We start from the raw sequence: 257,418 nt of genomic DNA, 5'->3' as shown, positions 1-257,418 counted from the left end.
CAATAGAATTTTGAGCAAAAATAGCACTTTAGACTAAGTTCCCTAAAACAACACTAAACACAGCATTCAAAGAGAGGGTAGAGCTGTCAGCCAGAGTCACTACATCCATTGAAGAGTGCAGCATAGAAAACTGTACCCCTGGGGCAGTTTCAGTTCTGGTATACCTCTTACTCCAGAGAAACCAATGGGACTGTGAAGGGTGAGGAGATCCTTACTGAAATGTGAGGCTATGGACATTTCTGTTCTGCACCAAGAAGCCTTGCCACAGCACCATGCCTTACATACATGCCAAGTTCAATTACTTACACAGAGGCCGATAGAAAGTTGCATATCCCCTTCTTGAATGCTCAGTAGGCTACACTGGAAGGTTCAGGTCGACTTGCTGCTGCTGCTGGTGGAAGAGTCTTGCAAATCAATTGCAGAGTATCATGCCTGCTTTCTCCCAAGACATGGCTTTTTTGTGTCCTTTAACCATTTTACTGAACTAATTTATGAGACTTACTTACATCCTTGTTCATGCATTCCTGACTTTAATAGGTTGGTTTCCAGCAACTCATTACTTCTGTTTAACTCTCCTGCATGAACAGCCACAAAAGCAAAGCCTATATTGGAAACCAACAGCATTCCAGGACAGTATCTGTATCCCTGGACAAGGGTGGGAACCCAGCCCCTAGTGAAGCAGCTCTTCAGTCATGTAGGCCTTCTGGAACAGTAACTGCACCACCCAGTCCAGTAAAAGTGAACTGAAAACAACTCTGATTTTTTTTTTTTTTAAATCTCAAATATGTGAAACAGTTAAGTAAACAATTTTTGAGCAAACTGGTATGTGGTCAGGACAGGGGATATCCAGAAGGTCTTTTAGCTGCCACTTAGGAGGGAGGGTCATTATTGGCTGGGCACAGGAAAGAGGAAGTCTAATGCGCTATAAAGCTGTGGTGTCTAGTGTCTGCCATAACACTACAGATTTTAGTTCTCTACTCATCATCTGGGGAGCTCCCAGCTCTGCCTGTGCTGTGCTGGGAACTCTGGCCCCTCCAACCTGGCTGCACCCACCCAGGCCTTGGCCCCTGTGGCTGGGGCAGTGCCAGAGCAAGAATAAAAGCTGGGCTTTGGGGCCAGTCTCATCTCTGGGCTCCAGCTGCCATCTGGTGGCAGCTCAGCCCCTAAGCACCCGGCTGCCAGAGCTGGCAGGGTTAACAGGATTAACTCACCCTTTGGTCCTGCCTGAGACAACAAACACCACCACTCAGCTTTGTTCCCCTTCTACAACTGCAGCAGCTGCTTCCAGTGTGTACAAAGGCTGGGACAATGCAGGTTTCTCACTGCATTACAGTTACCTCCCAGCCATTGCAGCGTGTTGTTGCTGTTGAGTTCATGAGCCAGTTGGATTCTTACGTTGTCTCAGCTCAGTGTATCTGATCCCACAGATAGCCCATGAGCCTAAGAAAAAGGATTTCACAACATGAGTGTTACCACTGGCCTTGGATAAATTTACGCTCAGACCCTTCAGGATTCAAGCAAACCCCAAACACTGCACTATGGAAGAACATGTACAGTGGGATACATCATCTAGCAAGGCCTCAGCTGCAGCACAAAGCTTGGGCTGCCACATGGCTTTCTTAACAGGGGTAAAGCAGAGCAAGAAGACCCATGGAGGTTATCAGCCTCTACATAGTGTTTTCCCAGGTGCTTTGTGTACATACCTTATCCTTCACTCTCATCCTGTCCCCCCTCCTCCTCTAGAATGGTGTTCATTGACTTGCAGGATAAAGAAGTCCAAAGGCTGCAGGAATGAGGCTGAAAGAGATGCAATGTGCCAGCTCCCACATACTTTCCACTTTTGAGAGCAGGACCCAGACTCACCTCTTCAGTGGCAAGGCAGGGGAAGAGTGGAAAACAAGAACAACAAAAAAAAGCAGAGATCAATCCGTGGTCTGAAACAGCTGGAGCAGGGTGAGCAGCCACACAGACACCATGTCTTCAGGACTCCTGTTACTGCTAGTGTGACCCTGAGTTCTGAAATAAAACACAAACAGAAGGTTTGACACTACGTGAATTGTGACTTTCGTACATTGAGTCTCACCACCAACTTCCAACAACTTGGAAACGCCAGGGACACAGAAGTGGAGAAATGCACCATTTTACAAACTGACTTTATAGGTAAGTCAAAAGTACACATCGTTCAAAAAATGGAAAAGATTTGGAAAAAGGTTGCTGCTTTTCACCTCCAAAAGGAAGTAATCCTGAGATGGTGTGATGCAAAAGAAAAGATTAAAAACATCCTGAAAAGCTCTGAAAGGGAGATCTACTGAGTTGGTTTTTAACACCTACAAGCACAACATCAGAAAACCTGCTTGATAAAAGCCCCTAATACCCCCTTCTTTTTGTATTTTAGCCTAATTGACAGAGGTAATGTTGTAAAAGGATAAGAGCAGTTGACCAGTGGAAAGCCCATGACAGACTGGGCAGAATGTTGATAAAAAAAGAATAATCATAAAGCACAGCACAACTGCACTCAACATTTCCCCGTTGGCTATTATTTTAAATGCCTTACTAAATAAGAGGAGCTCCCAAAATAACCCTTTCTACATCAGTCAGTATGCTGATTGCTCACATTGCTCACTCTTTGCCCATCAAAGAAACTCACTTTAGCACAGTTTTATATGCTATTATTATCATTGCTAATTAATAGAGCTACTTATATTGGCTATGGCACACAAACAGCTTTTACAGGATCTGAGCCTAAATCTTTGTGCGAAGGCTCACCTGTTGTCACCTGTATCTGAGCACACAGAGTCGTTTGCTCAGGCAATGCAGATTTCACCAGAGAGACCCTACCAAGATGTTTGTATGTTAGAACATGATTCATGCAGCTCTGTGCTGGCTGCTCTCACCTACAGTTGTACAAGGCACCCATGTCCTTTCACCTAATTTTACAGACCAAGTCTCATGTGAACACATTTATATCTCAGATGAGATTAAAAACTCAAGCATTGACATGAGACAGTTTCAAAAGCAGTCTTGCTTCCTCAGTGCTGGCATTTATTAGCTGTTTCAATGCCTACCAGAGCATGGGGATTTCTCTTTCCACTCCAAAGAGGCTTGTACACTTTATCCCCAACACAGAGCTGGGGAGGCCCAGGCCCTCTGGGCTCTTGGTTCCTCAGTTCTGACTAAAAAAGGGAAAAAACCCAACACTTCAAAATCTGTTTAGGTCAGACTCTGTTCAGACACCTTTAGAAAGTCCCACTTGCAGCCTGAAGTTGTGTTTTCCCAACCATCCATTTCCTTTGTCACAGATACATTGGGTCATTTTGCTCTTTTCAAGCTGTGAGTTTGACCATGGCTGCTCGTGATGGAGAAGCACATCCCATTTCTCAGTCAAGCTTTCTCCCTACCTGAAAGATTGCTACCATTGGACTGCTTCTTCCCAGAGAAGGTGGGAAATGATGGGGCAGGGCACAGCCTGCTCACACACAGATCCCCTCATGAGGCTTACAGGTGATGTGATGGAGCCTAGGCACTCAGCATGGGGCTACTCTCTGTGGGGATGCAGGTGGCATCTTCTGCATTTGCTGTTTCACTTTAGCCTGTAAGGGCAGCATGATGCCCAAGGGGATCCTGGGGAGACAACTGTCCACAAAAAAAGATCACCCAAAAGCTCAGACTTGCAGCATAGCCGTATGTAGTCCCACTTTGCAAAACAAACTTGCCTGCCTGTGCTTCTCTGCACACTCACTTCGCTGTCACCATTACAGACAGAAAAGCCAAACCCACAACCCAGGGCAATGTGCACTGAGCCCATGGCCCCCAGCCACAGCACTGCCGCTCACTGCGCTGCCAGGTTTCCTTCTGCTCTCTTTTTGATGTCGCCTCTCCCGACCGGCCCCAGCTCCCTGCGTGCCGAAGCCAAGCGAGATGCCTGACGCGGTTTTTCCAAGGCCCCCAGCTAGTGCTGGGGCCACAGCGCAGGCCTCCTCCTCCGCCGGCTCTGGCCCCAGCAGGCCGGCCGGGCCGCGGCAGCTGCGCCCCCAGAGACAGGGAGAACAATACCAAATACCATCCCCGCCGCAGGAACGCGGGAGATGCCGCTGCGGGGGGCCGGGGCAGTAAGGGCAGGCCGGGCAGGCCTTGCTCACGACTTGGATGCGGCCCAGAGACAGCCACTCGCCCGCCCTGCCGCGGGCTGGGGTGAGGCGGGGCCGCGCCCGCCGGGCCCTGACGGCAGGTGGCAGCCGGACACCGCCACTCAGCCCCAGCAGCGACCGGCTGCGGCGGCCCGTCCTTAGTCACATCCGCCGAACCCGTTCGGAGCGGCACCCTCGCACACGTCTGCGTTGAGGCACACGGGTGCTCAGGGATGAGCTGGTAGCGCGCCCGGCGCCGCCTCATTGTGTACGTGCAGCAACGCACTGGTACTGCAGGAGGAAAATCCCGCGCCTCCTATGAAGGAAAGCACATGCACCACCACGCCGAGACCTCTTCTAGGGCCAGGATCACTTGTCTCACCAAAGAAAAGCAAGAGGGAGGAGGACCAGGCTGATCAGGAAGGTCAAGGCTATCAGCATCCCCAGCTGTCACAGCTTCGTGGGCTCCCATCTATTCCGAAGGCTGCAGAGCAGCAACGCACCTCACGGCTCCTGCCTGGGCTCTGGGCATGTTGGTTACCTCAACTGCTTCAGCTGACAGAAACCCGGCTCTGCACCCACAGCTGCAAAGGCCCGGCACTAACCAGTTTTCTCCGTTGAGTAACATTTTCCTTCAACGACTTACAAACTTTAATCCAGTTTTGAAATGTAAGGGAGGCTAAATTGGATTATGTTGCATCAGCTACTCATGTCAAACTCTTGAGAAGTGGGACTGAAGGTTTTTTTCCTCCAGAAACCTTTTGCTGGCCCACAAAAGATGCATTTTTCCCCTTAGCTCAGACACCAAAAGGGGGAGTTTTCAACTTCCAAAAATAAATCAAAGACACCATGATGCCTGCAGGGTATTTGTTTCTCCATAGGAACGTGAACCTGGTGGTTTAGTTTAAGAGAGGCTAAGCTAACTCTCACATTTTCTAAATTCCCCCTCTTCCTGATAGATCAAGATCAACAGGTTTGAACTGTTTTAATGAAAACCTACTACTCCAGAGAGGGTTTCCTGTTTTAGAAAGATGATATTTCATAGCTATGAAATTCCACATAATTTGAGTTGGTATCACCTTCGTCAGGTCCCTCAACTTCCTTGTGCCTCAGATGCCCATTGATGAAACGTGAGTGATACTTACCTATTAAAAAAAATTCAAAAGACACAGACTAATCAACAATTGCAAAATACCCAACTGTCCCTAAAAAGACAGATCTTAACAAATTAAAAATATGTCCACAAGATATAAACCAGAGATTTCTACATGAGAACTGGGAAAGGGCCATGTATACCAGGGCTACCCTTGCATGCCTAGAGCTCCTGGCACCATCCCATGCCAGCTCCTTGCAGGGGCACATCCAGCTCTTCCACCTTTACACACAATCCTTTGTCATCAGAAAACCTTCTGGGTTAACCCCAAACTGAAGCAGCCTTTAGCTAATTAACTGAAGGTAAAGCACCACATAGCTACCCCCAAAGTGTCAGGAGAATGAAGGCAGTAGTCATAAAGTCACACTACACTCTAGCCAAGCCTTCTTTCATCATCTGTAAATCAGGCTGCTAAATCAATCTCAGGTAGATTTTCCCCTCCCTTGTGCATGTGAAGGCCAAGAAACATCCTAAGGTAAATCTAAACATGACTGACCTGGACACTACATCTCTGGAGAATTTTCAGAGCTTAAGCTCTGCAACTCAGAGCAACAAGTTTTGCAGGTGAGTGCAAATCACTTGTTGAAGGCTCTAGTATTTGTGTTAAACTTGTAAGTACAAGTTTTTGGTCTTGGAAACCAATCCTCAGCTCCCAGTTTTATTAATTCTTCAATCCTAAATGTTTTCTTCACTGTACTTTTCCTATCTGAAAGGCAATTAGGATTTTCAACTGTTTTAACAGTTTGTAAAAAACAAAAATCCCACTGAAAGTTTCTCTGAATTGTAAATACATTACAAAGGGAAGGGAGTCAGTCCCTTGCACACTGCTTGGGCCACTTTCCTGGCAGAAAATGACCACTGGCACTGCAAGGCATGGAAAAAAGACTTATCGCTCAGATCCTTCATACACAAAGCTGACTTAGCTGGGCAAATCAGCACTGATTTCTCAGCACAAGTCCCTGGAGGTGCAGGTCTGCTGATGTGACGTTGGCTGTCATTACCGCAGGGCTCATGGCACTTAAAACTTTTTATCTGCAAGCTCTAATCCAGCCCACTGCACAGAAAGGCTCTTCAAATGCTTCTGATAGGGACAGCTGGTACATGAGAATGTTAAGTGCCCTTGAAGCCTTTCCACTCACCTGCTCCAACTGCATACCCAAATGCTTTAGGGATCTCTGAAATATGCTCGCCGTGTGCTCTCATGTTTGATTCAGAAATCCTCCTGGAACATTGCTGCTTCCTGTCTGAACTCCTCTTTTAAAGCCAGGCTTTCTTCCTGCTATGCCAAAGAAGCCTATAAAAAAAGAAAAGGCAGCAAAGTTCAGGAAAACACTGATATGCAAAAGTTCACAGGTGCAACACAGGAATGTACAATGCTCAGGACTACCTGCCCATTAGGAAAATGGAAAAGCTACTACTGACATTCAAGCTAGACTCTCACTTGCTATTTCTATCTGGCTACTACTTGTAGGAGACTTGGAAGATTCTTTTTGCCAGGGAATGTTTCCCGATAACTTCTTAAAAAACAGCATTGCTTTTATCCCCTTAGCATTTCAGGTAGATGAAGCACTTAATAAGGTGCTTACTAAGTGCTGCTGAAGGGCAGGAGTAATTGTGGCTTTTTTGGGAATTAGGGGGAGTTTGAGACAGAGCAACTTGCTGGAAGAGCTGGAGCCGAACCAGCAGTCATGACAAATCAGCCCTGCAGTGGGGTGTACTGGTGGTGGGACAGCACATTGCTGCCCTAGAGAGCTGCTGATAAGCTGGCTTTACCTTCTGGTGCTGCAGGACAAAGCTGCATGTGGGCTTATTTTCCGTTTCCCTGTTCTGCAATGCAGACATCCCCCAGGGTCCCAAAGTCGCAGGATGAAAAACTCATCCTTCCTTTTGGCCTGGATCCTGCACGGACATGTGCACACGCTTAGTGCTGAGCATGTGAGTAGCAACACTGATCTCCAGGGAGCAATCCACATGCTTCAGCCTTTGCACATTTGGGAGCGGGGGAGACAAGACAGTTGGTTCTTTGGTTGCCTGTTTTACATACCACTGGAGAAGCGCCCACCCACAAGAGAGCTGTGCAGCAGGATGGTGCTGAACTATATAGCTATTTTTATTTCCATCACTTGTGGCCTTTCTGAGATGTGTTACGAGTTATCTGGGATATTACACCCCAGATGAGTCGAAACAACAGGTCTTGCTGCAGACTGTGTTTAGTGGGATGATTTAGTTACTGCTTTCCCCCCACTCCATCTTCTTCATTATTCCCATTAGTGACACGTTGGCTGCAGAGAAAAGTTATTCATGCTCTAGAAATGTAGTATTTACTCAAAACAATTTTTATTTGGCTTGGCTTCTTCCCAGTGCCATAAAGTGATAGCCAACCCCAAGTGCTTACATAGACAACATGTGCATCTGAGTCATATTTATGATCCCAGTTATAAAAAGCACACAATCTTGTTGTTTGGTGCAATAGGATGGGACTGAAGGCATCAGCACGTCTTGAGCATAGCCTCTCTCTGGAATCGGCAGAAATTTGCCATGCTCCAAATTTAGAACTTGTGGGTGGAAGCTCAGACAGGAGCCAACTTTTTATACCATTACATCACAGGGACTGAGGGCTTGGTGCCAAAGGATCCAAGGAAATTAATAAGGAACAGGGGCTGGCCAGCTGTTTGAATTTAAAGTCATGGCAGAACGGTAATTATTAATAAAAGTGGCTTTAATTCAGAACATAGTAATCTCACTGCTTCAATTGAACATATCCCTTCTCTTTAGTGTGGCTTACTATTCTGTTGGAACTTGTAAAGATAATAGTAAGGAATTAACATCTGTAAGAGATAGGCCCAGTGAAGCCGAGACTGTTCTCGATAGATGACATGCCTCAGTGCTAACTTTCCAACTAAGTCACGCTCAGCGAGCGCACATATTGCCAGTGGCATCACTCTTCCCCTGGCCGGAGGAGGTGGCTGGAACGTGCCACGCATTTTTCCAACTAAAACATACAAGGTCTCAAATGGACATTGATCAAAGCTATATCCAGCTAATTTGAAGAGCAATTGAATTTGTTTGACCTCTCTGTGCTGAAGCAGCCAGCGTAAGCTCAAATATCAGAGCCTCCTGGGAGGCAATGGTAAAGCATCAGAGGCTGTTAGGAAGAGGCATGGGGTGACCTGGCCACCCTTCCGGTCTGTTTAGGAGGCACCGAGTGTGCCCACAGCCCCAGTGGTGAATAGCCCTGTGTGCAGAGTGTGGATGTGGCTTGGGTAAGGACAGTGCCAATGCTTAGAGGAGGCCATTGGCTGTGCTAATTAAGGCTGTGCTCTGATAGACTCTGGAGCCCAGGTCTGCTTAGATGCTGCCTTCAGCACCTCAAAAAGCACAGCACACAGGATAGGCACCTTCCTAGGTCCAGCCCCTGGCAAGACAGACTCCACAGATCAAAAAACCTGTCTGCACACAGAAAGAGATCAAGGATTTTGGTGCTGAGATTCTCCATGCCAAAGGCTGAACACATGCTTGCCACAAAACATATGGCCAGGAGAACACTGTAGTGTCTTTGGAAAAGGGGCTCACCTAATGTTAAAACTACAGAAATGTTGGCATTTAGCTTCAGAGATATACAGCTTATATCCTGCTCAAGGGGGTATGCAAAAGCTATGAATAACTGAAAATTTAGCTCTGGGTTCTCTAGAAGTTCCCTATTCCCATTCTGCAGATAAATAAATTTGAGGTGGGAAATGACTACAAGCTTCTTCACTGGAGCAGTATCATCAGCAAACCTAACATTAAAGTTCCCAGAGAGATGCTCCTGCACCTACAGATGTCATGTCATGCTGGCACACATATTTCTTGCAGCAGCACATACCAAACAGTTTTAGGCATCCATGTCTCACCAAAAGCCAACAGAGCAAAGACTGGGACCTGCAGCTCCCAACATCCCTTGCTTTGGTCTAGGCACCCACACACATACAATCCTTTTCTCCAGGCAGAGCTGATTAAAAAATAAAATGTTTAAAAAAATCACTTCAACCACACGTCCAGAGGGACAGTTTCCACAACAGGAAAAAGACAGCTACTGGTAGGGAAAAGTAAGGGATAAAGAGCAGAAATCAAATCATTCTCCATCTCTTACAAGTGGTATTTGTACCCACAACACAGGCATGTGTGTGCAGGGGGTCTTACAAGACTTCAGGTTGCTCTGGGTTCAACAGGCTCTATTACTAGATAAACTTCTTGCATTTTACCTAGTGAAATGTAATGCCAACCATTCATTCCTGCCAGAGAACACAGTGAGATCCTGGGCTTGCTGAAGTATACAACACTTTAGTGGTATTTCAGTGGTTTTTTCTAGCATGCAGCTGATCATGCTGGACTGTTTATTTTTTGTGAATAGCAGTAAACATCTAAAGATTGAAATCCCTCAGGTTCATTAAACTTCCCATTTATAGTTAAGAAATGCCCTCCTGTGACTCACAGAGGTAAGCTGAGGTGCTGCAGTGGGTGAGGAGAGCCATCAGCTGCTGCTTCACAGTGTGATGGGAGACATCCTTCTGGGAACCTGGAGCTGGACTGGCCTGTGAGATTAGCTTGTCCACACGGCTGCACGCTGAAAGCATCTGACATAGCTCTGAGGCATTTCTCCACTTCAGCAAAGAACAGCATGAAGAGACGCTCAGGAGAGACAACAAAAGGTTTTTCTTGACTGATGAAAATACCTGCAATATGGGACTTAAAAGGAGAAATGGACTTCAGTAATTAGATACACTGAAGAGTGTATGTTTACATTTTAAAAAAAGATTATCAGGAACAGAAAGCACCCTAAAACCTATCACTAGATATTTACTATAGTAAAAAGACAAAAGACTCCTTATTTCCTACTTGAGTGCCTCAAGGAGATTCAGTTTGAGGATTGAAGTAGCCATTTTACCTGCAGTCTCATGCTTTTACTGCACACGTTTCCAGTGCATGCTCCATCTTGTACTAGAAAGAGTCTGCAACTGCATGCCCACTGCCCCTTTGACATGGACAGAAGGTTGAAGAAAAAAAAAAAAAATCAGCAAAATGAGCAGTCTTAAGGATACCATAATGCACCCCAGAAGTTGGCAATGCCTACTTGTCAGAGCCAGAAAGTAGATACTTACTGTCCTCAGTCCTTCCTTTCAGATGTCACAGGACAGTAACCTCACTTCCTGGAGCACTGCAGACAAAACATTGTAATAAACAATTCTGTGGAAATAGATGAAACACTTTAAACTATAACTCCACAAGTCTCTAACCCATGGCTAATTTCCAACTCTTCCTGCTGAAGTCAGAGGCAATCCCTCCCACCCCCTCTACAGTCATGAAAAATGCAGCAAGCATTTAAAAATTTGGAGACCTTGCCCGTTTTTACAAGTGGGCAAGAATCAGGTTTCCAAAATGCTATTTACACTGCATAGAAACTTCTGACCCATAAGTCTCCAGCACACAATCTCTTATTTCACTACCAGTTTAGATGCAGCCAATCGTCATCTCATTTAACATCATTCCCTTGGCCATCATCTTCTGACAATGGTAGCAAGAAGTAAATTTGATCTGATAATTTACCTTCTGCAATCACAAAGCTAGACTAACAACCCATTCTGTCTTCTGGCATGTAGCTGGTAAAACCAACTCAAACTAGTAGCACAAATTAATATTGATATATAAAATATGCAGAAGGATCTTATAAGAAGGTGAGTTTGTGGTTTCTTATTTTGATTTCTTTTTTCCAAGCAGATTCTTAAAGTCTCAAACCAGGAAATGACGGAACTTTGGTGGTGACTTACTCCTCTCATCAGTTTCTTAAAAAGCTGAGTCATTCAGAAAGCATGGAAACTATTAGGGTTATGGCTTTGATGTTGTTAATAGAAATTTGGGATGGATTTGAAAGAAACGTGGAAAGTGCTGTTATTTCCATTTGGAATGGCAGTCTGACATGGACTGGTGCTGTTATACAACAGTGACCAAATGGCAGTGCACATGCTAACCCAGCAGCAGGCTGAGGAACTCATCCTCCTAATCGAGTTTGTAGCTGGATGCTAACAGGCTCAGCAAACAAACACTCATGTTTATTGTAACAGAATGTACCACAGAGTACATGACTCACTTTTCCATAGGATGCCTGTCTATTCCCCAGGTTTGAATAATGAAATATCGCACCTCTCACTTGCAATTTCTTTCACAAAGTTTTAATGAGTTCATCCCAATGAGCTGTAGCCCTGCCACATAAAAACTGATTCATTTGCCTTGTGAAAATAAGCGTGCCTTTTGACAGGACACCCTGCACTAGGCTCTACTAAATCAGCCCGAGAGGCTAGACTTGCTCACAGGTGGTTTTAGTCTTGAGTGCTTTTTGAAAATGAAAATATGCAGTCAGCTTCAGCAGCATGTTGGCCATTTTCCCTTGGGTGACAGGCTGTCCTGCTGCATTCAAAGTACCCCTCCTCCTCTGTACAGAGTCTGCCTTTTAAACTGGGGCTTGCTGCATGAAAAGGATTTGTTTCAAAGCAGAGTTTGGGAGAAAAAAAATTAAGAAATTATTACATTTTTATTTCAAAACATGTAGTAACAAAGAAAAGCTGCCTATTAACTCACAGGAAATTCTGACCAAAGTAGGTGTCCTTACGAGACCCTCCTGTAAGAAACTCAAATGAAGGGAAAGATTTTTAAGTAAACAAGTAAGAAGAGCCAGGGAAAACAACAGCAATGAGCAGAGTCTCAGGTGGCCAATTTGGCAGAGCTGGGCATGAAGGAAGGAAGAGGCTGTGGAACAGCAAACTGCTGGTGTTTACAGTAGTTGAGGAGTCTCCAGAGTTTGTGACTTAAACCACAAGTTGCTTAACAATACTGTATGCTCCTTTTCTTTCACATCCAGCCCCAGTCATGTGGGTAAATCCCTCATTAAGTCAAGAGGCTGGACACAGGTGCATGGGTGTGGATGGTGCTGTTTGAGAGAGGAGGAGGAGGACTAGCAGAGGGGATGTTTCACTGCCCCTTGAAATTACAGCAGTCATGATGAGAAGACAGCTCCTGACTCAGGTCTCAGACCCTGCACAGGAGACAACTGGTGAACAACCAGTTAGGGACTAAGGGACTGTCATGTGGTGCAGACAGGACCAGTCGCAGCTAGAAGGATTTTTTTATTCTATCCCCCACCCCACCCTGCAGTCTGGCCTTCAAGTGCCAGAAGAGAATGATGAGATGGGAGAAATCATGCCCTTGTCCGCTACCAGTGGTGGATTCAGGAGAGCAGAGAACCCACTGGCAAAGATGTGGATGCAAGCTATCACTTCAGAGATCACTTTGTTGTTTTGTCTTTCTACCAGGCATAGCAGTTGCTGTGAAACACACTTGATTTTTCTTTGTGGTGGAGATTACCCCTGGCTAAGACTCTGCAAGTTAGAAAAACATTTCAAGTTAAGAAATTAAATATTCCCCAGGTTAATGATTGCTCAGGTTATGTCTTACTTCTATGGAAATTTTTAGTGTGGATCTGCAAATGCATTATTTGAAAGTTATTTAAGTACCTTTCTGCAGTCTGAAACACTAGCTGTAATAATGGAGAAATGAACTGAGTAACAGAAAAGCAAATCCTAAAATAGTTACCATTAACACTAGGAAGGCTGGGGGTGTGCTATCCTGTGGTTTTCTGTGCTCGGTAGCTATGTGTCATTTAACAGAGAACATTTAACAGCTGAACAATGCCCTGCATGGTGTCACCTTCCCAAGGGCTAACTGTGCAACAGCTTCTCCAAACTGATGAAATTCCACTGCTGAAGCAGTTCATTAAAAAAGAATCCTTATACAGCTGGGACTTATAAAACTCTGCAAGAGCCTGTGATGCCAAGGACCTTCCTTGGGAGGCACACCTATGTTTCTAGTGCATTGGAAGCCGTTCTTTTCAAAAAAATCTTTCTATAGATGCTAAAGCAAGGATGAATCTGGCCACAGTCCATTCACCATGATTGTATCTTAAAGGGACATTCCCTCTCTTGAAAAATTCTAATTCTTCATGTTTCTGGTTAAAAAAAAAAAAAACACACACACAAAAGAACCAACTCTTGTGCCTATGTCAGTGTCTTAGGTGTATAAATCTAAACATTCCACTGTAAACTAAGATTATCTTGCCTCTTGCCTACTGAGACATGTGGGTTTGGCTTTATAAGACTCCATAACTAGCCTGCTTGAACCATGTCCAGCAAGTTTTCATCTAAATTGATTAGGACTTGGAACATATTTTCGTGGACAAATTGTGTTCTAATGAATAGAACACTCCCTCACAGCTGTCCTGCCAGAAAGCCAAGATTTTTTCTGTCTAGAAATCATCCCAAAGTGACCCTTAGATAAAGTTCAGAATCCATTTTCATTTTTTAATTAAGAAAAGGTTTGCTTAGTTCCATTCCATACATTTCAGTGGTAGGCAGCTGACACGATTCCCCCTAAACATTGTATTTTAAAGAATTTGGTTATGATGTCAGATCTGCCACAGACAATAGATTTCTAAACACACTGTTTACACTAAATGCAAAGCATAAAGACAAGCTTCAGCAGGAGCAGTTTCTCTCACCCCACTACCTGTGGCATATAGAGAACTCAAGGTTGGCTCTATTCTTCAGACAGTACATTTGAACAATGAAGACAAACAGGGAACATGGCTCTAAAGCCTCACCCAGCCACCAGGGATTTTCAAGATGCCCTTCCGAGGGACATGGCTCCTCAGCAAGCCCCTTCCTTCCATCCAGTAGGTAGCTTCATAAGCTCACCTTCAAGTCCAACAGTGGATTGGCTGGGAAATCTTGTCATTAATTAGTATGGCCAAATGAAGTGGGCATTTCCCCTCGATAAGAGGTCCTGGCTACTCCTGAGGTAAGAACATTCCCCAGGAAGGATGAACATAGCTTTTCTTTTTAGCATTTTGTTCCATAGTTGTTTGCCCAGATGTCTCGGCTTGAAACTTTGGTAAGTGCTTGTGTTATGATTAGCCCACCTGGAATTTTTATTCTATGACCATTCCCATGCTACTCAAGGAGGATTTCATTCAGCAAGAGTATTTCTAGGAACCAGGAGTACAATTTGAGACAAGATTGATCCTTTCTAGTTTTGCAAAAGATGGTTCTGACCCATGCACCTATGTGGCACGTGGCACTCAAAAATTAAAAATGTTGGTTTATGGGAATTCAAAGGAACATGTCTTTCAAAGAACAGGGCTTCCCAATTCATCATCAGCTGTATCTTTAACAAGACAGGAAAATGAGGCAAAGTCACTTATGCTCCATCTTGAATTGAATTTGCTCCCTTCAGCTGCTAATTATGCTTATACAAGAAATGTAAATCACAACAGATTTGTCTGCTACAAAAGTAATTAACATTGTGGTATTGCTTATGGAAAACAGGTCATAAGAAGACAAGAAGAACGGGAAGCTTCCTCTGCTGTCAACAGACTCTGCTTGCTCATACTTGCAGACAGACACATTGAGCTGCAGGATTTCACCTGAAATGCTAGAGAAAGAGGATAGCTGCTGCAATTATTCTCCAATGCTGGTCCAGCCAAATCAATACGATTAACCAATCTGCATGATTAGATAAAAAAAAGTCTTGCTTATGCTGCTTTGGCAGACAGATTCAGATGGAAAAATACCACATCTTGGCTAGAGACAATGTCATCATTGCTTGTGGACTGAGAAAACTGGTTACATTTGCAGCTATTGCTTTGACACACCATCTTCCCCTCCCCTTTTTTTTTCTTTTCTATGTGTTCTTAAACCAGCTCATTGGAACCTTAATATAATGACAGGGAATGGACAAGATGTGCTAACATTTTATCGCCTGCTATTGTCTGGAAATGTAGTTGTAATAGAGAGATTATACCTCCTAAAAGCATACCCAGAAACTGTGATATAATCATGCTCAGAGCAGTTCTTTAAACACAAGCACCCACAACACTGGTCTGGCACCCAGTGAAGAGTGGCAAGCAAAACTATGGGCCCAAGGCAAAGCAATGACCAGCTGCCAAGAAACATCCTCATCAGTATTTGTTAGAGTTTGTATTTTTAAAGTCATTGTGCAGTTTAATTAAGTTAGTGACATGCAGATGAGAAATTGGGAAAAAATGTGAAGACATAGGGAGATTACATGCTAAGGCATTGAAAGATGTCACCTCTTCTGTGAAATGCTTACATTGTGAAATGAAGAATGAGTCATTTCAGGATACATCCAGAATGAGAGATAAGACCAGAAGATTACAATCCTCTAGTAGTCTTCCACAAAACCTCTTTGCTTGCATTCTACATCATGCTGGCTGATTCTGAGCACACACCAACAGGGTACTAAATACAGAACAGACAGATGAGCTGCAATCTAAGAAATGGGATTTCAGGGCACGATGGCACTTTTGAGACCCTGACAACTTGACGCATGTATGCCCTGAAAATGCTAACAACATTTACTCACAAAAGCTAAAGGTCTGATCAAGCCTACATCATCACAGGGTGATTAACTCAGAGACTGAGGATGTAAGTGGGATAACAAAGCAGAAGAGGGTGCAGAACTCAAGTCAACCCTTGTGACCACTCTGGTGGTCCCTATGTGCTACCAAGCTGACCACAGGCTTTAAGTATTTTTGGATTCCAGCTTGTTATACACACTCAGCTCCTCTCCCTGTTTATCTGTTTTGCAGTGCTGGGTGGGTGAGTAGTTTTGTGAAATTTTATATAAAGCTTTTAAGCAGACAGACAAAAACGTTTAGATAGAGACAGGCAAACTATTTCTTGAGTCGAAGAGGAGACTTCAGACTAGACCCCAGCTATGACATCCAGGTTAAGTTCCCCTTGCATCATTTCAAGAAAAAGGATGGACTTCAAAGCTGTCTTTGGGAGCAGCTGGGAATTTCCTTTTCCTGAGGGGGCTCATAGGTGGCATCAGGCCAGATTAAGCCAAATTTGTGCTGTTTGCTCCTCGCTGAGAAAGCAAGTGCCCCCCAGCTATCTGGAAGCAGAAGGGGACAACCAGAGTTCAGTGCTGTAGTCCCCTGGGGAGGAGCCCAGCAGACTGGAGTTGCAAAAATCACGAGCATTTCCTGCCTTCACCTCAGCTGACAGCTGCTTTGGTGGGTCTCAAATTGCAGGTATTGAAACCAGAGACAGAAGTGAGCTACTGCCAGGGGACCTGCCAGGATTCTTGCCCCTCATCTGCAGAAGACAGAGAGACTTTGCCCTAGCTTGTGCTCTTTCGCTTGTGTGGTTGCCCCTGTCTTACTGCATGACTCAAAGGCTGGCATGCAAGCAGTCCCTTTGTGCATGGCAGACAGGTTGGAGACTCTGACAGTAAGAACAGACATTACATTAGCTTTAACTCTTACGTACCCAGTAATTAATCAGCACCCATTTCACAGAAGCCAGGTAGATTGCCAACATCCTGAAGAGCGCCTGGCTCAGCATTCTACTCACATGCTGAATTTCCACTGTGCTTAAATTACAATTTTGCCTAGGGACTTGGTCTTCCCCCCCCCCCCAGAAAAAAAAGTGCTGAGCACCTAATACGAGCTCTTGGTAGACAGCATTTTGCAAGATCTATCCTTGTCAAAGGACTGTAGCTTTGTACCCTCTGCCGTTAAATAAAGGCACAGAAGGATTACAGGAAAGGCACATTTGAACTTCTCTATACCCAGCATACAGCATTGCAGGGAATGAGCCAAAATGTCAATGCTTGGGAAGCAAAACAGAGAACCAAAGAAAGACAGGAATGGAGTAGAAAGCTCATAATTACCGACATATTAATGAACCAGCAGTACTGGAAACAGGAACAAGCTGTCAGAACTTCAAATCTTACATGGGGCAAAGAAAAAAAAATAACTATAATTTCTGATGCTTTTGATGGAAACAGAGTTATGCAAGACTGATATTGTTCACACTGCTTTAATCAAGACTCTGTCAGCACTGTCAAACTTAATTGCCCTGGTATTTAATGTTTATAGAAATCAGTTACAAAAACGTGCTATGCACTAAAATCAGCATTCTATAAATGGTCTCAGTCCTAGAGGGGGTCACCTTTTTGGCACAGCAGGCTCTTGAGAGCATCCCACTTATCTGCTAAGGTATCTCTAGCTGAAAAGATTACAAGCTTATGCCACATTCCTTGCCCACACAGTCCTCCTCACAGGATGGGGGAACACAGGGCACCCAGGACTGCAGAGTCAAGCTTCCTGGCAGCACCACATCACAGAAATTATTTCATGATTAATCCCCGATTCTGACATTTCTTGTCACATTACATTCAAATCTCTGCTTTTGCTGAGCTGTAATGAGTGTGGGAAGGCAACGGACTTGTGCCACATGTGAACGTTTCGGTTTCTGATCTGATTAGTCACAGAACCAGTTCTCTCTGCAGAGAAAGGAGCTTGTCTGGATGTCAGCAACTACCCATGGGTAGAGCATGCCACAAACCTTGACTACTGTCATGTATAGCCTTATTCATCAGGGCTATAGCACCTCTAGCTCTAATTCGTGCAGCTGCGGGATACACCTTTCTTCTTTACTTAGCGGGCAGCAAGTATACACCAGCCTGGAGTCACCAGTGAAATTAGTTAGTTCTCTACTGAGTTGCCTCAGGGAGTATTATAGATAAGATTCAATAGAGGCAGCAAAACTACTATCAATGAGAACAAACAACCATCACTCCCAGAAAATCCCATGTTCTGTAACTGTTATTGCTTCACTAGGGACAGGAAAGAGCAGTGTTTTAAAATAGAAGTTCACTTAATTGAATTTCCCTTAAGGCACCGAAAATAAGCTTCCATGAAGTGGTATCAATTGTTCAAAATAACATGCTCTCCTAACTGAAAACTGGGTTAGGAATTTGCATTGTGTTTTCAGCAAACATAATTCCTAACCCAGTTTCCTCCTCCTCAATGAGATAACCAGGCAGATTCTCCCTCAATGACTATAGACTTTTGGGGGTTGGTTGGCATGCAAAGGCATTTATAGGAGTTGGTTGCTTAAAGACCTTTGTAGATACACATTCTTATCCTCTGTGCTGGGGCTGAAGGTTTAAAACTCTGTCAGCCTGAGAGGTCAGCTGTACACATCTCACATCCTTGTCCTGTCTGGATAACAAGGCAGACAGAAATATAAATCTCAGGGACTGACAAAAAGGGCAAAAAAGGAACACTCGGGACCCAAAGGACATCAAGGACCCCAACCTCTTTCTGATAATACAGAAAGTGTTAAGAACCAACAGTCATGGATTTTCATGTGAAATATTATCTTTCCAAAAGCTTGTCATAAATATGGCTCACACCACAGAGATGGCCACACTTTCCAAGTTTGTGCAACAAGAAGAGTATTTCCTAGGGAATAAGGTCAAAATACTAGTATTCAACTGAATCAGTATGGGCCAAATTAATGAAGTTACTATTCCATCACAGACTTCCATATGTGAAATTTGAGAAAGCGGTTGTATCAACAGCACATCAATCCATGGCACCGGTCAGAGGAACAAAAAGACTAACCTAAGTTTCAAAGTTCCATTCAGCTTTGGCACAGAAAGGTTAACTTTTGTTTAAATAATGCTTCTGAAGAGATAATGTTAATTAAATGTTTGCATTCAAATCTTATTACACAGTGCAATAAGTTTGTTTTCTATACAAACTCTGTGTGTCTGGTACAGAACAGAAAGCTGGAAGGGCAGACACTAATGAGTAACAGTTCAATCCCATGGACTGTTTTTAAAACTAGAAGCAAGAAGAGGTGAATGTTTGCCATCTCCAGACTCTGCGAGTCCGCCTCTAAGTTTCTTCTCAATCTCCAAGCATTTGCAGAATTATGTGTTTAAATATTCATTTTCCTTCCACTCTAATGCTGCTTAAAACACCTTTTTTCAAGCCCCAAAATGATGCAAATTATATTCAGTAAAAACAGAATCTCGCAGCAGCACTGGGTAAGTCAAATGCCAAGTTAGCCCTGATGTGAAGCAAAGTAGCCAAATCATCCATCCAGATGGGAAACGCTGAGAGTCCCTTAACTCTAGCGGTTCTAGGTGCAATAGAGAGAGGTGTGCAATTTGGCTTTGTTAAGCAGACATCATGGAACTATTTATTCTGTCTGCAAGTCGAACAGGAAGCTTATTAAACTTGGATATTGCTCAACCTATCACCTGGCTGCTGTGCTTCATAGCGGAATGCAAAATTGGATGGTCCATTTCTGTACTGACGTAATGCACTGCCATGCGCAGGATTTCTCTTCCAGCCCAAGACTTATTCCTCTGACCCCAGGAGCGCGTGGATGCTATGCATCCAATTCGTGACAGGAATGCTTCATTTCGCTCTTGAGCAACCGCTTCTGAGCAAGCCAGGAGCAGAGGCCAGCTCTTCTTGGCTGGAAGCACTGGGATGTCCCAAAATGGGGCTTTTTAACAGATGAGTGAAAAAGCAGAGAGCCCAAAGGACCATCCCTCTCCAAAGAAAATCATACAAATCAACAAGGAAAAATTTTTCTTCATAAGTTAGACTTTCTTTCTGTGATGGTAAAACAGCTGTTGAGCTTAGCTCTCTGCTCCAGCATACCCCTCAATATGCATCTGGCTGTCTCAGCAAGACTCCAGGGGACAAAGCCAGGCTCCTAGTCTGCCTTTGGCAGATGCTAAACCAAGACAACTTTAAACATGCCCTTGATTCCTTGTGGGAGGCAGTCTTGGTCAGACAACTCTTTGCAGACCTTCCTGCCACCCCAACACACCATCACTCTCCCTCCCCATGGGCCGAATGCTTCCCTTCCATTGGACTTGGCTGGCCTGTGGCTTCCTCTCCTGCCAAAGCAGTGAGTTGCAGCCAGCACGGCTGCTGGGACAGGCTTGCTGCTGCCACTAACTCTGGCAGGCTGGAAACGTGCAAATGTGGTGCTGTTTCTTATGCAGGAGAGCTCTTACAACCCCCAGGATGGGAGCCCTGGCCTGGAATGTTAGTGAGATGTAGGATGGTGGTTGGAAGCAAAGCATTTTATCCACCTGAAGGCCTCAGAGAACAAAATGGGGGTGATGATCCAGCTTTTCAGACTTTACTTGCTGAACCACCAACCTCCTCTGCAAATGCAACAGAGAGGACAAGGGAGTCCTGAGTAATTTTTGTAGTTTCTCTATGCAGTGAGGTGCTAAGCATGACCATCCCTTATGTACCAATATCACCTATGGGGCAGAACTGATTTTTCCTCGGTTTATTTGCCCTCCAGAAACAAGAGTTCAATATCAACCCCAAATAACTTCTCTTCACCCTGATGAAAATTTTCTCTTAACAGCAAATAGTGTTGTTTTCAGACCTCTCAATACTCCCCAACTTACGTGTCACATGTTGAATTTAGCCAGTGAACATCCTTTCCAAGTGGACAGTTCAAAAGATTGCTTGTTTTCAGCTAAAACAGTAAACTACACTAGATGTTTTGTCCAAAGAATCTCTCCCAGATTTACAGCAGGCCAACTCGATTCATATGCTGCTCACAGATAGAGTAATCAAGATGTATAATAGGAAACATTTCCTGCTCTATTCATGCTATTTTTTGTTTTTCAAAAACAGACAACAAACACCACATCACCATGATGTATCATTTTACAAGTACATAAAGGCCCTTCCCTGACATTTCACTCTTCATAGTAGCCTGCAGAAGGTAATTTCAGATGCAGGCATATTTTGAAATATGGATAGAGACACACTTATCCAAAGCACACCAATCCTCTTAGCCTTCCATAAACATTTCAAGCAGGTTGGGTATCTCTTGAGATGGAAATTACATCTTTTCACTTCTAGCTTAACACACTAGGAGCATCTGTACAGGCATATGAACCCAAGTGCCATCCCTCCTTCGTGGCCTAATGTTATTGTAAGGATTCATTCTGTTTCTGCATCTTGCCTAATTGCTGGGCTTTGCTTGCTACTGAACCTCAGTGTCACCTCCATGAACAACTGTAAAGCACCACAAACAGAGGTTGGCAGAGACCCCTGGATGCTACTCAGCCCAACATCCTGCACAAAGCAGGGCTATCACTAATGCCAGAGCAGATTCAAAGGTTCAGCTGCTGTCCCACTCAGAGGGAAGTTTCAGCATAAAACCTGCATCAATATTCAAACTCCAGGGACCGTTTGAGTCTTTGCAATGGTCAGGGATTACCTCTTGTGAAGAATACAGTAAAGAATGAAGGTCCTCAGCTACACAGGAGGTGGAGAGAAAAAGCTAACTATAGACTGTAATTACATCTTTAGACTTCCCTATCTGTATGTCAGAGTGGGGTTGAAAACAGTACAAAGCAGAGAGAAACTTAAAGCGCTCTCACTTATTTAAACCAGCTTCCCATTCTTGTTCAAACTAAATGCACAACAAAGTTTTAGTGTAATAGGAATTCTTTTCTTGCTGTTCTATAATGCTTTTTAAATTGCTATCCTGTCTATTCCCTTTCCAGAGAAATTAACTTGCATCTGCATGTAAACTATGCTTTAAGGACAGGGACAAGTAGGGTAAGACTGCATAGGACACTGCTCCTGAAGTGTTCACCCAGTCTCTCAGATCCCTCATGGAACAGCAAGCAGTACTGGTATCTGTTGTATTATCACTTCTGATGTGTTCCTCATGCAATCACAAGAGGCCAGACAAAGAGGATGCCCCCGAGCAGCCTTCTGGGCAGGCCAGGTGCTAGGCAACAAACCTTGACTTTATGACATTCTCAATCTGCTCTGATTTTTTTGCCATTAGTCATAAAGCCCTATGCATTCCATTCACTTGCATGGTGAGAAGGATTTTAGGGCAAAAATTCAGATATTTTCTACAAGTTTGTCAAAGTTCAGTAAGCTGTTTTTTCTCACTCCTAGGAACATATCTGCTTTAGTTGGAAAACTTCCTGGCCAAGTACAAGTCTTTAAGAGAGGACTCAGTACTTGTCACACTCAGTGGAACAGCTCAAAAGCTCCCTTCTCAGCAAGACTTACACCTTCCTCACAACTCCTGTGGCTTTGCCTGCAACTACACGTCCCAGAACCATACACAAGTTTAAAAAGGCAGAAGATACTTTTTTTCTGAGTTTGAACTTTGGCTTTGTTTTGAAACCTTCCCCCTTTTTCCTGACTAATGCAGCTCTTGAAGGAACACCTCCCTCAGGCCAAAAGCATGGAAGATGCTTGTGATGATCTGCCAAGATTTTTAACAAGGGCGTCCTCAGCACCTCGAAGCTGCACGAGTGGAATGTGGCCCATATTATAATATTTTAACTTCTCTCAACATGCTCAGAGACAGCCTTGATGCCAGCCCACAGGGTCCTGAGGGCAGAATGACAGCATCCACACAGGCTATTAACCTGAAAGACAAGCGTTTGCATTTTTTGCTAATCCCCTACAGTACTTAGTATTTTGGAATCTCTTTCCTCATAGTCACACTCACAAGACTGTGGAATTACTTATTTTAGTCTGAAAGAAGCCAGTCATGTGCTGGCATTAATTATAATAACTGGCATTTGTTTATTACAATGGCACTATTTTGGTATATAACAAACATCAAATTTACAAATGAAGGGGTTTGTCCAGGAAATCATTCAGACATGTGCAAAAACTCTCTAAGAAAGAACTTTTTTGGGAATGTAGAGGTGAATCATTCAGTGAGGATTCCTCTGCTCATCCAGGATTTAGCCCAGTAGGTGTGAACTTTGCCACTCACCTTAGCCCTGTCATAGGGCTAGTCAAGCAGCAGGGAGGACCACTGCAGCACTTCACTCAGTGATGCAAAGGTTATCAGCTGTATTCAAAAGAGCTATTAACATTCAAGCTGCAGTAGTGCAGACTGATCATTGCAGAAACTGGGCAGGTCTTACAAGAGAAGCCACTATGACAGCAAAAGAGATCAAGAGTATCTTGATTTGGACATACACCTTTGAATTACCTAATCAAAAAGAATATTATGGGCAACAGGGATTTAAAACAATCACATAACCAAGCCAGTTTTATACTGGTTTTATTGGAAGATGTTGCAACAAGACACTTTATGTATTGTTCACATTGCCAACATTATGAAACCAGAGGACAGAACGCAAGAAAAACTCCAGGCTGCTTCATATAGTTTCTACATGTCGGAAAATCAAAGTCAGTACAAAATCCTAAAATTTCCCCACATCATCTACTCTCAAAAGAGGAGATTCTTAACTGCTGCTAAAGGACTAATTTTCAACATTACTTCCTAATCTCAGGTTTGCTAAGAGAACACAGTGGTAACCCTCCTTGTGTCTGAAGAAGAAAGCTGGCACAGGAAGGTGAAGAAAATACTAGCAATACTAAGAGAAAGAGCAGAAAAAAGCAAATTTAGTATTTCAGACTTGTTGCCAAGTGGAGGCAGATCTTTCCTTGTTGACATGACACAGACTTTACTCTTAGGATAGGTGTGCTGTACAAGAAAGGGCTGGGATCCTCCCCAACTGCTCAATTGTCTTGGTCTGGTTAATATCTACCAGAAACACACTTGCCAACCCTCTCCCTTTTCTGACCATTGTAAGTATCAAGGTTAAAGATCAAAATCTGAAAACAAAACATGCTGAAAGACTTGTCTTCTCTGAAGTGAGAAGAAAGCTTGTCCAACTATTCAGATTGCATGCTTTTCAGTATGGGCATGCTGGATTATCAGAGTTTACATGATAGCTTTCATCAGAGGATCACACAACACGCTGCAAACAAGCCACATGTTAACCCTGTAAAGCAGGGATAAATCAAGATTTTATGTATTTCACTGAGCAGAAAACTAAAAAAGTGAAACAGGGATTTGTGCAGGGTCACATAAAAGCAGCAGCCTCTGACCAAAGTAACAGAGATACATAGGAAAAAATCCAAACTCTACTTCATGCTTGTCAAATTCTCATGGGATCACAGGCCCCAAGATTCCACCAGGTCAAGTAAGTCATGGTCTGCTCAAGGATATGCATTCCTCTTTTATCATGTAACCACTATGTGACCCTGACAAAAAAGTTCAAAGGTTTGTTTTCTCCAAGATAGACTCCTAGTGCCTTTTTAAGGGGAGGGAGGGGGAAAAAAAAATAGAGATCCAGGTGAGCATACAACAACAAAACAATCACTCCTGCCTCACTTCATTTCACTTGCAAACAGTATCAGTAATTTTCTGTTACACATACTTTTCTCTTCTGGAATAATAACAACCTGGACACAGCACAAGCAAGAATGTCTGTCTTATTAGAAAATAATTATCTTGCTACAGCAGTGCATCAAAAAGTAACTAGTGCAGACCAAGAGTATCCGTCTAGGAAAAGGAAAGCAGACCCTGGAGTTGAAGATACCATGGGACAGACCATCCAGTCACAGAAAGACCTTTAGTCACCATTACCATGTACCCCTGTTACCACAGAGCTGTGCATCCCCAAGAACAGCAGCAGCATTACACTTTCCTTTCTAGGCCATAAAGGAGGAATTGGAGGGATGCATGAGCAGGTCTTGTTGTTGGCTCTAGGAATATAGCAAGATAAAAACCATGTCTGTGTAGCAGTGCAGAACAAAAATAAGCTAGGCATCCCACAAAGTCATCCAACGTGTCTACTAACACTCCTAGTGACAGCTTCTACCTTTTGCTGCCACTCCATCAGTAAATGTTATTAATTTAGCAATTCAACATTTCAGTGAAGTGTAAACAAATTATAGTCTCTGCAAGGAACAAACGGTCATGAAATCTGAACTCAGAGATAATTTCCATAACTCAGAACTTGACAAGGTGTGCTTAGAGATCTATCAGGGAACTTCCATCAAGCGTATGGAAACTCTAGTCCTCTCATTTGCAGCAGACATACTTTTTGGGAGATTAATTCTTCTTAAACAAAAAAACATTTTAACTGTTTAAAAAGTAGATTTTCAAAACTAGCAAGTATTATGACACTGTGCATGGAAAACTAGATTCTCATTTCCCAGGCAAGAGCATACAGATGCCAAAGAGATGCTTCCCAGAGTCTTGTAAGAACCCTTCCTGCTTTTTTAAACCTCAGAAGACCTTTAGTCCAAAGTTTTGCAGCATGGAGTTCCCAGAAATGTGAACATCTAAAAGAAAAAACTAATCCCTGGAGAGCCAACCTTTTTAATAACCTGCTTCTCCCTACATAGAGTTGGTTCAGATAGATATTCTGACTCTCAGTCCCAGGAAATTATGACTACGAAGAAAGTGTAACACCCAAATAGGTATGGCAAAGATCCCAGTGATTTCACATAGTCAGTTCTCAAGTTACAGAAGCTGGAACTGGATTTAGAAGTGCCATCACCCAAACCTTCAAGTCCAAGTACTGAGATATCTTCAAAGTCTAGACCCAAATCTTACAACTTCTGCCATTATCATGAACATGTGAACATTTAAAGGATGAAATATTGCTCTCAGTCCACTCGGGTGACAACATGCACACACAGGCTGGAAAGGTCAGAGACTGAGAGTTCGTTCTGTGCTTTTATCAAACCTAGGAGACATGGGTGGATGAAGAACTAACTGCTGCCAATAGAAACACTGGTTCTTATTCATGGGGACATGCAACAGCAACACCAAAATTACTCAAAACAAATAGTACTGAAATTAGTCAGGTCAAGGACAGTGGAGCCAAGAACACCCAAGAAGGGAGGGACACAGGTACCTTACATCATCTTGACATTTTAAAGGGACTTCTTAGGGTTTCGCTCTCCTGGTCTCATGAAGAGCCAGAAGTGTGAGAAAAATCTCTCCTTTCTCTCCTCAAATTTATTGGAAGGGACAGTCATCTCTCTGATTACAGAGGGGCTTTTCCTGCTGAGGTGGGCTCCAGACAATAGCCCTGTGTGTGGGGAGAGCTGCTGAGAGCAGTGGCAAGTGCAACCATTGCACCAACTTAGGTGGTTTAACCCACCCATTAAAGCACTAAAATAATTGGACTTTTTAGTTTTGGGGCAGCCATTAACTGTGAGCCATGGATGTTGAAGCCAACCACAGCAGACTTCTGAAATCTCTCCAACCATAGCTTTGCCTGTTACTGAGAGTACAGCTGGAACAATGCAAATGCAGAGCCTGTAGAGACAGGCAAGAAAGTTTCAAACTACCATCCTCAACAATGACACGCCAATTTCTGGCCAGGTTTTACAGGCTGCTAGCACATGTACAGGAGGCAGTGTTACAAAAGGGATTACAGGTTAGGCCTCCTACTCTGGCAGCAAATAATCTGTCAGATTACATAACCACATCTGAATCCACCTCTGCTAAACCCAGTTATGGAGGAAGTGAGCTATATTACGTGCCTGGTCAAACACTCCTCTGCCACTATAGCTCCATGGATCACCCAGGGCCCTAAGGAAGAGTAACAGGGTACCTCTTTGTAACTTCAGCCCACTGCATTTCCTCTGCCTCTACTAGGGCACTGACAAATCCATTTCCAGGCTGGTACCCGCACAAATAACTTCATGTGAAAACTGGGCAGGGAGCAGCTAGCCTCTCTCCAGCACTGGTGGTTTTTACTCAGTGAACCTCCAGTTTAGCAAGTGCAGCTACCAGTCTGTTCCTGAGAGTTTGCTGCAAAGCAAAACATACACAATGCCAGCTAGCTAACAATCCCAGATTAGAAAGTGTCACTAGTTACTATCACCTGATGGCATTGTTTAGCTAAGTTTGGTTTGGTTTTTTTTTTTTTTAAACATGTTTATAATAGTTGTTTTGATAGAATAATCACAGCACTTAGTGCTGGCTTTCATCTCCCTCACGTGACTCATTTCTTCCATCTTCCAGTGCTCAGTTGTGATTGCTGTAGTGGTTCAGCTATCTGCACTAGTGCTAGAAACAGATTTGTGCCAGCAAGCTCAGACCTGGATCAGAAGTGGTAGAAGTCTACGGGAGTTTTTGATCACTCTCCTGAAGGGAGGCTGGCTCTTATCTTTGCAGCTGGCCCTGCTGCATGTCTGCTGGCTGAAAAGGGATAGGGGCAATCTAGGTCTTAAAAAATAGATTTTAGTTTAATCTCTGAATATGGATGTTCAGAGGTATCTTTATTTTATAGATACATATATTAAGAGGTAACTTTATTTAATATATCCATGGAAAAAACACACAAGGTCTTGAAAACTCATATTTGAAAGCTTTCCCTCTCAGTGGGGGGAACACCTTGTTCTGGAAATATTAAAAACTCCCACAGGAGTCTTAAAGAAGCATCTCTGCCTTCCCACCCTGACAGCCATGGAGAAGGTATTCCCAGGCACCAGGGGCAGGTGATAGAGGCCAGAAGCAACCACAGCCCTGACAGCTGCAACACCCCAGGCCTAGCCCTGACATGAAGAAACCCAGGGGGACTGACAAAGTGGCTGTGCCTCCTAGCCCCAAGAGGAGGTGGCTAGCACAGCAGGGGCACTGAGGAGCATAAAGGTGGTGGGGGAAATAACTTCAGTTTTCCTGAGTTTCATCATTTTACATATTTTTGCATGAGCCAGTATAAAACCTCCTGGCTTTTGCCAACAGCTTTAAACGTATAGTGAAACACAGGGATTTCCAGCAGCACTCCTTGAGTTTGCCTTCTTGTCAGTTTTCAGGAAAAACTGCCCGCAAGTGGTTTGCCAATTTCTATGCAACTTAGGCTCAGATAATTTCACTGCTTAATACAGATCACATTTATTATCACCATCAGTGGAAAATATTATCTCCTCAGATTTCCTTGTATTGTAAGCAGGAGTATAATTAATTTATGCTGCAGTTATACAAATATGTAAACCCATTACAAATACAGCATTGCATGCATTTTCTCAAATTCCTATGCTGCTTGCAGCTTTGTTTCTGGCAACACCAATATCCTTCTGCTGATGATCAGATTGCCCTTCAGCCCTAGAATAATTCCTGGAATAAACCTACTGATTAATGCTTCTGTGACATAGTAACTCATATGGCAATAGGGAACTATTTGTACTGCTCGAGACTTTGTGTCCCTCACATGTGCACACATTTTGACTTCATATTTGATGCATCTCACAAGCTGTCCTACAATTTGGTGCTATCCATCATCCCCCTGCATCTCCAATAGTCCAGTTACAAGAAATTCCATCAAGCACTAGGGGTCAGTCAACTGTATTAGAAACATAATGCAATTTACTAAAATACACATTTAATGAGGCTTCAGGGAGGGAAATGATCACATGCAAGTTTTAGGAATCAGACCTAAACCTACAGTGGATGAAGTCTAAATTATGATCAATCTGTGACAAATCCTCAGCATAACCCTAGGCCTAAATTTTATCAGCTGACATCATGATCTACACTGTATCATCCTTTAGGACTCATCTGTAGCTGTAATTTACCACACATTGATCTGTAGAATTTTCCTCTTAAGCAAAAACAACATAATAAACATAATGAATACCCCAAACTCACTAAAGCTGCACATGAATTCAAATTTTGTTGCTGCCACTTACAAGTTTTCTAGCAGTTGTGCATGAGGAAGATGGGAGTTCAGTTCTCTTCCAGTGAAGCCAGAGGCTGGTCCCACCCCACATCCTCCTATTTTCCCAGCAGCCTCTGTAGTTTTTGCCAAACCTGTCACAGTCCTCCCTACTCCAGCCAGCACTCACCTCACAAGACAGTGCTGATTGGCAGTTGGGATCTTCATCTGCAGACCCAGTAACAAGGCTCTCCCCAGTGCTATGTGGCATTCTCCATTGTGTCTGCCAGCGCAAGCATTCAGTGCCCAGCGCAGTGCCTAGGCCTTTGGCTTCCCTGGTCTGGAGAGAGTTGGGCAGCAGCACACACCTGAGCTGCAGCCCCTGCAAGGAACAAACACAGAAAAGCAGTTATCCAGATGATAGTGCCAATGGGATGGAAGAGAGCCAAACCCCAATCTTACTGCTTCCTGAACTAGGATATACTTTCAACACCACTCATCACAGCACTTTTGGGTATCACAGAAGAAATCTGTCCCTGCTGTAGGTACTTAGCCAAACAGGAACAATGTAACACTGAAACCCTCAACCTCAGTATGTTCAGCCAGAGAAGAGATGGCCTGAAGATCAGCAAAACAAGATACAGAGTTGAAGGTGGCAATGTTTCTACCCCTCCTTTCTATTCCACTGTCAGAGCTCCTCTCACCTTTCCACAGTTGTATCAGGGCTGCTGCTATATTCATCTACACTGTCCTCACCTTCTTTTTAAACAAGAAGGCAGTGTATCTCTCATTCACTCCAAGTAGAGGCCATCCTGGAGAAAGTACAGGCTCTCTGGGTTTCCTTCAATTACAGATGAGAACGACCACTTTACCTGCTCAGTCCTTGCCATGGAACCATCTGGTTGCTCACACCATCTTCCTTTTAACACTCTCTTCCCCTCCACCCTGCATGGTCACATAACTGAAGACTGTAGCATGGCACTAATTAATAGAAATAAAAGCTCCAACTGTAGTGGCAAAGAAACATCTGAGGATTAATAAAAGCAGACAGAGATTGCAAAAATACAGATCATTCAAGGCACGACTAAGGTTTTGCATACTTCTTTCCGGACTGTTGGGTCACTCAACTGTTGTGTAATTCATGCTGACTGCAGTTGTTGAGAAAGGTAAGAAAAACAAAAAAGAAGAGCAACCTTAAGAAAACGTAATTTAGGGAAGAGCATTGCCCAGCAGTGGAGTTCTCTCAAAGTGACTCATAACAGATGGCACCATTCAGCCAGTGGTGTCCTTCCACTTCAGCGTGACAGCACTGTTTGGAAAAGGGATACTTGCTTCAGTAAGGACAGCCAGTACCAACCTGCAAATAAACACCACCTTGCCTCTGCATGCATCATTGTTTTCCCCTTGCCACAACATGCTCTGTAAGAACAGATGCAGACGTTAGCCTCATTTGCACTGAATTTTTCTAAACTCCTCAAGGTAGACTGATGCCCTCCATTCTGCAGAAACAAAATATTTTGAAAATGTCTTGCTGTCTCCAAGACTGGGAAGAACCAGAAAGCTAAAACAAAGGGGGAAGGGGGAGCAACCCAAGCTCCTTTGTTCCAGTTGGCATGAAAGCATCATTCTTACAACAGCTCATTTTCTCCTTTCCCCCAACAGATGACAACTCATGGCAACTAAGGACAGGGCTGCTATTGTCATTAAGCAAATTCTTTTCCAATCTACGTAGGAAAAAAAGCTTCAGAGATGACGACATGTTCGGAATTCTCACAAGGCCATCCCAGGAGGCGAATAAAGAGACAGCAGTGGAGAAAAGGGTTCCTGAAGTACAAACAAGGGACAAACTTAGTGGCCTCACAAATGCAGCTGCTGCAGAGGTTGCAGATGAGGCTGCTACAAAGGCTGAAGGGTCAGCCTGTTTCACCTGGCTCAGGACTTCAGGCTCTAAGAGCCTACCACAGAATGCAGACTGCAGCTATGGCATTCTCCGCAAGCTTCTGCTTCTGCAGTTGTCTTCCTTGGGGCAGGGGGCATGCAGTTAGGCATTTCTGCATGAAGTGATAGCAAAGATAATTCCTGGCATTGGGAGTCCATTAACACCGATTTCTACCAGTGGGGACAGTTTATCTCTGGCATTCAATGACCAGTGTGCACCGAGGCCACATACTTAGGATCTTTCACAAGTGATTTCTTTAGAAAAAGCCATAAACAACCAAGCAAACAAACAACTCCCCACACACCCACACAAAATGTGTTTATTATTAGAAATCTTCTCTTTCTGTACAAAGCGTGAACCCTCCTCTATATAAAACATTTCTGCATGTTCCCCACTCCAGCCACACACTTAAGGGGAGGAAAGAAGCTATACATCACAACATTAATATGTGGGATGAGTTCCAAAAAAAGCACAACACACATTTTTCTGTGAGCAGTCCTAATCCTCAAACCAGGAGCATGAGTGGTGAATGGCTATAGTCCAGTCATGGCAGCATTCGTTTACTGCTTTGAATTGCTCTAGCACTTGTTTGGAAACACGGCAACCCTGGCCAGTTGTTGATACATAGCTAAAACTACAGCATTCACTACACAGTGTTTATGGATATACAATCCAACTACACAAACCCACTGTATGTAACTTGTTACTAGCCTCACAGACCCTTAAGCAAACCATTTGCTTCACACATTTGTGCTCTGCCAGCAATGAAGCGGGGTATATAGCACCCTAAGACAGCACAGCTAGAGAAAATTGCTATTTTGTATGCTGGCCCTTGGCAATGCTTTCACTGAAAGAAAAGAAAACCTAGCTTTCTTGAGTCTCATAGATTCCTTCCCAGAACATTGTGATTCAGTTCTCTTATCAATTTGAAAACTCTCTTGAAGAGTTTTGAGCTTCTCAGATTGTGAAATACCTATGAACCCACAGCAGACAGGCACTATGCAGATAAACAATCTCAGTACAACAGCAGCTGCAGAAAGGCAGTAAACATGCATTTTGGCTTTCTGCAGCTAAACATTCTAAGACAAAAACAAGAAAGCATCCATGATTAGGGCAATTTATAGTCTAAAATAAACCTGAAGATTGATGAAGGACACGAGACTAAGAGAAACTATTCCTTCCATTTCACCAGTTTTGTAATCACTTTGGAACAAGAGAGAAGAATTTAAGAGATTAGGGGAAAGTCATTCTTCATTCCCCATGAGTCTGATCCAGAGCTTATTGAAGTCAATGAGATGACTCCCTCTGCAGCTCCACTTGATTTTTAATCAGGCCAGAAGAGATGATTTCTGCAATGACTGCGCAAGAAGGATCAAGTTTGTTTCAGAAAAAATAAATTTAATCAGCATTTGCCTTTAAGGTAATCAACAGACCCCACAAGGCAGCAAAAGCTCAATACATGTAATCTCAGCACTTAAGGGGGATTTGCTGTGAATAGCATCAATTTAAGAAAACAACACTTGGTTTCAGTATTTTTTCCCCATCCCTTTGCTGTTAGCATTCCCAGGATGACTTGAAGTGATAATAGCAAATAGTGGTGTTCTGCTCCCCTGTCACCACCCCAGTGAACTTGTACATTTGATAACATCTTGTGCAGAATCAAGCTCATTGCTTTGAGTTTTGTGTAGCTTTTCTACAACACTAAGAACAATTAAATGTGAAAATCTGATAGCATATTACAAAAACAGGAGAATCCACATGCATGACACTGCTCTTACTTCATCACTTACATTTGTTTGGCTTGCAAGTCAAGAATACTCTTCTAGTTGGAGTTTCCTCTGAAATTCTGCCTTTACAAGCAAGTTTTTTCAGGCCTATGTCCAGAAGGGGGAAATTAACAACTTGTGGAATCATTCTTATCTTTTGGGTCACTTTTTTTTTCTTTGATAGGAGCTTTCTGAGACAAAGGCTCAGTCAAGAACAGTACTGGTTTCTCAGCTTCCATTGCAGTAAAATGAAATGTTCTTTAAGAAAACAAACCCATGAAAACGTAAGCAAAAGAATCCCCCAAAGCCATACCATATGCAGTGAAACAATGTTCAGTAGTTTCATCCAGGTGACTTCATTGGGTCAGTAGTTGTCTGTGCTCTGAAGATCCTCTACAAACATTCTTATCTTTGGCCGAGTTTCCTTTTTGATATTTCTTCCATCAGTATACTTTGCTAATCTGTCTAAAAATTTAAAGAAGAATTCACCCAGCTGAGAGCATATTAAAAGCTGCTGTTCTCAGCTCTTTACAATGCAGTGAAGCAACTGAACAATCAAAAAAAAACTAGCTAATTATGTTCACATAGGCAGAGAGGGAAAGCTATGGAGCTGACATACTTCCAGGGCAATGCCCACAGGAGAACACCATTAAACCAGTGCTGTGCTGATGCAGCTCTAAGCAGAACTCCAGCCCCTGCAACGGGCAAGATAAGGCTTCTGAAGAGCTACTGCTCTCTCCTTTCTGTGAGCTACTTTTGAAAGTTACCCATTTTATGGTTTTGGACATACAGATATATAAGTGAAAAATGTTTGTGGTGCCTGCCACTTAGATGTTTTGGTGAAGTGATAAGGAAGACTGAAGGCCCCTTTGCTAAGGATTTAAGAGTCTCTTGATTCTCATACCTTGACCTCAAGTTTATGAATGCCCCCAGCAAAGCCATAGCCAATTTACAATGGGTCCAGAGGAACAGGACGCTCTTGTCTCACCTAGTCACCGCTAACCAAGAACGAGGCTATTGTTTTTGCCACTATACGCCTGCTGTAAATCCAATTACTGAGATGAGGTTTTCTCTTTTCCCATCTCCTCCTCTAGCACTGAATTGGTTGTCCTCCAGTTGCTTCATTCTTAGTGTGTTTGAGACAAGCTTCAGTCTTGTTGTCAACATCATGAGACTACCTACAGATGAATACAAGTTCACATTAATTTCTTTATAACCTAAACTGCTCATAACAAATAGGGAACATGAAACACCTCTCATTTCCATATTCAAAACAGGTCTTAAAAATAGTGATGTGTATGGAAGGAGATCTTTTAATAAAGCCTATCTCAGCAAGGCATCCTTCAATTTAAAAAAAAACTCTTCTAATCCTAAAGCTAATACTACTGACTCCTGCTGCTAACGTTGGTCCCATGTTTTATCTCCTCTAGAAAAACAACTAACATAGCTGGTTTCTTGAGGGATGTCATGTCACTATCAGGGTGAGTGCACTATCAGTGCAGCCACACTGCTCTGAAGTTTCTCATCTTACACACACTAAATGCAGCTGTCCTGACACACTGTTGTTACATCACAGAAAAGAACAGAAGGACAGAAGCTCAGAAACATCTCATAAAAGTCAGTGATTCTTAGTGCCCATGTGTCCTCTACTCTGAAGATTCAGTTGTGGCATGAAAGTGAATGCTTGGATCCCATATGGATTTGAGCTGCCACTGTATACTGCTGGAAGCCTGGAGGTTTTCTCTGAGGGATCACAAAGGACTGCTGCCTCATCTAGTAGCAAGGAGGTGCATAGAACATTCTTTTGTAAAAGCTTGTTCACTGTTGTAAAGTTCCCAAGGACTCTGAAGGGAAACTATGCAGTGTGTTACAGCTCCTCCATCAACAGCAAGGGAATTGGTTCTGTTTTCAGGGAAGGATGCATTTTCAAAAAGCCCAAACTATCAGAGCATTGACAGTCTTTATTCTTGCTTTTACATGGTGGCTTTCTCCCTCTTCCTCCTGTCTCCCCTTTCCTGCACTTACATAGAAAACCCTGACTATCCTGCAAGAAAGAGGTTCTGAGCAGGCAGTAAGCTTCAGCTCCTTCAACTGGCTTTGGCATTACCCATGCTATTCTTGACCTGTTACACTTACACTTACACTCACGGCAATCATTATACTAAAAAGTAACAGAACAGGTTTGCTATATTCCCTTTCTTTGATTTAAATGTGTACTCTAATTAAGATGCAAGCAGCTTCTCTCAAATAGTACAACAAAAGGCAGCAGAACTTTTAACAGCCCTTAAAGAAGACAAGGGGATCAGAAACATTGCAAGTCAAGGGTCTTGTTATTAATTTCTGGCTTTTCCATTCTATAGAGTAGTATACATAGATAGTGCTGAAGCAAAAAGGTAAATCTTAGTTTTGCTCGCTGTTAATCAAATCTGGTAATCGGGGGTTACTATTCAGTTCTGCATTTATAGTAGACTGGCCTGCATAGTAATTTTTAAAGTGTGGCAGGAACCACAAATGATTATGGCTGAAGTAGTTGTTATTCATGAATGATATGTCTTTTGAGTTTGCAAGCCCATTTCAGTTGTTGTTCAAGATTTCTGGAAGACAATTTTCACCAGTTAAATTAAGAAGCCAAAATTAAGGGTACATTTATGTGTTCCATGTATCTGGTTTTTGTCAGTGTATTTGCACACATTTTCCAGGACACACTGATTCTGGAGAGACAGCAGATATTTGAGAAGGCTGAACTGAAGTACAAACTGACCAGCAGAAGCTGCAGATGAGCCAAACTCTGACAGAAGAGTATGTGAAAAGAAAAAAGATGCTAAAAAAAAAAAAGTAAGTGATATAGCCAGTCTTACATATTTTGCATCATTTAAACTTGGTCTTGAAAGAACACGTCAACTTATTGAGCAGGAGGAATAAGGGAGGAAAAGCAAGCATCCTGGTTTTGAAGTAGAGGGTCTATGCAAGGATTATTTTCTAGACATGTCCCTCTACGAGATAACATAGAAAAGTGCTAAACTTGTCCTCTTGGGAAGCTGTAGCACTCTCAAAGCAGGTGATCAAGGGTATTTAGTCTGTAGGTTTTTAGTTGCAGTATTCCTGACACTGTAGTTCTGTTACTGGGATTCCACACTATCCTGATCTTGTCTGCCTTGCTCTGCTATTTTTATTTGGAAATCAATTCCTAAGTCAGAAACATGGTGAAGAAAGAGGAACATGCCATCAGTCTCCATGGCCTATTTGAACTTCGTACTAGTCTGAACAACACTGACTTGCCAGTAGGATTCCAAGAAAGCATGGAGGCTGCTTTATTTTTAAATTTGCTTGGGAATATACTTTTCAGCTGCTACACAGGAAACAGCCAGCCCATCCAGTAGAATTGCTTTCCTGAGACCAGATTTGAGGTATTCCATGAAGTCTACCATTAATTATGCAAGATGAGGAACGTATCTGGGTTTCCTTGAGATCCCACAGATGGGCATATAAAGGATAAACAAAGTGCTGCAAAACCAAACATAAACATGCCTGCAAACACAATTGTCCACTCTGCCTTCAATTACAAAACAGCATTTTTCACATGTCTAGAGTCTTAGGTCATAATAAGTGTCAGTGGAGAAGAATTCAGAGAGGCGAGGATGCAATATGCTAGCAATACGTCTGGTAGGACCTGGCTTTAGAAGTAACTTCTCAGAGAAAAGGCTTTAATAATAAGCAAGTGTATCAGATTTCTGCAAACACACTGTTAAGGTCGGCAGAGCAGCTGGCAGCAAGGAGAGTTCTGTGACCTGCTCCTGAACCCTTCAAACTCATTTCCTGTCAAACATCAGACCCAAGAGGACAAGTAAAAAGCTGTTAAGCTCTTTTCTAGAAGAGTCTGAGATTAGAATTCCAGTAATGGCTCAAATTCCTTTCCAGTTGTCCTGAACTGGCCACTTCCAGCGCTGAGGATTGCTATGCTGTATGGCAGCATTGTCCTCCTCTGGGGGAAGAAGGAGTGGGGGTGGAAGGAGGAGTGAGGCCATGGAAAATAGGAACCAGCTTTTCAGATGGCAAACAGGAGAGTCAGATGTGCTGTTAATTTAAATACGTTAGGGCTACCTCCAGTAGATCGAACAGTTGGTGAGAATTACTTAGCTTGTCCTGGAGAGCAAAGGTAACCCTGGGTGCAAGTTGCCTCTGCAGTCCTCTTCTGGAACTATGCATCAGAAGGCCAGGTGAACACTGGCCTCTCTTGAAAGTCAACAGGCAGGAGCTGGCAACATAGCCAGAGACAGCCCAGTGTACGGCAAGGGAGAGGAGGAAAGGAAGCATCACTGCTCATTTCAGATATTTGGAAAAGCCTGCTGCTCATTTCCACACCAGACACTGTGAAAGCACTAACAGTGGGCAGATCAGGCAAGATGTTAAGAACTGGGCATTTTTCCAATGGGAAGCAGCACACATCAGTCAACATAATTATTCCAGTATATAAAATATACAACTGCACAAATTCTGTAGAAATAACTAATAAGATCTCCAGTAATACCATTTTAGATTTTCCTCAGTTTCTGCCCCAACCTGATCCAACAGTTCAGAACACTTAAATAAGGGGGGGAGGGGGGGAGGGGGGGGGGGGCAGGAGAAAAGAGAAAAAAGTAGCAAGGAATATCTATCTGTTTGCTTCTGCAGAGGATTCCCAGTTCTCCTGCAGCAGCTCTGCAAGAGAGTCCAAGTTCACAAGGAGTCATAACACCAGAACAAATTTCTCAAATCCTCCTTTGGTTTATTTGGCAAGACCACTCTGGAGACAAACACTTCCATTCCATACCATACTGTGTCCGTGGACAGAGAGGTACACTACACTCTACACTACACAACAGTAGGAGAGATCTCTCATTCTATTTTAAGAAATCACAAGTATTTCTCTCTCCTTTTTAACTTTAAAGTTCACTCTGCCATCATCAACCTTTCTGTCAGCACCATCATCTCTATGTTAAGGAAAACAAAATTATCATGAAATGTTGATTTTCTACCTTTCATAGTAAAAAGGAAGTAAGGATCTGAAAACTTCAAGTCATTGTATCTCAGCAGCTATCTTCAATTTCATCTTTCCTTCCAATTATATTGTTATAAGCAAAAAAAAAAATCTAAATATATAGCGAAATACTAGTATTAAGATGCAAATCCAATAATCAAGGAAAAATGTTAAGGAAAGCAAGAGAAGTAAACTTGCAGCAAATTAATCAAAGCATTTGCTTTCAATGTGGATGGAAATATGAACATGTCATTATGGACAGCTGTTTATGATTTTGTTTTTGTTTCTCTGTTATACTGTCTATTATTGGCCAGAGGCTTACATTCATCTCTGGAAATGGGCCAACTTCCGATAAAAAACACTTCTACAGCAGGTGTATAAACTGAACAAATTCTACTGTCAACAAAAAGTATTTGGCAGGAATTTTGGATTTTGGGTCTGTTTCCTCTAGTCAGTTCATTAATATAAAGTTTAGCTGCCTTCCTTCCCTAAATCAGAAATAGCAAACTTACTCTCTTCTTTCCCCCAAATCACACAGCTCCTAATCACTGGTTTGTGTCCCAGAGACTCCATTCCTGCACACAAATCACAATGACCACCACACGATCCTCAATGTCAGAAAAGCTGAAGAATGTTGCAGTGGGATTAGATGTATTTTCCAGATTTACTGATGGAAATCCTGGGAAGCCTAGGGATGAACACAGCAAGCTAACATTTTAGTTCAGTTTAGTGACTCTTTGGATTAGCCAATACAGCTGCTGGCTGAGCAACAACTGACCTGCAGCCAGAACGTAAAAACGCAGGGCTAAACAAAGGACAAATAAATAATAAATGCCACCCTCAGAGTACAAGGCTTCAGCTCCTCCAGACAAACCACAGTGTAATGAGACCAGTTGCCTCATCAAGGGCACAGTCAGACTGTACTTTCCGTTGATTGTGACTTGGGCCTGCTACTGCAGAAAGGCTGCAAGGCATGTGCTAGAACACCTGTAAGTATTAAAGGATGTATAGAAAACCAGGATTGCTTCCCCCCACCCAGCTTTCTTTCCTGAAAGCAATGGTCTCACAAATCAAGGCAGGATTCATACATTTTAACGCAGTCTAATGAACAACCACAGTGAACTTCAAAAGGCTCTAAGTGGATACCTCTCTGCTGCAGTATTTATTATAGGGCTTAAAACTTGTGTCTGCTCTTTCCAAACATCGGGGTCTGAATTAAAATTTCAAGAGTCCTGTCTTTTTGAAGCCACCGATATGTTCAGGAGTGTAGTCCTGAACTTCAAAAAAACCTTGGATGCAACTGAGGCACACTTCTAACACTCATTTGAATGAAATCAGAAGTAAACGCAGTTGTTGTCTCTCTCTCTCACAGATAAAATACTTATCAGCAAAAGTTTTTACCTATCAGGCCAGTTTAAAGAAATGTACAAGGACAGAGATTTACAACTAATCCTTTAGAATATACTGAGCACTACACTCTCAAGATACTAACCATAAAATATCGAGAGATGTAGGACTCAAAACAAAACAATTTTTCCTTTCACCTATATAAATAATTTTGTGGCAAACAAGCTAACCTTGACAGTGCCAGGTCTTACTGACCTCAGTCCAGGACAGTAATAAATACATGTCTACCATAATTAAGTTCATAATTCAGTTAAGAAGAACATGCTTACTGCTGTTTCGAACAAGAACATTTGCATTTCCATCTATTCTTTACAATTAGGACCCTGTGGAAAGCTAAAAACAATTTCAAATTCATTATCAAAGAAGAACATGGACTTCCCTGGACTGATACAGTCAAGGCATCTATGCCCAACAAATGCAGGATGTTATCTGATGTTTACCCTTGATTAAAACTTTGTACTACAGCTCAGATTGTCATTGTAAGCGTTCTTGAAAATCACCATGGTATTTTAGGTAAGATTTTTTTAGATGTAGTCACATACACTGTATAAAGCTGGTACCTTTTCAGACTTAATGGTCCCTGTACAGGTGAGCCCCAAATGAATGGCACAGCTGAAGACATGAGTACAAATAGGCCAGAAGATCAGGATGGAACTGCACTGATCAAAAGCACCAATATGGAACACGAAGAATTCACACAGGTTTCCTTCTGATGCCTAGGTATTGCTGTATCAATGTGATTAATTTCTCAACCTTTTTTTCCATTTATTAGCCTTCAAAGAAAAGTAATGCTTGGGTAGACACAGGCAGACATGTCCAACTTGGGTTTAATAATAAGCAGCAGAATATTGTGCAGGAATAGCTTCGTAACTTCCTGGGTGACTCTGGAAACCTTACCTGGAATATGTATAGATTTATTTCACAACAGATGATACATCTTAAGGTTTTCATTGTTCTTCCCTACTGTCATAGGGAAGAACTATACAGAGCTAAATAAAATAGGCACATACACAGAGTGACTAGACTTTAAAGCTTGTTGCCCTGTCAAAAGTAGAAAGACAGTAAAGCATGACTGTGCTACTGTCCTTTCTGGTTTAGGGCAGACTAGGTGTCAGCTGCCCATAGAACTAAGAGGAAGCTGGGCTGCAAGTAGAGGTTGTGAAGTAAGACTGTTTTCATCACCAACGCTGAGAGAATCAGAGGAAGCTACAGCTAATCACATATTCCAGCACGCAGGACTGTTAAAATGAGGTTACCAGAAGAGGCAAACAGAGGACAAGGTTAGAACACTGTAAAAGCCAATGAATGTTTCGCATTGAAGAGTTTACAATAAACAAATTAAAAACAAGAAACTGAATTATGTTCAGATGGTCTGTTCCCAACTAAACCACACTGTGGAAATTTCACAAGGCACTGCTGAAGCATAAATATCCATATGCAGTATAACATTGCATTTAGTCTGTGGGAGTGGAAGATGGAGTAAGTTTCTGAGGGAGGTGGGGGGTTGGAACACATACCTAGACAAGGTTAGATCAGCATTATTCAGTACCAGTGAAAACTAAACTCAATTTATTACCAAAGGCTAATGCAATATGACCTTAGGTATGTCCTATGCCGTACATATGTGAAGTCCTTTCAAAACAAACCACATTCCTGCAATCACTCGTGCTGCCTCCCCTTGCCCCAAATCTGGTATTTGTGGAACTTGATCAAGTTAAATAGGAAATTGAGTTCTCATAAAATCTATTTTCTTTAAGAATTATAAAGTTGGAAACTAAGATTGGTTTTTTTTATCAACCAGCATGCAGTGGATTTCACTTGCTACTGTGAAAGGCATATTGTGTTGGAAGATATCACAAAAGTTTCTGAAGAACATTGTCTAACGATCTGAAGCCCTACCTAGGAATACTCTCAAAAGCATTAAGAAGTATTCTGTATAGTCCTAGGATTTGCTTAGGAAGACATTCATAAAAATCACCTCTCAAATATTTTTGGTTTTGACTTTCTACCCAAATAGTGTTTGTTACACTCAAGGACAGGGTAGCAAAACAAAAACTTCCATCAGTAGTTAAATGAAACAGTTCACCTTCCAAACAGTAACAGTTTGGCTGCAGTCCAAACATTGCAGGACTTTCATAAATGCTCTGTAGCTGAGTATTATGAACCAGCATTTTAGTCCAAGAGTGCCTCTCATGTAAGATTTCTAATGAGGGGAAAAAAAAAAACAAAAACAAACAAAACCTACCAGCAATGAAAACAAGCAAAAATGACACCCAACCCAGCCTCATCCAAATACTGAAAAGTCCTACAATGCACAAGGTTGTATTTGCAGTCTAAAAACTCTTTCGTATTAAGAAGGCAAAAAAGCCTCAAAAAAAAAATTAAAAAAAAAAAGACAAACCAAAAGCAGAAGTCACCTTCGTTATAAATTAGTAGGTCATTCAGATAACATGTAGAACATCTGGATTACAAAGAAAAATAAAATAGGAGTGAATTATCACAAAGGAAGACTGAAAACCTGACCCCAGTGCAGCAAGGTACTTCATAGGACATTAAAGATTGCAAATACTCTCTGGCATTACCAACAACAGTATTTTGTTATGGAACAGGCAGTCCACAAAGTTCAGATTTGGCCATATTGCCAAGCACCAGGCTTACAATGCTTTCTGTTGAGATTTCTCTTCATGAGCAATTACATGCTGTCATAGAATGTTTCTCATTTTGAAGCTCCCACTGTACTGTTTCAGCTTCTTCAGATCTGATGTTGGGATACAGATGTGGTTGGTTTCAGTTTCTCCTGAAGCTCTTAAGATAAGAAGCAAAGGATACTCAAGTATAATTTTCTGTTGCTTCTGCTTCTTGATTCTAGTTTTGGGGTTTTGGGTTTGGTTTTTTTTTAAATTTTAATTCTACTACAGAACACTGTTTTTAGTTAGCATGTCCAGATTTCATTCCATTTTTCATGTGTTAAATATATAAATACTTTGTATTCAGCTTGAGGCCATGTGGGCTTGAGCAAATGCCTTACAGAAATGTAACACTGTATTGTTTTGCTATATGTCTATGCTTTGTTTGGTAGTGCTGGTGGTGGTGTTGGTTTGAAATCATGAAGCTGACCTCATGATGCCTCTGAATTTGTGTCTTTGGGAAAATGAAGGAAATATCAAAGCCACCTGGTCTATTTCTTCTAATGTAAATACAACTTCTCACCAATTTATCTTTTAAACAGAATTTAACACACAAGAGAGTATCTGCATTTTTTACTAGGAGCAGAGGGGTACTTAGCGCTTTACTACACTCTAGTACCAAGGTCAGGTATTAACTAGCAAGGCTCATATCCACTGGGAATATTCTTTTTGCGTTTTATGTCAGCAGAGGGGCAAAGCTGTCAGAGGAAAAAAACCCCAAACACCTGACCCACAACAAAAACCAAACCAAGAACACCATCCCTCTCACTTCCCCCAACTTGCTACTACATCATGCTTCACAGGTCCGACAGCAGCTGACTATACTCTAGCTCATGCAGTATTTAAAAAAGACACAAGGCTCTTTTGCTGCAGAAAAAAATAGCTACTTTGTGCACACAAAAAAATTGCAAAATTATTTCTAATGAACTTTTTGGTAGCAATGTTTTTAACTTCATCAAAGGCAGAGTTAAAAGGGACATGTGCTACTGTTTCTCCATTCCAAATAATGGATATTCAAAAGGAAAAAATGTAAATTAGATAAAATGGTTCCAGCATGCAGAACACAGAGAAGCATTTTTGTGATGTCTTACAGCAATTTTATCTGTGTCACACTGTAAGGATAGACTACAAAACTTAAGTGGGACCCTAGGACTGACCAATTCGAAGCCATGACCAAATACAGAGTAATGGAGGATATGCATTGCAGACCATATGAAATGCAATGCACATAATTTTTCAATGCAAGCCATATGAATTATCTCCATCTGAAGGGTCTGAGGTAGATAAATACTGACAAAACTGAGTTTCAAAGTATTGTGTGTCCTGTTCCTACAGTAAAGTCATCCATGGCAAAGCATGCTAGCAACTAAGATAGAACAGGACACACGTCACACTGCATGGCCTGTCATACTTATATAAACACTAGATAGTTTCATAAAATCTCCCTTGGACATATTCGAGGTTAGGCTTAACAGGGTTCTGGGCAACCTATCTAATGGAGGATGCCCCTGCTCACTGCATGGGGGTTGGACTAGTAGACCTTTGGAGGTCCATTCCAACCCAAACCATTCTATGATTCTATCAGATTTCTGGGTCACTCATTGGATGTGCATTCAGAATGTTGAATGCTTTGACATAAAAGCTTTGCATGTATTTTACAGATAACCAGAATGCACTGCATATGAGTGCAAAGTAGTTTCTGTATTTGCTGCATTAGTGAAGAACTACAATCAAAGTAGCTGACTCTGCAAGAAAGCAATTACTGCATCACATATTTATCTTGATTACTACTTGTAACAAACACTATCTCAATTTCTTTTGTGAAATCATAAATCCACAGAACTAAAAGCAATTTATGGTGTCACTTTGAGACCCAGATAAGTTTCCCTTCATCTTGTGGTTACTAACGCGTATTATTTTTGTTCTTTTCCCAAAATGCAGTATTTAGGAAATTATCATGGTAAACCCAGAGATGACAGAAACGTGGTTCCAGAGTACAATACTAAAAGGAAAGCAACTTTAATAATAACGAGTATTAGCTTCCATGTGACTAAAGCTCAAACTCAATTTAAGACATATGATAACCTTCATGAGGAAAGAAATCTCTGCTTTGCTCAACTCAGGGTGAGCTTTGCCAAAGAATTAAGCAAGCAATAATTTCACCCCCCAAAAGAATTCAGGGCCAAAAGTGAAAAACCAAAGGAACTAAAACTAGCCCCTTTCCTGCTCACACACACACACAACAGCTGGTTCAGCTGCACATTTTCCTAGATTTTGCTACTGCCACACTATGATAGCAAAGAAACAGAACTGCCAAATAACATGCTGAGAGAATGGGTAACTCAAAATATTTTTTACAATAACATACAGGAAATTAAGTATAAGTCAAACTAAGTACTGTAATATCCAACATATGCTGTTTATATCCACAAGATCACAGAGAAATGGTGTGGTTAGCTACAGCATCATTGAAGAACAGAGCAACTGATCTCTTCTGAGAGTCAGCTACATCCAAAAGCACTGCAGTAAAGCAAAGAAAGATCCATTGTTTTAAGATGGTAAGATTATCTAAAATTATTGCTACTATTACAGTACAGTAGCTGAGGGATCTTTGAAAAGTGGTTTAAAACAATGTACACATCCTATTTCAGAGAGGGGACTAACTGCAGGTTTCATCCTACTCCATGTCTCCCCATTCAGCCACCTAGCCAGAGTTCACCCATAGCCTTCACCTTCAATTAGAAGAAATTTCAATTAGCTACATCCTAAGTCATATCACGGTTTCTAGTTGTGCTGGTTTGAGGCCAGCCAGAACATCTCTTGCCCCGAAAGGGACAAAAGAATGACACACGCAAACGGATTGGAGAGTGATGGAAAAGTTTAAATGGAAAAGCAAGTTGGTGAAGCTACAGAAAACTACAAACTACAAAGCATAGTGGAAAAGAACATCCTAAAGTATACAGAACCCCCTCACAGAATTCCCAAAAGCTTCCCAATCCTCCCTTCCTCCCACCTGAGGGTCCACCCAATCCCTCAGGGCTCTTCCTTCCCCCCCCCCCCCCCCCCCACTGCTAGGCAAGTCTCAGGCTGGTCAGGTCTGAGATTGCCCCCCCCCCCTCCATTCTCCTCCTGGCATTAGGCCTAGTCAGGCCTAAGAGGCCTGAGATACCCCCCCGGCATTACCCGACAAGAGAGGACATCTCCCATGGGAGCAGAGAGGGAAGAAAGGGGAAGAGAATGACTCTGCAGATGGCTTTATAGGGTGCAGGATTTATGGGTAGAAATACGCCGTTTCCTGTGTCCACCCCTATTGGATGAGCACCCAGGACACCAGAGGTGTATCTCATGCAGCAGTGGCAGAGGGCACCCAGCCTAAACTGCCACATTAGTATGGCCTATTTGGATAGGCAACACCACGTAAAAAGATTCTGCCACAGCTGGCATGTCATACATATGTCGATGACATGCAGTGTCCAAAATGCAAAGCACATAAGCATACAACTTCTCTGATCAGAACAGAGAGGAACACCTTATCCCTTCTTCTGAGCAAGATACCTCTTTTCTAAGACGATGAAACACGGACATTTTCCAGATAGACCATAAGCCACGGTTAGCAATAGGAAAAATCTGAGTACCTATCAATGTTTTATAACACGCAGTAATACAGAACAAGTCAGGAATCCTTAGCTGGGAGGCAAACGTTTGCACCTGTGCACAATTTGACTTCAGCACCTCATGCAGCAATTACTTACACATGCTTTTGAAGCAAATTAGAACACTGAAATATTCTCTATCACATGAACACAATGTCCCAGCTTTCTACACAGATTCAACATGTTCAGCATTTGTGCAGATTTGGTATTTCATGTGTCTGTGGAAAAACTCCACTGACATGATTAGGCTCAGTGGTATTTCTGATCTACATTAAATTCTTTAGGATAAAAGCTCTGATGAAATGGAGAAATTAGATGCTGAAGGTGGGTTAGCTGTACTTATTTTATCAAATTTGTGCTATTTTTATTTTCCTATTTTTAAGTATTTCTTCCCCACAGAGGCACATATGGAATCCAAATGAGTAACAATGTAGTAAGCAACAGCTGCAGCCACCTTCTGGCTCACTTCCATTTCTATAGCATCTTTACCAAAGAGTTGACAACAGAAAACAGCAGCAGTAATCTTATCACAATCAGGCAATGTTTCCTATTCATAAATGTGTAAATTCTGACACGTTGCCGTTTAAGTTTCCAGGACACAAACTCCGGTGACAGAACGTGGATTACCCCCTCTCCCCCTTCCCTTCCTCCCCCCCGCCCCGGGAAAAGATAGGCAGAGGAGGTAAAAGGGGTAAACAGAAGGACTTGCACAGAATTGGAAGAAAGTAATTTTTACCAAAAAAAAAAAAAAAAGGTATTTAGGGAAAAGGGATGTACAGAGGTATTGAAGAAAGGGATACATACGGATTTATACAAAACCAGATCGCCGATGGCAATGGATTCCCTGGATGGAGGCCTCACCACGCGGCAGCAGTTCTCAGCAGCAACAGCTACCCCCACCACGCGGCAAAGCGAAAGGCATGAGAGAGACCTCGTGCCAGTTCCTGCCTCTTAAATAGAGGCAGGAAAGGGGAGGGAATAACATGATCCAGTAACTGCCACCTGGGGTCGGGTTCTACCTTAGGGTCCATCTATTAACCCTTAACCCACAACATGACACCAAAGCAAACTCTGACAAGAAAGGAAGAATCTTTAGCTATATGGTGCAAATGAAACTGGACAAAATGTAATTTCCCATTAGATGCTGACAACAAGTATTTTAGAGAAATTGAGATTGGAACAGCTTGCACTGCCTTAAAATACAAGACTGTATTTTGGCAAGATATGCCTAGCAGTCTGAAATTACAATTTAGCTCCCTCTAGCACAACTCCGTTTGTAGAGTCTGCATAGAGGTCAAGGTAGAAACATATAAATAATGTTGGAGAGTATGTGTTTAAAACACAAGCTTTTATCTTTTGTTCCAAGAGTAGGTTTTGAGAACTTCATAGGAGTAACTTATGGAGTCCACATATGAAATCAAGTATCCCAGTTTAACAGACTATTAGTCTTCTCAGGAATGGCTCAAGTAAGCATTCTGACAATCTTAAACCATTAAAAGATGTATTTATTTCATATTTGCTTGTTAAACAAGAAATGACATCAATATTCAGTCCCTTCGGTTCTTGACAGGCAGTCTTGTGATGAAGGAGAAACTTCCACAACTGTCAGTGGAGCATGATTATGCCTAAAGATGGTGCCATAGTTGACTGCACTTGACTGATTTGCTACTCTTTTGAATTTCATTGATTACACAATCTTAAAGAGTAGTCAGAGACTGAAAATTGATGAGTCCTTTTGGGTAAATATGTCATATCAGCTTAAACTGGATGTGTCTACAGCAGGAAACAAAAATTAAAAAATAGTAAAATTCATCTTTAGACTTTTCCTGTGATGCCAAAACCCGCAAATCCAATTTTTATCAGTATTTGTATTACTAATCCATTACTTTGAGAACCTAGCTGAACTAGTAAGTAAAGAGAGGAAACAATAGTGAACTCGCAGCATCCTTATTTGATGGTTAAATAAGAAAAAGTTGTATGTGAAAAAAAACAGATGAAAATTTCTTAAATGAGGATGTGGATGCTAATACTGTCCTTGACTTGCACAGTAGCTGACACCTGGGGAGAAATTGATTGAATACAGATGAAATCCAGAAATTAGGTGCATGAACTTCAGCCTCACAGGGAAACTGGTAGATTAATTTCATTTTTTTGACTCCCCAAAGCAACCACAAGATAATCACTAACAGACAAAAATATTTGGATTATCATAAATATGAAAAATGAGAAATGTGGTACAGCTACTTAGACATACTCCCAAGAACATTACAGGACAAAAAGGCAAAATGACAATATTTGGACAAGATCCCCACATTTTTGTTATGTCTGCAATTCATAAAATATCAGATACAAATAATGTCTGTGGGATGTGATAAAAAAATTTTGAACATTTGTCCCTGGGTCTGTTAGCTGTTTGTGTATTATTATATAACCAGTGACCCATGCATGTGGCATGCTAAGTATTTTATTATTTAGTACACCAACTCAAAAGTTCCATCAAAAGTAAGGACTTTTCATAGAAAATAATTGCATATCAGACAGGAAGGAGAAATTACTAATATACCCATAATAACTCTTCAAAACAAACTCAGTTCATCCCATTACCTATTTTGAGAGTATTTTGTTGCTGAGCACAGAGAAGGACAAACAATCATCTTGCCTTATGTAAAGACCCTGACAATTCTCTTTTCTAAAGTAGGAATGTTATGATACATAATATGAAAGTAACAATACCACACACCAGTGGGAGCACACATTTACCTCATCCCAAACTCCTAGAGGGGTTCCTTTTCCTGGAAAATTTTCATAGAATAAGAAGATGGATCCCTTTCCACACAGAGTTTTTTCCTAAGTAAATTTTCTGTTTCTAATTCTCTATTTCTGCCACAACTCAAACATACTGACAAACCCTGTGGCTTATATTATGCTAACTTCCCCACATTTTCTCTAAGTCTCTGTTTGAAATTTCATTTTGTATAGAAGAGACTCAGGAAATCTGCAAATTTTTGTGCCTTCATGGAAGAACCTATGTCTAACCATTCCTTTGTATATTCCTTATACAAACACCACAAATAGCATATATCTCATTTCAGCTTTTATTTGGGTATTTTTAAGTTAAGTTGCTCATGTCCATTTTCGATCAATACAGACACTAAAAATTAAGATCAACATTTAAGGCAACATTAGCATCCATGGCAAGCTCAATATGCAAACCTTATCAACTAAGCACCAAAGCACCACAGCATCCAAGAATTGTCACAAGTCCCCAACCTCCATCAGACATTCCCTTTCCGTTCTAACTCTGCTATCCCACACTACACTCAGTAATTCAATTCAGATGCAAATTCTCAAGTAAGACCTTGTAATTTTTTTCTGTTTTGTTTCTTATGAACTAGGTAATTTTTGCATAAGGTGATAAAAATGAGTCAGATTTCAGGGTGAAAGTACACAGTTGATTTATGTTGTGATACCATACAGGATTGTAAAAAAAAAAAAAAAACCTAAAAATTGCATATTTAACATCATTATTTGATGACTTAGTATTAACATTGTATGTGTTTACCTTTTAGTAAAGGCTATGCACCCGAGACTTGTTAGAATGATAATTTTGCTTTAAATTCTGATTTCTTTAGTCTTTAGTGTTACTGTCAAGAAGTGTTTAAGGATGCTCAAGTGCAACTTTTATGTAAGAATATTTACAAGTATACAAAAGACCACAGTTTTTAATACACCCACTATTCTTAATACAGAGTAAATAATGATTTGTCTTGTTTCCGTGGAAATAATTCAACATGGGGGTCTTGCTTTCTTCTCTTTTACAGTAAAAGGAAGGGTTTTACTTTTCCTTAAGAGGTGTATTTATTACAAGATGGTTAGCATACATATATCACATAACCTACAAGAGTTAAAATTAACTAGTTACAAAATAAGCACAGGTATGCATATTCTCATATAACCTAAGAACAGGATCAGTATTTTACAAAGTACATATAAAAGTACTTAATATACAAAGAAAAATAAAAATGTGCAAACACCATTGTCACAGGTGGAAATTCATCAGTTGAAAAATGTTAGAAAAATCCTTCATATTTTTGTTTTGCAAAACAGCTGCATTTTCTATTGTGTGTGGTGAGAAATTTATGTTCATTTCTGACAAAATACATTAGTTATTAAAAAACCACAAACAATTTAATAACTGAAAAATCTTAAGTATAGTCAGTTTGGTTAGGCTGACATTAAAATACAAGCAGAATGTCTGGAAAAATGAGAAAATAGTGAATCATTATATACAAACCTTTTGCAGTATTAGTGTGCTATTTAACATATTAACACTTCAAAATAAAAAAATGGCATAGTTACCTACGTGTTCTACTCAATGTGATCACTATTTGTACACTGTAGTTTCTATTAATTTGGGGCTATTAAAAATGTTTTGCCAGGACTTTAAGCTGAACAAACACAATTTTATCAAATGTAAAAATCTATAAACAGTCTTCCAATTCATGTGCAAAAAATGTTTAAAAAGTATCAAATCACAACACATCAAACCTGATTATGTACATATTTAATATCTGTAAATGTTAACTAGCTAGCATTGTTCTGCTATAAATAACTTACCTCTGTCCTGCAAAAATGTCTGCATTTTAAAGATTTCAGTGCAAGTGCTTGCTTCATTGTTTAGTGCATTATCATGTTTGTTATTTTTTATTTTACAGTGAGCAGAACAGCATATAAATTAACATATACAACTCACATATAATAGATCTTTCTTCCACTGAATTCCTAGTTTGCTGTTTTGTTTCTCCTGGATAGCATCGGCAAGTTTTCTTTAATTTATCCCATTGTAACTGCAAACAGAATCTAAAGTAAAAGTGCTATGATCTTCAGATAAGCCCTAGAATTTGAAATTCTGTTACAACACTGCAGAAGCACAAGATTAGAGAATAACTTGCACAATGAGAAGACACTTGATTTCATCTGGTATCAGGCAAGTTCACTTTTTGGTCTTTAAAAATATTAACTCTATATAAACATTGGCAATTTGATAAATAAGTCATCTATCTCACAACGATCACTTATTTATTCTCAGGAATGGTAGACATGTACCCTCTTATTCACAACTAGCCTGGATATAAGAACATTCTGCTTAAAAATATAAATAAAGTAAAAATACACTTCCTGTTGGAGGGAAAATGTCTACAATTTCCTTTGGACAGGTTTCCTAACAGAATAGCTTTGAAATGAGAAAATCAGGATTAGATGATAGTGCAAATACAGCCCACTTTTATAGCTAGAAATTGTACTGAAGAAAGTGGAAAATCAGGATAAATGGATTATTATTTTTCAAAGTCATCCCTGCAGAAAAAAAATTAGCAGTTACAGTGGTTATATTAAACAGAAAAGGAACTTTACTGTAAGATGAACTTTTACAGCTGAAATGTAAGGAAGGCTGGTTGTCTGTCAGTAACATTTCAGAACTTAGCTTCTCACAGGAAGAGGTGCTTTAAATGTCTTTATTGTGGAACGTTTTTCTTTTCTATGCATCTGAAATGCAACTCTGGATCCTATCCATCCACTGTTGAGCACTCTGTGCATCTTGGGCACAAAAATTATACACGCGTTTATTTGTCTTCAACTGTAAGGGAAAAATAAGAACATGAAGATAGGCAAGACAACACACAAAATAGTAGAAGAAACTTGCAAACTTTAAACTGTACTACTCAATGTACTAATTGGGTCTAAATGCAACATTTTTTTAAACTTCTGCTGTTGACAGATGCTAGCTGTGTAAAAGCTTTTTGTCTTGAGTTGGCATGACAGCTCCTTCCCAGCTCACACCTTCAAGCAGGACTGAAAGAAGTAGATTAAACACATCAAAAGAGAAAGCTGCATATAAACATCAAGTAAAGATCAAATATACTTACATCAAAAAATGCTTTTTCACTTGCATGTTTTGGTGCTCCAATTGTTGGAGAAGCAGGAATCACAGTTTCTACTTCTGCAAGATCTATGTGTCCCTTGCAGCTTGTATCCTCACCAGAATCATAGTATCTCAGCTAGACAACGAGAGACAAAAAAATCCTCAAATATGCTATATAGATGAACCTTTTATCATTTCTTTCCTTTTCCTTAGCAGACAAATACTAAAAAGTCAAGTGAGGTAAACAGAGTTGCAATTCATATTATGATTTTCCAGCATATATAATGCTGTTTCATTTGGTAAAGAAAATTGTTCATGGCAAAGAGGCTGTAAAAGACACACTGAGCATACACAACTACTACACTTTCAATATGAATGTCTGAATCAAACTTGCTATCAGTTACTGTATTAGCTCTCAGCATCCTAAGCTGAACTCTAGGAAGTATCTCCTAAGATTTGCACTCTCAATATCAGAAACAGTTTTGTAGTTCTTTTGGCAACTGATCAAATTTAAGGGCAAATTACGCTCACCACTTACTTGCTTAATGACATTCTAGAGTTTAAAAAAATGCTTGCATTGCATGTGTACCACAATGCCCGGAAAACATCTTCAGCCACTACTTGGCTTTTTTTATCCTGAGGTATGAAGCATGCAAAATATATGAGAAGGCTTGAATAATAATTCATGACTGCCAGTCTAAGAAGACTTTTGTGATAACGTGCTCAACAGACTGTTTAAAAAAACACAAAAAATCCTCCATCCATTCAAAATGCTGTATCAGCTACAAGATACCTCTGATAAAAATAGATACGTGGTCAATAATGAAGTAACACAAACATCACATTATTAGTATTACTTCTAAAACTAATCTATACAAAAGACCCTGGAATGGGTTGCCCAGGGAAGTGATTGAGGCCCCGTCCCTGTAGGCTGGATGAGGCTCTAGCCATCCTGATGTAGCGTGGGGTGTTCCTGCAGGGGGGTTGGAACTAATGATCCTTGTAGTCCCTTCCAACCCTGACTGATTCTATGATTCTATTCTATGAAAAGCAGCAAAATAGTCATTAAAAAAATCCATTATCCAAAAGGTTTTACCTGGTGTTTTGTCACATCCAGCACAAACCAACGAGGTTTCCAACCTTTTAGTAAAGCTCCTCTTTTGTACAGCGTACCTTCAAACGATCTGAAGGATACAGAAAATACCAATGATAGATGATTCCATAATGTGAATACTATCCATAAATAAAAGCCCCAAACGACTACCAACACTTCTATTACTACAGTAAAACAAAATTAGTTTAAACCAATAGGTTAGTTATTGCAACTATGATACACTAATAAACACTGTTTCAGTACTTTGGATCCATTAAACGTGCAACTACAATATGCTTGTGCACATGTGAAGACAAAGATACTGCTAGAAGGTGTAGGGGCCCATAAATCAGGACTAGATATAATCAAAACCACAAAGAAGGAATAAAGTAGTCACAAAGCATTTTGTGCATATGAAAATGTTTTCTTTTTTTCTTTTTCTAAGGCAGAGACTTGTACCAATTTAATACAAGGTTCATACATAGTCAGAGATTCTTCAGTTTACCTGTTTTCATCATTCTTTGATGTGAAATGATTGTATAGTGTAGTTGTTCTTCTATCTACTCCATTAGAGGGAGAGACGCTTGTACTCTGTTCCTCACCCTGCCCACTGTCAGGTATTTCCAACAAAGACCTCTTTTGATAGGAATGTAGATTAGTTGACATCATCCCTGAGGAACCAGAAGGATGTCTCTGGAGCTAAAAAAGATGAAAATAAAAAAAAGGAACACAATGTGTCATGCATTGTGAGGCTGGCTGAACATTATATTGATAATATGTGGCACAACATGCAAGTAGTGACTTACAAAATAAAAAAAAAACTTTACAGTACAAGTCAGTGCAGCTTCAGAAAAGAAGTCATAAGGACGGCAATTTAGCACATTTCTTACACAGAAGGGTTCACATGATGTGAGAAATCAGTATTTCAGAAAAGCCTTGCATCCTCTAGTGACAAAATCTTGAATGATTCCTTTTCTTTCTCGGAAGCAAATAGAACTAGTCAAGACATTAGGATACAATAAATTTCCCTGATTTCACAAGGAAGTAAGAGAGGCAAGAGAGGGAAGGAAAGAAGAGTACAATTTCCAAGAGCTACTTTATAGATTGAAATCATTTTAGTAGAATCTCAATAACCTGGAGGAAGAGGGATTCTGAATTTGATCTTAATCACAAACGCATGTTAATGACTCTGACAGACAAAGCATATTGCTTTCCTGGGAGCAATGGACAAATAAAATAGTGCTGCTGACTAACAATTACATGGAAGCTGGTAAATTTGAGAAGCATTAGGGTACAGTCTTGAGCTGGTAACTCACTGTGCCAGGTTTATAGGGAAAGATCACAAAAAGCAGTATCTAACATTTTTTTCTAGTACATGTAGACAGCAAAGAGGCAGCCTTTGACTTAGAAAAATATGTATATTGTCATCTATTTTTTCTACACAGTCAAGAACTGGAAATACCAGCATGAACACCTCCTACCTTTACTAGAATCTACAATTCAGAAATTCCATTTAGACCAGGAAATAGTTTTACTCATCTCTGAAACTCTGTGATGTCCTTTTGGCTGCTTTCAGGAACTGAGATTTTTGTACTTAAAAATCTTTTAAATACATAAAGGCATATATTTGTGTATTAGTAAAATACTCATGCTCGTTTTGTCTCTATGCCTTAATCTACTCTGGAAAAGCAATTATATAGCACAAGTATAAATATGTTTTCCTACATGCAGAAATGCAGAGCCAGCATAGTGGGTTAGAACAACACATTCATTTTTTCAAAAGCAGTGCTTTACTCCAAGAAATACAGTCATTTTGTCAGTGCCCCTGGTAGCCTATATAGCAGGAACTGAATTTTCTATTGGATGAACTCTTTCACTACTTACATTGTCTTGTCTGGTGTCATCCTTTAGATTAATTTTGACCCTTTCCCACAAAAGCTGCCACCTTTCTGGGCTCTGATTTAATTTGCTTTCCAACCTTTCAATTTCCTGAAACAAATAACAAAGCTTTTCTTAAGGATAAAGATTTCTAACTGATCACTTTTTGGCAATCATTTTTATATAACCATTATTTAGTCAATATTTCTACACAGGAAACCTTTAGACCATGTTGCTAAGTAAAAGACCCTTTTATCAAACCAGCTATGAACTGAAACCAACTACATTTAGGAGTCAAAGGCAACCAAATACAGCATCAGCCACATCATTCTTCTCTGAGAGGTTGGAGGAACCATTATGCTTTCAATTCTCTGCAAGATCTGAACACACAAAATTCAACACCAACTGCTAGAATAGAAACATGACAAGGATAAGGATGGGCTGTATTTTCTAAAAATATTTACAAAGAACAAATTCTGTGTTGTGATACCAGCATTATACACTGCCAATATTAACATTTACCCTGGTTTATAAAATGTGATACAAAGCTGCAATAAAAGGAGGAAATGAAACAGAAAGATTTATTCAATCTGCATGTCAAACTGTAACAACATGTTCTTGTTGTGGAACTTGAGCATATGACCTACGTTGATAACCCCCAGTTAGGGTTATTTCCTGTTAATATGACAGTGCCTGCAAAGTTCAGTGAAAAAAGGCAATTTCATTAGTTTCTCTTTACTTGTGAACACTTATTGACACATTTCTCATTTACTTTGATCTGTTGTCTACACTTCTTGCCATGCTTCCTTTCCATATTTTTACTTTCAGCAACTATATTATGAAAATTTGATTCTTAATGAAATCAATTAAAAACTCAGTTTTGGAAATCCAATTAAAATGGAAGAAAAATGGCCAAAGACAGAATTACCATGCTGTATAAAAGTCAACTAAACATTTATCTTTGAAGTAGAGACAGTAAGTCTGACTTTATTTACTTCTACCATACCAAATGATTAAAGCAGATTTTGTAATATTCTCCAACTCTTATTGGTCTTTTAGAATGACAGTTTCTTCAAGAAATTGTTATTTATTCAAAGACTTACAGAAAATGCTGATATTTTTTATGTAAGAAAACATTTTGACCTGAAAATGAACTCGTGAACTAAATTTTGAACTCTGAAATGGAATAAAAAAGGCAGTATTTGACAGCATAACAGCAACAAAATATTTCTACAAACTCTTCTGTGCTGAAGGTAAATTTAAGAAATTTTGCTTTAGAAGCAGGAGTTTTAAGTATTGAAGATATCTGAAAGCTCCACTATCTATTAATTCCTATGGGACACTCTTTCTGCCAAGAAATAAAACCAGAGTGGTTTTGTCTGGAGTATCTTCACAGGTGGACACAGAAACAAGGCATAACAAACACAAGACAGACTAAAGGCTTCTCTAGATTATTTTTTCCTCTTCTGAAGAACTGAGTGTGAAACACTTCCTGATGGGGAAGACAACTGAATCAATTTACCACCGATTTTTTTTTTTTTTTTTTAAACACAAAAGGCTTTCTAAATTGCTGCAAAAGGATACAAGCTCTTCAGTGCTAGAAATTAGTCAGGTTTTAATCTGATAATTTTCTTTCTGCCCTAATCTTGATTTCTGAATCCTTCTCTGCAGAATCTGGAAGCAACTGAAACTTGTTACTTAGCAACTGGGTCACATTCCTTTGTTTTTGGCTTCACAACGAGTAGTGGTTCCAGAACTTAAAATGAAAAGCTCTCAACAATTTCCTATATATAACTTGAAAAGTTAGGAATAAATTCTCCTTTAATAAATCCCATGTAAGAAACTTACATGGTGATTAATCACTAAGATTTACTCTTGCCCCTTCAGTTTTAAATTTTACTGAAAAAATCAGATTTTTTTTTTCTGTCCATGCATGAAATGAACTACGAATAGCTGCATTTCCTTGAAAGAAAAAAATTCTTAAATCTATCTTTCTGCTTCATCTCCTGCTGCTAAGACTTATGGGTGTAGAAGTCAATATGCATTACCAAAACCCCAAAACAAAGCAAAAAAAAAAAGGTTGTAACAATTACATGAATATCCATTTCCTGACACAGTAATTACAAGCGATTAGCTTTATTGTGCCTTTCAAAAGACATATCTGCAAAGTAATCTGTTTTGTAATATCTGAACGGTACAGACAGGAGTTAACTTGTGCAAGGGAGCCCAGAACTGAGCATGGTACACTAGGTTTGGCCTTAGCAGGGCTGAACTGAAAGAATCACCTCCCTCAACCTACAGGCAACATTCCTAATCCAACTCAGAACACCACTAGCTGTTGTCGTTGCAAGGGCAGTTGTCGGCTCATGGTTGCCTTTTTAATGCAAAGTTGTTTTCCAGCTAGACATGCTTAGTACAGACTGGTGTATGGGGTGTTCCTCTCCAGACACAGGACTTTGCACTTCCCTTTGACCACTCAGACAAGTTGGCTCATGTATGTATCACAATATACTCATGTCAAAGGATCATTTGAAGAGCAAATCTATATGAGAAACCTATCAAGATTTGACAACCTAAGCTCATATTTGTTGGCTCCCTCTGGAGTGGTAGAAGTTAATCATGCTTTATACAGAAATCTGTATTTTGAAATGCATTTATCATCTGCAGTCTTTAAAAGGCTTCATTTAGGACTAAAATGAAATCTGCAGATTGGTTAACTTCTAAAACTCATAACCCTTAAGATTTATGGAAACCACAGAGCTATCACACACATCTAATTAGAGGTGGATTGTTATGAACCCAACACACATTAGAACATTTACTGCTAAAAAATTTTATTGCTAAAATGTTTTGCTCTAAATACAAGAGCACCACATTCTATTAAGGAAAATTCTGAATTAGGACGCTCAATAACTCTTTCACCTTTACATCCTGAAGAATTTTAAACTGAAAAATATCTTTAGAACAAATTCAGGCTTATCATTATAAACTAAGGGAGAATCAATCTTTCCTAGTAATTTAGCATCACTAAATATGGTCGCAGTTCAAATATTTTTTGGATACCAACACATTCTCAATAGATTTATGATTAGAGAGAAGTCTTTCTCCTACATCAGCAATAACCCTAAATTAACAACTTGTTTTAAAAGAAAGTTCACTTGGCTTTTAAAACTTAGAAAAGTGTTTTTGTAACCTTTATACAACCTCTTCAAAGTTTTCCGCACGTCCTTCTCCATTGCTATCTTTTATTACTATAATATAATTCACAAGTAACATTTAAACTTTATAAAACTTGACCACCATATCTTCAGAACATAATATGGCTAGTTTTCCTGTTATAATATAGCAGTTTCTCACAGTTGTGGATGTGGACAGTTTGGCATCTACCTCAGAAAGAATATTGTTGCTATATTTGTGATGCAATTCTAGCCTCTAGTTACCCGATAGAAAAACTCTGGGTTTTGGCTAAAGAACCCCTGGTATTACCCCTGCTGAGAAACTTCTCTTTCTGTGCACTTGTGAAGTCGTAAGCTCTGAGAAGTTGTAGCTACCTTGAGTCAAGAGGAGTTTTACAAGTGGATTTTGTTTGTTTGTTTGTTTGTGCATTTTGTTTTTGGTGGGTTTTTGTTTGTTAAGTTAGCTATCATTTCTATGTTTCATCAGTTACAATTCAAAGGAATGGACCCAAAAAAAATTGGGGGAATGTGCCGGAAGCAAGTCTATCCTCAAGGACACAAATCCATTCATAAACATCCTGCCTTAAGACTTTGCTAAAAATCATCATTCACAGGAGCCTGGGGACACAGAGCATGTTGCAATTTCTCAAGCAACATCAGGCTCCATAATCCCAGCTCTAATGTAAAATAGTCTGCAATTAGTTTTGAAAATGTAAAAAGTATATATAATGATATGTATCTAAATATGTGGCTTTAAACAATAGCTCAAATTAGGACTGTTAATTATTTACAATCAACCAGCAAACATTTAAGAAAATACAGATGTTAAATCACTCTAAATAAGTACACCAATTATCACAATAATGAGATCCCTTTTCATCTTTTAATGTGAAAGAACAAAACCTAAGCAGCCTACATGAAGCCAGACAAGGAAAAGCCAAAATCAAGCATCCCCAAATATTCTAAAGGATTGAAATTTACCAGTTTAGTCTCAGTAAATACGAATATCAACTAAGAGCAATCATGAAAAGTTTCTTAGAGAAATTTTGATCAGGATGTTCAGTTGGTATTTGTCTAAGTGCCTCCCACTTGTTGAAATCAACAAGTGCCAGATCCTGGCTTTTGACCTGTCTGTAAATCTGGGTCTTTGTCATTTTTACTAAAGGTTGTTTTAACATCTAGCATGTTATTTTTCATAACGGTGTATCTACAAAGCAGTAACTTAAAAAGTAAATATTAATTTCATGAACATATGAGAATTTAGTGTTCTGTGTAAGTCGTATACTTACATTTAAAAGGCGACTGATGGCATCAGGTTGTATTTTTTTAACATCATCATAACATGGCCATACTATTTTCCTCTTAGTCTGAGATAGCGAACCATCTGTTTGGTCAGTTTCCTCTGAAACACTGCATTTTGCAGTTACCATGGTCCAGTCATAGGAAGGACCTGTAGCCAAAATCTCTTCTACATAATAATCCCACTTTTTGAGGCAGGACATATTTATATTTGGTTTCAATGCCTGTTCAAAACAAAGTTTGATTATAACAACAGAATGCATTTTGAGTTTCAGATTTATAATGCAGTATCTGTAGCTTCTAAATTATGCTAAATTGAACAGCACATTGTCCTGGGTGAATGGTACTGCAGTATGAAAATTTCCATAGCAAGATCTTGGCTCAGTCAGATCAACACCTAAAGCTAATACTATCTTTGAGAGTATACTGCTCATTTTTATCCTTCCATCTACTAAAATCAGATGCCTACCAAGAACTCTAATTCAGCCTATGTAGTATGATATCCCCGCAGTCTTTGTACCTCCTGGTAAAGATACAAAAGGCACTCGATAACAATCACCCCTCAATTTTCCTCAGCATAAATTCCAAGATTCTTTACTGTGGGGATAAAAGGAGACAGGCTGTATAACATAGGTGGACAAATGACTTGGAAAAAAAACACAGCTATATAAAGTAGAGAGACAGAGACTGTAATCTTTCAGAGTGGTTTAAACCAGATTACTTTGTTGTTGTTGTTGGTTTTTCTTTTCCTTTTACAAAATAAGGTTAAGACTTTCAAGTTTGTGTGCATCTTACTCAAAGAGAATTACTGTCTTCAGGTGAATGCAGGGAGAGAGCACAGGAATTAAGAGATGTAGGGGCAGTGGGTGGCAGGAACATCTTAAAACAGCCTTCTATCCAGAACTACAGCAAGAATATTTTTACTGCTTCTTCCCCAGCTATTGCAGAATTCTATACTGGTGAGTGTGTTGTGTTGTGTATTTTATATAATTACTCAAAAGACAGTCCAATCTAGTGGTTATGCACTATCATATGAGACAGTGAGATAGATGTGATTCAGATCATGAGGAAATGTATCCTATTTATGACTCTAAACTCATTTCCCCATAACTGTAGTTTGCAGTATGTATTGCTTTGTTTCAAAAAAACAACTGAAGATCCTCATTTACCTCAGTAGGTTGCATAAATAGAGGCCAGAATCTGGCCGATAACTAAGATGTATGACAATGTAATGTGACAACGTAAGCCTGCGAGAGACTGCTCAAATCAACCAATGCAGGTCAACTTTATCTGTCAAATACTTCATTCAGTTAAAAACAATTAAGATACCAAAATGTATCAAGGAATCACTCAGAAGAGCAAACCACCTGTTTGTTGTTTTGTTGTATTTGTTTGAAATAATCATACCTCTGTTTCAGCAGGGGCATAAAGGTAATTGAAGAAAATGGGGCTCCTTTTGTGCATCTTTTCAATGCACTCCCAAATACAAATCCCTTTTTTGGCATGTTTATCTCCTTTATCATCAAACAACGTCCCTAGGGAAAACAACAGCAGCAAAAGGATAGCTTTTTGTAATGCACAACGAGCACTAAAGCATAGCCAAAAGGAATTTCACAGACTAAACTTACAGTAAGATCTACTATCAAATGCCATTGCAACTAGAGATTGCATTTGATGAAATAACTTCTGTGCTTTGCAACTGCAATTATTCCATAGCATATTTATAAACCTGAGTGTATTATTGAATGTCCCCCTTCTGCCTGCAGCTATGCTGACTCAGCAGACTGCCAAGCCCTGTTTACTGATTCTGCCCCCACTACCTCAGGTTATCGGCCCTTCCAATCTACTGGACCAGTTGCACCTGAAATTACTTACTAACTCATTTCAGGGAAAACAAATTAAGCAAGTGCAAATAATTAGCCATACTATCTGAAATTACTTTGGAAGTACATATATTTTATCTGAAGACTACTGGAAGCAGGATTTTATATTGTATTGAATGGTATCTGAAAGGAAACCACCTAAATAACAACACTGCCCCATCGAATTGTAAAACCATGTTGAAACTGTTAACTCTCATTCTATTTCTACACCCCATATTTCCTGTAGGCCCCCTTTAACTACTGAAAAGGCCACTGTAAAGCCTCCCCAGAGCATTTTCTTTTCCATGCTCAACAACTCCAGCTCTCTCAGCCTGTCCTAACAAGGGTGGTGCTCCAGCCACCAATCATCTTTGTGGCCCTGGAGATAGTTGCTCAAGTTTAGTCTGTTCCACAGTAACTACAGTTTTTAATACAAGCATTCAGATTGACCCTATGCCATGAGAAACACCCCACAAAGCTGTGAAATTCAGAGCATGTGTCTTGGTTAATGAACAAGTTCCAACAACTACCTCAACTGTGGCTGGGAAGACTTAAGAGGTCCTGAGGGTAGTTAAGGCCACTAAGTCACACACAACCGAGTAAAAAGGAAATATAAAAGGAAAGATACGGAAAAGAATGCAAGAGAAAAGTGAAGGATAATAGATGGAAAGGCTTTCTTTTCCTGAAAGCTCATGCACTCCCTAAAGGATGCCCAAGGACTTTGTTTCTGTTAAAATCAGGTATTTAGTAGGGGAAACTGAACCACATGAATAAAATCTCTGAAGCACAGCACTGATTTCTTCTACTTTCTCTTCACCCTGCCAGTGGCATGGCTCAGCAATCCTTTGTTCAGAAAATTCTGCATGTTCATCACCTCCACTTTGCTTAATAGTCCTGAAATTGAATTCATTGCATCATCTATGTAATTACTGGACCATCTAGGCAAATTTTTGTAGGTTGACTATTGATGAGAAAAATATTGACAATTACAAAACCAATATGCAATAAACCAATATCACACATACCATGTTCTAGTCTTTCATAGTCAGAATCCAGAAGAAATGTTTTAAATCTATTTGATATGTGATGAAAAGCCAGAAACTTAAGATAATACTGATTGAACTCAAACTCTGTTGGGTATTGGTTATGAATCTACAAGGAAGGGGGGAAAAAAGAGGACATTAAAGTGTAACACAAATAGATATGTAAGAAATAACAATATGAAATATGACAATAAAATAATTCACCTGTGAATGCTGACAACAAATAAATCCATAGGCAACTCTCTTGTCTCTACACACAAATCCTTCTACATTTTGTCTAAAGTATTTTAAAGCTAATTAAAATAATGTACTGTTTATCCTGCTAAAATGGAAAAGATGCCACGGCTGGGAGAAGTGACTGCTATTACTGATGATTTGTTCTGCAGTGCAGTCTGCAAAATTTAAAATACAGCTCAGTCATCAGGGAGAAATGCCTCTGATAAAACAGAACTCCAACATAGGAGAAAATAACTGCCAAATTCAAACAATTAAAGAGAGATTTTTATTACTAGATGCAACATAATCACTTAGACTGCAGTTAAATATACTTGGTTTCTCCCTGATAACTTTTTGGTGCCATTTCAGTTAATTCATTGCTTGATTCACTGATCTACTGCAAATTTACATGTAAGTTAGAAGCAACGTTTTATACTTTACAATTTCAGTACATGCCACCTAGAAAGAGAGTCTACAGGGCCATGTTAGCTTTGAAATTTAGAATTGCATTATCTTTTAACACGCTTAATCTCCATAATATATGAATATTTAAAACCAGACCAACTCTAATATTAGAGTAACTCAGCATTTTAAAATTCTTTATTTATCTCCTAAAGGTATTTAATGGTCTTTACACTTCTATCAGCCTTCCTTAGTTCTCCAATACATTTTAGTTTTGTAATCCCATTATATATCAATATTTAGTTTAAATAAGAAATATAGTACTCCAAAATTTCCTGTGCTAGCAGCCACAGAGAGACTACTTTTGCAAACACTGGAATAACTGAATACATCTACCATGGGAGTACCACACTCACCTCCTCTCATACAGGGTGCTGTAACAGAGCTCCTTATTGAGCTTAAAAGAAGTCAGTTCTAGAAAATAATTCCGGTTTAATTATATTTAACAAAATACCAAATAGATACAGAAGAAAAATAAGATAAACTTCCTGCACTGACATAATTTTTATAAACTCAGTCTTAGAAGCAGAAAAAGTATCTGCCAGATGCTGCTATTGTGAAAGAATGATTTTGCATTAATAATTCAGCTGACACCTGGAGATATTGGCATAAACAATGACTTTTTACAGGATGATGCAGTTCTCATTTAGGAATCACTGCTTCATTTGTTTTCTCTGTATCTTATGTTTAACCCACACCATTTAATGCAGATACCAGCTCTAAGGTGACCTTCTTACTGCACCGAGTATGTTGAGACTACAATGGTTAAAAGTATTTTGAAGAGGCCAAATGTTTATTTCCAGTGAAAGGTCAAATTTCAAAACACGATCATAATAAATTACACTTCAGGGTCAAGTTGCAATCTAATTGGATTCTGTAGTTGTCTACCAAGAAGTGTAGAAACTAAGGAAACTTAGCATTTGTACTTGACCATTTCCATTAAGTAAAGTTATTTTCAAAATAAATTCCTATGAAACTTCAACTGTTAATCTGACTTAAAAAATAATTCCCCTAGAGTTTACAGCCATGCTGTTAGAATTTGGTAAGTCAGTACTATGTCATCATGACTTAGAAAACTAATCTTAAGTCTGTTTCTAAAAAACTTACTCACAGTTGCATTCTAATTCGGACTGTAAATCATTTAAAGATTTTTTTCTCCTAACAGACAAGTTTATATTAGGTATATCACACTGATTATGCAGTAAAGCTGTGTCCCCATGCCCCTTCTTGGTTGAAGGTAACACTGGCTGAAAAGAGAACCCCTAGACAACCCTATCTTTCCTCATAATAAGTTACTGCCTCCTTCAGATTGACCTGCTGAACTGCTTCTAAATCCACACAGCAAAACAAGATGGTCTTTTCTACCAATTTTTTTCCATCGTTTTGACTGGAAAAGGCAGACAGTTTCACATGAACCTCTTCGCTAACTGCCTGGAAGGGTAGTATCATCAGGTACTCTGAATAGCTCCAGATACCCTGAAGGAGATAATCTTTCTGCTGATACATGCCAGTGCATGTGGACATAGCTTAAAACCAAAACCCAGAAAATGCATGTCTTTCTGTAAAATGTATCTGTTAATAACTTGTATGCTTTATATTGCCTCTTGAAGACAGAGAAGATACCTAGTGACATGCATCAAAGCTGCTACTGAGATGACTTAAAGTCAACGTTCCCCTATTTCCCTGATGTATTCATGTCTAGTAACAACATTTGAGCCATCTTGCAGCTTGAGGCAAAATCACACCTGACAGTTTTTTGTAAGAGGTGTTTATCTCACATTTCGTTCGAACTTTTAAAGCAGGGAGGATTAAAATCTATTATTCCATGTTCTTAGAACTGCAAGTTGTATTAAACATAACCTGAAGAAAAATTAATAATTTTGCCCTGAAGTATGCATGGCACATTTTATTTTATGGCAATAAATCCAAATCCTTGAATTTAATTTTTGTCTTTGCTCTAGATAACCCATTTTGTTTCCAAAGTTAGTATCATCTCTGGACTCAAGAGAAAAATACTCTTCAGGTATGCATGGATAATTTCCTTGCTTTTCTTTGTGCCAACTTTCTGAGATTTATTACAGTAAAACTGGAGCTAAGTGTTTCCAGGGTCGGAAACAGAATGTGGGCTATGTCTACACTAGCAAGTAATTCAGAGCAAAAGGAGGAGACAAACAGACTGAAGCCAGCTTAAAAAACTTCTATTTGAAATCTCTGCATAAATGACCTTAAAAGATCATAACTATCAACCAATCTTCCTCATCTGTTCTGTGTAGGTGGAAAAGTCTCCTCTAGGTAACCATTCCAAGTTTTCTGGAAGTGAAATCCATTCACTTCAATAAAACCTAGACAAGGAGGTTATTATTTTTTTCTCAACGCAGTATCTTTAACATATGAAACAGTGGCACCTACACAGTTATTTATGAATTCTTCTTGCAAATAGAAATGAGAGAGATTGACTTACCTGATGGACACAGTCTAAGAACTGTAAGAAAACAGGAGCAAATCCACTACCCTGACAATTAAGACTTAGATTACTGCGTTGACTGAATTTATGACCAAAAGAGAGCCATTCTTTTTCTACCAGCATTCGGAAACCTTCAAGTGTCCTGTAGAAGGGATCACTGAGTAACTGCACCAGAGATACTACCTAGATCACAAGACAAGATATATTGTGTTAAAAATGACAGAAGTTAGGAGAACACTTCAGCTAATGAATACAGATATTCCATAATTTGTTTATAGCTCAAGAAAACAAAGGCCTTCATATAAACTTAAGTATTTTATCACATACATTAATAATGTTTATCATTTTATACATCCAGTAGTATCTTACAGGACAAACGTTCAATTAAGATGAGACTTTAAAATATCTGTAAAAATTCCAACATGAGCAACTTAAAGACTTTGAAAATCATAATGCTTACCATATTTAGGTAACAGTTGAAATAAAACTGTTTTTTCTTAATAAATAAGGATAATAAATATTTATGGAATAGTATCATCAAGCTCAGCAAAGAAAGTGTTGAAAAATTAGTCCTGAGAGTGGCTTTAGAATTTCTGCAGTGTTGTCATGCCAAATTCAACCTGTTTTTATAGACAGCATTTCTGGAGACTTCAAAAAGCAGCAGAGACTTCTTTTACTGCTAGCCATGTATGTCCCTTTCTCTATTCTTCATTATTTGATGATGATTCTAATAATTATCTTAACATTCTTTTGTAGGTTTGTTTACCTGGTCTTAGGATGCTGGCTACACATTAAGGTTTTATTTACTAGAATTATAGATATCTGTGTTTATCTTCTAAATGATGAAGCAACTACATGGCCACAATCCATCCATTAAATGAGGTAGCAGATCTTCACTCACGAATTTATAGTTTGTTTCAGATAGTTATCTGTTGTGGTGGTCTGTCCTTGGAGCAGGTGTTACAGTCACTTTGGCACAAATTCAGTTTTCTCCCTGTGTGTGGTCTCCTAACTTCACTTTTGGAAAGTGAATGCCAAGAGAAAGAATTCTTTTCCTTTCCTCCTGTTGTTTAAAGTGTACTACGCTTAAAAAGATAAATTAACAGTTGTGGCAATTTTTAGCTTTCGCCCTTCAATATGGTCAGGGGCTAGAGGACCCTTATGAGAAGAAGTACACTGCTTGACCTTGTGCTAATGAACAAAGAAGGTCAGGAATGTGAAGGCGGAGGTTTCACTTGAACTTAAGGAGACATTTCTTTATTTTGAGTGTGACAGAGCACTGGAACAGACTGCCCAAAGAGGTGATGGAGTCTCCCTCTGTGGAGACATTCAAAACCTGCATTCCTGTGCATTCTGAACTAGGTGTACCTGCCTTAGCAGGGTGTTGGTCTAGACCATCTCCAGAGGTTCCTTCCAACCCCTACCACTCTATAATTCTATGATTCTAATGCAGATTTTATATCTAAATCTTAGAACTGTAAGCCCACCAGGACCTCTGGGAACAAGTTTATGCTAAAGAACTCTTTCACAACAAAAATGTGTTATAGTTTCTCTGCTACCACAACATAAATTTATTAATTTAAAAATTCTGCTTGATATTTTTGTTAAAATATGTAGCTATTTCAAGGTTTTACTAGCAGCTTACTTGTGCAGTAATATCCCAGCCATCTTCCAAACAAACCATAACAGAAGAACCATTTTCCAGGAGCTCAGAGATGATCACACCTAACTGCATTATCCTGTGAAGCTATAAAGCATTACAAGTAAATAACATACTCAAGAATAAGTTTTTTTTAGATGTAATAAATAGAACATTTTAATACTAAAATGTATATAGAAATAAACATGCAGCACAGAGAAGTGCACTGATGCAAAAGATTACAAAGTTCTAACATGTAACAGTCTCAAGATTTTCATCTGAACTACAATAAAACTAAGCAAAGATTTGAAGATAGGAACTTAAACTATTAAAACCAGTGAATACTGCAATAAAATAGCTGTCATAAAAAGGAAAATGGGAACAACATAGTTGACAGATTTATTGTAGAGAAATTCCATCCTGGGTTTAACACTAAAATAAATTCCTGTGAAATGTTAAGGTTTCATTAAGTCACTAAATACTTTGGTGGAAGAACCCATGTAAGAGATTTACATGATAATATTTCTAATACTAAAATTCCTTGAGCATGTGGGAACGTTATTAACTTGAATGAGATTGATTCAAACATGATAGGTGGAAGTAGATTAAAAGTGATTTTGAACAATGTTATCTTACTGTGAGACTTCACACTACTATTATTAAAAGGAAAATCTATCTGATGTTTCTATTTTGGTCATACTATGATAGCATTCTTGGTAAACAACACAACAGACAATCTGTAAGCAATTTCATTTTTTACAGTAAAATGAAACTGCACTTTGCAGAGCACTGAACAGAATTCAACCAACAGTACCAGTAGGAAAGGGAAAGCCTAAGAAAGAAGGGAGAAAGCAGTATGGGAAAACAAATTAAAAAGGAAAAAAAAAGATGGCAAGAATAATCCAAGATCATTTATGGAAAGAAAAGCAAGTTCAGAAAGTACAGGAAAGTGACTTAAGGAGAACAAAAAATAACCAAGGAAAATAAGAGGAAAAAAGATCAACCAAACAACAGTTAAATCCTAGGAAATTCATCCTTGTTTAGGGCAGTCTGATATTTTTCCTCTTAACCCCCACTGCCTATAAATATTACCATGGAAATTGTGATGGGAAACAAGTACTTAACTCCCCTGAACATTCACATAGCCATTACTTACAAAATAAAAGAAACTATTTTTCCTGCAATTTTTAGTAGGAAAAGATTGAAAAAGCACCACTTTTAAGACCAAGCTGTTTGCTTATTACTCTGTACTTTCTTAGGCAGTAGAGTGGAAGAAAGGATGGGTTTTGCAAAACAGTATTTTTGTCATTTGTATTCAGAAGACAGGGCAGCAATCCAGATGACTTCTTATACATTCACATCCTTATAAAAAAATATTCAGCCTGTATAGTGTTTAAAACAACACTGTATAACTTCTATTGCCCAGGAGAGAAAAAACTTAATACAATAAAAACAATTTCCAAGATCTACGTTCTTTCACAGGAATAGAAGAAAATGTGTAAAAATCAGTCAAAAATTAACTTGTATCACAGAAGTCACATACAACATGACTTAAGCGACAGAAGTATGGTTTACATGTCACATAGCTAGTGTGTGACATTATGATCTAATTCTGAGCAAGGAGTGATACACAATTACTTTTCCTCTCAGATATGCTGAAGGAGAGTAACTCTCATGTTATAATCTCCTCTTTTTCTGTTATATGGACATGTTTATTTCACTAAAGTGACATTCAATTAATTTATCTACACTTATCAACTTGCCAGCTACTCTGTGTTTGAAAAATGTTCTCATGATAAAGGACTCAGCTCTCCATGCTCTTCCCACTTCTCCCCTTCCTGAAGAGCATCTCTTAGGGAAGAAGTGAAGCCACTCTTTGTAGTTTTTCAACCAGTACATTTTCTGATGCATAATTACTGTTACAACTATTTCCTCCTTAAGAAATCAGCCTGAGAGTCTATTCTCAAATGCATCATAATCACAGAAAACAGAGGGTCCCAAACATAACATGCCACTGCTAAGAAAACATTCACTCCAGTTAAAATGGGTTTAGATTTACAGAGAGCTGACTTTCCTACATGGTTATTTTCAACCTTATAAAGTGAGTTCCAGTCTTGCCTTTGTTGGTTAATCTCTGTATAAGGGAATATGGGACAGAGAAGCAAAGAAAGTTGAGAGAGAATAGATGAACACACACGTACACACACAGAGTCCTCTTTCCTTCACAAATACTTTTTCACTTCCCGTAACAGACAACAGATGCTAGCTTGTTTGTTAAATACTTGTGCACATGGAAATTCAGGGTGGGAACACATACAAAAAGTAGAATATCAGTTTTAAAATCAAAAGGCTCATTTATTATTATATACCTTTTTTTCCCTGATTTTCAAAATATGTAAAATAATAAACCCCATAAATTTATACAGGTCACCTCTGCTTGTGTAGATGTTCTACGTTATAAACTATACATTATGTTATAAAAAGTACCTCCCAAATTTGTAAATGTTATGATTGCATTAAAATCATCATGCCTACATAATGGGAGAATTGATAGCATGCAGAACAATTACAATGAACAGAGAAGAACAGGTGGTTAGAAAACAATAGTTCTCTATTAGAAGAGCAGGAAATTTATTTTGTGTGAACAGTACTGCATATAGATTATTAGAAGTACCTGTCATATAAATTACCTGTGGGAACCACTCTGACTCCCCAAGTGCTTTAAGGAATGTTGCCTCAGAATCTGTAGGAATTGTGCTGGGAACACAAGCTCTCATCAGCTTTTTAAAGCTTGCCTTTGTCTGTCGGATGTCACTGAATTCAACAGGAACAAATTCACAATTCAAAGCAAAATCAAGTTTGAATCCCTGTAGGAAAAGGACAACAGCAGATGCAATTTAAAAGGGAGGCATATTTTTCACTGACAGTGTTACTAAATCTCAAAGTCTTGTTTGCTTTATTGCTAAATATTTCAGCTCCTTATAAAATCTGTTTGGTTGAACACTGCCCAAGATAATAAAAATCCTTACAACATTTGCAAAATGTAGCATAATAAAGTACTCATCTACTACTTGTAACAGCAAAATGTACCACACAGCAGTCATATTTTTGCTAATAACAACAACAAAAATAATAACCATAGTAGTAAAAAACCCCGAAGTTGAGTGATCAATCTATTGAGTTCTTTATGCATAACTTAGTGTGCTTCCTTTAGGATTTTTAAAGCAAGTTACTAAATAAAAATTAAAATAACTATATGGATGATGTACTAGTATTGCAGGATAAAGTCTATAAAGCAGTTCAATAAAGCAGGAAAAAAGTAACTCCCAAAAGTAATATTGACTAATACAGCATTAATTGTTCTGCATATGCGAATAATTCTCATAAGCATTTACACCTTCTGCATAGATTGGCCTTATCTAGAATATTATTTACTGCTTTGTAAAAACAGTTATTAAACTCAAGCCAAACAGAAACTATGTTAACCTCAAAAAAAAAAAATTGCCATTACCCGTAATTGAGATTTTTCTCCAAATACATAGAGGGCTGCTTGCCGCCTCAACAGCTGACTTTGCAGAAAAGAGCTGCTGCTGTAGGAAGTGCTGTTATCTTTCCCTGCAAGTCTTGCACCAACATCAATGAATGGAGTCTGAGTGTTGATGAATCGGTTGCTTGAACGAAGACTCGCCCACACGCCTTCACAAAGATGAAAAATATTTTAACAACTTCTTTGTGTGAGGTGCTGGAGATCATAACTATCAAGTCAGATACTAAGAGATAATTTGCAAAGTAGCCTGCTTAAACCTGCCACTTGCATCCCTTAGGATGTAATTAAACAGCACATATTGGAAATACATTTAACAGAAATGACTGTCAAAAGCATCCTACTGCACTGTCATTTGACCTAAGATACTAATTAAACTCTCCACAGCAGTTTCTACTGTAGAGAAAATGGTTGCTAAGATATCAGTAATACAATGACAAAATGAATCACAACTTCCAAGTAATTAATATAACTGAAGTGTATGGAAATGAAATTGCTAGCATTTGTGCTTTTCAGAAACAGGGACAAAGATCTGATGTATTTCCTTGTTAAAGACATTATTTTGTAAGTCTAACTAGTAAGAATATAATGTAATTAATTATTTCAGAATCAGAAACAGGGTAACTTAAAATTCCCTGTCCTGGCATTTTTGTGTTCCTTTAGCCCTACAAAAATGTAAACGTATAAACTATATTGTATTACAATGAAAATGTATATCGGGATGATCAATTCAAACATTACACTTCAGGATAAAGTATTGAAGTATTCCATATTTAAGCTTGAAATGCCATGATTAAAATGCAGAATGTCACATTTTTAGTTCTCCATATGTAATGGACAATTATAAATGAAAATGTATTTAAGGAAACTCTTTTTTTTTTAATCCTGTTTCATGACTATATTCTAGCAGATGTGACTATGGTACAGTTGTGTTATCAGAGAGAAAGATGCCTAGAAGATCATAGTCTTATAGTTTTAATCTGATAGTAAGATCACCATTACTCTGGCAACAGGGCATGGTACAGAAATCCCAGAGCTAGCAACAACATGAGCTTGACACAGGGCAGTGTGATGTGGAACCACAGACTTGTATCTGAAAGGTAGCACAGCAATATACTTGAATGACATTGTACCTGCCTAACAACCTCTGTCACTCAAGAGCATATTTGGTTTGCCTCTTGTGCCTTGCTGATGCAGCAATATTGTTATTTCCAGAGGAGGAAATTGCTACAGCACACAGATGTGCTCTGATCTGATCACACTTAAGTCCTGTGACTTCAATACAAGATAAAGTAGTAATAAACCAGATTGCCAGGGCCTGTTTAGCACTAGCAGGAAAAAAGGGCAAGTAGTAAATATTTCTGTTTCTTTTGAGACTGTTTTTGTATGTCCAGTGTGAGATATGTGAAAGGTATTTGGTTTTAGAATATAAATAGCACTACCTGAAAATCAAATCCCTTAAAGTATACTAAATTTAGCATTCAAATGGCAGTGTGAAATTGTCTAACCCAGTATGCTGTAAATCAGATTATCAAAAGAGACTCTTGTCCATAAATCTGTGAAGCAAGACATCCACAAGAGGCACCAGAAATATCTCATAACAGAAGAAATTTAGATACTACAGTACCAACACCCCCTTCCAGCCCCTTCAGGAAAAACCCCAAAAAAGCATAGTTAATATTACTTGCACAGAAGAAAAAAAAAAGCTGAATAGACGAAAAAAAGCTGCAGATAACCATAAAGTTCAACTGACACAGCTCAACCAGTAAAATAATTTTATTCCAGTTTTTAGAAGCAGAATTATGTTTCTATTAAAGAAAAATCTGTACAGTAATCCTCAACAGGGACTTTTCTGTACAGTTTAGCTTGTCTCACTGCCTGTTAGTCTTAGATATCAGCAAATAAAGAGTAACTCATAATGGTTGGCTATGAACTTATGAATTGGTAACAGTTCTAAATAATTACAACTGCAAAGATAGCCAATTTTGTAAAATACCTCACATAGTTAAGTAGTATGTTTAGTATACATCTCTACTACTATAGATGAAATGAAGACTTTAGCAAGCAGAAATCACAGCAAACATTTAGTAAGAGAAATAACTTCTTGGTCTTTTGGAATGAAAACAATACTACTTCCACTGTCTTCAAAGATGATCTACACAAAAATACACAGTGTCACGTTCTAACATTTTACAAACACAGGCAATCACTAATGCCTGTAGTACATCAATAGGAACAAAACAGGTTAGAAATATGTATGGATGAACATGTTTGTCAGTGATGGATAACAGTGACTAAAAACCATCATTATATTTCTTCTATATTTGCCCGTTTAAAATTTTCAGAGGAAATTTTCTACATACCACTCTGCATTAGATCATAAAATTAATAAAAAGAAATATGGTGAAGTGCATGACTAATCAGCGTCACTGCATCATACATTCAGCGATCAAAGAACTCCAAACCAAATCACAACACTGAACCCCAAAATTTTGATAATGCAGAATCAAGACTTTCTATCAGGACCACTTTAGCATGGATTAAGATACTGTAGCAGTTATGGAGATGGTAGAAAAGAACGTGCTTTCAGGACACAGAATACAGTACCTTGATGGGCTCTTCCCTTAGTTGCTGATTTGGAATTTGAATGAGTGAAACATTTATCTCTGTACGCAAGCACTGGTAGATAACAGTTAAGACAGAAGGAGGAGGAATGGAATGCACATTGCAGCGAGACACATTGCAGGAGAAAAGAGAAGGGTTACTTATTAATTTCCAAAGATCTAGTATATATCGAATTTCTTCATAATACATGATTTATCAGACAGCACACATCTCAGTCATCACAAGACAAAACATTGATTAAGCCAGAAAACCAATATAAAATGGGAACGAAGAACCAATTTATCAAAAAGGAGTAATTTTCATTGTCATTGCATTAGTTTCAAACAAGTATAACAGCTATCATAATTACACTACCAAAAAAAAAAAAGGTAACAAATCATTCTGCTGAGTACTTTACTGAAAGTATCTGTGCAAATCAAAGTTAGCCTAATTAAAAATATAGTTTAAAAACCCTGGTTTAGCCTATTTAAAATACATAATTTGATGCAGACCTCAAAATCAGTGGGCAAGAATTTAGTTCTATACATATACAAACACTTTTAAAGGACTGTGTAGAAATATCCAATTTAGGAAAGATGTTATATCTGTCACACAAAGAGATTTCTTTCCCCCCTTGGAAAAAAAGAAAATCTCCTTTTCACTAGGAGAGCCTTATATGCTTATCAGAGGGTATATTTTTGGCTCAAAAGCCACATCAGCACAAGCAACCTCTTTTAACACAAATATTCTATTAAAACATATTCAAAATGTTAATGTCTCCTGCTTTTAAAATAAATGGTTGAGTTGAATTTGTATTAATTATAAATATCCTAGTATTTTTCCAACAGCAGAAAAGCATACTGAGAAAATTCTTTTTCTACTAACTTACATTAACAATGCCAGGTAAGAAGTGCTGTTCTGTAGAACTACACTAGACTTACAAAGTAATACAAGAAGAAAAGGTATGCCTTTTGAGCGACCTTACAATTCTCATGAAAGTTATCAACCAAGGCACTGCCAAAATAAAAAAAGTCCAGGAATGAAAATATATTATGAAACAGAAGTACTTGGTGAAGTATTTCAGAATCAGAAAAAAATTAACTGGGCTTTAGGCAAATACTTTGCTACAATGTTCCAGATGAAGTAATAAACCACAACTGACACAGATACAAATATTCAGAACAATTGATGAGTATTGAGAACAATGATCACTTTATAAAATGATAAATACTACTCAAGCACTGGCACATATCTTTTAACTTATTTTTTTAAGGAGGTGTATTAAAATGCATTGCCTGGCACAAAACCCAGAAAATGTCATTTTCAATTGGTGCATCATAGCTGAACCTGACTTTTGAGCTCTGGTATGTGTGAAAATGAAAACAAGGAAAGATAGAATCCAGAATCAAAACCACAAAAATACTGCTATTGTATTTGGTTCAGTTCAATGCATAATGCATGGCTGCTTGCTTTCACAAAATAACTAGCTAATCCCACTGTCTTTTTTTTTTTTTTTGTGTAACACTGCTTCATACACGGAATAGAAGTAGCTGTGAAAAAGTAGTAAAAACCTTTGTAGTAATAAATCACATTAATCAATTTGAGAACAACAGTTTTACAGATTACTTTGTGTTTTAGAATTTCTTCTAAAAGAATTGTCTTGGCTAATCTAAAAACTATAGTATTTACTTCTCTACAGGGAGATATTCCCTTTCTCTATTCTCTTTTACCCTGTCAACTTCTCACCTTCACTAGGGCTCCCACTGTGCTTGTCAAACATTCTTATGTTTCAGCAAAGCCCTCATGTATCCTGCTGAACTGTGAACAGACTGCAGATACTGGCCTGTAATTACACCTTTCAGATATATAGAGCAGGTGTGGCATCAAGACACAAGATAACTTCACTGCCCTCTTCCCGATTACTGCTGAAATTTAGCCAAGAAATTTCCATGTCCAACAAAACACATCTGTGATCTAAGACTACCTTGAGACTCCTTTTTCTCTTCACTAAGTAGCAACAAACTCATCCTATCACACCTTCCACAAACTTATCTCCAAAACCAGCAGCAGTTATTTCAGTAATCCTTTTATCTTCAAAAGAAAACTTCCATATAGTCAACCACCAAGCTTTTCCTCACTCATCTGGAACACCTTCACTGCTCCTCAGCACCACTTCGCTGTTGGCACTTTTGTCCCAGCATGAGGGAACGGAGTCAACTGAATGTCTTCTGTCAGCTACCCAGGATTTTCACTGTTTTGGTATGAAGTCAGACTGGGCACAGCCACCAATTTATGTACAATTCCAGACACTATTAATCCCTGTTCTTTTAAGTCCCTATCCATTTTACCTAATTAAGATCACTTAACTTTTTTCATCTCTGTCTACTAAATAACATGACAGTGAGTAGAAAACATAAATAAAACTTCTAGATATGAAATATACATATAGAATGAATAATGAAAAGGCAGAATTTTCTGGCTTTTGGTGATCACCATTTAGCTGCCTGTTCTCTCTTCCCCTCTGCTCTGATTCTCATCTAACTTCTCTATATAGCCCTGAGTATTTCCCTTTCTTCTTTCCTTCCTCCCTCCCTCCTGCCTTCTTCCTTCTTTCATTCCTCTAATCCTGTCCATCTCTTTTGGAAATTTTTAATCAACATTCTTCCCCATATGAAGTGACGGGTTTTTATTACATAATAAAGTAGGTTGGAATGGACCTCAGCAGGTCAAAGTTGGTGTAATTAATTTTAGCTGATGTATAAAAAAGAAAGAAAAGAAACTTTTAGATGCTGAGAAATAATTGTAAGGGAAGTCTTCAGGACTGAAAGGTAATAAATAATGTATAAAGTGTTCCCTTTCAGAAAGAGATTCATCCCTATTCTAACAAGTATATATTTAAGGAATTTGATGCACTAATGTTATGCATGTATTATGTATAAAAAAATAAATATCATAATCATTTCCTCAGCCTAGAAGAACAAAAGTGTTTGGAACCCACTTCACAGAATGAAAGCTTTTTGTGGAAATGACACTGACGAACTCCTGTAACTAAGAACAACTGTTCCTGAAGAATGCACTGTATTCCCTTACTTATGATGCCTAGCCACATGACTCCCTCCTTTACTTGAAGTAAAATTATTATATGCAATTTTATGAAGCATGAGCTAATCTTCAGTCAAATGCTGGAACAATCTGTGACTGGAAATTCTGAAATGCTTTCAGTCCTAACAAATTTTCAGGCTATACATTTTGGATAACTTTTAAATATGCATGAATCACAAAGTATTTAGAAATGTAATTCCTAACTGAGTGCTTAATTTTCCACTAATTTCCAACATGAAACATGCTTTATTTCAATGTCAAGTAAAGGACTTAAACAGAAATCCCAGAGACTAAGGCTAATCTGTAATTTCTCTTCTGTTGTTCCACAGAGTAAGGAATCAATAAGCAGTGTAATTACTTTTATTATTACTAACATCATGTTACCATTTTTTATTTCAAATAACAGACTTTGAGCTAGTCTTACTAACCTCCTCGAGCAAAGCTATTGGACAGATTTACATCCAAATGTCCTGGCACTACCTGCTTAAACACAGTGGACATTCTTGAAGCCCTTCTTTCAGTGCCTAAAGTCAGCCAGAAAAAAGAATAGATTAAAAAAAAAAACTACAGACTTACTCAGACTAGCACTTTACGTAATTGATAAAATCCCCTTTTTCACACAATACAGATAATTCTTGCCCATTTTGTATTTCAGATTTATTTTTTTAAGACAGATGCATATACTGGCAACAGTATGGAGAAGTTAGATAAAGCTAAGCAGTATTTTACAATACATGAAGCAAAGCATGCACACTTTGGGAATGGTGTTATTTTACAAGAAAAGGTACTGTTTGGCTATAGTAGGCCAGTTACCATCAACTGAGTAAGACAAGACAGACACAATCTCAAGTCTTGTACTTCTCTAAGACATTGGGAAAAGCACTCAATGAACAAAATTTTACCTGGAGACAGAGCAATTGTTGGTCTAACAGTGAGAGTATTACTACCATTCATTTTGCAGTGGACGGATATCACATTCAGTAAGGCTTGTAGGTATTTTTCCTGTTCTATACTGCTTGAAGATTCTAAAGAAGCAGGAGCTAGAGTCACAAGAAGAACAGAGTACATTAAAATGTCAGTATATTTGCAAATACATACAATAATAAAACCACAAAGCTTATGTACAGAAAAGCACTGAAAATACTTCAGTTTGTTTATTGAAGGTTCAACAATCCATTCTGGTCCTGGGCCATATCATGACAAAAAGTCTTGATGAGTCAAGATTTTTTTTCAAGTGGCAAAGAAAATTTTTTGAATTCTAGTTCATTGCAGCCATCTCCAGACTTGCTATAGGACAAAAATGTAATAGCTGCTTAAATCAGGGTTTGGTATCTTTACCATAAGAGTCAAGATTTGGAATGAGAGATAAAAGAGTCAAAGAACTAATTAAGCATATTTTGACAAACTACAGTAGTAACTTTTAAGTAGTTTTCCCCAGAGATGACCCTATCACATTCGATGCTGGAGACTAATAACCTAATTAGTTGGAGATGGCAAAAGAAATTTCATGATAGCCCTGGTAAAATTATTATCTAAATAGCCCTGATGAAATTAGCATCTTGAACTGGAAGCACAATTAGGAAGTGATTAGAGAATGTATATGCAGGAACACACTGTTTCTGTCTGACAAAGCTTGAAGAAAAACATTCTCTTCAGCTCCGAAGAAAGGTTCACACATCCTGAAATCCACCTGAACAATCTCTGGGTCTCTTAGTCCTTCAAGTAATGCTGCAAAAAGTCAATTTATGTCTTAATAATCTAGTTAACAAAATGAAAAAAAAAAGGTCTAAATGCAAGCATAATGTCCTTACCACTTGAACTTTTATTTTGTGAAGAGTATTGTGCGTGTTTTAGGAAAGAGACTCAGGAGACCACCAGCTTGACTTACATGAAAGTCTGTTACTGAACTGAGCAGATATTTGAATTAAAGATGGAGGGTAGTCACGTCCTGAGGAAAGTTTCCATTTTCTTCACATTTTAAAGAAACGGTAACTTCAGAAGCTCATGTCTGACAGATAGTTACTGTAAAACAGATTATCTACTGCCTAATATACTGCTGGAAGCATGACAAGCAATATAAAAGACTATATAAGCATTCATATCCCAAGGCTTCTGATTCAATCATGTCACTGCTTCCTTCCACAAAATAAGTATTTCACAAAATTACTTAGAAATCCTAGCTGCAGCAACTCACCTGTAGTATGTGTATTTTGGGATTTGAAGAGGCCAACAACACCTTTTCCATGAAAGCCTCCAGATCTAAGTAGGAGAGTACCGTTTCTGGTATTCTTCCAACAGACAACTGGTAGGCGATTGTGACGGTAACAGCGAGCAACTCTCTGCAGACTGCTGTCTTGAACAGACTGAGGCACTACCAGAAGTCCAGGGTAACTGCATTGGCATAAAGGTAAAAGAATTGAAAAACAACTAAAACTGCTTTCAAAATTTTAAACAAGGAAAAAAAAGTCCAAAAATTATGAGCTGGATATACATCTTAATGAAAATACACCTCAACTGTTAGAATTATATTTTATTTAGTAATTCTTATTTTTGGTCCAATCCTAGCAAATACATTAATTCATACAGAAAACTGCATTTTAAAACCCAACCCAAGAATATCACTATTAGTTTCTTTCCACTGAAGGCTGTATTTTGGTAGTATTTTCCTTCTCAGTAGACCTCTTATCTGTCACTGTAATGAAACTGTATTTTTCAGCATGACAAGAAAGAGAATTTTGAGGTATGCAGATGATGCAGTACTTTTGTTTTGACACTTGTATATGAATACAAGAATTGAAAGGAAAGAATGTTAGATTGCCTCAAGTAACACAACTATAACAATGCTTTTTTGGTGCACGTCAAAATACATTTACATTTTAGTCTGATTACTTGGAACAGCATGTTTGAAACTGTACTTTTCTGTACTTTAAAAAAACATTACACTGAGAGATGAGGAAATTTACTGATACCTTTAAATAATAAATAACTACCTTTAAAAAATATAAAACCCAACAAGATGGTAGTTGTGTTTATGTTAGTGAAAGAAGGATTCAAGCAATTATTTTCTATCTATGCCAAAAAAATATTCTATTTAAGTGCCAATTTCATATTAAGACGAAAATTAAGATGAGGAGCAGGGCAAAACTATGTTTACTAAACAGCTTTGTTCCTCTACCGCATACACTGTTCCTGTATATTTGGATCTTTGACTGCCCTTATTCGAAATGTATGTACATGAAATTCACCATCTACTGCTTAAAAACACAGTAACCAAACTAATATGGGCACTAGATAAGTATTTACATACTGAGATTTGTAATCCACTCAATCTTTAATTATCTTTTCTAAAAATGCTATTAAAACCTCATGGTTTTAGAGGAAGAAAGTTGTCTGCATAATGTGATTTAACAAACTGAATTATTAGTCTGTTGCTCCAGATAAGTCAGAATCGTCTTTATGGACCTTCTCTGGGTTTTCTCCAGCCTGTCCACATCTTTTGACAAATCTGAATGGAATACAAGTAAGTTCAAGATCACTGGTTGAACACTCCTACCATAGGTAAAAATCTTCTCAGACTAAGTTCCTTAAATGGATGCATCATGTGGTTATGTGTCTGTTAGGTCATCTTCATTTTCAACCACTAGACTGAGTGGGTAAACTCACCTCCTGCAAAGTGAATACATCCTGTTCAGCGCAGTTATTCTTAAGTATTCTGTTTTTGAGCGAGAAGAGTTACTACTGATGGTCCCTAGTCCCAAACGCTGATAGTCTCTGAAACAGGCTCTTTCTACCAATTGCTCCATTGTTGATTTTTCTGACGCTTTCAGGGTGCCACTCATGTGCAGCTCACTGTCATCTGAAACTGAAGTTAAAAATCTTAAAGACTATTGGGGAGGCCAGCAGTTACACAGAAAATGATGCCATTTTTTTCTGAACAAAATGTTAGTTTGTCTTACTGTCAGTTACAAAGGGACAAGAACTAATACATACTAACAACCATTTACTGAAATTTTAAGCAATTGTATTTTAGTCAGGAAACCTGAACATGTTGCACAGTTACCTACTGCACTTGTAGCTGGCGTGGCTGACAACTCACCAAAATACTGGAAAAAATTATCTCAAATATTTAATTTAACTGAGCAAAAGGCAGTTCATCTTTATTTCAACAATTTATGAACACCTGTTAAACTCAAAACTGCTACACAAAGATGTACCCAAGACACAATAACAAAAATTATGCATTATCAATTCATTAAACATCCAAGGTAAAATGGACTTTGCAATTGTTTTGAACTTTAAAAGATACAACCATCTTTTTAAGGCTTCGTTCAAATTAAACAATGTTTGTGTCATAATTTCACAACAGATAACTGTCGGTTTCTTAATGCCACAGTTTCAATGTCAAATATCAGATTTCTTCAGCTGTGCACGTTAGCTATACTTTACAAAGGAAAAAAAAAGAAATCTTTAACCATGAGAGATAAAACCTTATCACAAGTTCAAACTACAATGAAATTCAAGTCAAGCAAGTTCTTTGTACAAAACCTGCCACCTGCCTGTTATTGACACTTCCAACTATTTCCAAATACTTCTGAAAGCAGATTTACTGTTCTCAGCAGGTATCAGTTACTTGTTAACACCTTAAGCATTTAAATATGTGCATGAGGGAAATACTACTTAATGTATGAGGCACTGAAAAGTATATCAGGATTTAAATTTAAGACGAATTAATAAAACTGGAAATTAGAACTCTTTTTAAAAAAAAAGATACTGTTACAATTTTACTAGCAGAAGACAACATTCAAAATTTACAGGAGTAGAATCCATACACATTTTCATTTCTGCACCTTAGCATAAAAGCTACATGAATAATTTTCTTGCCCCTGCACCTCAAATGAAACCAACAGTTGCTTATCTGACTTCTGATTTAAGTAATAGAATTTGATGCTGTGCATAGCTCCTTTTTTCTGTGTTTTCATATTTATTATCATTAGAAAGAAGATAGAAAACATTTATAAACAAGAAGTGTCCTAACGAGAAATAAATTGAAACAAATGGGATTTAAAATAATTTTATATTAGGACATGCACAAACTTTGAATGGAGAGCTGTAAGTGACTCACATAAGATGAGGGTGCATTTTTCAAAATATTTCTTCTAAAGCTTTTTTTCTTATAAAAGCAATATATTGGTGATCAGAATAAAAAGATAAGAGATTATAAAAGTTTATATAAATGTCATCATACAATCCTAGAATGGCTTAACCTGAAGAGGAAGATGAAAATGTTTTGCTGCCTCAAGTTTAGAATAGATTTTTAAAAATTTGATTTTGAAAAGAAGAGGATTTCACTGTTCCTGAGATATGACTGTTTGTACAAGTGGAGTTTACAATCTCCTATTTTATGGAGCACACCACTATGATCACCTAGAAGAAAAAGAGTTTAGTAGTTGTGAGATTCTAAATTCTGAAATAAAAAGATGGGTGGGAATTGGAGGGAAATTAGATGTTCATTATCCACAAGTACAGTACTGTGCCCAGTTTTGGAAATCACATTTCAAGCTATATTTGAACCAAATAAAGAGGACTTGAGAAAACTACAATGAAGATGAATATAAATATATCAAGACTGAAACAACTTCAGATGTTTAATATCCAGAAAAGAACACATAAATGAAATACTACAGTTGTCCATAAATATATTAAACATTGCAATCAGAATGAAGGGAATCTTCTCTTCTACATTTATATAGAGGCAGAGTAAGCGGTGAAGGCTTTAAATTGTGGCAAGAAAATATTTAGGCTTGAGTATCAGAAAGTAGCCTGTTTTTCTCCAGCATTAAGGATGGTTAAAGCATTAGTACAAACAGCCTAGAGTTGTGGAACCTTCATCTTGGAAAGCTTCTAAGAAAAATGAATAATGCCAACTCTTAAAATCTCTTCACTATCAAGAGAAGTATGAATAGACAAGGAGAATTGTACTTGGTGTCTTCAGATGAAGGAGACACAATCACCCCAAAATAACCCAGGTTCAGCCAGCACAATTGCTTCTGACTGAAAGAATCTGCATCATCAGAATGCATACTAATGTACTCGAGGAATTTGCTGGACATTCAATTAAGGATGTTATTTTTCAGTACTGTAAAAGCATTGTGTATTTTATAATGCTTTCTTTTTTGCCTTTTAAAAACCCACTTTTAGATGGAACAGAAGATGACAGTCAGTGTTTTTAGTTTTACTGGAATGGCCTTCTTCCGTTTTGGTGACAATGGAGACAACACAGTAACATAAAAGTGCAACCTTCATACATCTTCTCCTAAGTCACATAAATTGTCTTGCTCACTGAAAAAATAATCAAGAAGAAAAAAATGGTTTGATGTTTTGATGAAATTAGTGTTTGATAAACATTTCATTATCTGAAATGCCTTTTTGTTGGTGTTTGGTTTTGTTTTTTTAAAGAAAGAAGGGTATGACAAAACAATACCTGTTTATGTAGAGGAGAATCTGGTTCCCTCTAGTGGTTTATTATAAATTAGCACTGATCCAGATAAGGCTATATTGACAGCAGCACGTGGTAGGAAAAGCAGTGTTTGGAAGAAAGTTGAACTCCACAGGAGCTTTCTACCTTTTATATGCAAGTACTTTCAACCAAAATTTGCAATATGGTATTTTCAGCAGTAATGACTTCTGCTGCTTTCAGATTTTACTTGTCTCCTTCACATCTGCAGAAGTCTCCCTCATGGTATTTGCACATTCTTGAATCTCACCAATTACTGCTTTCTCAATGCAGACTAATTGCAGATGTCATGATAGCTAAAACCAGAAGTTACAGTATGTCTCTGTGCTGTTCCATCCACACTATTATGATGTAGAAAATTATTAAAAAGATACTATATGTAAATACTTTGATAGTTACAAGATAATAATCTAGTATTTTGCTTTATCACTGAATTAAGTCAACTTCATCTTTTGACTTGTCCTCTTTCCTGTCTAGGAAGACTGCAATTACTTTTTGAAGACATTTCTTATCAGTATGTTGGAATGCCAGCAAAACAGAAGAGACATCAACCAACACGAAAAAAAATTGGTTTACTCTTACCAGAGATATCATCATCTTCATTCCAGCCTGGGCGATTCCCTCTTTCTTCTACTATTGTGCTTGTTTTCTTCTTTAACAAATACTGGCGTCCAATTGTCATCTTACCGGCACGTTTTGCTCCTTTCACAATGCTTTTTGAGAAGGTACTATACATTCAATCAATAAAAATATTTAGAAAGATGTGTATGATTCTCCATGATAGCATGTACACATATTTATGATGAACCCATTTACCCAAATAAAATGTATTCATAATTTTCCATTTAACATACTGTCAAAAATTATTGCCCCGTTTCAGATTAATTTGTGTCTATTATGTCTAATGATAATGAATAATAAGCAGCCATTGTCTTCCTTTAGGTATTTGTAAAGGCAGGAAAGATCGTAATTACTTCAAAGTTTAAGATTCCATGACTAGTTTCGTGTGCTACTTTCCTGTGCCAACAATGCAGTAATCAACCGAGAATCACAGGAACTACCGTTCTGGAAAAGACTAATAATCTATCTAGTCTAGTAAAAATTAACATATAACAAACTTCAAAAGAGGACACACAGCTCAAACTCTAGATTAAAAAACATTAAGGAACTGTACACACTGTACTAAGAGTAAAATTAATTCTCACCCACATGAGGTTATTAACTTATAAAGTAATACACAAGAAATCTGTTTTTTATGTTGGCACAGTTTGCACCCATGAAGACGATACTTGCGTTGTATGCATTTCAAAATGTAATGAGATGCTTGTTCAAACTTACTGAAGCCAGAAATTTGAATACATTAATATGTTCCTATAGGAAATGGACTACGTCTTGATCATACTAATCTACCTTTTATTCAGAAAATATAAAAAGATGCAACGGTAATCAGTTATTTTGACTTTCCTGAAAACTGCTTGATAGATTTGCATGCCCAGTCAGATTGTTCAATGCATTTGACTAATACTAAACGAGAACATCAGTAAGAAAAGAAGAAGAATGACTGTACCGGAATGAAGTGTTCTTTTCTTTTTGTTTTGGTAAAATTATCTGTGGTGCTGTTTGCCCAGCTGCAAATGCAAAAGTGCTGAAGATGGACTGAGGATAACGAAACTTCATTAACTGTTTCTTAAATATTTCCACCACTTCAGGACTTACTTCTTCATCAAATGCTACTTTAATTAACTGCATAGTAAAGGCGTGACATGTTAGAAACTTAAAATGATTATAGAATTAAACACATTAAAAGATATTAAAACGTATTAACAAAATTCCTACAGTTAAGTGATTCTATGCCCACTGGAAAAGAGAAATGTATATTATATACCTCCTTGATTTTAAGGGACAGTATACAGCTTATTAAATTCTCATTCATTTTTTATTTAATACTGAGGTATTTTCAATAAGAAGCATCTGCAGTTCTCATAATACCAAGCAGAAAACAGTTTGGTAAATCCAAGCAGTAGTGCTGGCATTAAGATTTCTACAAAAATACAAATATTAGTCACATGTGACAGCTTAGCCTGGAAATACTCTGCCAGCTCTGCCCACAAAATGGGAACTAAGGCTAGTAGGGCACTTCAAAGACTCTCATCAAATCAATAATTTCAGCATTCATATGTCACAACAATTATACTTTCATTACTTTGCCTCACCTTGCAAAGTATAGAAAATTGCTAATAATAAAAATGTAATAGTGATGGCCAATCCTTAAAAAGGAACTAACCTATTCAACACTGATTCTTCCATCCCACTAAAAAAAGTATTTTTTTAAAATCCCATCCTCTTTGGAAAAAAGGATAACATTTCATGGAAACAAACAAGCAAAGAAAACACCACCACCACCCAATACAACAAAGTAAAAAAAACAGAGATAGAAAATTCAGAATTCATAAAAGGGCCCAGAAGAAGTTTAAGAATGTGGAAAAAAAGCAACCAAATAAGTATCCTGGAGTTTTATTTCTGAGTGTGTACCTCCACACCTTTTGCATGTCTTTTGTTTGCCACTAGAAGGTGGATTTCATCTTTGCTTTTTTTAATATCACTTGTTTTGTAAATACTTTCCAAATGACTAATAACTGTGCTGTTCTAGGATCTCCTTGAAAAGAGCTCTTCAATCTTTAGGGGTTATACTGATAGAAAGTTTTAAAGACATGAAATAACTTAGCTATTACCAAAACCTTCTGAAAGTTGTAATTAATAAACAGAGAGAAGGGGCTATTTCATACTGTATTGAACTCTAGCTGTTACAGAGGGAACAGAAAGTAAACTGTTTGCTGATTGTTTTTGTTCTCACAACCTAATACAAAACTATGCTAAACAAAAAAACAAAAATTATGTTTGACTAGGATCCAGCACTAAAAACACTGAGCTGTGTCTGTATTTAGCACATCATTGAAGCATGCTAACAATTCTGGTAAAAAATGTTTGTAAAATAGAAGTCATTATGAGGTCCCCTCCAAAGTCCACAAAACCAACTCTTTTTCAAGTTGTTTTACTCACTTGTATTCCTAATCTTACGTTTTTAAATAGGCTACTGAAGAATGATTAACTATATGATGTCCATTATTGTGACCAACTAATAAGATGTTGATGATCTACTTTGTTTTTAAATGTCAGAATTATTGATCTCAAAGAAAATATACTTCTGCAGTTAGCTAACACAACAACACGCTGCTTAAGTATCACAGCCTATTTTCAGTGCATAACAAAATTCTTTGCCTTCAACTTCCCATCTTCTATGGTTTGACCACAGTTAAGATCGCCACCAAGAAGAAACATTTTACGGAAGACTTCAGAGACTTCATGATGCCAAATTCTCACATGTCCATCTCTGTTGATTGCCCTGTGTATATGCTTCTGCTGAACACAGTGACAGCGATTCTGCAGACAGGAAACTACTAGGATCTGTGCAAGTCATATGGGGTTCTGGTCAGTGCTGGCTATCCTACAGATTCCTGGAAGTGCAGCTTCCATGTGAGAGAGACCATGACTTTCAACCACAGATTTTTAAAGAGAGCTGATGAAGTAGCAAGTCTTGAGAAAGGGGGAATACTTAGAGCTGTTCTATATTCATTGCATGTAGCTGGAGAAGAGAGAAAGCATGCTTCCAGTGGCAGCTCTACTCACTAACAGTAAGATTTTGGATACAAAGTAGTCCTTTATTGGATCCAGAACTGAAGGTGAGGAAAGGAGAGAAAGAAATCAAATATGAAAATGGTAATCAATGAAAATGGTATCAACTGGGCTAAGAAACACCAGGGTTTGTATGAGAGAAATGTATTTGCTAGTAACTTTACTGGGCAGGGAAATAAACTTTTCACAAGCATCTGGACAAAGTGCCACTCATAATATTTTGAGCTGTGTTGTCACAGATTACAAAACTTCCTTTTACCTGAAATGTAGCTGAAGTGATCTGCAGCCCTTCCTGCATACTCTGCTGTAACTGGTTCTGTATTGTGATTTTCTTCTCTTTTGTCACAGATGCAATAGGAAAGCTCCGGATCACTGTCTGCTCTCCAACTGAGGACCATCAAATGGTATTTACAGACACTTGTTAGATCACAGAATCAAGTCTGGTTTGATCACATTGTATTTTGAATAGATAGGAATGAGTAAGTACAAATTAACATGAAAATAACAGTACAGAATTAATTTCAGGCAAAATACCTGAAAAGCTGGTAGATTCCTAAGATATTATCTGTACTCTAAATTTCTGACTAATTTTCTCTGGGATGATTACAAAAATATTCTCCTTCCTTCTGTGTCTTTTTACATTAGGAAAATGCACCTCCCAAAATCTAGGTTGGTAGGAGGCGAAGAAAAACTTCCAAGCGTATTCAAATTTCATACTGCAGTATACAACTTATAAACAAAGGATAGATTCATATCTTTACCTATGACCATGAACTTTCCACAATAAATTTGTATTTCTGAATGACAATCTGCTTAAAAATGAAAGATGTTAAAATATGGAAATTTACCACTCAGGAGAGACATTTCCACTAGTACTAAAAAGGAATGCTGAATTTATTAATAATAATTTTAAGGAGAACACTATCACGTGATCATTTGTCATTGAAACACTTCCAGTAGCTGAAAAGAAGCGTTTAATGCAGTGGAAGCTGCATTTCTCACGCGTTATGGATGCTCTCTCTCACTGGTAAAGGAGCTTACAAAAATTTTCTTCTGTAAAGCGGCTTTTTTAGACCAACTTTACAGAATTGAGATACAAAGATCCTAAGTATTTTGTCCATTCTGAATTCTACGGAAATGATCAAAGTATGGCCAAGAATGTCCTTATTTTCTGCCTCCAAATTTAGGCAGTTCATAAAAGCCCAAAATACCATGTGACAGTTTACTGAAGTTTCCTCTAAGACAAGTACATACTATGCTTCTACATTACATAAGTTACTGAAGACAGCACTCTAAACATCTATCAACATGCAGGGAGAAACAAACATTTAGTATATAAAGCCTCATCTGAAGACGAAGAAGTAGTTCTAGTTTGAGTTAAATGGAAAATCAAAATCAATCACTGGCACATCTAGTGATAAAATCCTATGTTAAAAGATTATTCTTATTGGACAAACATTTAAAAAAATACATTATGAGGTATGGACTTTGTGATGTTGATGCTTGAATAGGTGGATAGGCCAGCCCAAAGACCTGCCTATCTGAAGGACCACAATTGTCATGGTTTAAATTTTCTTACCCAGTTGATCATGAGGAGTGCCCTTAAATATAATTCTGTAAGTGGTAAGGAACAAAGCTCCTTCAGCAGGAAGGATGTGAGGGCCTCCAAGTAGTCCTCCTGTAGCTTCCTCTCTGCCATCAGGATCCAGCAGCACACGGAGACCTTCACATACAAATTCTTCTCCTGGCAGTAAAGTTGGTCGTAGAATTTTGGGCTGATGCAAATAAATTAAAGTGTAAATGTAATGGTGATACCACTGTTATAACTCAATCTAGTTATAATATTTGTTTTTAAAAGCTTCAAAGCAAAATTGTTATGAGCACGAGTCCAAAGAAGGGAAATGGAGTTTTCACTCAAGTAAGAGAAATGGGTCTCGAAAAAACAATGGGCATGCAACAGCTTGTTTATGCTCAAAAGTTTGGCTCTATTAGCTCTTAAGTTCATATTTCACAAGACCAAAGCCAAGCATTTTATTTATCACTGGTGGAAATTTTCTTTCAGTGTTTTGATGTTTCCTCCTAACATTATGAGGGAGAAAAAAAGATGACTAAATTGCATGATTGTAATACTTGTAAAGAATACAAGTATGTTTCATAATACTTGCCTTCTGTATTGGTGGAAGCCGCCTACTCTCACGGTGGACAGCCTCCAGGGTCTCTACATGCATTGCTACAATGCCTGGAAAGCAGTAATATCATAAATGAAGCCCCACATAATATGAAAGTTGTAATCTAATTAAAACAGTGATAGTCTGAAATTCCTAAATTTAAACATCAAATGAATAATTATTTTAAATTCAACAATTATAGACTAGGAAAGAAATCTAACTTCTAATTTCACTGAAAGTAACTAAAAGTACATTTCTCTCTCTAGAAATAAAAAGAAAAGGAAAAATAAAGACTTCAAAACACTTTCTGGTTACAATTCTTACCTGGTATCATGCAATGAAGACCCTTGATGTGATCCTGCGTCACTCCACTCTCTGTGCAAACCTTGTCAATAAATCTGGTGATGAAGCGTACAACTGCATTTGCAACATCATTGTTCTCAGAGTCCTCAAACCCACTTTCTGTGTCATAACTCTCTGCAACACTGCCTGCAATACTATAGATATAAATAAAAGACATTTCAAGTGTGAAACATTTAGCTGGCAATGGACATATGATACTGGACTAAACAGAGAAGCTGTGGGTTGTTTTTTCTAATTACAATACATAAATCTTGCTAAATTACATTGTATTTTCATGGTTATTAACACTGTCAGAACTGCATGGATGATGACAGAGGAGACCCTTCCCCCTGCAAGTCTAGTGCAGATAAGCAAACAAGAAAAATGCTGTTTGGAAGTGAGCTTTATGTCTTCTCCTCACAGAGACAAGTACCATTATTAGCAACCCCTGGTAAACAAATATCCAGTTACATAGGGAAAGATACACTAAATGAATATTCTGGTTGCAGAGAAAACCATTCAAAAGCTAAAAAGAGCATAAGAAAAAAACATTTGTGCATCAGACTGAATATGCAAGCAAGTCAGTGAGAGATGTACTTTGAACAACTAAAAAATGCCTCCCAAAATAATATTACGGTCCAGATTCATACATTGCAACATACACCGCAAGCTGTGTACTGAGCATGTCCTAATGCCTGAGTTTAGAGGTGTTTAGTCAGCAGGAGTTTGATACTGATAGCCTGCCTGCCTTTAGTGGATATCAGTGTTCTCACGTAGTGTTCTAGAATTTTATCAGGTGGGAATTCTGACATCCATAGGTGATAATGAAGACTATAAATAGAGAGGACGGAAGGTTTGTTATGAAATGGTCTGGACTTGCATGCTAGGGAATGCTGGTGCTGTACTCCTCCTGCCTCCTTAGTAACTTAACCTTTGCCACAGTGGTTTAACCCTGTTTTTTTTCTGTGACCTCACCACCTTTCTCTCTTGCAGCTGTTACACAGAAATTTTGATTTTATGGATGCTACACAAATGCTTTCTTGACTTTAAGTTCATACACTGGGGTTTTTTAAGTCACATAAAGCCAAATTACATATTTTGTAGGCTGTTGCTTTCTTTCGCATTGTACTCTGTCTTCACCATTTGCATTACTAGATTAAAAATTCTTACTGTTAACAACAAAAATTATGTTCTTTTAAACAGTGGTAAACTTCTTTGAGTAAATTCTGTTATTTTAGGAAGAATCATGTTAAGACTTTTGCTCTCCTTAATTAATGAACTTGGGTAAAGAAAAAGGAAAAAAAAAAGAGAGAAGATACTGAAACAATCTAGCATTTTTGAATAAATCCTGAAAACAAAGAAACTTTTGAAAACTGTGGCTCATCCTGATTACCACTAAACTTGTGTACCCACCTGTTTGTGACAATACTGTTGCTTCCACTCTCCCAGTCACCAGTAGCTGATGTTCTCAGTAATTTGTTCTTACTTGTATCCAGTGGTACTAGCAGGTAGACCATGAGGTTAGCAAAATGAATTGCCTGACTGAAAACTGTACTTTCCTCATTCTGGACTAGCTCCTGCTGCGTTTGTTTATTAAGAGTTGGCCACAATCGCAACTGCTCAGCAGCCAGGTCCATTGCTGTCTTATCTTGGTCTGGACCTACTGAATTTTTCTCCTGGAAGACATACAGAAAGAAAGACAAAAATACAGAAGCAATAATAAAGCTATAATTAAAAAAAAAAGTTTAGTCAAAACTTTATCAAATTATTAAACTTATTCAGTTATTTAAATTATATATTCATTTCAAAAAACAGTTAGTGACCTCATGCCTGATGTTATTAGAGGACTAGGTACCTTGTAAATGTTTTTTCCTTTTGTTCTTTACATCTTTCTTTACAGAGTGCCAGACTGGAAGTTGCTCCCTGTACACAGTCCCACAGTCCAACCCTACTGTATCTGACATGCCTTTTCAGTTCATTCTGACTACAGCTCTGGGCCTTTCTCTATTTCACTTGCCCTCTCTAAAATGCTGTATGACTTTGGCTAGCATATATTTTTCAGTCACACAGTTGATAAGACATTTTTTGTACAATTTTTAAAAAACAGACTGAGTGACATTCAACAGAAACTGCCCTAGGGTTTGGTAATAACCTAACATTGGACACCAGAACTGCTGCTAGCCTAAGTTGTTCATAGAACAGAACTGTTACTAGTTTATAACAGTTCTACACAGTAAATTACCACTCTCAGGAAAAACATCTACCTTAAAGCGTGAAAAATTATACAAAAACTGGCTGCTTCAAAAATCATAACAACATCAAATTATAATGCTTTTATGGAGAAATCCTAATTTTGGGTTTTTTTTATGTTACTGTATGCTGTTTAATATGGGAAGAATGTAAGAAAAGGAGCTGAAATTGGAGAAACCGTAACTTAGCTCTCTATAACTTAGGAGACACTTAAAATGTGAATTAAAACACTACCTTGATATCTACTTTAAAATATTGTCCTACCTTTTGTCTCAACTGTGCTGCATGGTTGTCATCTTTGGCTGTAAGGTAGAGGGAACGAACTTGATTTTGCACATTGCTATAAAAAGTTGTTTCCCAAAACTGTTGGTTAGTCCAGATAGGATGGTCCTGTACACAGGTGTAAGCAAACTGACTGACTCCAGGTGCTAATTTCTGAAAGCATCAGACACGTAAAACTGACAATTAGTCCTATTATTTTACTTCCTTCAAAGGTTATGGCTTGAATATTGATTAAAAAAAAATATATGTAACACATCAGTTATACAGACTGAAGTACGCAATATATATCATGTTTTCTACTGCAGTTAAAGAAACTAACATACAGGAAGCCTGTATGCAAGTCAAATGCCAGTGCAAGGCACAGCTTTCTTGATTCACAGCAGATAATCTCTGATGATAGTACAAAACACAATTCTAATATAAGATATTTTCCTTGCCAACAAAATATGGTATTTTAATAACCAGGCCCTGCAACACAGAAATCAGTATTTGTCATTTTATTTAAAAGTCAGAGCTAGAGTAATGAAATAAAAAATAATTTTAGGTGGCAACTGAGTCATTCCAATAAGCTGCATTTGTTGCAACAGCAGCAGATGAGATAAATTCTTTTCTTTATTGGTAGGTACTGCAGAGTATAAATTGGGTATGTTCTTTGAAGTCACAAGGGTCTGGATCCCTATAAGTTCTCAAACAAAACCAGAACTGTTACAGAATTACTCTTTGGAAATGCTCTATTTTTTTTTTCAAGTAGATCTATTTATTTAGGTAGCAGCAATCTCCCAGTGAGTTGTTTAATATTCTCAATAAACACATACAATGAAAGGAAATTTATTTCAATTACCTTAATCATGAAGAATGAAATTTTACATCAGACATTCTTACTTAAAAAGAAAGCCACAAAACTTTGCTTTGTAGACTGCACGTAGCAAAGAAGCAGGTAATCTAAATACCTTCTTATGATTATTTCTGCAGTAGAAGTGAAAAATAAAGGATACTACTAGGTACCATGTTTAGTGGCTTTCACTCAGAATATTAACTATATCTAAAACGCACACTATATCTAGAAATTAAGATTTTACTGTAATGATTAGGTTGTAAAACACTTTCCTGCAGAGCACAAATACTACCCGTAACTGCACAGTTGTACACAACAGCCAAAACGTGTATGTATTTCCATAGCAGGCATACAGGCCTTCAAGTGTAAGGCTAGGAAATTGCAACTGAAATTTTTTTAAGTCTGCTTTACAGATATCTGGTTTTGCAATTCTTTGAACTGTGTTTTCCACACTATGTTCTTCCAAGTACATCAGGAACTAAAAGTCCTGATCATGTGCCATGTATTCAGGCTCTATCAAAGACAGGGTCGTTTGAAATGAGATGTCTTGAGGAAATTATATGTACCCTACTGCTAAAATTTACCCAACTGAAACACCATCTTGTGACTAACCACCAAAACATGAGAAATAACATTTTATATAATCATGCAGAACATCATCAAATGTATCATTAACCTGTTACGAAATCTAAATGTGTGGAAGACTGAAATGACATTAAATGAGACTTTCTTCCACACAGACTGAAACAGAAGGTTTCGGTTTGTTTAACAGATTTCCAAGTTTCAGTTGTGATTCAGTTTATGATAGCTCACAGGAAATGACAACTGATGGCCCAGCAGTGGTTCCCATGCTTGATGTAGCTGTTAAATCACAGAACAGGACAGCTCAATTAAGTGTCCTACTGATCTTTGTATTGACTGCTGAGAAAAAATCTCAGGCATGCAAAATACATGCTAACTTATGATTGTCAAGCCTGTTAATTAGCAGGAGAACTAACTGTACCTGCATTTGAGTCTTCTAATTGTTAAAAATGAGAACACATTAGAACAAAAAATATACAGGAAGAATACCTGTGTCCTCCTGTAAAGCTCCCTCCCTTACAGTAGTCTTTATTCTTTCAGAGCTCACTTAAAATGGCTTCACTAGTTTAACACAGGGCCCACAAAATCAATCTGGTCCATCGCTCACCTAACTCAAAATCCAGATGCACAATACTTGCAGGCACATCATGGAATATTAATATGAACAATATATATTGAAAGCGATAGCTACTCCTAAAGCCATATCATGATTTTTACGGTTTTTTCTCCCCCACTGGCAGTAATTCCCAGTCACATCACGGATAGCAAAAGGCAATATGATATCAGAGAAAGGAAAAAGGAAGAGCATCTGTTTAAACCCAGCCAAACCTCATGCCAATTTCTGCAGTGAATGTCACACAAAGGGGTGATTTGACTTGTTCAGCTGCCATTGATGCCTCAGCCTGAACCAGTCCAAACTGTGTAAGCTAGCTAAACAGGAGGTGACCTTTGGCACAGTTAAGAAACCTTAAACTCACAACCCTGGGTAATAGTATTTCAGAAATAAAAATTAAACAAATTATTTTCTCATGGGGACAAACATGACAAGAAAGCTGAGGGGGTTTGAGATATTGCTCTTGTTGACCATAATTTAAAACCATGAACAGCTATGAACAAACCACGATTTTTCGGTCGAGACTTATGTCTAAATATAATGACATAAATCAACACTGACTATAACTCCAAAGCAAAGTAAAAAAAGTTTTTTACAAAAGAATCAAAGAAAAAGTATCAAAAATCTAAGTGATCATAAAATTTATTCTTCTTATCATCTGCATGTGTTGAAACAAATGGCAAAACCTGTTAGTGGCCAGAGCACCAAATCAGAATCAGGGCTTGTTGTTTCAGGTTCAGTTCTGCCAGTTGTTTTGGGCAAAATAACTTAGGATTCTCAGCTTGTTTTGGTTTGTTTCGTTGTAAAAAAGCAATATGAATACCAACCTTAAGAAGCCAAAATCCATGGACTAAAAATATTCTTGGTACAATATAAGCATTCCATGAAGCTTCCAACATCTATATTCTCTACCCTGGGAGTGCTTAGACATCCTGTTTGACTAAAATGGTAACTCATTCAATACACCAAAAGGACCCCAATGTTTACTGTTGTATCTAAAGAATTTGCTCAGGATTTCTCCACATTAAATGAAACAGTAATTCCATGTTTTTCATCAAGTAATACTATTTATAGAAAACAAATCTTTGCCTATCTTTCCACAGGACAGCTAAACTGTGTTGATATTTATACTCTTTCTCCCTGTCCCGGTAATTCATTTCTGTAAGATAGAATGAATGTAGGAGGCAGCAAAAGAATTTCCTACTTACAAGGGAAGATTTAAGGGCTGACAGCTTAAAGAGGACCCCAGAAGAAAACAATAAAAATAGTTCTGAACTGATAAAGCCCTTATTCTAAAGCTATTGTATGACAGTTAAAAATAGTATTGAAGTGTAAATTGTAATAAAGAGGAAATTAATTAACTTCTGCAAAGGACCCAGAGTATTTGCAATAAACTAACGGCACTTAAAAAAACCCTCCAAACACTGCTCTCTCAAATTACAGATGAAACACATATTACACATATCAAAATTATGAATTACATTCTACAGGTTGTGAAAACAGAGAAGGTAGATTTGGGACTTGCTATGTGTGACTATATGCAACTTCCTGAATTCAGGAACTATCTTTCCATTATTTCCACCTTTCTGAGTGACACTAGAATTTTTTCCTTATTCCCTGACACTGGATGCTTCTGATTATGAAAACACTATTTGCAGCTCAGTCAGATATGTGCACCAACTCCCAAACTTACTGTGACAGGTGCAGCTCCCCAAAGAGCTTCTCTATGACTTTATAGTGTTTAGATTGCTTGTTTCTGGAAAAATATGATTTCTCCTGATCACTCATCAATCACTAGCCTTTATACTATGAAAGATTAAAAAGGAAAACAAGTTCCTTCAAGCAAAGCAAAACATGCAGCTATTGATTGTGAAAATTGAAAACTACTTACAAACCAAAAAGCAAAAAACCCAGAATATAAATATACCCGAGACCGCTTTTTTTCTCACAGGGATTTGTTGAATGTATCCTGGCTATGGAAATAAAGGGCAAACTCAACAGAAGTCGAATTTGCTTGAGAAGTAAAGTGCATTTCTGTCTCAAACCTCTACTCTGTGTTACTGATTTGGATACTTTTGGTTAGAAGAAAGGAAAAGGGTGGAAAACTAGCTCTAAATGGTTACTCTCCACCTAGAAGCTGTTTATGTAGACATTCAGGCAATTACCACCTGTTCTATCATGAATAGGTACCCACTTACTGTAGGCAACACTCTGCTCATCCCCAAGGTGATGTAAGCCAGGTCCTGCAGATGAACATATTGTGAGTCAGTCCTGCATTCAGATCTATGTTATACACACATGGATACCTTGTAAGTTCAAAAAGACTTCAATGAAGTACTACAGGACCAACCTACATAGACTGATCTGCAGGTGTGAGGCTTGCAGACAACACTGCATCACACTGTGCAGACATACTGGTATTTATCACAAAATGTATATACTCAAACGAGTGTATATGAATTTGTTTTCAATTCTGACTGCTGCATGGATCATATCAGTCAAAAAATTAAATTCAATCATTGGTTTTCCCATTTGGTCAAAAATACGAAATTATACCCACATGTATTGTACACAAATGTGGGGAAAGGTCATTAAAGCATAAAGTAAGAACTGTGAAGCTTCTGTTACTCTTAATTTTTGTTTTTATTTTTTAATACTTTAAAAGAAACTCCATGAAATGAGGGTTCAACCTGAAAACCTCAACAATAAAGAAAAAAAATTGCTATCTCTTTTACCTTCAGAAAGACAAACAAGACTGGACTAAAGGTTGACTTATATTGTAAAATAAAGTGTGAGTAGTAAAGTGGTTCATTACACTGTTCATCTTCCATTATTTCACTATGAAAAAGAAAAGAAAGGCCATTTCACTTGTTATTAAGTGGTACCAAATCTCAGACAGGTACATCAAACCAGCAGAGGGCAACAGAATTCTAGAATTTTGCAAAATTGGGTTGTTAATTCAGGATGGAACTTTACTTATTGTACACATTTTCTGGCAAAATTGACTTAAACATCTAATTACACATGACCTTTAATCTCAGATTCCTGAGAATCATATATAATTTGTTATCCATTACATAAAGCCATATAGAGCATCTCAGATTACCAGATGTTAAGAGGACAGACAGATATATGCTAATACGAAGATCTATGTAACATTATATAATGCACAATAACATACTTTGCCTTTTCCCAAAGAGATAACAAAGAGATTTACAAAGTTCTGTTACACACAGAACACACTAAGGAAGCTAAAATCACCTAGAATAAAGAATGTTGAGAATCCTCAAAAAAGAAACAGAGCTTCATAGTTCTAAATACAGTTAAGTTCCCAGAAGTGGGTAAAAAACACACTGATTTTTTTTCCTGACTGCAGTACATTAAAGTGTTTTTTTTTTTAAAGAAAAGGAAAAAAAATCTAATTACATTAGAGAGATTACCATGACTCTTATTTGCCAAGGTTTAAATTCATTACTTGAGTTACAGATTTCACAAATTCTCAGTTGCAGTGTTGAATCCACCTGAAGAGTTTCTGAAATTGTGTCACAGCTGTTTTGAAAATCTTCTAAAACCTCAGCTTATGCCTTTGGCATTAGGTGGCTCAGCAGTGTGCACGTGCCTGTGTGACTGCACTGGAATGGTGGTACTGGCTTTATACAGATAATGGCTCTTAGAATCACTGTTGACCTGCTACTGAAACTAAAGCCCAGTTAACAAAGCATGTAAGTATTCTCAAAAACGATAATAAAGAAATTGTAAAGCTCTCTGTCATGCTATTCTAGTGTTTCTTTAATTACTAATTTCTTTCTCCTATGGCAACCTCCTCTATCTTCAGTGGTAGAACGCTCTTTGAAGTTCTTTCTGTATAGAGTATTGCCTTATCTGATGGAACTACTAAAAAATATAGTCCTCAAGAAGCAACATAGTCAAAAAGGTGAAGTTGCAAAAGCAGTAGATCTCATCTTGGTGGTAGAAATTATATATACTACCTGATTCAGAACATGAAAACAGATGGACAGGATGGGCAGCAATAGGAACAGCAATATTATGATGAATTCTGAAAGTAAGGACAAGAAATCTGAATTTATTGCACTCTGAGGTAAGTCATTTGAGAGATTAAATAACAATCCATTGTGACCAACAAGCACAGAAATTGACTGTGTAGGTCCTGGATGCAAGTGCTTTACAGAGCAGGATGTTGTGAGGAACTCTGCGGCTGAATTGTAAGATCCAGACATGACAAGAGTAGTGCATGAAGAAGAGGAGAGCTCCATCTGCCTAGTAAATTCCTAATGGTAGGAGTATTTTGAGCAACAAAGACCTGACGAGGTATTCCTAACTTTAGAAAGCCTAACTTTATTAAATTTAGTAAAATTTCTAAATTTATTTAAAAAAAAAGCCTAAATTTATTAAAATTCCTAACTTTAGAAATGAGTAAGAGGAAGCCAAGAAGTGGTACTACTAGAATTTCAACTGTAGGAACTCTTACAAAGGATAAAGAAGCAGCAAGTGGGTAAAATGCAGGGATGCGAATGAAATTATTTCAGTTTCACACTTCATCTTTCACTTTTTTCTTAAATCACAAGTTTGTATTCACCCTGAAGTTTACTTAAAAAATCCTAAACAAACTGAAAGATGACCTGTGTAAGTGTTCTGTATTGTATTCAAAAGTTTTAAGTAAAATGATTTACCAAAATTTGGTCATCTTTTATAAACACTAAATAGAGCCATTATCCTATTTTATTTAATTCCATTTCCTTCCCAATAAAGAAAGGTATAAGCACATGGAACAAAAATAACAAAAGGGCAGACGTACAGATGAAAAGTTAGCCCCAGTCTGCAAATTATTTGTTTCAGTGCAAGCTCTAGAATAAAATTAATGTCAGTATCCAACTTTTAGTCAAAAATCTGGTGGCTTACAAACATTAAAATAGAAATTAAATTTAAAAAAAATCTCCCTCCCAAGAATTACATAATTTAGTCACATAAAAACGATGAAGCAGTCTCCAACACACCTCACTGCACTATGCTCTGTAATGTAACACATCCAATCTGTGAGACAGTTTACTGCATTTGGGTTATTTTTGCTAAAACTAGATCAGCACTATGCAAGTGTACATAAAGCCATTAAAAACAACAACTGACTCAGAAATGCCAATTAAATACTTACGATTCTGAAAAATAACGCTTCTTTGGCTACTGCAATGTTAAGAAATGCCTAAATTACAGAAGTCAACTCAATTTTTACACACAACAAATGTTACTTTCAGAATAGTATACTTTTATTATATCACTTCCTTTATTCCAAAACAGTTGATCTGAACTGTCACTTCTGAATGCCAAATAACAAGAATTACATAGTGGTACAACCTGCTATGTAATGCAAAAGAATATCCTTAGGTAGGTATGGAAACAAAGATCACTATACACAAATTAAGTGTAAGATTTTAATATAAAATTTGGGTGGGAATAGGGGAGAATCCCTGTAAGTGAAAAAAATTGTACCACAAGCTGCACCTTGAGGTTCTGCAATGATTGAGGGATGCAAGAGAGAATATTTCACTGGACTGCCAAACATTATCTTAGTTGCAAAGAGAAGATGGAGAAGCGGATTGTCTGTGGCTTGGCATGTGAGGATGAGAGAGCTTTTGCTCCCTCTGTATGTTGTCCAGTGGACAGGCTGAAACTGGTGCCTGCTCTTAGATCATCATTCTTGCTGCATAGTAAAGCTTCAAGAAGAGCAGTGTAGTCTACACAACATCTTGCCACCCTGGCAGAGACATAATCCTGTGAGCCAATGCCAATTAACAATCAAAATGTCTTCCTTGGTAAATTAATAAAATAAAAATAGGATTAAAATATGTCCTTTTCATCTTACCCTTTCTTCCTACATGCAGAAAAAGACTTCCTTTCCACAGCACCAGGGAATACTGCATTTCTATTTTATACGCAGAAAAAATGAGCGCATACCAAATAAGCATGGGTCATCTGAACCAAAAACACATGGAAAAATTCTTTTATCTTCATGTATAAATACATTTTATTTATATTGTTTCAATTTTAAACAAAATTCCAACACTGTTACTAATGGTAAACTAAAACTTTTTTCTAACCCAGAAGCAAAAGATGTGTTTGTTTTTGTGACATTAAGAGTATACACCAAAGTCCACTGTCACCGATGAGTCACATTTTGCTAACAGCTCATGTTCAATATTTAAAATTTTTAAAAAGCATTGTGACTATTTTTTCTAAAAAAATTCAATTATTTCTCCAGGCCACAAGTATGCAACCAGTACTGACTTCCTGTCTATGAATTTAATCCCACCAGCTATGAGTTAGAGTGCAATCAAATCCTGCCTGATCAAGTTTCAGAAGACATCACTCACCAGACTTTAGGAGGCAGGATTCTGAAGTTTCAGCAGCCATCCCAAGAGTTGATAGCATGCTGCACACAGGGTAGAGTTTCTTCTTATTTAAATTAGGTATGTGTGGAAATACCCTAGACTAATCTTTATGTAAGAAAAGACATTAGGACAAGACAGAGCTTTTAGACCATGCAAGCTTGTTCCTTTCCCAAGAATATTTTAAAAAACCTCAAGGGTACAGCATTGACTACTTCAAGAGAAGACCATTCCATAATCTTACAAACACTTCTAAGAGCACGTTTCTCTTAATACTTAGTTTCTTGGTTTCATCTGCCAGACTCAGCATGAAAACATATCTTTCTGATTATTTATATACCTCAAAAACTGGGTGTCTTCACTGTGTGTGGACACATACTGTCAAGCTTTGTACAAAGAATGGGTAATTGCTTCATTAATGCTCTGCATTGTGTAGGTGAAAGCAATGAAACATTTCATATACAATGCAGTCCTTTTCCAAAGGAACTGTGATGCAGGGTAACTTTTTACTGTATAATTTGAAGCAACAGGAGTTGTATAAACAAAAAGTTTGTTACATAGAATTCAATCATAATTTCCCATCAATATGCACATAGAGATGGTATAATATGTATATGACTGATAGACTGCTGCAACATTTACTTCAGGCTTTCCCACTGGTAAGTGGATTTGGAATTACCATTTGTGCAGTAATACCAGCACACACATAAATGAAGACGCGTGTCGCTATTAGATTCACGATTCCTGTCTATTCCTGTCTACCAAGAACACTGCGCAGTTTCAGCAGGGCTAGGTGAAGTAACACTTAGAATGCTGCTTTCATTAAACATGGCAGCCTGGTAACAGAAACATCAATAAAAATAAGTACATAGTGCAAAGCACTGCTTCACCATTTTAGGGAAGCATAAACACAATCACACTTATAGCAGAGGTAAGCCAGTTCTGCATATTGAAGCCACAGATTGGAATACCTGTGCTCTGCCTACAGAAAAGTGAAATTTAGCTTGAAGTATGTGTGTGTATGTGCATGTAAGCCACACTGTGCATGGTAATTAAATAACAATGGCAAACAACTCAGCAGAAAAGGCCACGACATAGTCTAACAGTGCAAACATACCAGTTCTCCTGAAGGTATTTTAATAAAAAACAAATAATTCCCCTGATGATCTTAATTTTAGTTTGTACATTCCTCTGGACTTATCAGAGACAGAACAGCAATATGCTGTGTCAAGCAACAAGATTTTAACCATTCTACTTAAGATTTCAGTAAAGGGAAACCCAGTGAAAAGAGAACTGACAAGCTGTTAATATATAAGAAAGCAGGAAGCTTAAGGGAGAGAAGTAAAGCTGCAGGATTCAATACGGTTTCTCCCCAGATCTGGGAAAGAGCAATAGTTCAGTGTGACTCCGAAGCAGGAATCACTCCAAAGGGTTATAGAGATGTCAACAGGGAGGAAGAACAACACTCAGTTTACTTAAGAACACTGATACAGAACATTGCCCTACACATATGTATGTTCTGCAGGTAGAACATACTCATTCTAGTCTAGGATACAGTTCTGAAAACCTCTAGAGAAGCCGGAAAATTCCCCCAGAAGTTTCATTTTGACACAAATTCCAAGCAGAACCTTAAACTGTTAACTAGTCACTGCAAAGCTAGTCTACTGATCTTAACGTTCAGAACAACACATCAGTTTGTGTTTAGTAAGAATAGTTTTATACCAAAATAAGTGCTTTTGCCAAGGAATTGTATCTAATGGGACATACCAAAGGGGGCCATCACTGAACCTGAGGATTAGATCTGGGAAAAACAAAATTCTTTTTCTATTATGCATTAACAGCTGGCTTTTGCAAGTTAACAGTCAGGTTACTTTAACTTTTCAATTCAGGTCTGGAACACTAAAAAAAAAAAAAAAAAAAAAAAAAAAAAAAAAAAAAAAAAAATCATCCTGCTTCTTACATTCAGGGATTCAGAATTTCCTGAGTGGACACCTTTAAACTTAAAGAATAAATATGGAACTACATTATTACACAGATACTTTTTTGTGAGAGAAATGGTGTGAGATCTTGATACTCCTATGAAAAGGCACATATAAAAAATTACTCAAAGATAGTCTATATTCAATCCATCTTTTTGCTCTCTACTGTGAAATTAAAATTTACTTAAGTTTATTTCAGAAGTTATTGTACTCCAAGCCAAAAAAGTGTGTTTTTCACTGCTCCCTACTTCTTTGATGAAGGAGGAAATGAGGACCAAATGAGGAATCTAACCAAACTGCTACAACTCCAGAATACTCTCTGAACCTCTAAAAGTAATGAGATATGTGGACTCTCTTGGCCATTTTTATTACAGGAACTAAGAAGTCAGAAAATAAAACTAAAAAGTAATTTCTTTTCGTCAGAGCACAGTATTGATGCAGTAGCAAGAATAAAATGGGGAAATGAAAAGATCTCCATAGCTCATTAGCTATTTCTCTAAATTAGTGGCAGCAAGAAATTAAAACTCATCTTCTGCTATTCAAGGACTCCAAGAGAGGGAATAGAAGAAAAGATGAACTTGTAATTAAAGATAGGAGAAAGTTCATTAGCTGGGATTGAAAAATTGAATGTCTCACCAAGATATCTTATCTAAGAGAATGGAAACACTCTGCACAGTCTTTCCAGAAAGCAATTTAAGAGTATTAGGCACAGCTCTAAAATAAAGACAACTTAAATAATTTTTTTTCACAGTTCAAGTAATTATAATAGAGAAAATCTAATACTTTATGCTCTATGTATGTAATAAATACTCGTTTAAATACGGGAGTTCAATACATTTGCTATGCATATAGCTTTGACAAAAATCACTTGTATTCATTAGTTGTTTCTATGTTCTATGACTTGTAAAGTTATTTTTTATTTTAATGACTACAGAAATTGTTCGATTAGAATGCATAGTCTACATTTACATTTCTCAGCTTATTCTCATAAACGTCTCAGCTTATTGCAGAAATCTTAGTTTCTATTTAGCTAAAAAAGGAATCTCTTTGCATTTTATTTATGGCTATGCATAAATGCCTCATATACCATCTGAAGGATGGAAGGTTATATTTTTCTTAATTTCTACCATGTTATTGTCTAACTAGACTGTCACACCAACTACTACTTTGCAGTATCATGATGTACTAATTAACAATGATTAAACACTTACTTCCCAAACTGGAATACATAACAATATTCATAGTAAACAAAGATTATGTAATATTGCAAGCAAGTCCATGTTCTGAACTTCTTATCTCCTCAAATAGAGGGAGACTCTAAAAAACAGCACCTGAGCTAAGAAGAATTGGTGAAAATGCTACTGTATTGGGCCACTAAGAGAACTATAGCCAAGCTATGAAAGTAATTGCTTGCAGAATTCATGTTATTTACATTTTCCCATATTTTCATATATTTTATCACTATGAAACACTATGTAAAAAAACCAAAACAACTCATCACAAGAAATTGAAAATAAATTAAAGTTAAATTAAGCCATTCAAAACACTCTCCAAAGTTGTTAAAAACATATACCGAAAACTCAAGCACTGGCTTAAAAGTACATGTTAGCATGCTAAAATGAAGAAAAAAGTAGTGTGAAAAACAGCTTTTTAGATAATAACTTCAGAAATGATTCTTTTAATTTATTTGAGTGAATGGTTAGAATTAAATGATCATTCTCTCAACCCATCATGTAAATCTGCATTTAGTTCTGGGTAAATTATCATAATCATCACCCAATACCAGTAAGTGTAATTTTGGAGCAATCTTCACAGCAGCCTATTAGAAGATTTCTGCTGATATCAATCAATTTCAGAATAAACCTTCCTACCTGCCATGTATCATGTCATCACCATCTTCACTTCAACAATGTATGTAATGTAAGAAAATAGAAAGCGGGAGTGGTTATCGATGAAAACTTACCCTATAAAAAGCAGTCATCAGGGGTAGCAATGCTGCAGCAATGCTATATTCTTCTGAAGATGAGCAGTCCTTCAAGAAAGAAATTGAAGGCAGTAAGCAAAACAATTTTCAGTGTTATGCATTATAATTTCACTTTTGCCTTATGGAGTCCCTCTGATATCCTTCCTATAGACAAGGTAACTTTTTTCATCACTTGCTATCATGTAAGAACACTGCAAGCATGTGTACATATCCATTATCTTCTCACGACTTTTGCTAGATAGGTATTGCTATAATTCTTCCCGTTTCAGGAATTTACTAGCCGCTTTCTTGCTCTCAAGTTTGAAATATAATTTCACCAACATAATATACAAAGAAATGTATTCCTTGTGCGGGAAACAATAAAAAGGTAACTTGCTTCCATTTGGATCAACAGCTAATCTGACTGAAACGGAAGTGATGTGATGACCAAAGAACATACTTTCAAGGAGCTTGCAGAAAGAAATTGATGCTCATTTGATATGAAATAATCACCTCCACAGCCTCTACAAAAGTTTGGCACAAGGTTAACTTTAAAAGATGAAAACCCATTGTCTTCACCATCTCAGAATGCCTTATTCAACAGTCAAGTGTGTCACTCGTATCTGTTTAGGCTGAAGAGTATGCCAAAGTAAATCAACTAGTAATTGCATGATGAAAATATTGATTTTATTATGGAAGCCTTTTAAAAGAAACCAGAATTGGAATGTAACTTAATATTTAAAACACAAACTACATGAAATTTTAAGACTTTTTTTTAAAGTGACTGGAGTATTTTCATTAGCTTTTTTGTCAACACCAAAGAACACAACAATGCCCGTATTTCTGCTAGACAACATCAAGACATTTCCATTTAAACAATTAATTTCAATATTTTTAATATTCATTCTTACAATTCCACCAACTCAAACCACACTCCTACTAACTGTAACATCTGACCTAACTCCAAAATTGATGTATCTATGCCAGACTTTCACTGATTCCCTCATCTCATACTGGAGTTCTCTAAAACACAGCACTGGCCAACTGTGATAGCAGAAATATAAAGCCTACATTACAAGAACAATCATATTAAGGATCACTAGGATGTTGTTTGTATTCGTCTCAGCTCTTCTTTCTTAAACAGCCATTGAATAATCATGGATTACAAGTTTAAAACAGCAGTCAAAAACCTCATCACAATACTAATTTGCTTCTCATTACTTTAAAAGTCAATTTCATCCTTTGTGATTTTCCAATAACAAATACTTCATCTTCTTTTACTTTAATCAAGCTCATGGTCATGCTCTGGCAGGGGGGTTGAAATCTGCAGCAGGGTGGACTCGAAGATCTCCAGAGGTCCCTTCCAACCCCTAACATTCTCTGATCATGTGATCTAAACAGAATGTCAATGTCCATACACAGTAACAGATAGTTACATTTAGAAAACTAATTACACATCTATTCTGAAAAGGCACACTAGTTCACAGGTGCAAAGGCTTATTTCTGCAATTACTGAAGATTTTAAACACGTCTAACTGCGTGAACATGTGTATGCTAACTGTGCATGGAAAACAAAAGGTATGCAAGTGCTCATACATCAAAACACGTTTCAATTTGGTATGCACCAAGAAAAGTGGACACTGAGAAATTCTATATGAGTTTCAATGATGCCTTTCAGTATTATGACACATATAAAAATTCCAAATGGGTTTGCAAAATGTCAGAACAGTAAGGCTAAAGGACACAGCCTCAGCTGCTTTTCATTTTCTCAATTATTTACTATTGTTATCCATGTCCTTAAGCTCCATTTGGAATTTCACACACGTATTTGTTGTTTAATATAAAGATATGATAAATATTGTTAGTACTTTTTCATTTATTCAGAAAACTTCCCATTTAAAATGAGACTTTACAACTTCTAGGAATGTTCCATGGGTTTCAAAGAAATACTTATTTCTGCACGTGCTTATATTTACCACGGTGTAAAATGATCCATCTTCATTGTTTCAAGTTATCTATTTAATCCCTTAGCTCAAATTATTTGTAAGATTTTTGGCTTTTGTCCAAAATATACATAAAAATATCTTTATAAAAACTGAGCAATATATCTTCACCTAGAGAGCATTCAATATTCCAAGAGCTAACATATGTCTCAAAGATATATATCATCACCACATAAACAACAGAGTAGATTATTTTTCCATTCCTTCTTGCAGGTATGAAATTCTCCACATAGTCTTTGTCAGCAGTAACCCCTGGACTTGCAGTATGGAAGTATTATCTATATACCTATTTTTCCTTCTCTACCCTATGACAAGAAATATAAAATTATCTCAGTTGGGAATAAAATGTAATACTGCCGGTTTAAGAATAGTGAAATTAACTAACAACTTCTCTGCTTTGTAGCTGCAAGACAGAATACCAGAATTATGTAAGAATTGTATGCAATTAATTTAGACTCCTGGAACGAAGCAATCCAGCTGCCTTACATATAATGATGTCTTTATCCATTGTGAAAAAAATATCTTACTACTGCTATAGACATAGACAGCAAATACTGTAAAATATATAAAGCTGTTCCTCCTAATTTGCACAAAATAAAGCTGAAGCATATATGAGGAACAAAAATTCTCTCAGGGTTTTGACAGTGAAATACAGACTTCCACCATGCCATGTGCAGTGTGCTGCTTTGAATCCATGACTATGGATTTGCCATACCAGTCATATATTCAGATAGGTGCTGAAGTCTTTAACAGATTTCAAGTATTACAGAAATTAATGTACATTTAAAATAGTTTTGCTATACTGAATTGACAAGGCAATAATAAAATTAGAATGTTTTTCCTTATATTACTTATTTTGACAATACACAGAATTTATATTCCGCTCAGTTTAAATATGCAGCAAAAATCTGGTAGGTAGATCTTGTCATTACAAGGCAGAACTCACAGCTAGGAAGTTACATATTTTGACCACCTGGATAGACACATAGGACTGTTAATGCCTGGTGAGGCACCTATGACTTTTGGAATCTTGTAGGGAGCTTAGGCTTCTGGTACTGGAGAGGTGACTCCTTCTCATTAGTGACTTCAGAAAAAAAATTGACCTAAACCTTTGTTTGGAAAACAAGGTATTTTATGTCTTCATTAGGTTGAGACACCCCCCACATTCTGGTCCTAGTGATGAACAGCTAAAAAAGGCTACCCTAGGTAAAGCTACCCTACTTGATCTGCTACTGAAGGTTTACACCAAACATTCAGAAAGACAGCACATTTTCTCTATGCAGTTCCACTGTACTTCTGATCTCACCACCGGCCAAAACAAGAAACAACATTTTACTCGAAGAGAGCTGTTGAATCTCGTGTGTGTGCTGTGTCCACCCCCAGCTCCCCCAACCTCCCCCCAGCAGCTTCTTTCTCAATAAATACATTTCTGTCTAGGCTTGAGATTAGTCATTTCCTCCTTCTCATAACAAATCATGTTTAGGAAATCAGGAACCTCAATTTTTACATGTTACACATTTTCCACTGTATTTTTAGTGTACCCCAAAAGCATCCAAACACGTATCTTTTTTTGTGAGGTACGGATAAATGTAAGAATGCCATCCCTTTCGTCTAAGCACATCTGAGTTTCTTTAACAGAAATGCCATGCATGTTTCTGAACACTGTCATGAGGCCCATGGCAATAAAGTTCAACATACTCAGGCTGTAATCTTCTCCCAAGGAAATGGTTGGGATGCCAAGATGCCTTTTGACTTTTATTTCACAGCAGGGCTTCATTCACAGTGACTCTGTCCAAACCTTAAACTACACCAGCTGTGATACAAGGTCCTGCACAGTAATTTGTAAAACTTATTTGACAAACAATGTTCAAATGATAGGATACACTGCAATTAATGACAAAACAAGGATCAATATCTGTTAACTACTCAGTTGGAAAGGGGCAATTAAATCATAGTATCCCAACAAATTGCAGTGTATTCATAAAGCCCTAGCAGACCAAAGTACTTAGGTGGTGATTGCAAAACATAAATAAGGATACTTTGTAAACCACTTTACAGACAGCCTGTTAATTGAGGTAAGAAAGAACAGAAAATGCTTAAATATTAGAAGGAGTAGTAAAATATATAGAGTATTCCAGTATAGTTCAGTTAACAGGAATTAACACCTTTAAAAAAATAAATCAGATTTCTATGGGTATGTAAAGCGATTCACTGAAAAAAGTTTTTTACCTTAGAAAAACATTGTTTAGATAGAAGTGGAATTTTACATCTATCTTATGAAATGCAGAGTGGACTCAGATCAAATCCATTGCCAAAAGACTCTAGGTCTAGTTCATTATGAAGAAATTGAACAAACAATGGCTCATGCAATGTAACTTGGAAGTAAAGCTCACTGAAAATTTTCCATTTAATAGCATGTGATAGAGAAGTAAGATTTTATTTATGCTAAAAATCCTTGAGCATATCATCCTAGAAAAGAAAATTTCTAAACCCCGAAGTTTTCCCCTTGAGAGGCTTAGTCTCTTTACAAATACCTTGTCAATTATAACTGATTTTCTGGAGAAACAGAAATAAAACCTTGGGCAAGGACCTAAAAGAAGGCATGGAACTGGTCCAGGGGATCTACAGGATAGACTGTAGGAAGCAAGTCCTCACAGAAGGAATTTCCAAACACATGAAGAACAAAAAGTGAATGAGAACAGAAAGCACAGACTGATCAAGGCAAAATGGATCCAACTCCACAACAGATTAAGATCTGTAGATGAGGAGGTCACCTCATTCACCTTGGCTTTAACTGGGCTTCTGACACAGGCATCTTTGGTATCCTTGTAAGCAAGCTAGGGAGATATGGTCTAGATGAAAGAGTGGAAAACAGATTGCCACATCAGACTCACAACAGTGGTCAGTGGTTCCAAGTTTAACAGGCAGGTGGTTATGAGTTAGGTTTTATGGAGCTGATACTGTGGCAAACAGCACCCAATAACAATAACAACCTGGAAAACGGCATGAAATGCACCTTCAACAAATTTCTGGATGACACCAAATTTGGAGGAGTGGTAAACACATTGGAGGGCAAGACTGCTACTAACTGGCATCGCAGCCTGTCAGAAACAGACTGACAAGAACCTCCCAAACTTGAATAAAATGCAAAATCCTACACAAGGGACAGAGTAGCTCCAGGCAAAAACATAAGCTGCTTATGACCAGCACCTGGAACCGCGTGCTGTGTTATGCATGTCAAACCAAGACAGTGCCCAAAAATATGCAAAATTAGTTATGTTGTTTGGCTGTTGTCTGCAGATATCAGCAAAATCTGGACAGTATAGACAGCTCCAACTGCAGTTGCATCAAACAGGCACCCAACGTGAGAAGAAATCAAAATATTATTAAATACCTTGATGTTAAGGGGGAAAAAAGGCACTATAAGAATATGGACAGACAGAAGCGAACTGGTTTACAGTATTGATACTAAGTTTCTCAAAAAATGTGAGATATAGAGTGAAAAAAATAATAATTGGCAACAATGCGTAAGACTGATGGGAGATGGGTACGGATATCTTGCACCAACTTGAAAGTGCTAAAGTCTCACCAAGGAGGGGCAAACAAACAAAACAGAGTTTAAGGATCTCATCCAAGAGACAGAAACTGTCAGGAGAGCACAGAACTAAAAGAAGCTCAGAAGAACTACATAAGTATATGAAGGGAAAACACCATACTCAACCAGCACAGACAAAAAGTATTGGAGAAAAAGCTGAAGCCAATTTTAAATTATTTATAGAAGAGAAGATTATATAGACCAAGTGCATCCACAGGGTTCTGGCAGGTACCCTTGGGAACCTACACACATATTTTTGGTAGATGTAACACTGCCTCTGGAAACACACTTTTCACAAACTGCCAGAAGTGGAGTCTCTTTTTCAATATGTATTTGACATCTTGTTGCCAGACACCTTCAGTTTTTCTGCCCCAACCTTGACAGATCAGCTTTGCTACAGTTTTGGCAGAAGCACCAGTTAGTCTGTGTACAGCTGCACCAAAGGACAAGAACGACAACGACCAGCTGCTTCTGGAAGAAGTTTTCTTGGATCAACTTTGTTCATGCAGCTCCATTTCTGGATTCATGCAACAAGTGTCAGCTGCTGGAAGAGGATATTTCTCAGATGACCTGCAATGGCTGCAGAATTTCAAGGATGACAAGGGGAGTTTTGTGGGGGGTTTGAGGTAATTTTCCTTATTACAAGGTTGTGAATCTTTAATTCAGGCAGCAAGGGCTTTTCCATATTTAGGCACAAATAACGCATTGTATTAGTTGCACTGGTGAATTTGATGGCACCTAAATCCCTTTGCTGCCAACCCTGCTGCCAGACCTCTCAGTTCTTTAAGAGAGACTGGAATGTAAATTTTCTGTTTCAAAGAGTATTTGCAGCTTGAACAATTTATAATATAAGTTGTTTAATCCAAAAATCAACCTTTTAATATCACCAAAATAGGCTCATTCCACACCATGAAAAAAATCTAAAGCCATTATCGGAAAGATCCCATTTTTTTGGGAGAAATAACTCCCAGTAAATATAAGGCTTTACAGACTTGGCTGATAAGTATTTTAAAGGATAAATGTTTGATAGCAAAGAATACCTAAAGCAAACTGCAGAAACTGAAGGACGTATGTTGTGTGTGATTTGGTATCAAGTTGTAGAGCTGTGTCCGTCTTGATTAACACATCAAACTTCTGCATTCAAGAAAGGTATATATCCAGTAGTTAGATACAGCTGGTGTTTCAAGATATGCTAACCTTAATACATTACATGAAAGCAAGGATAAAAAGCTCTTTCTTTTTCGTGGTAACTTATCAAGTATCTGGTATGCAATTCCAATACTATTTTTCCCAATTTTTCAAAAGAATTCATCATTGCCTTCATGGCACACTTTTTTTTTTTTTCTGACTGATCTTAAAATGGATAGAAAAGTGCCAGCCAAAATTCACCATTCTTGTAAGAGTAACATGAAGGTGCTGCACATCTGATTTTGATGAAAACCTCTAGGAAATACCTTATCATTAAATAATGGACCCAAATTCTTTATCTTCATCCTAAATGATTAAGTAGAGATATAACATGTACAGCATATTTATTTTGTTAGACATTAATAATGCCATCACTGCAGCAATACACAACCAGAAAAGAATTATCCTATCTCGTAACAGTAATGAAATTAACAAGATCAACGCATTAGTTGAACCTTTCATATACCCAAAACAATATGATCATTTCGTCCAGGCATAGAGTTGACAGAAACAACACATTTAAAGATACAGTATTCTGAAAAGCATTATTATCTGCCAAGTAGCATACTAGTCCCATAAGGACATCTAAAGGCAGCTGCTATATGCTGACCACAAAACTGAGCTACACACTTGTTCTTTTTTTTTTTTTAAGTACATAATTATGCTTAACATTTTGAAAATTAAATAAGAATAGATGTAGGAATTTTTAATTTTTCTTAAGATGGAAACTATGGGACATCTTCCCTTTTCTAAGGGGTAACAGAGAAATATGACATTCACTGTAATACTCTCTTTCTCTCTTAATAAGCCTCTTTGTTTCTCTTCATGCTCCCAAGAGAGTGTACTATCAGTTACAGCAACCAAAAAAAAAAAAAATAAAAAATTCAAATTGTCACGGAAACAATCCACACTGAGAAAAGATGTCAATCTAAATTTTTAAGAATTACTTGGTTCAAGATGACTTGGGAAAAAAAGTCGTTTTCCCCCTAACAAATCCTAATTCATTCTCCAAAAACAGTATTTATGGAGAACATTAAAACCTGAATGGACAACATGCAACCTCAAAAATGTTTGTGGAATATTAAGAAAATTTCTGGCTGCAGAAACAGTATTAAATGTGCTCTTGTAGAAAAACATATCCAAGAATCTGTAATTCTCCCCACAGTTCTGATTACTCCTAGGTGATCTCAGAAGAAATTAATTTCAAGTAGGCTATTGAAGGCACTGAACGCTTGTATAAAAGAGATCATCAAAATGTTGACAATTTAGTACACTGTTCTTACTTGTAAGCACAGATTTGAAGCCAGGAATGAAAACCACTAATGGCACTTTTGAGTCGACTTCAGGTGAGATCTTTCTGTTTAGTCGTGAGAGGAGAAGACTGAGAGGGGATTTTATCAATATCTGTAAGTACCTGAGGGGTGGGTGTCAAAATGAAGATGCCAGTCTCTTTTTGGTGGTGCCCAGTGATAGGCCAAGGAACAACAGGTACAAGTTGGAACAAAGGAGGTTCCACATCAGCCTGAGGTGACCCTTCTTTACAGTGAGGGTTACAGAGTGCTGGAACAGACTGCCCAGAGAGGTTGTAGAGTCTCCTTTTCTAGAGACTTTCAACACTTGCCTGGATGTGTTCCAGTGCAGCCTGCCTTAGGTGATCCTGCTTTGGCAGGCGGGTTGGACTCTATCTCTGGAAGTCCCTTCCAACTGCAAACATTCTGTGATTCACCTTTCCATGAATCCATATTTCATTAATAGATAATTATGCTTTAGAGTAGTTACAGTTTGCTGGACGTATTTTAAGTTAATGAGTTCTGATTCTTACTGTTTTCATATGCAAGCTGCTATGTGCTTATATTTTAAACCAAATTATCCTGAAGTAGTTCTTTGCAATGGGCATGTGTAAAATTCATGTGGCTGTCCAAGTCTCTAAGCTCAGGCAAAACAGGGGTAACCAAGGAAGCACACTGGTTTGGATTTTCTCTGTAGTTATCGTTTCCATGTTTTGATCCATGAAACACCGCTGAAAAAAGCCAAGCCTATGGTCAGTTAAGTTTTCTTCACAGAAAACAGCAACTAGCCTTGTAAGGCTAAATGGAGAGGGGATTGGGAAGGTAACAGCCATGTGTCATAGTCAAGTCAGGATTACAGTCTATGACATTTTTTACACATGTGATTCAAAGGCTGAGAAAAATTGTGTTAACATAACTGCAGTTGTGGCCTGTGGCTTTTACACAGCACTACATATGGTTAGTATTTCAGCTATTCCCAAAAGACAAAGGCAAGGCTCCAAAATAGTCCATTAAAATAAATATTTTCCTTCACCTTTTTTTTTCTTTTCACAAAAGCAATTATACCACTTAACTTTGTAAATATAACAGACTAACTCCCAATGAAATCTATAGTCTAGAATCTCAAATTTGGTCTGAAAATAAATTAGAGGCCACTTTAGTCCAGGGACTTTGCTTGCGTTAACATGTTTTTCTCTTCTTATGAAGAGAAACCAGCAATTCTATTTTGTCTCTATTCTAATACAAAAATAAAATAATTCAGCAAAGACTTGACTTGATTTAAGGCTGTGAACCCCAGCTTCTGCTGGCACACAGGTAAAATAAGAAACATGTTGTGGGTAACATCATATTTTGTGCCGTATTTTCCTTAAAAATCATTCTAAAATGCCACAAAAGTTCACTATTTTTTGTTTGCCATATTAATGAATTTGTTAAAAGTTTACAGAAAATACTAAAATCCAGAAGTGGCCTGTGTTTTATGGTATTGATCTCAACATCACACTTCAGTCTTTGAATATAAGCTGCCAGGATTTCAATTGTTTAAACCAAAGGTTATGCAAATATTATGGCAACCAGATCATTATAAGACTTTGAATGTATTTCAATATTCTCTGTTTTAGAAATTACTGTATAGGAAAAATAAATAAAACCAACAATCTTACAGCCATCCACTGGCATCTTTTATGCAAATTCCTTCAAAACAAAACATTTCTAAGCACACAACTTCACAAAATTCCTTGTAGAAGCAACAAACCAGTATTCTACATGGAATGTTTATTCCAGTAAGTTAAGTGCCATCAATGACGAAGGGAGCACACACCTCGCTCACAGAGCAGAGCAGCATTACGCTTCAGCTGCTCTACATCTCAGTTTAAGAGTTATTTGAAGGGTGAATCACAGCATGGGAAGACTAGAGGGAGATTACTGCAGACAGGAAAGGTCATCCCCTTCATTCTAGTAATAAATCTAAATACACATGTCCTTATGGGTGTCCACAGAGATGCATTTGATGAATGGGTACAGTACATCAATATGTACATATATTTAATAAATCTGTATGTAATTAGGTACCTCTGCTGAAATGCACATTATATACATACATAAAATTTAAAATAAAACAAAATTCTATGTGCTTCTTCCATGTTTCTATTACATACAGAACTTGTAAAAACAGAGTCACTGATTTCACATAACTTACTCCATTAGCAAAATTTTTGCCTATTATTTCCAAGATCCAAGACCCTTTTTTCTTTTTCTTTCTCCACCCCCCACCCCTTTCATCAGTCCAGCACTTTCACAGGCAGGCTGGAGAGCAACTACACAGCAGTATAACACAATCCCTAACCCAGATTTGTTCTATTTACAGCAGTGAGTAGCGTACAAGCACATGTCTGCTTTTCATCAAGAAGACCAAAAATATTTAGAACACAGAGGTATTAGAAACAGTTGGCAACCACAAGACCATAATTAACAGTAATGAACACTTAGGAACAATCAGACCCTACCACGTCAATGCTCCAAGAAGCTGCATGGTCTCAGTAAGATACCTATGCATGAACAAACAGTCATAAGCATGCCCTGCACTAACAGCAAACGCAGGAGGACTGAACACAGGCAACGTCAGGAGACATCCATTAACTGTAAAGACTGCTCTGGCTGACTAATGTCCCAGAGACCCAAGCTCACAGCTCCAACATACCCATTTTTGTTGCTGTTTTATTGCAAGGGCCTGGATTTCAGTTGTGCTGTACCCTGTAAGGGAGGCTGTGGGCAGCAGGGGACCGTGGGGCAGCCTGGGCTGGTTACAGACAGTCACAGCCAGTTCCAGCCAGTCACAGACACAGCTGGAATCCTATCACGAGCCCCAAAGCTGCAACCAGCCAGAGAAACTCGTGGCGCAGCTTCTGCTTCTTCTTGTATTAAAACCAATCCCCCACTACCATTCGATATTTGTAACAATACATTAGGCAGAGACCCTTAAATAGGGCTGAATCCTGCTCTGAGAAATGCACAGAAATGTAACGAAGGTATAATCAATATCCCCATGCCCTGCAGTTTAGAAAACAAGTACATCTATGATAAATTAGATTAACAGAAAAGAGGACATGATCAAACTTTTATTCAGGCATTTCTGATCACTCTTCACATTAGCAGCAAGAGACCTGCAACAAACTGGGGGATTCTCTGCAATCTCAAGCAGACATTTCACACCAGGTATTGCAACACCAGCAACACTATACATGGTGGGATTATTACTTGCATTTGTTAATATTCTGCTCTTAATCTACAAAATTAATATACAGAAGCTGTGAAAAACCACTTGACTTTTGTTTTCAGGGACTTCAGTAAAATGAGAGAATACATTCTTTTTAAAAGACAAACCTGACATCCATGAATCTCTTGAACAGTAACAAAGTAATCTACAACAGACTTGCAGAATGCAACCTTCCTAGTTTTGTAATATGTGGTACTGTTCCCAGCAAGACAAAGAGTTCACTATATGTCAGTAACAGTTTCTTGTTCAGAGGACACTTTCCAGAAATGGCCAACATATCTCTTGAAACACACATGGTTTGCAGCAATTCCCATTATCAGTAGCAGAGATTTGGTGGCTGGGGAGTATCAGATTTCTTATCTGCATGAGTAAATCAGCCATCTGAGACTGGTATTTCCCAGAGAAAGCCATCAGGCTGGCACGTGCTACACACCAATCCCAGCTCAACCCAGCATGTACAGTAGAGAGCCAGGGCTTTGCCCAATCTATTGACTATGCCTGCCTACAGGCCTTCCCTTCCTCTCACAGCTCTTTTATCAGCTACTACATGCCTTCTGGCCACAGCAATATTTTAGTTGTATCTTACAGAAGCCAACTGAAACATTAAATAATATTAACAGAAAAATGTGACAAGACTTTTGGTGGTATGATTCCAACTCCAATAGTTTAGTGAGGTCTTAAAGCAATATTGCAATCTAACTCTCCCCCAGAAACTCCATAATAATGTGGTATTTCCCTAACGATTGGGGATCTCTCCAGTTAAGACCACATTTCTTAATTTAGATTTCTGCATCTTTATAACAGACATTTAAACTGCTTGGTCTTATGACCTACAGCTAACAGAATTCAAGTCCCCAGAGCAAAATGCTGGCTTGCTCAAGGGTAAACTTAACCAAGCTCTTGATAATGCGTTTTTTCTCTTGAACTGATGCAGGAAAGCTCTAGAATGCAACACTTTACACTTTGTTCCAAACAAAACAGTCGGAAAAAGTGCACAGTCAAATTATAAATCATGCTTTTATATTAAAATCACCTTAAATAATTTCTGAGATTGAGAGCCTCTAACTAGTAAGCAAGTAAGCTGCATGCTTTAGGTTTGTAACCAGAGGTGATAGATGGACTAATGCATATATAGTATTTAGAACACTTGTTCAGTTTTCAAGTGAATTATTGCTTACACATTGCAACAACATATTCCATTTTATCTGTGAAAACCTGTGATAGTGGCGTATCAGTTCTGTGAGTTCAATTTGGTTTTTAGGTTACAGGGGTTAAAATACCAATGTCTCAACCAAATCCCTAACTTGATACTGTAACTTAAGGGCAACACGACCAAATCATAACTAAATATGATCACATTATGAAATAAATATATATACTACAACATTCTCAGATATCATACTGAAGACACTTATGTCTATAAAATATTTCTGACAATGAATTGCAAACAGTAAAGCTGAAACAGAACAATTAGATGAAAGTCAAAAGAAGTCATTCACATGTTGTGCTCTCATAGGTAGCTACTACCATATGTTGATGTTCATTCAGCACAAAGAATATTTAAATTACAATTGAATAACACTTTCTGTGAGTTTCTGACAAACTAGGATGACAAGTGTGAAAAGTCAAACTACCATCATGCACCACGGAAGCAGAAAAGTATGCTTTCTTCTTGAAGTATATTCACACTTGTGATGACAAAGGCGGCAAAAAGGGCTTTTTACTGAGCACTGGGTTACACGTATCTTAGGAGCTCAGAGTTGAAAAAGTCCTGTGAAAGCTAACACCCATTCATTACAACTAACACCCATTCAAAAGTTACAAAAACCAAATTATATCTAAATTATTAATAATGGGAACAGTTTTATTTCCTTTTTCATATCAGGCAGATCCTGTATAGACCTGAACACTTTGTCCTTTATCCTTTCAATAACAAATACCTTAAATCCACCATCAGGTAGTATCTGCTCCATCACTGTGGTACACATGCTACCATCATCTAATTGTTTTGCTCTTCCACATCACTCTCAACAATTTGTTGCTTATCATAGTAACCAAACGAAGACAGCTAAAGAACAAAACCTTCATACACTGTACCTGCAAAGCACAGTTCATCATTCGCACAATGTAGTCAAACTGCTGATGGTCCAGTATAGCTCGATTTTGTTTAACATGCAGGCCTAATTCTTGTGTCAGGCAGTGTCGAGCTCCCTTTCCTTTTAGGGCTCTCAGAGCTGCAGGTAGGGTCTGGAGAGAAGAAAATCTCACATCATGAAAACGAAGCTAAATGGCTTCATATTCATACTGATATTCATACCGAATACCATTAATTCTTTATTAAGAAACCACAACTGACAGTACAGTAAATAACAGCTCTGAAAATTACCTATTAGCTTGAATATAAAGCTTTTATATTTAGGTTGATTTAGCTTGAGTCATTAAGAACTACCAACTTTTCCCAATTTTTAAAAAAAAGCATTAAACAACATTTCTCACCTACATCTGTAAATAGAAGTTATTGAACGTGGACAGGCACTGAATAGATGTGAATTCAGAGATGGAATATTGTGCGTGAAAGCAAATGTACCATCCAGGCCAGGCCTTGTGTTAGCATATCAAGGCCAATCCCAGCATGTTTTTTGATAAGCAGTGAATGACAAATGGCTTTAGAAGTGGCACACCTTTCACAGGAATTAGGCCAAAAGACTGTCAAGCAGTTACCTTAAAACAGTGCCAATAGAATATTTATGCCAGTGTTTTGAAGATGCAGCAAGTGCTGTGGTTATCAGCTGTGGCCCTTTAGACTAGAGTTAAAGGGTGGTAACAGCTGAAAAAAACAAAAAAAAAAAAGTAGTCTATTGTCCAAGGACAAATTTACCATGAAACTACTGAAATTTTCCAACTGCCTGTAAGATGAAAGAGGTTGAAAACTACTGTTACACACACATCAAACGTATTTAAAGGGCTTTAAGACTTTTCCCATGTGCATTTCTCTAACATAACTTGTAAATCAAGAAATATACATATCTTGAACACAGCCCCCGAGGTATGCAGGAGACACTTTCCTGAGACATAAAAATTTTTGTTAAAATGAATTCACAGTCATTTTCATATGTAGAATTAGAGTGGACTATAAGTTTGTGTTGTGCTACAACCAGTAATTGAAAACTCTATGGATAGAATCTACAAGACCTGGCAACTTTTTAATGTGGAAAAAAAAAAAAAAAAGAAAAGAATGTCAAGCATGACAACATGCCAAATACTTACATTCACCTCCAAGTTCTATCAAATTATTAATTTTAAACCCAGCGAAAATTACTGCACTGAAAATTTCAAAAGAGCCCTGAGACACTGAAACATTTCTGTATGCCTTTTGTTTATATCTGATACTGTTAGATCCACACACACATTTATAAAAAAACATGATGTGGGCCACACAATTTATAACAGTAATACAAATTATGAAAAAGGCATCAACACATGTAATAATGCACACAGGACTTCAAATCCATTAGCTTCATATTGCGTATAGAATTGCATTTAGATGATTAGTTTTATTGCCATTTCATTCAAATGGTTAAAATAATGATTGGTAGTTGAAACAACACTCCAAAATGTGCTTTGTGAAAAGGCCAATCTCTATTCACTCTCACTCATTAACAGAACAGAGGCTTATTTGGGAAAGTTACAATTGTGTTTTATTACCTTTTCGGTTTCCAAAAATTTGTTTTCAAAAATGAATGAGATGCAGTTTCTAACAACTTCCAGTCTTTGTGCACTGTTGAAAACTGTACTTCCTTTTTCCATTATGGAAACTGATGAAGAGAAAGAAGTATATGCATCTGTGAAAAGTCTTTGGCAAGAGCCACGAAGAATATCAGAAAGTTCTTTTTAAAGAAACAAACAAGTATTTGAAATGTGCTATTTCGTTCTGTTAAGCAAATATCATTAGTAGGTGTTTACAGATGGGAACAGAATCCTAAATCTTTGGGTTTTCTACACCACCTGAAAAAGAGAGTGCTCTGATTTTAACTAGGGCAGTTGATTCTCTTTACTGCTTCTTCGATTTGTCTCATACAGGCACAAAGACATTCCAACATCTAACATATTAATGACATATATAAATAACTACAGATTAATTTTAAAAAGTCTGTGTGCTGCACACATCATCTTGCACATTTTGAACTACGTAGCCTTGCACATATTGTAGCAGTAGGTAACTATTTTTTCATGAAGAATTCATTGGCCATCCCAAGATTTCTGTGACATGAAACAACTTGACCAACATGTTCTCTTATCCAGACTCCAACTTGATGAGATTGTAAGATTACTTTCTTAATACAGTGTTTCACTTTGAATTTTCAGGAAAATTCAGAATGGAAGAATTAACATTCCCTTTTTTCTCTTTAGTATCAAGTAAATAGACTATAAATACAGAATATGCCCTTTTTGTAGATAATAATGAGCTTCTAATATCTAAGGATTTCAACACGCAGGACAGGAAGGACTATGACTGTGAAAGCTTTTCCTTCGGGTGGGGGGAACAAACAATAAAGGAAAAACCAAAAGCAACCCTCGAGAAAACTCTCACAAAAAGAAACTTATTAAGAAGGAAAGCCTTCTCTTTCATCTAGCTTTTTAAAGGAAGACAACAGAACACAAACACACACCCTTTCATTTTTTTGTAACAGATTCAATGGTACAGTGAACAGCAAAGACAGCTGAATAGAGTTTATTCTTTTCTCACATGAGCCCAAAGAGGACAGAAGGGGCTTCAAGAGGCCATCTAGTCCATCGTGCTGTCCCTAGATAGGATCAACTCTATCTTATTTCTCATGTCTGTCTAGTATGTTCCCGAAGTTCTGTGATAACAGAGATTCCATGGTTTCACCAGAAATCCATTCAACTCCCCCACCGTCCTCATTTCCCAGGTTTTTCTTGTGTTGCAATTAAACCCATCACTTCTTATCATCACAGATCATTGCATCTCTCTTTAACAGCCTCTTCTGTATTCCTTTGGTCTTCTATTTTTCAGTTGAAACAACTCTCCATCTTTCCTGGTAGGTCACATTCTCCAGACCACTGATCATTCTTGTTGATTTCTTCTGGACTCTCTCCAACAGAACCAAAAATGAAGACAGCCTTCTAGTGCCCAAAAATGAACACAAACAGTCTATTTGAGGTCTTACTGAATACAATGAATGGATTTCTCCATGGGGTTCACTAACTGTGTTCTTGTTAATACATCCTCCTAAAATGTTTGTCTTTTTTGCCATTGCTTGATATAGTTGGGTAATGTTTGCCCTATGATTATATCCCCAAATTAAATTTCTGAAGAACTGCTGCCTAAATTGCTGATCATGACTATGCATCATACTGTATCTGAAGAAAAACAGTTGAAAAAGATAAAATTCAGAGACTAGACAGCAGATCTTGAATTTTTCAAGACTGATTTGAATTCTAAAGCCATCCTTCTAAAGGTCTGCAAGCTCTTCCAGCTTCATGTCCTGCAAGTTTTCTAAACATGTTTGTTTACACCAAATGAAGATTGATGAATTTGATTATAAGAAACAGATTTTTTTTCTGTCATTAAAATTAAAATGACAGGCCTGTAATGTCTAGTTCTGTTCTTTGTAATTAATATAGGCATATTTATTTTGAGACAGATGCTGTGTTGTTCCCTGCCTTCTTCCAGTAATTTACATGTCTTCCACTAGTGTCAAAGGAGAAAACCTAATAGTTCAAAGCTCGATTCAGCCAGTCCTACAAGGATATTCATCAAAGCTAGCAGAGTAAACACATCTAATTTCACAGTTCATTCCAATTCAGATTAAATCCTTTTTTGTCGTTAGTAATTATGCCACTCACACTACGGATGTTTGACTGATACAAAAGGCTGATACAAAAGGACTTTTAAAAGTGCAAAGGCAAACGGCTAATTATACATTCAAGTTATGAGATGGGATGACAAATAGCTAAGTCAGGGAACAAGTAAACATACCAACAGGGGGACCTGCTGGAACAACACACTTCTTGTCTCCTCGGGTGGCAGCAGGGGCACCTTGACTCCTTGCAAGGCCTTCCTGGATGAGCTCCTGCACCCGGCACTCATTGATCCAGGGGAAAGGGAGGATGTGAACCCGCAAGTGGGAGCCCTCTGTGGGCCGTGGCACCTTCTGGAATGCTATGTGGGGATTGGGATTCTCCTGCAGGTCAAAAGCAAAAGGTTAAACACTAATATGTTATGTAATGTTGTCATGTCTCATCCCATTTTATTGCTGTTTTGTGTACCCGTCATATGTGAAAGATTAAGAAGCCAAATATCTAATGACTAATACGTTCATATGACCCTCAATTCATTTTCTGTAATACTTACAGTATTGTTAAAGGCTGTAAGAAACGGGGGGTGGGTTGGCACAGCAGAAAGTATTTGCTGAAAATATGCCGTATTGGATGTATGGTTTTCATACAGAGACAAGAAAAGTAATCTAAATGGCACAGACACGTTGCAGCAAAGAAATAACAGTTTATATAACTTATGTGAATACATACCAAGAACACAGAATGCCAAGTAGCAGTAGAATCATAGAATTGTTAGGGTTGGAAGGGACCTCAAGGATCATTTAGTTCCAACCCCCCCTGCCATGGACAGGGACACCTCACACTAGATCAGGTTGCTCACAGCCACACCCAGCCTGGCTGCAAAAACCTCCAGGGATAGGGCTTCTACCACCTCCCTGGGCAACCTGTTCCAGGGTCTCACCACCCTCATGGTGTAAAACTTCTTCCTAACATCCAATTTGAATCTACGCACTTCTAGTTTTGCTCCATTCCCCCTAGTCCTATCACTACCTGACATCCTAAAAAAGTCCCTCCCCAGATTTCTTGTAGGCCCCCTTAAGATACTGGAAAGCCACAAGAAGGTCTCTTCTGAGCCTTCTCTTCTCCAGACTGAACAGCCCCAACTCTTTCAGTCTGTCCTCACAGGCGAGGTGCTCCAGCCCTCTGATCATCCTCATGGCCCTCTCTGGACATGTTCCTATACCTCCAGATCCTTCTTGTAATAGGGGCTCCAGAACTGGATGCAGTACTCCAGGTGAGGTCTCACCAGAGCATAGCAGAGGGGAAGAATCACCTCCCTCGACCTGCTGGCTATGCTTCTCTTGATGCAGCCCAGGATGTGATTGGCTTTCCAGGAGGCAAGTGCACACTGGTGGCTCATGTTGAGCTTCTCATCCACCAGCACCCCCAAGTCCCTTTCTTCACGGCTGTTCTCAAGCCAGTCACTGCCAGGTCTGTACAAGTGCTTGGGATTGCCCCAGCCCAGATGTAGGACCTTGCATTTGGTCTTGTTGAACCTCATGAGATTCTCATGGGCCCACCTCTGCAGCCTGTCAAGGTCTCTTTGGATAGCATCCTTTCCCTCCAACGTGTCTGCTGCACCACACAGCTTAGTGTCATCAAGAAACTTGTTGAGGGTGCACTCAATGTCTCTATCCATGTAGTAATTAATAGGTAAATCAGTAGTGGTACATTAAACTTCTTTCACATGTACAGAACTGTTGACAGTTAAAGTTCCAGTGTTTCGTCATAATGCAGAAGACTACCATAAGCAGTCAGTTCCATTTCCAGATACTGGATCAATCTCAGAAATGTGAATTTTCAATGTTACTATTTCTCAACTCTAGAAGTGCAGCAGGCATAGTGAACTTACATTTTTGAAGAGCTGTTCTGCAAGTTCTCTAACATGCTTTATCATTTTTGGTGGATTGCCTTCCTCAGCTTTAATTCTTTCAACTTCAAAGGCTACCAACTTTAAAAAAAAAAAAGGAAAACTGAGCAATTAAACCCAAACACTGACATTTTCTTTCTATCTACAACGAAGTCCTACATACCTAAAGCATTCCTTTAACATTTTAAAAACAATAATCCATATTTCTCATGTATTCTACTAATACACAGAATACAAACCTCTATTTGTACGCTACATTCCTAATTTTTAAAAGCAAAAAATGGCCCAGTTTACATTGTTTAGTGCATAATTTAATATTTATCATTTTTTCATTGTTTCTAATAACATAGGTAAATTACTAGCACATGTTGTATATTATGAAGTTCCAAATTTGACAGAAGGAACAGCATTGCCATGATTTATTTAACAGTTTAACCTCAATCGTATGAACAGGGTATGATTTTACCAAAGTAAAATTTGAAATGTATGCTTAGCAGAAAATAAGGATTGAGAAGATTAGTGTAAACTTAATGTAACAAACAGTGAGGATTCATTTCAATTGTTTTGCACATGTTGAAGTACCACAGGTCTATTTTAATTTCCTTGAGAACACAGAAGCAGTTTTTACCTCATCAAAAAGATCACAAACTCTGAAAGGAGGACCCCTCTCTGACACAAAACCAGCAAATGCCATCCCATTGAGAACTTTGGTTAGAAAGTCATTCTCAATTAAGCCTCGCTGCCCCAAGAAGGCTGCCTGCAATAAATACAGAAAAAGAGTGCATGTCTTTTAACAGCATCAAAGCTGCAACCAAGCATTTATGCACTAGTAGTTAAACATTTTCACCAGCTTATAGTAATGCGTAGTGCTTTCTAATTAAACCTTTTCTATCACCTAGTAACTTTCTATATATAAATCCAGGAGTGGTGTAACAGGACGTCTGATGAAGGCATTTTATAAATCTCAGAAGTAACAAAATAGAACAATTCCTCAAATTATTGTTTTTTTTTTAATTAGATGTTTGTCATGGTAGGGCCATGACATGGCCCAGTACAAACCCAGACAGGCCTTAACATGTCTAGACAAGGTCCCTTTCGAAATCTCCCCTCCTTCCTCAGGAAAACAGGGCAATGCGGGAAAAAGAACAAAGGGGACAGGACTCCTGCCTGTCTGCTAAACAAGCTGTTTATCTGGGGTGAGAGCACATAAGCTGACCACCGTTCCCCCAGAAACAAGGTCTTTGCTTCTGCCTTTTATGGGTATAGCCTGGCAGAACACCTTTCCATTGGGCAGCTACGTGTTAGCTTCAGTGCCCCATTGGACCAATTGATGTCTGGCAATTTGTATATACAAGTGAGTTGGTAGTCACCCTTGCCTTGCTCAAGCCTGCTGAAGCCTTGCCTTGCCTTGCTTCAAGCCTACTTGGGCCTGTCTCGTAGAAGCTGCCTCGAGTTGCCCTGCCCTGCCTTGAGTGCCTGGTCCAGAGCCTGGGATAAAGCCATGAGCCATACACATGCAAGGTGGAGAACCCACAAGCCTAGAAGCCAGATCCGCCTAGCCTGCCACCAGAATCGTGCCGTGCCTCAGTTTACCCAGAAACCAAGCAAGCGCCCGTTGCGACAAGAGTCATTAACTGCCTGCTGTCCACTGAAGCCAGATCAGCCTGGGACCACACAGCAAACTCTCCTGGCCAGCAATCTGCCATGCCCGCGCCCTGTGAGAGCACTCCAAAGCTAACACAGCAGCAGCAGGATTCCCCATGTGGGTAAAACTAGCTGTGAGTAATTAATTCATTGCCCTTTGGGTTTAAAGGTTCTTATCAAGCCTCCCCCCATTGTGATTGAACACTATCTGCTCTCAGGGACATTCTCTTTCCAAGTTGTTGCCTCCTTATTTGCATAGAGTAGTTTGTATTTTGCCCTAACACTACATATTCCCATTGTAAATATATATTCCAACCATACAACGATCCTATGCAACGAGTTTTGGCAATTTTCATTAATAAAGGGTTACTATTTTTATTAATACCCATTTGCCATATCATTTATTGTTGTTGTTGTGAGGGTAAATAATTAAGAATTCCCCCTAGACCACAACAATGTTGATGTTAACTTCATTTCATGGCTCATCTCTGTTCCTACAATTAGTTCCACTAAAATGCATTTATACAAAGGTATGTCAAAATGGCATGTTTATCATATGTAGGTAATTTCATTCTTTAAAATTTTAACACTTGTTAAAAGGCAAGCTGATGGGAATAACATGACACAAGCACAAGCAAACATGAAATGTATGTAAATATTCCTCTTTTACCTTGTGGAAATGAATTACTGGTTCAGCATGAATTCTGATCAGCTGAAGACATGAGCGGTACCCTTGGAAAAGCTGCGCAAATAGCCTAAGGAAGATTGCTCGCACCTCTTTATCCTGTAAGTAGCAATGGAAAAAGTTGTCAAAACATTTTTGTATTCTTAACTTTTCTACCCTTTGCATAAAGCTATCTGAGAAATACCTATAAACTCATCAACCAATGCAGCAGCACAGCACAGAAGTGGAGGTTCTTGTACACCTATGAAGCCATCTCATACAAGGCTACAGTTTCATCAGCCTGTTTGCAGACAGCAATGACAGATGTAGTACGTACTCATTTGTTCTCTCCTACTGCTCTTTTCTACACTTGCCCCACAGGTCCTGGGCAATGCAAATGCAACAGTTGGAGTAGTCATGCGGTGAACCACATAAAGGGAGAGAAAACTCATACTAAATAAAGAAAAGAGGGTGGTTTAGTCTGGATTTACTTCCTAAAGTAAGCATGGCACTGCAGCACTACACAAGCAATGTCACTACAGTGAGCAGGGGCAGCAGGGAACTGTAGGAGCCTAAGCTGACACTGCTGCTGCTGGGGGAACAACGTCTGACCAGAGTGATGCTATGGCTCTTCAGCTTAGGAGATGGCTTTAAGTTTGCTCAGATACTTGTCTAGGACTTTTCCAAGTTGGGTTTTCATCTGCAATCTACTGCAGCCAAAATAATCCAGGGTTAGTTTTAAAACTTTAAACTAGTAGATATTTGAAGTCCTAAGTTAAGTAAGAGAGTGCTTAGAGAAAGACTGGATGTGGAAATGACGTGAAAATTTGGAAACAGGACAGTCACAGCTTCAACTTTCTTGGATACAACTAAAGACTGATAAATCCCGCATCAGACCTGTTATTTCATCTTAGCTCAGGTACTTAGACTGCAGCAATGTCTAAAACCTGAGGTGCCAAAAAGTGGTTTATGGCCTCAGATTTCATGTCTCAAATGACTTTTTAAACAAACTAACTTTAAAAATTACAAGCAGTAGAGATTAACTAATCAGGTAAATTTATTCTCCATGGGAACATGATCAATGCTATTCTATTTTTAACACAGTTTTGTCAGAGCTCACTTTACTGTGAGGTACTCTCATTTCCTTTGTGTCCAACCCGCTCTGTAGGATTTTAATTAGGTATATTTATGCCCTAACTTTTTGGACTATTTGAAAATCTTCAAGAAACAACTATGTTTAATAAAAAATTACACTAATTTATAATGTCACTGTTCAAAGTGAGATCTTAGCTGAATTCTGCCACAGTTAAAGTCAAATCTGGATGACATTTCCCATCTTTGGTAACAAAACAAAATCTCAGAGAAGTAAAAACAATTCATGTTTTGCATCTTCTGATACGCCTATATAGAACTTCCATGTGCCTTCTTAAACTGCCCGATTTCAGTTTGGATTACCAATACAAATTCAATTCTAGACACTCCTACAAGTTAACACCAGCATCTTTACCAGGTTGTTATCACGGCTTTACAACTATTTTTAATCAAAATTATTTAGATTTTAGTAGAAAACTTTCTACAGTTTTTTTTTTTACAACAGACAATTATATGCAGTGTTATTCAGGTTGTGGTTCATTAAAGCCGTTTAACCGTGTATGGTTAAAAAACATCTAACTCCTTTCCCAATACATCCAAACATACAGTGTATAATAATGATCATGATGATTGTAAAATCAGTGATTTATGCTTTGCTGAGACAGCTACCACTCCTATCCTTATTCATATTTACTCTAAAAATCTAGGTTTTGAATGATGTTTTTAATGTTTCTGAATATTTTGCTTGAGTGCTTTTTGTTTAGGACAAGGAGAGAGAACTTAATTTTAATGCAATTTGTCCACTCATGTAAAATAATGCATTCTAAGAAACAGAGGAGGCACAGATTTAACTCAACAGACAGCAATATTAAAAGAAAACAAGGTACTTCTATATTAATACAAATATGTTTATAAAAGCTTCTAACCTATTAGAATGCTATTAAGAGGGCAGAATGCAAAATCCAAAGGTATTTCTCCACACCACCAATAATACTATAAAGAACATGGATATGGAAAATAAAACAAAGTAGAAATTCTTAAAAGAAAGTTAGTCTAAAATTTCATCTTAAAAAACTCAGACATAACACAGAAATCTTACCAGCATTTTTGAGTGTGATAAAGCTGTTCGTGGGGGAGGGAATGCATAATCTGCTGTTTCCAAATCTGGATGCAAAACCTAGAGAATTTTTTAAACAAAATTTTTTTTCCCCTCATTTTGCTGAGGAAAGAAATTACTTTTTTCTTCTTTCTCAAATTAATATTCACTCATAGTAAGTACCTCAAATAATAGATTGAGTTAAATTATGAATACTGTATGAAAATAAAGGTGGGGTTAATTTCTCAGCTTCAAGTTTCTATAAGTCAGCTAGATATCAAAAACTCCTATTACAGTCAATGAAGCTTGTCAATACAATTAGGGATTTTAGAGTTGATTCATCTGAAGCAGATTGACAGAAAATTCTTCTCTTTAAGATCAGAGTTGTTCAGAGGCCTCCAAGCAAGGTGATAGATTCTAACGTACAACAATGAAGGTTAAAAAGACAAACTGACCTAGTTTTTTTGGTAGAATCATTATTGAAAAGTGGTATAAGGGCATCACACAAATAAACTTCCAAGACTAACTGGTTATTCGTTTGTTAAACCTCAAGCCAATGTACAGTTGAAATGAGTACAAAAACAGCAAGGAAGCTAAAGTGAATAGTTACAATGTTGCTCAAATACTGAGGTTGAATTCTTATTCAAAAACAAAACAGAACAAAACCCCCCTTATTATTAGGAAGAAAATATCATTACCCACCACTTGAATAGTGAAAAAACATTTTAGAATTAAGTTACTGATGATATCAACTCTAACTTCAGATAGTAAATGCTTCTAAAAGCAGGAATATTGACATGAATCATAGTTTTAAATCTAGTATTTCCAGTGTGTTTGAAAGCATTTGAATACTGAAATTAATTTTTCATTCTTTAAAAACAACATGAGAGGGTTGAAAATGGGGTTTGTATCAAAACATACTAGAGAAAGTGCCATTTGAGTTTGATGTAGCAGAGGCTCTGGCAGCTGAGAAAGATGAATACATTCAGGTACTTTAATTGTGCCTCCATCCAGGTCTGCTATGATTACATCTAACTGTAAGGGACAAACAAAAATATTATCAGCACGAACACAACAGTTGCAATTTCATGATCTGTAGATAAGTCAAAATAAACAAAACAATACCAACTTTGATATATGCTACGCTTTTGATAAAGGCAATACTCCAAATAATACATATTACTGAATGTAGCTATGAAAAGTTAAGACAACCCAAAGAAAGGGAAATTACACCAGACTTTCAAAAGTTGATTTGTGGTTCTGGATGTTTCAGGTATGTGCACAATGATTTCAAATATTCAATAAGCTGATTGCAAAAGAATACAGTGAGGACAACTACAGGTAAAATTACATGTTTCTAGGCACCTCTGTAACCTTGGTTAAGTTTCTCCAAGCACATGCTTAAAAACCAAGGATATAATAAAATAATTGAGGACAAATTTGAAAATCCTAAGCGAATTGTTCAAACTCAGACAAATACATGGCCTATCCCCTTTTTTCTCCTCCTTGCTTTCTACAAATGTATTTTAAACACATATGAACCATTCATATAAACACCTCTGCAGCAGAGAAAATCTTTGCAACAGAACATCACAAATTAATTGTGACTATGAGTATGCTGGGCAGACATACTTACAAGCTCATGAATGTCATTGCGAAAGACAGAATGGACACCAATTATGAAAGGAGTTGGTGAGCTGAGAACTTCCAATAGCTGTGCAGGAAGAATTGGGATATAGGGATAACTGTGAAAAGAATAAATAAAATTAAACAAAAGCTTCTGACTACCCTTTCACATAGGATAAATAAATAAATAAATATTCTGCCTGTTTTGTATTAAATTTTCTATAAAAATTTAAAAGATGAAAGTATTAATTAAAGAAGTCTTTGTAAAGTACCATGTTGTTAAATGTACTCATCATGTAAACCTCAGAAATAATTATACTATACAGTGCCCAATTTAGTGTAAACAAGTGTATTTTTCAAAATAAGAGACTCTTGTATGTCATATATCTGTAATATTCATGTTACATCCACATGGTATTTGTCCACAACTTTTTGGTAACCAGGGAAACTAAATTTATGGACAATACGTTAATTTAAACACATGACTAGTTTTTGTCCAGGCACCTACAATTCAGCCTTTTACTAAACATCATTACATTAGAAATCTTTAAAATAAAAGCTTTTGTTTTGATATTGAAATGACAACTAACCCTTAGGTAGGGCACACTGTATTTCAGATATCGTTTATTTGACTTTACCACATTAAAAAAAAAAAATAGTGTTTCCATCAGAGCAATACAAAAATCCGAATCTAAATTGATCAACAGAATTCAACATCTAAATTAAGGTTAATAAAAAATTACATTCATCATTATTTTAGCATTAAGAAACATATCTCAGAACTCACTTCCAATTATTCCTTTCTTATTCTATATCAAATGAAATCCATATCTGAAATATTTTAAATAAAGGCATGCTATTAAAATACAAGCATCTACTGAAACCTGTGAGCCAAAATTAGATGTTGTCTTCCCACGAAGAACCAAACAGCTTAACACTACATCTTCCATTTCAAAATACTGGATTCAGATGTCACTTTTTAGAGAGTTTGTTTAGTCTCTGGTGACATTTGTCAGTGACTTAAAACTGTGATATAAACTAATGTAGGTGTTATAACTACATGATCTTAAGGGTGTAAAGGGCCTCAAGGAGATCATTTAGTGCAATGTAATGCTCAAAGGTGGGTCAAAACTGAATCAGATCAAGTCGTCCTGGGTTCTGTCCAAGTAGTTCCTGAAATCCAACAACCCATTCTATGATTCATGATGCAATCAGATTATTAAACATGTATACAGACTAGGACTTGTATTTGTATTCTTAAAAAACTTTGCTTATTTGAGCAAAATCAACACAACTCCTTTTGTTTAGGAAAATGTAAGTAATAAAATTAGCTGTAAATTTAGTCAGAGTTCGAAGAAAACTCAACTCACCTGTATTTGAGGGGAAACATCAGAGACTCCAGTGCCCTACAGGCATCACTGAGCCTCTGAAAACTTGCTGAATGAAAGAGAACCTTATTTTCTGTAAGCACAGCACAGAATAAGCTGAGCACATTTTGGATTCCTTAAAAGCAAAACAAAATAAAAAAACATGACAATGTGCTAGAAGAAAAATCAAAATGACAACAAAATGCAGCATTTTCAGGAGGACTTGTCAAAAAGGATATGATAAATGCATAGTGTGTCAAGCCCTAAGTTTTTCTACCTTTTATTTAACAAGGTCATCTTCCTTTCTATTTTTCCGCTTGCTAAAATGCTATCTGAATGTACTTCAAATATAACATACCACAGCTCTCTTTCAATACCACTTTCAAGGATTCCCTCTTCTCAGCACAAATTCCAGCAATGTTAAATAATTACTTCAAAAAGTACTATGTGTATCTTCTGCATAGTCTTCTGTGTATCTAGAATTCAATTCTGGTCACTGATCCAAGACTTAACATCTAAACATTTATGTACTTGCACCAGGAAAACCCCGTACAATCATACTGTTGATCTGAAAAGAAAATGACAAAGGCTTCCTAATAAATGCATTCGTACTTTGAATCCATGGAGAGCATTCTAGGAGTCATGAGCTTTAAAAATCCAGTAACAGTGTGCATGTCGTTCAAAGGATATGTTGAAGAAGAGCTGACTGTTTAAACAAGCCCCACTAGATTTAGGGTGAGACTCATGAACCAGATGATGGTTCATGACAAAGACAGTGTAATTCACCTAGGAGACAAAGCCATGTGCTTTCAGGGAAAACCAAAAATACACTTCCTTTGAAACAAAGTCCCATCCTGAGGAGCAGACATGTCTGAGATATGCTAGATATGCTGAAATTTATGAAATTTCCTGAAATATGCTGGAATGTATGATGTTTCCCTGAGGGCATAGCTTGTGTTATCAGTGAGACAGCCAGCATTACCCTTAGAAAGCTACTGCTTATCTTGAAATAATCTTCCCACTAAGAAGTGTGACTACTGAACACCTCTATATTCATAAGATGATTAACACTTTGTTTTGCCCAAGTAATTTTTGTTATATGTTTTGACAATATTTTTTTCTATGATACTGTATGCAAATTCACTTTGCTGGATGGAGCTTGTTTCATAAATATAAATGGATGAGAATTTTGAGAGGGCTGTTGAGAAAAGACTTAAATTTTTATGATGAACAAGTCGAACAGTAGCGTAACAGCTTGTGCTTTCAAATTCCATTCTCCAAGAACCCCGAGGACAGTCTCATAAAATCAAAGACTCGAGAGGACTCAAGGACATAAGGCTTTGTTATAATGCTGAGTTACTGTTGCAAGTATTTGCTATTGTTTTCAGTGGCACAATTAATATTGTGCTAGTCTAAAACAAACTGCTTTGTAATATACAATATAAGGATAGTGTTTTTAAAAAAATAATTGAACTAGATTAGCAGTGAATGTTTAGAAGCTAATTTGAAATAGTGTCCTTTCTTGTGTATGTACAAGGGTATGTATGTATTTAAACAGAAAGTTAGAAACTGATGCTTGTTTAACAAACTTAGTAAGAAATTAGAAACACGAATTGCCCTTTTTATCCAAAATTGCCCTTTCTATACAAAATTGTCCTTGTTTCTTTCCCAGAAGGTTTTAAAGCTTGATTTGGAGTATAGTTTTTGTTCTCAAGCTAAGTGGGCTTTGTATACCATTTTATTCCACCCCAAATGTCTTACTAAGACACTTAGGAATGTTGGGTTTGGTTTGTTTGCTTTTTTTTTTCCCCAAATCAACACTTTTTCCTTATAGTCTTATACAAAAAGTATCAAATAATCCTCTATAAACCTATAACATTCTGGCAGGCATTACTGAAGAAAATAATACCTAAAAAAATCACAAATATTCACAACATTTGGCAGAACTGAATTCTCTAAGGAAACTCCTGTTGTGATCAAAATATCTATAACTAAAGATTCTTGAAAGAGATGGTTTTCTGTTCAGCACATTTTAAAACTGCGACCTAGGCTGAGAGATAACAGCTCTAAAATATTTTCTGGATATTATTGACTTTAAACTCTGAATTAAACCAGTTCTTTGCTTGAAGTATTCAATTGAAATCAAGCTATATAAAAACCCACCCCTTTCTAGATACATGACAGTCTCTTGCTGTAGCTTACGATGCTCCAAGAGTCTAGTAGGAGTATCTTCATTCTAATAGCTTTGAAAGTCCTAAAACTTATCCAGTATTAGCATTTTTCACTTGAAATACCTTCTGAATACAGTCTTCCTCAGAGATATCAAAATAATACACTCTCCTCAATAGTGCATAATAAATGAGCACATAAACCCATAACAATTTTACTAACAAAACATACAAATGTGGTGGAAACCAAGATTTTGCTTATGTGTAAGGAGGACACTGGCAAATACTTCATAGTATTTGAACACTGTCCTTCTAAAGAGATGTTCATAAACCACTCTTTCTACTGTTGTACATGCCTACAAAGCCAAGACAAAATATTACAAGTACATTGATTTCTTGGTTCTGTTAAAAAAATTGAGAACACGCTGGCTGTAAAGCACAAGACCACAGTCCCCTGGGGACTACTAAAATGATACACAAGTGTACAGTTACAAGACGTAATGTTCATGTTCATATATAGCATTAACCTGTATGATTTTTTATCTTCACCACTGTAAGGTCTTTATAAAACTCAAGGGGGGAAAAAAACCAGCACAACAACAGGTTTATCACCTGAACTCAACTACAGTAAGCACATGGTTCACAAGTTCTACCTTCCTCCCACAGTTTTATTGGAGGACAAAGGGACTACTCAGTTTGCCCTCCACAAAAACATTTCTGTTTGTAGTTTACTCAGCATCAACACAGTCTGATGTTTCAGATGAGTATTTTTAGCAACTATCTCCCATATATGGGCTTGATGCCATATAGAAGAATATCTACTGCAAATAGATTTTTATTACATTCCACTACTTCGTGTTTTAGATGTTCACTACATTTCCACTGAGTGAAACACCCCAGACAGCTTCTTTGGCACCAGTTGCTTTCCTTTTCTCTGTCTCCTTCTTCCTTTTTTGAAATTTAATATTCTATATACAATGCAAAAATATAAACCAAGTGTACAATAAAGAAAACTAATCTGGAATTTTCTTATGTCCAAGATGATAGCCACTAACCACAAAATTATTGCTGCACACATACTTTGAAATATATATTTCCAGGAATATCAGCAATATAATGACTGTGAAGGAAAATTTCATCTGAGAGAATCAAGTGGACTGTAAATACTAAGGTTTTTCATTACTCTCCTTTTGTAAACTACTCATGGAATTGACTAAGCCACCAAGGTGGTGTTTCAAGGTCTTGAATGTTGTTTACTAAAATGAAAAACAACCCCAAAAAAACCCACCAGTTCCAAATAATAGCCTGAGCACAGTTTCCTCATGCCACAAGACACAATCGTGTCTGTCTGTAACCTTGAACCGTGCACTGGTCTTCAGACTCCACGCTACATCCGATGCTAATTTGTCAGGGCATAAATAGACAACATGAAAAACAACAAACAAGTTGATTTTTACAGATTACTCTTTTGCCATCTACAGACAGACATCCTGTAAAATATTATACATATGCTGGAAATTTTTGAATGGAGGCTTCCTGACCTTCGCTGTTTTCAAGTATTTAAAGAATCTGTAATTTGTACTAAATTATCTGACATCCTACATCAACAAATGTATCATTCTCCTGCTTCCTGTTGTTCTAGAATTTAAGTATTTATTTAGGCATGATTAAAAAAAAACCTCAAACACAATGTGTACTTGACAAATTATTAACTGTCCTCTATATTGCATGAAATCAAAATATTATCACTAACTTCTTCAGACCTTTGCCAAAAGTTATAAACACAGATTTGGAAACTCAACTAGTTGAATACATTATTATACCAATATGCCATTCTCCAATTAGTGGACACAAGAAAAAGATTAAGAGACAAAATAATCCATAATTTAGCCAGACTAATCCAGGAAATGGGTCAAAAAAGACTGAAAAGCCTTTCTGAAAGGCTAATGGAGAGTCCTGTGCCAGGCAGTGTCAAGCTCTAAAGATAACCAGGGAAAAAGTAGAGAAAAACAGAACTCTTTTCATTTTTATTTTTAGATGTAGCTACAAAGCACTGATAATGAACAAAACACATCTTAACTAATGAAAAGGCAACAAAGGTACTCAGACACCCATATAAGTAATCCTTAGCAAATTGCATTCGTCTATGCAAAAATAGACTCTCCAATAAACTGCACACAGGTAAACTCCAAGAATTCCTCTTACTCAGTTCTGGATCAATTCACCTTTAGAAAAGTATGCAGTTCTGTTCCTAGAGTAGGACTGCACTGCTCACGAATAGGGAACAACTGAGCAGTGCCAGCAGAGTTTTGTAAGGGTTAATTTAACCTGCTTTCTGGCTGAGTAACAGAGAATATGAGTCACGTAAGTATCCCAAGAGATTAACTTATTTGGTCTTTTTGTCAAACGAAGGAGGAAGCACAGAGCCCTCAGCTAAGACTCCCTCAAAGAGTTGAACATTTCATAAAGAAAAGTGCTTGTGCTGATTTCTGGGCACACAGAAGCAAACATGGGTATTAAGAGTACTGAAATCAAAACACATTTTTAGAGGTAAACTTTCATGTTTTAGAACTGAAGCAAGGGCAGTTCAGTATCTAAACCATGAATATTGCATGTTCTTTGTAAAAGCAAGGCACAATGAAGACTTCTCCACAAACCAGCCTTTAGAGAGGGTGAGAAGAGATAAAGAATGCCTTAAAAGCCAACTGATCATTAAACAGCATACCGAAGAGACTGTGAAAATGAGTGTGTGTGTATACCTATATATAAAAGAACTCTTCAGCTGATGGATAAACATTCCTACCACTATTGCTCCCACAAAACCTAACAGTATCAACTGTATTCTGTCAAGCAGATGGTTGCCATCCAAACCCGAAATTACACAGGCACAAGGAAACGGGGATTAAGCACTGTGTATGATTTACTTAGGAAGACAAACAGTGATGCCTGTCATTTGCATGTTGTTAACACTTCATCATTACCAATTTAATTAAATCCCTCTGCAAGCCTACTTAAAGGAGCAGCATGAGCTCTCGGAATTTCTTGAGCCTTCAAACACAACTCTGCCAATACACTGGATGAACATGATCAGCAATTACTCTTTTTTTTTCCAAGAATCAATAATACAGCTAAAGACAACTAATAATAAAATATTTAGACAATAAGGTCTCCATCCCTGAAAAGGTAAGTGCAATACCATTTCATATGCACAGTTTTAAAGCTATACGTATACAAAACTGAGACTGATATGCTCAGGATTTATGAGTGAATTGCCTGAGTTTTCTCAGTAAAACAGACAAATAATGGCTTCATATATAGAAAGTACTTACATAGCAGGGAGGTAAATGCCAAACTGACATGAAAGCAAGGACTTCAAATTATATAAACTTAACTTCTATTACCAACTGTAGGTTTACAACTGAGTTTTTATGTCTGGCTCACACAGATAAGCTTAATAGGTCATACTAAAAGTGCATTTAGTTACTTGATTTTAAACGGTGGATTTTGGTTGGGCTTTTTGTTTTTCTGAACACGCACCAAAACCAAATTCCAGTAAAAAATAATGCCAAGCAAATGTCAAAGTAGGTTTTACATGTAAAATTAAATTCAGAGCTGTTATGGGGACGATAATCTTCACATGAATCAAATGAGAGATTACATTTTTTCTCCTGCAGGGAGGGTGGTGAGCAGTATTGTTAATATTGAACTGTCAACTATCAGATGAAAACAGAAGTTTTTGTTCTTTTACTGTCTCTGTATATACATAGGCACCAACATTTAGAGTAATAGTCTATTTTCCTGAAATATGATTTATTTTCACATCTTGACTTCTACTTAGTTAGCCAGTAAGATACATAAAATAAGAAGCTATTTGACTTGAATATTTATCCCATAAGTATGCAGTATTCCAGCAATACACTGTAATCCTGTACAAAATTAGTATCTGTATACAGAAATTCTGTATAAGGCTCACTGGTCCATACTAACCAAAACTCAAGAATTTTTGGTGAACTGCCACTGATGAACTGAAATGCTGCCTATGTAGGGTTGGGAGGCATTTTTATAGGTAACTTTCCTTCTTTGGAACTGCCTTTTTAAGAAACATTGATTTATTGTTTGTATTCTGTGAAACCACCTCTCCCACATATACCAGAAGATACAATGGAAAAATAAGTATTAACACCAGTTCGATTAGCCAAAATTAACTTTCTTTATTGTGATAGCAAATCTAAAATCGTAATTTGATGTGAAGAAGAAATTATTTGCAATTGCTGACTTAGGTAATAAAAAATAGATACTGCAATTTGACATCTCTGCAAATCAATTCATACATGGTAAACTATCTGAAAGTAGAGGAGGATTTCTGTTCAGCCACCACCAGGCAATTTAAACTTCAGAAAGAGCATTAAAGATTTTTCCAACGACCCAATCGTTTTTTACAATTTCACATTAGAAATCAGGAAAACTATTACAACAAGGAAGTATTGAGTTTTCTAAGCACAGATTCAAAGCCATGGCAAGATGAATAGAAAGCAAAGTTACAACCGTGACTTCTTAGAAACTATTGTTAATTAGCTTCTATGCAGATTTCCAAAGCAACAAATCAAATAGGAAGTGGCACACCAAAATGCAGTCATTGTATTTATCCCATCATTCTATACCTCAACAATCCATTAACTGTCTGGGAATAAAGCCTGAACAACATTTACACAATAATGGCAGCCTTTTTATGAGACTTACACACGAAACACAGGTAGCATCAGAAACCAGGTACAGTCATGTCCACTTAGAGATACCAGCATATCACAGAACCTCATCTTGACACCTTTATCTTTATTTACTTATAGGCACTTATATGTGAAAACCATAAATACTGAAAGCATGAAGTCAGTTCATTCCACTTTGACCAACACAAGAAGCACATAAAAATTACTTTTTAGCTTGATGGTGGATATTTTTATCATCTTTGCGGCTACACACAAAACAGCAAGTCTCAACTGATCTGAATCAAACTACAATAACTACTATTAGATAAATACACAGCTTATTCATTTACATCAAATTTTAAAAGCAAGTATTTCACTTGGCTAAAAATAAAGCAGACAGGCAAAATGAAGAATTCAACACACAAAACTATGTGTAGCTGCAATATGACAAAGACATACGGAAAAGACAGACATGCGTAATGGATTGCAAAATATTCTTAGTAGAAATAATGCAAATTAAATTCTGATGGAGCAAATGGATACTCGTAAGTTGACTGGATTCACTCAAAGCAAAAAAATGTCTTTTAAGAAAGCAATGCAGAATAATAGTAATACCATTATGCTCCTTAGAAAGAAAATACTTAAGAACGAGAAGAGTATTGTCCTTCTTGAAGTGTACACAGGAAAAATGGTCAAGGATACAGGAGAAACTGCAAATGTATCTGTTTCCTGTCTAAGGACGACAAAGTCTCTCAAGGGACACAACTACAGAAACATTATATTAATGTAATCAAATAAATGCAAAGACAAGAACAGAGATGGCTGATCAGGATACTCTGCTAAGAGCTATCTTCAGCCACTGTTGGTCGACATTCATGGAGCATAAACCCACGAATATTCAATTGAGGAAATTCGAACACAGTAACCATGAAAAAATTCAAACGATGCTTTATTTTCCCAAAGGACTGTACTTGGATTCTCTGCAAAACACTTAGCAATCTTTAAAAATTAGTTCTTTGTGAAATAGTCTGAGGCTTTCCTGACCTTCTGAGATAGTCATACCTCATCTAAATAGAAGCACTGCAACTAAAGAGAATTACAGAACGGTTTGGGTTGGAAGTGACCTCCGAAAGTCATCTAGTTCAATTCCCCTAGCAATGAGTAGGGACATCCTCTATAAAGGCAGGTTGCTCAGAGCGCTGTTGATCCTCACTTTGATGATTTCCAGGGAGGGGGCCTCAACTACCTCCCTGGGGAACCTGTTCCCAGTGTTCTACCATCATCATGGTAAAGAACTTGTGCCTAACATCCAATCTAAATCTACTCTTCTCTAATTTAAATTCATTGCCCCTCATCCCGTCACTACAGGCCTTTGGAAACAGTTCCTCTTCAGCTTTATTGTAGGTCCCCTTCAGGTACTGGAAGGCTGCTATCAGGTCTCCCCAGAGCATTTTCTTCAGGCTGAACAACCCCACCTCCCTCAGCCTGTCTTCATAGGAGAGGTGCTCCAGCCTCCTGATCATTTTCATGGCCCTCCTCCAGACCCACTCCATCAGGTCCATGTAAGGGCTCCAGAGCTGGACACAGTACTCCAGATGAGGTCTTACCAGAGCAAAGTGGCAGAATGACCTCTTTTGACCTGCTAGCCATGCTTCTTTTGATGTGGTCTAGGATGTCGTTGGCCTTCTGGGCTGCAAGTGCACATTGCTGGCTCACATTCAGCTTCTCATTCACTAGAACTCCCAAGTCCTTTTCTGCGGAGCTGCTCTCAATTTTATCATCCTCCACCTTGTATTGATATCTAGGATTACCCTGACCTAGGTGCAGGACCTTACACTTTGCCTTACCAAACCTAATGAGAGGTAAGACTTTAAACACGATTTTACAAGAATAAATATATGGAAAGAAATTTCTACAGAATTGTTTTTCCTTTCTTCTCAGCACAAGTATTAACACTGAAGTTTTGCAATTTACAGGTTTACAAGATGGTATGATTTAACTGTTACCAGGTTTGTTTCAGAACTATGGCAAAAGCTATTTCTGCATTCGTAGGAAAAAAAAGTAGAAGGCAAAATAATCTGTTCTGAGTAAGATCTGCTTCAGTATTTTCTATAAGCAAAGGTAAGTTTTGCCTTTTTGAAATTTGTCTGTTTGTTAGACATTTACTTTTTGGAGTTTACATTTTGCTCATCTCTGGAAAACAGTAATTTGTTTTCGCTCTCCTTAGAGGTGTTTTCTGAAGTCCTACTACAAACAGAAAATTACTCTCAAGTATCCCAAAGAAATGGTCATTTAGTTTAAATATAAAATTCACCTCACTGTTAGACACGTCAACAGTAATATACAATCTTACTATTTTTTATCTTATTTGAAAAGTTTCTTTAAAAAAAACCTCATTCACTACAGCCGTTTACAAAATACACAGCTTCAAGTTTCTTTAACAGTAATATATGTCAGATAATTTTAAGAAAATTCTATATCTCAGAAAAGTTAACTACTGCATATTGACTCCTTAAAAGAGGCATTAGGAATACATGGTCAGACTGGATAAAAAGCAAGCATTCATTTTGTGTGTTGCGTTATTCTGCAAAACAGTGAACAGTGCAAGGAATATTGTTCACTGACTCCCAACACCTTTCAGAATTGTGTCTACTGAGATCACAGCATCAGCATTACACCAGTAGATGACAGAATGTTCAGCATATCCACACATGCTGAACAGATGTGTACGTACTGCAGGAGCACTTACTGCAGGAACAGTCTGACATGACCCAACTGTAAGCAGCTGCTCTAATGGCTGTTATCGAAAGATATGGTCTCATCCCACCCACCTGCTGCTGCTTTTCTCTACAACTGCATTAAAGCTCACAAGAGCTAGGTAAGGCTGGAAGAGGTATGGATCTGTTCTCATGGTAGCACTTGCCTATTGAACTGATTCAACAGCACCAAAACAGAGACTGCTGACAGAAGAAGTGACTTTCCCTCCTAACACTCTCAAAAATTTTCTGTTAACTTGGTGAGATAAAGATAGCTTAGCATGCATCCATGCTCAGCCAAGCACCACTCCTGAACAGATGGGGCAGGACTCAAACTGGAAATGGACATTCACAAATGGGATCAGCTGCCTGGCAGTTTATGCTGCTGGGAAAATGAAGTCTCAGTGATTGTCCACTAGGCTCAGTTACTTGGGAGTGCAGAAGAGTTCCCATGCAAAATTCACAGTTGCAATATCCCTTTATTTCCAGCAGCATTTAAAAGACTATTTACTTTTTGTTCGGCTGTTGCAGCAGTAAGGGCCCCTTAGGACTAAATGGCATATCAAATCCCTTGGTGATCTATTTGTTCTCTGACAGACTACACAAATCTCCTTGGAAAGCTTAAATGGCAAATTCTCTTTTGCTGGGTTATGGAGCTAATCACAGCTCAGTGGCCACTGAGATTTAAACTGAAAGTACAATATAAGCCAGCAACATCCCCTCATGCAACATATGGTGCCAGGTTCCAAAGGCTAGAGAATACACTGTTTATTAAGATCAAAGAGTGATTAGAAGTATCTTGACTGCATACTTGAATAAAACAATTTAATTCAGTGACACATGCTGCTAAATTCCAACAAAGGGTATCCCATCACACAATACATGACATCCCATGGTAAGAAAAGAAACTGAGTTGGGTAAAAACGTTGTAGACAACCTGACAGATGTAAACTACGTTCTGGTTGATATCATTGAAGTCTCATAACAAACATGAGCTGTGGAAGGGACATTGCAGTGATGGTTAGTATAGTATACCCAGTTGCAGGCATTACTATACTGAAAAGGTGGTATTGGGTCACTTCATAAGTAGTGCAGATTGTATTTCTTATCGATTAGCTGCCCTTACAATATTTCTGAACATATGAAGTATTAAAATATAAATAGTCCTTGATCTATGTTGAAGGCACTAGGATTTTCTTAGTCAACAAGCTGAAGCCAGCTCACTTGCTGACTGTGCAGTGACCCTTTCATAATGTTTCCCAGCCATACAAATACACATATATATTTATCAGGAATGTCTTTTCCCATTTATACAGTAATTCAATATAGTCATTTGCTGGCATGAAGTGCATTACATGAGAAGCTGAACATTATATCTCCACTAAACTAGAATTAAAATGAGAAACTACTGCATTACAGAAAACATTCCTCAAAGTGTCAAATGTAGTCAAACACAAAAATTCTGGGTATTTTAATGTATCCTGGATTTAGAAACATGGAACTGAAGGGTTGATAAACAGTGGAAGAGTCCAGATTTTTGCCATCATAACTGTTTCAGACAATCCCAAATAGATCAAGCTTCATCTTAAACATAATGATACTTCTTGTCAATACTACTCAAAACAGAAGGTGTTTCAGAATATTTCTCCTCCTATGGTAAAAAATAATCTTTTTATGTCCATGATTTGTGATCTTTTTATATGAGTTTGTTCTTGATGCTTAGTATTTTCTGTAGCTTAATCAGAAACTCCTGTCACTGAACAATAAGAGACAAAAAGCAGCAAATGGTAATACATATGGTCTATGATATGGAGCAAAATAAAAGGATTAAATACAGCAGAAAAACCTAACATTGTTCAGAAAGCATGCCTATATTACTGGAAAAGCAAACTAGAGGCAAGTGACATTCCTGTATCATGGCACTAACCAACATGTATCCTTTGATTTGCAATTAAGTCAGTACTGATTTAGTGTATGTTGCACTTCACTGTCTTCTGAAACTGAAGGATTATATAAGTATCCAAGTAGTTCCATTAATAGTCCTGAAAGTGAAACATTTAACACAGTTGGGCTCTGTCTCAAACAGTGTGTAGTCCATGTGTCTGTAATCCCCTGCTCAACTAACTAAAAGCTAAAAACCAGCAACAGCAAAAGTTTAAATAAAGATTGTCTCTGAAGAAGCAACAAGGTAGTTTACACTAGCTCAGCCATAAGAAAGTCAAATTCCAGGGTCACTGAGAACAGACATTGAAACCAGTATAGGCAAGCACAAGACTGAAAAAAGTGTTTCTGGGAAAGGCAAAATATTTGCATCCTGCAAGAAATTGGATCCAAATGATATTTGGATCCAATTATTCTGGAAAACACCCACCTTGCTACTTCAGCCCTCCCTTACATATGATCTTGCATGAGAGTGTGCTCATTTCCAAACATTTAAGTGCTCTTGCTCTTAATCTACATATGATACTCCACTAAACTTTTCAGTCTCTCCTCTGCATAGGGTAACTGCCTTGTAAATTACTCAGCTTTGACAGTTCTGATAATATTGCATACTTTTGGTGTACGTGTGTCCACTAATTTTCACTCTAAATTGTGACAGAAGACAAGATCTTCCTCCTCTTCAGCAACACGAAATATCTCACACTTCAACTTTTCTACTACCTACTGGTGTTGAGGTCTGACTCAGCACAGTGATTTATTTTTTTTCTTTTTTTAACATAGAACTGAAACAAAAAGTAATACATGATCTCCACCAGATCATTTCTCTGCATTCTCCACAGGTCAACAGTTGCTGAACTGTGGGATCTTTATCTTTATGATAGATAAACAATTGTGCTCCAGTAGTTCACATCATAATTTCTGAGGTAGTGTGTTGGGAAGCAATAAAATGTTGGAAACGTTAACAGATGAAGCCAGCTGTACTGCAGAAAGCTAGGAGCCTGACCACTGTGTGTACTTTAAGATCAAGAAAGATCTCTTCCTCAGGATCAAACTATACCAAGCAGCTACTGGTGGATGACTACACCTCCTGCAGAGCTTGATTTTTACCAACAAAGAGATCAAAACCTACAGTAAAGAACTAATATAAAAAACATATTTCTCAAGGCTTTTAGAAGGTAAATTTGAAGAGCCACCAGCTGCCAGGGACCAGCAATGACACACTGATATAAAACAGAAGGCAAGGCAGGTGCCAAGTATGGAAACAAAGTGGGAAAGGGCAAAGCCCTCACCAACAAGTGATGGAATCCCACAGAACCCAGAGAAATACCAATTAGGTAGGTCTGCTGACAGCAGCTAAGTTCATCCAAGAGGCAAGATAAATACACGTCGATGAGGAAAGTCTGAGTTCAAGCCAGGAAGTCAGCATGGCAGGGTCAGTATCAGGTCCAGCAACGGCAGCCACGTCAGTCACAGTGATCAGCAGGCAAGTCATGATGAAGACCTGAGATCAAGCCAGGATTTGCCACATCCATGGCTTAAGATCTGGGTTACAGAAGTATGGTGCTAGGCACAAGCATTGATACAACATGGCTCAAGTAAGGACCAAGGGCACGGCCTGAGCTTAAGTGCAGCACCCAAGCGATGAGGTCAACAGGCTCCTCCTTGCAATCCTTCATACACCTTTCGTCAACACTCTGAGCCATGGTTGCACAACTGTACCAGGGCCCTGAAATCAGTTCTCAAAGGAAACACAACTAAGAACCATGAACAGAGCCTGCTGAACTCATCTGCCTAAGCAGAGACTTCAAGTATCCCAAGAACAAAACATACACTGAACTATATAACCATTTTAAAAATGTGGGTGCTAGTGAGCTAACCAAAATTGTAAAGTGCAAGTCTGTCAGTTTAAAATTCCTCTGCATGCACAAGTATCTTCTCCCAAACAGCAATGGAGTAGCATACTTTCATTAGAAAATAAATTACAACAGCATTAAGTAATATCTTCCCTTCAAATTAATTTTTGAACACACAAGTTTAGTATATTCACTATATTAAAAAAAGTATGTATATTTAAAGACCCATCTTTTAAATTGAGTTTTAACAAATCAAATGACTGAAAAATAAGAAAATATGGAATTTCTTTTATTTCTGTACTCTTTGAGAGTCTGCCCCCCAAAAAATTATAAACAGGTGTGACAGTTAACATATGATCCCATCTTCTTGTAATGAATGGACTTATCACTGTGTAACAGCAACGGGTTTTGGCTCCATGACTGTTTAAACCAATAAAAATCATCACTGTCGGTGTTCACCATGGAAATGTGGAAAATCATTCACTTTTATTTGCTTATTTGTATTAATTAATTTTAAGCAAATCACTGAAGTACCAGAGAGTATCTGCTCTGGTGCAAAAGAAAGTTAGGAACATGTGAGCAGGCAGAAAGGACAGATAATACTCTGTCACAGTCTTTAATGTTGGACTTGGATAACCACATTGAAAAAAATACCTGTCACCAGTACTATGAATCCTAGAGTGGAGCATTTGAAACTGCTTGTACTCTGTACTTGTTTTAGAGGCTTCATATACTGCCTAATGGTATACACACATGTTCTAGATTGAAACGATTTCAAGATATGTAGAAAGGTTGAAGGATAAAGACAGTTAACGCTTTCATCCAAGTTATGTCATAGGTTGGACAAATGAAGACAAACTTTCCAAGCAGCCTAGCTCAACCTAGCATTACCATTCATCTTCACCCTGTTTCAGCTATTTAATCTTTATTCTACCCAGCCCTGAATTCAAAAGTACTCTTACCTTATGTCTTCATCCAGAAAATTCAAAGGTTTCAATTTTGCCACTGGAAAAATTACTTTCTTTGTAACACCAAAAGTCAGTCTGAGTTCTACAGAAAATACTTGAGCAATGAATCAAAGATATAAGGAGGAAAAGAAGCACAGACAAATGAAATGGTACAGCAGAAATAAGGGGATAGGAAAACAGTCTAGACAAGAGACTAAACAAGTAGAAGAGGAAGGAAAACATTTGATTATGTTTGGAAAGCAGGGCAAAACATTACTTCTTCAAGAAAACGTATTTCCATAATTGTTCTATGAAGCTTAGTAGTGTCATTCATGCTACCTGTTCTTGAAACATCCAAACATTAAAAGTGGTACTTAAACCTTAGGTTCTTACTTTGCTACTCAGGCCCCTAATACAATTTTTTGTCTTAGGTTCTTTGATAAAAAATGCTCATTGCGGAGATGGAGGTTTATGTCTCAGATACAAATGACTGAATATGGCAGTTCTGTATAACCACACTGCCAGCAGACTGAGGAAGTTGAGTAGGGCTGGGATTTATAGAAATTAAAAGAGCTTAAAGCAGAAACACAAGAATGTATTGTTAACAAAGTGAGAAAGAAGTGAAATACAACCAAAATCTCCTCTGAGTCTGAAGAAAGCTACTGTGTTTGGAAGCTGTTACACATACCTACCAACTCACTAACAGACAATGAGAAATAGAAATGTATTTAAAGTCTTCTAGCTATCACAGATCACTTTTAGAAGTAACTTTATGATTATTATTTTTCCAGCTAAATCTTGTTAATGATATAATTTTTAGGTGTTGTGATCTGGCCACAGGTCTGATTTTTATCACATTATTCCCATATTATTAATTTTTAAATAAATCAAAAAAATAAATGTATGACTTAACATGTCAAACTGCTTATTATTAAGCTTCAAACCTTTGGGGATGTTTTTCCCAACTGTAGTTTAATGCTCTAAGTAAAAATAAGGTCTATTTCCAGATATGCTGTGAACTTGGTAATACAGGGAGGGTCATCTGCTGACACAGTATTATGCTGCCAAGCAGAAAAAGCATGATGAGACTACTATTTCACAATGTTTCTCAAAATAAAATGTTGAAATTTCTTTTGTATCTATTCATAGTGATAAATTTTGTCTTGCTGCCAACCTTTAAAGAAAGAGCTATTTTTAAAAAGGTGATTTACATAGTTTGTGAATATTTCTCTAGCTACTCTTCAATTTTCTGTTAATAATTTAAACGCCTTGTACCAGAAGAGAAATAACTGAACATGTCGTTACTTGACAAAGTGCCTAGTCAGTATTTGTGTCCTAAACACAAGCATTTGATGAGGTAACTGTCAAAGTCACTACCATACTGGACAACAGAAGCAAAATTTTTTTGCCCAGGCCGATGGAGACAAATGTGCATCAAGCTCCTGTTTCAAATGGAACAAAGAAACAGAGCAAGTGTCAATATTGTTACAAAAAACACAAAAAACTTCTGACAAGCTTAACTAGGATCTCCAGAGGAAAGCATCAGGCTTTAGCTTAGGAACATAAACTTTTAACAAAGGGATGAGTTAATAGGTGCCACCATATCTGTCTGGACACACCACCTTAACTCTTCATAAGAATACATGAAAAGAAAGAATAAATGATAATTTATTTTAAAAGGTCTGTTCATATTTCCAGGTCCTTTTTTTTATATTCAAGACCATTACATACAGACATATGTACCTGTATTAACAACACAGTCTAGTAAAAACTATGAAAATACAAACATTTTTGTGTCCCTATCAGTACAAGATGATTCTACCCTTGTGCTGTATCTCCATATATTAAGACAGAAAAACTTTGACAGGGACATCAGCTGGGAACTGAGGCACATTTGCAAACAAAACAAAACAAACCCAAACAAACAAAAAATAAACACAGTCATCAGAAATAAGAGGCGGGAGAAGTAAGTCTCTTCTGCAAAGGGTTCAACTAGGTGCTTCAAGAAAACCATTAATTAAAGATCTACCTGCCAGCTTGTTTGCCTGTTCCTCAATTCCTTTCAGTCCAGTTCTCAAGTAACTACTACAGTACTCATTACACCAAAGAACAGGAGAGAGACAGGGAGAGGATCTACATGAGACCATTAGGCAAGCTCTTCCCAAGTTTTGACAGTCTTGAAAAAGAGAAAATTATGCCACAGCAGAAAAGAAGCATTAAGGCAAAAGTTTGTGTTTTGTTTGGTTGGGTTTTTTATTTCTTTCTACGAAGCTGTATGATCTCTTCAGGGAAACAGGATAGAAACCTGTAGCTTCTCTTTGTGAACATTTGTCAGGTTTTATAATCACATATTTCCCTCAGTCTCTCCTTTCTTCAGGCCAGCTGAAGTGTCACTAACCAGAATTGTGAACTATGGGTAAGTTTTCCCTTGGTATCTCACTTTCTCTCTCTCCTTCTGTGCACCATAACTGGAAATGGCACCTGGCAAACAGAGGCTCACTGATTTGTACTTCTTACAAACCATCAAGAAGTCAGAAGGTCTGGACCTCCAAATATTTACTGGAACTCGGGGAAAGAAATGAAGGCTGAAGAGCAGCAAAAACCATAAAACACAGAATGTCCACAACAAGAAGGCTAAAAGAGAATGGGACAAGGACTATGAGATGGCAGACAGAGTAAACTGGGGTAGAGACACTGAAAAGTGTATAGGAGCAAAAAGGAATTACACAATTTCAAAACACAAAGGTACTTTGAGAAGCATCACTGACTGCTAGCACAACAATTCAGGAGTCCTGGCCACACTCCAAACTCTTCAGTATTATACTGCAGTATGTTCAGGAAGTTTCCTGGCATCCACCTTTATATACATACACCCATTAATAAAATGTGTTTAAAAATGCTAACTTAAATTCTGTATGTATGAAAGCAATTTTCAGTTTCGTATGGAAGTTTCATAATTTGGTTTCATAAACCATGAATGGAATTTTGTAAAGCTCACTCTGCAGGCAGACTCTTACTAAGAATCCAAGAGGAAAAGATGATCCTCAGCTTTTAGTCTGCGCACTACCCAAGGAGTGGACAATTTTCTTACATGAATGTTTTTGTAATGAAGCACAGTATAGTTACACAGGAATTGCTCACAGCACACTTACAGATACTAGATAATACTGGAGATATTGCAGGCAGGATGTACAGAGAGGTTAGAAGAACATCTGATTAGGGGATGAAAGCACTATTAGTCATTCTTTCATTCTAAAGAAATTAATATTTACCATGTAGCATTCTTGGCACATGATTTGAACTGAATAAGAACAGAAAATACTTCTTTCCATAATTTTAAAAAAGAATTTTTTTTCAAAGCAGACCTAGACATACCCAGTTGCTGAAAGAGAAGAGCCACACTGGTGCCTGTAACAGGAAGGCTATCGTGTAGAGGAGTCTGTATCAGTTGTCGGTCTCCAGCTCCCAAAGAAAACAATTTCTGTAGAAAGATTTTTTTTTTTAATTGAGTATAAATTTTATTTATACAGAATAAACAAGCTTGTCATATGCCTAAGTGATTCATCCTGCAAAATTTATATTATGTAAGTTTCAAGTCAGCAAGAATAACTGAACTGACCAATAGAAATCTGAAATATATTTGAAGACAATAATGTCTCCTTGAATGTACAGCATGATAGTGCATTTGACTGAATTACCTAAATAGTTATGGTTTTGAAGGCATTCAATATTACATTTTTAATAATACTTTCAAAAATCTTCCAGGAAAAAAAAGTCTGAAACTTTCTAACTGAAGTACTGCCTGCATCCATGTTTTAATTATGAACATACTTGTGATGTAAGGGTATTGAAGAGGACACTTCTACTACTCCTGTGTTTCGGCTCTGCATATTGAAATAGAACTAAAACTTTGGTTACCTTTCCATCACAAGAACATACCTCTCTTGAGGAAGGCAAGAAAAGGGAGTGAAAAGAATGCATTCCTGTATCACATCCCAAAATGCATTTTAACTGCAAAGTAATCTTGCTTTCCTCTGAGTAAATCCACATGACATTCAAATAAAGGGTGATTTCAATCAGTTACCTCTAACCACTAACTACTGTGGAGTGGCGTGGCATGCTCTTCCATACAATTAGTAACTGTGATACAATTCCACTCTCTATGGCAGCAAAGAAGGTGAATATACAAGGGTGTCGAGCTCTAGAGGATGACTAGATGCTTGAAACCAAAATGCTCCACAGAAAACGATAAAACGATAGTTTGACATTAGCAAATTTAAGCTGGAACTGAAAGAAGAAAGCAAGGAGAAAAGGAAGAACAGCCAAAGAGAGAAGCATGACTTTTCCTCCCTTTTCTAGTGGAGGAAACAGCCACTGAGGAAAGGCATACTTATGAGGTGGAAGGGGGGGTGGGTGGAGAAAGAGAGAAAGAAAAATAAAATAGAGGACAGAAGGGGAGCCAGAAGTTCAAGTGGAGAACCAAAATCTGTAATACAAGGTTCAAACACCACTGTTAAAGAGGACTTCTGATGAGAAGATACAACTTAATTACTCCTTTTCAAAACCAAAGGTCTGGGACGCAAATAAACATGGGTGGCAGTTTAGGTTGGGTGCTCCTGTTACTGCCACCTAAGTTCCAGTGTCCCAAGTGTCCAACCCAATAAAGCGGACACAGGAAACAGTATTTCTACCCACAAATCCTGCACCCTATAAATTCATCTGCAAAGTCATTCTCTTCCTCTTTCTTCCCTCTCTGCTCCTATGGGAGATGCTCCCTTTTGGGTAATGGTGGGGGAGTACCTCAAAGCCTCTTAGGCCTATCAAGGCCTAATGCCAGAAGGGGGGGAGGCAGTCTCAGGCCTGGCCAGCCTTGGGTACACTTTGGGTATCTTTGCCACTATGCTTGTAGCTTCCTGTAAACACCAATTGCTTTTCCATTTAACCTTTCCATCACTTTCCAATCCATTTGTGTGAGTGTCATTCTTTTGCCCCTCTCAGGGCAATAGAGGATCTGTCTGGCCTTAAGCCAGCACAATATGGTTGCCTGGAAAGGAATAAGGTAGATCTTGTCTAACCAGAGAGGACATAACACAACTTACTGCACTAAGAGAAATTGAAAAGCATCCAGGGCTAGTGGAAAAACAAAACAAGTAAGGATTTATTGGATTTCAAGGTTGATAATCCACAGTTTGGGTGGAAAGCATGAGATTTTAAAATACTAGCACTTGTATGCTTACTTTCCAGATATGTTTCACAATAGACACTACAATTTCCCAGTGTCACAGCACAAATTGAAGGCAAATCAAATAAGATCCTACTGCTTGTCAGAAACACACAAATATATAGGAGTAATTTATGTAAAACTAATCAATCAACAAACCTTAACTTCTGCTTACAGAAAATAGGGAAAAAGCAGAAAGAACTGTATTTGCTGGAAAATTTTTGTCTGCTATGCTTGGTCTATGCAGAATATTTAATTATATCTGAGAAAGCCACGTTCAAGTTATTTCTTTTTAGCATTTATTCAAAAATTTTATGAAATTAGGCATTTAAAAATAGTTACCAAAGAACAGACTAGTGGAATCCTGAACTGCATCAAGGAAAAGACATAAGTAAATGAACTAAAGTGAAGGTCATGTCAAAATGGTAAAAAACAATTCTTTAAAAAAAGAATTTTAAACATATGTAGCAAGCAGAAATATTCCTGAACATACATTAGCATTGCAAACTAAACTTACACAAACTGCTTGATTTGTTACTGTGCCTTGTAAAAAGACAACGTGGTGACAAAATTAACCCTTTGACCCTATCCTGGAATGGAATTTTTGCTGTCTTTAGAACACAGGCCACTGGGAAAGCACTTACAGGCCACAGGGAAAGCACTCAGCTGAACTATGATCTTTTACTCTTCAAAAATATTTCAAGAATTTATTTTTTGTTTTCTTCATAAATTAAATTAACTGGAAAAATACCCTTTTTTCCCCCCATTTACCTGAGACCCTCCAGAAGCAGGGACAAGGCATGAACACAGATTTGCAATGAGAGTTTCTAGTGACACATTCAGACTGTCCACATACACGGTGTAGATCAGGCCAAGGCAAGCCTAGAAAGATAGATAAAATACATCAGGATGTTATACATAGATGACAGATGTCAAATTACTTCAAGATTTTTTTTTTAACTACATGTGTCTTAATAGTTATTAACATAGTTCCCAACTGAACAAAGTAATCAGCTCCAGAAGCAACTGTTCATTTAAAAAAATTAGCTTGGCTATTTGGAAGAGATGTATGTGTTGACAGGTGTAGATATACTCTTTTTTTAAAAAAGAAATTCAGTGTTCAATATTTGTGCTTTGTTCATTACACAAAAAGTGGTTTACTACAAGTTAATTTTTAAAATTATAAAATCAATATAACTACTTCTACACTTTGAATTCGATGGGAATTGAACTTGACTGGTTTCCAGAGCACAAAAGTGATGACTCAATAAACTTTTGAGGCTCAGTTTAAGACTTGCATCAAGGATCAACGATTCCATATATTCTTTAACTTATACTCTTTATTTCTTTCAGTATAAATATATTCTAAAATAACCAGTATATTAGCACTTCAGGATTTTTTTCTTATTTGTCTCACTTTTTTTTTTAATGTATCCAGTTTTAACTGAGAAATTAGCTTTATCCTTTTTACTAATGATTTAATGTAAGATGATTCAACATTATGTTCAAAGAACCCTTTTGGGGCTGGGGGTGGGGGGGAGGAAGGAAGAAATAACTTTGTTCCACAGCATTTTTTGGTGTCTTAACTGCTGTAATTTAAATAAATTGGCAAATACTTCAGGAATTCTCTGCTTTGAAAGAATTCCCAACAGAAACTTTTCATATAACACATAGTTACACTGTGGAACTCCTTACCATGTTGTCGTAAAATCTGAAAACGGATTGTCTGAAATCAGACAAACTATATGGAAAAAATCTATTCAGCTGACACCTCTGGTTCAGAATGTCATTTAACTATAATTTACACTGAATAAGAAAGTATTTTGTGGAATTGTTTCCACAGCCTGCCCTACGCTTAGATACTCTGCTTTACATTTGTATGGACCACAATCAGAGACAAAATACTGGGCTACACAGACATTTAATCTTGCTTGGTACAGTCATTCTTAATGTCTAATATCACCCTAACTGTTGAACGATTTCCTCCTTTGATCTGTAAACTGAACTATATTTGTTTCTATTAATATACATTAGCTTAATACAAATTCAAGCTTTCCATTTATGTCATGTCAGTCATAATTCTTTATCTGAAGGTAATCCAAGATCCTAATTCTGTCATGCATCTTAATTTCAACTGGAAGAGGCTTTGACATTTTGCTGTACATATGGAGGAAAACGAAGATTTCACTAAAAATTTACCAATATATGTTAAATCAAATATTGCTAATGTCTTGGTTTTACCTGAGCAAATCTGGGTTTGTCCTAATAATTCCCTTCATTATGCAGTAAATTGATGTCAGAAAAATAATAATTTTGTCTTCTATGTAGATTTAAAACTGCTTGAAGATTAAAAAAAGCAGCACTATAGGGGCTACTCACTGTCATAGATCCTGAATTTGATCTAAGGCTGCTTTGCTTTTAAAATTCTCAAATCAATCCTGAGATGTTTTAAATCAAAATACTCTGACTGCTACTCATTAAAACCAGATTTGTCTGCTGACACATATTATGAATGGCAATTGCAAGGTCTTTACCCTGAAAATTTCTGGATAATCTAGTCTGGACACCAACACCAGGCTTTTAGGAGCAAACACTTCTGCAGGCGGAATTAAACCAGACTCCTCTTCACCTTCGATTTCTTTTGTTCCCTTGAAAATACAAACACTCAAATTAATAAGCAGAAAGAAGCTTCAAACTAAAAAGGCAGCATTCTTACAAAAAAAGTTAACATTTCTCAGAGCTTTAGAAAAGAAAATGCATTATTTGAAAGCAGTAATGAAGGTAACTAACAGGAACACATTCCAATGGCTGCTCAACTCCCTAAAGGCTCTAGAGTGTTCAACCTGTAAAAGCTCACTAGGAAGTCATGCACTAATATACCTAAAACAAAGTTCTATGAGACAGCAGTCAGGACACCGCTCACTGTTTCACATTTCAGACAATGGATTATAGAACAAATCCTCTCATTTCAGTGTTAGCTGATTTACAATCAATCAAATACAGAAATAATTATGTCACAAAAGAATATTTGGTTGTTCCACTCCTATCATTCAATTTCTTACAGAATTTCCACTAACATTTCAGCTAAAATAATCTATAAAGCCATCCGTGGCCTCACGCAGTGAATCTGGAATCTAAAGGAATTTCTTCACAAGAAAACAAGTTCAGATTTCTCCAAAAATCCCTTAAACTTATGAACCATTAAGTTTCTGGTTAAAAAAAGAAATAATCTGAGAAGGGTACAATACAGATAAACTTGCAGTTGTTCATGGTATTGTGCAATTAGCTATAACCTCCTTGCCAGCGCGTACTATTGAATCACAAATATTTTATTATTCATGGCCTAAACTGAAGATGTCACTGAGTATTTTCATTTCTAGAATTCCACACATCTTTGACAAATTTATTAACTGAGTAAGTTTTCCAATGACAGAAAGTCCATGCTTTCCAATTCTTGCATGTAATTCTCTCCACCCCCACATCATCCCCCTAATTTCCAAATAATTTTATTTGTTCTCTGACCATGCATTCTTCTATGCAAAAATCACTATATTAATTAGGAATACAAGAAAAAATTACTTCCATTTCCGTATGACAACATGGAATATTTGCCTTAATTTCTGTCATGTTACTAGTCATCATTCCAGTTTATTTTTTTAAAAAATTTAAACAGTCAAACATCACTTTTCTATTAAATGGAAGAAACCTGATAGACATGTTCTTAAATGCCAAGAATGCTGTGAGATCATGAGCTTTATTTCACAACCTGGGTTCAGAATGTAGTTTCTTTAAGCAACCACATGGATCCAAATAAAAGCAGTTAAAACAATGAGAGCAGAAGTACTTTAAAAGATTACTTAATAAATGCTTGTAATTATAAAAAAATGTTTAGTTATAATAAAACTCATGTAGGATTTTTACTGATAGGGCTGCATGAACAAACGTTTGGAAACCATCACCCTACAGTATAATTGTTCATCTAGTGGTAAACTAAACAGGTTCCTTCCAGAGCACTTGTTTTATCTAACGTAAATTACTTTCTACTGAAACAAAATACTTAATAACAGTCCTATTCTATTCAGTCTTGTTTGCCTGGGTCAGAGCCAAATGGTGGCAGCTTAAGACTATGAGGCAGCAATCATCATTATCATCTGTATACCACATAATTGGTTTTGCCTCCACACCAAGACCTGTGTTTTATTATGTAGATGTTCTTCTCAGTTGTAGCACCAAACTGAAAAGGTACCTTTGAAGAAGTGCAGTAGCTGGGTTATCATTTACAAGTTGGGTTGAGAGCTATAGGATAATAAAGTGCTACTTCCTAACCTGAGCCACAGCTGAAGACATCTACTTCGAGCCTTTACCCATTGTTCTTCCACCCATGCTATCAGAGCTGGCCTTTTAGGCTTGTATCCTGACTATGGGCACGTGTGTCTTGGAAGCTGCTCATGCACATTCAGGTTCTATCAACCTATGCTAAAGCACTTCTCACGCATGTCCCTCTAAAGAAGATAGATAGATACATATCCCTCTAAAGAAGATAGATAGATAGATACATACGCACACATGCAACTTGGTGCTCTATTTTCATAACTATATACAGAAAAAAGTACCTCTAACTTTTTATTGTGCTTTTTATAAACAAACTAAATGAGATCCTGGGCTAAAAGTTCAGTAGTATTTACATATGCTGTAACATCCTTTGTCTAAGCACAGTCTCCCCAACACCCAAAAAAACCCACAACCAAAATTGAACATATGGTGAGGGTAACAGAGCACTGGAGCAGGCTGTCCAGAGGGGTTGTGGACTCTTCTCTAGAGTCTTTCAAAACCCACCTGGATGCATTCCTGTGTGGCCTTCCCTAGGTAATCCTGCTTTGGCAGGAGGGTTGGACTCAATGATCTCTGTAGATTCCCTTCCAATCCCTAACATTCTTTGATTCTGTGATATAAGCATCTATGTCAGGAAAAAAGGTTCATCTATACCTTAGTACCCTATTTTGGTAACAAGGGTCCCCCTGAACCAAGGGCAAGCTTAGCACTGCCATTCCTCCAATGCATTTGCCCTGTCTCCAGCAATCTGCAGCTGAGCAATTTCCTGATCTGGAGTGAGCCTACTATCCAAAAAAAAATGGTTTAAAAGGAGAGTTCTTAGATTTGTATTAACCAAGTCATTTTAATTAAAAGATATGCATGATATTTTTAGACATACCAAGAGTCACAACAATATATATTTGGCTTTGTGCATTAATTCTTAGCTAAACAGCAACCAATACACATGCAGTGTATATGCTTAGTCTAATTTGCATCTTATGTCTAGGTGAAAATTGTGATTCACAAATTAATAAAGAAACACAGTAACTCACATGTTCATTTCTTTCCAGACATAATAATGTTGATAAGGAGACTTTGTACATTACAGCTACCTCCTCCTGCCCACTTTGGAAAGGTGTCAGCTTTTCTAAACAGCAATAGTGAATTCTAGGAATAAAGGCAACAGATTCTGGCTGACTAATTATGGACCCTGACAGCATTAGGAAAGAAATTAAAACAGAATGAAATACAGAATACTGCATTTCTTAAGGCAAGGGAATACGGAAGCTTTTCTATGTTCACATGGTACTCAAATAATGAACATTCTGAGTGCATAGACAGGAAAAAGGTTTCTATAAAAGGCCATTTTTACAAAGTCCACTCAACTTCAGATCAAGTCTTGAATTAATTCATAATCAGATTTAATATAAAACTTTCAAGTGCACAATAGCAGCACAATATTGAACTGATAAACCACTTACACTATAAAAAACACTCTCTTACTTTATAAAGACTTACTGAAAAATGTAGTGTGACTAGTCATGTTCCTTCCACGGCTAAAGGTTCTGACAGGCACGCAGGCACATTATTAGGACTCAGCAGACTAAGTAGATAATTATTTCAAACACATGACTTTTAACCTACTTTTCAAGGGAAGTATTCAAAGCATAACCATTCTGTAGCAATAACTAAATACTAAGTGGTAAACCCACAAACTTAATTCTATTTACACTTTTGCTCAGACATATGCACATTTCATCTTTCTTTAGCCCCTTTCTCATCTAAGAAAAAAAATATTCTGCAATCAAATGTTTTTTCAATACCTTTTCATTGTTAAAAATGTGGTATTTTGTTTACGACTACATTAAAAATGATTAGATGTTAAAGAAAACCTAAGGATACAAAGTGAAAGATGAATCTCAGGTGGTTAAATATGAAGTAAGATAATACTGTTATTTCTTTCTATTTTTCATCTAGTTGATTATTACAGTTTTCATTCTGCACTGTACCGGTTGGAAGAAAATATATGCTTGGTACCATTTCAGAATATCAGTTGTAGGCTCCTGCTTCTTCAGTGTGCACTATATGCACTAATCAGCAAAACTTAAGCAGGTGCAAAGGTGAATGTAAGGTAGTCCTAATACATTTTCTGCTTAATATATTTTGTTTGCTTTAGATCACACGTTCACAGCTGAAAACTATGAGTTTCAGATGATGTCTTGTAAGGCCAACAACAGCCTGTGTTTAGTTTCCATGCTTAGCATCAAAGGAATAAAAGAAAGAAATTTCATTTGAGCAATTTTGTATACTGGCTTGCCAAGATGGAAGTAGTAACACTGCATGAAACATGGCAAAAGTTCAGTCAATCAAACCAACAGCAAAAGTGTTAGAAAGTCCTTTGCATCAGGTCCTATTCCTATTATTTACTTTATATACTTTATATTGCTGACACCAGCAAGCTCACCTAGACACTGGGCACTTGAAAATGACACCAAAATCCAAAACACCAACCCCAAAGTAAATTGGTCATCCACAGTTAGCCCTTAAGTAAGAACAACAGAAACAAATCACCATCATTATCAGTAAGCTAACTGACCTACATCAAATGAGCAAATGGCGGTAGCTCTTCATGCATCAGTTAACTTGGGAAACTCTTGGGCTACAGAATGATAGGAATGAAAACGCATACAGGGTCATGAGAAGGCTGGACCAGTTAATGAAATTCTCAGAGATTACCAATCATGCACCAAGCATAATTGGCTGAGTTGGTCCTTGGACTGTAGATGTAGAAGAAGGACCACTGATGGAGAAACTACACAAGCCATGTTCCTCTGCTGTTCTGTATGCCATTCACTCCTAACCATCCACAGAAGAAGTACTACACAAGATGCCTTTTCTTTCTGACTCAAAATGGTAACTCCTATGTTCTTCCATTCACCATTCACTGGTAGGCAACAGTTTCAAAAACACAAATTCTCCTTTGATACTTAAATCACACACAAATAAAGCACTAGTGCAGGGTTAAGATCAGGTCAGACTGTTTATTAAATACAGAGGGGGAGAAAAAATATAAAAATCAGTCAAATGAGTGAGCACAGATCTTTTTTAATTCCCTTCTTTCTTTTGTAATTGAACAAACTTCAGGGACACACAAAAATAAACTGGTTTATTTTCACTCCGGTTTCAGACCTGACCTCAGGTATACGGAATAGAGAAAATCCCCATGAGGAGCAAATAGCTCTTTGTAGCTATGAATCAATTTCATTTCCTCGAGATTTATGTCTAAGTTAAAAACATTCATGGATCACCCAATGTCTGATAAGGGTTGATCTCACACTCCAGGTTTTCTCTCATGTAGCAATGGACTATGAAACATCTTCCTGCTTCACATTCACTGACTTTCACAGTAGTTACTGCAAATACAAATGTACTGTCAGTCATGTTTGTCTGACAAGGGATCTGTTTTAAATGCTGCACATGGAAAAGCAGCACATAAATAGGCATTCTGATGTAAACCTCAATTTCAGCTTCAGAAATTATGCTACAACTCTTAGCAGAATAAGGTGACTGATTTTGTACTACTTCAGTGAAAAACTGCAACTCATTCAAAGGCAAAGATGTGGCAGCCAAGAAAACAAATGACAGCAGCCAATTTTACTCAGATTAACCTTATCTTTTTTCATTTAACAAAGATATTAATTTCTCTGATCTAGCCCTTAAACTTTAAGGTTTTCTCTTGAACTTTTATAAACCTAACTTTGCCACAACAATCGTACTATTCTGTCAGCTCTGTTTCTAAATACTGACATTGAACTTCAAAATAACAATCTAGACAAAAATTATACTAGGAACTGAATTTAATTTTTAAACGCGAAAATTACCTACCAATATAGTCAAAAAAAACCCAAAACAGTCTCCCCACTACTGAATGTAGACTCGCACAGCTTGAGAACACATTAGAATTTTCTCCATCAATGTGGAGCTGAATCACAGCATGCACGAATCATAAGCTATCCTTCCTTTCCTCTCTTTTGAAACCCATCTTCAGATTTCTCTGAAGTCTGAACTGTTACCCAAGAATCTCTCTGATGGGCTATCAGCTGTGCACCCAGTCTTCACTTACACTGGCTCTGAGTCTCCACAGATGGACCACAACATCCTTCTGGATCTTAGAACCAACTCTGTGGCAGGCAGTTCTGTGACCTGCTTTTTTTAGAGATGCCACTCATTTTCAGACATGAGAACAATCCAGGCATAAGGGCCATACATTTCTACTTCAAAAGCATATGCTACTGCAGTCAAAAAAACAGGCTTATCTTCATATCAGAAAGACAAAAACAAATTTTAACTGAAGTACTAATAGAAAAGTTAGAAAAAGACAAAGCATTACACATAGCTTTACCGTTCTCAAGGCAGAAGCTGGCAGGCATTAATTGAAATTCAAAAGAAATCAAGTGCAAACAGAAAGTTAAATTAGAATTGTACTTTTATTAATTCACCCACTCCTAGAGAGAGGATGAACATTTCTCATTACAAAACTTTCACTCTAGTGCTTCATTACAACTGTCAAAACTGGTTCGTCCTATATAAAACTTTGCACTGAAATTGTGCCAAGTTCAGCAAGCCTGTTGTTTTGCTACTAACTGCACAGCAAAGAAGATTTACAGACCACGCATAATTTCTTATTTTAAGGAAAATTATTTTAAGTTTGCTTTGGTGCCAATTGCTCATTTGGGACAGATCCTTCTCTCTCCACGTGACTTAGTTGCTGCTTGTCTATTTGCAGCCAAGTACACTCTTCACTGTTTTATTAACAATCAACGGCCAAAAAACATTCAGCATCAATTAATTTTATTTACTTTTTAGTTTATACAAATGATTGTATCCAATAAATTCTAACACATGTATGAAAGTCAAAATAAACTTAGCTGACTGCTTCCAGAAGACAAATCTGCATCCTGCCTACAATCTGCTGAACTAAGCCCACAGGTGAATAGATCTACTTTGCACCTTATCCACATGCACAGAATCGTACCCTACCACTAACCTTATAATGGAATAACTTTACCAGCATAAAAGCCATTATCATGACTTAACAATTGCAAAACAGGATAATAACCTGCTTGGAGGCATTCCTGTGTAAACTACTCTAGGTGATCCTGCTCTGGCAGGAGGGTTGGACTTGATGATCTTTTGAGGTCCCTTCCAACCTCTAACACTGTGACAAATTATAGTAATGCACAGTAGGGATTCTATCAACTGAAAAAGGGCCAAAAATAGGAAATCATGTGAAGATCAAATATCAAATATAGCAACCTCAAGTGTCTGTAACAGGTCAGCTCATTGACACCTTAAAACCTACTGTGTCAGAGCACTCAAATAGGACAGAGTTTGCATCACACCTTCCAGTAGTGCACAAAATTTACAGTGCCACCATCTATTACATGTTTACATTTAATGTTCCTCACCTTGAAAACCCCAGAAAGTGCTTATATGTGTTACTGTCTAACACACTGAAAGAACTTTGGAATAAATGTAACTTCAGACTCATGATTTCCAGCTTTCAAGACCAGCTTGCACAGCCATACACTGAAGTGCGTCTCTGGAGTAGGCTGTTGGCTATGAATACCTTGGAGGTCTGGACAGTCAAGGTAAGGCCACTGCAGTTGCCCTGTAAATGCTGAAATTCCATGGGGCAATTATCAACTGCATGAACTAACTGCTTTCAACATATGAACCTTAAAACTACAGTAGCAAGTCTTTAGCAAGAACTATGAACATGCAAATAGCAATTCCAGAGCTTAGTGTTTATTATATCTTTCTGAATTTTCCCATAGGAGTAGAGGAACAGGAGACCTTTACCCAAAACAAGTTTTTTCACCCTGCAGCAGCATGAATTCAAACTGGGGATGTGTGAGCCAAAGCACGAGCCAGGGGATAAACAGGACAGGAGAAACTACTGCCAAAGTTATTATTAGGAGAATGAAAATATGCCTTCTTCTGTACAACTTTTCTCACCTTAATTTTAAACTCTGGTCTAGAGAGGATCTCAGTATTTAAAAGGACATTAAAAATGCAAGTCCATTTCTTATCATATAGAACATCAGCTGCAATGTTCTCCTTACACAGGCACAGAAGAGAAATAAGGCATTACTCAAATCTCTGTATGCTATCATATCATCCATTTTCAGTAGGTTTAATGAGATGATGATGTAATATACTAAACATTATTTTTTTAAATTGTGAGGATTTTTCCACAAAACGTGGTTTGGGACATTAACCACAGAAGTCACTTTCAGAACAAATTTAACATTTGGGATAAAACTCACTAACATAATATCTAAAGGGGGATCAGATTACATACTTCAAACTGTGTGTTCTCATCCTCTGCTAAAAATGAAACATTAATGACTCCTCAAGCGGCACCAACTCTCTAGTCCAACCATAAAAATTAAAGCTTTATGAAGCACAAAGTCATTTTGTTGGCAGTTTTTCCCCAGGACTCAAGAAATATTTGTTAACGTTGTGGATCTGCCATTTTATGGCTTGGGATTTTTACAATTTCTTTTTCCTCTTTTTGCGGGGGCACAGAGAGAGGAAGAAAATGTGAATGGCAGGAAATGGGAGACTTGTGAATTATTATTTATGTGCCTTTTCCAGAGTGATATATTTAAACTTACCAACTTTGGGATTGAAATGTTGTAATGTACACAAGACAACACAAAAGAATTAGACATTCTTGTAGTAAGATTGTTATAAACAAATGTTTGAGGTTCTGTGCTGATGTCATTAAGCAGATTTTCTGTAATGCAAGAAATGTAGTTGCACAGGCTCAGCTACTAGCACAAATCATTCTCTAATTTGTTGATGGTAGGATTGGGGAGAGAGGATTAATTTCTCCCAAAGTGCAAGGCAACATACAATTTGACCATTAGGATCCCAAATGATGCAAGACAACATCTTTTAAAAAGATTCTATTTATGGAGCTCTTCCAAGCACTGTTAGTATAAATTCTAACCATGAAATGGGTAAGAAGCACAGTTGAGGTCAGCATATACTTTTGCCGAGTCAAAAGTATTACATGAAGTCTTTGTGTGCTAAGTGGAATTATCCAGAAACTGATATTAGAAATAAGAACTGAATTTTAACAGTGTATACGGCACACAGAAACATATGTGTGTGTGTGTGTATACATAGATATACACACATATTTTTCTGATGGCTAATAAAGTTACATACAGAGTAACTAAGTTTTATGGGTGAATCCTCTAGATCTTTGCAGTTTAATTAACCACAAGTAGTTGATTCCATTTTTTTCTGAAAATGATTCTGCCAAGCCAAACATCTAATCAGGTCTAGCTGAATTCTGCCCAGTCTCATGTATCAGCAAGATTTACCAGCTGATGGCTACTGTGAAGGAATTAACTCATTTTTTTGGGAAATATAATCTTATTTTTGTCTTAGTAAGTTATACCATCTGTCAAAAAAACCCTGAACTGTATTTAACAGTAAAATGCAAAATCTAGATTTCATTTCACGTCCTGGACGCTGTTTCATGGACTGTTTGTTTAGTGAGGCATGCATCTGAACAATTAAGTCAACATTACTTTCATAGCCCAATACTTCATAAGCTTATGTTTCATTACAGATTATACATTGTGCTGAATTCTTGTCTAATGACCATGCAACAGGGCACGTTCAATTATTCTCTTTGGGTTTTAGAAAGAAACAGGAAGTTTGGCTATAAACAATGCAGTCATAGAATAAATTTCACCACAGCAAGTTCATCCGAAAAATATGCATTCTTTACAACACAGCCAGGAATGGCATCACGAGAACCAACATCCTGCAGTTGTTGTGGAGTTTTAGGGGGTATTTTTTACTTTTTATACTTTGAATTAATACTTGGGCAGTATGAGAAAAAAAAAACTTTCAGTTTAATACTGGATTCTTTGAATTAATACTTGGGCAGTATCAGAAAAAAAAACCTTCTGGTTTAATACTGGATGTTTTGTGATGAGCATTACTTGAAAGATGTGCATAGTGAATGAAAAGCAGCTGCTAGAAACCACAGGGTAAATAACAAGTTTTCTAAATTTAGTATGTGTTATGAAATACATAGAGTGGAGGAAGAGTTAGCCATTGAATATTTTTATCAGCTAGGAAAGAATTACTATAGAATATTTCCCTCTACTTATAAAAGATAGATGATAGGTAATTTTAAAAGACAGCAGTTTTAAATAGGAAGATAATTTCACCTACCTTAAAATTTAAGACTCAAACATACCTAATTTTTTGTTACATTTCTGCTTTTATATCCTCTTCATAACGTACTAAAATATTCACCTAAACTGCAGCATTAATGAAATAAGAACAACTATTACTCTGTAGCTTCCAGCTATGCCTAGAAAAAAGCACCATATTATTCTTCCAATGCTGCATATTATAATTTTGTGACAAAGAGAGTAACATTTCAACTCCAGCATAAAACAGAGTACACTGGGAATATTAAAAGCATTTGCTTAAAATCAACAATAATGTTAAAGTTCTTCACCAAAACAGCAGAAAAATTGCTTTACTTAGCCAGCTACTTAGTATTAACTTATTTTAATTATACTTAATGCCAAGGTTTTACTTATTTTTTAATTTTCATATGGGAAATAAAAATATTTCAAAACATAGCAATGATAGTTCACAATTATACACTGGATTAGGTTTTCCCTAGGTTATAGCTTCTAAAGATTCCAAGTATTATGTCATGGCAGAGATTCTGTGAAGTACTTTGCCTCAAACGGGAAACAAAATGTCTATTTTTGAAAGACTGAGGTTGCCCAAAAATAAGTAACTACATGTTTAAAAACAAACAGTGCCAAACAGCTGACACCCAAACTCTGACCTACCTAAAGACTGAAGAATTACTCTGTTAGTTCTAAAGCTTTGCCATTTACACCCACACAAACCTTGCCAATAAACGCACTTACAGAAACATGCATGCACTTTACAACACAGCTACACACATTGGTCCTGTGCTGGCCTGATGGAATTGCCAGCAGAGGGAGCAAAAGTTAATAAACCTTTTCCTAGAACAAAGATGAGAATCATTCCCAGTACTGTCAAACACGGAAGTAAAGGAAAAGAACACTCTATTGGCTACCCCACTAGAAAAAAAAAAAAAAAAACATAATGGAGCACAAGAAATTCTATGAAATGGTTTTGGTTTGGGTTTTTTCTTGTTTTTCAAAGGAGATAAAAACAGATTCAAGAAATGAATTAGTAGATTAAGCTTACCTTAGCACACATGTGACATGTGTGACATAAAAAGACATCCTTACCATGGACAGGAAAACATTTTCTGAAGTTGTCTTCTATAACATTAATCTATTGTTTCTAGGCACCTTTTTCTGTATTTCTGCTCCTTAGAAAGGTTTTTACCTGTAGGTTAATCTCTGCTTCATAGAAAGTTAAGCAGGAACAGTAGTGCCTCTCTGAGTCTATATCAGTCAAAACCACCACAAAGAACGTTGGCTGTTTTCTCTCTTTCGAAAGCTGCCATCCTCCAGGCTGGCAAAACTAATGGAAAAAAAAAAAAGAAAAAAAGGAGAAATTTAGTTATGTAGTTTTATTGATTCTTGTAAGAAATGGGAAAAATATTTTAAAACAATGCAACAGATAATATTCTATCTGAAATATCAGGTAATATCATTTAAAGTGAACATATGCAGGGCAGTAAGATTTGGAGAAAATGGGCAAAACTCAGGTTGGAGTTGGTCTGATTGATACATATCTAGTTCTACAGATATAGATAATAAACTCTATGAATGGAAGAAATCTCTCTTTGAATTCATTATTCGCAAAGACCTTTGCAGTGTTTAACAGGTAACAATGAGAATGAAACAACACATCATGCAGGTTACACTTGGGTAACAGGTTAGAATTTGATGTTAAAATTGTGTCTTGGAATGCATTTACAGTTTCAATTTCTTCACTTATTTCTCTGTTAATTAATCTAATCAAACATAGATACTCCACTGACACCTACCTGCAAAATTATTCAATACTTACTCCTAAAAGAGACTATCTATAAAGCAGTATTTTTCATTCATTTATTGATTACCTCTATAAACTTCACTGTGAACATTTGATATTTTATAAGCAGTCATATCATAGCAGCGATATGTATTTTTAGCACCTCTGGGCAAAGTATGTTCAAGTTTCATGACTTCATGAGTCTAAACGACAAAGAAAATCACTTGGTTCTCAGAATCAAAGAGGTTGCAGATCACTAAATACTTATGTACTTTGAATGCAATGTTTCAAAGCTCTTTCAGCAATGAGCAAACTAAGTATGTCTAACAGTTAAGAGTACACATCAAAAAAGCCTAAGTCCTTTCAGTATTTGTTCCTTCAAGCTGACCACAGCAAAGGCAGTGCAAGTCACTGGAAGTGAAGACAGCAGTTTGAACTTCAGAAGAGATGTGCACATATCATGAAAAAAAAAAACCAACAACACTACAGCTCAAATGTAAAGGGAAAAGTGCATGGTTTCTCTTCTTTTTTAAATGACTGGAGCACAACCTCAATTAATAACCTGTGCCCACTATTGGAAGAGTGTGCTGAAACTCAGAGATCCGGTTGCTGAAGATTCTTGACACATCCTGTATGGAATTTCATATTCACTATTTCTCTTTCTTTAGGATGAAGTCACATGTGCAAAAAAAAAAAAAATCACAAATACATTATTATTAGCAAGACTATAAACTTAGAATTTACATGAAGTGAAGGTAATAGTCTCTGTTTGTATTAGGAATACAAAAAATCCACAAAACATTTCTGGAATTGTTAAACAAGGCAGATACCAACGGAACCAGAGATATAGGTCAAAATGTTGTGTTTCCAGCAATTGCTTCTTTCCCCTGAACAGCTGCTAAAAGCTGAAAGAACTTGAAGATTAACATATAAACAAACATTTACTACAGATTCCTCTTTAGAACATCTACAGTAAAACCTGGGTAGTCAGTCTTAGGTGAACAGCAGTTAAAACTCTGTCTTTGATATACAGTTTATTTTATCATCCTGGGAAAAAAAAAATCTTCAAAACCAAACTTTTCTTGTGTTACATTCTTCAAATTCTAGATAGTCAGCTTAACACTTCTGAGTCTGTATCCTTAGAAGTGCTAAGCACCCCCTCCTTCATCTGAGAATAACTGTTCTGAACATCAAACAGTACTCTGAGAAAAGACATCCTAATCATTCCAAGCTAAGCATCCAGTATTAGTCCATGATTTTGATAATACTGGCCTAATCTCCCTTTGTTTTTCCTCCCATGTCAGTTAAAAATAAGAAGATACCACTATTAATCTTGCAGGACTGCTATAAAGATAAAGTAATATGGTAAATATATACAGACATTATAACAAAAGTATCCTTAAAAAGTCTGATAATAAAATCATTAGAGTTCTGCATGTACTGCAGAGTTTTGGTTGGTATGTAGTAAAGCAAGCTTGGAATTTGTAGCTCAAATACAATAAAATCTCCAAAACACTGATTAGCTATTTGTTTGACGAGTACGAGTCAAAATGCAAAGAATGCAGTGTCAATAAATAAAACCTTTCCACAGTATACCATTAAAACAGAATCATCCATACAAAGTAGGTCAAATTAAGGTTGCTCATGCACTGCTATGACTGGCACTTCTTAAGTACCAAAGGCTCGAGTTTACGATCTTAACACTCTTTCTGTTCTGCCAAATCTGCTACTTCTGACCAGAGATCCTTGCTGGTATCATTGTCCTTCAGCTTTACAGGTAATTTCCTATCTCACACCTGTAAACCACAATCTATCAGATTTCTGAGTGGCTGGAAAGGCTGGACAAAAGACCATTCTGCACACACCAAACACCGTTCTTGTAAAGGTACAGATCTGGTATACCCAAATTATCCACAAACAGAATATTCTGTACCCAAATGACTAATACATGAGCTCGGGATGTGTAGCTTACACAAAGCTGATTTTCACACTGTACATACAGAACCTACTAATCTTGAACTGTGAGGTATTGGTAAATTCATGTTAAACACAGGGGTTTATTTTAAAATAAAAGATATTTTAAATTAAATCTTTTTATGGTAGTAAGCCATTATTAACAGGTCTACTGCATAAAATCCATACCAACATCTGCCCTAAAGTGGAAAATCCAAAGGGCTCCATTTGAACTATCAGAAGTGATCTGGACAGGCTGCTCTCAGTAGTAATCTTTCAGTCTTTCTGCACATCTGAACCCTACCCACATGAGTGAGAATTCTCCCCAGTTTCACAATGATCTTGTGTATAACATATGCTTTCTAGATTTAACTAGTTTACTAGAAAACCACAATTACTGATTGGTAAGGAAAACAGCTGAAGTAGAGTACACCCAATAGTTACACAGAGAATCTGTGCTTTTAAATAAACTGGAAGGAATTTGTAAATACAGACATTGAGGATAAAGACAACATGCTCCTCCAAGAAATTAAACAATGAATGATTCTCTCAAGTCTCCTTAAAATAAGGTAATAAATATTACTGCAATACTTCAAATGCAAACAACATTGAGGAGAACTTTCCAAATTAGTATAAATACAAGTTACTATCCAGTATGATTACCAGCACAGTCTGGCCACCAAGAACAGGAAAATGTTTCCTCACCAAACCAGATGCTATACCAAAACAGACAAAAGCACCACTGTGAATGTAATTCAAAGATCATGTGCTTCTTCGGTAAACAAGAAAACACCCAGAAGTTTAAAATGACCATGCTCCTATATTGTTTCGCTCATTTGCCAGAATCTCTGGAACCAGAATGTAGCTTCTATAGAAGACACTGAAATTTAGAAAGAAACAGACTGTCCAATTCATTATTTATAGAAATAAGCTTCTAACAGTGGCAAGTGCTTCACATCAACTAATTGAGTTCTAAAATCGGGTGCAAAAATCCAGAAGCTGCACTGAGAAGTAAGTAACAGATTTTATTCAAGGTACTGAAGTGACATTTCAAGCATTGTTTAAAAACACAGGTTCTTTGAAGCAAAGAACTTTCTCTTAATTATTTTCACAAATTTCTTCAAAGTAAACCAGAAACCAGACAGACTTTAAAATGTCAGTGTTTTAAAATAGCATAGTTGGATTTGTTACTTTTAAACATTTTGTACATCATCTCCACAATCCTTCTCTTTCTAAAGCCTAGATGTGATTAATATTTAAAAGTGACACTTATTTTTTATAACCCTAAAACATTATCTTTGCTTGATTCATACATTTGTTCCTTCTTTTCTACCTACAGCCATAGCTCTACATCTTGCCCTGTCCCTCTCCATTACAATTAATCACTTGTATACATCAGCTTCTATCTCAGATACACTGCATACAGCTTTGGTGTCTAGAATCACAGACTATTCTGAACTGGAGGGGACCAATGAGGATTGGGCCCAACCACTGACTCCACACTGGGCAGCAACTTAAGTGATGTATCTAAGAGTGTTGTTCAAATGCTGCTTTAACACCAACAGGCTTGATGCCATGACCACTTCCCTGGCAGGCACTCTAAAATCTGTTGAAAAACTGAGAAAAAAAAAAAGTAAAAATAGTCACAACTTCTGCTAGGGCACTGGAGAAATTAGGATGTAGGAAGGAAGCTTACTGGATAGTGTGAAGTGAACACTAAATACCATTATTATACTGAACAATAATTATATAGCATTCAAAGTTCATTGAAGAAAAAGTTCAGTCACCATATCCTTACCAAGACATGTCCTACATGTCTGTTGATCAGAAATTTCTCATTTCCTGAATTAATGTTAGAACTTTGTCATTTACCTTTGGGTTTGCACCCTGAGCACAACCAAGTCCATAGCAAAAACGAGAACAAATATTCTTCTTTCTCTACTTTACATTGTCTTCTCTATCAATGATCTGGTCAGCTTTCCATCAGAAATCCACTACCCATGATAGCACTATCAATGTAGAAAGAGGAAAATGCTTGTTCTGAAAATTTATGACATGATACATTCTTTGCGAGTCATCTGCTCAAAGCATTTTTTTGAACAGTTTATACAGAAGACAAGGTTTGCAATACCATTACAGACCCCTGCACATAAAGAACTAATGATATTTCAACTATATTTTTCTAGTATATATTTTCTTCAAAATATATTTGTGCACTTGCTTCTTGTTAAAAAAATATCCAAAGCTCAGTGGGTATACATAAAATAGAAAACATTTTAACTGTATTGACAAGATCTGAATTAAAAGACCCAAAAATTACTTTAGAATTTAAAACATCTGACAGAGATATCCACGTTCCTTTTTAGTCTAACTCTATGACCAAACATTTGAGTCTCCCCTGGATCATTGCATTTTATTTTATTTAGTCTGCTTCTGCAGGCTTTTTTTTGCTTTTCAAATAACTGTGCTTTGTTTTTAACATGTATCGTCAACATCCTTTCTACAAACCTCCATGAAAATAAAGAACTGTGTTCTGGACATTATGTGACGGAAGTTTGCTCCATCTGGACTTGCATGACCTAGCACCAGCTGCTGAGTATTTCACCATTTCACCATTCACTTATGTATGGAATTTTGGCAATGGGAATTCTTTTTCAAAGGCATACCTCTACTTGAAACTAAACAAATTAAAACCAAAACAATTACAATGCTCACTGGCATAATAAAAATGCAGTGTTATGAAGCTGTAAATCTGAGGAAATGCTTGAAGCTTTCAGGAGATCTCTGAATGTAAACAGAATACAAAATATACAATTAATTTTCTAACATTTTCATGCCTTTCAACACCTTGTGTCTAAGAAACTGTGTATTTTACCTAAAATAAAACTAGTGGATACTACCCTGCCCCTTATCCTCTCACACCTGAAATTAGTTTAAAAACTCACATCAGAAACAGCAGGAGATGGTCTGGAACTACAAGTGACATTACTGTCCAGAAAGAGCTACAGGTGAATAATCTTTCCCGTCCTTGCCTGGGATGGAGTCTTCCCACTTATTGTGTACACTTCTACCTCAGGAAAATTCTACCTCAGTAGCCAGCTCCTCAGTCAAACGTAAAAAACATGTCACTAAGAAACACCTCTTCTCAGCCAGAAGATCCTCAACCACATTCTTGGGCTTCCTAAGGTTGAAAGCTGCTGAAGAGAACTCACAATAGCACTAATCCTGCACAAGTGACAGATTAAACCGAGCCTTAATTATCAGACTCCGAAGCTTACTGCAAAGACCCTGCAGTAAAAGTCCAACAAAGGAAGAAAAGTTGAAATAGCTGGGAACATTTCAACTGAAGTCAACCAATTTATCCTCCAAAGCCACAGTCTTTTACTGAAACTCATCAAGAACTAGGCTAACCATCCCCACATATCAGAAAATATATAAGCCTGGGTGTACATCTACACATGCACATGAAACAAACTAGTTTCAAGTTCACTGCTTTGCTTTTTCAAAATCTAATACCGTGTAATTTTAAAGACCTTTTCACAATGAACTGCTATGCTAAAAACCTGAACTTGTAAAGGATTATCTATACAGGGCCTGTATTCATAGTTTGTCTTCTGAAAAAAACACTTGAACTGTTTTTTTGAAATGAAGCAACCCCCACTAGGAAATTAATTTCTTTCTCTGCTTTCAAAACACAGTATCTCCATCCTAGTGCCTTATTAAAAAACAAAGAACACAAACTGTAAACAATCTTCTGACTATCTCTGAATGAAACGGACCTAGACTACAGATGTAGTGATTTACAAATAACTACTGTACGCTACTGTCTTACGGAAATAGCACAGAATTAATTTTTACATTCTGAATAGGGTTTTTGTCTCAAATGAGCTTCCAACACTTCTAATCATGTTTAGTAAGAAAGTGAAAACAGTGTGCTTGTGCAAATAAGGAACACTTTGGACTTGCATTAATTTATTTAAGCTGCACTCCATTTGCTTCTTTTCAGCATAGTGTCCATCAAGATAACTATATGGCAGTTTAAAGATTCTTGAGACCCAGAATCTTTTTTCACCACCACCCCCACCAAAAAACAACACGCCCACCATACTCTGATCTATCTCAGGCAATGAGAGTGAGGCAGGTATGGACAGTAATCAGAAATCTTAGATGCACATCAGTATCTCAAACTAAATACAAATATGATAAGTGTCTGAAACAGACTTTGTTTTTTTTATCAGAGAACCTTTTTTTTGTTTGTTTTTTTTAAAGGCAACACAAACCCCATTAATTTTAAACTTCAACAAACACTTTAAATGTCATAAAATTAAACTCTCAGAACTTGCAGCTGAAATTCAGAAACACATTGCCTGCCTTCAAAATTTCTTTTACTAGGGAATGCTTGGTAGTCAGCAATAATGGCTGCCAATGACACAGTTGGTCAAAAGAGTATGAAGTCTGGATACTAAATATTCAGCATGAAAGCAGAAAAGACTATTTCAATGCAGCAATAAATTCAAGTGAGACAGTAAACTATACTTCATTCTGAAAAAGTGCAGGTCCATAGCAAATGCATTGTGCTTGGTTACAAGACAAAAAATGGCAGTATGGGTGGAAAACATCTGACTTAAAATATTCCTGGAGCAACACTGAAAGGACACTGAAAAAATTTAGTACTGTTACCACAGCAATTAATTCTCCATATTAAATGAATAAAGAAGCAACCTTGTGCCTCTTATTTGATAACCACTGCTCAGGAGTGGTTTCTAAACTGTATTTTAACACTAACACAATGGTTAATTTGTTTGGGAGTTTTTTTGTTATTTTTACTGATCACTATGTATACACTTGAGGAGACTGGTAGTCATTTGAAGCATACAAGCCTAGAAAAACAGTTTCCATTTAGAAACATAAATGAGCATTTTATATGTATTCTATTTATTAGTCAAGCATGAAATAGTAACCTAATGTGCACTCTCTCCTCTGCTTTCTTGGATTTTTTACTTTCTCTTTTGACAATAGTAGCATTGTTACAACCACAGCCATAAACGTTTTAATGTCTTTACTGGAAGCCCAACACATTTTCTAGATGATGATATAAACTATCTTTTAAAAGACATACAGCATGTACAAGTATAATTATTGCATTGGTATAGCAGGGTACTTAATGTACATTGCTCAATTGCAACTGGCCTATGGTAAGCTGTTTATACAATCGTAAATTTTGATTTGACATTTCAGTACTCAAATATTCCTCCAGAGGAACTGGGCAATGTTATCTAAAATACTACTGTAATACACAAAGTCCTCATTATCTTACTTTCCTAGCTTGCACCTGTACAATCTGACATTAAACAACACTGTCAATACCATCTCCAGCCTTGCTGCCATGTTTGGTAGCAACATTCTGGTAGCTACATTTGGTTGTGACATTCTGTTACCACCAACTGTAAAAAAAAAAAGTGCAGGCAGACTTGTGTCAAGATTTTTGCATTAATGATATTATAAGTCTTCATACCTGTCAGAGAAGGGTTTGAAGACTACAGTTAGAGGAAAAGTGCATGGGTGTGGCAGGGGGGTGTAAGCAGGTGGCAACACAGTGCCTGCTAAAGAGAACATGGCTCTGAACTGGTAGAGGCTTAGAGACTGGAAGGCCTGTGACTGCTGCTGCAAGGAGATGCCAACAGCCTCAAGATGACAAGAAACGGAACAGGAAATATGCAAATTAATTATTCAGAATTTGCTCTTAAAATAGCAGAAATCAGACTAGAATAAACCACAAAAAAAGGTAACATGTATCTCAAAATCCCTGGAATAAAATACATGTCACACAAACAAACTGATAAACCATTTCTATTTGAAACGTACCCCTGCATAAAATGCAACTCCCAAACTCACTTTGAGTTCCAAAAGTACCTGGAAGGAGCATGAGAGTAAAGTGACAGGACACCAGAGCAATACAAGCAGCAAGCTGCAAGCTAGCAAATGTAATACAGGGAAGGGATAGTGCTTCTATATCTGTGTATCAGGGAGTTTGCTCCACAGCTCCTGTTTTACACAAAACCTACATGTTTTGAGGTAGGTCACACTCAAACCTGCACAGGATTCAGTCCTCTTCGTGGACTGGAGCAAATGGGTTTCCTGAGAACAGATCTAAGTGGTTTAACCACTCTCAAGAAATAATTCCAGCAAGGAGTTGCAAGGAACACATAACTACAACAGCTCACTGCATGAAAAACTTTATTCAGGTAACAGAAACATTAAAAATAAGCAAAGGTGGGATATATCTGGTCTGTTCATTTGGGGAATTTAATCATTACTTCTTATATGCCCTGTGTTACCATTTCCCACTCACAGTCACAATCAATTTCCCCTGTTGCAGGTGTGAGATTCCACAAAGAAACAGAAAAGACAGTACAACAACAGAGGAAAATGACATGTGGTTAAAAAAAAAATCTCACCAAGAAACATCACCTCTTGTGAGTGAAAGCCTAGACTAGGACCTGAAATTTTAAAAAAATATACTGGATTGTGATATGAAAGTATGCCATTAATGAAGTGCTGTACACTGGCTGCTACAACTGAATGTTACGTTTCCACAGCATTAATTAAGAAAAATATGTAATGCATTTCCTGTCAGCAACCTCACCACGAACACAGTAAAATAAGTAACATGAAAGACTGCTGAAAAGTTTGGTGCTTTCCACTGAGTTTTAGTTTCCTGTGCAGGAAAATTGGAATCAACCCTATCATAAGTACTTGTCCTCTTCTCTCAAACTGAGGCCTGTATTATAACCAGTGGGCATTACTACTGGCCTACATTACAGGATGGCTTTAACAGTGGATTAAGAGAGTTTGTCTGGCAAGAGCTCCAATATAAAAAAAAAAGGCTTTGTGCCACAGCTGATGCTTTCCTGTGCACTTGTTAGCAAGCAGCTGTTTTGATGAAGAGCCTGTATTTCCTCCAGGAAGGTTTGCAGAATTTAGCAACTTCTGAACTAAGAAGGTAATAAGAGATTCCAAAACTTGTCAAAACAAAACTTCAGAAAGGTTTGGCACTGAGAAAGTTTGTCCTTCTAAGTTCCTATCTAATCATGGTAACCTGCTTTTCCTCCCTTGGCATTTCTCCAGTATACTCCAAGAACTGCTAAGAAAATCACTTTAGAACATGGTGTAGAGAATGCAGAAGAGAGTTTTCCAAGACCAAAACAAAATAAAAACAAAAAAAAAAACAACCTGCATCTGGAAAACAAGTGTCATATCATGAGCTTAGAAGAGCTTTTTTTTAATTTATTGCAGAGAGAGCTGAAATGCACTTTATAGTGTAGTTTTAGATAAAGTGGTTGCTAATAACAGGGTTTAATTTAAGAGTGTTCCAGAACCCTCTCTAGTCACTTGAACGAGTTATCAGGGTAAGCATTAGGCTGCCCTCAACTGGTGTTGGACTCCTTCAAGTAAAACTGAATAGATTTCAGGAAAAAAAAAAAATCATTCAGCCCATATGTGTTGACACAAGTCAGCCCAAACTGGTGTGGGTGCTGGATATGTGCATATGAAAACTCTAGTTCTTTCCTTTATAGAGCCTGAACATGCTTGTAACACTTGAGGCTCTACATTATGATAGCATTATAACCAGATCTCACACTTCAGAGCTTCAACCATTCAAGCATAGAGATTTAGACAGAATTTCCACCTGAAAACCTAAATGCACATGCAAGTTTTTGCAAGAGAGCCAGTGGCAGCAGTCCAGAACGTCACAGGGCTGGCAGGTACTGCAAAGAAGTCTGGCCAGCCTGTCTTGCTTATGTGACCCAATGTCATATAGATGGTGGTATTATTATTATTATTATTATTATTATTATTATTATTATTATTATTATTATTATTATTATTATTATTATTATACATTTGTTACATTATTATCAAATAAGTATTACATGATTTAATCAAAAGAATATTAGGAATTAATACATGGAAAATTACATTGTAAAGATTACAATCTCATTGAAAACATTAAATAACTAGCACGTTTCTTTCCCCAAATCAATCAAATGCTAGTCGTACTCCTATATATAAAAATAGAAACACTAGTCAACTGTGGGGGGATCCCTCCTACTGTCCCATAAGCATAGAGAGGAAATAGAAATATTTCAAGGCATCTGTAATGTCTTACATACTTTGAATAAAATACAGAGCCAAAACACTTAACAGTACTGAATTTTATTCCAAATTATACCCAAGAGGAAGCCATCTGCAGGAAAACTAAAAAGTAAAACAAAAAAGAACACACTTTTGACTTAGACATCACTTGTGCAATACAGCTATCCAAAAGGACAGCATGTTCTTCTAAAAGAATGACTACTTATTCTTTCATGATACAAGCAACATAAAAAAAAAAAATCACCTGAAAAATTTCAGACTTTTCTTCACTGCTAAGAATAAATTACAGTGCTCCAGTGAAACACTGAACTAGTTTAGGTTCTTTTTCCCCCTCATCTAACATAAAATATTACTATATTGGCATAAGCTCTCTTTAAGAGACTGTGAAACTGGTTAAAGTTACCCACAGCCAAGCAAATCACTGCTGCTATGGTCAAGTTTGAAAGGAGACTGAAACCTAAGGTTGAAAACACATTAGTAATCCAGCATTGACACCTACAAGGCCATGAAAGTTTGAAGCCACTGCTTTTGGACAACAGAAAACGCCAGGTAACATTTCAATAGAGACATGGTAACATACAGCTCAGCTATGCACTCACAATAAAACTAAAATTCAATATGCCAGGGCAACATTTATAAAATTCTACTACAACACACAATCTATGTCAGCAAGATGACTGTGTCGTAACTGCTGAAGATGTCAACATCTCAGACATGATGGTCTTGTCTGAGCAGCAAGGACTGCAAGGCTGCCCATGAGTATACCAGTGCATTCATCATTTTGTCTCAGGAGTAATGATACAAGATGAGCAGAAATACCCTATTGCATGCAGCATTTCCTGATGCATCAATGTTTCCTACATTCCTAAATCTCAAAAATACGAAACAGATCACACGAAAGAAAAATAACATGAAAAATATTTGCTGTAAACTCCAAACAAATTAAGTGAAAATTTGAAAATAACTATGCAGTACTGGATGAACATTAGAAGAATAATACATGAGCTTTGACAACATGTGTATGGGTTACATTAAAAAAAAAAAGAGAGTACTGAAAAACAAGCAAAAAAAAAACCCTTGCAAAAGCTGCATACCAGGAAACATGTGTTGACCCACAACATTTAAACAGCTAACAATACTGTCCTACAGTCAATCTACAACAGCACAAAAGAAAACCAATTTTTCAGAGTGTCTGGGAATTGGAGGACTCTATGAGACATTACAGAATTGTTCTGTTATTTCCATATTTGCTAGTCAACACCATGTAATTCAAGAAACAATTTCTTTTTCTTACAAAAAGGCATAGCAGAAAGTAGATACCACTTTACAGTTTTAGACTACATAGATAAACTCAAAGCAGACTGAAAAATCATTTTGGCAATTATGCACAGATTTGTACCAAAATGCAAGTCAATGGACTGTTTTTCAATAAATAGTATCCCTCACACCCTTCCCCCTCCAGATTTTCATCATAGTAACTACGTTCTTTAAAAATTAAGCCTCAGCAACTTGAAAACACTGGTTACGTAGAGACCAAGTCACAAACACAGGCCTACACATTTCTGCAAGCAGTCAGAAAGTTACTGTACTCTATTTCACCAACAACAAAAACAATTCACCATGTGAAGCCAGAACTATGTTCTAATGTCTTCTTAACTGTGCTGAAAGTTTGAAAACACGAACATAATTCTAAAAGTCAAACATCCTAATGAATTTCACCTTCTGCAAAATTTTGCTTAGGGCTAGGAAATAAATATTGAAGAACCACCAGCTCCTCTGTATTACTGTGGAAAAATTCAGGCTGGCACTGCTGGTTTGAAAGGCTGAAGCTTATATTGTCAAAGACTGTCCATACTGAAATAAAAAGCTTTATGCGTATACTGGAAATGCCAGACAGATGGCACCAGTAATACTTCTATACTGACTTACTTCTTCCTTAATATTTAACCCAGATCCAAACAGCTTATATCCAAAAATTCTCCTAGATTCAGGTATAAGTAAGTTCTCACCAAGTCCAGAAAAGGGAAATGCAAATTCCTGCATCCGGCAAGGAATTTCTCAAAAGAAAACTACACAAGTGCATCGACTTGTTATTACACAGTGATTTTTTGAAGGCCTAATTTAACTTTCCGTTCCCCAGCACACATGGAAATCAATCTACTACAGCAAACATACAGGCTGACATACAAGCCTACTGATAATGTTTGTAGCTTTCCCCAAGCAATTACCTCAATCTAATCAAACATCAATTTTTTTAACTCTCTTCTCACAACTTAAACTCTCAAACCTAAACCAGAAATATTTTCATTGTATTACCATGGAACACTAATGCATTTAAAAAAATGTTCCTCCACATGCCCCTTAAAAAAATAAAGTGAAATAAACAAGTGAATGCAAAAGAAAAGTTACTTCAGCAGATGAGCAGTTGATATGAGAAAGAAAAACATACCGCAATACCAGGTCAAAATTAAGGAGAGTGAATGGAAAGAACCGTTCTGCCAGAGTCTACACAATGTTATCTGAAACTATAGGTTATGAGAGAGCTCACAGACTGCTGTTTGTCATTTGTAAACCACAGCTAAACAGTATGTCCAAGTCACAGAAGTTGCCGTCAAATATCCACATTATGGCTAAGCTGTCAACTGATTGAGATGGTTTACAGTTCAAACAGGTGAGAATACCACACTAAGAGGGAAAAAAATAAACAAAAATATGTCATTTCTTTAATTATCATTAAGCCAAAAGACATTAGCAATATACAAAGCCATATCAGCACTTCAGAGTAAGAGCTGGAAATATAAACATGTTTACAGACTGAGTAGCAGACCAAAACTTGAATCATTATCCACAAATTCTGTTCCAGTTTGTCTTCCCACCAGCATCCCCAGCTGACCACCTACTTTTCCCGTCACTAACTGGCATCTTTTTGACCCATTCTTTACACACTTCCGACTCTCCTCTTCGTTTACCTTACAGTTCCTCTTATAAATGCAAATAAGTATCTTTCTTTACCATTCTATTGATAAGTACATGGTTTGCCATACCACATTGCTTGATCACTATACTGAAGAACTACAGCACTATAACTTTAACTGCTATTTTAAATTCCTGATGAGAAACTGCTCTTTCCTGCTTCATCAGCTCCTTTGCAGAACCCTTTCTTGGATTCCTTCTTACACACTCCAACTCAGCTTGATTTTCAACAGTGCTCACTTTGGTCATACATTTCAGTGGCGTTCCATTCATCAAAAGTAAAATGCTCTTTTTGAACCTCTTCATCTAATCTGGAAATTTTAAAACTTAAACCTGGACACAACATACTTATCAAAAGAAAGCTGTTAAGAGAAACAGAGGCAGAATGTCATTAATCAGGATAGTTTAAAGAAAAAAAAAAAAGTGGGTAACACTTCTACTTTTGTGCGAACAGCTTTTTAGTGCTTATAACAGCAGACTTCAGTTTTACACTGGAAGCTGCCCATTCCAAAAACAAATTCTCCCCAAACCACAAAGAGACAGCCACTCTGTAGCCATGACTCAGTCCTGAGAGAATCGTTTGTTATTCACCAGTGTGAATTTTATTTGATGTTTCTTTGTGTGTGTAAGTATCCTACCTCAGTCTCAAGAGACAAACGATTCCTATGAAGAATTCGTATCTTGTAAAAATGAAACTTTAGGCTACAGATAGAAAAATCTCAGATTCAAAAACAAAGTAATTTTCCTACACATAATATTAATATCAAAATTATGTGCCATTTAAACTGATGTAACTGAACTGCCTAACACTGTCTACTTGCAAATCCATCTTCATAAAACTGGCAGAGCAGTATGTTACTTGCTGGCCTCTTCCCTGAAGCACTGACCCCACCCTCTACCATAATAACAGTGATCACAATTACTGGAATGATGTGGTGGGACTTGAACAAGTGGGCACTTCTCCACTTCTGTGCTGAATATGCATTCAGCAAGGTGTAATTGTGCTTAGCTAAATGCATTAAGACTTTTATATTTTCAGGAACACGTTTAATATTCTTACTCAGATCTTCACTACTATCTTTAATTTCAGTTAGGACTTTTCCTTACTTCTCTAATTTACTCAATGATAAAAACATAACAAAACAACAAAGGAATCCCCCAACACTGAGAATGTTGCATATTCAATCAGGTTTATTCATAGCTACTAGTGCAATGTGAGCAGGTTGTGTCTTACAATACACATGAGAAAAAACACAGCTCTTCTTCCTCCAAACCAAAATGGATATATTTCTGCATGATTTAATGTAAATCCCAAGATACAATGATGTTTAATAGCATGTTAGCCAATAAATGTGGTTACAATTAAAACTAGTGTTACTCTCTGTGTCATGGTGATCTTTAGGTCCACTTGCTTCTCGAAACTATCATTCTACTGTCTGTCTTCTCTTTTAGCTTCCAAATGCTCAACACCAGACACAGAGAGCTTAGGCAGTTAAAAAAAGAGCTATGCTTGCAGGGTAAAGTAAAAAGTACAGCATAGAACAAAGGTCAAGAACAGTGTCTTGCTTATAACGTAGCAAATGAAAAGCAAATTGCACAAGTAGCTACTTTGGTTTTCAAAAGATTTAAGTTGGCTATGAAACAAAAAAGTTGGGAATCTCTACACAGATACTTTATCAGTTTCTAACGGTTTACATTCTGTCTTTCATGACGTAGAAACTACAGCTGAGAAAAAAATTATAAAATGGTACATATTTTGGTACTATGAGTTTTATGTGCCTTATAAAAATAAGCATCCAGCTATGAATGAGAGCTTGCAACTACCATTTTGCAACACAAGTTACCAGAAGGGAAAGAAAGAGAAAGCCTGGATCACATCCTTGTTTCTGTAAAACCCATAACTTGGTAACCATTGTATAATTACCACACGCATTTCATGAGGCAAATGCACATTTAATGATGCACTTTCTGTGATTTTATGCCAATATCCTTCGAATTGAAAAGTTGTAAATCTTCAAATAACATTAAATGCATCAAGAGGCATTTAAAAGTTGCACCATAATATTTACACGTTACTTTGTATTTCTGCTCATGAACTTCACATGCAAAGTGTCATCGACTTAGTGTACTACTTATATGGAACAAGACCTTTTTTCTATTGCTTTATTGCTTTTTTTCTATTGGTTTCCTTGCACTCTCCTAAGACCATTACAGAAGCATAAAATATCCCTTTTTTTTATCCTGTTCGAAACAAGTCTAAGGGGACAAGACAATGCTCAACTACTTACTTTCCATCTTTCAGCACATCAGAGAGCTGTCCAACACTAGAGAATTATTTCAAATCCAGTATTTCTGCACTGATTTGGAAACCATTCCAAGCTCCAGAAAGTCGGGTATGGATTGATGCTACTACTTCCCAGTACATCTCCCCGAACAACTGACTACAGCCACTTGCTAATGAGTTTTATTGAAATCAACAAATTCAGATGGAATATAATGTCACAATTCCTTGTAGCACAGCAAACCAATTTTACTAGCAATTTTACTAATCACGGGTAAATGTGTCACCTCTAAGTGTGCAAAAGCAACCTCAGAAAAGTAAAGCAGCAGGGAAAAGCTGTGCACATAATCCATTAAAAGAAGTGAAGTTCCTACTGACAGTTGATCTGGATGCTGATGTGCAGCCCAGACCATTGAAGGATGCATTGTATTCTCAACCTACGTAACAAAACAGAGACTGCCTACAAAGGCTGTCATGAAAGAAACAGGCAAATGATCACTCTCATGCAATAACACACAATCAGCTTCAAAATAGAAGAAAAACCAAACAAAAGGCAACCAAAGAAAAATAAATCCACATTTCATAAAAGAATCATTGTTCTAAAAACATTTGTCAGCTACTTGCAAAATAAGGAAATTAAAAGAATAATTCTGTATTTGACATTGCTGAAATTTAAAAGTGGTTTCTTAATTCCAGCGTTCCAAAGAACATACATTGCTTCTGTGTGGGACAGAACTGTTGCAACAGGTGGGCAATTATAAGCAGGAAAGAAATCAAGGAAAGCATTTGTAGAGTAAAATAACACATTTGATCAGTGACACAGCTCACCAATTGCTATTTTAGCAACTAGCACAATACCTTGTGCCTTTGCCACTGGTTTTCCATGTGATGTTGAAAAGCCAGGTTTTTACAGGTCTTCCCCAATTCCACGTGTGTAGAAAACTTTTACCACATGGACTTGGTCCTTGTGAAATTAAACAATCCACTGAATGACTGAGGCAGCTCTGTCCCAGATTAACATACTGTAACAACTATCTCAGGAAGGATTTTCTCTTTTGACAAAGCCAACCAAAGAAGACAGCTTTTTATATATATAAATATATATATATATAAATGCCTTCTACAACAACTTTATATAACGTAGATGGAGGACTTGGGGAAAGGCTTCAGGAATCTTAAAGCAAACGTCCTCAAGTCTTCCTTCTAAAAACATTTGTAAATGACACCAGAAGTTTTTCTTGAACTTGGTCTTCAGATTCCTGGCCCACAGATGTTTTGCAACAAGTTGTTGACAATATTCAAGTTCCTTCTGAAATCAAAGATGTTGCAGTTTGAAAAAACAAAATGTTGCTGTCAGGGCTTTTCAGAAAATTAACTCCCAATTTAAATTTTTATCCTCTTCTTCAGCCAGAATAAACAACACATCCTCAATCTACCAATTCAAATCTCAAACATGATCACATCATCATTTTATGTGGCTGCCATCCGCATCACGATTATCAAAATGAGTAACTAAGTACTTCAGTAGTGTATGTATCCTACTCTTACACAAACTTAACTCACAACTCTTTCTTCTTAAGTATAAATATAGACACCTATGATGTTATTTATCAACCTGAAGGCTCAAATGTTTGGATTTTAATATGGAATAATGTAGACAAACTAGTCTGCCTGAGTTACACAGCAGAAAGGGTCAAACACAACTTTAGGCTACTGCATAAGCACACATACATAGACAGGTCACAACTTCCATGAAAGCTTACACTTTAGAAACAACAGATACCTAAAAGAGCAGGGAAATCTAAAGCTTGGTGCTAGTTTGAATTAATTTCAGTTAAGGAAAATATTCATTTTTGAAACAGAGACAACCAAGAAAAGTTTATCAGGAGATTCCTGTTTCTGAACTTCCTGGAACATAGTATACTTTTAAGAAATATATATGAATAAAGACAGCAATAGATGCCAGAAATGAGTCAGTAATGTAGCATCAAAATTGCTGAAAACTCCCAAGTTTTGCAATACTGGACACTCAAAAAATCCAGAGCAATTTACACAAAAGATCTAAATAATTTGCAATTTACAAATTCAAATACAAAGAGGGGATTCCTAAAGTTTTGAGAGGAAAGACATTTTTAGCTGGCAAGTACTTTTTACAGGCTAACCATTTTTTCTTTGTCTTGCTCATGAGACTTCTTTCGCATACAAATACATTTGTTAACCATTATTATGAAGAAAATAAGGCAACAGCAAGATAGCGTGTTTGTAATCTTTTAAAACAAATTGTGCACATTAATACACTCAAGACCTTTTATGATTTGCAAATTCCACTCTCATTAATAAGCAGCTTATTTTGATAAGTTTGTTCAGACTAACTTGGCGATGTCTTTAGATGAGACGTTTGTCATGAAGAACGCCGATGAATTGTGTGCATTTCTGCAACGAGTGAGCACATTACAAAATCCCAAGACACAACATGAAATATAAAACATTTTTAAAATTAGAACATAGACAATGAATTGCCAAAATTAGAACATGAACAAATACCTATGAGAAAACTGATTTGTCCACTGCTTAAAAACACAATACTTCAAATTCCATTCAAAATCCTGAAAACCCATAAACGCTTACTCTAATCTTCACAATGAATTTGGAGTTTCTCCATGAAGAAAATCAGCCAACCAGATGTGAATTCAATCGAGTACGTTCCTTTCTAAGCCCAGAAACAAAGCAAAAAAAACAACCAAAAAACAACCCTCCTCCAACTCTACTTTATTTTTTGTTAGTTTACAAACTGGTAACAAAAACTTTTATAGATCTCTATAGAACTCTAAGCTACATACATTGCCATTTGGAAAGAACTTCTAAACTGTCTTCAGGGTGGAGCTTACTAATTTTAGCTCAAGATTGACCACGATGACCCCAATTCTAGAAAGTTTGCCTGTGTGTGAGCATTGGAAAGTGAGTATTGCCCAGTCTCACAGGGATTGAGCTCATATCTGAAAAGCTAACTATCAATGGCCCCGGCGGGGGGGGGGGCGCCGGGGGGCGGGGGCGGGGGGGGGGGGTGGGGGGGGGGGGGGGGGTGGGGGGGAAATACATACTCTTTGTGGTTTTTTTTCTTTTCTGTGCTTGGCATTTCACTTTTCTGCTCCGGCTCGGGGGGGGGGGGGGGGGGGTTGGGGGGGGGGGGGTTATAAAACTTTGGCCGGGGGGGGGGCCGGGGGGGGGGGGGGGGGGGGGGGGGGGGGGGTTCTTGGGCCTGGGTGGGCCCCCCGGGCCCGGGGTAGTTTTTGTCCCCTCCACTTTACATGTTGCTTTGGGGAGGTATTGGGGTCCCATACTTGTGGTTAAAAAACTGGGAGTAGGGGAATTTCTCGTTTAATGATTGAGTGACTAAAATATGTGGGTGAAAAACCCATCATATTTTGCAACGAGTGAAAACGTTACCACCTGTTTGAGCGGGGACCGGGGGTGCCCACCCATTCTGGTCGGCTTTTTTTACCCTTCCACCTTGTTTTATTAGGTTAAATGAGAAGGGTTAATATAGGGGGGTGGTTGTGTTTGTTTGGCCAGGGCTGGGGTTTGCGCGCGATTTCCGTTTTCAGAATCTCTTGCAATAGTTTTTGATCGTGCCAACTGGTCTGCATTTGCCATTGAACTTCAACAGAGTTAGCGGCATTGCCAGAGTATTCGAATGACAAAGGCTGGTACATTAGAGGGGGCCATTATATTCTTTTGGCATAGTGGAAATCACAGCTTGAGTGTTAGCACTAAGATAAAGCTTGAACCAAAAAACCGGCTTCACGGGATGTGTCCCAGGGGGGCAAAGGGGCCTTTTTATCTAGACGGGTTAGCGGTCTCCCAATCTTCCAACAACCCAATAGGGGGGGGGGGGGAATAAATAAACTACACCAAGTAGGAAAACCACCCCAGGGTTTTTTGTTTGTTTACCATTGGTGTACTGGGGTGTCACCCAAAATTTGCAAAGTTGCTATAGTGGGACCCACAGGGGAATGATACTAACACTCCAACTATCCACCAAACCCCCCCTATGCTGGTGTTGTGTAGAAAACAGAGGAAAGCTGACTAGCATGAAAGAATGATCATTCCAACAGGGTCCTATTTCCCGAAATCATCCAGCTCTGCCACCTTCTCAAGCGATCCTAGACATACCACTGTAAAGCCCTCTAGGCACAAGGCCTGAAACAGCCTCTCTCAAGAGTTCTCTTCTCTTTTGAGAAAATGCCTATACAAAAATAATCTCATGAACCATGCATAGTTTAAAGTCTGCCAGAATGGCTAAAGCCATGATACGCCTTCCCCAGTGAAGTGCCTTCAGTGCTCTACAGGGGGTAGCCCACAGATGAATCCTGGAAAACTGGATGGGAAAGCTTCCTGTTAAGATTTTAAAAGCACCAGACCAGACAACAGAGAGATTATCCAGTTTGCTCTGGAATTTCTCCTAAGCTGGAGAAACATGCATTCTTATAACTGGAGTTGTGGCTCAGTGGGAGCTGGGTTTGCAAACAGCTCTGAAACACACACCTACCTTGAATGTACTGATGGAGAAAGCAATTTTTATTGAGCCCAGTACCAGCAAATAGATAGACAAGCACCAAAAAGGAGAGCAATCTTTCCACAAAAAGACCTTTTTTTTTTTTTGCCAAGCAGTTATCTTAAGCAGAAAAATTTGAAACATTATTCATCTAAATAAAACTCAAGATGGAATATGTTTGCTATGATTATAAACATTGTTTGGATAAGTGTAATGAAAATGCTCTTTGGATGGCTGCTGAAGGTTTAGCAGACTTTACTAAAGAATAAAACCATCATGATGCATATTCATACTGATTAAGCACATCATAGCCTTGCTGTAATCTTTACCACATTTTGCAATTTTCAAGTTCAGCAAACAATTTTTAGTACTGCAAGAAAGAAAACTGTACTACCACTATAAATGCTGCATATCAGACAATTAGGTCTGTCCAACCCAGCAGAAACAGAAGTCCTTCAGTTTAATGGGAACCATTCATAGCTATAGCATTAACAGAGTCTTCAGTACATAAACATCTTCTGTGCCTCTATCAGTAATGAAGCACACACCACCAGACATGCTGGCCAGTGGTCCCCAGGCTCCTGACATGAAAGGATAAACTCAAACCCAACAGAGGGAGAGGAGAAATTGAGTCTCTGTGAAGAAGTACACAGGAAAGGAGCACACTTGCCAGAAATAGTTTCTAAGAGTAGAAAGGTCAAAGAAACCCAAGAGTTTATACCTTTAGTTGTTTGCCCTTTCTGTAGCAGCTGCTGATCAGTGAAGCATGGCTGTTTTGAAAAAGAACAGCAACTTGGAAGGACACGTTTATTGGTTTCCAAACCTCAGATGAGAGAAGCAGAGAGGAGATGATCTAAAAATTTTAAATATCACTGAAGTAGGTGTGAAAATGTAACATAGTAGGACTCTGGACATGAGTAGTAGTTTCATTTAGCTCTATAAGCTTATACAGATGGAGATGACCAGTACAGAAGTTTTTGTCTGTTCTTGCTGTTCTTGAGGTTCCTGTCAGTCCATTCCTCCAGCCTGTTGAGGTTCATCTGAGTAACATCTACTCCTGACTGCACCCCTCAGTTTGACATCATCTGCAAATCTGATTATGCTGCAGTTTGCCTTCTCCAGACACTGGTTTTGATGGATACAATACATCTTTCTCCAGTTAACAGGGGTCTTCCGTGACAAAAATAGAGACATGGTATAATTCACTGTATTTTAAAAAGCATAGTTCTAACATTCCTCTATGTATCTTCAGTTTCTTCTCCTTCAGAAGGACAAATAATTGTGTTATACTTACAAAATAAATAAATTGAAAACAAAAGCAGAAATTCACCACCATACATTCTTCTGACTAAAACACACAATGCATAAGCAGTTGCATAAGTAGTACCCAGACAAATAGGCAATGTGATACTAGAGACTACATTCCAAAAGTTGAAGTTTGTTTGTTTGTTTTATGAAAAGCTCCATCACATAAGGAACACTTAATCCTCCAAGCAATATATATGCTTAAAATTATGCTACTAGCATGCATATGTTAATATGACTACCTCAGTGCCAATAACTGGTCTATACAAGATAAAGAACTGTAAACATTTAAACAGAGATCTTCTTTATAATTAGCAGAGAGCTGTTAGCAGTGGTCATTCTTGCCTGAAATTGATACAATGCAGGAAGAATTAATGGTGAGGTTTATGTAACAACAATGCTTACAAAAAAACCCTTATGTATTAGCATTAGCAAGAGTTAGTAAGATATTGTATTGAAGAGGCAGACATAAGTGAACGTACACACACAGATATTCACATATTCTAAATCTATCAACTGAGTCAAAGCTAGCATGAAATACTTTCATTTGAAGATGGTTCAAAAAATAAAGTTCTTGATGACAGAACTGAAATTCGTACATTCACAACAGCAAAAAGACATTAACCAGCTATGCAGGAAAAAAATATCATCTTCTAATGAAGACTGAAAACTTTACCATGTAATTAAATACAATGTATACAAGAATTTAAGATCCCTGAATGTAACCAGTCAGTGTTCTTAGGACAGAAGAATATGCATCTTTTGCCTACTTTTTTGCCAAAGAAAATGCAGCGTGAGTATATGTAACTTCAGACAACCTTAGATTTCCTCTAACTAAAACCAGGTGGCAATTCACAAAGGCTGATCATTTCTGCATGACTTATACATAAGCATATATAGATGGAATTCAGCTTTATAAGCAAAAGAGTTTCTTATCACACAAACATAGGTCTTTGTACACTCTTAGCCAAATACATATAACTGATAGCAAAATTCAGGACAACACACAACTGCACAAACCTGCTACTTGTACCTTGCCAATGCTTTTGTAGTGCCCAACGGAAGTGCTAACAGCCAGCATCTCACACTTACCTGCACACACAAGTTACTGTTTTGGCACATGCATTATATATACACCATTAAGTCCATTTACTGTTGCCAAGGCTAACAAGACCTGGAAAAGTCTTTTGGACTTTTAAGGACTTTCAGGCTGGTGATGGCTTTTCCGTTCTGTTCCATTTTTTAGCTTGTAGCATCTGGGACAGTATCATGCTACCATAATTTTCTCTCTTCCCAAGACGAAAGCTTCCCTTATTACAGCTACTACCAACACTAAAAAGGATTGGTATGTTCAAGCCAATTGACTTTAAGCACAAAGACATAAACACCAAATATCTTCTTCAGAAAATTAATGATGACCTAAGTTGGAGAAGCTACCTAATGAAGAGCACAGGAAGCTGCTGAGAGGAATTGCTTCCCTGAGGCACAGTGTCAACACAAATACAAAATGAAAAGCTGAGGTAACTGATGAGGTAACTCAAGCAGCTCAGGGAAAGTCCACAGCTCTTGAAAAACGAAGGTGATATACTGTATTAGTTGAGCACTCTCTGTACACAAGTGGGAACATTAAATCCTAAGTGCAAATCCCTGCACTTGCTACTATGTTTATGCTTTTTCTCAAGGATAAGTAGGCTTTGCTTTTCAAAAAAAAAAAAAAAAATTAGTTCTAGACATGTCAGTAGGTTGTATTGTTAATCCATGCTGTGGAATGCAGAAAAGAGGTTTTGAAAAGCAACCTGCCTTTGAGGGTATCGATGTAGCTGTACAACACTGAATAGAGAACTTCATTGAGCCTGACAACTGGAATAATCTTATTCATTAAATAGTACCCCCTCCCTGGGGTAAACTGCATCCTGGGTTTCTTAGGATAACATGAGAATAATGGAACTAGAACAACAACTTCATGAGGACAGCAGCACTACAGCAAATATTGTCAGCTACCCACCTCTCCTCTTTCATGGCCAGAACGTCTTGTACAACAAAGCCTCCTACATCTATCTACATCCACTTGCCAAATACAGAGCTCTAGGATCTGGGTAACGCATGAAGTCATCTGATTATCAACAAAGGTCTCCTTGACGTGTTCCTTCTTGCTCCTTTTCTTGACTCCAGAACAGAAAGGGCTACAACACCTTGATCTGTATTTTAGAATGATCCTTTCACTCCATGCAGTTTTATGCAAGGCTCTTGCAGCATTAACAACTGGAAAAATTGAAGTGGCCACTCTGCTTCTTGCATACCCACTCATTATATTACAAAAGGATTTGAACAGCAAAGGTCATCCTTAAGTGGTAACTGTGCAAGAGCTAAGCCCCCATCAACTCCAACCTCTTTAGATGAGAAAGACACAGCAAAGTTAGCATAATGAAAATTGTACTCAATTAGCAAAGCGAAACACTAGATAAAAAAAAAACAAACCACATTTAGAAAGCCAGCAAACATTATGTTGACCTCTGATCAAAATCAAACAGCAGCAACAGCTTTCCCAAGCTTTTATTTTACTAGTTAGACCTTCAAACATGAGAATGTCACCAACACACATGAAATAAGAAGAGTTTTCATTTATGATACAGATTTTTATAAATCCAAATATAAAAACTCTGTATTGGCTAGAAATACATGAAGTATGGTTTATCTTTAATAATGAGAAATTATTCTCCAAAAGCCAGTCATGGGTATTTATCCAATGTATCATAAAGTCACACCAATTCCACATTAATTTCCTGTAGTCATAGCTGTAAAGCCGGTTCCTCCTCCAAAATATGCAATTACTAAACAACAAACCAATGCTTAGTCCATCTATCTCATAAAAATATGCACAACAGAAGCATCAGTTAGTTACCTCAGTATTACCTACTTGATCTACAAGCATTTGCATTCTTTAGCAAAGCACGACAGTATTAAACTGCATCTTTGTGATGGTTGATTTTTTTTTTTTTTTTAAACAATGTTGCCAAGCAGGAAGTTTGAACTGGCAAGTATGCTATGGCCATTACAGTTCAGTTAATTTTTTGTAACAACTGTTCCCAAAGGTGAGAAGGCAAATGAAAAATATGTTAGGAGAAATTTGGTTGAGCCAGAAAGTCTTTCTTAGTTTTCCTGCTACCCAGAAATGAGATTAGGGTATCTGCTACATTTTGTTGTTTCCTAAAATTTAGTGTTAAGACCAAACTTAGTTTTATGCACCTACAAAGCTTGTTCAGTATTACAGAGGATTTACTTATGGACATGATTTAAGCCAGAAGCACTGCATCCATTAATTAGCACTGTAATTTTTAATATGACATCTGCTTCACTTGTTCCAAGCAGGAAGAAGAACATTTATTAAGCATATGAGATGCTCAGACCTAATTTCTCTAATGAACTGTGACATAAAAGGCCACCACCAGTCTCTAAGGCACAAAGATGAATATTGAAAGAGAAAGCAAGGAGGTAGGTAGGTTAACAGTATATGTACACAATACCCACCTCCAGCCTGAGTGACACACAAGTACTGCATTCAAAATATGTACAGCAGTACAGAAGTCCAGCACATGATGATAATTAATTGTCAGCACTATAGACAGGCACCATACAATAATAACAAATTGTTTCCCAAGCAATCGTATTAGTTATTTTAAACATGGTAAGACTTGGTATTTTGTGCATTTATGTATGAAAGAAATACTTCATTGTGGCACTGATTAATATCTGTTGAAATAAAGTACTCACTTCAGAGCTCTGACAGAACTGAGGAGGTGTGTGGTTCTGATTTTTGGTGTCTTTGTACTATAGTAGAGATTCCCAAACAAAACTTTTAAGTCTACTGAACTTCAAAGAGCCACTTCAAGGGAAAATGGTCCAGTGTTCAGATTCTTACACATACATACAAACCTCCTTCCACAAGTTTTTTAACCACCTTCCCAATTTTCTTTTTTCTGTGATTCCAGACAACAGCTGAACTACTGGTTTACGTGTTTTATTTCCATAATGCTATTCTTAATACTTCTTAGCTTTCACTTTTTTTGACCATTGTTGATGTCCAAAATGTTCCTCAGATGTCTTCCAAATTTGTAAAATTTATTCATAACACAGTAAAGCTTAATCACAGTTCAAATTACTTCCTTCACTATGCATGCTCTTGCATTCATCAGCATTGAATTTCATCTGCCATCTTACTATTCACCCAACTATTTGCCCCTCCCAAAATTCCCCCAAGGGTTTTCTCTCGTCCTAACTAAAATAATTCTAGTATCTGCAATTTTGCTAATTCTATTCCTGATATTTATTGCATATAAACATTTTCATCTCTAACAAGGAACACCTCTGCTGTGGTGAAAGCTTACAGCAATCTTGTGCTTCCTTTCAACCTCTCTGGGTCACCACCTGATTCCTGATGCCTCTTGTTTTGTAATTTCCTCAACCTCTTTTGAAAGTGTTTGCAAGGTACTTGGAATCTTGAAATAAATTATGACAGTGACTTCAGATGCATCCATTGTTGATGCACTCTGAGAATATTAATAGATTAGTGAGACAGATTTCCTTTGTGGAATCAAGAGAATTTTGTACAGTTACAGATTTTTTAACTGTGTGTTTTAATTACTAGTCTAACTAAAAACATGAAACAACTTCTGAGACTACAACTAAAGTTACTTTTCAAATTCTCAAACATTGCAGTTCCCCTTATCCCATTTTAATTTTATTTCACACAACTATTATAAACTTAATATCCCTTGTGTTTGCCAGTCAAGGTGAAGAGAACGTCAGTTCCTGGGAAAGGAAGAGCATGTCAGCAGGATGCATCCTTCTTTCACATATGTTGTTTCTGGGGTTTCCCTAAATAACTTCAGAACCGACAAAAATCCAAGAACAAAAACCAAAACTTCTTACAATGAGGCGACAGTCATGGAAGGATTTACTGAAATGGAATGTAGGAGAAAGAAATAAAACCCTTATCCAATGTGTCACACACTCCAGGTCACAAGATAAAGGGATCAGCTGCATGGACTGAGTAGCCTCTACATCTGCAGTACAGCTGGAGCCAGTTCCAAATGTGCACTCAAACATGAATATAGATTCATGGGACATAGTTTTCTTTTGTGGAGCCAATAACTTGTTCTTCTTCAATATATTGCTCCTCTTGCTTTAAAACCCCAAACAAACAGATCTTTAATTTGTTGCTCTTTTAAGTTCTACCATCCTTTCAGTGCATGCAACTCAAAAGACTTGATGTTACTTTCAGTTTTATTAGTACAAAAGGAATGTTTCAGATGGGCTCTAAAGAAAGTGTTCAATTCACTCTCCATGCAGAGTTGTAGTCACCTGTGCAACTAAGGTCTGACAGGTACGATACTTTGTAAACCTGTGCATTTTTATTTAAGAATTCTGTCTTTCTTCCAAGATTTTGTGTTCTTAATTACTAGAAATATGTAAGCAATAACTGTATTACTAGAAGTTATGTAAGCAACTAGCATGCACAAATTTTTGTGTCATGAAAACATTGCTACTCAAGTATAAGACATAGTACTTAATTTACCACCAGCGAAGTACAGCTATGAACTGCAATGAATTCTAACTCAAATGGGTCAGTAAAACAGTGCAAAAATCCCTCAAGATGCAAAGAAAAATAATAATTATCTCCTTTCACACAAAAGGTGTGAAGAAGCAGAGAAACTGCAAATTATTTTTAAAACTTAACTACAATGTGAACAAGTATTACGACTCTAAGAATATATAGTGTAGTAACTAAAACCAGATGAAAACACTGAATTTCACAACAGTACATAAACAAAGCAACTCTTCTGATTATAATCACACCAATCTCTTACACAAAGATGTTAAACTGTAATTTCAGAAATTCTGGATTCTCTTGTTCCAAGATGAGCTTACTAAGTAAGTAACATGATGCTTCTGGTAAAAAGTATTTTCTGGAATATGTTGTAAATGAAAGGAATCTTGGCAGGTCAGTATCTCACTAGAACGTGCAATTCTGCATGTCATTGCCTCTTGCTTATTCACTGAAACAACAGATTTCATTACAAAACAACTAAGAGAAACAAACACAGCCTCCTGCAGTTCCTGCTTTATGAGCACCATTCACCTTTCCTTTCCTTTATCACAACACCCATTGCCAAGACCACGTTTCCCCACAGGACAGGAAAACAAAAGAATTAAAGAATTGCTAAGCTGAGTTCAGTTACCCTTAGTCACCAGCTGATGATACTCCTATTTAGGCATTTTTAAAAGCAGTGTTTGAGTACTTCCCGGAAGCTCGTGCTGCATTCCACATTACAGCTGGGAATGCTTTGTAACAATGAGAAGAGTTTAAAAAGTCAAGCAGTCTCTGTCAGATAAATACCTCCATGCATAACTATCTGGTGAAGACCCATTCAGGTTTAACCTGCAAACCTCACAGGAAATAAAGCACAGAAACGTGTAAGACGTCAAAAAAATACTTACATGAACTACAGATAAAGTTGCCTTTATCTAAACCACGTTCTTGTTTGGGGGTTGAGGTGGGAGGTGCATGTGTTTAAGTTTCATTCTCGTTTTCCTCATGAAACCTATTAATGGAAATTATTGAAACACCAAATTGCAGTGGAAAACACTCTCAGCCTAAAACTCTGAGCACTCCCTTTCTGTATTAAAATAAATCTTCAAGTACTAATAAATGGAGCATGAACTTTTCAGTATTTTCCCTTTCCTTTTCAATAACACTTTTTCAGGATAGCACATTAAAAAGCCATTTATTTTCAACTGGAGGAAAACATCAGTTTAATTATATTCCAGCTGAAAGAGGCTCAAGAACACAATCTGCATCTTTAAGGTATCTTTCAAAGCAATTCCCACAAAACTTTTAATAAGCATTTTGTAAACACAAAACATAGTGATATTAAGAAAAATACTCATTGCCCCAACATGGTTATTTTAATTTTAAAAGCTCTTGCAGTAAATACAGTTACTTAAATATTGTATGTTCATTTAGTAACATGAAAAATTAGTCATTAAAAACAAATCTACATTATATGGATAATTGATAACTACAAAATATTATGGCTTCATGTGTGGTATTTTTTCCTTGAAGTTAAAAAAAATTTATACAAATAATGTTGTGTAATCAAAAAAGAGTTCAAAGTTCAACCTTTTAAAAAATGAAGATCACATTGTTATGCCCAATAGGCTTGCTAAGGAGTTTTAACTTTAATTTTTATTTAGAAAGAAAAGATAGATTTGCTTATTGGCCACAACTAAGCATTTGTCATAGAAGTAAGAAAATTAGTAAGTTGATACACTGGCAATTAAACAATTTTTGCTCAGGGGTTTCTTTTCCTGAAAATAAAATGATTATGGTATAAAGCAGGTGAATTTATTTCTCCAGCTTTTGCAGCTTTGTTTCTCACATTCTAAGTGCCATATCTACAAGCAGTACATGTGTTTTAAAGAGAAAGACCACAATCATGGGAGACATACTGCTTCAGGAACAAATTCAGTTTAAGTTTGCCATTTTTACCATCACTGCATTTTCAGTAGATATCCATCCTTACCTACAAACTCGTAACACAAACACGATCTACCAACTAATCAGAATCATTTCTGTTAAGAGCAGCTACCTTGAGTTAATGAGGCACATACTCTCGTTTCTAGGTAGGGCTAACAGTAGATGAATAGGGACAAACTTCCAGACCTCTATTAACTTTCAGCCAAGATTTGGTAAGCTACAAGTGGCATCTTCTTCTGCCTTCTACAGGTTTCTAGGAACACTGCACATCACTATAAAACATGCTGTTGACTGACACCATAAACCAAGGCACAGCAATTACTAAAACCAAAACATTGCATATCTGGTTCTACATGTGAAAAAAAAACAAACCAGATGACTGGATGTATTAGTGAAAACAAATGCAAACAGACCATTAATAACTTAAATATTTAAAAGGGAAAATGCATTTTTTAACTTGTGGCTTTCTCCTCCATCATTTTTAAATGCAGATTTGCGCAGTAGGCCACCAGTTACATGACAGCGTTGGAGATCTTGCAGCAATAGGCCTATCTCCTACATTACACCTCAGTACATTGACAATGTTTGATTTTTTTTTTTTTAATGTACTTATTTCCAAAAAGATCCTTTGAAAGGCATTTCTGGAAAGCACACTTCAGTTTTGTTAACAGGTCACAGCAGCAATTACAGGAGTTGTTCGTTCTGTGCAGCTGAAGGAATTCTTGCTGTTAGCAACAGCCAGAACTAGTTTCCAGACTAAGCACCCTTAGGATGTGTTAGGCAGGGAGAATAAAAGCTGGAAAACAATTCTGCGCTGTTACTTATAAGAAACTAACTGCATAGTTACTCATAAGCTGTGCGTGACCTATCTAGTCATTCAAGGAACTACATGCTGAGATTCACCTCTATACTTCTTGCTTGCTCAGTAGCAGGGCCATTCTGCAAGCCTACAATGTACTTCTAAATCACTGTTTTCAGATTCTTTGGTATTTTCACATCATGGAGGAAAAACTGAAAAAAAAATATCATGAAAAGCAGATACAAAACTAGATATTGTTCATGAGAGGAACACCTGAATGACAAACTTTTTCTGCAAGCTAATTAATGGAATGAAACTAAAGACAAGACATTCATCCCGGGAATGCTAAGATATACAGGCAAAAATATAACAACATTAAAAAAGCTCACAATTGCAACCAAACATTTTACCCATAATCATTTGCATTTCTCTAATCTTAAGAGAATGCAAGAAAAGTATTTATATGTGCAGTGAAAAGAATATTAAAATATAAAAGAGACTGAAAATATTCATATTTCTGAATAAATCTGTTGATACTGTCTTCTTTGTAATTTTACTTTATGCTTCTGTTTCAGCTAAGCCAGCTGATACTTGGGCATAGTTGCATCAAAATGCAGATGATACCAGCTGGGGTGGGGAGAGAGCAGCGATGGATGAGCAAGTAGGACTGTTATTGCAGGAGACCTGTTCAGCTTGCAGAGAGGCTGGGTGAGGAACCTCAGCATGTTCAACAAAGGCAAATGCAGGCCCTGCGGGACTCCATACCTCAACGAGAAAATATTTTCCAGGGTCAATGGGATAGTCCCATCCTGTTCTGTACAAGTTCTTTCTAGACTACCAGAACTGCTGTGTCACTTTTTACGTAAAACCAGCCTCACTCATTCACTGTGCCAGGAGAAATTGCAAATAGTTCTATTGGGTTAAGCTACTTCAAAACCACTTCAGACCTATAAACATACTAAAACAATTATGTAGACATCCCATTTACTCCACAGACAGCTTTGCTATAGTTCACAGAAGGAGCTCCTGACAAACCAGCTAAATTACAAGACACATTTTCAATATGCCACTAAAATTCTAAGGTTAAACATGCAATTATGAAATATGTCACCAAGTATTATGCAGAAGGAACATGATATCCAAGGAAAGAAAGTTTTGTAAAATTAAGTATGTTTACTTCTGTACTTGGAATTACATCATGATTCTATTTTATTCAGAATAGGAAAAAAAAAAGGAGGGGGGGCGAGGGGTGTGAATTATGAAGGTTCACTATATTTAACTACAAAGTAACTCAAGTTCTTGGAAAAATCCCTATCAGTCTTTGCTCTCTGCAAAAATAACTGCTGATATTTTCCTATTTCTATCGCTCCAGGCTTCACACTAAAGGTGAAAATTTGCAATATCACATCAGTAAGAGATGCTAATAAATCAAAAGAAACTCAAGATATTTGAATGCAAATAAATTCACTGTATTACAAACTTGAAGTACTTTAAACTGAAATCAGACAGCGATTTCTGCAACATTTTTTTCCTTTATTTACCCATTATTTAAACCAACATTCCTCTCACCTCAAAGTTTTTTTCCCCTATACAGGTAGAAATGTAAAACTACATTGTGCCTTGCAAGAATGGGAAGAACTTGGGAGGACATGATGTGCTAGTTTTTTCACTACATATTGATTGACTCCTAAGCAAGGATTTTCTTCTCTTTCTATCAACAGTCTGTAACTCAGTAGAAGTGTCACAAGGTGGGATGCAGAAATGTTCTCCAGCCAGCCAGTCTCCAAATTGAAACACTACAAGTGGTTCCTCCCTCCCAACCACAAATCTTGGCTTTTGTCCTTGATTAATTTTATAATACTTCCACTGGCTCATTCCTCCAGCCTATACAGGTTCCTCTGGATGGCAGCCCTGCCTTTGAGTGTATCAACTTATCTATCTTCTAGTGTGAGATTCCAGTATCAGCTGGAAGCCACATACTTGTGGTTTCTTCAGGTAACTGATGCTAACCAACTTTCACTGATTAACAGAAGAGTTCTTAAATGTTCTAACGTCTCATCTCAAATAATTGTTTCCAGAGACAGCAGGTTTTTGTTTTGTAATATAATTGCAGAATTCTTAGTAAAGGAAAATCCTAAAAAACTCTTAGAAAAAGAACTCTTAGAAGAAATACTGCCAACTAAGCAGGAAAAAAAAATTGTTAGAAAAATATTCTGCCCAGTCATTTCCAATGAATCCACAGGAAAGAATTCACAAAGACTTGTGGAAACCTACATCAATATTTAACAACCTTTAATAAGCTTCTCCCCTTGACCCCAAACTATTGCATAAATTTTTATCTTAAACAGAATTTAGGAACAGGATTTCTTTGATTCAAAATAGGTTAGCTACTGCATTATTAAAAAGTGAATGTAGTATTGTATTCATTGAAAACAACCTATTGAGACAGCCAGTTTGTCCAAAACCAAAACAGTAAACAGCACGCCATGTATTTATGCTGTTTCCATTTAAAGTATGCAAGTATTTATTTACATGCATTTTAAAACCCACAGTAAAATTGCAATAAAAAGGGCCACTTCCAGTATTGTGACTCTACTAAACAATCTGTGTGTACAAAGTAAAAAATGTACCTTTTGGATTTAAGACAGAAGGAAAATCTTACTGGCTGGAAGACCTGTATTAGAACCTGCCAACAAAGAACTATGAGTTCTTTGAACATACTCCACATATCAACACTTAATCTTGAGCTAAGCAATACAGATTCAAGTATTTTGTAAATTAAACTAGACCAACACCTTCAGATTTCAATTGCTGTTCTTACTGGGAATTACTCAGTGCTAGGATTTATAGTAAGCAGAAATCATACAGCTACAATATCAGTTCTTACTGGTATCTGATAGCATAATAATAAACTTCTCACTAAAAGTAAAACTAAAGCAAATCAATACACAAGCCTTCTGACATGATCTGCCACTTTAGAGTATGACAGTATGGCTGGCTAGCTGTGTAAAGAGATCGTGAAAGATTTACAGGCAGACTAGTCCATGACCACTTCTAATTGCACAGTTACACCCCAAAGAGGATGTATGAACAAGTCGTAATACAAGCACTCAAATTTAACAGAACCATGCACCTTGTTACCGCTTTGGTATGAAAATACCTTAAATATTTATTTATTGAAAAAATTAAGTTGAAAAGGTATGTTCTTTTCTGCTATACTTAGATAATCTGAAGAGACAAGTCATTAGGCTTCCTCCTTTGAACACGCTGCAGAAACCACTAGTAAATTCAATTCCTAGTTTAATTAAGGTTTCCACTGTAGTAGTGCTTTCACAACCATAAGGTATCATCCATAATAGGTAAAATAATGTACATAAATATACTGCTACCTAACTCATCACAGTAAATTAATACTTTAAAAGGAAAGCTCATAAGCACGATCATATTTAAGCAGTAAGACATAAGAGGGTGTGCATATGCTGTAATAATGACACACCTTAATACTACAAGAAGTATGTCATTATTACCCCATACTACACACCCTAAAACGCTTCAGTATAGATCACATTATGTATTTAACAAATGAAATTAGGATACTTGGAAGAGATGTCTCTCTATTTTAACAATCCAGGAAGTGGTTTAGTAAAACCAATCTACCTCTGTTATCGCTATTAATTCACACTCTGAACTCAATGATAGAGGAATTAAGAACTATACCACAACAACACTATTCTACTTGCAGTCTAAAGCCAAAGTCAGCACAAAAATTCAATATTACATTATATTTTCCTGAATTATATCACTGACTCATTTTGGAAAACATCTCACTAAACACTTCACTGAATACTATCTACTTAGCCTTTGCCATGCAAAATACAAACAAAATAATGTTTCTGGCAGCTGAAATAATCAAAATTTAACACTGGTATGTCTTCATCATAAACCCACCTAAAATGTATTTAAATATTTATTAATCACTCATGATTCCACAGAATTTACTACTGCAATACGCTTCCTGAGGCAAGCTCAAAATATCTGAATTACTTGCCTTCTTCAACTGAGGCCTACTATTACAAAAACACTAACACCAACAATCTTTCAAGCCTGATAAATCATAACAAAATGATTGTTATTTAATGGATTTCCATTAATTTAATATTTCTTTGGTTACATAAATTGGAAAGAGTTTCCCAATTCATGTAAAGTTTTCACAGAAGTATTACCCAAGAAGAAAGAAAACTGCAGACATTCATTCATCCATTGCAATATTCCCAGTTTTCCAGCTACACAGTTGGAAATGCTAATCTTTTACATGAAAGACTTTCAGATGCAAAACGACCAAAACACATCCTTGTAAGTAACAGCGTTGATCAAAGTGGAACAAGAAACAAATCTTGAATTTCAAAATGGAAAACTCTGAAGATAGGCTTATATAAAATGATACAGCCATAACCAAAAATCAGCAAGCAATTTTTCCAAGGATTTCTTGTTACTCAGTGCAAATATGGTAACTTGCTATGGATACAGAAAAGCTTTGCATATAGAAGTTGATGCTTCTTTTGCTAACCTATTAGCAGAGCATCTAAATCGAGGATTGGGGGTGACTGGGGAGAAAGTGTACTCTCCACCCAGTTTTTGAGAAGTCTTGCCAATTCCTCTGTTATTTGGGAGAGAGATCAAATTCTATATACAAGACATAAAACAGATATAAACATGATCCAACAACAAATCTTAAAGATTGCAAATGCCAACATGTCTCTACAAGTGTATTACTGGGCCAGAATGAAGGAAAATCATTGTGAAATAAGCTTTTCTGGTATGCAGTTATAGCAAATAATCATGAGGTGATGCCGAGAACTAGACAAATCTGGTATTCAAAGAATGTTGAAAACACTGGGGTCACAAATGCACACTGTAACTTTAGCACCCACTTCTTATCCCACTATTTTGATATTAAATCTAATTAATTCCTCATTCTAAGCTTATAAACCATGCATTTAATGAACATCTCTCTCTCATGTTCACATGCTATAACACATGTGGATATGGAAACAATACAGTTAAAAACGAAGTGAGGTTGATTTTGTGCATGCCATGAACAGAAGGGGAATATTGCTTGGTTTTGAAATATTACGTTATAATGTCGATCTTTTCAGTAAATGACAAAAGCACATACCCTCTCGGACCAAAAATTTTAATTCATTTGTATTTTTTCACAACAAAAGAGTTTTTTTGCACTGTTAGTTCATAAGAAAGCACCAAAATCAAAATTGCGTTGGGCATTTTTAATACTAAAGGCATACTTATTTGATTATAATCCAGCATAATACACTGCATCAATCTACACAAAGTAATTCCATAATCTGATATTGTCCCACCACTTTGTTTAAGAGACACACTAATAGGCGTTCAGTTGCCTTAATTTAGATGAAGAGCTAAAACTTCATGTTCTGATGACATGGATGGAGGGGGTTGAAGAGAAAGTTAAAAGCTAGCTCTTATATTAGATTTCCAATAATTTATTGCAGAATGACAATAGGAATATTAGCAGGTCAGTAAAACAGCAGATCATTTTATTTGGAGTTAGAGAGTGTTATTACACATTATTTGTTACCTTGAAATTGTTTCATTCCTAATTTTATATAATGGTTGTTTTAGTTCAAGTAACTTAGCAGAGATTCAAGAATACATATACTTTCAAAAAAAAAAAAAAAAATAAAAAAGACACTTTTGAGGATAACTGAAATTCTGTTCAGATACTGAATGTGAACTATTTTTCGTATGTCCTTTAGTTGATGTAAATAAAAATGTTTTCTTGTGATGGTAATGGGACCAGTTGGTGCAAGAAAAAGACCAGCAAACAGTCTGGGTACACCTGTATGGCAAAATCTGGGTGGGGAAGTTTCTTCCAAAACATCAGTCGTACCTTAGATACGCAAATCCAAAAAGATGAGAAGGGAGGGAGGGAAAAGAAAACCACAAAAACAACCAACTTCAACTTAGGACCATGACAGTGAACAAAATTATGCTTTTAATATGCAGGGGAGGTTGTTTGGGGTTTAGTTGGTTTATGGTTTTTTTCTTCAAGCAAAATGTAGAGAAGTACTGCAATATTTGTGTGTCAGGGAAACATGCAGAACACAGTTGACATTTCAAAGTCTACTTGTGTTTTCCTTTGGGGTAAAGAAAAAAAAATAATAGCTACAAGAAACAGACAAGCAACAAAGATGCAGAAACAAAGAATCTGGTAACATTGAGTCATATCAAAACAAGGACAGTTGGGATATGGGCCCTTGTACAGAAAGCGATGGGAGATGTCACGTCCTGTCTCCTCAATCTGCATGATTTGTGGTATGTGGTCAGGGAAGCTTTTGAGATTAAGTTCTAAAAGCCATTCAAAAAATATTTCAGTATCAGTGTTCTTTGCCTAGGTTCAGTCAGCAGCTCAGCTGTACTGAGATTCAGGCTGTGGAACAACTACAAACCATCATAAAAGTAGCATTAACCATAGCTAAAGCCTGAACTGACATACCTCTAAATCTGTCAAAGTTGGAGCCTCAGAGAGCCATACTAGAGGCCAGTTTACTGTCATCAAAAGTGAACTCAATAAAATTAATATTTATTGACTTTTACTTAAAATAAGGTTTCCTTATTAAAACTCTTGTAGCCATTTACCAAATCCTTACTAAACATTCAAGTATCAGAACCATATCAGAAATTAAGGACACTATCATGGAAGAACGATACAGGAGAAAAGGGCAACCTAAACAGCCTAGTACCGTTTTGTATTTTCTAACTTTCAAGTTCATTCATAAACTTTTACTTTTTCCATCTACAAATATCAGGGTTTGTACAGAAGAAAACAGTATGCTATGTGTTATTAGGAAATACACAAAGGAGTATATAACAGCTGTACATATAAAAAATATATGCTGTACTGAAACAACATTAAGTAATCTTTGCTTTATAAACAAACCAACATCCCAACCTCAGGATCTAAAAATTCAGCTCCTTTTGACAGTTAAGTTTGTGATGGTGCTTGAGGCCAACATGCTGCTTTTGAAAAAAAAAAAATAAAATTTGGAAATAAGCCTCCACATCCTTTCTCTAGGACCCTGCCACCAGAGACTCCATGATACTAAACAACTGAAATCAGCCTCTCTCCCTCCAGACTTGCAGATGTGTGCCAGGTGCATGTTTAGAGTACAACTCTCTCCAGAGTCCAGAAAGGAAAACCAGGAGTTATACAAGTTGGAAACAAGAAGACTCTGCACCAATGACTGTTTGGCTTCTGATTGGATAATAAATGGCTGATACAACAAGCTGTGGCACACAAAATATGCAAAATTTTGAAGGGTCACGGTAATAGGTATTATTGTTCTCTTTCTGTTTACTTTCTTCAAATGAACACAACTAGGATATACCTTTTATAACATAATCACTTAAACTTTATAAAGGCATCACAAAGGTTTACAGTTTAAGAAGTCAAGCTTCAAAACTACTGAGAATTTAAACCTGTAGAAGAAACCTGCTAAAACCTAACAAAATTTATATAAAGAGCATAAAGTCAAAAGCTGGCCAAAGTGGGGGTTTGAGGGGAATAAAATGATTTGCTGGTAGTACTGACTAGAAATTCTTAGCACAAGAAGTATCAGCTTTAACAAAACACAGAGCAATTTTGTTCAGAAAAATGTAAAATAGCCTCTATTTTCCATTACTCTGTTTCTTGAACTATTAGAAAACATTCCATACTGATTTATAGTCATAGGAATCAACTTCACAGATAAATTATTTCTAGATTCCCAGAACACATTCAATGACCCAGTTCAAATTTCACAATCTTGTATTCAGCCCAACAGACTGTGTTTGATTAGATGCACATTATCTGCCTTTCTGCTCCCTCACACAACCCTAGAAAGGATAGCATCGTGACAACTGGATATATAGTTATAAATTCAATAGACAACAGTCTTGCTTTATGGCTCTCTTCAAAACCACACAAAATCTCAGCTCCCTGCACAAAGACAGAAAAACCAAAACAAACAAATAAAAAGACAAAAAAACTTGTCAAAAAACTGCCTACATTACAGCACTTCAAACATACAAAGCATTTCCTATTCTTTACAGAAGGAAATAAAACATGAGAATTTTAAACAACAAATTGGTAAGTGGTTCTGAGCTACTTCACTTCTGTGCCTTACTGGGCTGTTACATTTGTCCAAGTTTTATTTTGTCTCTTACTCTCTGGTAGGAAACCAATTCAGCAGTGACATAAGTACAGCACACTTTCTCTTAACAGTTTTTTAACAGCAAAGACAAACACCTGTCAACCACATGTAAAAAGCAGATCTGACCTCTCAGTAATCCACAGAGATTTTTTCATTCAGTGCCATTCTGATGTCTGTTTTTGTCTTCCAAATGAGTTACTACCTTGTCTCTCTAAAAAAAAAAATTAAAAAAAAACCAAACAAGCAGGCAGATACAAGACCCAAAGCCTTAGGTTTTCAGATTAACACATCTAAAATGAACCTGAGAAAACTGTCCAAGCCATTCCTCTCTTCATGCAATAGTATTAGCCTCACACAAGTCATTCCTCATAGGTATCCGGCTAACATTGAAAACAAGTAATACTGCTCAAAAAATGTCATTCTAAGCAATATGAGCTCCACCTATTCAAACATTTCTTACTGTTTACCCCACTAGTCTACAAAATCCAGGAGCTAAAATCCACTCAGTAAAAGCAGTAGGATTCTAAAACCAGAACATAACTATTTTACAGCACAGCAGAGACATTACTGTAAAATACACCATTTATGGCACTCTAAGATTTCCACTGGAGGCTAATATAGGCAAGTTAAAGTTCATAATGTAACTCCAATTTAAAAAAAAGTTTGCCATACTTTTGCTATCATCTGTTTTCTACTAACTGCTCAAAAGTATCTGTACTGCAATATAGTGGAAATGACAGAACATAACACATTTAGAGGTACTACACTGAGCTGTCATGAAGTTGTTCATTAAATATCATGTAATGATACTTCAGAGGTAAAAAAAAACATTTGAGAGGAAGGAGGAAAAAAGCTATCAAAAAGCTAAAATCTCTACAGCTGATTAAATGCACTGAAAGTTAAATGGATGCTGTAGACAACCCGTTATTCAGGTCCTTAAAAGCACTAATGTTGCAGAAAAATTGGCTTACAGATCGGCTAGCTAAGACTGAAGCATTTAAAGATTAACCCCCTTAAAACTTTAATCACTTCAAGCCTTAACTGGCTAATCTGCAACCCAGTTTGTCTCTTATGTCTTACTTACAGAAAGTTGCAAAATGTTTAAGTATCTGATTTTTTTCCTTACACTAAAGTGGTAAAAGAAAAATACCACTAAGTTACTGGCAAGTGTAATGATCTCTGGTGGCTCTGTATTGAAAAACTCCAAAAGTTTAGGAGTTCACTATTTGAAAATTTGGCTTACCTTCAAGTATCTTCAATTGAATGATAGAATTTCTATTTTTTTCAATGTAACTCTAAAGACAAATTAGTTTTTCATTTAATCTTTTTTTTCATATCTCAGGTCTCAGATTAGTTGAAATTTGAATGATGAATCCACTATCTCAAAGAAGACATACTTCTCATTTAAGAGATTGCATCTGAAGCTATTCAAAGGTGAAGTTCTAAGATCTACAGCAAAGAAAAGGCTCTACACAAAGTAGTAAAATATACTAATTCCAAGAACACCAACTCCTCTTCTTCCTCTAGGAGAAAGAAGGATCCTACCAGATCTCCATGGGATACATATAGCCTTTCTTTAGCAGCATTTCTCTTTGCATCATAATAGATGTAAGCTGTCTTCAAAGGATTCCATTAAATAATAGATTTTACAATTTACAAACACATTTAAGTAATTATTTGGATAGCTGATTAGCTTGTCAAAAACCCTATGTTCATTTCCATTCTTGCACATACTTGAAATGAAAATTACTAATTCACGGCACCATTACTACTGCCACGGGTTATAGTGGGAAATTTCTTCCCTGCTACTCAAAAATGCAGAAACATATCTAGTTCAAACTTCAGGTATCTATTTCTAGGTATGACTTTCATTGGCCTAATTACCATTGGCCTCCCAACACTGAGTAATTCAGATGACAGTTTAGCTAATTTAGCCCTGGGACAAAGATGAGTTTATAGTGTAACATTACATACCAAAGCTTCCTCCCTTTGATGTATAACTATGATCTCCTGAAACATATACAGGAGAACTAAAACTGGATTATAAATTTAAAAAAAAAATGCAGAAATATAAAGGTAACTCATTCTACCAATACACTCCCTCAATGACCCTTCCTACATGTGAGAAGAAGTTTGACTACCCTAATTTAAAACTACATTATATATCTCAGTTGATTTTAGAGGGTTATTTTTAAACCTAAACTGCATCTGTGTAAAGCTGAAATAACTTCTCTGTAACAGACTATGGAGAAAAAAATCAGGGGGGGCAACTACCAGATTGGTGTTTCAACTGCATTCTTCTGAAAACAGAACAACTTAAATACTTCTCTGAGCCAAATACTTCATTAACTTCAAGAATTACTATAAATCTCTCTTTATTCCTTAAACTCAGCTTACATCCATTAAACTTGAAGAAACTCACTTTGACTTGTATTTGTCAGCAGACTGCAGATGGAATGTTATTTGTCAGTAAACTGAAGATGCTCAGATTTTAAGATAAAATTATAAAACAGCGTTTCTTATATTCCTCTTAAATAACAGACAAAAGGTTCTAGCAAATCGAGGAAGAGCTTCTTAGAGTTTTTGGAGTAACAGTCAATGCGTATGAACCGATACCACACCTTACTCTGAGTTACATCACACGATTCAACAAACGTTTAAAAGTATTAGGGCATTATTAGCTACTGTAATTATCAATAATCCGTTACAAAAACCTTCACGTACATCTCACAGCAATCTGCATGTGGCTTACTTACCAAATTTTCTGCATTCAGTTAGAATAAAGTTAAAGGCTATTAAACCATTAGAGAAATGGCAAACACAGTGTGAAATGAAGGGAAATCTCTTTAGGTAATTTGATGAGATTCAAACAAGCAGAAGCTCCAAGATATGATGACTGAAACCTACTGACAGTATCTTTCCCTCATGGCTTTTGTGGTGGGTCTGAAAATTCCCCCCTAACATTAACTTTGCCAGACTAGCTCAATTTGGAAGCAAATGGAGCTGAATTTACAAGCCAAACTACAATCTACAATGGAATGCAATGAATATGCACAAATATACAGTTTTTACAATATTTACAGGTATTTACAATTATCAAACAGCACAAGGACCCCCCCCCGGCCAAAAGACCAGGGAAGAAGCTGTAACGGCTTCCCCCTCCCTGCCTTCCCCTGCCTCCCCTGTACAAAGGGAAGAGAGAGAAGCAGAGAAAGTTAATACCAGACAAAGCAATGCAGCCAAGGTCAGCAAAGCCAGTTAGTATCTCCCCAACGAAGAAGTGGGAAGAGAAGAGAGAACTTGTTTTGGGAACCAAATCCTATGGGAGATATCCCTCCAATGGAATTGTTTAGAATAATTGTTTTCCTTTTTACACCCAATAGTGATTTATTTACGTTTTTACTACTTTCTGCTCAAGATCTATGAAAAATTTTAAAGGCATAGTCTAAAACTACCACAGATTTGCTCATCACAAACAGGAGACACAATTTATTTAACAAGATAAATTAAAACACTTCAATAAAATGTCATAAAACATATTTCTGTTGAACTTTAGACAGTGTGTCTAGGATGGATCTTGGTTTCAGAGAAGTTTTGGATGTGCCATCCCTGGAAGTACTCAAAAGGCCAAGCTGGACGGGACTTTGAGCAACCTGTTGTAGTTGAAGGGGTCCCTGATTGCTGCATGGGGGTTGGACTGGGCAATCTTTAAGGCCCTTTCCAACTCATATCATTCGATGATTCTGCTCCTGAAGCCCATGTATGAGACTATAGCTTTGGAGAAACTTGGTGGTTACCATCCCTAAGAGCTGTCACCCTCAACCTCACAAAGTAGCCTAGCTCCATACAAAATCATAGACTCTAAAATCACAGAATCGTTTTGATAGGAGAGACCTTTATGACCATGAAGTCCAACCATTAACACGACATAACTCATGTTTGTTAAACAAGGCCAGCACATAAAAGTGGAAACCATTTAAGTAACTCTTAATCCTTTAACACAGAATATATATACACACCAAATGTAACACACTTCAGTAAAGTTCAAACTGCAAGTACATTTGATAAAGGTCCAGTTTTCTACATATTTGTGGCAAATTAACAAAACTACAAACACAGCCAAGGCTAGAAGTTAAAAAAGGGTCACCATCTTTCTCAGATAAGATATTCCCAAAACAATGCCTTTTCACTCAGCCAGGTGCAGGTCCATTGGGCAGAGTTTTCCTCATTTTCACCCATTTTTCAAAAGTGGGCTCAACAATGGTAAATAATATTTAAGAATTAACTGCAAAACTCCACTCGCTACACTGTCTTAATTCAGATCTCAGAAATCTGATCATGTGAATTCAAGCTTAGAAGGATGGAGGTATCACAGTACCTTAGAGGTTGGAAGGGACCTCAAGAGATCATTGGGTCCAACCTCCTGCCAAAGCAGGATCACCTAGGGTAGTCTGCACAGGAATGCATCCAGGTGGGTTTTAAAAGTCTCCAGAGAAGGAGACTCCACAACCTCTCTGGGCAGCCTATTCCAGTGCTCTGTCACCCTCACTGTAAAGAAGTTTCTTCTCATGTTGAGACGAAATCTTCTGTATGCAAGCTTGTGCCTGTTGTTTCTTATTATTCCACACCACCAGAAAGAGATTGTCCCGCTCCACTTGACACCCACCCCTCAGATATTTATACACATTGATGAGTTCCCCTCTCAGTCTTCTCAAGATTAAACAGCTCCAGGTGTCTCAGTCTCTCTCTTCATAGGAGAGGTACTCCAGTCCCTCAAGGCTGTTTAAAGATTAAGAGCCTTCCACAAAAGTCAGAGAGGATTTTTGTCTAAGTTTTGGTTGGTACTTGGAGTACAACATCTCTACAATCTCTGAAGATCTCAAGGGCTCCAAATAGGCATTTTCCATCTTAAAGTATTAAGGTCTGCAGGTGTGGGGTTGGTCTTTTCCACTACTTCTCCCCCAGCCTTCGTTTATAAGATGTCATTAACACAATGAATGGTAAATAACTATTAGACCATATCACAGAATGTTAGTGGTTGGAAGGGGCCTTGAAAGATCATCTAGTCCAACCCCCCTGCCAGAGCAGGATCACCTGGAGTAGATCACACAGGAATGTATCCAGGTGGGTTTTGAATATCTCCAAAGAAGGAGATATTCCATTGGATACCAAGACAAATTATCTGATTCAACCTGTATTATTTGAGGAGGGGGAAAATTTAATAAACAAACAAAACAAAACAAAAAGTAAAAAAATCCAAGCATCCAAATTTGCAGGCAAATAATTTGTTTTCAAAAAAGGCAGAGGGGAAGGCAGCAAAATCTTCAACAATAATTAGCTGAAGAGCTCCAAGATTTATGGCAGAAGAACTAACTTTGACAGAAGACAAGGGTCAAAATTCCAATCTCCCTTCAAGCCTACTGCTAGGCTTGAAAAGCTTTGGCCTTTTTTTCCTTCATGAAAATACAGTAGCTCTGAGTTTAACATGTTTTTCAGATAGAAGCCATGGCACTTTTTTCCATATCAGAGAAACCATATAGTTTCACAAAGGTCCTTCACTCAGGAGAGGAAATACACTTCAAAGGATTTCAACTCAGACTATTCCTAGAAATCATATTCATAAATATATCCACATCTATTCTCATATACATTTATGCCAACAACTCTATTCTTACCTTCTATTTTTTTTCACCCTCCCCACCTACCAAGGTTTGTCTCATATTAAAGCTGCCCTTAAAGTGACATACAGAAAACAGTAAGCTTTTCTGATTCTTTCCATGAATTAACATTGATTCGTGTTACAGCCAACCAAAACCTTGGGGGAAAAAAAAAAAAAAAAAAAAAAAAACTATTGCCAAGATGTGACTTGCGTAAGTGATTTATTTTAGTATTAATCTTTGCAATATCTGTTTTGTCAATCTTAATTAATAAAAAATTTATTACTACATTTAGAAAGTAAATCAAAATCTGAGTAATTTTGCCGACTGGCTGAATAGATGTCCTTAATTTTAAAGTAGGCAGATTTTATTTTACTTGGGAAGTTTAAAGCCTTAATGGTTTTGCCTAATGGGTCATTTGCTAATTGATTCAGAAATAATGCTGTGTTCAAGCAAGAATATAGATAAAACAAATCTTCAGAAACATCTTTCTTATAATGCTAACATCTTACAATTACACTTCTTGCAGTGCTAACATCTTACAATTAACTGGGAAAAAATATTTGGGTGCCTTAAAAGAAGCTATGCTTATTTATTTCAAAACATCACTGGAAATCTGACATGTTACTTTCTCAGAAATACAAATACAAATCTTAATAAGGCTCAAAAATCCTGCAGCTGTTTAAGGCAAGATGAAACCACTTAGCTCAACCGTGTTTAAAAAAAATAAAACACCCCTAAGCCTTGGCATCAGAGTTTACTTCTCTTCTAATGAACTACAACTGTGTGTACTATAGAAAAAAGCCACTTATCTGAACTCAGTCAGCAGTCATCAAGCACATGCTGGCTAGGCACGCATTTAGTAGAGAATTACCAGCTAAAGCAAGCAGCAATTGTTATATAGAGTGGTATAATGTTGTAACAGTAGTAGAAACACTTTAGAGAAAGCAGAAGCTTCCATGGTTTCAGCAGAGCAGTACATTGCCAAATGTATTATTATGCAACTGTACCACAAGCACTGTAACCATCCGTCATGTGCATCACAAATACTGCTTACACCAGTAATTAATGTATGACATCCCCCAAAACATAAGGTTTAGGTTTGACTATGAAGAAATAAAAACCACACTGTTGAAGAAAACGAGCAACCAGTCGCGTACACCAGCAGAGTGAGTAACTTCAAATTCTGCTACACTAGAGAGCAGCCATAAACACCAAGATCCCCTCCCCTCTCTTGAACTGGAAAAGACAGCACATGGCCAATGGCATGTCATGACAAAGCAAATGAGTTGAGCGCTGTTTGAAAGGTATCCCACTGGTAAAAGGTCGCTACGTTTGCTGTATCTGTGTAATGCAGCTGATTCTGTCACACAGTACAAAGCCTTGTATTGCAACATTTCCTACGGGTCTCCTTCTATAGCTCATCCTGTCCCAGAAGTTCCTAAGTTCATGGCAGTTAAGATTTACTCTAACTTCTCAGAAACCTAAATTTACAGCGTACGACCACAGCATTTCACTTCTTTGCAGGATGTTTAGAGCCATGTATTTAATGAATCCATGATCCAGATGAGCAAGATCTAACTTTCCATTGCATTTCACAATATGAGACCAAGAAAGGGAAAGAAGCAGCATTTTGTGAATCCTCAGAGGGTGTTTAAAACAGATCACTGTACACCAGCCTTGTTCTTTGTACCATTTTTGTATGCACCCATTATGCCATCTGTCAAAGACAAAATACTAGGTAAAGACTGATTATTTTAACCAAGCCACTTGATTGGGATATTATTTTGAATTATTTTTTTAATCTGCAATACACAAACATATTTATATTTATTTATGAGAATGAAAAATCATCTGCCTGCTGAAGGATGCTTCTAAAAACGCAATGAATTTACTGACACAAACATCTATTTTAAATTCACTGAATGCAATACAGAAGTATTTGCAGCAGACTTTTTCTGTACTCTAGGAATATTCCCCTTAGTGCTACAGACCAGAATAAATTATTATTACCAATGTTATTATCTATCCCCTCTACTCATGTAACTTCTACCCATCCCCTGTCAGCTTAGGTAACACTGGTAACTGCACGAGGGCAGATGCATCTTCCAACTGTACGAGTAAGAAGCAAACTTACCAATTCTATTCCCTGTGGAAAAGGAGTATCGTCCCAGTCCTTCTGAGGAAATCTTTGTATTATTTTTCCCAAGCCTTCTGTTGGACCTGCTAAAAAATAAAACTTCATTACTTAAAGACAAACTTGTAGAATTCAAGTTGTCCCAAATTTGACACTATTTTCAGAATATAACCAATACCAGGAAACGTTTGGCCACAAGAGGCAGAACAGGCTCCTCAAATGCGTCTTGCATGTCTAGCAACACCAGGAGTCACTACATGAAACGAAGCTGCAAGCTGCATTCAGCCTATGCTTGTCACAAATGCTTTCAAAATGACAGATGATTACTGGTAACTCTCTCTCTACAAACAATGTTAAAATAAAAACTAATATAATTAATAAAGCAGTATTTTAAAAAATAATTCAGGCATTTGTCAACAAATAGTCTCCAAAAGAAGTCTATAGATTAAAAATACCCATTATTTATCCAGGAACTATCCAACTAGTTCCATGCTAGTATTTCTAGTTGGTTTCCTTGAACAAGTCAGCAGTGATTTTCTACACAGAAAGGTACACAGAAAACCTGTTCATTTCTGGTAACTTCTCTGAATCAATTGTCTTTTTTTTCTTTTACCCTCACAGTGCTACAGGTAGGAAACCCTTCAGACCGTTATTTTGTTACACAGATTTGCTCTTTCCTACAAGAAAAAAAAAAAAAAAGGCAAATTATCTGTTTTATCTTACAAATACACTGATTTCTGACGGCAACTGCTTTCACATGGCCAAGTATTTCACATACACATCAAAGCCTGTCTAACATGCCATACATAGGTAATGTTATCACATTTGGTTTACTATCTACCAGTCTCCACTTGACCAATTTCTGCCTTTCCTATTATTTAAAAGGTAATTTCAGGATAAGCAGAGAAAACATACATTTCAATCCATGGATGCAGGCAAGACGCCAAAACTCCTTCTCTTTCCTCTACTTCAAAGGGAAGGAAAAAGCAGCAGAGCTAATAGTAACCTCCTCTTCTGGAAGGCAGTACCCAGCCCAGTGATCGGTAGTTACATTCAAACTGACCAAGCAGAGCACACACATCTCAAGACTACCACTTTATTTACATTCCCTCAACCAGAAATGGACCATTGGAGAAAAAGGGTAGATAAGGAGGCGATTTGCTATCTCTGACAGAATAGATGAAAATTTGATTTAAAACAAGAACACATACCTAGGACACAGCTTTCATTAAACTATACATAAAGCTTCCTAGATGGCAAAGTTGAAATTTGCAACCACTTAAAATATCTTTTACTAGTTTTCATCATCTGTGCTGACCCATCACATTCCACTGGATCACCCTTTCTCTAAAGTCATATTACAAAACTTGAAGTTTAAACATTACAATTTTTAAATATTTTCTTGTGAAATTACTTCAGTATTATAAAACAGAACAAAATACTGCATTAGTAGTAGCAGTCCGTATGTGTTGTTTCATCTGCAGGCACCCAAACAGCAGCAATGAATACATTATTTTCCTGGCTTTACCATAAAAATCATCAGTCTGGCATAGGCTCGAGTCTGCTGATGTAAAGCAATTCATAAACCAATGTCACAGTGAGGGGAAAAAAAAAAAACAAAACATTTTCTTTGCTGCTTATTTAGTTTGATTTTGCTTCCATCTTAAAATCCACAATAAATTTGACAAGGTGTTTAGGTGGAATAGATTTGGCAATTTATTATGAAGTATTTTCTCTAGTTTATGTATTGTTGTTGTTCCACGATTTTCTCTTGAAAATAATTTAGGAACAGATATTCTTGGTACAATGGGTGTATAAACAGAGTAAACTTACCCCCAAGACAGCACATACTGACTATGATTCCCAAGCATGCTAAAACTGCCATCAGAGTGGGTTAGCTAAGAGATGTAAGTAGCAGTACGAGATCTATAATCAGCAAATTAAAAGCCAAAGGAGACACCATATTTGGAAAGAAGCCGCAAAGGTGCTGAGGAAGCAGAGTTAAGATGTGCCAGAAACCAAGTAACAAATACAGACATGGCTACAGCTGCAGTTTTTGTGAAGAAAGAGAGCTTCCTATCTATTAGACTTCAAGAATGGAATAGTCACCAGTCACTAATTTCACTTGTTTAAGATCAAGTGCTGCCTCATGTACTCTCCTACACAGCCCCTTTACTGAGTTATCACTTCTCTTCCCTCAACCATTTCATCTCAAGCTTCTTTAAAAATTAGAGGGCTTTACCATTCCCTCCCTAAACACCTCTCTGAAGAGCAAGCACACACCTTCCCTCCTAACATAATCCTGCATTGCTCCTTTCCTTTGTTGACCTCCAGTCCCTATTTCCCTCCTCCATGTAAAAAAACAACAGCTACTTTATCAACTAGATATGGCAGGAATTTATATGTATTTTGTTGCTAGCAGGCAATAAACAGCCTTTAACCTTCTCTGCTCCCCTCTTACCCTTCAGATTTGGTACCCCACTTGAAGAACTCATCTCTCCTCCTGTTCCTTTATGCAGTCATGCACTCAATAGCCTCTACCTACTATTCACTCTGAAAGGGCTGTTCCTTCACTGGGTCAGTATCAAAACTTCTGCCCTTGCTCTAGCACTGGTAGCTGTGACTGGCACAGGGTAGTTCCTGACTTCCACTCAGGCAATTTGCCCCTCCTCCCAAAACTCAAAAATTTATGCCCGGCATACCCAATTATTCTATCTTAGAAGCCACTGTTGGGAAACCACTCTTGAAGCACTTTATATCTACCTCTAGTTCAAGTGCAACTGATTTGGTATCCCAGTTTTTTTAAAAAGTTAGAAAAGGATCCTTTTCAGAAAGGCTCACAGAGGTCTCAAAAACATTCCAGATGTTAAACAGTCAAAGCCAAGGCCCACAGCAGTTAAGATGAATCTTCCAAAAAACATCAACTTAAATATAAAGGTCAAAGTTGGAAAAAAAGAGCTCATGGAAGGATGCATGAAGGATATGCAACACTGTAAAGGGAAAGAGAAAAAAAAAAAATCAAGTGATTAGATCTGTATCCAAGATATGCACACAAAAAAAGCATGGTTAATCCTTCCACAGAAAAGTCCTGTGATAGAGATTTACAGATCTACTTATAATGCATAAAATCTAAACATTTCACATGGTTTCTTGAATGGTATCAGATAGATGGGGAAAAAAAATCTTTCCATTTCAACAGAATTTGATTTGTTTTGGGACAGCACTGGCAGCAGGGTAGAGCATGGGATGTGAGGGGGTTTTTAATTCTCCAGATACTGAACTGCAAGTTGCATTTTTAGTGAAAAGTATAGACCCAGGAACACCTGGGGAAAAAAAAAAATCACCATTCTACAGGCAGTGAGAACCTGATTTTGCCACAAGAAGCTGCTTCCTTTGATTGGATGTGTACATCACCCATGTACAGAAATACACATTTCATCCTTATACAGAAGCAAAAAGATAGAAAAGGTCTGTCCTATGGAGTCTACTCTTCACAGTAAGGCAAATAAAGTAATTTGCTTAATGCTGCCACACAAGATTAAAACATTCACAAGAGAAGAAGTAGCTGCGCTCCCATTTAATAATAAAACCAATTCAGTACAGTATGCTCACCACATTTTTTCAATAACTTACAGTGCAATTACTGCTGATTCTCTGTTGGCATTTTTCGATCCAATTAGTAGTTAAATAACAATAAAATCATAGTAGTTAAATAACAGTGAAATCATAGTAAGTCCCCAAATTCATGATTTGAGGTGAGGGTGTGTTGATGCTATCTGCCTTTGCTGACATTCATGAAGTCATCATCTTTCAGCAGAACAGTTATGTCTGAAGGCATTGGATTATTCAAGAGATGGCTGCAAGTCAATACCCCAGTGTCTTTATATTCTCAATTGTTTTAGCTCAACAGGCAGAAACAGGAAAAAAAAAATCATATACTGGGTTTCAGCAACAGCTGTAAGTGGTTTCAATGTATGCTACTGAGAACTACTGACAACTTTGCAAAAATATCAAGGCCACATACCAAATACCAAAACCTCTATTAATGAACAAATTGGAAAATTTGAACAAAGGGAAAGGAAGAGAGAGAACATTTACATGTGTGACTTTGTCCTTACAGTAATGTCTATGCTTTCAGTATGCATTTAAACATATCCAGTGGTCTCCCATTACTGTTTTGTGTATTGGGTACAGTTACTCCTAGCCTACATGAACTGAAGTTCACTCATCAGGTAGGCTTCAGAAATGCACACAGTGACTTTGTGACAGTGCCATTTCCTCTTCCATTAGGCTGCACAACTCACTTGGGTAACTAGAGAGGAAGATACCTTTACCCCACTCAGGCCTCTTCTGCTTTCACTGTAACAGCCTTCATCCATTTTTTTCTGATACAAAAATGAAGAGATTAACATCTTCCCATGATTAAATTTTAGATCCAGACCATGTTCCCCCTCTATTCTGCATTTATCCTTTCCAAAGTCTTCTTTCAAGCCCTTTTTATTCTTATTGCTAAAAAGACATTCCTTCAATATCCAACTCAAAGTCCCATTAAATCAACCTCATTAACCAACTGTGGCACCACATTAAAAACACAGACACAGTGAACAGCCAGTGAACACCAGCAGTAACTTCCTGTTAGTGTCTGCCAGTATGTGCTCTACAGATGCCAAATCCACTAAGATTCCAGAGGTTTTGTTCTTCATTCCACTCCCTTTATCGAGAGTGACAGGAAGAACTGTCACTCTTTAATATAGACACCTTGTTTTTAAATTGGAAAAATAGGTTATTCCAGTGTTAATGAATTCAGATAGGCACAAAAAGAATCTTTGTATCATCAATAAAAATTCCAGCCCAAAAGAATGCTGAACTAACACTCTATACCTTAAGCTGCTGAGGAAAAGGCAGCTTTTCTTCCCAGCTAACCTCTTCTGATCTGCCCTCTTTTCCTTTCCCCTTTTCCCATCTCTTTCTTTAAACAATACAAATAAGCAACACATTAAAATTCTGGCATAATTTGCTGTTTCCTGAACCCTAGTCCCCTAAACTCCCTTCTTATATAAATCTTTCCCCATGAGAGGTCACATGCCATCTCTCACTTGCCCTTGAAATTCCAGAAGCGAGCTGTTAATGCAACTTACATTCCAAATTAATGAGAACTGTGATAAACTCTGTCTTTTCACTTACAAACCCCTGATAAAAACACATTTGAGCTCTAAATATCGTTAATTGTACATGCAAAGCTTTGAATGTAAGCACTCCAGTAATCTGTTACAAAAGATCCCATTTTCAGGTCTGCACGCAACACATTACACTTCACAGAGAAGAACATCAGCAATTATGCTATATGAAATACTTCAAAACTACCATTATAGATCATAAATGTAAAATATTCAGAAATGTAAGTTTACACATTCAGTTATAAGCGTGTGTGTGAAAGATACACAACTGCAGGTGGCAGAGTACGGCACCACTTACCCTTCTTTTCAGATCATCACCTAGTGCTAAAGATGCCATTAAAATCTGCTATGAATTAAAATCCTTCTCATATCCAGATTCTTCATTTGAAACAGCAGAAGTTTTAAATTACTGAAGACTGTCACTTTTCAGGAGTTTTGGAAAAGCTCTTTATGCTTCCATGAAGACGACTTATGTTCCATCTTATGCTTTCATTTGTAAAAAGGAATAGAAATGTACGTGAGGTCTCTCCACACCTAAAAACATCACCACAGAAATCTTGAGGCCAGAAGACAGAAAATACCACAAAAGATAACCCCACTTTAACTCAGCTCCAATGCAGAAGCCAGAACTGCAACCTATGTGAACAAGAAGTCAAAGCAGAACTAATGTTAAATACCTAGCGGAGGGGGGGGGGGGGGGAAGAAATTCTATGATAGGCCTAAAACACATGGTAAAAAGTTCATAAGATATCTGTTCATTCCCATTACAGCACATCACAGGCCACGTGTACCTTCAAGTCTGAAGTAATCTGGACATCAACATTTACATAAAAAGCATTTAACTTTGATGTATTCTAAAGAAAGACTTTATTGCAGCCTCATGGCCACAAAAGGTTAAACAAAACACTAGTACTTGAAGGAAGATGGAGTGAAGACAGGCTTCCCACAACGACCGCAGACACTATTTGTACAACTGGCAAAATTCGTAGTCAGTTCATCTTAATCAAGTCAAAGAAAGGCATGCAACAATCTTGGGAATTTGAGCGACAGACATTCTGGAGGCTTGCCATACTATCAAGGATACAGCAAATAATGGGATAAGATAATCCTCAGGCCCTTTTCTTTGTAAACAGGGAAAAAAAACATTGAATTTATGAAAAAAGAAAACGTAGTATTTCAATCTTCCCCCAAATATACTGGCATGGCCAGTCAGGACTACCTGAAATACCTGGACCATCCAAATTCCTGAATGTCTGAGTATTTATTTGATTTTGGTACTTTTCTATTTTGCAGAGCCATTAACCCATCTTATACACGGGCTAAGGAACCACAGAGAAAGCGATCTATGCCCCAACAGACTTACAAGAAAGAGGCTCCAGCAATACCACCCAAATCTTAGATTAGCACTTAGATTCACTGCATCATCCTACACGATACTGTAACTGATACTCTCCTGTGTAGGGCAGCTCTGACCTTCATTATTCCTGGGTATCAGAAATCATTCTTATGCTATGCAAATAAAGGAAGAAAAAGGTTTCTAGCTCGTATTTTAACTAAGTTAAAGCAGGGAGGAGGCATGTGGCATTCCACTAAACCAGCAGGTGTTTCTGCTGAATGAAGGCCAGCCATTGCTACTCAGTTAGAAAAATCTCTAAAATAGGTTTGAAAAGCCTGGAGAAAACTCACATTTAAGGATGAGTCTTATTCACTGAAGTTGTATCAATGCAAAACAAAGTGAAAATGTATAAATATCATAAAACGCAGACCACAGAAAAGGAAAGCACTGGCAGAATAAAAAGGAAGAAGAGAGAATCAGTGAGAGTGCTATAATCATCACCAACAGTTGGATGCGTTTTTACCTACTGCAGTAGGTAAAATGGTATCCCTGAAGTACTGCTCAGAGTTAGGCACAACAGCACTGGCTGACAGTGCCACAACGACTTGGTCACTCAGGACTCTGTCAGATTCTAACCCCACTGAAGAGCCATATATCAAATTTTACCAAGTCAGTATCATACCTGAAAAAATGGCAGTCAAGTGAAGTGCTGTCTCATTTTGAAAGCCATACTTAAGACCAAAATCTTAGCTACCAGTGGCAATAACCTCACCAACATTTTCGAAATGCGAGTTCTGGTAAAAAAAATTTCTTTTTGCTGCTGTCACACCTACTGTTTTATCTGCATAAGTTAGTGATGCAATTAACCTGTGTTGATCGGTTGTAACAGGTGGACTTCAGAATGCTTCCTTCCAAACAGAAGTTTGGGACATAATATACTTCTGGACATACGTTTTTGCTGGGTGGACAGTAGCATGACTTTGCAAAAGTCCAAAAGGAAGTAACAGACTAAAGAAAGCAACAGTGAATGTCAAAGCACTTTCAAGTTACTCCTCATCCAACGCTTGGCATAATATTCAAGAAACTAGAAAAAAAAACTTGAGGGGCTGGCACGAGAAAGTTTCCTGCTCGTGGACAATTCCCCTTCTTGTTTGCAAACAAATCATTTTTGCCAACTTCTGAATAGGAAGGGAAGATTAGTCTTTAAAATAAACATTCTATGCTAAAGAGACATTCTTTTGAACACAGCAAACTGAACACCACTTCCAGATGTCTTGGAAAAATATTTTTATTTATTTTCAAGGCAGGTATAAAAATGAATATGACAAAGCTGTATTCAGCTTTGTACTCTGTATCAATGTCTTAGTGCTTCCCTGATTGCTCATACACATACATCTTAAAAAAAACAAAAAAAAAAAAAAAAAAAACACCAACACAAACACCACACACCACCACCACACCCCCAAAATGCATTATTACAAAACTAGCTTGAGTAAATACTTCTTTTAGTTTTTTACTTTTTGGTTGGTTGGCTTTTTAACCAACTGTGAATTGCAACGTTAGAGTAAGTAAACACATTTACAGTCCAGAGCTGTAAGTAGCTGTCTGTAATCTGATTTTGGTGAGTATAAAGAAAAGCTATTCATACTCTAAAATCCAGCAAAGAAACAACTTCACAAAAGGGCTTTCTACATTTACTCTCAAAGAAGCCTGTTCAACTGCTGAAACTTTTTTTTCTAAATCACTTTACAGGGATATAACAGATAAGGAAGAATGCATCTGCTGGAATTCTTCTGTATCAATGTGCATTTACAGGATTCCCCAGACAGGTCTAAATTCAGTAACTAAAACATACCCAATTATGTGGAAAAGCTTGTCCTACTTTTTAAGAAAACTTCTCATAAAAATCATGATTCAAAAGAGAACTCCAAAATGAAAGACAAAGATGCTGCCAAAAAGTGGTGCCAATACAAAACCAATGGGTTTCTCAGAATGTATGTAAAATTACTTTCCTTCTTAAAGAGATTCCTCCTAACTACCACTAAGAGCAACACAAGAACTTTTTTGCTCCAAAAACGTGCAGTGGTTTGTGCAGTATCATTTAAGACCTACTGTCAGAAGAATTTCAAGCAAATATTCAGCTTGCATGAGGAATCTTATCCCTACCACAGTCTTTGAAAAAGATAAAAATAGATTACCAGTGTGAATTATCACCTGAAAATTTTGCTGATGAGGAAAACTGTCACCATACCAGACCAAATGTGTCTTCTCAAGTGTTGACTTGTTTCAAAGGCACCAGGGAGTCGGATATATCTAATTAGCACGGAATGCAATGTTGCAAAAGAGTAAGCAAAACACTTCCCAGAGCTGGCTGATAACTCTAGTTCAATGTGGAGCTCACCAACATACAGACGCATGGTAAGCGAGTAGACAGCACATTTTTTTGAGACAGAAATAAGATTCTGCAAAAATTTTCCATCCCATGATGATGAGCAAATACAACATTAGGACATAGTTCTAGCTGTACCAACCTAAGGTAAAAGGTTTGGGACCCATATTTAGTGAAAGTTTAATTGGACACTTCTTTTTTTCCTTTTAAACTGAATACATTTACCTTACCCTAAATACACCCTTTGAAGTAAAAGGACCTGTGTAAAGAACAGAGGAATAGTAAGAAAAGAAACATGCAGTTAGAAGTTTACATCCTGAGGTAAATGCCCATAGCATTTCAAGTTACTTTTGTGCACAGTTTTTAAATATTTTGAAAGCCAAATATTTTGTAGCTATCTGTAACATATGAAAAGCTAATAATATAAAAATCAACAAAATATATGAAACTGTTTTATAGCCAAGCCATTTTTCACTACTTAGATGTCTATTTTTATGTAAATTACCTGAAAGATTACTCATACATCCAAAAATGCTGGCTCTTGCTACAGTTATTTTAACTAATCTCCTTGAAGATCAGTTTGCTAATGAGACAGACGTGAAAAATTTGTGGTTTAATATCTTTAACGGTTTGATGCAAATAAACTGAGTTTATCATAGTAACAGATAATCAAAGAGCTTCCTCTTAACTCTTCTGCCAGCTAGAAAGCTGTAATTTGAGTTACTCATCACAATCATTCTCTCTTTGGTAAACACACTGCACAGAGTTCACTTCAGTATTCTACTTCCACGTGAAGAAGTCAGTTGAAAATGGTATCACCTTCCTTAGGGGGAGTCAAGAGCAGAAATTCAAGACCCTGTTGTTTTAAATGTAGAAAATGTACAGATTTCATATACAATGCTTAAGATAATCAAAAATTCGGAGAAAGTACAAGCTAACACCTGTCAGCTTTTCTTTTACCCAGACTGGTCTGCCCTTACAGGTGACATCCTATTAGTTAAAATGCAGCAGTGCAGGCACACACAGAGCCACCCAAGCGTGATTACTGCCTTTTTTGTTGAAGAATCAGGTCAGCTTCAGGAACTGCCACTTTATAAAGAAGTAGCTTGTGTACCATCTACTCCTACAGGTTCTGAAAATTTTATTTCATAATCTTATAATGACTGTTGCTGTGTTCATTAAGCTGCTTCCTTAGTGTGATATAAAATGCAACTCTGAACTTCAGTACAGAAAATTGGATATAATGCAGCAGTGGACAGTGATATGAGAATATGTGCACCATGAAGCTACATTATCATGGGTGACTCACAGAGAGGGAAGCTAATGGCCCATCTCCCCTTTTTTACCTTTTATTTGGCCTACAAAATACATCATTATCCTGGATCATTACATCTAAAGATAGACAGTTGAGTTCACAAAGATTTTGCCTAATAATTTCTCTTCGGCCTAACAGCTATACTCAAATGACATTTTTTGCATCATATGACAGAACACAATGCTTTAACTTTTAAAATACTTTCCATCATGACACTGCAAGACTTTTAATAATGGAGGTCACTATCTTTGATTACCATGGTGACAGATGATTTGTCAAAACAAGGATATTCCCATTTTATACGTGGTTAAAGATTAATTGCTCAAAACCACAAGTGGCAAAGCTGTAGACAAAACACTATTTTATATCTGAGTGAAATGTCTCCACCAAGGGGTCTAAGTTCCTGTGTCACTACATAAATTCTTACAGAAGCCATTTTTCTTAAGTAGTACTATTGTGATAAGAACCAATTCTTACTATAACCTGTTCTCAGCTGTGGACTACTTTGGTTTTATGGTATTCGTATGTTAAGAAAATGTTCTATATATGGACTACATAACAATGAGAAGAATTCAATGGTATGAAAGGCATTAAACGGTGATTCTCCAAGACCATTTTTAATTATACACTAGTTTTGAGGAAAACGTCAGACAAAAACACTCTTCTATATACTTCCAAAACCCTGCCAGGGCATAAATTAAAATGATCTAACTCACAGAAAGCCTTACAATTACCTTACTTGACACGGAAAAAGGCAAGTTACAGGGATCAAAAAAGACTACTATACCCCACTCATAGTAACAGGAAACACCACAGATGGAAAAAAGCTACAGGAAGTTTACTGACCAAGAACCAGGCTCTGAGTGATGTGGTGCTCAGGGAATGCTGAATACCTTGGCACCTGAGACTGGAGAACATTCTAATGCAGAATAAGAAATGCATTCAATCAGTCTTGAAAAATAACATGCATGTGAAAGCCCACAAACTAAGCAAGGCCTTGAATTTGTTCTATCTTTTCACACAAAACAAAACTAGCAAAATATCCAAGTATCATTTTTTCTCACCTATATAAAAATAAATGGATTATCAGTGATATACCTTGTGCTACAATGGAACCAAAAATATGTAAAGATGGGGAGACACACTGATGTAATTGAGAACATATGCAAGAAACTCTGGCTGCAAAGTCATTTAAGGAGAAGAGCTTCTAGTAGGAAGAAAAGCAGATTGATACTCCACTTTCAACATCATAATTAGAATAGCATGTCTGCTGCTTCTGCTTTAGAAGCCAGATACCTCAAACTAGCACACCAGAGTTTGAAGCTCCACAGGGGTGAAATGCTGGCAGGTGATTTTTTATGTACCTTTCAAAAAAAAAAAAAAAATTACTCTGCATCATGTTATCTGTCAATCTAGTAACAGGCTGTGAGGTTGCCCACCATATCTTAAGCTTTCACTCATTTTGAAGAGTCCAGAGCCCTACAGCACTGATGTAAAATTTCTTTTCTGACCAAGACCATAGTCTTCACATAGCATGAAGATTCAGAGAAGTGCTGAATGGTACTATCACAGCAAATCTGAGCAATGTTGACCCAACTCAAAGGAATGCTTGCTAGAAGAACTCAGAACAATTCCAGATACTTAGAGTCATCTGAGGTAACATTTGTGCAATGAATCACACAAGTAGGTCGTATGTCTTAGGCAGAAGACATACATACTTGGCTAAGCACTGTGGTAAATCAGTAGTGGCAGAACCAAACTTAAAGACCTCCCCTCACTGAAGAATCAAGGATAACTCCAGTTACTCCAGAACTTGCACTGGTATGGTGTTATGTTTTTGCATAACAGCTAACTCCACAGATCAGTATCATCCAAGCCTCTTTTAATGACTCCTGAAGAAATGTCCTGAAGACAACTTGGAGTAAGAAGTAATTCTGTCTGGTTTCAGTAAGCAGGAAGTCAAAGAACAGCCTGTATGCTTCAAGAAAGCAGTGGGAAAAAATCTGACAGCCCAAATGCACTGAGACAAAGAAAACAAATGCCTCTCAGCCTTGTGCTTGCTGTTGAACCTGGAAGGCTTAGCTAAGAAGAAGGATTAAAACAAGTATTCCTTAAAATGGGTATTCTCCATTTACCCTGCAAGCAGCAAAATGACAGAATTTGGAGACCCACGTACACTGGGTCTAGATGCAAGACAGTTTTTATTCCATCTTTCTTCCCCCCTCCTTCAGTTACTGAACAGTCTTTAGCTCAAGCCACAAATTTTTTCTCACACTTGCTCTTCTGATGCTCTCCTTCATCCTGCTGTGGAGGAGTGCACAAATAAATAGGTGAAGGCTTAGCCACTGGCCAGGGTCAACCCACCACACAGAGGATTTAAGAGTTTAATCCTATTTCCTTAACAGCAAGTTTAATCGCTGCAGTTATTTTCTTCTTTCCCAATAAACAATTAATGGTTCCAACAGAGATTGTCTTCTGGAAATGTTCTGAGGTACTACTTCCATAAACGTGAAGAATTTTCACTGGAAAGGCAAAGCTGAAACTGCTTTACACTATTTTTGTCTGTGACAGCATATTGTAACCAATATACATTGGCTGAATGCCTGAACTGTAGCCACAGAAAAGGAATGGGGGTCTTATGGATGCAAATCTAGAACTCACAGATAAGGAGGACAACTGCTACTGTCATAATTCTGTCGTCTTAATCTCATTTCCCTGGCACAAGTAGGTAGAATCTCCAAGATATGGGGTCTTGGAAACAGCACTTCAAGCACGTATTAACTTTGTTTTCCTGGATTTTACTTAAAGGCCTGATGTTAAATAGCTTGAGGTAACAATCTCAAAGTGGTCTTGTTTAGATAGCAGCATACAATGAGTTTGCTGGCAAAAACTTGCCTGGTACTACAGATGGTGCAGACTTTAGGTAATATCAGCTTGTGACAACTACATGCCCTCAGATTCAGGGAGGCATTCAGTGCCTTTTCAAGAAGATAAATCTCCCCATGTAAAGATTTTGGTTATTTTTGTTTTTCATAAAGGATGATTGGTAGAGCATCTTAACAGTTTCATCTCTGTGGTAATAGTGACACAACACATGTGGAGTACAAGACAGTTCTCAAGTTGCAAAAGAATTCAGAAAGCCAGAATGTCTTGGAAAAGAACAAATATAGAACTTTTTTCTGCCACTCTGAAAAGAAAACAACTCACAGCTATGGAACACTCCATCTCCCCAAGGAAGGGACGTGCCAGATGCATTCCAGCTCATGCAGCCATGTGTTTTCTCGTTCTCCACGCATGGAGCATGAATGTTCCATCCACAGAGTCTGTACAACGGAAACATTCCCTCAAGTTTTCAAGTGTTAAGTGGTGTGTTCATATTCGTGTGGGCTACAAATTCTGTAGTACTTTAAATTAAAAATGCATACTAGAAGAAATATTGTTAAAGGGCTCGGCAAGTCTTTCTTCTGTTTATGCGACAATTCTGTAGAAAAATTCTTTCAACCCTACCCCCAGGAATAAAGGACAAAAAAAGTACAACCGGGGATAACTGTTCTGTACTAGTGTTCTCTGTTACCTTTTGTTCTCGGTTTTGAACCCTGCAAGAATTTCAATAGTGGAACAGAACAAGATGCATCAGAGCAAGTCGTTTCATTCTGACACATTCACGCAAAAATCTGCTCTACATGACTAAACCTTAAATATTGCATTTGGGAGAGCTGCCTACCTATCAGTAATAAGCTGCAATCACTCAGAAAGAACATTTTAAAACAAAAACTAAATTAAAAAAAAAAACAGCAAAACAAATGAGGGAAAACACTAGCCTAGGAAAGAAACTGAAACCAGTACTCCAATCTTACCTCCCAAAAGAATACTGCATCTGAAGTTCCAAAAGAAAATCACTGAACAGGAGTTCAACTGTGGAAAGACTATCCTAGAACTATTCCAGAAATACACATCACCAGTATATAAGGATCATTGCTTAGGCTAAAATTGTCTTTGTATTAAGCACTGCTACTTAAAATGCTGGGGGGGGGGGGGGGAAATCAAGATTTTTAATTATTAATGACTTTTGCATATAACCTAGATGTACATATTGCAAAATGGTGAAGAACAGTGGCACACCAGATTTCTTATTGTTTAAACTATGCTATCTACAAACACATACATGCAAAGCTAGCATGTTCCAATCTTAGCTAGCAGCTGTGACCCTAGCATCATGCCCTCTCTAATTTATATACCATTTATGAGTGTCAAAATGTATATGTCAATAATAATTGTAATTAACTAGATTCAGCATATACCACAATCACAACACTCAATAGAGATGTTAGGTATTCAGAATCACTACTCAGCATCACAGACATTAGAGTTTATTCGTCTGTTTTTATTCAGCTATCACAAAACTTCACTATAAATCCTTAATTAGAAATGTCACTTTCAGTTTTAAAATGCAAAAATCAAAACAAGAGCAAACCATCACAGCATTGTTTCCCAGATTCCAGACCTGAAAGGTTATCACTCAGGACCACCTGGGGGCTACAGGCACCGCCGTCTTGAACATGAAACCTCCAAATGAAAGTCCTATGCTACTACCCACAAAAGGATATTAAAGTGCAAAAGCCCTACAAACTTTGAAGTCCTGTGGGACTTGCATGTGTAATACAGTTTGAGTGTCAAATTGCCAAATTACTTCCAACTGTTCTTAAATTTATGCTTCCAGATCATCACAACTACAAAGAGGAAAGAATTTCTCTGCATGCTGAAAGTGACACATCAGAAAGATAACCCATCAAACTAGTCCAAGATATCCTTTGTTATTCATGTTGTCATCTTAATTCAGCATGGAATTTTACAACTTCAGGGTCATCCAAAACCTATCAAACACTCTGGAAAACAGTACAGACTCACATGTTGAGTTTAAACAAGATGTTATCTAGCTTTACTTTTAAAACATAAAAATTCTTAACTTCTAGGATGTTTCGACCCAAATTAGACCCAAAAAATAATCAGTTCAGCCTGCACTGGGCACCCAACTAATTCCTCAATGCCTATCATAGAATACACAGCCTCTCAAATCCTCTTGTGAACTTCCTCATCACCTGCAGCATGGAGGAAAAGATCTCAGATATGGGAAGAATAAGATCTGGTGACCCAGCTAAAGCCTGCTCAGTCAAACACTTGCCAGCAGCCACTGATAATATCATAAATGCACCTACAATGTTCCCCAGAGGAGAGATAACAACTTGCATGGTATTTTTAATTTCAGGATTGTCAGTTCCATTTCCATCTGAGATGCATGCCTACAGAATTGGCAAAGTGCAGCAGTTTGTACCAGAACTTGAAAGCCAAAAGTATGCTGGATAAATAAAATATTTTGTATTACAGCTATCCAGTGGCTGGAGAGCAGCCAGGCAGAAAGGGATCTGGGGGTACCGGTTGACAGTAGGCTGAACATGAGCCTGCAGTGTGTCCAGGTGGCCAAGAAGGCCAATGGCATCCTGGCCTGTATCAGGAATAGTGTGGCCAGCAGCAGCAGGGAAGTCATTCTGCCCCTCTACTCAGCACTGGTTAAGCCACACCTTGAGTACTGTGTCCAGGTCTGGGCCCCTCAGAAAGATGTTGAGTTGCTCGAACGTGTCCAGAAAAGGGCAACAAGGCTGGTGAGCACAAGCCCTATGAAGAGCGGGTGAGGGAGCTGGGGTTGTTTAGCCTGGAGAAGAAGAGGCTCAGGGGAGACTTTATTTCTGTCTACAGCTACCTGAAGGGTGGTTGTAACCAGGTGAGGGTTCATCTCTTCTCCCAGGCAACCAGTGACAGAACGAGAGCACACAGTCTCAAGCTGCACCAGGGGAGGTTTAGGCTGGATATTAGGAAGAAATTCTTCACAGAAAGAGTGATTGGCCATTGGAATGTGCCGCCCAGGGAAGTGGTGGAGTCACCATCCCTGGAAGTGTTTAAAATAAGACTGGATGAGGCACTTAGTGCATGGTTTAGTTGATTAGATGATGCTTGGTGATAGGTTGGACTGGATGATCTTGAAGGTCTTTTCCAACCTGGTTAATTCTGTGATTCTGAGATCCAGCATAAATGCATAAAACTGATAGAATAGAGAGGCACCATTTCAGCTAATATATTCATAAAGGCTTTACTATGCACCTAGATTCTGGTACTGCCTTTACACAAGCAATTTTTGCAGTACAAATTTGCACCAGCTTTAATTGTTAAACTAATGGATGATACTTTCTGAAGTAAACATTACTTTTCCCAGAGGTCTGCACTTTAAATACTCTTTGTCCTGTACAATATCATTTCTCCTAGTCGTTTTCATTGCATATTTATAAAACATACAATTAAACAATTTCAAACACTCTCTCCAAACTGTGATTCTATTTGTTATCCAAACCAGGAGCTCTTAAACATACTGTTACACCATTTAATGGCATACATGCAAAAGCCCACATGACTGTTTTTCCAGTACACACTTCTAAAATCCCTTCCTTAGTGCCTCCACCAACTATCCTCAGATCAGTTAACTCCTAGAGAAAGAATTATCGAAGTATTTTTCATACCCTACTACAGATCTTTACACAGAACTTTCACTTCCAAACCTTTCAATACTATCTTTCCTTATTTTAACTATGTATACATATATGCAAACATCTTACAAAATGAGAGATTATGCCTTCTTTCAGAGGTACACAAACTGTTATTCTAGCCTGCATCTAGATGACCCAAATTACAATTAAAGTTGCTCTTGTACTACTAATAACATAATGGAAGGTGATTTTCCTATTACCTGGCACCCACAAATATGAAAAAGTATATTAGAATTTACTGAATATGCAAGATTAGCCTACCACTTCAAATGCAAGAAACTATGAGAAACTATGAGAACTAGCAGGACAATTTCACATAGTATTTATTCACCACTACATTAATCTAAGTATTGTGTTTGAGGTTTTTCTCCCCAGCTCATAACTAACATTAATATACTCTGTGAGGTAGAGAACCTGTATTAACTTATAAACATCTTAGTTTTATAGAAAACCATCAGGGTGCTGGATACCTTTCACCTTCTAAGTTGCCAGTGCTGGAAGGGCCAATTTTGTTCTGCCTCTGTCCTGAAAATCACTCAGTTTTCCAAGCACAGAAGCCAGAAAGCACAGCAGGAGAGGGCAGCAGAGGCTGCTGAAAGCCTTGACATTGCCTAGCAAAAGCCAACTCAAGTAGCACACCTGTTATGAACCGTTAACGGGAAGGGTATGAACATGGAGAAAAGGTACATAACCTGACTGCAGACTGTTTAGCTCATGGGTCTTCAGGGAAACATGCCTACACAGAAACAAACTCCTAAGCAGTGTCAAAACGCACAGTAAACTAAAACTTATGTCTGCAATACTATGCACATACACTTGGCCATAAATTATATATTGTATTGAAACTTTTCTGTTATTCTGTTCTGCTTTTACATGTTTTTTTCTCTTTTAAAAAGGGGGTAGGGGGAATAACCAGCAATCACACACAAAAATCCGTAACAAATTCAAGCAAACGCTAAAAGCCAGTAAAGATTTTGCAGTTCCCTTATGACTGAACGTGGAATTTCTACTACTCCACAAAGAACATCCTTTAGCCAACCATCCAGAGCATTATGAACCACACAAAATGAAGTAGGATTAATTTAATCTCAACATACTATGGAATTCCCAGTTCTTACTTCATACCAGTTTACACTTAACCTGTTTCCTTCTACCAAGAATCACTTAGGTTCAGAAACAGCCAGAGCTGCTAAGCTAACTAGCTATACCCACAATATAAAATGTATCTGGGAGGTTTACTGACTGGATCAACATACTCAGAATATTTTCTCAAAGATGTCAAGTGTCCTTAATGTCACATAAGATGCCATCAATAATATTGTTACAACAGGGAGATACTAGGGCAATAGTTTGAATAACAAAAGAAAGCTCTTGAAGATAACATAGAATTCACTGAAAATCAAAACACACCTGTAATTAAAATCTGATTCATGAATATTGATGGTATGATAGGAAAAAAGAACAAGACAAGAAACTATTGAAAATTTAACACCTAAACACCTTGACAATGTAGGCTTCTTCCAGGCACTAGCAGTTCTTCTTTAGCATGACCTAGAAACTAGTATCTACATTCTCAGCTAATTTCACACTGCAAAGTTTTGCTTTTAACAGAATTCTGAACATCTACTCAGGTAATTTCAGTATAATCAAAACATTTTTACATCTAATCTTACCTGTAAGAAACAGAGCTAGTGCGAATTAGTAAATGGTGCACTTTATAGCTAGAGCAGATTCTTATCTACAAAAATGATGGGCTTGGCAAGCTATCAGACCAAAGCACTAGAAAAGAAAATGCATAAGCTATCAGAGGTAGTAAGTTTGGGTTCAAGCTGTCCTTGTAGAACATGAAATAAAATGAGGCAGGGAGGGGGGGAAAGAAGAAGCATAGAAGAACAGGATCAGTAACTCAATGAAATACATGCAGGAATGTAGCATTTGTGATGCAAATTTGATAATAATACACTCCTCATCAAGCTCCATTCAAACCTGCCTTGTGATTCATTGTATAACAAACAATTCCAGTGATTCATTAACAAAAGCATGAATGATCTAATATGGCTTTGAGACAGACAACATACAATCTAGAGGAAGGTTGTCATAGGTTTAAAAGTAAACATTACCTTACCTTAAGGAGTGAAACTTTCCTTTTTTTTTTTCTTTGAACTGAAAAAAGGCCCTAGATCTAAGTAATTTTAAGTTTTAAATTAAGGTTTGGTTGTTTGTTTTTTTTTAAATCACCAATATACTACACTACTAGTAATTCCAGAAGATCTGTGATTACTCCATACTAGCTTAAACAAAGCATATTTATTTAGTATATTTATTTCAGCAACTTTGTGAATTCTGATGAGCTACCTCAAATATTTCTTTACTGGCTCAATAACAGCTTGGGAAAGATATGCACATAGTACTTGCACAGTAACTGCAATTGATTCAACTGTAGCAGCCCCTCTGGAGCTCTGCATGGGTAAAAGCATCAGAATTCCTTACAGCACAAAACATTTTTTTTTCCAAAAAAAAAAAATTGTTTTCAAAAAAAAAAGTGTCATGGGACAAAGCCCTAGAGGGAAGAGGGGCCCAGGACAGCTGGTCAGTATTCAAGGACCACCTCCTGTGTCCAGGAGCAATGTATCCCAACAAAGAGAAAAGCAGGGAAGAATGCTAGGGGGCCTGCCTGGATGAGCAAGGAGCTGCTGGACACACTATCACTTAAAAGGAAACTCTACAAGGAGTGGAGGAAAGGACAGCTGGAATGGGGGTATACAAGGAAGCTGCCCGAGCAGCAAGAGACCTGGTTAGGAAAGCCAAAGTACAGTTTGAATTTAATCTAGCCAGGGAGGTTAAAGGGAACACTAAGAATCTCCACAGGTATATTAATGGTAAAAAGAAGCCTAGGGAAGGTGTGGGTCCCCTCAGAAAGGAAACAGTGAAATGGTCACAAGTGACCTGGAAAAGGCTGAGGTTCTCAATGACTTCTTTACCTCAGTCTTCACTGCAAGGGCCTCCAGCCACACTCCTGGAATAGTCATGGAAGCTAATGGCAAGAACCAGAAGAAAGAACTGCCCATCATAAGTGAAGATCAGGTTCATGATCACCTGAAGAACCTGAAAGTGTTCAAGTCCATGGGACCCGACAGGATACACCCAGGGGTACTGAGAGAACTGGCAGAGGAGGTTGCTAAACCCCTCTCTATTATATTCCAAAAGTCCTAGCAGTCTGGGGAAGTCCCCTCTGACTGGAAAAGGGGAACCATTACTCCCATTTTCAAAAAGGGGAAGAAGAAAGAACCAGGGAACTACAGGCCAGTCAGTCTCACCTCTGTGCCTGGTAAGATCATGGCGCAGATCCTCCTGGAGGCACTATTGAGACAGAAGAATAGTGAGGAGGTGATTTGGTACAGTCAGCATGGCTTCACCAAGGGCAAATCCTGCCTGACAAACCTGGTGGCCTTCTATCAACAGGTGACAACATTAATAGATGAGGGGAGAGCAACTGATGTCATTTACCTGGACCTGAGCAAAGCCTTCCACACTGTCCCACACCACATCCTGGTCTCCAAACTGGTGACACATGGGTTTGATGGGTGGACCATGAGATGGATACAGAAGTGGCTTGATGGCTGCACCCAAAGAGTGGCTGTCAATGGCTCCATGTCCCAGTGGAGGCCAGGGACAAGCCGAGTCCCTCAGGGCTCAGTCCTGGGACCAGTCTTGTTTAACATCTTTGTTGGTGACATGGACAGTGGCATTGAGTGCACCCTCAGCAAGTTTGCTGATGACACCAAGCTGTGTGGTGCAGCAGACAGCTGGAGGGAAGGGATCCATCCAGAGGGACCTGGACAGGCTGGAGAGCTGGGCACAAGCCAACCTCAGGAGGTTCAACAAGACCAAGTGCAAGGTCCTACATCTGGGTCGACACAATCCCAAGCACAAATACAGGCTGGGCAGTGACTGGCTGGAAAGCAGCCCTGAGGAGAGGGACTTGGGAGTGCTGGTGGAGTAGAAGAGAAGCTCAACATGAGCTGTCAATGTGCACTTGCAGCCCAGAAAGCCAACCAGATCCTGGGCTGCATCAGGAGAAGTGTGGCCAGCAGGTCAAGGGAGGTGATTCTCCCCTTCTGCTCAGCTCTGGTGAGACCCCACCTGGAGTACTGCGTCCAGTTCTGGAGCCTCTGTTACAAGAGGGATATGGACATGCTGGAATGTGTCCAGAGAAGGGCCACCAGGATGATCAGAGGGCTGGAGCACCTCTCCTATGAGGACAGACTGAAAGAGTTGGGGCTGTTCAGTCTGGAGAAAAGAAGGCTCTGAGGTGACCTTCTTGTGGCCTTTCAATATCTGAAGGAGGCCTGCAAGAAAGCTGGGGAGGGACTTTTTAGCGTATCAGGTAGCGACAGGACTGGGGGAAATGGAATAAAGCTGGAAGTGGGGAGATTCAGACTGGAAGTGAGGAAGAAGTTCTTCATCATGAGAGTGGTGAGAGCCTGGAATGGGTTGTCCAGGGAGGTGGTTGAGGCCCCATCCCTGGAGGTGTTTAAGGCCAGGCTGGATGAGGCTCTGGCCAGCCTGATCTGGTGTGAGGTGTCCCTGCCCATGGCAGGGGGTTTGGAACCAGATGATCCTTGTGGTCCCTTCCAACCCTGACTGACTCTATGATTTTACAAAACAAACAAGAAAACAAAACCACAAAAGTTGGGCATATAAATACACTACATACTTTAAACCAATGCATACCACTCAGCTTTATTGTTTTCAGTAGGAACAAAAAAAGCCTTCAAATCTAACTCAGGTCTCAAGAGAAAGACAGAAATAGCTATAAATACCTCTAAACATACCAACATTTAACAATAAAAGCTTAGGCACTTGGGCTAGACATTTAATAAAGAATATTTTGGGGCCATTTATCCTATTTGGCTTCAACTGTAGTAATGTTTTATTTCTGGATGAATGATATATGTATTGTCTCTGTTAGTATAATAGCTTCCAATACCTTACATTCTAGAGAACAGCTAATGCTGTAGCTCAACATGCTGAAGAGAGAACGCACTTAAAAGCCGGCTTCAAATGACACAAATTAATAATCATGAATAAAGGCAGTATTAGGTCCTGATACACTGAAAATAATATTCAAATGGTGGCCATCTTAGTCCTGCATAGAAAGGCAAGGAGAGAGAACACTGACCTGTAAACATTCATAGTGGAATGACTTTAGCCTCATGACCAAAGGTGTACTATGACAGAATAACAACAATGAAGTTTGGGGGGGGGGTGGTGGGGCGGGTTTGGCTTTTCAGGGGTGTGTGGTTTGTTGGGCTTGGGCATTTGTTTTGGGGGGGCTTTCTCCCCCCCCCCCGGAAGAAAACATTTTAGATCTAGGAATAGTATCAGCGTACAAACTACAAAGAGGAAAATGTTCTTCTACCTTAAGAAGTATAGAACAAGCAATCTGAGTTAACTACAAACTTGACTAAAATTCTGTTTTGTTCTTCAGTCAAGTTTAAATATTTAAGCAGTGGAAGTAAATACTTTCTCTGACCACAAAACAATTTAAGAAATACCTTTCAAGTTCTTTAGAGCACACAATGCCTTTAGGATGAGGAAAGCACAGGGGAGCTCTTACTTTCTAGCAGGGAAAAGATCAGTAAGAATTCAACTCCTGGTGAATGAACAAATCTGTTATATTACACTAACATGTCTGAAAGTACTTAAGATTTTTTTTTTGTCCACTTGCTAAATGTAACCTTTTCTATAACATGTACAAATTGCTGCAAATTGCATATATTCTTCACCTTCAAACACTCTGGTTTACTAGCAAGTCTTTCATATTATGTGTGCTTGGCCTGGTGCCCCAGAACAGCAGCACAAGACCAGAGGGCAAGTGGAAGTTGGTTACAAGCCACCTTTCCACTTCCCTTACCCTTTGCCTGGTAGAAACAAGAGCAAGCCTCAGTATGATGCTGAAAAAGCCTAAGGGCTGTTCTTAAACATGCCCTTCAAGTGGCTGTTACACAAGCTGAAAATTGCTAAGACAGCATGGCAGCACAAAAGTTTCTTTCACTAACAATTCATCAACTATAAGATTACTGCTCATCAACATTTCTAACCCTCTCCATTCCTTAACCTGACAAATTTAGTACTAAATTCTGCAACCATTATACTACAACCAAATACATTGATATTATTGGCCAGTCTGAAATCTCACCTTTTCATGAGTCTACTGAAAGCCAGAGTATTCTAGGTCATATTTATCTCTGATGAACATAAAAACTTCTAGCTTTACCACTCCGTAATAATAATTAACCCTGAAGTTCTCTTCACTGGACCTGCGAGACCTTATTTAGCTGTTTTATTAATCAATGAAATTATTTTTTACAATCTAAGGAAAAAGCTCTGCTTTCTCAGGTTTATTCTTTCCTCATCCTTCCAACATCCCCTACATCACCACTGGCTACTGAGGGTTTTTTTGTTTTGTTTTTTTTTTTAAATAAGAATCTCCACAACACAGATAAATTACACAAACTACATCTCTTCCACTGGAACATGTGATACGGAGACCATGAAAGCAGGGGAAAAAATAATAATAAAAAATTATTATGGCCTATTTGTTTGTTCAGAATAACAGTATTTCAGGCGTTACCCCAAAAATACAGACTTATATAACAAGAGTACAGCTATTTCTAAAATATGTACTATAATTTCTTAAGAGTATCTTATTTTAGAGTTAAGAAAGAAACCATTGTAAATTTAAAACTCAAAATTCAGGAAATATGCTATATAAGACATTGCAAACTGCTCCAGCTAGTCCTTCTACAAACGGCATTTTAACACATGAGCACATAAGACTCCCCAGGAACAAGGGATTTACAGATGTTTTATCTGATAAGTACTGTAAACAAATTAAAATCTACATCCTGCAAACAATCTATTCAAAGTAAGAATTTTTATCCTTCTATTATTATAAAAAGTACCAGGACTTTCAAGTCTACTTATCTCATTTTCTGTTTTAGAATGCCAAATAACTGAAATACATACACCGGTAAGAGCTTCTGAGTACTTGAACCTCAGAACATTCAAAAGTTAACAACTTTTTAAAAAATCCAAGGGTTTCCATTAACAGAAAAAAATACAGTGCTTAGCCATTGATTTGGAAACCACAAATCTTATTACAAGCGATTAACCTAATTTTTCTGAGGCAGGTGCAAGAATTGCTATAAGAAACTGAAAAGGAAGTTATGAACTGTAATGTATCAGAGATGAAATCCCCCCCACCAACAATAACCAGGCTAGCTCAGTCTGGAAGCAAATGAAAGCTGTATTTACAAGCAAATCTACAATCTATGATGAAATGCAATTAATATGTACAAATATACACTATTCACAAATATTTACAAATATGTACAATCAACAGAAAAGCATAATCAAGCTCCCTTTGCTTCCCCCGATGGGCTTTTCCCCAAGTGGCCTCTTCCCCCCCCCAACCAGAAGGAATCCCCCCAGACCCCCTGGCAGAAGGCAGAGTCAAGAGGCAGAGAGGCTGTTAGCACACTGACCTTGACAAGCTAAGTCTATCTTCAGCCAGAAAAGAAGCAGCAGCAGCCAGACAGAAGCTCAGCAAGTTGCGAACTGCCCAACTCCCCAACCTTGTTTTGAGTAGTGGTTCTTAAACGTTTCTATCTCTCCAATGGAGGTGTTTAGAATAATCATTATTTTGCTTTCTTACACCCAATAGTGATTTATTTACATTCTGTAACCTTCTCTGCTTGAAATTTGTGAAGAAATATTAAAAAGACAGTCTTTAAAACCATCACATGAACTTAATGGGATATCTAGCTAAGTGGATGGATTCTGGCTTCTTTTTGTAAGCATCCTTCTCCCTCACGGAGAGGAAACAATTTACAATAATGGTAATCCTATTCCTAAATGTATCTCCAACAGAAAAGATTCTTGCCTTACTAATCCTACCAGACCACAACTGTATTACATCTATCAAAATTAAAAAAGGCAAGTTGGCAACTCCTTCATGACTCAAAACAGAACCCAATCAAATTGAAAAATTTCTGAAAAAAGTTTAATTACAGCCCTAAATTTAAGCTGAAGAGGGCAAAGCCACTCAAATACCTCCACTTAAATTCATCCACTCAAACATACCCACTTACATTCCCACTAGGACATAAGATCAGTTCAGCACTGCAAGCTGAATGAGCTCTAGTCTCAGGTCTATCCTTACCTCATTTTTCCAACCTTCCCTACATAACCAGTGGCTACTACCAATTCATACACAATCTCTTTGGTACTGCATATACATTCTCAATCCTCTGTACTAAGCCAAGTGCTTTAGTAATCTCTACACTATCTTCACAGAATTCTGCCTCTGTATACTGCACACCTGCTCTCCAAAAGAATGTTTATAATCTCTCAGCTCCTCATCCAGTGCTCTTTTCATTCCTTATTCTTATTTAAAATATCATTCTTTTGTAATGCTTTCTGCCTGTAAGCATTTACAGGGCCACACTCCTTTAGTGAGTGCAACTGGAACACAAAGCTCTACACACTGGCACCCCAGCATCATTCATACATACCAGATATCAAACTTCCTGGTGTCATACTTAATTTAAAAATTGTTCAAAATAATTTTATGACTGGAAGGTCATCTCAGCGGTCTATTAGAACTTCATACCAACCTCCACATTCCTGCAGGTAATGAGATGCACATTGAAAGTCCATACACAATTTTAAACAGCTCCCTCCTCTCCTACACACATATGCATATACCCTTAGAATTGGTTAAAAGCAGACTAAAGGGTTAAAAGCAGACTACAAAGGAAAAAAACAAAACAAGTCAAGCTGTTCACTCAATCTGTAACATACGTTTTGTATTGTACATAGTTATGCATTGATTAGGATGTTGGGTAGTGATAGGAACGGAGCAAAACTAGAAGTGGGCAGATTCAGATTGGATGTTCTTCACCATGAGGTTGGTGAGACACTGGAACAGGTGTCCCTGCCCATAGCTGGGGGGCTGGAACTAGATGATCCTTGAGGTCCCTCACAATTCTACGATTATGGAAATTTTAAAACATTTTTTCTCATTTTTACTCAAAGTGTTAAGTGTCAGCAATGCATAAATGATGAAGGAACAATTTTTATTCTCTTTTTTTTCTCTCTTTTCCCAGAACTAATCAGCTGCTAAGACTTTTCAGTGTGTTGGTTTTTTTTTTTTTTAAGTCTGCATGATTTGCTCACCTACAGGTGATAAGGAATAACAAGTCATTTGTGAGTTTCCCACTCTGTGTATTTCCTGTGGTTCCAACAGCCCCTAAAACAACTAAATAATATTTTTGATCTTACTGGAGCATGATTTTTACATAACAGCTGTAAAAACGCAAGCTAACAATAAAATTTCAGAGTGCATTCAACATTCTCCTCATGCAAAACATTTTCAGAACACAGATGATAAATGAAGCCTTACAAAGAACAATGATTCACATATCCTGGTAGGCTAAATATTTTGTCTGGACTGACTATAGACTAAAAACAGAGCAGAAACAAAGAGTTTCCAGTAAGCATGAGCATATCTTATGGCCCATATGTATTTAGCAAAAACTAGTTCCTTACCCACCTGCTAGAATGGGATTAATGCCAACATTCAGACTGGTCATTATTTCTACCAGCTAAACCCCACACAAATCTGTGCAAGCCAGTACTGTAAAGCAGTAAGATGACCTTAAGAGAGTTTGGGCCTGAGTGCTTTAACACATTCTCCAGCACTCCATAGGTACCCCAGGTTATGGAGAGGCTTCTCTCATGCTGTCATTTCAAAGAACAGGTGTGTCACCATTCAAACATCCCTGAGTTACCTAACACAGGCCAATACAGCCTTACAGGAATGCTCTGCTGCCTAAAGAGGACTTACCTGGAGCACCTCTTAGTAGAACAAACTGCAACAGAGATTGAGTAAGAATGATTTTCGGGTTAGAAAAACAATAGCCCAGAACAACAGCATCAAGTAAATATCCACAGAATGCAATTCCATCAATGCTTACTTGATTTAACCAAAGAGGAAATAAATACATGTCAGTGATCACACACACACAAGGGCAAACACGGCAGATTGCCGCAGTAGTCCACATTATCTCATGATGACGTTACTGAACTATTCCATGACAAACTCTGTTCCTCACAGCTGCAGAAATATTCCCAAAAATATGTTTAGCTTCCAAACCAAGAACAAAAAGAATGGGTCTACCTCAAAAAGGCAATCAAGATTAACACCATTGTTTGAAATATCCACAAACGTCCACAAGTTAAAGTTTGTGTTCTGGCTTTCAGAAGTTAACAGTTTCTTTCATTCTCTCCTCCAAGAACACAGCTGCCAGAGTGACTGAAATTAAGTGGGGATCAACACAAAGAATGTAGTCTTTTATAAGAGATGCTGTTGCATCCAAATTTGTATTAAATCTACACCCATGAATTTTGAAACTTCAGAAGCGTTACTGCATATTTGTTTCCTCCTACACTAGCAGTCTTTGCTAAAGCTAAACTTTATATAACGTAAATTATATTTTGTCCATGTAGCATGGCATTATTTCACCTGATCTCTAAGCAGTTAAGTGAAAATACTTACATAACTGAAATGAAAACACAAATAGGCCTAAAATAAATATCAATTTGTGATTTTAAACAATGAGTACGTTATGTCAGGTTTTTAGATAATACTTTTAAGACTGTAATGCAAGAACAAAGTACGATTATCCACTTATGTGTTATATCACCTATTTCCTTACTGTCATCTCCTGCTTCATAAATAAGCTACACTGCCAAGATTTCACACATCAAATGTGTTTACAGTGCATGCACCATTAGCAGGTAAAATAGCACATTTTTTTTTTAATCTTCAATCCATACTTTGGAGTTTTAAGAAACCAAAGGAATTGGTTGCTGGAAATTAGAGCATAACTGAAGAAACCAGAACTGCATCCATGTCCTTGGCAAACAATTAAATGCCACTTAATTACAAGCCCATAATAAATTACTAGAGCAAAACCTCTCCCTTCTGAGGTTGTGGCAGGCCCGGAATATTAACTGGAGCATACTATAATGTACCTATTACAAAAGAAACCATTCTTCTAAGTGACAGTAAATCATGTCCTTGGCAAGGAAGAATGACACTTTCAGACAGGTTCCCTACAAAAGCAAGGTTGTGACCAACTGCCTTTAGCCCAATGAAGTACTGTCCAGTGATTCTGAGTTAGGCCTCTAAAATCCTGTCTTACTATAACAAGGAACAATCCTCATTTTTGTTAGAGGTACAGATGTAAACTGTACTGTCTAGAGACTAGACCAGTGAAGCCACATTCTTGAATTGCTATTTTCAAACAAAAAATGGACTATGTTCTCTTAAAAGAAAAAGAAAAGGGGGGGAGGGGAAGCACATAAGCATTTTTTTTTTTTAATGCAGAAATATCTCACAAGATCAGAAAGGTAGAAAGTGTGTTTTCTCAAGACCATTCTCTCAGAAAAAAATAAAATGCCTTAGTGGCAGCCTTGCCTTTTCCAAAAAGATGCCATGTGGCAAAACAGAACAAAACAATAAAAAGAGGCTGCACAAGAATATTTTGTTAAATATGTATGATCTCATCTCTTTTCATAATAAACACCATAAACAAAATATTTGGGAAACACAGTACTGAAACAACAACCTTACAAAAGTATCGCAACTTGAATCAACGCTGTTTACTCAGCAGCAAACCTGGTATCATTATTTATGCAGATTAATCAAACAGGAAAAGAGAATCTTTTGAAAGAAGAGTTTTGAACTCCAAATCACAAACATGTGGCTCTCCATGGTTTTGTTTTCAGTTGCCTGTAACTGAAAAAACATGACACTTGCTTCAGCTGACCTGCTGAATTATAATGCCATCACACACCACAGCTTCAGCTCTCTAGTCCTAATAATTCATTAACTGTATTTCTATGAAATGCAGAATAAACCCCAAAGTCAAAGGCATCACTCATGCAGAAGCTCTTCTCTCCTTTAACAGGGAACTAGGTCCTCAGGTGCAGTCAGCACTACCTATTGCTTAGGCAAAAGCCTCAGGCTAAGCTACTTCACAAAAAAGTTCTACCTAGAGGTCCACCAGAAGCCAGGCCAGTCACAGAACAGGGAACCTCTAGAAGGACCCACCACTTTACCAAGTGGTTACTTTCTGAACTTCACAAAAGCAATCTCTAGGGTTTGAGGACCACAAGTTTTCAAATCTGGGGAAGAAGAGAGTATGAAAAGCAAGTCCAGACCCTTCTACTAGACACTATGAATTCTATAACAATTTTAAATCAATCAGATTAGCATTCACTACCAGCTCTTACAGAATCACTATTGAAAGCTGTGCCCATCACAGAACAAAAAATAGTGAAGAAAAAAAGAATTCTCACAGACTGAATGTTGTAAGACCTCACAAGCTAAAAGGCAAAAACTAGAAATAGATTAAGTTGCCAATACAATATGGGAGGAAAATGTGGGTTTAAATCTGGTTTAGGAAGGGAAAGTACAGCAAACTTTCCTTTAAAATCTTTACAAAATTCTAAGTTCCTCAGAAATATGAAACCTACTTCTTTCTTCACAAGTTACTAATCAAGAAGAAAGAAAACTGAAAAGCTCCTGTAACTTCTACTAGAATGACTCATGGTAAACTTAGTTGAAAAATAGCATATGCAATGTAGAACAGTAACAGCTTAGACATTGCACAAGCTTTGTAAAACTACTAAACATTTTTCTGGGAAAAGAGACTAATTATGAAGAAGGAGCTCTGCAGGAATAGTGTGGGGTTTTTTATGCAATTGCAATTTGCATTTTTATGAAAAGGCACCTGTGTAATAGCACAAAAAAAAAAATCACAGATTTCCTACTTCACTGCTATTTAAAAATACACCAGTATCTCAAGAATTAAAAGTCCATTACAATTGTATTTATGACAAGATCACAACTTCGTGCTTTTGAAAAAGTCTTGAGTTTCTTGTTAGTCATCTTATGCTTACTGCCACTTGGGTATTATATTTATAGTTCATAAAACAGTAACGAAAAAAAAGACAAGTGTCTCTTTGACCAAAGCACAAATACACTTGTTAAGTGTAAAAACTTGAAATGTGAAAACTTAATGCAGCAATCAAGCTAAAAGGTCTGTTGTGCTACAACTGGTGCAGTTACAAGACACTAAGAAACATGAGTGCAAAGCTTTTTAGATATGCAAATAGCTAACAGCCATAAGGACTACTAACTGCACTGTAACCTCTTAATCTATAACTATTTTCAATTATATCTTACTTAGCCAAACTAGCTGTATCAACTTCAGACCAGATGCACAATATCTGTCTCTAGCTCATTTCAGAAAACTTCACATCAAATACCTTCTCTGTTTCTTAAGAAGTAAGACTGGGGAAGAGGACTGTTTGGCCTAAACAAAAAAATGTAGCAAACACTCTCTCGGGTCCAAAATTGACACCAGGGACAAAACTGGGTCTCTGTGTTTGTAAGATGAATTGGTTTTTATTTTATGATGAAACCCACATGAAATCAGACTGACTGGACAAGAGGATTTAATCTCAGAAAAACACAGAGTAGATAAAAATGGCTAAACAGATTGAGAGAGAAGAAAGGGAAGGAGAAAGACACACACACACCAATGCCAGAGATTCTTCTGGTGTAAACCTAAAAAACCAAACTAGAAGACAGAATTTTAAACCACCAGAATGTGTCAAACAGACTAAGCAGGAAGAGTGGCCAGTCTTAGAGAGCAAGAGTTCCCAAGCCACATCAAAGTGATACACAGCCCACTATACAGCCTGAAGGGGACACTGCCAACTCACAACACTCAGTACTCCTCAAATTGATATTTATGGCATCTGGCAAAAGTAGCTCCAGGAAACTTCAAAGGCAAGAAACTGAGAAATCCTCTTTCCTGCCAGTTACTACTCCATTAGACCCAATGAGTAAGTCTATCATTTGAAAAAATGTTTCCAATCTTGATGAAGAGCTATCCAAGCATCAGCGAATTTTCTGGCGATTGCATTTTTAGCTCTCAGGAAACAACAAACCAACCACATTAAAATGACATCATCCATACTTTTTTTTCACCTGGAATTTAAGCAATTGAATTTTGTAACCCCCGTAACATCCCTTTGTATCTTTTAGTCCACTGAGGTCTCCCAGGGTCCAATGTAGGTTTTATGCTGCTGTCCTGAATTTGTATTCAATTTGTATCCAGAATTATGGTGATATTATATTTTCTGTACATAGCATTCTTCTACTACAGATAGACAAAACCTCAAACTGTACTGTCACCAACTACTAAGAGTGTTACTTATGTCCAGTTTAGTGAACATTTTTGTGATTAAGTTACCTTGAGCACAAGTCTATTACAAAGCAAGTGAAGAATTCAACCTGTATCCCATGATTGCATTTTTTCATATTGTACTATTTGTGGAAGATTGAAAACTGAGAACTGTAAACATTAAAGATAAAATCATGATGTATCTAGTCATCTAGTATCAAGTAACGACAAGCATGCTCTTGGCTCAATGAGCAGGGATTTAGCTGCCAAATCCCAATCAACACTAATTGGATTTTCCTTGACTTCAAAATACCACTAACACCGAAGAAATAATTTATTTCAACAAATAGATGCATCTAGGACACAATTCCCAAAACACCAATCTCATCACTAAAGATAGTGTTACTGTTAGAAATACTTTCATCACTATTCTACAAGCAAGGGGCCTGAAAACCTCGAGTTACTGTAAAGGAAAAGAAGAGATGAATCAAAAGATGACTTCTTAATTACCAGCACATTTTTGTAAGACAGAACTTTCACTGACTTTTATCAAGGCTGAATGGTGAATCTACTATTGCACACTTTAGAATAACTCCACAGTGCCTGTGGTTTGCCTTCATTTTTTACTTTGTACATACCAGTGGCTGGGGAGGTAGCTGGTATTTCAATCTCATGTCAATGAACTACCATAGCAGTGTAATTATCTTCCTCAGTGTTATAAAACTTCTATGCTTGTGATGTTGGAAGAATTGTCATTCTCATTGTTCCCCCACTGAAAAATACGCTTGCAGTTACAGAAGGCCATCGCCTGAATAGCGTTCATGCTTGCATAACAAACTGTTTTCTATGAACACGCTGCAGGAAAAGTGGTTTTTTTTGTTAGATAAGCCACCAAGTTAATCCAGAAAAGGGGAGACTGATTTTCTTTACTGCAGTTTAGTCTGAAAATATCCCCAGACACATGAAATGCTACTTCCCTCAACAGAATGAGTTCTCCCACTTCAGGACAAATTGAGATAACATATAATGGGGATTTTTCTATAAGCTATATACAGTCCAAAACAAAATGAATAGTCTTTGTGGGCAAAATCTGCCCACAGAAAATAATAAAATAATCAGACAACTCCATTTAGGAACTTCTCCCACTCTATCATCAATCACTAATCTAGTTTCCAAAGCCACTAAGATAGAAAGCTGTGTTAGACAAGAAAGGCTTCCCTGAAAAGAAGTTGATAAAAATCAGAACAGAAACAACCACAACAGAGCCTACACATTATATTAGCATTTATCAGTTATGACAACAGCCAAATAAAACTGCTATACTGTTTCAAGCCTTCTGTCTTGCACATTACAACTGCACATTAGACTGCCTTCTTACAGTGAATGAGTCTTACAGAAAACATTTCTCTCCATCTTATACCAGCATCCCACAGCAAAGCTGTTAAGGGTGCATGAGCAAATTAATCAAATGCAGTATTTAGTTCTCCCTTCTTTAACCTTACGTTTCTGTTGCTGAGCTAAGACAGTCACAAAACTTGCCTTCCTTCACCTTTTTCAAGTACCACTATATATAAATTCCAGGAATACGTTTATCTTTATGCCTTACACCAGCAAAAACAATACCAAACAAAACTGAAAAGCATCTTCTCATGCCCTTCTGTGATCTTTGTAAATATCTGTGTTCTTCCTAAATCCCATCCACATTCCATTATGCAAACATATTAAATGGGAATTTTGGACATAGAGTAAGGTCTTCTGGGATCTTCTCCAGCTTTTAACCACAGTGTCTATGTTTTCTAGCACCTTTGTTCCCTTCAGAGACTTTCATAAATGGCCTCTCGTAGCAAGTTAAGTAACAGCTTTATATTGTGCTATGTTAGAGAAAAATGTGATTATCTGCTTTAGTAAAGGTTCAGCTAAAAGCAAAATAAACACAGTAAAGCAATCAACCTTGATGTATCACTGAAATCCTTCACATTTCCACTATTAGAACAACAAAAAACAATATTTTTTTTTTTAAAAAGGTGGGTTATTAGATTTGGGGGATTTATGAAATGGTTTCTCCAGCTCTGTCAAGAGACTGACCACGGACTTGCAATGGCAGCTACTGCTATTCAGTTCTTGGTAGTGGCTCAGAAGTTTTTAAAATACAGAACAGCAATTAAAACTATAGTATATCTAAAGTTACTTGCATGGTGAAAGATACAGAGTAAGTAATTTTAAACTGGCAATATAGTCAACTGTACCTGAAACACATAAAAAGCTAGGTGAATCATACCATCTTTTACAACACAAAGACTTCTCCTTAACTCCTTATGTGCCTGGATGTCTACTGACATTTAGGTTGTCAATAGCAAACCTCAGCCTCCATTCAGGTTGCATGCATCCATGCATCTTGCCAACCACAAATGAACTGACTGCTATCAAACTATTCCAAGGCATCCATTATCTTCCTTGAACTATGCAGGAGACTGAGGCACCTGACTAACAATTTTGTGACCAAAGATCTAGGAGACTGGCTAATGTAAATTCATGTTGCAGTGACCTGTCCTCCTGAATGCTCCTGTTCCTCCTTTATGGTGATACTGGCATCCATCTGACATGCTGGTAAGCTAACTCTGCTTGAAAAATTAGCAGAAAAGTAATTCAGGAAAAGAATAATGCAGCAACACTGGCAAACTACTCAGCAAGAGAGGTCTCTTTGACAGGTCAGCATCCCAAAGCAAGCTGAAAATGAAAGGAAGCTTTAATGGATGGGATGACAGCACCAGGACTGCAGTAGAATCAATTCATATAGGCCTAAACTGGAACAGAAATTAACTTTCGTACATCTGACCTCCAAAAGGATATTCTCTTGGGTTTATTTGAGGACAGTAAAAATGTTCACTTCCCCTAAAGACTGACTGTGTTGGATAAAAACTGGTAGCATTGATAAAGTTCTTCCACAAGAAAAATCTAAACATTTGCTCGTAAGTTGCACAGATGCAGCATTTCAGACATTGACAGTGAGTGTTTTTAAATAAAAGCTAATCTGTGCTAAAAAGCAATACCTTTTACTGTTTTTAGTATAATGCATATATTGGCACATGTAAACAAATCCCCGTACCAAGTGACATCAGTGCAGATGATAGCTGCTATAGAAAGCAGTGGCAGTAGGGCTCTTCTGGGAGAGCAGTCACTGCTATAAACATCCTTTCCTATTAACTGTAAGTGTTATCATTCAAACTGCTGCTGATGTACAGGTTGGGGAAGAAGGGGAAGATTACAGGATTTTTGTTTCCTTGTTTACACAAAGATATCCCTGAGATTATTTTTAAAAAAATATAAAATATAATTAATACTCAACAATAAAATCAAACATATTCAAACCGAGCTAGATTAAAAAAAAAAACCACCATACTTTAAAATTGCAAAGCTTCATAGGTAATAACTCTGCAATCCTAGAAACTGCTGCCCCTGCTTTTTCACATAAAAAGCACCATAATAAATGCATCAAAAACCTATGACATTTACAAGAAAAAGAAAGGTCAGTACTGCATGTATTATGGGATTGCATGTAGGGGTAAAGGAATTTGGTAAACAATGCATGCCTAGTCTTCAACAGAATGTTGTTCCTTCAGCATTTTTTGTATGAAGCATTAAAGCGGCAATGAGTAATTTAAATAATGAAGTCTAAATAGTTACTTTCTGGGCATGACCTTTTAAATTAAGGTTCTGGAGTTATTTCTGAATCTGCTCAATTTCATCCATGAAAGCAATTCGATTGAACTTAATGAGACAATTTATGTACAGGAAGTTAAACACATACTTAAACACTACTGATGAAGACATTTTACAAACATAAAACTTTCCAATGTAATCTGTGATTTTATTTCACATAGTGGCTACATCAGATTGATCATACCCTTTAAAAAAGGCAGCCTGTTTGCTTTGTCTTCTCATTAAAAGCACCCATGGATTTTTTGGAGCTTCTTTGTTTTGATTTAGGCTTTCTACTGTTGTTGGAGAAAATGTTATGAACAGGAGAAAGGCAAAAGGGGAGGTCTTTGTTTTTAACATAAAGTACTCTCTATGTCTTTTAACTTTGCCATTACAATTTGGACAAATTTACTTCCAAATAATGTGGAAGGTGAAACCACAATATCATCACGGAGTAGTAACATCGTATAGGAAAATCAATGTGATTCTTGTGAGAATTTTGTAAGCCACTGTATCTTTGAACACAGATACGATTCCTCTGAAAATCAGATTGCTTAAAAAAGATTTTCCTTTAAGAGTTTATTTGTTACACTTTTAGAATGAACAAATACAGACTGCACACAATTGCTACTTCAAAGAATTACAGTAACAAACTTCAGTGTTTGGTTTGTGCATAGTCAAATAAATTAGGGGACATTTGACTGTTTAAAATCTTGTTTATTACCAAGACACATTTGATCTTTCTTAATATGCAGCACAAACACATACCATTTGACAAACACTTCATTTCCAAAACAGTTTTTTGGACCTACTGATTTAAGGTCTCCCCAGCAAGAAATGCGGTATTATAACAGAAAGTTACATACTAAGTACCACTCCTTCTTTACCCACAATAGCAGGTAACGCTACTTTCCTTTCACCCGAGCACACAGAAAACACCTCGATTCTCCAAGAAAAGCAGCCATTCCTCAAGAGCCTACCCAGTGCAACAGCGCTTCCCCAGGTGTCAGCTACGGCACCTTTCCACCAGGTGACAAGCCATGAGGCCCCAGCCAAAACGGACAAAGAGCCCCATGGCCTTCCGAGACTCCTCAGTCTTTGTTTTCCTTCGAGGCCGCGAGCGTACGTGCTTCAGCTACCAGCGCACAGGTGGGGGGCACGGCAGCCAGGAACAGTTTTCTGTAGAGGCGGCTCGGGCAACATGAACGCACAAACACCCCCAGCACCCAGCCGTCCTCCGCTGCCTGCACAGCGGGAGCGGCTGCTTTAGCTATCAGTCGGAGGGGGGGGAGGGGGGGTCCGGTGCTGTATACGCCCGTGTGCGACATTTTAAACTGCCTCCACTCGCTCAAGGGAACCACTGCCCGTTTCGAAAGGCCAGGGCTGTGAGGCAAGGCCGCAGGGTACGCTCTGGCCGGTTGCCGCCCGCTGCTCGCCAGGCCCATGTTGTGCCACGCTCACCCGGGCCGGGGCAGAGTTAGCGGGACTGCCAGGTGGGCTGGTGCCGCCCCACCGGCCGGAGGTGCTCGGGCCCTGCCGAGCGGTAGCGCAGCCTCTCCGCTTTCCCGCCGACCTGCTCCGCCTCAGGAAAGGGGGATTAACCCTTCCCTCGCCTCCGCGGACCGCTGCGCCCCTTGGCGGGGGTGAAGACGGCCCCGCTGCCTTCAGCCACCCTTCTCCCCACGGCCGGACACGCGTCCCGTGAGCGCGGCAGTCTCCTCCTCCTCCTACGGCCTGACCGGAGGCGGGAGGGGGCCGGGGCCGGACAGGAACGAGGGGAGGGGGGAAGAGGCCAGGCACTGCGGGGCAGCCCTGCGCACAGCCACACCTACCTGTCTTCTCGTGGTCATAGCCCACTACGATGAAGTAGTCGGCCAGTCTGGCCATGGCTGAGAGCAGCCCGCCTCAGGCCTTACCACCCTTGCTTCTGCGGCGGTGGCGGCAGTTCCCGGGAGGCTCAGCATCCTCCCCTCCGCACCCGCTGCAAGACAAGCGGCACCAGCTCAGCCATGTTGGAGGCGCGAGGGCGCTGTGCGCCTGCGCGCCGCCGAGACCGCTGCGCCGTGACCCCGCTGGGCTGGGCGTGGGCTCAGGGCTCGCCGGCGGCACGCGGCGGAGGTGGTGCGGCCGGCGGGCTGGCTGGCTGGGTGGCCTCACGGCTTGCTAGTGCAGGCTGCTCGCTCCGCACCAAGCGCGGCCCGGGGGGGCAGTGTCCTCCCGCAATGTTCTTTGTCTCCTTACAGCCCCCCCCTGTGAAGTACTCACTCCGGGGGCGGGGGCTGTGGAACACTTTCTCCCTTTACAAAACCGCGCAGGTCCAGGCGATCTGCGCGCTCAGGAAAGTCGGGTGATTGAGTCGGGTGCCCGAGTCGGGTGCCCTTCTGAGAGAAGCTGCTGGGGATCGGCTCCGCTTAAGCTGTGCGAACACAAAGCCTGGCGGCGAACTAACGCCTCAGCCTCGGGAATCGCGACTTGCGTTTCTAGGATGTTTCCTGTTTACGTTTTGGCCGGGATGTGCGGAACATGTCTCCGTGGGGGAAGTCGGCCCCAACGGCTGCGCGGGCAGATGGTAACGAAGAAGGGATTTCAGGCCCGGCCACCCCTCACACCGGCAACAGCGAGCCCTGACGCTGTCGCCGTCGATGCCCCGCGCTGCGGAGGCTGCCCCATCCTGCCGGCTGCCGCGTTCTGCCCTCTTTGGCCGGCGTGGGTGCCCCTTCTATGAAGGTTACGGAGCCTGGCGGTGCCATTGGCTGCTCACGAGGTTGACGACCGGCAGAGCTTCGACGTAACCTTTCTGTCCTCCGACGTGCTGGTCCGAGCACATACGCTGGCTGTCAGGGCCTCCGCAGGGCAGAGAGGAGATGTGTTGCTATTTATAACACACGATGAGGCCGACACCTTCTGGACTCTCGCCCTCGAAAGCCCGGTGGGCTTCAAGCAGTGGCAGAGATGATGATGATAAATAGGGTGTCTGACAATACAGCACTTGGCTAGCTGTCAGAGCCTGCTGAAGCATTCTGATAAGCTTCCAGGTACGTCCTGCCTGATAGCACAGAGAGAATAAACAGCAGAAAGGACATCGGTTCCATTACAGCAAGGAGCTGTGGCAGCCATGGGTACTTGCTGCATATGGAAATACAGCAAATCCACTGGATTTGTTCCTTATCATCCACCATCACAAGGGGCTCAGCAGATGGACATTAGCGGTTTCACAGAGACATTTCTGTTTAAAATATGCAACTCTTACACCTGCTGCTTATCTGAGACATACCCATGCAATGTCTTGCTGATACACTGGAAGCAAATTGGTGATAAATCTTCAACAATCAATTACAGTGTTCTTACTTGGGTCTTCTCAGCAGAAGTCAGTGATTGACACCACCTTGGAGTAATCAACTTCCTGGCTTCAGTGTTTTGAAGCAGATGCCATCTGGAAAGATCTTAATAACATTGCATGTTAATTATAGGAGAAAAGGAAAATGAGTCATATATACATTGAAAAGACTGGATATCCTTTTGGGGGCAAAGATGCACTCAGTAGAATCAGTCACTTCGTACAGTAGGTAGGAAGTAGCTAGAAGGAATACCCTTCTTAAGTTATGCATAGGCATTTTGGTTCATGATTCTGCATACTTTAATGACTGAAATCCACAAAGCTGTTTTCAAATACGTTTTTTGAATAAAAGCATTTCTGAAGTAGCAAAGAAGGAACACAAATCTTAATAAAGCCACCACGTGAAGTGGGCAAGAAAAAAGCTTACTGCCATATCTCCTAGGGAGGGATGCTGTGGTTGTTGAACAGCACAAAGGCAGAACATGCAACAGTTTGAAAAAAAGCAAAGGATAATGTTCTGTACAGCTAAACCAGGAGGGACACTAGGAAATAACTTAATTTGGAAATGAACTGGAACCTTAGAGTTATAACTTCTGCACTCATAAGTTCAATATGTAATACAATAAATCTCAGTAGTTAAGTCTTTTAAGCCAGCACCTCTAGCAGGACAATATAACCTAACAGTTTCCACAGAGCATTAACAAATCAAAAGAAAGATGTTACTTACTGGTTGTCTAGTACTGCTGACACCCACCTTACTTGCCTTGCCTTGCTCCTTCTTCCATCCACTCTGATGCAGCCAAAGCTTGGTTAATTCATAAAGCATGTCCCAAGAAGTGGCATATCTTAAGTATTCATGTAACAAAAAGGGCATCATTCAACTGACTTTGAACACATGGGTTACCTGCACAGATAGCAAAAGGATTTTGTCACCTGTAACTTAATTCCATAACTTCCCTTAGGTATAGAGCAATCTGGTGTCCTTATAGGACAAATGAGGAAATAACAGAGTAGATATTGCTCACCTGAAGTCTGATACAAAGTAAAATGAGCTTTCATCCAGAACACTAAAAATATAATTCCCTCCGTTTCAGCAAAGTAGCCTGGCTCCTCGTGGCAGGTGAAGGGGCTCACAGAGCAGTGGTTCAAGGAGGACACCAAGGCCGAAGTCTCCAGAAGGACCCAGTAAGCAGCAATATATTTATCCCAGGGGAAGAATTGTGGGGCTGCAGCCCATCCAGGAGACTGAAAGTACATAGTGAACCTGCTGCCACACTCAGACTATGTGCTAACTACCAAAAAACTGTGAAGGTTCATAGTACCTTCTATAGTCAGCTCTTCCTTCAGGAAGTATAAAGGACATGCTCTGCCTGCAGTCCCTTAATTCAGTGTCACCCTGTCCCATGCAGGGTACATACATACTCACCTTCCCTACAGGGAAGCAATCATGATCCTAAGCAGGTTTTCCCCCAACAGCATGCATTTAAGACACACTCATTTAGGAGGCTTTGTTTGACGTACTCACACATGTCAGTTCTAAGGCTCGCCAAAAGCACCTTTACTGGGACTACCAAAATTGGAATCACCCCTTTTCAGTGTGCCCTTGGTACAAACAAAGCTGGCTGAGTTCACGCACTAAAAGTAAGGTTTTTCTGTGTGGAGCTTCACTGATGTTTTATAGCCTTCATGTGGTTTCATTGTCCTGTTAGTATTATCTTTCTGATGATTTCACATAGCCTGAAATACAATCAAGTGTACTTGTATTTGTGGCCTACAAATTCAGTAAAATTTGTTAAAACCAAAACAAAACACACAAAGGCACTTCTGCTGGCTTAAAACAACTATTTGCTTGCATAATCAGCAGAGAATATCTTCCTCAAAGTGATTATCCCTAGACACCTACAGATTTTAGACCTTTACTTTTAGAATAAAAATGCAGCCTAAATAAAATGCTGTACAAGCAGCAACTAATCTTCACAATCTCCCTACCAAAGCAGATATGCATTGTAAAGTCTTTTGTACATATGGCAGCACCAAGAGGTTGAACAACAGACCCAAGAGAATCAGAAAACAAGAGCTGGATGTTCCTCCAGGCCAGCTTCCTGGCAATGGATGAGGCAGCATCCAAAGGAGACCCTGTGCTTCAGAGGAAAGGCAGGTCTTGCTGAACTGCATCAGAATAATAGTTTGTGAATACTATTTCCATGGAACATTTTGCTTAACTTTTTTTCAAAACATACAAAAATCACTACTTCCAAAATATTTCTTAAGTGGCCACTGACACCTCATAGTACAAATTGAGTGACTCTTTCTTATTTCCAAACTGTATGGAAAAGCAAGTGCTTAGGAAGAACAAAATGAGTATCTGAATAAAGAACATGATGTTTTGTGTTAGATTTGAACCAGCTTTATTTACCTGCTGAAGCTCTTTCAAATAGGATTCTTTCTGCATTGTTTGACAAGGAGTGTACAAAATACACTTCCCGTTTAGCCAAAGACTTTGATGAGGGATTTTCCAGCAGTTGGGGAAGTCTGTGATTTTCTTACCGGAATAGGAGACTTTATTTGAACTCGAGCAAAGCTGATCACACAAAATCCTGCCTTCTCAATCGGGAAAGTTAGATTCAGTTTCAACTTCTGCTGATCGAGGAAACGCTTGAATTCGCTCAAGCCTTAGCTGCCTGATGAGGTCTCTAAAATCCAGCCATTGGGGGCTGATGCAGTCGTGCAGCTCTAGTCATGGTACAGCCCCGTTCTAGACCACCTATTTTCCCATTTCTCCTTCCCTGAGTTTACACCGCAGGCTTCTCGCTCTCTGCATGTCTGCTCCGGAGCATGGTTCGTAGGGAGGGCAGCGAGACCCCAGCTCCACAGAGGTGCCAGAGCACGCTGCCCGATGTCTCTCTGCGCCGCCGGAGCCGCCGCCGCTGCGTCCCGCCCAGCGCTCCGGCTGGGCAGGTGCGGCGGAAGAGCGGACCTGGATTTGCCCCGGCGGCCACTTCACGGCCGAGAAAACTGCCTTGCCCCGAGGAAACCACGCCGGGGGCCGGGGAATAACGGCGGCGGGTGCGGTGGGGAGGGCTGAGTCTCGCTGCCGGTGAGTGCCGGTCGACAGCGTGTGGGAGACGGAGGAACGGCAGCCGGGAGGGGTGGCAGCTCGCTCCCGGGCCAGCCTGCTCTGGCCAGGAAGATATCGGAGACAGAAGCTTTCAGGTGCCTGAACGCTGCTGGCGAGGGAAACGGGGAGCATCTCGGACTAGTCATCCGTGCACAGGAAAATTTCCGTCACCCCCTCGCACATACCTCTCCAGGGTATTGTTACACACCGCGGTTATCTGGAAAGGCAGTCACGAGTACGTACTCACCTGATTTTTGAAACTTCGCTTGGGGCAAGATGCGAGAGAAACATCTCGCGCACGTCCGTTCATTCCTTCCTCCTGAGAATCTGTGTCTGGGAAGGGAACCCTGTCGCCCCAGGGCGCAGGTCTCCTGAGCCATTTCCCTCAATTCCGCTGAATTTGCATCTCGACAAGTAGAGAGGCAGTCCATCTGGTGCTTCCAGCACCCCTCTGCATTTCTGAAGCGTCACGGAGCACAAATGTTAAAGACTGTCAAAAAAAAAGACTCAAAGGCGGGCAGACTAAGGTTTTGCTGCTAAACAGCTGGGAGAATGTTGTTGGAGACCCTGCTCTGGCACTGGATTAGCTTTAGAATTGGGGGAGTAAGTGCACTCACGTATAGAACTGAGGTCTAGGGATAAAAAGACACAAGGCAACTCTTCTCGGGTGCCCACGACCCAAGCACTTCAGTAACCCCTTGTCTGCCCCAAAGCAATGCCTCTTCCTGTGCTCAAAGGTACAGAAGTGCGCTCTGACCTTCATCTTCCAAACCCATTTAATTTGTGATTTATTTGAATGGATCAAATAAAGCAAATACATTTTATTAGATGAAAATGCACCCAGGTTGAGTCATAAATATTAATGATGTCTGATTTGTCACCTCTTTACTTATGTCAAGAAGGCTGGCAGTCATTACAGTTACTCATTATAATTCACATTGTCCAAATATGGGTTTATTTTTGAACCTTGGTATTTGAAGAGTTTGCACAGATTTTGAAATTGACTGAGTCTAGTTCCTACTCCCCTACTTCCACCCACCTGAAGTTAAGATGTCTAGAAGGAGAAATTATGCCACAAACCGTGTAAACATAATTCTGTATCAGCAGTTTAACAGTCTGTACCCCAGTAGAACAGACTGAGTGGCTTATCAGATTTTGCAAATTATGCCACGACTCTGAATTCACACGTAAAAGCTGTCGTTATAATTAGCAAAATACCAAGGAGGTTGTTTAAGATAATTTTCAATAATCCTTTTATTTTGACCTCAGTATGGGTTGCCCCCAATCCACGCTAGAATGATTAAGAAGTGCTTGGGATATGGGGGTGGGGGTAAGTGTCAAAGAAAAATCGCCCAGCCACGCCAAGGTCCACCCACTTCCCCCGCGCTTCTCTATAAAAGGCAGCGGTGGAGCGCAGCTCAGCAGTGGTTACTTCAGACACACAAAGAAGGAGTTCTCCCTCCTCAGGAAACCCTGCAAGCTCGGATCGCTACTACAAGAATATTTGTCTCAGTGGATTATCCTCATTGTCAGGTAAGAACTGTATTTTTTTCCTCCCTCTACAACAACAACAACAAAAGATGCAGGGGAGGTCAAGTAAAATTCTACTAAATCTGGACAGTTTTGAAGAGTTTGGAGTTATGGCTCTTGGCATCAGCTACAGTTTACAACATAAGATCCAGAACTAGCTGGTTCTGCGTGTGAAGTGGGAAGATGAGTTATCAGGGGATAAATTTCCCGGCAGCAAAACACTTGCTGGAGTTTGGAGAAGATGCATCCGATAGCCAGCTCCCTCCGATCTCATGGGTTTGCTAAATCCTAGTGCAAGCCGCTGGGGGTACTCTGGAAATATGTTTGCAGCTGCCTCTGCAAGGAAAACTCGACAAACGTAAACTTTGGAGGCTTTGTTATTTACTCATTGATAAGGTGCTACGCAAATATTAGCTTCTGGTTCATACCGCACACAAAGTCCCCGGTAATCTGGGGGCTCTCTGAGAGAACGAGCTCCCTGAAATTACCAGAAATAAAGGACAGACTTTACTTGGCTTTTATTAGCAACCATGCTTACAGTTCCTCTCTTTTCCCTTCACCAGGAGCCCAGCCAGAATGAAACTAGTTCACGTAGCCCTGCTCTATCTCAGCTCTGTGACCTTCTTCGGGGTGGATGCTGCGAGGGTGGATGTAACGACAGAGTTCAAAAGAAAGTGAGTATGGGAGCGCGTCCTTCTGCCAGCGCCCAGCCCAGTCCGTACAGCTGCGGAGCCTCCGAGTCCCATCGCCAGGCTCTGGCCGTGACTAAAAGACTGGATTCCCTGCGGGAACTGCACAGCTCCTTAAAAGCCTTATGCCCTTTCAGGAAACATTTAAAATAAATAAATTAAAAACAAAATCTCGGCGCTGGCAAAGATCGTCGCCCCTCGAATCTATTTGGTTTTTCTGCCGCCCTGCAGGCTTGTCCTAACAAACTGTCCTCTTCCCTTGTGCTCCTTTCAGATGGACGAAATGGGCACTGAGCCGAGCCAAGCGGGACGTGAAGCCTTCGGGCGCGCTCCGAGGACTGGGGGTAGCCGCTGCCGTGCAGCCGTTCATACGGACCCAGGACGTGAAGGAGGATCCCCGAGTCTCGCATCCTAGGTAAATTCCAGCCCCTTCTGGGCTCTTGCTTGATGTAGTGGAAAGTTTCTGGGTCCCCTCGCTTCCGGACATTTAGGTTTATTCTCGCTCTAGATCCCCCCGTGCCCCTGAGACAGGTCCTGCGCGGGCTGCACATCGCGCTCATGGCATCCTCCCTCCTCCCCTTCCCCGCGCTCTTGAGCTGGCGGGAGATAGCAGCGCCTTTACTGTGAAAGTCAAATATAAATAGTAACTTGAGCTCTGGATCCATAGATAAAGTAACAGCCATAAAACGGCGGGGCCTCTTCCCGCATCTACAGCAAGCTCTGCTCTGCGACCAGATCACTCCTCTCCTGCCGCTCAGCATAGAGCAGAGGCAGGGGGCGCGGAAGGGAAGGGGAGGGGGGGAGTTTTACACCGTCGGGACGGGCCCGCCTCCAGCCTGGGGGCTCCCTGCCCTCCCCGGGCCCTTCGGTCCCCTCCTCCGGGGCCCCAGTGCGCGTTTCTTATGCCTGGTTTCTCTCTTCCTGCCTCGCAGCAGCCGGGAGGATGCTCACATCCGCGTCAAGCGGTACCGTCAGAGCTTCAACAGCTTCCCCCACTTCCAAGGCATCCGCACGGGCTGCCGGTTCGGAACGTGCACGGTGCAGACGCTGGCCCACCAGATCTACCAGCTGACCGACAAGGATAAGGACGACACTGCCCCCCCCAGCAAGATCAGCCCCCAGGGCTACGGCCGCAGACGGCGCTCCTTGTCCGACCGCCGCAGTCCGCTGCGAGCTCCCCGGGCAGGGCGGCGTCCCCGGAGACGGCGGGCGCAGCCCCTCGTCCCCGTCCTCGGAGTCTGAAAGCTGCGCTACACGGCCGAGGCCGTCTCGGATGGATGAACTGAGGCACGGAGGTTTCGGAAGTCCACCGCCGCTTGGAACCGCCGCTAGGATTCGTGAAGCGCGGCTGTCCGGGCGGGACCCCAGCGCGCTCCCGAGGTGGCGGAGTGGGGGGACGCGCTGCTGGTGCCGCGGCTCCCGCCCGCGCCCGGCGCGGAGGCGGCGAGGGGAAGCTGTGAAGGCCGCGTCCCGCTGGGGTAGCTCAGGGGCTGCTCGCCCTCAGCCGCCGTAGCGGCGGAACGGTCACTGATTCTTTACCTTCCCGGGCGAGGCTCCGCCGGCTCTCGCTCCCGCCGCCGCTTTGGGACTGGAAGGCGCCAGCGGCGGCGCTGCCGCGCCGGCCGCCACGTCGCCCCCTTGCCCTGCCGCTGCACCCGGCGCAGCCGGACCTTTCTTGCTGGCTGGGCTGAGCTCGGAGCTGCCCCGGCCTCGTCTGCCCCGAGGAAGGGTTGCTCAGGGGAGTCCCGCGGTCGCGGTGGGGAGGGGGGTGTTGCCGGCGGGTGCCAGCCGTTGTGCGGCAGCCCAGGGGCCAAGGCCTCGGCCTTTGCCCAAAGTGTGTGAGGGTGTGCGTTCAGCTCTCGGCAAGAACAGGTCGCCCACATCTGCTCTACCCTCTGCGTTATCTGCACCCGGCAGGGAATCGGACATTCACTAGTCCCTGCGGGGACTGCGATATACTTGAACGTCACAGAGAGGAAAAGTGCAATTGTACGTGGTTTTTGTTAATTTTAAGTGCGGTGTGTGTGGATCATGAGATACGTATCTGTATTTAAGATTGTTCTGTGTCATGTCCTGTTTGTATTTTTTAAAATATATTTTATTTTTATACATATTTTATATATATATTGCATAAGGGCATTTAAAAACATTGTATCCCCTCTATTTTTCATATCGTGAATGTCAAACGTTAAAACTTTTTCCATACATTTTTTTTTATCTTGCATTCCAGAGTGGTGAAAGATGTAGAGAATGTATCAGCTGTTCTCCATGGGTAATATGTGAAATAAAATAAACACTATTACATAAAACAGTTCTGTTATGTTGTCATTAGTGGGGGCAGATGGTCAGGATGAGCTCTCTCTTACTGCCTTTACTACTGCATGATAGTTCTGTGACAGACTAAAACTTTTCAGTTACGGACTTTAACAGCCACCTTATCTAGTCAAATCAAGTAATCTCAAAACCAAGCATGCACTTTAAATACCAGGGCAGATCTGTTGGCATGTTCCAGCCAGACCTGAAATGTGTCACAGCTTGGATTGATCATGGAAGTTTATTTTTTTGCCCCAATTAATCAGAGAAACAACTACAGAGTTTAACATTGCACAACAAAGTAACAGATTTATTGAGGGAGCAGGTTCCAAAAATGGTCATGGCAGCTTCCAAGGTTATTTATGTTGAAGGATTTCCTGGGCCACAGTTCAGGTTAAAGTTAGTGACTGGTTCATTACGGGCAGAACATCTTGGATAAAAGCTTAGCAGTAGGGATTTTGTTGTTTTGTTCTTTTTTTATTCTCTTTAAAAAAAAAAAAAACAAACTAAAAAACACAACAAAAAAACAAACCCCACAACCAAAGACCAGAAAACAAATGAGAAACTGAACGTTATTAATGCACCAAGAGCACCATCTATTGGTGTCTGCTCTTTGCGCTCCGAGAAAACCTAAAAACTCAGGAAGCGCTATTTGAATAACATTTTGGGTAAAATATACAATTCCCCCTATTTTACAGTACCATTGAACATATACCAGAGAGGACTAGGGAACAGCAGCACTAAATGCAGCTAGAATAAATAGATTATAACTGCCAGCTGAGGAACAAGCAAGTGGCTATTCTCAAATCATGAAAGATCTTTGAATTAGAATAATTGCTGCTTATAAGTTTTGGGGTGCTTGCAGTGAGAGAGTATAATATGTAAGCAAAAGTGTGATTCTACTTTAAGTAGCACAATTGAAATTACTTCAATGGAACCATACAATTTAACAGCTACAATGTTTTATTTTTGGGTTACACAGCCAGCACCTTTTGTCATCTAAACTTGAGATGCTCGGCTGGATTGAACTATAGTGTGGTTAAGTATACACTTGCCAACTAGCTACTTTTGTTTGTATTGCTCTTTTCTTCATTTACTGCCAAAACCCAGTCCTCACTTAAAATACCCTTTCTCCACTCCTCTGCCCTTTCACTGACACAAAACACTTCACTCAAAGCTGAAAGATCCTTGGACTAACCAGACAGGACTAAAAGCAGCAAGCTATTGCTGGATGGCATAATGAAGTAAATTCTGTTTGAAAGGATCAAGAGCACCACCTGCCGTGATTGTAGGGAGAAGCAAAACTCTGAATCAACAGCAAGAGGGCTTTTTTAATTTCTCTCCACTCTTAAAAATCCTTGAAATCCTGTCTTTTAAAGTGTAAAGACCAACACTGTCAAATTAAACATGCCAGGCAGTGAGTAGTCCCATGTGTAGAAAACAGCATATTCTTTGAATGTATGGAGCTTAAAAATAAACCCTGGAAATACTCTGACTGTGTATTTTAGCTAACCTGGTTAGAGGCTAGATAGACTGGAGGAGAATGACAGAGCAGGCAGGGACTCTTTCCCATTGCATAGTTAAGCACATATCCTAAACTCAGTTACAAGTTTTGGGGAACTGGTCTCTAAAGGCTAAAATATATCAAGTCAGAGTTCTCCCTTTTTATCCTGGTGAGAGCTGTTCAGATCAAAGCTCTTCCTCCTGATCAAGCAGGGGACATTACTGGAAGAACTTTGGCTAAGCATCTTTTCACTACCAACATTCCACAAAGCAAAATGCTGGGCATGAACCTTTAAACAGTATCTGAAATTCATCCATGAGCTGGATTAAACTCTCTGAGAAGTGTGAAGTTTTTGAAACCCCTGAGGTTTCAGGGAGAACAAGACCATCAACAGTATCAACCCACAAAAGCAAGTATTTTCTTAAAGCCCTAGATATTCAGGAAGAACTCTGTGCTTAGGCCAAAGCCAACTAATGCTTTAATGTGACAGATAAGAAATGGAAGATGTCATCAAATGCCTCCAAATCAAGAACATCTATTTGCTTAACACCTCAGTTAAAGTATTCATATCTAATAACAGTCTGGTGTCCTACAGGCCAGCATTTCAAAGGCTGCTTAAAATACAACAATAAGTTCAGTTCAAACAAGGTTCTAAATGAAAATTCAGCTTTGCAATGCTAAATACATATTGGAGTGGGAATTCATCCTTGTCCACCAGTCTGTCCAAAGGCAGATGCCAAAGGAGTGGTCACCATTCTCAGCAGAACCTCCACAGTGAAGTGTGAGAGAGTTCAGAGAATATTCTTTATGAGTTATTATTTTGTTTGTACCTACCCTAGAGACATTCTATGGTAAAGAAAAAGTACTTCACTATAGACATTTTTATTACAAAATAGATTCCAAAGACTATTTTTATCTCAGAAAGATT

At 38.0% G+C, this 257,418-nt stretch overlaps 2 protein-coding genes across 2 annotated transcripts; one reads left to right on the top strand and one right to left on the bottom strand.

Moving 5' to 3' along the window:
* Positions 1-49,742: 49,742 nt before the first annotated feature.
* SBF2 (SET binding factor 2) lies at positions 49,743-245,886 on the bottom strand. The gene is made up of 40 exons (XM_054390637.1): positions 245,832-245,886; positions 209,161-209,249; positions 162,985-163,122; positions 151,773-151,886; positions 150,010-150,120; positions 147,393-147,498; positions 129,650-129,782; positions 128,290-128,398; positions 127,575-127,688; positions 126,657-126,734; positions 124,472-124,585; positions 122,786-122,914; positions 122,140-122,238; positions 120,427-120,631; positions 118,131-118,240; positions 116,523-116,672; positions 103,077-103,145; positions 90,686-90,856; positions 89,585-89,847; positions 88,154-88,326; positions 87,827-87,900; positions 87,241-87,436; positions 85,921-86,048; positions 83,536-83,711; positions 82,551-82,696; positions 79,118-79,316; positions 77,649-77,845; positions 76,357-76,494; positions 69,716-69,900; positions 68,895-69,071; positions 66,211-66,312; positions 64,563-64,748; positions 61,406-61,532; positions 59,926-60,053; positions 58,509-58,742; positions 54,050-54,154; positions 52,671-52,864; positions 52,169-52,256; positions 51,077-51,208; positions 49,743-50,787 (listed from the first exon to the last, which is right to left on the bottom strand). Exons 1-40 carry the CDS (start codon positions 245,884-245,886, stop codon positions 50,689-50,691), a joined length of 5,541 nt encoding a protein of 1,846 aa, XP_054246612.1. The 3' UTR covers positions 49,743-50,688.
* Positions 245,887-251,907: 6,021 nt separating this feature from the next.
* On the top strand, positions 251,908-253,915 carry ADM (adrenomedullin). The gene is made up of 4 exons (XM_054390589.1): positions 251,908-251,987; positions 252,548-252,658; positions 252,948-253,088; positions 253,606-253,915. Exons 2-4 carry the CDS (start codon positions 252,561-252,563, stop codon positions 253,913-253,915), a joined length of 549 nt encoding a protein of 182 aa, XP_054246564.1. The 5' UTR covers positions 251,908-251,987; positions 252,548-252,560.
* The last annotated feature ends 3,503 nt before the right edge of the window (positions 253,916-257,418 follow it).

The sequence above is a fragment of the Indicator indicator genome, chromosome 21 (assembly GCF_027791375.1).
Source record: "Indicator indicator isolate 239-I01 chromosome 21, UM_Iind_1.1, whole genome shotgun sequence".
Classification (NCBI taxonomy): Eukaryota; Metazoa; Chordata; class Aves; order Piciformes; family Indicatoridae; genus Indicator; species Indicator indicator.
This window is presented reverse-complemented; position numbering and strand designations above follow the sequence as displayed.

Coding starts and splice junctions, on each gene's coding strand:
- SBF2 (XM_054390637.1), bottom strand. CDS start 245,886: ATGGCCAGACTGGCCGACTACTTCATCGTAGTGGGCTATGACCACGAG. Junction 58,743..59,925: donor ATGCCCCTGCTGAAACAGAG/GTATGATTATTT, acceptor TGTTTTGAACAG/GCATTGAAACCAAATATAAA. Junction 54,155..58,508: donor CCATCAGTCGCCTTTTAAAT/GTAAGTATACGA, acceptor TATTTGTTTCAG/GAAATTGAAAGGTTGGAAAG.
- ADM (XM_054390589.1), top strand. CDS start 252,561: ATGAAACTAGTTCACGTAGCCCTGCTCTATCTCAGCTCTGTGACCTTC. Junction 252,659..252,947: donor ACGACAGAGTTCAAAAGAAA/GTGAGTATGGGA, acceptor TGCTCCTTTCAG/ATGGACGAAATGGGCACTGA. Junction 253,089..253,605: donor CCCCGAGTCTCGCATCCTAG/GTAAATTCCAGC, acceptor CCTGCCTCGCAG/CAGCCGGGAGGATGCTCACA.